The 288,358-nt window shown below is 38.5% G+C and overlaps 5 protein-coding genes and 1 long non-coding RNA gene across 16 annotated transcripts; 3 read left to right on the top strand and 3 right to left on the bottom strand.

Moving 5' to 3' along the window:
* Window positions 1-44,109: 44,109 nt before the first annotated feature.
* Window positions 44,110-74,762, bottom strand: LOC119259739 (uncharacterized). 2 transcript variants are annotated; one of them, XR_005128542.2, is made up of 4 exons: window positions 74,708-74,762; window positions 72,000-72,057; window positions 61,287-61,382; window positions 44,110-44,381 (listed from the first exon to the last, which is right to left on the bottom strand). It is a non-coding gene; the product is annotated as an uncharacterized LOC119259739 (long non-coding RNA). The 2 variants fall into 2 exon arrangements; XR_005128541.2 differs by lacking the exon at window positions 72,000-72,057.
* Window positions 74,763-93,555: 18,793 nt separating this feature from the next.
* CCNA1 (cyclin A1) lies at window positions 93,556-104,477 on the bottom strand. Of its 6 annotated transcripts, none has more exons than XM_037527186.2 (9): window positions 104,441-104,477; window positions 103,467-103,652; window positions 99,163-99,409; window positions 98,853-98,977; window positions 98,207-98,430; window positions 96,337-96,541; window positions 95,095-95,208; window positions 94,114-94,247; window positions 93,556-93,812 (listed from the first exon to the last, which is right to left on the bottom strand). In XM_037527186.2, exons 2-9 carry the CDS (start codon window positions 103,629-103,631, stop codon window positions 93,761-93,763), a joined length of 1,266 nt encoding a protein of 421 aa, XP_037383083.1. In that variant the 5' UTR covers window positions 103,632-103,652; window positions 104,441-104,477; the 3' UTR covers window positions 93,556-93,760. The 6 variants fall into 6 exon arrangements, with proteins under 6 accessions (XP_037383083.1, XP_037383081.1, XP_037383076.1 ...); XM_037527184.2 differs by lacking the exon at window positions 104,441-104,477 and adding an exon at window positions 104,085-104,199; XM_037527179.2 differs by lacking the exon at window positions 104,441-104,477 and adding an exon at window positions 104,100-104,133.
* A 60,361-nt stretch (window positions 104,478-164,838) lies between these two features.
* Window positions 164,839-190,035, top strand: SPART (spartin). Of its 3 annotated transcripts, none has more exons than XM_037527176.2 (9): window positions 164,839-164,983; window positions 172,284-173,089; window positions 176,412-176,609; window positions 178,897-179,064; window positions 179,774-179,897; window positions 181,966-182,160; window positions 183,598-183,756; window positions 183,837-183,927; window positions 187,986-190,035. In XM_037527176.2, the coding sequence occupies exons 2-9, from the start codon at window positions 172,286-172,288 to the stop codon at window positions 188,257-188,259; spliced, it is 2,013 nt and encodes a 670-aa protein (XP_037383073.1). In that variant the 5' UTR covers window positions 164,839-164,983; window positions 172,284-172,285; the 3' UTR covers window positions 188,260-190,035. The 3 variants fall into 3 exon arrangements, with proteins under 3 accessions (XP_037383073.1, XP_037383075.1, XP_037383074.1); XM_037527178.2 differs by lacking the exon at window positions 164,839-164,983 and adding an exon at window positions 165,155-165,285; XM_037527177.2 differs by lacking the exon at window positions 164,839-164,983 and adding an exon at window positions 165,155-165,299.
* Window positions 190,036-194,609: 4,574 nt separating this feature from the next.
* On the top strand, window positions 194,610-226,530 carry CCDC169 (coiled-coil domain containing 169; the record flags this gene model as incomplete). The annotated part of the gene is given in 7 exon segments (XM_054687738.1): window positions 194,610-194,637; window positions 201,461-201,571; window positions 201,653-201,693; window positions 213,056-213,157; window positions 213,382-213,435; window positions 218,439-218,515; window positions 223,529-226,530. Coding segments are annotated over 7 exon segments (513 nt in total), but the record flags the coding sequence as incomplete, so codon positions are not given.
* Window positions 226,531-233,748: 7,218 nt separating this feature from the next.
* Window positions 233,749-234,293, bottom strand: LOC119258842 (60S ribosomal protein L24-like). The gene has a single exon (XM_037527174.2). It carries the CDS (start codon window positions 234,259-234,261, stop codon window positions 233,788-233,790), a length of 474 nt encoding a protein of 157 aa, XP_037383071.1. The 5' UTR covers window positions 234,262-234,293; the 3' UTR covers window positions 233,749-233,787.
* Window positions 234,294-238,535: 4,242 nt separating this feature from the next.
* On the top strand, window positions 238,536-285,003 carry SOHLH2 (spermatogenesis and oogenesis specific basic helix-loop-helix 2). Of its 3 annotated transcripts, none has more exons than XM_037527173.2 (10): window positions 238,536-238,630; window positions 246,893-247,107; window positions 254,511-254,572; window positions 254,648-254,752; window positions 256,679-256,778; window positions 258,426-258,536; window positions 279,196-279,343; window positions 279,493-279,583; window positions 282,006-282,130; window positions 283,540-285,003. In XM_037527173.2, the coding sequence occupies exons 1-10, from the start codon at window positions 238,583-238,585 to the stop codon at window positions 283,585-283,587; spliced, it is 1,053 nt and encodes a 350-aa protein (XP_037383070.1). In that variant the 5' UTR covers window positions 238,536-238,582; the 3' UTR covers window positions 283,588-285,003. The 3 variants fall into 3 exon arrangements, with proteins under 3 accessions (XP_037383070.1, XP_037383069.1, XP_037383068.1); XM_037527172.2 differs by having other exon boundaries at window positions 281,874-282,130; window positions 283,545-285,003; XM_037527171.2 differs by having other exon boundaries at window positions 281,874-282,130.
* The last annotated feature ends 3,355 nt before the right edge of the window (window positions 285,004-288,358 follow it).

The following is a 288,358-nucleotide window of genomic DNA, read 5'->3' as shown; positions in this document are numbered from 1 at the left end:
AGCAACTCCTAACTGGGCCTTATAACAGATGGGAAAGAACTTGGTAAATAACCACAGAGCTTTCAAAGCATCTGCCTAGGGCAGGGCTGTGTCACTTCCATTAACACTTTATTGAGCAAAGCAAATTTCATATCTGATACTAATGTTAAAGTTATGGAAGGAACAGCAAATATTTGGCAACAATAATGCAATTTGCCATATAGTGCAAAGGGCTTCACCTTCATCAGATAAACAATGGAAAGTTAGCTTCAAATGCTTGCTAGGCACAAGAGTGACATCAGCCTATCTGTTATGATCAATATTCGTTTTTAGAAAAAAAACCAAAATCACTTAGAGTCAGAAAAATATGGTGGAGAATCATACTAAGTAGCATTGTTGGGGTCTAAAAACAGGATAAAAACTTTATCAAAGTAACATTACAGATTTTTTATGAGATTTACGTAAAACTATAATAGCATCATTTTAATGTTTATAACTTCCTAGAATAACTATCATAAAATGAGTGACAATTTTTTGCATATGTAGCTTCTGATGTTAACTTTTTAAAATAGTGTCTTGAGCACTGTATTCTGATGACTGCTTTTAGAGACTCAGAGCACAGTGTAAAACTGAATTTTATGCTGCAATTATACTGAATGTTATTTAATCTTTCTTTGCCATATAAACAATGAAGTGTTCAAGATGTGACTGTTTTTGTCCCAGTGTCTCAAAGGAAGGAATAGATAAGTACCAGGAGAGCTGAACCAGCCCTCAGACACAGCTAGACATGATGCTTTGAAGCCAGAATTCTACCTTGTTCTAGGTTTGAAATAACACCAGCCCTTTGGGAATGAGAGTTACTCTTTATGGGAATGGGGTCTGTGATAGCGAGGTCAGGAGAAAAAGAAATCCAAGTCTGACTTGTATTAACATTTCTCTTTGAAAATTTAAGTCTCACCTTTTGGTGACCATCTGTCCACCAGGTGCATGACAATGCTTCTTTGATGGAAACTGCACTGAATCCAGGAGGTGTCTAAGGTTCCAAGGTAGGTTCAGCATCCATAAGAGTCTTTTTATATCTCTGTGGTAGCACTTGCTAGATGATTTGAATGATCTTTGAATGTCACTTACCTCCCCATAGACCATAAATTCCTTCAGAGTAGGAAGAGTGTTTTATCCACCTTTGTATCCACCACTTAGCATAGTGCCTGGCAGAGAGTCAGCCAAACAGATGTGGGGAGAAAAGACCATTGATCTAGCCATTTATCCCTCTGAACAAGCTGGCAGTGGTTCCATTAGAAAAGAGTCTTTCAGACTCCTTTCTGGTAATGTCCGGGAAGAGGTCCAGATGGCTACACAGAGTGGAGGAGGCAGTGGGCCAGGAGGAGAGCTGGCAGGATGTTCCATCCAGAGACCCACCTGAGAGAAGCTCCAGCCAGAGAACAGGCAGCAGAACCCATGGGAGAGAGCCACAGACAGGAGCACCTAAGGCTAAACTGAGGAGAAGTTGTAAACCTTGAAAGAAAAGCTCTCAGACTCTAGCATTGCTTAGTGTTTAATAGTAGAAGTTTCTTTCATGCAGGGAGAATTGCCTGAGTATATAGGAAAATTGAAAATTTGCCTGTAAATTTGAACCAATAAATTATGAGCCCTTCTCCCCTCAAATGATCCTGAGCTCCTTGTTAGGTAGATTCATAGTCATCTCCAACATGGGTTGACCAGAGTGAAGTCTGTATGTATGCCCACATATGCATATGGAGTGTGCCCTGAAAATAGGAAAGATTCACTCCCATTTTTCTCTATCTTAGGTAAGTATGTGTCCTGATTAACTCATACCTATATACTCAATATTAGCTTTACTTGACTGTGGCATCTTTTTTTTTTTTTTTTTTTTTTTAAATATTAAATTTTATTTTTATATTCCCCCATACAATTGCAAACGCCCCATTCTGACCCCAATCCTTCCCCTCCCGCCCCCCACCCCCAAAAAGTGTCTCTGGTTCATAGTTTTTTGTTGATTTTGATTTTCACTTTCTTATATTCATTTTCCTGGTCCCTTATTTAAGTTTTCTAGATTCCTGCTATGAGTGAGACCATCCGGTATTTTTCTTTTTCTTTTTGGCTTATTTCGCTGAGCATGATCCCTTCCAGTGCCATCCATGTTGCTGCAAATTGCATGTGTTTATCTTTTTTGAATGCTGAGTAATATTCCATGGTATATATGTACCACATCTTCTTGATCCAGTCATCTATTTTTGGGCATTTGGGTTGTTTCCAAAGCTTAGCTATTGTAAACAGTGCTGCTATAAACATAGGAGTGCAGGTGCTCTTTGGAATTGATGTTTCTGTGTCCTTTGGGTAAATACCTAGGAGTGGAATTGCTGGATCATATGGAAGCTCTATGTTTAGTAGGTCCAGAAATCTCCACACAGCTCTCCATAGTGGTTGGACCAGTTTGCACTCCCACCAACAGTGCACAAGAGTTCCTTTTTCTCCACATCCTCGCCAACATTTGTTGTTGCTAGTTTTTTTAATATGTGCCATTCTCACTGGTGTGAGATGGTATCTCATGGTAGTTTTGATTTGCATTTCCCTGATTACATGTGATGTTGAACATTTTTTCATATGTCTGTTGGCCATTTGCATTTCCTCTTCAGAGAAGTTTCTTTTTAGCTCTTCTGCCCATTTTTTGACTGGATTATTTTCTTTGTTGTTGCTGAGTCTCATCAGCTCTTTGCAGATTTTTGTGATCAGTCCTTTATCATTAGTGTTGGGTGCAAAAATGTTCTCCCAGTTGGTGGGGTTTCTCTTTGTTTTTGTTATTGTCTCTTTTGCTGTGCAGAAGCTCTTTAATTTGATGTAGTCCCAGCTGTTTATCTTTCTCTTCACTATCACTGCTTTGGGTGATGTGTCTGTAAAGATGTCTTTGATGTGCAAATCCCGTAGTGTTTCGCCTATATTTCCTTCTATGTATTTTATGGTTTCAGGTCTTATGTCTAGTTCTTTAATCCATTTTGAGTTGATTTTTGTGTATGGTGTGAGGTAGTGGTCAAGCTTCATTCTTTTGCATGTAGCGACCCAGTTTTCCCAGCACCATTTATTGAACAAACTTTCTTTGCTCCAATGCATAGTCTTTGCTCCTTTGTCAAAGATTAGTTGACCATAAATCTGTGGGTTTATTTCTGGATTTTCTATTCGATTCCATTGGTCTGTATGTCTGTTCTTGTTCCAATACCATGCAGTTTTGATGATTATGGCTTTGTAGTAGAGTTTGAAGTCTGGGAGTGTGATGCCTCCATTTCCTTCTTTTTTTTTCAGTAGAGCTTTGGCTATTCGGGGTTTTTGGTGATTCCATATGAATTTCATCAATAATTGTTCTATTTCTTTGAAGAATGACATTGAAATTTTGATTGGAATAGCATTGAATCTGTATATTGCTTTTGGTAGGATGGCCATTTTAATAATGTTTATTCTTCCAATCCATGAGCAGGGGATGTCTTTCCATTTCTTTGTGTCTTCTTCTATTTCTTTTAACAGTGTTTTATAGTTTTCTTTGTATAGGTCCTTTACCTCTTTTGTTAGATTTATTCCCAAATATTTGATTTTTTTTGTTTCGATAATAAAAGGGGTGGTTTTTTTGATTTCTTCTTCTTCAGATTTATTGTTTGTGTATAGGAAGGCTACTGACTTTTGCGTGTTGATTTTGTATCCTGCCACTTTACTGAATTGATTGATGAGTTGAATTAGTTTTTCTGTGGAGATTTTGGGGTTCTCTATGTATATTATCATATCATCTGCAAATAGTGATAGTTTGACTTCTTCTTTTCCTATTTGGATTCCTTGGATGTCTTTCTCTTGTCTTATTGCTCTGGCTAGGACTTCCAGTATTATATTGAAAAGCAGTGGTGAGAGTGGACATCCTTGTCTTGTTCCAGATCTTAATGGAATTGCTTTCAGCTTTTCACCATTGAGAATGATACTGGCTGTTGGCTTGTCATAGATGGCCTTTATGATGTTGAGGTATGTTCCTTGTATCCCAAGAATTTCAAGGGCTTTTATCATGAATGGGTGTTGCACTTTGTCGAAAGCTTTCTCAGCATCTATTGATATTATCATATGGTTTTTATATTTCTTTTTGTTGATGTGTTGGATAACGTTGATTGATTTTCGGATGTTAAACCATCCTTGTGCCCCTGGAATGAATCCAACTTGGTCGTGGTGAATTATCTTATGGATACATTGTTGGATTCTGATAGCTAAAATTTTATTGAGGATTTTTGCATCAGTGTTCATTAGGGAGATTGGCCTATAGTTTTCCTTTTTTGTGTTGTCCTTATTCGGTTTTGGTATTAGTGTAATATTGGCTTCATAGAACGTGTTTGGTATTGTCCCTTCCTGCTCAATTTTTTGGAAGAGTTTGTGAAGGATAGGCACTAATTCGTCTCTGAATGTTGGTAGAATTCATTTGTAAATCCATCAGGTCCTGGGCTTTTGTTTTTGGGGAGGTTTTTAATTACCATTTCAATTTTGCTGCTTGTAATTGGTCTGTTTAGGTGTTCTATTTCTTCTTTATCTAGCTTTGGGTGATTGTAGAGTTGTAGGAATTTGTCCATCTCCTCTAGATTGTTGAACTTGTTTCCATATAACTGTTCATAGTAGTTACTGATTATTCTTTTGATTTCTGCTGTGTCCGTTGTGATTTCTCCTCTTTCATTTATGATTCTGTGTATTTGTGCTTTCTCCCTTTTTTCCTTTGTGAGCCTGGCTAGGGGTTTGTCTATTTTATTTATTTTTTCAAAGAACCAGCTCTTGGTTTCATTGATCTTTTGGATTGTTTTTTAGTTTCAATTTCATTTATTTCTGCTTTGGTTTTTATTATTTCTTTTCTTCTACTGGTTCTGGGGTTTTTTTGTTGTTCTTTTTCTAGATCTTTGAGCTTCGAGATTAGGTTGTTTCTTTGAGTTCTTTCTTGTTTTTTGATGTGAGCTTCTATTGCTATGTATTTTCCTCTTATTACTGCTTTTGCTGCATCCCATACATTTAGGATATTGGTGTCCTCTTTGTCATTCAATTCAAAGAATTTTTTAATTTCTTCTTTGATCTCCTCGTTAGTCCAGTGGTCTTCCAGTAGTGTGGCTTTTAATCTCCATGAGGTAGGATAGTTCCTTGCCTTCTTTTTATGATTTATTTCTAGTTTGATGCCTTCGTGGTCAGAAAAGATGGTTGGTATGATTTCAATCTTGGTGTATCTGTTGATGTTTGTCTTGTGCCCCAGTATGTGATCGATCCTGGAGAATGATCCGTGTGCGCTTGAGAAAAATGTGTACTCCGTTTTTTTGGGTTTAGTGTTCTATAGATGTCTGTTAAGCCCAAATGCTCTAGGTCCTTATTTAGAGCTTTAGTTTCTTTACTTATTTTTTGTCTTGTTGATCTATCCATTGTTGATAGTGGTGTGTTGAAGTCTCCCACTACATATGTGTTTTCTCTGATGTCTGTTTTCAGAGAGGACAACAGTTGTCTGATATATTTTGGTGCTCTTTCGTTTGGTGAGTATATGTTAATGAGTGTTATTTCTTCTTGAAGTATTGTCCCCTTAATCATAATGTAGTGACCATTGGGGTCTCTTTTTATTTTTTTGAGTTTGAAGTCTGTTTTATCTGATATAAGTATAGCTGTTCCTGCTTTCTTTTTGGCCCATTTGCTTGTAGGATTGTTTTTCATCCTTTGACTTTGAGCCTATTTTTATCTTTTGTAGCTAAATGTGTTTCCTGGAGACAGCAAAAGGTTGGGTTTTGTTTCTTAATCCAGGCTGCAACTCTGTGTCTTTTTATTGAAGAGTTTAGTACATTTACATTTAGAGTTAATATTGATATGTTAGCATCTGTATTTGCCATTATGTTTGTCTTTCCTTTGATTTTATTTATTTATTCTTTTAATAACTTTTTTTTTTTTTTTTTGGTCTTCTTTCGTTGTTATTCGTCCCTCTGAGGTTCTGGCTTTAGGATTCCTTGTAGTATTTTTTGGAGTGGGGGTTAGTCGCAATGAAATTCCGGAGTTTCTCTTTGTCTGGGAAGGTCCATATTCTTTCTTCATGGAGGAAAGAGAGCTTTGCGGGATAGAGTATTCTTGGTTGGCATCTGTTTTCTTGGAGTCTGTTGACTATGTCCCTCCACTCTCTCCTTGCCCGTAGTGTTTCTTCAGAGAAGTCTGATGTCAGCCTGATTGGTTTTCCTTTGAATGTTATCTGTTTCTTCCCTCTTGTCAGCTTCATTATTTTTTCCTTGTCCTGGATTCTTGGGAGCTTTACTATTATGTGTCTTGCTGTGTTTTTCCTTTCGTCGTGGAAGTTTGGTGTTCTTCTTGCTTCTTGTATATCAATTTTCAGCTCCTTCTTCTCATTTGGGAAGTTCTCTTCAATTATATCCATGAATATTTTCTCTGTTCCTACATCTCTCTCCTCTCCTTCTGGAATTCCTATAACTCTTATATTTCCTTTCCTCATGGAGTCAGATAGTTCCCGAAGTCTTTCTTCATTCTTTTTCCTTCGTACTTCTCTTTCCTTTTCTGTTTTGGTTCTTTTTATTTCTGTGTCTTCAAGATTACTTATTCGTTCTTCCATTTCATCTATTCTGCTTTCATTGCTTTTCCCAGAGTTCTTTAGTTCCTCCATTAATTCTTTGATCTCCTGCATTTCTCTTACTTCCCTCTTTAGGGACTCAATTTCCTTCTTCTGATCTATCACTTTTTTAATCATGGCAATTTTAAATTCTCTTTCTGGAAGGCTCAGAAGTTCTTCCAAGTTGCTGTCGTTGCAATCTGGGGAGTGGTTTTCTTTTTGTGGTGTGCTTCTTTCCTGAGGAGTTTTTAGGTTGCGTGTGGTTCTTCTACTCCCTACTGTCTGTTTTCTAATTTGTCGTATGCGTTGGGACACTGTGTTGCTCGGACTGACTGACATCTTGGGTGAACTTCTCCGCTCCCCTCTGGCTCTTCCAGGAGCCATCTCTGTCTTCTGGGGGAGCTTTCTGCTGGTTTTAGGCGGTTTTTACTGAAGAAATGTCCCTGTTCTCAAATGGCGAAGCGGGATGCAGTCCCTGCACCTCCGGTTTCAGGCACACTCTCCTGCGCACCCGGTCTGCCCCGGACGTGGGTGCCTGCTCCCTCTGTGGGCTCAGACTGCTGGTCGGAAGGGGCCTGGCGTGGAATAACTTCCTGGCTGGCCACTGGGTCCTCCAGAAACCTTCTGCCCTTTTCAAGCAGTCTTAAGAAATGTCCTGTTTTATAGGGTGTTAGTGACTTTTTTTTCCTGGTCGCTAGGTGGCGCCAGAGATCTCTCCTATTGTCCTTGGGGGGCTGTTTTTCGCCTCCCCCCACCCCGTGGGACAGAGAACAGAGCGGGAATGGTAGGGTACACCTCAACAGCTTTGGGGTGCTGTGTCTGCCTTGTGCCCCACTGTCGTGGAGAACCCACGCCCCGAATTTTCGTGCCCCGGGTCTCAGTTCAAAGCCCTCAGTTCCAGGACGCGGGCTGTAGCCCAGTTCAGTGGCGCGGGAATGGCGCCTTTTGCACAGCTCCCGTGCCTGGGCGCCTGGATCCTGCTTACTCAGGGAGGGACCTTCACCTCAGTGAGGACCTCCGTGCGTCTCCCCGCAAGCCTAGGTTGTCTCCCCGCAAGCCTAGGTCGCAGGCGCGGGGACCTGGGCAGCCGCGATCCAGGTCTGCACTTGCTTTTCAAGCTCCCCGAGCGCGCCGCGTTTCAGCGCCAGCTTACCGGCAGCCCGGGCTGTGTGCGGGTCTCCCGGGGTCTTTGTTCTTCTCTAATGGCGCCCGGAGCCGTTCGCTCACCGCCGCGGCGAATCCTGCAGGGTTCGCCTCAGCTCCCGTTCACGGGGTGTGGTGGCTGCAATAGTTCCTTTCCGCTCACAGTCCCGCTTGCTGCGTCATTTGTTCTTGTTGGCCGTTTTGGTTTGTTGTTTCCTCCTCTCTGCGGGGTCGGAGAGTGCCGCCTCTGTGGGCGGGGGAGGGGAGCAGGGTTCTGGGCTTCCCTCCCTTCTAGTCCTCTTTTATGGCCAGTTTCTTCTTCGGGTAGTTTGCTGGCGTCACCCGTTTATCTTCCGTGTCCCAGTTCTCACTGGGACCTGCCGCTTTTCCTCCCTATTCACTTTTTTTAATGGGAGATCTTACTCGCAGCGTCTCCTCGCCGCCATGTTGCTCCGCCCCCTCGACTGTGGCATCTTATGTCTCATTCATGAAAGTAAAAGTAAACTAACCAGTTGTTTATTTGGCCTTGGAAAGCAGAACTTTTGCTGGTTTATTGGAGACTGGTGAATGGGAACCCCAGAGAGTTTCGTTCTCCCCGGAAGTCCTTCTGGGAGCAGTAACCACCTGGGATGTCAGCTTCTAATTTGTAGATTCATTGGCTCCTAGCTTATTCTGGACTGACTCAGACTATCAGACAGGTAATTGTTTATGTTAGTAGGTTTTAGGCAGACTATGATCCTGCAGGCAAATAAACATAGGAAGCCAGGGGCAAATACTAATCACTCACCTTTCCTGTTGGCCTCCTTAGAATCTTTATCATGCTCGGAAGAGAAAGTGTAAATCATTTACAAACCACTTCCTAGTAGATAGCTTCTAGAAATAACATTTGCCATAATCTGCTTTGTGTGTTCCTGGAAAGTGGGAGCCAGGAACTTCGTCAAGTTACTCTAATCTCTGATCAGCTCTGCACTGAGAGTGACCCAGCTTCTGTGAGCTGCGGCCACCACCGACAACTTGCATATTTGTTGTAGGTGAATCACTGTTCTTCGTTGTGTTTCAGCTACTCTTTCTGAAACAAAAAGTCCAGATAGCGCTGGACAATATATAAAATCCCATCCATCAGTGGTTCTATGAAATTCCATCCAGTCCTTTGCAAGAAAGACATTACCGAAGCAATAGCATGTTTTGTATCTCAAGGACTACACATAAGAAGGCAGGATTCTTTATTGCTATCACAGTTTCTATGATTGTTTCACCGCCTGCATATCCCCCAATAATCCAACTGGAGGTTTTGCTGAATCTTGCTGGTATGATAAAGTTTAAATATGGGTCCTTTACAATTGGTTCTGTTCTAATTGATGAAAGAAAATAGAAGGAAGTCTTGTGGAGCATTCACAGTTAGAATGGTGAGGGTCTGGATTTGAATCTGAGGCTTCAAACCAAATATAAAAAATTCTGTCAGAGGTAGAGAGATCCCTATTTTTCAAAATCATTGAAAACCTGTTGAAATTAATAAAATATTGTCATTATGGATTCTTAAATTAATGGATGCTAATTTGCAATTCTCTAGACGTTGAATTTTTTTAACATTAAAAAATGATACTTACCTTGAGTTAGACAGTCTTTATGCAACACCAAAAACATAATCCATGAGAAAAAAAATTAACTAATGCATTTTCTTCATTAAAGTTAAAATCTATTTCTCAGTCTATTAAAAACATTTAATCAAAAGAAGAAAAAAATTACAGACTGAGGTGATATGTTTGCTAGTCACATATCTGACAAAAGACTTGCATCCAGAATATATATATATATATATATATATATATAAATCTTTAAAACTCAACAATAAGAAGACAAAGAATCCAATGAAAGGATAAAAAGTCTGAACAAAAATTTCATTGAAGAAGATATACAGAAGAAAAGCAGACATGGGGAAAAATGTTCAACGTCATTAAACATGAGGGAAATTCAAATTAAAATCATAAAATTAGAAACCACTATACTTCTATTAGAATGGCTCAAGGAAAAAATAAACTGACAATGGCAGGTCTGGCAAAGATGTAGAGCAACTGGCATTCTCATATATAGCCAGAGGGAATACAAAAATATACAACTGTCTTGGAAAATACTTGCTAGCTCCTTAAAATGTTAAACATACACTTTCCAAATGACACAACAATCCTTACTCTTTGGTATTTACCTAAAGGAAATGAAAATGTATGTCTACATAAAAACCTGCACATAAATGTTTATAATTAGCTAATAACTGTCAGAAACTAAAAGCAACCCAAATTTCCTTCAATGCGTGAATGGAAAATCAAAGAGTGGCATATATATGTCGCTATTTTATATCTTATTGTTGCTAACTAGTACTCCAATACTACTTAGCAATAATAATATATAAAATATTTACACACATAATGACATGGATGAATCTCAAATGTATTTTGCTAAGTGAGAGTCAGACCTCAAAGACTATATACTATATGATTCCCTTTATATAATGTCCTGGAAAAGGCAAAACTATAGAGGCAAAGAACAGATAGTTGTAGCCAGGGACTGAGGGAGTAGGGGGATGAGGTGGGTATAGTTGACTACTAAGGAGAAGCAAAGGAAATTTTGGGAAGTGATGAACTGAATTGTATCTTTATGGATACAAGGTTACATTATTGAAAACACTTAGAACTGTATGTAAAAAGAGTAAATATTATTGGATGAAACAAAAAATAGTGAAAAAAGGAGATTCTTGTTTGTGAAGCCTACAGCATTTTTGCAGGGCAAGGAATGCTGATCCTTGTCTAAACAGAGTAAGTTTTAAAAGAGACAAGATACTCAGCATTCAAAAAAGATAAACACATGCAATTTGCAGCAACATGGATGGCACTGGAAGGGATCATGCTCAGCGAAATAAGCCAAAAAGAAAAAGAAAAATACCGGATGGTCTCACTCATAGCAGGAATCTAGAAAACTTAAATAAGGGACCAGGAAAATGAATATAAGAAAGTGAAAATCAAAATCAACAAAAAACTATGAACCAGAGACACTTTTTGGGGGTGGGGGCGGGAGGGAAGGATTGGGGTCAGAATGGGGCATTTGCAATTGTATGGGGGAATATAAAAATAAAATTTAATATTAAAAAAAAAAAAGAGACAAGAAACTTATGTTGCATTCATTTTTATATAATTATTAGGGATGTATAGTATAGAATGCACAAGAATTTAGGAATTTTTTGTACATCATAACTAAATTAAAATACTACCAATTTTGATAGAATATCCAGTTTTTTAACCCTAGAAGGATACTTGTTGAGTATCATTTTCATGGTTGATCAAAAAAGCTCTATTTTCTTCCCTGCAAATCACTCTCTTAAACCATGCAAAAGTCAAGATAAAATGTTTGAATTTCTGTATATTTGATCTTTTCACTTAGCTTTCTTTTCTCCTAAAGATTTTTCAAATCAAAGAATAGGTCTAAAGTTTCTGTCAGTTGAAAGGGTTGTTTTATTGGGATTTCACTAAAGTGAAGCTGTTGCATTTTCTTTGGAATCAAAGTATTTCTTCATAGTAAATGCTTATTGATCAGAGCATTACATCTCCAATGATTTTGTGAGCATAAAAAGCACTATGTTGCTTTAAAGCAAAATTAAAATCAATTTATTCAAAGGTACACATGGTCCTGAACATTCAAGGGTAAATTAAAATTTGGATTCCTTCTGCATTAGTAAACACATGCTTTTTTTTAATGAATTAAAAGTGTGTGTGTGTGTGTGTGTGTGTGTGTGTGTTCTCCAGTGTCTTAGCATCATGTGATACTGAAGTTAAAGCAACCTTTACTTTTGAGCAAATATACTCTCCCTTTGAAGTATACCCAAGAGAAACAGTGCTGCAGAGTCTAAGCTGAGGACCAATTATTCTGTAAGAGAGGCTAAGGCACATTAGGGAAAAGGGAAATTTATTCAACCTGTTTTCCTGTTTGTGTAGATAAAATAGAGATTTTTGAAAATCACGGGTTTTTTTTCAGGTCACTTGTGTATTTTTTGACTTTGGTATATAAAGTTAAAAAATGTTTTTTTAAAAAACTAATTTTCTACTTAAGAACCTACTTCATTGAAAATATTGCCCTTGCTGAGAGGTTAGGGTAGTAAAGCTAGAAAGGACAGTAATCTTGAGATTATCACATGACTGAGAACTCCAGGAAGGACTCTGGATGATTAAGTCACACCTTAAACAGTGACAAAATCCAGTAGAAACAGCTAGCATGACACCAGGAAGCAGACTTCCTCTGTAGTTCTTGTGTGCTCCCCAAAACACAAAGACTACTTAGTGGATTTAATAAATACTCATTGACGTGAATCTGTACAATACAATTCCCTGTATTGAGCAGGGACCACTGCATGCTTATGCTGTGGTAGACACTTGTAGTGCTTTGCAGGGATTTTCTCATTTAACTCCATAACACCAGAGAAATTAATGCTACTCTGAACCCCTTTACAGATGAGAATTGAGTCCTGTGCAATTAAGAAGCACCATAAATAAGTGCCAAAAATTGAGACATTCATATGTGTTGGTAACAATCTGAAAATCCTGGAAATCAGAGCCTCTTCTCTGACCTGTCACGCTGTGCTGTGTGATGGACAGCATGGACAGACAGAGGTCTATAAACTAAACAAGGAAGATGGAGGAGGAGCAGGATAAAATATTGATCTTGATTAAGGAGAGAATGTGAGGGGAACAAAGAATAAACTGTAATATGACAAAGTCTTTTCTTTCAAGCTTAGCAATATACAGCCTGTTACAATTGGGTTTAGGAAAACCATGGCAGTAACAATTACTTAGTAGCCTTTTCTAAGCAAAAGTCATGTGTTGCTGTCAGAGTCTTTCATCTTTGCTTGCTAGGATGCACTAGACCAGCAAGGCAAAGACAATGTTCCATTGATCTGAGAAACATGTTTTCCTTGAGCTCCAGCCACTTACTTTCTCTCTTGCTCACTAGTGACCATAGGACCAAGAAAACACCTGCTAGCAAGCTCAGTGCTGTACCATAAGGAAATAAAGGTTGGGCAGGAAGGGAGGCCATTGTTTGCAGCCCCTTGCAGGCAGCAGCCACCCTCTTGAAGCTTCCAGGAAACCTTAGTCACTACCCTCAGAGTACCAGGGGCTAATGAGAGATCATGCCAACTTCAAATCCACATTTGAGTAATGATATGGAAAACCAACTCAAATACGAATTTCTATACACCTAAGGAAGGCATAAGGTCCACAAGACCATGATCCACTCCAGATTTCCATCATCAGGAGAATAGAAGCCACGTAGCAAAGAACACTTCCCCCTCTGGATCCTGGTTCCAAGTCACTTCAGGACAGGCTTACAGGCTGTTTCCACTAGGCAAGTAGTTACAGACTTTTGATTTCATGGACTGGCAAAATGACTCCAAAATTGATGGGACTAACCTAGTACCAGCTATTAATTCTGTCAACTAAGAGCACAACAACGAACAAACTCCTCTCTACTTTTTTGTCTTCATATGACAAGGATGTTTTCATGCCAAAGAGAAACTATGCTAAAGAATCTCTTAATACCAAAATGTTATTAAGTCAAGTGTTTCTTGTTTTAGTCACCCAGACAGTCATACATTTTTATAGCATCCTGAACTAACTGAGACAACATTAGATTTTTTTTTTTATCTTATGGAAGCCAAAGGAGAAGAAAGGCCTTTGAATAAGAGAGTCAAGGCTTGAGCATCCAATTTCACTGAGGCTCTAGAGGATGGTGTGAGGGGCTGTGAGTGAGCAGGAACCACACTTGAACTCCTTCTAAGGTGTTGTATCATTCTCAAAGAACATTTTGATGTATTCTTTTAATATAAGATCTTTAAATAAAATGTTGGCAGGTTTGTGATCTCTCATTGATAGAGTAGTGACAGGAAATGTTTGTGTTATATGAGTGGTTTCTGGTATCCCATCAATGCCTCACTTCAGGACTGAGTCAATAGCACTTTGTTTTCCTTCTTCAATGAGTGCCTTGAAACTTATTGCTGGGAACAACAGCCAATCTTCAGTAATTAGCCTTTATTTCCTCTGAAAAATTCCTGCAGTCACATTAGGGTAAGAATTTAGTTAGTTCTACACTTGACACCAATATTTAGAGTCTCCCCATCACACTAACTCATTTTAATAATATCATATGAGACTATCAGATCATCCATTTATATTTAAGACCAGCAGCCAATCTTACATCCCCAGCTAGTGAAGACACTCACAAACCTGTTTTTGCTTGACTCTCAGAACACTGGACCTGCTTTGCTTTGCTTCTGTGTAAAATATAGCAACTGGGAATTTTGTCCCAACCCTCAGCCAAAATTCAAATCCTCAAGATTATTAGTTAACTATGACTGAGACAATTAGCTATGGCTAAGACAGAAAGTAATTTGTCCTTCTTGAAGTGAATGCCCTGCAAAGAGTTAATAGAATGTTGCTTTTAGTGAATGACCTGCTGGACCAAAGAGGAACTCATGTAATAATTCATACCAGTTGGGTAGCAAGTATGTGTTACACACTGGCCTATATATACCCATTTAGTTCTCACAACACCCTGTGAAGGAAATATCATTGTTATTACCATTCCATTTTACAGAGAAGGCCAAGCCAGGTAAGGCATACAATTAATAACTAGCAGAACCAGGATTCACATGAAGATCATCTGACTCTAGAGGCCATACTTTTAAAAAAAAAAAAAAAGATTTTTATCTATTTATTTATACAAGCACTGGGTACAGTCAGAAACATGGGAGGTGAGAGAACTCACCAGAGCCAAAGCAGGGAGCAGAATAGGCAGAAGGACCAGAGTACACTGCTGAGGGGAGCAGCGGGTGGCAGGAGAGGTCTGCGTGCCACGTGGGACCATCGCCTGGCGGCCGAGGATCAAACCGGTGCTGCAGAGGCTGTGGGCAGCTTTGCAGCCCAGCGCTCAACCGCTGCGCCACCGGGGAGGCCCCATACTTTTTTTTTTAAGATTTATTTTTATTTATTTATGAATATAAAAATGGGGGAATAGGCCAGAGATGCAGGGGGTGAGAGGATTCAGCAGAGACAGAGTGGGGATCAGAACAGGTGGATCCACTGAAATACACAGCTGAGGGGAGCAGTAGGTGAGACAGGAGAGGTCTGCAGCGCCATGTGGGTAGCTCCCTGGCTAGGGATTGAACTCATGCCACAGTGGCTGGCTATAGCTGATAGTGCTGACACTTTAACCCCTGCACCACCAGGGAGGTCCTAGAGCTCATAATCTTTAAACACCAGGCTATTTGTTTCTATATACTTGCCTTTTCCAATACTTACCATAAAATGGGACAAATTCAGGGGACCAGGAATGACCCAATTGGTGGGTCCTTACCAGCATGTTTACTACTGCAGGACCCAAAAGCAGACACATGAAAAGAATAACAATACAGCATTTATTTACATAGAGCATGAGAAAAGGGAGAGCAGAGAGAGAGAGAAATTAATGCCTGGCATGTGACCAGATGCTGTCTGTCCTACTCCAGATAGCATATGCTGGGCAGAGACTAGGGTTCAAGCTGAAGCCACACATGGTGAGCCGGCATCTTCTTCACAGACACCCCTCCTTACCAACCATTTAACTGCCAAAGCATCAATCCCGGCCCTGTTTCCCATCAGTCTCACCCATAGCTCCTCCACTCAGGTCATGGGTGGAGGGTGGAGACTGGAAAACTTTACTTTCTACCATTGAATTGGCTATGAGTGCTGTTCACTGACTTGGAGGTTACAATCACACTTTTACTAGTTCAATTTCTATTTTCCTCTAGACAGGACCCTGTGTACTTCATTCACCACAATAATCTTATATACTTAGCACCATGACTGGCATATGTAAGTGTTCTGCAAACATTTGCTGAGCAGAACTGAAAATGAGTTCTTTTTCCAAGTCTGGGAACATGCATGAAAAAATAGTTGCTACATTCAGAGTTGGACAACTGACTGAGGCTGTGTCTAGAATTTTATCTTGCCATCTCTAAGGCTCCCTGGGGGTGAGTGCACACTTGCTCATCAGTACTTCTTCCCTCATCTTTACCCTGCCAAGTTCCTTCTCTCACCCAGCGTCAGCCTGGTCACAGGGGCCAGGTTTAATAAGGCCTCCAAGGTTACCTGAAAATCTGCTTTGCTGGAGCTACATATCCCTTAAAAGCAAAGACCTCAGGATGAGAGACTGAGGTTACTACAAATCAGCTTGAATTTCTGCAGTTCCCTGATCAGCTAAAGCAGACCAGTCTCAGGGGATGGTAACCTAGCAACTGCTCAGGCCTCTGCAGGCACCTTCAACTTTTCATTACCTGACTCCATTTCTATGGCAGCATGGAAAGGACTGAAGTGGTATTGAGGCCTACGATGGTCCTATTTATGAGTGTGGATGTACACACATGTACACGCACACACATACTGTGGGTGGATTGAAAAAAAGGAGTGAAGATCCTGCCATCAAACCTGCTTTACCATCTCCCAACTGAAACCCAGTGGTGAGTCTGAGAGCTAAGTGTGAGCTAAATAGTACTTCAAATCATGTCAGAAAAGCCAGTCTGGTGTGGTGTCATCATCTCCATAGCAGCATCTTCATAACTGCACAATAACAGAGAATCACTCTTAGATGCCATCTCTAAGAGTAACGACTGTTTAGTGAGCATGTGTTATGTGCTGGGAATGGTGCTAAGCACTTTAAAGATGTCATTTTATTAAACAGGTGGCTATCATTCCTGTCCTTTTTGCAGAGGAGAGAACTGAAGCTCAGAGCAGTTGGGTAACTTGACCTGAATCATACAATGAGTGCTTTTGTGTGAATCAACAACCCACAGCACAATGCAGAGAGGCCTCAGTATCCTCTCTGTCAAAGAGGAGAATCATGTCAGCTTTGTCATTTTCAGTGAAACCCAGAGGAAGAAATGATGGAACATGCTCTGGAAAGCACCAGTTGGTGACTGAAGGGCATTCTTTTCCCATGTTTGCCCTACATTTCAGGACAATGACTCCCATTGACTGTGCCCTCAGTAGTAGTATAGAAAAAGCTCTCAAATATTCATTGAGTAGATAATGAATAAACACATGATAAATAAACTTTTAGACCTTGCGGTTAGGTGCCCTCAATAAACACAAATTCAAACTATTTTGTTGGAGCGATTTTTTTTTAAGATTCACTTATTTATTCATATAAGAACTGGGGTACAGGCCAGAGGTGTAGAGGATGAGAGGATTCACCAGAGACAGAGTGGGGAACAGAACAGGCAGGCTGACTGAAATGCACTGCTGAGGGGAGCAGCCAGAGAGACAGGAGAGGTCTGCTGCGCTATGTGGGGTGCTTCCTGGCTGGCCAGGGATCGCACTCCTGCTGCAGAGGCTGTGGATAGCTTCATAGTGCCAGGCTTAACCCCTTGTGCCACCAGAGAGGCCCTTGCTTGAGCCATTTTGCTTCAAAATTGCTTTCCTTTGAGTCCTTGGCAAATGCTATAGTCTCTACCTCCTCTCTGAGAAAACCTTACCACCTACAGCTGTGAATCTAAGGGGCTATCTTTCTGGTTCCCTGGGAAGAGTTAAGTGTTTGCTCAAGTGGCTATGGGGAGAGGTAAGGGCAAATATTTCATTTGCTATGAATCAAAATGGGATAACAACATCAACAATTTTTAAAATGAGATGTTAATTATGGCTCATAGTCTCACTTTTGACTAGAATATTTCTGTGATTCATGCTTAACATTTATGCATATACAGTAAGTCCTCAATTATCATCATAGATTCTTGGAAACTGCAACTTAAAGTGAAACAAGTTATGATGAAACTAATTTTACTATAGGCTAATTGATATAAACAAGAGTTAAATTATCATGACATATTTCTGGTCAAAAGAACCCCACCAAACGTCTAAAAAAGGACCCAAAACAATTCTAGAATTAGACAATCATTTGTATTCATTCATTTTCCAACCCACGTGTTCCAGTTTAGGGTCAGAGCCTATCCTGGCAGCTCAGGTCACTGGGTGGGACTCATGCCCCAGACAGGATGCTCTCCCATCACAGGGCACACGTACATACACACACACTCACAGGGATTCACAGACACACACACACACACACACACACACAGATTCACAGACACAGACTCCCTCACAGACACAGACTCACAGATACACATACACAAAAGATCTAAATGTGAGCTAACTATTGCTTCAAATCATGTCAGAAAAGCCAGTCTGGTGTGGTGTCATCATCTTCATAACATCCTCTTCATAACTGCACAATAATGGAGAATCACTCTTAGGTGCCATCTCTAAGAGTAACGACTGTTTAGTGAGCATGTGTTATGTGCTGGGAATGGTGCTAAGCACCTTACAGACATCATTTTATTAAATAGGTGGCTATCACTCATGTCCTTTTTGCAGAGGAGAGAACTGAGGCTCAGAGCAGTTGGGTAACTTGACTTGAATCACACAATGAGTGGTTTTGTGTGAATCAACGAACAACCCACAGCACAACGCAGAGAAGCACAATACTATCGGGAGATGATAAAGCAGATTTGGTGGGCAGGATCCTCACATATGAGATAAAGACTCATACTCACCCACACAGAGAGTCACTCACAGACTCACACAGACTGGCACAATAGAGACACACCAGTTTAGTGTGAGTTAAGCAGAGTACCCAGAGAAAATCCAAGCATTCGTGAGCAGAAAGCACAAACTCCAGGGCCTCCCTGGTGGCACAAGGGGTTAAGTTACAGCAATATGATGATATGCGCAACCACTGCAGCACAAGTTTGATCTCTGGCTGGTCAGGGAGCTAACCCACATGGCACAGCAGACCTCTCCTGTCTCCCCTGCTGCTCCCCTCAGCAGTGTATTTCAGTACATCTGCCTGTTCTGCTTCCCGCTCTGTCTCTGGTGAATCCTACCCCCTGCCCCACTTCTGTTCTTTACCCCAGTTCCTGTATGCATAAATAAATAAATCTTTAAAAAAAAAAAGAAAGTATAAACTCCACACAGACAGTGGACTAAGCCAGAAATCATTTTATTTTTCCCCTCATCAATAAGATGACCTAGAAGGAAATGAAGTTATCTCAGGACCTCCTGTTTATTCCTATAGATGGATAGACAGACATGTAAGGATACTGTTTTTAGATGTCAATCTAGACAATTGTTCACACGGCGGAAGAACCCTTAATACTGGACTCACAGGAAATAAGGGAAAGTGGAAAAGGCAGCACTGAATTTGACCCTGTGAACGGCTCACCTGCTTGCTGAAAAGCCTTGGTCTGCCTGGCAGGAAGGGCTGCCTCAGCCAAGGCTGGAGCTGCCTCTGGGATGTGCTGCCACCACCAGCCAAGCGTGACAGGAACTTGGCCCACACAGGCGGCCTGCTCGTCCATGCCAGCGTTTGGCAAATGAAGCCCTGAGTGGAAAAATGCCAATTTAAGGCATATGGGCTTGGTATATACTGTTTCCTTTGATTCTCAGTAAAATAATCTTGGGTTCACATTTTATTGCTGTGCTGTCAATCTGATATGGGGTGGGGGCGGGGGCTATTTGCAGTCAATTCCCAAGGAATAATGCATTTTACTGGGTAACTGAAAACCACAGACGATTTGCCCTGCCGGTTTGAGGTGAAGGAGTGCTGCTGGGAGGGGAACCTCACATCCCTGACCTTCGGGTGAGCCAGCAGATGGATGTGAAAGCATGATCCTCGCCATCTGGAGGAGATGTGTGGTGATCTGTCCCTACTCGGCAAAATGGCATATGTCACAGCTATCCAGTGTCATCCATGACGGAAACCTGTGAGAATTTGTAAACAGCCTGTAAGAACAATGAGAAGCTTCTTTGTTGGCATCTGTTTGTGCCTCCTTCTAAAAGTGAGTAACGGGTTAACGAAGGGTCTCATGACTCATTTACAAATTCTGGCATGTGTCAGTGCTGTCTCTTACACAGCAGGGACAGTATCAACATTTTAAAGTAATTGAGGACATTTTGATATGCTTGTATCTCTTGCTGTTCTCAATTCCATTCTCAATGAACAGTTTACATAAAAACAAATGAACAAATAAAACTACTGGGAGATGATTAGCTTTGAGGCATGAAGTGTAAACAGTCTTGGTTTCATACACATGCTAATTGCTTTCCACTGGAACCACACAGAGAAAGGCCTATAGGTTGGAACAATTATCACTGTAGTATCTGGTGAGATGATGTTCATGAATGTATTTATAGACTGTAAACTGGCGTACAAATATGAGTGTTAGGTGAGTGGCTATAGAAGCTGTCCTACCCATGCCTTCCCTCCTGGGTTCCCCTGCACAGCCACATTTCATGCCCATCTTGCAGCACACACACGGGCAGGCTGACCCAGATCAAGTGACAGAAGCTGTTATCCTCCTGTCACTTTTCTTTCTCTGGTTCTCTTTCTCCCATAAGTACATAGGAATACTATGCTTTTTTCTAGAAGCTCATAAGTCCTCCTGAATCCAGCAAGCCCTCCCAAACCTTCTTTCTCTCATCTTTCTGCTCAATCTGTATCTTATTCATGATAATTTTTCTGGTGGGCCCTTTAGTTAGTTGTGTCCTTGTTCCCAGTACAGAGAGCAGATGATATTCTATTTTCTCTGAACTTCGGTTTGTAGTAGAGTTAATGTTGGGACCTGTTGCACACCGGATGGTAGCAGAGCACAGGACAGCAGCCTCCTGCTAGCCATGAGACAGACTGTTGTGACCTTCCTGGTTTTATTTACTACTTGGGTGTCGGACTCACTTGGCACCTGACTCTGCCCCCTGGTTTTTCTTTTCTTTTTTTAAGATTTATTTATTTATGTGTACAAGTGCTGGGGTACAGGCCAGAGATGTGGGGGGTGACAGGATTCACCAGAGACAGTGGGGAACAGAACAGGCAGATTGACCAAAGTGCACTGCTGAGAGGAGTAGTGGGCGAGTCAGAAGAGGTCTGCTGTGCCATGTGGGTTGCTCCCTGGCAGCTGGGGATCAAACTCGTGCTGCCGAGGCTGCAGATTGTTTCATAATGCAGTGCTTAACCCCTTGCGCCACCAGGAAGGCCCAACCTCCTGGTTTTTCATGTACTGTTCATTTCCTGGCTGTTAATACTGAGATTTGATGTCTCCAAATCTCTTTCCTAATTTACAAAATGGAAATGATATAGTATTTGACTCATAGGGTTGCTCTGAAGACTAAATGAGGTAATTCTTGTAACGTGCTTAGACACTGCCTGACACAATAAAAGCAAGGAATTATGACTCTTCCTCTCATCACCTTTGTCTTACAGATGGGATGAAGTCTGCTATTTCCCTGCACTTATGAAGCTGGGACCCCAAGTGTACCCCGGGACAGGATGGACTCTTCAAACAAATAAGCAAGGTGGTTACAAAAATTTATTGGTTTCAACTTTTACTGAAAACTCAAATTACCTTTCATCAGTACTCAGTTAACACATGAATATCATAATACTAGACCCTCCATTTGTGGAAGGATTAATTCTATATATGTTGTCTCACTTAAGGACCTGGGTGCCATGAGAAGCTTAAAATCAAACTTAGGCGCTTTGACTCGGAATTGGATAACTGCCTCTTTCCAAGAGGAAGGGAATCTTAAAACCTAGGCCCACAGGACTGCAAGGCCATGCTCTGAGACAACAGGAAGCATGCCACTGTCATCTGTCAAAAAACTACACAGTACTGTTTAATGGAAGCTCCATGAGTGAGCACCCATTTCACATATTTCATGTTCAATTCCAAAATCATCCCTAGAAATTGAGAGACTGTCAAATAAATGCAGGCAGCATCTTTTAAGCAAAACCAATTGACAGCCTGAATGACTGCAAGTTTATGTCTGACTTGGTACAGCATCCCAGGTTATTTATAGTGCAGCTTATACTTGGCTAAATATGAGCTTTCCTATTCCTTGAAGAGGTGCAGGATGAATCTTTAAACATAAATAAGTAAATAACATTTAAGGAAAGGAATGAAAAGTAAAGAAAGAAAAAGCAGCTCATTTTCAGAAGTACTAGTAGTTGGCAAAGGGAAAGAGATGTCAATGTGTCCAAAAATAGTGGACTCTTTTTTGCACATCAGGAGCATAATTCTGCCTGTTTGTCCAACCCATTAGCAAGACTCTAAAACAGCATTTCTCCCACGTCTTTACCCATTACTTAGCAAGAACGCTCTTAATTAAGTGTCCAATACAGCTTAAACGTCATCTGATCCATTGTGAGTATATGTGTATTTTTTCAGCATTTGGGAAAAAGATCCTTCCTCTCTTTGTTTGCCTCCCTCTTCCTCCCTCTTTCCCTGTTTCTTCCCACGATGAAATCTACTTATGTGTGAAAGAGGGTCTTAGCTTTTCTCCATCAATGGGGAGAAGAGACCTCCTGGCCTTGTGCTGTCTGTGGGTATGTGCTGACCGCTGTCCCGAACATAAAGAGCTATGTTTTATGCCTCTTGGGAACCACTGGCCCCAGGCTGACTGCTTTAGCTTCTGACTTGGTTTCTCTTGACTTGATCAAGACCCAGAGCACTCCCTGCCTGAAATGACTTTTCCTGGACTCTGGCCATCTGCAGATCCAAGGGAGTCCTGCTGCATCTTAGGTTCAGCCCAGATTCTGCTGCAGGTCCTCTGGCTGTCCATTTGGTACCCATGACACATGGGCACTGGTAGCAGCCTGGGAAGTTAACCCTGAAGGTTCTGTTTCTGTATGACCCTGTGGCAAAAGTTGTTGTTGGTAGTAAATCATCCTAAGAACTCATTTTTCCTGGGTTGTTATTATCATCTCTTATTTAGCACACCCGCCCCTCTCCAAACCCAAACTCGGAACATTCAGGCCTCCTGGCTTTGCTGTCAATGACAGAAGGTTATTTTCTCACTAGAAAAAAACCTGGTAATATGATTCTTTTGGCCATTCCTGTTGACATACCAAAGGAGAATGGGAGTAAATGTGAAAAGGCATTTGGTAAATTCTCATTTGTGCCAGTCACTTGATTTTATTGCTCTGTTGCAAAAATCCAAATTTGCATGCGAAAAATTAAATGTTATTTCCAGCTTTCCCTCTGCAGTCTTTCTGTAATATTTCTCAGGGCCTTCCCCTATCTGGCATACAGATAGATACCCTGGGCCAACCAAGACCTGGGTGAAGAAATCAAGTAAACAAAGAAAGAACATGAATAATTTTAAGATTCTATCTCTGTTACAAATGTAACCTCCAGTTCCACCTCATATCCCATGCTCCATATTTATTTTCAGAATTGTCTTTAAATATTTTGAGAGTCCCTTTCCAAAATAAATTCAACCAGAGACTGAGAGACTCCAATTCAAATTCACGAAAAATCCCATGTGTCATGTCTGGTCACCAAGCACCAAAATTTTTTACTGTTCTTTTCTGGACAGGACTGGTGTTTTGTAAATAGAGGGGAGAATTCTCACTTTGATACTAATGTCATGAAATAAAATGCAGAAAGACCAAAAAAAAAAAAAGGTTCATTTAGTATTCACTTAGCATAAGGCATTTAGGCATGAACTAGTGTTTGATTTGATCTAAATGAATTTTGAAGGTCAGATGAATAGAGGTGTCAGAAGGTACTGCAGCACAGATTTGCAAGTTCTTTCTGCAGCATAAACCAAGAGACACACACATATATACACCTACACACACACACAGCTCTGCCTTCAACCTGTGTCTACCCGGGGTATAGCAATTACCTAAGTAAAGTGAGAAACACCAGTAACATCCAGGAAATCATGACAATGCCAGCAGCTCTGTCAATCCATTAAAAACATAAGTGATTTGTAAAATACAACTAATTTTCATGAGCAAAGCAAAGGGAAAGACATTGAAGCATGGAGCCTCAGACCCAGATAGGGCGGGTGTCAGAGCAGTGACTGCTCTTTGCGGGGCCCTGTTTGCTAACAGATGGGCTACGTTGGTGACAGGAGCTTTTGCTGGCTGTCAGATCATTTTCAGAAACAGCAATTCATGTCATGCTAATAGCTCAGTCTATAATTAGGTGTATTTATCCATGTCCCTGTGATACATCTCCTGCTTCTCTGTGCTTAGCTTCTTCCAAGAATAAATAATCCAGATGAGTTATGAGTCTCTGGAGTGGCAACTGGGAGTGTGTGCTTGCTGAAACTCTGGTATCAAATGGTCTAAATGCAGTCTTCTTATTGCCCAAATATATGAGCAGATATGGGCTATTGTCGTGGGAAGCAATCTTTTGTGTTTACCAGTAAAGACTGGGTGCAGAACATGTTCTTCCCACACATTTACTATGATTGTGCTGTTTCTGTATCCTTCTGTAATAACTCAGAGGAGTACACCTTTGCTATTGACTTCCAGACTTCTTGGGAAGATGATAAATAAGAGCGGTCATTAATAAACAGTATTTGCAAAGCCATAAAAGCGACTGCAGTTTGAAGAGCCTGAGAGTAGCTTTATGTTTTCTTCTTTTGCTTTACATCTGCAGATGTTGCAATTTAAGAAGGGAGACTATCATCAGTTGGATTGATTCATTACGTGTAGTCTGATGAGGCATTTGGAAGAAGTTGGGTGACCTCATGTTTTCAGCTCTTGGAAACGTGATTATTCCTATCTGGTGAGTGGCTCCTGCTTGAAACTGACTGGAAAAGACCACTTTTGGTGTTTTCTCCTTTTCTAGAGAACCTAAGGACTGTGCCAGCTGCTGCTGCTTGTTGCTCCTTGGGAAGTGATGTTTATGCACGAAAATTGCCTGCCCTCCAATTTCCCACTCCTCTGCTAGGGCTCTCACACCACCCTTTTAAGATGTGTGGGCAACCTCCAGCCACGCCACCAGTCATGAGATAATGCAATAATTATGAACTGCTTCCAAAAGGTGTTTTTTCCAAGATAAGGACTGGAACCCACTTTTTAAAAACAATTATCTGCTGGTTGAGTAATATCATTTAATACTCAGAAGAGTCCTAAAGATAAGTATTATCAGATCCCCACTTTATAGATAAGAAAACTGAAGCACAACAGGGTTAAGCTGGGTCCAAGTAGCCATATTACAAGGCTGTGTAGTGGTGGGATTCAGTCTGATGTAAAGTCTGTGTCACCACTTTGTCACACTGTCACTGGGTATTGGGTCTTGCTTGCTACCTAAACAAGTTGCCTCTTCTAGCAGAAAGAGAAAGATAATTTACTCTGAGCTCTTGTTTATTGATATTGGAGGATAAAATGTTGCCCCTGAGAGATAATAGAAAAAAAATATATTGGTCTCTGCCCCAAGTTCCTGGCACAGAGGTCTTGAAACCCTTGTGATGTTTATAGTGATAAGAGCATGAGGAGCAGCTCATGTTCTAATATTTGTCTTTGACCCTGTCCCTGACTCAGGGCTCCCCAATCCCTTGTAAATTCCAAAGGGATAACCCGACCAGGAGCATCTTTTATTCTAATGAGTGGACTCTGTATGGGCTCCTAGATGATTCTTGATTGCAGGCTGGTCACCAGAAGGACCAAATAATGATCAAAAGTTTGGAATTTTCAGCCCTCAGAGAAAGGAGAAGGCCCAGAAACAGCTCTAATAATTGATCATGACTATGTGATGAAGCTTCATGCCAGTAGAGCACTCAGCGAACTTCTAGGTGGGTGAACACATCAACCCACCAGGAGGGTGATGCAGCCCAACTCCAGACAAGCTCTTACACTGGGGCCCTTCCAGATCCTACGTATCTCTTCCTCTGGCTCTTTTTCAGTATCCTTTATCATATTCTTTAAAAAAACAAAAACAAAAACTGAACATAAGTATTTTCCTGAGTTCTGTGAGATTCTCTAGTAAATTAATGAAACCTGAGGAGAGGGTGGTGAGAATCTCTTGTGTAGCCAAACCAGACAGAAGTTGTGGGCTCTATAGCTTGTGATTGGCACTGAAATGGAGAGGGAGCAGTCGTGGGACTCAGCCCTTAATCTGTGGGATTTGATGCTATCTCCAGGCAGATAGTGTTAGAATTGAGTTAAATTGTAGGCCACCCAGCTGATGTGGTGGAGAATTGCTTAGTGTTGGTGGGGAAGCTCCTGCATATTTGGTGAATATAAGTGTCAGAAGTGTTGTGAAAAGTGTTTTATCAAGGAGACACACAATAGGTATCCTCACTGAGTTTTTCAAATACTGCCATTAATTCATCAATATCACTAATCTACAAACCCTTTTGTTTACCCAGATTTTAGACTGTTTTGACCTCTTCCTGGTAAAGGCAGAGGACCCTGGATGAGGTTGAACGTTATTTTTATAGATTATATATCCACACATGCACACTGTCAAACTATGTAAAATAACCATCATGAAAAAAATACATTTGAAGGAAAGTCAGTTCATAAATTTAATAATCAGATACTAGCAGGTAGGAGCATTTGTTTTGTGGAATCAGGTCAGATGCCATCACTTCCATGATGCTTGTATTTTCTAAATTTCAATTGGCTATCAGACTATATCAGAAACTCCTGCTGTTGAAGTAAAGCTTGACTAAATATGTCAAATAGAGAGCCTGATAAAGCTGTGTACATTCTCTGAACTCCAGTGTGTGCAAGTGGAACATCCTACATATGCTAGAATCTCTCATTTTTCATAGAATCCTGGAGCTAAGAGGCTGGGAATGCAAAATTCAAGCAGCCCAGGAACTTAATCTTAGACCACAGTGTCAGTCACCTCCATTATATTTACCAGAGTCCTTCTCAATTCATGTTTAAGTCCTTCCCAACTCATACCATAGACTATGAGACTTATACACAACACAAACTTTTTTCTCACAGATCAGGAGATTGGAAGTCCAAGATCAAGGTGCCAGTAGATTCAGCTGATTTAGTTACAACCCTTATGTTATAACTCAATTGGCAGTAGGGACAATGACTTTCTCTAGGGCCCCTTTCACAAGGGCACTAATCCCATTTATGAGGGCTCCACCCTCAAGATATAATCACCTCCCAAGATCTCACCTCATAAAACTATCATCTTAGGGGTCAGGTTTTCAACAAATGGATTTGGGAGGGACACAAAGTTTCAATCATAGCAGCCCATTAGATCTGTTTAAGCCTTATTTCCAGTTCTTTCTCCTCTCATCCACTGTGGGCCAAAGGACTAACTGCAAAAGTAAATTCACAAGAAAACATTTTTTCATGTGCCTGTTGGTCATCTGTATGTCTTCTTTGGAGAAGTGCATGTTTAGCTTTCCTGACCATCTTCTGATTAGGCTATTTGTTCTGTTTTGTTGAGTAGTATGAGTTCTTTGTAGATCTTTGATATCAGCCCCTTGTCAGATGTATGGTATGTGAATATTTCCCCCCATTCAGTAGAGTGTCTTTTTGTTTAGTGACAGTTTCTTTCATTTTGCAGAAGCTCTTTAGTTTGAAATAGTCCCAATTATTATATTCTCTTTTGTTTTCCTTGCTGTTGGAGACCAATCCAATGCTTATCACCCCTTATCAGGGAAATGCAAATCAAAACCACAGTGAGATACCAGGTGTGAGAATGGCCCATGACCAAAAGAGTAGATACAAGTGTTGGTGAGGATGTGGAGAACAAGGCACTCCCATACACGATTGGTAGAAATGTAAACTGGTCAAGCTTCTATGGAAAACAGTATGGCGGTTTCTCAAGATTTTGAAAATAGATCTACCATATAATCCTGCAATTCCACTCTTAGGTATCTACCCACAAAATGCAAAAAAGCACTAATTCAAAAGGATAGATGCATATATATATGCATAATATATATATATATATATGTGTGTATATATATATAGCAACACTGTTTACAATAGCCAAGTTATATAAGCAGCCTTAATGCCCCAAAACAGATAACTAGATCAGGAAGTTGTGATACACATACACAACAGAATACTGGTTAGTTATGAAAAAAAGATAAACTCTTCCATTTGCAATGACATGGATGGACCTAGAGGAGACCATTCTAAGTGAAGTAAATCAGTGGGAGAAAGACAAAGGCCGGATGGTGTCTCTTACGTGGAATATAGAGAAACAAAACAAAGGATCAAATAAAATGAAACCAATAATAAACCCTAGAACTCTGAGTCTAGGCCTGAGGTTACCAGAGGGGGAGTAGGGGGAAAAGAACAAAGTAGGGAGGGAGCACAATAACTATGGTGGAGGACTATGGGAGTGGGTGTGATATGGTATCAACACCTGAAGGGAGTGATCATACACCTCTAAATCATAAATACTGTAAATTAATGTTATGTCAGTTAAAAAGAAAAAGAGCAAAAGACTGCATCTAGAAATATGGAGAAGGAAATGTTGGATACCCTTAAAAATTGCAAATATTTATGGGATTTATTCCAAGACTTGAGTATGTTAAAATAAATAATCTGTTGATATTAAAGGGCAAATATTACAAAATTAGGGCAAAATAACAAAGAATGGCAAAGGTAAGTTATTCATTTATTCAGAGTTAGCATATTGATCAAAATTAGTGGCTTGGGTTTTTTTTTTGTTGTTGTTGTTAAGAAAGTAAAGGCATCCTGATGGTTATGTGATTGGACATATATATCCAAATGGAAATTATCTAATTTTACTGGTGGCCAAGAAAGAAGCAACAATATTGAAGCAGACTTATTTAACAGTTGGTGAGTCAACCAATATTTATTTGCCTTGCTATTAAGATACTTGCAAATACAGGCTAACATCTAAGAATTTTGTCATGTTTGTAAATGAAGAGAGAAGAACTCATTTGACAGGAAATTTCTTTTTAATTAGGAAAGCATCCTTGCTGAATGGTTTTAATCAGAGGAACAGCAGCTCCAAATGGCTGGGTCCAGGGATTTAAGACACCAATTTCCTTAGTGAAATAGCCTGACAAGTTAACACCATTATTGGCTAAGATTCTGAAAAATATGGCACTTTAAAAAGACAGGTGCATTGGTTTATTTTTAAGAAATGTAAGTATGTGATGCATTTATGCAAATGTATTAAATCACCATGATTTTAGAATTTTACTTGCTTCCTTTTTGTCAGTACTAAAGCAAATGGAATGGTTAGTAGTCATGTGCTCTTTAGCCTACCAGAAATTCCAAAGGAAAAACAGAGCCTATTTGACTTTGATCCAGTAGGTATTTAAACTCCACTTTAAGTGGTCCATCTTCTTATTCTACATAATGATGGCAAAGCAAACTCCTGCTAGTTACATCCTTAATGTAGGTTTATCGCTGTTGGCAAAATTAATGACACTTCAGCCTGCATTTAATGTTTGTTTATTTTCTGAACAAGGCTATCTATACTGTGGATGACAGTTCCTGCCTATATGCATGGAATAAATTATCAGATTTCCTGAATTTCTATTATATAGAAGACTATGATTCACATGGTTAAAAAAAAGTTTGAATTTTAAGATTCAAATTCTCCTTGATCTTTTCCTTTTCTGCAAAAATGATCGAAAGATAGAATATAGTACTTTAAGAAAGTACATGTTTACACAGATTCTTTGCCTTTCATTTTATCAGTGGAAAGATTTTATGTAAACAAATAAATATAGGTTAGACAGGGTATTTTCATAAGGGTCAAGGTTGGTAAATAACTCCTTAGCATTAATATATGCTTGTGAGTCATCCTTGAAAATGAAATCAGTTTCTCCCTAGAAATGGCAGTCGAGAATAGCAGCGTGAATTTAAAGTGTTAGGATGCTAATGAACTGAAGCCAGGTATCAGAGGAAATTGAATGAATCTGTAATTTAGTATCCATGCCATGCACTCCTTAGCAGTCAAAAATAATTATTTTTACTTGCCTGAAAAACAGAAAATGATTTGTAAGCTCGAAAGTGTTAAACACATGTAAAGTATCTTTATGATGAAAACTGTCAATCTTTGTAATCTTTTTTTCTCATTTTACTCATTGCTCCGGTAATTCAATTTTTTGGACCAATAATACTGTTTGCCTGAGGGGTAGTGCTGCTAATTCCTTGGGAGAAGGAAAAAAACAGATCTCAAAGTCACTGTTACAAATGAAAGGGGATGGCTTAAGCGAAACAGGAAGAAGGACTAACTGTCTTAGTTCAGGGTTCTAAGACAAAATAGCATCCATTGGGCGACTAGAGCAACAAACATTAATTTCTCACAGTTCTGGAAGCTGGGCTGTCCAAGATGTCCACATCGGACAGATTCCAGTGTCTGCTGAGCACCCACTTCCGTTAGCAAATGGCTATCTTCTTGCTAGGTCCTCATGTGGCCTTCCCTGTGCATGTAGTCTGGAGAGAGAGCAAGCTCTCTGGTCTCTTTTTATAAGGGCATTAATCCCACCCTCAAGAACTCACTAAGCCTAGGTATGTTCCAAAGTTCCCTCCTCCAAATCCCATCACATTGGAGATATCTTCTATATATGAATTTTGAGGGGACATAAACATTCAGTTCTTAGCAATATACACACTGCAATCTCCTTGGAAGTATACAAGAAGGGGATAAATCAGCTTCACCCTGTGTACCCACCTGGGTGTCCAAACTTGTCCAAAGCGTACTTCAAAGCCTGCTCTTCCACCTGATAGACTGTCAGCTGATAATATCTCCCTAGTCCCAGGGTAATGAGAATAGCTAACACTTTGGGTCAGAAACTGTTCTGATCACTATGTCACTTTATTAGTTGATATAATAGTTTATTTAATGTATACTTAATAATGAATCATACACTATGAAGTAGACATTATTATTCTCACATTTAGTGAGTGAGTCGCAGAGTTGGGATTTATATCCAGGCAGTCTGATGGTAGTAGAGTTTGAACTGTCTTTGAATTCTTCCATCACCCCTGTTACCTGTTACCAAACGCTGTCCTTCAATTCCTTCCTCTATTTGCACGGACCTTGGTAGCACACGTGAGCTATTATGTGCACTTCCTGCACAGCAAGAGACTGAATAGACAAGGGGGCCAAGACCAGACCATGTGTAAAAATAGAACTCTGACCCACAACTTGCAGCAGCTACTCCAGAAAACCAACCATGGCTTCATCCCGGGAAGCCAGCCCGTTATCTATGTCAGATTTGTAGGAAGCCAGGCTGTTATCTCCAGCAACAGTTGACCCATAACAGCCAGAACTGACTAGTAACTGACAGAGCTTCCTTAATTTTTGTCCCTGCTTCCAACCTAGAATCACCGAATATACACCCCTAACCAATCACATAGGATGCCTCACTTCTAGTTAGCTCACGGCCACCTTTCCTATGCCAACATCCTCCAACCCGCACACCTGGAGCCTTCACTTTTTCTGTTAGAAAGTTTCCCCACCTCCGCCTGCCTTTGAGTCCCTGCCAAAAAGCAAATGAGAATGACTGGCTCCCTTGCTGAAGCAAGCTCTGAATAAATAGCTAGTGCCTCTTTTCATTTGCCTGATCTTTGTTTATTTCACATTGGCCTCCAGCCTTCCCCTCTCCAACAGAAAGACAGTCAAAGAGGCAAGCTGTGTTGCAAGAAAAAGTTGTGCACAGTGTCTGCACAGGGATGGGACATTGAGGCTATGCAAAATTCAAGGAACTGAGCTAGAAGCTGGGTGAATAGGTAAAGCATGGTATATGCAGAGCTGAAGGTCAAAGGTGCCATAGTTTCCCAAGCCCCTTCCTCAAGGGGAAGGAAACTAGACCCAGTAGGTGCACATGAATCTGCTTTACTCATTTCCAACCAGCTTACTGGTTGCAGAATTGTCTTAACAATTCAATAATATATTGTCACAGGCAAATAACATGGTAATTGAAGGGTCACAATTACATTTGCTGGCATTAATATATCACATGGATTCCTACAGTGCAGATAAATCAACCTAGTCTTACCACAACAGAGAGAGTACTATATTGCTCCTGAGGAATGATTAGAGAACTAAATATGCAGATGTGTAACAAAACACCTTCCTAGCAAGAGAAGTTTTGTATAGCTCACATTAGCCAATTTATTTTCTCTAAATCCTAACAGCCAAGAAATAACAATGTACCTGCACATACAGAAAGCAAAAACCACTTGGATTATACTGAGTGAGCAATGAAGAATTTAAATGGATTGGATTTAGCAAATGCATGTAGATCAATAGCAGGTCACTTCCTTGCAATTACTTCCACGTTTGCTTTTAAGAGCTCAAGAGCCTGTCAAATAGCTGAAAGGCTTGGAATTCCAAGCAACACCTTTGCATCGTCTGATAGCTATAAGCCACAGATAATTTTTAAAGGAGCAAGCAATATATTTCTTATGTAACTTTTTTCTGTTAACTGTCTAGAAGACATGAACTGGGATAGTAAAGCTCCCATTTTGCTATTAGGGAAATGGAGACTGTGCTAAGTAAGTGCTTTCAGTCGAGTGACTCTCCCTGAGGGGAGACCATTTAGCACCAGTCTGTGTTGGTGCACATCTCACAGCTAGACCCGCCCCTGCCTATTACAGAGCAAAGGCTCAGAATGTATTTACTGGATCAAGGGACAGATGTTCCTAGGAGCAGTCAGGCGGGTCTCGACAACTTGACCTCCAGACTCACACTGAGTGATCTTCTGGCACCTTCATGGAAGGTGGCAATATCCCTCCTCTCAAGCTCTCCTTCTTCTACTCTAGTTCACATTCTCAAGGTGTTGGGGCAGGAAGACCACTGAGCAGGTTTTCTGATCCAGCAGACCGAGTAAAGGAGGAGTCAGAGCCCTCAGTGGTTTTTGCAGGTCTTTTTTTAGATTTACCAGGCACATAGCAGGCAGGGGTGCTGGGGGGCCAGGAGGCTGGCAGTCCTCCCAGCCCCCAGCAAATCCTCACTCTATCTGGGCTCTCTGGCGTTCTCTCTGCTTCTCTTCTTCTCTCGGCTCCCATTCGTTCTTGGCTTCTGACTTCCCCGCGCCGCTGCCCTTAAAAGCCCAGTCTTAGCCCAGGTGTACCCACTCCAGGTGCCAGCCGTCAGGCATGCATTCAGGACCACAGGGTTCCCTCATCTATCCTAATGGCGGGAGGGCAGAAAAGCCGGATACTTTTTACCTTACCCTACACAAGGAATAATGACAGTACTTGAGTGTTCATTAGTTCCCTAATTTCCTTTTAGGCGTTTTCTGATTTAATCCTCACAAAAGCTGGACTAGTAAGTGCTATTATACTCATTTTAGAGATGAGGAAATCAAGGTTTAGTGAGGAAAGAAACATAAATACAATCCCACAACTTTGATGGCAGATCTGGGGTTCAGACCTGGCCTGTCCCAGAAAGCCTGAGCATCCAGGGTGACTGTCCCCTGCCCTCAACATCTCTTGTCTGGACCATTGCTGGAACTTACAAATTTATTCTATTTCCTCATCCATCTTTCCTCTACAAACCTTCTCCCACCTGGCTGCCAGAAGAGGTTTTTTTTTTTTTAAAGATTTATTTATTTATATAAGAACTGGGGTACAGGTCAGAGGCACGAGAGGATGAGAGCATTCACCAGAGACAGAGGTGGGAGCAGAACAGTGTAGGGTAAGTGGTTTTTCAGGCTTTTCTGCCCTCCCTCCATGAGGATTGCCCTGCCTGATGGGGCACCTGCAGCTGTTACATTGTTGTAAGCTGTCTTACTTACTTCTGTGGGCGATGGGAGGAGAACTGAACCACCAAGAGAAGCAGAACCACCAGAAGAGCAGAGAGCAGAGAAGCAGAGAGAACGCCAGAGAAGGCCGGAGAGTCCAGACAGAGTGAAGACTTGGTGGGGGCTGGGAGGCCTGCCAGCCTCCAGGCTCCCCCAGCACCTCTGCCTGCCTTGTACCTGGTAAATCCCAATAAAAGCCTGCAAAAGCTACTGAGGGCTCCAGGACTCCTCCTTTACCCCATCTGCTCAGATCATAGAGATCCTGCTGTGGCCCTTCCTGCAGCTACAACAGGCAGATGAGCCGAAGACACTGCTGAGGGGAGCAGTAGGTGAGGCAGGAGAGGTCCGCCATGCCATGTGGGAATCTCCCTGGCCGGCCAGGAATCAAACCCGCACTGCAGAGGCTGCAGACAGCTTCACAGTGTGGTGCTCAGCCCGCTGCGGCAGCGGGGAGGCCCTAGAATACTTATTTTTAAATCTCTATCTGACCATGAACCTTGCTTAACACCTCTCTCCAGTGAGAGCTCTCCAATGCCTCCAAAGCCTCAGAATAAATTACAAATTCCTTTTTGAAGACGTCAAGTTACAGCATTGAAACTGGCCACCCTTCCTTGGGGCTCTGGCGCTCGGGTTCAGAAGCTACCTGTGGCAGTGCAAGTGGCAGTGAGTGATGGGCATTTCACTGCCCTCCACCAGTGGTGCCACTGGAGCTCAGGTTGCAGGCAGAGGCCAGCAGTTCCCCTACTATGGTGATGGTGGCTGCCAGCGTTTCCCCTACTATGCTCCCCAGGGCACACTGCCCTCGTTTGGGCCTGTAGGAAGGAACATAGGGCCTCATGGGGCCAGCTCCAATGCCGTAGCTCCCTGCAGCTGCAGGCAGTAGAGAGGCCAGTGGATTGGGTGTTTGGATCGCAGAATGGACTACTCAGGTGCGAGCTATGAGATTGGTAAATGACCCAGTCAGCCATAGGATTGAAAATGATCTAATCAGAACTGTAGGTGGAGGACCCTGAAAGAAGAGATAAAGCAGGGCAGGAGGCAGCTTGGGACTCTCGATGCTTGAACTCTCAGACTCTGTGCTTGAACAGGTCTCTGAATAAAGGCTAAAGAAAGAAGAGGCATCCAGTAGCCAACTTCTGGAGAAAGAAGAGAAGTGGAAAAGCTTCTCAGAAAGCTAAAAGGCTTCATACAGACTGGGCCAACTGCACCTGCCTTTGACATTGCTTGAAAGGAGCACCTGGCCTAGGGCCTGGTGTCTCAAAGAGCTGTTTGTTGTCAGTGTGGGCCAACAACTCACAGCGAGCTGTTAACATGGTGTTTCTGACATCGCTGCCTCCTAGTGACCGGGTGGTGACAGGCCCTACTGGCCAGTGCTGCCCAGCACTCTTGGAGAGTGAGCCATACTCTGTCACATTGTGAGAGCTGTTAATTGTCTGGTGTGGCTACCTCCATTGTAGTCTGGTGCAGCATCAGGGGCTGTCCCGGCCCTCAGACTGTTGCTGTGCTGCTGTGCCGTCATCTCAGCGGCCCCACCCATGAGCACCTCCAGCTGTGATGTGTTAGATCTTGGCCCACTGCCTGCCGGCTGGCTGCCAAAATCTCCAGGCCCTCATTGGTGGGACAATGCTATTTTGGATAAGCAACCTTTTGTTTGGGACTTCTGGACACCATGGACACTATCTCGGGTAAGTAAGCCAGCCACTTAGATAAACCTCGATTCCCCTGTAAAATAAACTCCATTGTTGTTTTCTGAACTTGAGTGATCTTGCCATTGTGCGTGTGGATGAGAATCCACAGACAGTGCCCTGTTCTCTACTGGGTTCTGTGATTTGAGGCTCTATCCCCCCTTCATATCCCTCTTATAGCACTGTTTCAGTATGACCTAGCCCCTTCCCTGTTTTTCCAACCTCATCTCTGATACCCTCAGAGCTCCAATCTATCTTGATTTGTTTGGAGTCAACCTATTACTTCAGTCATGACTTCCTAGAGAAGCTTTCCTTGCCCTGCTACATGTCCTAGACTGGAATAGATACCTTTACTCTGGTACCCTGTAGCACCCTTGTAATGGCGGGAAGGAACAGTGCACGTTTTCTATGATCCGAGCAGATGGGGTAAGGAGAAGAGAGTCCTGGAGCCCTCGGTGGCTTTTCAGGCTTTTATTGGGGTTTACCAGGTACATGGCTGGCAAGGGGTGCCAGGGGGCTGGGAGGCCTCCCAGCCTCCAGCAAGTTTTCACTCTTTCTGGGCTCTCCAGAGTTCTCTGGTGGCCTTGTTCTCTGCTGCTTTTGCTCTGGTCCTGCTGGTGTCCCCGTGACGCCACCTTATAAGACCAGTCTCTCAGCACAGGTGTATCCACTTACATATGCCCACACCATACTCCAAGTGCCCGCCATCAGGCATGCATTCAGGACCACAAGGATCCATCATCAATCCTAATGGCAGGAGGGCAGAAAAGCCTGATACTTTTTCACTTACCCTATAACCCTCTACAAGGCTTTATCATCTGGACTTTCCATATTCTATGAAAACTGTTTATGCATCTGTACTGTCTAGCCAGCCTAAGGTAGGTTGCACTGCTGTTCCCAGTTCCTCATGGGTCTTCTGTAACAGGAAGAGGTTAGTAGTTGAGTGTTCATTAGTTCCCTAATTTCCTTTTAGGCATTTTCTGATTTAAACCTCACAAAAGCCCGACCAGTAGGTGCTATTATACTCATTTTAGAGATGAGGAAATCAAGGTTTAGTGAGGTAAGAAACTTAATTACAATCCCACAACTTTGATGGCAGAACTGGGGTTCAGACCTGGTCTGTCTCAGAAAGCCTGAGCTATCCAGAGTGACTGCCCACACCCCTGCTTCCTTTGTTCTGCAGCTTCGCAGGGCCTCCCATGGAAGCAGGGGACAGCACTGCCCCATTGACTTGAGGTCTGACTTCGTGACTTGCTCTAGGCAGTGGATTATGCCAGTAAGAGGATCTCCTGTCACCCCCGTTTTTCTTGGTAACTCCTAAATGAGAATCTTGCATCTACTCTTGAATTTTGTCTTGTTTCCTTCCACCAAGCAAAACTATTGTTAAGTTAATTAGTAAAGAGGTTCTTAGGGTGCAGGGATTCTAATGCTTTGGTGAATTACAGAAGCAACCCAAAACCTAAGCCTGGAAATTCCTTAAGGTTAAGAAATTGAAACCTTCACTCTTGCAGACTGTCCCAGCCCCTATGGGAAATAGTAAGGAGTTTTCTCAAAGTATTAAAAATAGATTTATCATGTAATTCTGTAATTCCACTCTTAAGTATCTGAAGGATGCAAAAACATGAATTTGTAAGATAATATGCACTTCTTTTGCAGCACTATTTGCAATAGCCAAGTTATGGAAACAAACTAAGTGCCAAGGACAGATGACTGGATTAGATTAATGTAGTATATACATGCACAATGAAATGCTAATCAGCTATTAAACAACGAAATTTTTTTTCATTTTTGACAACATATGGATTATGCTAAACAAAATGAATTAGAAGGAGAAATACAAACACCAGATGATTTCACTCATAAGTGAAATATAAAGAAATGAAACAGGGGCCTCCCTGGTGATGCAAGGGGTTAAACACAGCACTGTGAAGCTATCCACAGCCTGTGCAGCACAAGTTCGATCCCCTGGCCTGGCCAGCCAGGGAGCTACCCACATGACGCAGCAGGCCTCTCCTGTCTCGCCCACTGTTCCCCTCAGAAGTGTACTTTGGTCGATCTGCCTGTTCTGTTCCTCACTCTGTCTCTGGTGAATCCTCTCACCCCCACCACCTCTGGCCTGTACTCTAGTTCTTGTATGCATAAATAAATAAATCTTTAAAAAAAAAAAAAAGAAATGAAACAAAGGAACAGACAAAGCTAAACCAGAAAACTAGAAATCTGACTTTAGAATTGAGACTGCCAGAGGAGGTTGGGAAGCCAAGGGAGGAAAGGGTACAAAGGACTTTGGTGGAGTATTAGGGGTGCTTTGGTGGTGGGCATGTTAGGATAACAAATTGAAAGAGGTGTGAATCCATATTTCTAACTCATATATAGAGTTGTAAAAACAATGTTACCTCAATAAAAACTAACACAATTTTTTAAAAAAAAGCAAAAAGGAAATTGAAACTTAAGGACAAATAATCACCAAAAGTCCACTATAAACTGTAGCAAATAATAATAATCTTCCTTTGCTTCTGCACCTCCTCTGAGTCTTTTCTCTGGCTCCTGCTGGCAGATCACTTCTGATCACTTCTGGTTTCACTATGCCCAATGTAAAGTGACTTTTGGTCAGATAAACTCCTACAATTTTTGATAGACTCAGTTTTCTTTAAACATTATCTATGAATGAAGCTCAGTGTCCTGTCCTTTCAGGAAGTGATCACAAGGGAGCCCCTATGTGGCCAGAGATGTGAGTTGAGGGAAAAGCTGAGTGGGGCAGTCATAACAAGGATATCCCCTGGGGGACCCTGACGCTGGGATGGCCTTCTGGGTTTTCACACTGAGTGAGGTGCTCCCTGTACCTATCAATCTTGTGTGAGGCCGCCCCAGAGAAGGGTATGACCTTAGGTCAGGACCTTCTCTGCATTGTGAACAATCCCAGAGGGGCTGGCAACTGAAGGACAGTAGCTGTGGCCAGCAGCAGCTCATAAACAGGAGGAATAAGTCCTTTAGCTCCACAGGGGACCTGGGCAGTGAAACACAGTAGCCACTACACCAGTGGTTCTCAAAATGTCCTTAGACCAGGAGCATCAGGGAATTTGAGAGAAGTGCAAATTCTCAGGCTTCTCAATCTACCGATCAGCTACTCTACAGGGTGAGACCCAGAAGTGTCTGAGCAAGCTTTCAGGTGATTCTGATGCACACTATAGGGTTTGCAAACCAGCACTGTTTGGAATGCAGGGATCTGCTGACTATCCTTCTTACATCCCAGGGTGGCGATGGGGAGAACTCTGTGATATTTTTTTTTAAGATTTATGTTTTATTTATTTATGCATTCAAGAACTGGGGTGTAGGCCAGAGGTGCGGTGGGGGGGGGGGCAGGTGAGAGGACTCACCAGAGACAGAGTGGGGAGCAAAACAGGCAGACTGATTGATGGGAGCAGCGGGTGAGACAGGAGAGGTGTGCTGCACCTTGTGGGTCACCTCTCTGGCCAGGGATTGAACTCAGGCCGCAGTGGCTGCTGATAGCTTGATAGCAGTGAGACTTTAACCCCTGCACCACCAGGGAGGTCCCAGAACTCTGAGATATTACTGGGACAAAGAGACCCACAAACCCCAGTTATTACCCCCACCGCCATCAGTATAGTCTGTTCTCAGACATGGCACCTGAGTTGCTCAAGCTTCTCCCTAGGCTGAAGTCTGAGGTCTGTGCAAACTGATGAATCCATTTCCCCCAGTGTGGGAACGTTAGTGCTATTTGTCTGCTTGATTATCTCCACCTACGCCTGGGCAGTCCTTGGAAACCTGCTATTTTCTCCAGAGCCTCTATGTGTTTCCCTCCTCTCCCTTACCAATCTGTTTCTGTTGACTGCTAGCTTTGTTAGAAATGCAAGCTCTGAGGTCTCAGCCCAAACTCTGAGGGGCGAAGATTCTTCAACAAATTCTCAAGGCGACTCCTTCTCAAACTTTGCATATAAGATCTCCAAAATTTGCTGAGTGGCTATAGGAGGTGAGGCTGGCATTTCTAATGGGCTCCTACATTATTTCTAGAACCACACTTTGAGTGACTTTCTGCCCTTGTTTTTAGACAAAATATATTGAGTTTTAAGTAGTAATGGTCAAGTATTTTGTAGAATACTCCTGAATTTGCATTTTTTCCGCTGTTTTCTCATAATTAGACAAGGGTTATGGGTTTGGGGGAAGAAAACTGCAGTCACAGTGCCATTTTCACCACATTGTACTGAGAGCACATACTACGGACATGATTTAGCACTGTCAGCGTTCGCCTTGATCACCAGGCTGAGGTACTGTCAGGTTCCAAGGGATTCTAATGTAAATGAATTTTAAAAGCCTCTGGTGCCCCCAGGAAGATACAAACTCCTTAGTTTAGCATAAAGAGCCCTCACAGACATGTCCTTTCCTCCATTTTCATCTCCAAATCCATCACTTCCTGACTTGCTCTTTGGAATAACAAACCACTTGTGTCCCCCCAACCCCCCTTGGCCTCCCCATACACCCCAAAATGCCATTCATGTTCTACTTCAAAAAGCTATCAGGTTAGACTGCAGATTACAAATCAGATGCTGCCCCCCTTGGCCTCCCTCCTCCTCTCTCACAAATATTTGCCAGCTTATTTTTGCAAAGTCAGCAGAACATGACCAGCAGAAACTGGTCTGAGCAGAGTCTAACAAGTTCTTGAGCAGCCCTGCTCTAGGGCTCCTGTGCGAACTCCAGAAGCCGTGACCAGGAGTAACCTTACGATGTCACACCCTACAATTCTGCTTACAGGTCCCCCAATATGAACGTGCAACCATGAAAAAACCCTCAGGCCACCTCTGAGGGATCTTCATACCTTCCCTTTCCCTGACCAGTCCTGTCTTCTCCCTAACCCCCTGCCCTTATCTTAAACACCCCACACCCACTATGAACTGAGGGGAGATGGATCTGAGCTGGCCTTCCTCCTCAAATCTGCTGGACGGGCCCAGTCAAAGCTTTTTTTCCTCCCGTAAAATCCATCAGTCTGTTTGCTGCGGGCTGAGCCCAATTCCTGTGTTGGATACACTTCCTGCTTTGGTCACAGTTTTGAGTTTCATATTTTCATGAGGTTTTCATATATGCAAAAATTAGTTTTTCTCCTGTTAGTCTCTTTAATGTTAATGTAAGTATTAGGCCAGTCAAACAACCTAGAAGGAAAGAAGGGAAAAATTTCCGCCCCTATAAAGTGTTCATCCTGAGCCAATAGCACTTAGAATAATAGGTAATCAAGAAATATTTGTTAAATCAGGTGCTAAACACAAATCTCACCATTCTAAATATCAGAGAAAATCATCTGTAAGTCCGTTCCTCCTCCTCCAGTTTGTGAAATTAATTAATTTCAAATGTCAAGGAAAGGTATTTAAGAGGGTTAGCAAGCCTCAGTGCTCTCTACCACAACAGCCTATTTATTACCATGCATTTCCACTAATATTCTTAAATTCTTTGCTTGATTTTTTATTTTTATTTTATTTTTTAAAATATTATTTATTTATGCATACAAGAACTGCGGTGCAGGCCAGAGGCGTGGGGGGTGGTGCGAGGATTCACCAGAGACAGAGTTGGGACCAGAACAGGCAGATCACTGCAGAGGGGAGCAGTGGGTGAGACAGGAGAGGTCTGCTGCACCATGTGGGTCAGCTCTCTGGCTGGGGATCTAGCTTGTGCTGCTGAGGCTGGAGATAGCTTGAGAGCGCTGTGTCTTTAACCCCTGCACCACCAGGGAGGCCCAAGCTTGATTTTTCAAATTGCTCTTACAGCCAATAATTTTCTCCAAAAACATAAAACAATACTTACACGGTTCCTGTTGCTATGATTCATTCTAGCATTACTTTCTTAGATTTCAAAAGAGGACCGACTGAGGCAGGCACTGACACGTGAGTAGCTACATGGCTTTCCTGGCAGTACCTGTCAGGTAGTTGAATTGGGAGCATATATCAGCACATTGCCCTTTAGAATCCACCTCCCAAGGTTATATCCAAACCACCTTAATGGGGGCAACACAAAGGGCAGAGACAGCAGGTTTACCGGCAATGGCCTCATCCATCACTTTCCTAGCCAGCAAATAGAGACTGATGAGGGTGCTTGGCCACAGCTTGGGCAGGGGGTTCACACTCTGCTCGCTGTGCTCCATCCTTGCATCCTGCTCCAAACATTTCCGCTCAGATGTTTGCTTTGGAAGGCAAATATTGATAATTGCTGCCACTGGCTTTTTCATCAAATGCTTGCCTCTGTGATATACATTCATTGCATCGTTACTTTCCTTCAACTTCCTAGTCTGAATTAGGGAGCAAATTTAGCAATGTGAAAATTCACTTTCATTCCAAACCTCCCTCTTTCCCAGGTATTGTTCTAAAATAAATCAGTAGGCATTTGGTATTCCAGATCTTTCCTGGCTGAGCCAAGAGTTGCACTGGACCAGGAAGTCTGTGTGAATCACAAAGGCATCCAGACTAGAGATGGCTCCTCCTGTTGCTTCCTTTCCTGAATTTTCTGAACAGGCTACCTGGGCTGCTTGGAGCGTTCGCGCAGCTGTGGACGCTGGGTGTCTCTTCTAAAACTGAAACCCAGGCTTTGCTTTCTCTCCACCCACACAGCTCATTTGAGTAGAAGAATGAATCATTTTGGGAGAAATGAAAGAGAGTTTGGGTGGTGGGATCAGGCTCTGGTTTCCAAACCCATATCTCCCCAGAGCTGGGAATCCACCTACATAGCTCCCCACTCTCCACTCCTCTGCTGCCTGGAAAAGGAAAACTTTCATTAATCATGCAACAAATGTTTTTCAGGTTTGAAAAAGCTTCACATGTATACATCATGTTAGGGCTTTAAAAATGCCAATGAGGGCCTCACTGTACTATGAAGCAATCCGCAGCCTCTGCAACATGAGTTCCATCCCTGGCCAGGGAGCAACCCACATGGTGCAGCAGACCTCTCCTGACTCACCCGCTACTCCCCTCAGCAGTGTATTTCGGTCAGTCTGCCTGTTCTGTTCCCCACTCTGTCTCTGGTGAATCCTCTCACCCTCCTGCATCTCTGGCCTGTTCCCCAGCCCTTGTATGCATAAATAAATAAATCCTTAAAACAATATTAAAAAAAAAAATGACAGTGAGTTTCAAGATGAATCCTACTGTTACTCAGCATGACTGGATCCGAAAAAGCCAAACTTTTTGAATGGGGCTGTGGGTTGGCACCACTTCTCAGCACGTGCCCACCGAGATCTCTAGGATCCAGCTGTTTCTCTTCTCCAGCTGCCTACATGTAATTCACTGGTTTTTAACCCTAGCCACATATTAAAGTCATTAGGGAGATTAAAAAACATAATTCACTTCCAGGAATTTTTGTTTAACTGGTCTAGAATGGAGCCCAGCAATGGTGGTTGTTAAAGCTCCCTAAGTGGCCCTAATTGAAGCCACGGTTGACAGCCACTCAACTCTGTCCTTCCCAGATCCCTTTCTGAAGCAAAGAACTTTCTCCTAGCTAATCCTCCGGTCACCAGCTACACTGAGACTCCACCACTCCCCTCTCCGCTTCTTCATCAGAAACTACAACTTTTCAAATTAATATGACTGCTTAAGAAAGTTGTCCAGTTTCTGAACTTTGTTCCTATATTTGGCGAATCTTGTCCTCTCCTTCCCCACCCCCATATGTATGCATTGGAGAGGATTAGGGCTTCCCACTTGGAATCTGAAAATGCCAGATACTTCCTTTTGCAGCCTCCCTTGTAGTTGGGCATGGTTAGGTGACCTAGGCTTCACCAATCAGATGCACCCTCCTCGCTTCTGACTAGGAACTATTAAGACAAAGGAAGAAGGACTCTGGAATCTTCTGGTGACAGTGGTGGTGGGTATCCAGAGTACAGGACCAGTGATAGCAAGGTGCTCCATTTAATATCTGGCAAACCAGTGTTCTCACACAGTTCTCATTCAGTGTGACTTTGGGTCTCATTCATGAAGGCAGAGGCTCAAACTTGGTTCTCTCAATGATTCTCCAAGCACACAGTATCCATTGACAAATTCCTTTCCAGAGTCAGTCTCTGGGTTTCAGATTTGAAATTTTCTGCTTCCATTTTCTTAATTTCCATTCTTCCTTCTAGTTCTATGAATAGACAATCTGGCCAATTAATCTTTCATTTTTATCCTCCATCTGTAGCAGAACTAAATTGAAGCCTGCCCCAAGAGGCTTCTGTCCCTGGACTTAATACATAGTGGCTGCATCCTCAAATCAGCTGTCCTGTTTGTTAGATTTCACACCCTGACGGTACCACACCAACTTTGGGAGGAGACCACTCTTTTCTAATATCATGGGTAGAATTTACTAAAACTCTTCATGCCCTTTAGCTAAAAGCAAAATAAGAAGGAAAACCTAACTTCTTTTTGAGGGTTCTGTTAGTAGAAACCCATCCAGGGTATAGAACAGCTGGTGGAAGCTATAATTGTGAGTAACAGCCTGGGGTGGAGGAGGGTGAAGGGAGCGACGGTCATGTAATATATCTCTAAGCTTCTTCCCTCCATGCTTTGATGATGGTTGAAACATAAAGACTTTGCATAAAACTTTCATCAATGAAAAGGAGCAATTTTTATGTTTGCACTTCACCAAAACACCTTAATTCCATTGCCAGACAGAAGCAGCAATGTACAAGTTAAATATCCAACAAATATTCAAGCACACAGCACATATGATACTGACCTGGCTAAACATGCTAAAAGTGAAACATTCTGTGACCAATCCCCAAAACTCTTTCACTGATTTCTTTTTTTTTTTTTTTAAAGATTTATTTATTTATTTATTTATTTATATATACAAGCACTGGGTACAGTCAGAAGCACGGGAGGGTGAGAGAATTCACCAGAGCCAGAGCGGGGAGCAGAGCAGGCAGAAGGACCGAAGTACACTGCTGAGGGGAGCAGCGGGCGGCAGGAGAGGTCTGTGCGCCATGTGGGACCCTCCTCCGGTGGCCGGGGAGCAGCCGGGGAACGAACCGGTGCTGCAGAGGCCGCGGCAGCCTCGCAACCCAGCGCTCAACCGCTGCGCCACCTGGGAGGCCCTCACTGATTTCTTTAGGAAGCTTTGTAACAGCTCACCAGGAAATCCATCCTGGTGACAGAAGGCCTATGTCTTCCTGTGGTTCCTTCACATTGGGTGTGGGCAAACATTTGCACTCCACATCATTCTAGGAAATATTTTTCTTGAAGGTTTTGGCATCTGGGTGTTAAGGACTTAATGTTTCCTTCAACAACCTCATTTTTCTGCATGTGGCTAACAAGTGTTCCCAGAATCATTGATTGAAGTCTTCAGTTTTTACACAGATCACTTCCCACATCATGAGCGTCTTCTTGAATCGAGCTCCCCCAGGACTTAGGTCGTTACCTAGAAAAGTAGAGCTATTTAAGGATCTGTTGCTTTTGCTTTCTTCCCTTTAGAAAATTTGATCTGAACCCATTTTATAGTTCTGGGTTTCTCATTTGTGAGCTCTTTGAAACTATTCTAAAAGTAAGGGTGTTTTTGCTCTATCTGAAGCTGCCATTCATAACCTTTTTATGTCCTGAGACCCATTTCAATATGTGTCCCTGTTTTAAAAGAATTTGATGAAAAAAATGAGTTCCTGAAGAAACATTTGTAATTTCCTCTGCCTTTGGGCATAATTTTCTAAAGACATAAATGACTAGTTCTCCATCAGTCACACAGGTGGTGGGAGTGGAAACTGGTCCAACCACTATGGAGATTTCTTGAACTACTAAACATAGAGCTTCCATATGATCCAGCAACTCCACTCCTAGGTATTTACTCAAAGGACACAGAAACATCAATTCCAAAGGGCACCTGCACCCCTATGTTTATAGTAGCACTATTTACAATAGCTAAGCTTTGGAAACAACCCAAATGCCCAAAAATAGATGACTGGATCAAGAAGATGTGGTACATATACACCATGGAATATTATTCAGCAATCAAAAAAGATAAACACATGCAGTTTGCAGCAACATGGATGGAGCTAGAAGGGATCATGCTCAGCGAAATAAGTCAGAAAGAAAAAGAAAAATATCAGATGGTCTCACTCATAGCAGGAATTTAGAAAACCTAAATAAGAGACCAGGAAAAAGACTAATCAATACAAAGTAAAAATCAAAATCAACAAGCAACTATAAACCAGAGACACACTACGGGGGTGGGGGGGAAGGGAGGAGCAGGAAAAGGAAGGACTAGAGTCAAAATAAGGGGGGAAGTGCAATTGTATGGAGAATATAACCAAAATAAAAATGCATACATTGTGTAAAGATGAAAAAAAAAATGTAAGAATTATATAAAATAAGATATTTAAATAAAAAAAGATGAAAAAAAGAGAGAAATAGGTTCAGAGGACTGTGGTAGGGATAAGCAGATTTAAAAGAAAAATTGTATATTTTATTTGATTAATAAAATCATTTTTAATATTTAATACACACCAGAAAAAAAAAGAGTGAAGTTCTGAATCAGACCAGCTGGGTTTGAATGTTGATGTTACTATTCACTCCTTATGTGATTGGGAAAATTATAAATCTTCCCAAGTATATGAAATGCTGATAATCATAGTGCCTCTCTTGAGCTGTTGTGAGGATTAAATGAGATAATTTATGAAAATCTTTTAACATAGAACCTAGTTAAAAAAAAAGGAACAATTAAAAGGTAGCACTTTATGCTGCTGAAGCTTCTGATGGGAATGTGATGTGTTACTGTACTGCTTAGAATAATGGGCATTGAAACAAACAAAACTCTTACATATTTGCTGGCTACTTTGTACCAGACACCCTGCAAATAGAATTCTACTTCATTTTCGAGAAGAGTCTAGTGGCTATTATTTCCAGTGGGGAAATTTTCCCAGTGGGGAAATTCAGAATCAGAGAGGTTAATAGCTTGCATAAGATCACAAAGTGGTGAATCAGACCTTGAATCAGGGGCCCTGGTAGCTGTTCTCTCAGTTCTTGTCTTTGGTGAGGAAAGAATTCAAAATCGAGTCGAGAGCAGAGTTACAGAAAAACAAGAGATGTATTGACAGAAAAGGAGGAGGACAGGAAAGCTGTCTGTGAGGAGAGAGGTCCCAAAAGTGTAGCTGCTGAGAGGCAGGAGTTTATATGGATATGGTGGGCAAGGAGTAGGGGCTCGGCCATTGAGTGTCTCTGCATTGTGTCTCTCACTGATTGGCTAGGGCCGTGGGGTCTCCTCAGGTCCACTGAGTTTCCCACGTTACCTGGCCTGCCTCCTGGAACCAGCTTTGGCTTCTTGCTTTAGTGTCATGTTATTGTGTTAGTATTCTAAAAATTCCATTTGTAATTGCATGGGGGGAGGCACCATCCTGGTCCCATGATTGTTTCTCAATCAGACTAGTAAATGGACTTAGGGCACCTGAAGTTAGGGGTACCCTCCTGTTCCTTGATTGTTCGTTATTCAGATTGATAAATGGGCAGATTGATTAGTGGGCTTGGAGGCTTGCGGCACTCTTCCTCACTGACTGCCTATACCCACTTCCTAACATCCTCATACATTGGGGTTAGAGAGTAATATCCATGAAAGGGGAAGTTTTCATGTACCCTGCCCCACCTAAGGAAGGGCGGAGCTGAGATGGGAGGAGAAACAGAGGGAAGACTTGGAAGAACACATGGAGGAGGCGCATGGAGCAGAGACCTGTGAGGAAGAAGGGTGTGTTTGCTTCTCAGCTTTGGACTTGCACCAGGGACTTGGGGGACATGGAAAGAGAGATGCGGAGATGCTGGAGAGAGATGTGGGTGAGAGACCTGTGGGGAGGCTGACAGTGGCAACCTTTAACTTGACTTGTACTTTGATTTTGTTCCTTTCGTCCCAGACTTGCCTGGCCCCTTCTGCCCTTTTCCTGTGGTTCCCTGCCAGAAGGTAACTTAGACTTGTGGCAAGTTTTCAGGCCTCTGCAACCCCACTTTAAACCAACCTTGTTTGGCTGGGCAAATACACAGGAGTGGAGAGGTAACTTTGGATATTCTATTGGAAAATGAGTATCCTTTCTTCTCTTCTCTATGTATACTAATCCTATTAAAGTTCTTTCACACTGAGAGCTGCTTTGTTTTTATGAGGCAGATGGCAGAACCCATTTAGAATGTGCAGGTTTGAGGGTCCTAGGGTGCCCCTCCGTCTGCCCACTAAGAGTGGGAAAATGACTGAACTGCAAGTTGAACCCGACTCTTTCAGGCTTTAAAATATATCTAGCCTTTCTATACTCTCCAAATAGAATTCTAGCTCACAGCCAAGAAACACATCATTTAGTTAGACTATATAATCTTATTTTACACAAAAGAGCCACTTCCATTATGCTTATCAAAGTCTTGAACATAGTACTTGTACCACTCCCCTACACACACATACACACACACACACAGAGCTACCATTATCATAAACCTCCAGGGAACTACTGATCAAGATGGATCCAAATCTGTGTCTATACATAAATTTTGTAAGTGGCAGCAAAGCAAAGTCAGGAAATGCAAACTCAAATATTCTGCACCATTGGCTTCTGGGTTACTAGAATCTTCAGGCGGCAGAATATGTCCCAAGGAATTTTTATTCTGTGTTAGTCAAGACCAGAGTGGCTTGGGCAGTGCTAAGAACACAACTCAGGGTCTCACATCAGGAGTACTAATGCAGGTTGAAAAGAAACTTATTTTTTCTGGATTTCATATTTGACTTTGTATTTTTTTCATACAAATTGTTTTTCACCGTGACTAGTCTGTCACTAGGGGCTAGATCCATAGATTGTGAAAAATAAGAATTATCTACTTCAAAGTCTGATTTGTCTCTTAGAAACTTTGAACTTCCTTTTAAAAATTTAAATCCAATAGTCATTGTGTCTCTGAGTATCTGCTTTTAGCATTTTAAGTTCCCTAAAGAGGAGGAAATTTCATATTATAAAAATGTGTCAGAAAAATCAGTGGGGCTCCCAATCAAATTTCTCTGACATTCTCTCTTGGAGGTCTACCATGAAGGACACGATGCCAGAGCTGGTGTCATTTAGAGCTTTTGAAATAGGCAGCTAATTAATATACAGAGGAGATGAAAAAATCTAAATGATTCATTAACTCAAAGGAAGGTACACACTGAATATTAAAGTGATGGAATTCCTACTTTGGCCCAATTTAGCTTCTCTCTCAATGCTTAGGCAGGTATTTTAAGAAACCAATGTAGATGCCTGACACATCCTTGTTTCTGACAGCTACCCAGGGTTTTTAGCACTTTGGCTCAAAAAGAAAATGAGGGTAAAATAAAGTCAGAGGAACTCAGAGTGGCAAACCATACCACCGTGAAATGCTACCAATTAGAATATAAGATTGTGGTCTTTGATTATAAAATACCCATGGCAGTATTGTCATAATCATCTACCAGAAGAACTTGACTCTGGAATAGAAGTCTCTTGCAACAACTCCCCCCACACACACACCTGCTCACTCACTCCCCAAATTCCTACAGGAATTTATCAGGAAACACTGATCAAAGAGGGGGCAGGTCTTTGCTGAGGCAGGAGGCAGCTGGTCCACAGAACCATGCATTAAATACAACTTGAGACATTGTCCTTTCCTGCCTGAAGGAGGTTCAGATGTCATGGAGCATTCACAAGCAACAAAAAAGAAGATAATCTCATACTGCTGGTGTAACCTGATGAAATGGGCTGTGTTCCCTTCAACTTTCAGCTCTCAGTCTTGGGATTTGTTTGAGAGACCCTCCTTCACTGCTCGAACATTCTTGAGGTCTTCCAAGGTGGTATCACTTCCATCCCCAAAAGCATTTCTTGGTCTCTTGTACCTCTTCTAAAAGGTGTCCAATCTCTCTTCTCACTCACTTGCACTTCTCAAAAGTCATGCAGACCAGTTTCACTGATCTACTGCACGAACATTCATTGTTTGTCTTTATTGTTTTAAGACCTTGCTAGGTACTAGGGATCCAGCGAGGAATAAAGAATTCTACTGGAATGAGGGCACAGAGGAGTAAATGCCAGTCCTGCGTGATTAGGCCTAAATAGAGATATGTACTGTTTTCTCTGGAAGCACTGGGGAGAAGCTCCAATTCAGCCTTGACAGCTCAGGAAGACTTTTCTCAAGGAAGTAACCCTAAACCTAAAAGACTAGTAGGAAGAGGTCAAGACTGAGTAACTGGGGAGTCCAGGGTGGAAGGTGAGGACATTGCAGGCAGAGGCATAGATATGCTTATGGAGAGTAGAGAGTCCTACTCAACTTGGACATGATTTCATCATTAACCCAATAAATTGGTATGCACCCATCATTTATACTTCCCATTTTATAACCAAGTCATTTTTGTGAATCAAGTTATTTCTTCAAAACTATTTGTGGAACTCTCCATTTCTTCTTCAGTATGAAAGGACATTGGGTTGAGGAAAATAGCAACCAGGACTTCAGTGCTTTGTCAAAACCTCAGAAGTGAGGTCTTCTGACCAAGCATCTGTGATTTCATATCATTGGGGCATTCATTGTATCCCTGGGGCTTGCAGTTTTCTATAAGTTTGCTGTGGCTGAAGCAATAAAGAAGGCATACACAGATTTTACAAAAATTATGATTTTATGAAGGATTTTAAAAAGGATAAGGAGGCTGATATCTTTCAGAGTACAAAGTAATCTTGGAAAATAAAAAAAAATTCTTTGACTTGACTCCCATGGAAGTTTGTCACAGACTGTGTTCTTGAACTATGGAACATGAGTACTTGGACTAAGGAATAATTTCTCTCAATAAATAATTATTAAGTAAAAAAAAAAAATTTTTTTTTGGACCAGGTAGTGTGTGGTGGACACTGTGCTAGTTACTGAAAGCAAAGGGTGATGTTTCATCAAGATTAGTGAAAAAGTCATGCCCAAAAGATTTTATGTGAGCGAAGGAAAACCGCAGAGTGGAATAAGATAGGAACATTAGAGGTAGTAAAAGTTACTATTGGGAAGAGAGTGGGGGGGATTTTCTATGTATAAAATTGGTGTGAAAACAAATATTGCAACAAAAGACAAGAAGGAGACAGGGACAGAAGGGACTCAGAGTTTTGTTCTCCTCAGATGAAAGATAATGGAGTGAAAGATAGTGTTGAGAGAGTTCTTTGTGACATCAGAACGAGATGCAGAGGGATAGTATATGGTTTTAAGGACAGCAAAGAAATGAATATAAGAAAGTCCCAATTTTCCTAAATTCAGTTGAAAAGCCAAAGACTTACATCAGCATTGTGTGACCATGTTACGCTATACTTTGAATTAAAATCTAAAGCATATTGAAGGCATAAATCTTGGGAACAACCCAGCACCTCAACAGCTGTAACATTTTCTAAGCTTTTTGTAACATAAGATAAAACGGCCTGCCTAAGGCACTGAGTTAAATGTCATTTCCAGGATAAAAGCTGGATTCTCATTCTTTAGCCATTGAACCAAATCTCTTTTTTTTTTTCCAAATGGATTGTACTTTTATCCCTCTTGACTCATTGAACCAGATAACTCATCTTCTCCACAATATGGGAACTATTCTCAGAGAATCGTAGGATGAAAATCTGGCCCCAAAGCACAGCTCGTCATGTTCCTTGGGGGAGTGTAATGAACAGCATTCACATGCAGAGCTTCCAAGGGAAGAGCTGAGTGATCAGTGAGTTAGCCTTGGATCCGCCATGCTTCCTCTCCCCCACTGTTTATATTAAACACATCAAGTCCTTGGTAGGGTCAGGGTGAGGCAAAGTGACCCCACGACACCCTTCCCTTCTGAACTTCTAGTCTATGCAGAAGACACTAGCCTACTCAGGCAATAGAAAAAATGAAGGGACTGTTATATGCCAATATGAAGATGCTTGCGAGACTTAGAACAGGTGCTACATCTAAACTTTTCAGTAGTGACTTTCATTCTCTAATATCTCAGTGACTTTCATTCTCTCTTTAATATCTCTTTAATATTAATATCGCTCTTTAATATCTCTTGTTTCCTCACTTCCACAGTAGTTAATGGATACCCATTATGGTGCTGAGCACCACAAAGGCAAGGATTAGGGCATTTTTAACCTTCTGGCTAATATGCATAGCCTCAAGACCTATACAGAGCCAGCAGAGGTGAGATTTCTGAACTGTTTCAATCCCTGAACCTCTAGCTATAATATTAGCTGGTGTGCTCTCCTTTACCAGAGGTTACCTGACACTCCAGGCTTGCTTTGATCCTTTATTTCAAGACATATTTATATGTAAGATGCTAAAATACGCTCTGTTGAGAATATGATGAATTTCAAGGGAGAGAAAAAAGGTTTTTTTAAAGATTTATTTCTTTATGCATACAAGAACTGGGGTGCAGGCCAGAGGTGGGGGGGGTGAGAGGATTCACAGAGACAGAGTGGGGAACAGAACAGGCAGATTGATTGAAATACATGGCTGAGGGGAGCAACAGGTGAGACAGGAGAGGTCTGCTGCGCCATGTGGGTAGCCCCCTGGCCAGCCGGGGATTGAACTCATGCTGCACAGGCTATGGATAGCTACATAGTGCTGTGCTTAACCCCTTGCACCACCAGGGAGGCCCAGAGAGAAGAAATTTTAAGGGGAAAATCTATGTTATATGCTCACATTAACTAGAGAGTTTAAACAGGTTAACCTATTGGAATATTGCAAAATAATATGACACTCAAGAACTGAAAAGTAATCCTTCCACTCTACTTAACATTAGGCAAACTTGTCCCCTGAGAACAGTGAACACCTCAGCTTGAGACAACCAAAGAAGAAAGTAAGCCCCAGCTACTGCATGTTGCCTCGCTGTCAAACTTCAGCATCTCCTCTGCCCTGCTCAACCTGCTCAACCTTTCCATTCTTGAGAAGCTGGTAATGAGCCTAACCAATGGTTCGTAAAGCATTCTTAGATTCCTCCTTTGTGACACTTGGAACTTGGCTCCTACATTCAACTCTGGTCCAGTCCCAGGTCTCTGTTTATCCCTGCATCTCCACATCCCTGCCTCAGATACAGTCACCCAGCTAGCTGCTTCCATGTAGCTGATAAAAAAAAAAGGAAGGGAAGCAAAGAAAAATCAATTGAAGGAAAGAGGAAACAGAATATGGACAAGGAGGGGAAGAATAATACATAATGCCAACCTTTTTCAGCATACATTGCACCTTCCCTAGAGGAACAGAATGGAATCAAAGGCAGAAAAGGACTTAGTGATTTAACTTATTTTCTTTTGTTATCAACTCTCTCAATTTGGAAGAACTGTAGAATAAAGAAATAAATGATTCTGAGAAAAGGGTGGGAAGAGTTGAAAATGTATTTCTTTAAAGATAACAAAGAGAATGAATTTTCATGGTAATTTGAATATTTAATTTTCAATCCTCAAAATACCCTAAAGGTAGATGATAACAAACCAATTTTACAGAACAGGGAACTGAGTCTCAAAGAGCTAATTTACCTGACATTTTAGTAATTTCACTTCCAGTTTTCTTTCCTACTGAAAGGAATACTGGTATCTGCCCAGAAAGAGGTATGTACGACAATGTTTACAGCAACAGTGAGACAACTTAGGTAAAAGAAATTTTGAGCAGGTAGGATGTGTTGCCCCAAGTCCTGTCTGAACAGGTGGACTAAATCATGAACTGACTAGCTCTGTCCCAACATCCTCTCCAAACAATTTGGCCCACCACACTGGCCATAGGATACCACGCTAGACAAAAAACATGAGGTCCTGATTGATGATTATCTCAGAATTTACTGAGGGACAAAGCCAGGAGCCTATTTGTGCCATTGAAATGGGCATATCCCAACCCAGAACAAGCTCTGCCAGTGCTCTCCTCCACTCTGCCTGTGGACCTACCTTTTAAATCTCACTCCTCCCTCCCTTCCAGGAGTCAGGCTAAAGTCTTCTTACTTGCACTGGTTCCCCCATGCATGAATCTCTAGCAAAACCTTTCCTGGTTCAATGACATGTAGCGCTCTCTGGAGAATTCTTTCCCAAAGGACTTTCTCCTTTGGGTCAGGTCCCATAACAACGCTATTATATTAACAAATTCAAAATAAATTTCCTTTGTCAGGAAGTGATTAAATTATGGTGGGTTCTGGGAATACCATCTCTCTCTATTTTTAACGTAGAAAACCTATTTTGTGATGATTAAACTCTCCCATCCATACTAAATTTAAAAAATGCTGAATAATATGTTCCGTATGCTTACCTCCATTTATATAAAGAATTTTTCTTCTTCTTTATCTGTACATAGATGTATACAAATGCTTAAAAACTTTGGGGAGATATACCCAAAATTTAATATAATGGCTAAAGGAAGTGCCTCCTTCAACCAACACCTCCCACATCGCCTCAAGTTCTCTAAGAGCAAGTTTTCCAAGAGCAAATATTGCCTCTATATATTTCTACATTTGAATTTTTTCAGTGAGAGTATATTCATGATTCCTTGTATAGTTAATAAAACAAAGTTTGTTTTTAAAAACCATATGACACTTTGCAAATAAATATGCTGCTGTGATATTACTTTTGCACAGGAAACATCTGTTATTTTGCAAAAGCCTGGAAATAAATTGGCCTTTCTTTTTTGCCTCTTACTTATGTCAGCAATAGTAACAAATTCCTATGGGACCTTCTGCGAAACAGATTACCCTACATGTTTGATTCTGATTGACTGAGAGACTTAGTATGCAGGACAGAGACATGGACAGAGTTGCTGGGTCACCTGCAAGAAGTATTTAACATCAGTAGGCAATGTAAGGTCACATTCCATGATATCCTAGACAGCAGCTGGCCTGCCAGCACCAAAATTATATTGAATGCAAGTCTGCCTCACCAGTCTAGACAGAGGGAGGAATAGATGAGAGCAGGATCTTTAAGCATCTTCGATATCCTGAACTGAAACGAAAGGACCATTAAGAGGCAGAGCTGAAGAAATACCAAAGGGACATATTGATGCCATTAGCAAAACTAGGAAGGAGCATGTCTATCTCTGCATTACTAACCTGTTTGAATTAAATGGAATGCCAAAGTTCTGCTTTCACGTGTTTCCCATTTGACCCCCCACAACTATGGCAAAAAGTAGGCAGTGATGATGTTTCATCAGGGGAAAAAACTGAAACCCAGAAAGGGAAGGTGACTGACTCCAGACCCTGTTCAGTTAAAGGAGTGGGGCTTGTCACCCCTCATGAGATTATGGAGCACAGTTGTTAGACAGCCTAAGAGACAGCGATCCTAACATACCAATTTTAGGCAAGGATTAGAGAAGTCGAAGGATTCCTTTCTCGGCAAGCTCAGTCAGCTGCTCAGATCAATCCTAAGAATCCTACTCAGGGTTCTTTCAATAACACCCCCAATATTGACATCTATAGACAAGGACAGTAAATATGGATGTCATGCAGTCACAGACATGCATACATCTTTCTGGTGAACATGATAAATTTATTTTTTCTAATGGGTCATAGACATGCTTTTATCTATTTTTAAAAGAATTATTCCTTTATTGTAAGATTTTTATTTATTTTTTGTGTAGAAGAGCTGGGGTGCAGGCCAGATGTGTGGGGGTAAAAGGATTCACCAGAGACAGAGCAGGGAGCAGAACAGGCAGATCTACAGAAATATGCTGCTGAGGGAAATAGCGGGCAAAACAGGAGAGGTCTGCTGAGCCATGTGGGGATCAAACTCAGGCAGCTTTGCCCTGGAAGGGCCATCACAGTGGTAGTGCTGAGACTTAACCCCTAGGCGACCAGGGAGGCCCAGACATGCTTTCAGATTTCTCTTTCTTATTCTCTACATCTCTCCACCCTCCTGACCACCCCACTACCCACCACAACCACCACCACGGTAATTCTGTCTTTTAGAAAAATCTCAAGAAACTACTTATTTAGGATGATTATAATTGGGGAATTTCTTCTTTAAAAGTCAAATTTTATTTCCATTTTGCAATATAAATTTTGATAAAGTACTATATACTTTTATAAGTAAAGAACATCTAAAAACATAAGTTGACAGAATGCCAAATTAATTTAAGGTAAAGACAAGTTTAATGGCTAAAGGAATAGAAGACAGCCAGGGAAGGATTGAAAGCCAGATAGACATGTCCAAGAGCACAGAAACAGGTCTGCTTTTTTTTTTTTAAAAAAAAAAAGATTTATTTATTTATTTATACAAACACTGGGTATAGTCAGAAGCACAGGAGGGTAAGAGAATTCACCAGAGCCAGAACAGGGAACAGAACAGGCGGACCGATGAAATACACTGCTGAGGGGAGCAGCGGGCATGGCAGGAGAGGTCTGCGTGCCATGTGGGACCCTCGCTGGCAGCCGGGGATCGAACTGGCACTGCAAAGGCTGAGGGCAGCCCCGCAGCCCAGTGCTCAACCGCTGTGCCACCAGGGGAGGCCTGAAACAGTTCTGCTTTCTATACTCACACCAGTTCTGTGATCATGCCAAGACTGGAGAGTGATGCCAGTGCTGTTCACTCAGTTAAGGAAGCTGCTTTTCTTGGCAATCTTTTCTCAGATTGCCGCCATCCAGAATGACACTGACAACAAGATTTTCCAGGAACCAAGAGAGCACACCTCTGGAGGTAGGCAGAACTTCTCTTGGCCCCATCTTTTTCTTCACTCTCATTTTCTAGCTGTGTCACCTTAGTTAAGTCACTCATTTTTTGGAATCTTTTCCTTATCTATGCGATAGAGATATTTGGGTCTGCCCAAAGATCTGCTATAAAGATTCAAATGTTCTTTGTTGTAAAGCACCTCACAAATAAAATGTTCTGATCAAATTAACATTAACCTTGCATTTGGGAGAAAGATTAAATAAGTGTAATCAGAGTTAAACCCATAGAGCTAAGAGGTAACCTTTATAAAGGGAGGTTAAAACTATTTAGAGATCAAAAGCATGTCAAAATAGTGATATGGATTGGGCATTTCTCATTTTAATTGCTCACTATTGGTATAAATAAAAGAAATAATTTTTAAAACTAGATTAATGAGACTCAAGAGCTGCGCATTGTGTACATTGCTGTGCAACTGTGTTCAATGCACGTATTTTATATAGTGGAACATGGGATGATAACAATGCTTGTGTATTATTTGAGGCTATTTTTACAATAGCTTTTTTGTACTTGCACTCAACAAATTTTTACTGACAGCCTACCAACTATCAGACATCTGCTAGGGTAGTTTGGAATAAATACTGTGAAAGAAATAAAGAGGTGACAGAGCAGTACAGTAGGGGACAGGGAAGGATATCTTTAAATAAAAGTGGTCCAGAAGGCTGTCTGAAAGAGGCAGTATTTAAGTTGGTACCTAAAAAATGAAAGTGAATCTTTACAGAACTAAAAAAAAAAGAGCATTTCAGGTAGAAAGAATAGCCAATTTAGAAGGTCTGAGGATAGGATGGGCTTGACATATTTGAGGACCTGAAAGGAGATCAATGTGACTGAAACCCAGTTACAGAATATAGTTATCTTGCCAGGCATGGTTCATGGACACCTCGTCGATGCCATAAAAATTTAAACAGCTATTTTGTTCCACTACAAAAGAGGGAGATGTGTCTTGTACCATCACGAATAATGGGAACTTGGGGATTTGTTTACCAATCCACAAAGAGGGGACACCTGATGAATGAGTTCATCTTGAGCACAGCACTCAATATTATCTGCTTTAGTCCACATTTATCACTATTAAAGCAATTGATGTCCAAATACCATCAAAATATCATCAACTGAAAGGACAAAATGAATGGTATCTCTTTCATCCACTGTTATGAAAGAAGTGGATGATCCCTCTAGCCAATGAAATACCCTGGGTTGCCCAATTTTCGTTGATTGATAATACTAAAGTATTTAAAAATAATTTTAAAGGATCTTCAGAGGATTACAGTGACAACTTCTAAAAACCCTTTATAATTCAATCAATCTATCAACAAATGTTTAATTTGCTTCTATTATACTAGGCATTGTGGAAAAGGATGCAAAGTAACCAAAGGCAAAGCTTCTATCCTTAAGGAATTTACAACTTACAATAGAGAAAAGATATATCAAAAAAGTAGTATAGTAAGTACAAAATTCTGTTGTATAACTTAGATAGCTCTAGCAATTCAGGAGGAAAAGAGCATTTTAGGGTTTATGTTAATTACTTACGTTTTCCTATTGTCTATGCTTGGCATATATGAGGTAGATTTTTCATTTCAAGAAATGAAATATAAAATTAAATATAAAATGAATTGGCAATAAGAAATGGTGGAGGTGCATCTCAAGGCAAGGGACACTCAGGATCTTATGAATGAGTGCTAATAAATGTTATATAGTGAGAGAAGATGGAGGTAGGGTGTGTAAAGGAATATCATAACAGTTTGTAGAGGACATGACTGGCAAAATTAAAATATTGGATTTGATTTAAAAAGTAGTTCTAGGTTTCTGATAAAGAGAGAAACATGATACAAAATGGCATTTTAAAAAATTTCCCCAATAGTTGTGTTCAAGGGAAAAGAAACAGAAGACAAAAGGTCCAGTTACAAATCAGCATTTTTAGAATACCATGAAGCATTAAGAAAGAAGAATTCATATATATATATATAAAGTTAGACATAAGTTAAAGACTTTGTAAGGTCAGTAGATGATACTAGTAAGAGGATGTATAATGAGGTTCCCAAAGTCTGTTGTGCATTTGAGAAATCCAAGGAGCATCCCTGTCTGAAATGCTCTCGTGTGTTGCTTGAACATGTATAGACCAGACACTTTCCTGCCTGAGGCATCTACACTTGCTGTTCCTTCTACCAGAAACACTCTCTCCCAAATACATCTCCCTTACTCAGTCTTCCATTCAAAAGTCACCTTCCTCATGAGTCTTTCTAGACTACCCTATGTGAAGTTGTAGCCACCTGGAACTCCCCAGTCTGCCTCTACTTTATTCTACTTCATAGCATTATCATCTCATATTCTATGTATTTGTTTATTAACTATTTACTCCAGTTAGAATATAATCTCTATAAAGCGAGGGATTTTAATCTGTTCATGTTTTACCTGCAATATCTAGAAGATAGTAGATAATAATCAAATCAATTTTTTGGTGGAGACACAAAAAAATAGAATTATTCCTTTCAGTAAATAAAATTGTAATAAAAATCTATTACCAGACTTGCAAAGTGATCACATCAAAGCACATTCTAGTAGCAATCTGAGACTCAACACTGTAAATCTGCAAACAACTGCTCACAGACTTAATTGAATTAAGCAAGCAAGTGCTACTTATACCTCTGACTAGAGACTAATTGATTTGAAAAACAAAACAAGCAGCTGTTTAAATTAATTAATTTTCATTTTTAAGATATCTGAGACTAATAATATTTATGAATAAAAACATACTCTGTGTCTCATTTAATCGTGTCAATTCTTAATTCCATGTGTGGAAAAGATATAAGCTTTCAGTTCATAATCATAAAATCACAACAGCATTGTATTATCAGTCAACAGGCAACACTTCCTGACTGCTCCCATAGAGGGCATTCTTCCTGGGGTCATAACAGAATAGTAACTAGACACAGACATAAAGAGTTTAGAAGCAAGATTGCTGATATTAAATAGAAAGACAGATATCTGCAAACTAATGCTCTCAGTCTAGCAGAGAACTATGAAGTAGTATTGTCAGGCACCATCACAGCATGCTCTCAAGTGTCAAAGCCACTGGCCAAACAAGCAAGTTTCAGGGAGCTGTCCAATGTACCATCTCTCAGCGTGTCTTGTGAAATCAAGTCACAGGCTTGTTCCACTTCTGGCAGTTCACTTACCCTCATCCCCTAGACTGTTCTGTTAAATGAGAGCTTCTAGCCATATGTGGTTATTTAAATTGATTAAACTCTATTGAATAGCAGTTTAGTTACAGACTTATGTTTTCAACCAACATAGACTAGCAGGGAAATAGATTTATCTTCCCAGCTGAAGCAAACATAAAATGGACAAAACATAAGAAACGATGCTTTTTAAGGCACTAGGCAATTCAAGTGAGAAGACAGTGAAGCAAAGCCTTTAAAATATTGAAAGGAAAAAAATGGCCAACATAGAATTATGTACCCAGCAAAAACACCTTTCAAAAGTGAAGGCAAAATAAAGTCTTTTCAGCATATGTTAAAGCAAGTCCTTCAGGCAGAAGGAAAATATACTAGATGAAAATATAATCTATACAAAAGAATGAAAAGTAGTAGAAATGATAACTACAGGGGTAAATATGTCTTTTTCTCATCATTTAAATATCTTTAAAAATAATTGAATTTCTAAATAAATTAATAGCAAGTTAGTGTGGTGTTTTATCATATATATATAAAAAATGAAAATGTAAGACAAACAATAGCACAAAGGATAGGAGTGGAGAAAAGGAAATATTTTAAGTCCCTTACGATTATTGAATCACTTAAATGACAGATAAAAGTTGTTTACTGTTGGGCCTCCCTGGCGGTGCAAGGGATTAAGATGCAACCTATGAAGCTGTCCACAGCCACTGCAGCATGAGTTTGATCCCTGGCCAGGGAGCAACCCACATGGCACAGTAGACCTCTCCTGACTTGCCTGCTGCTCCCCTCAGCAGTGTACTTTGGTCAATCTGCCTGTTCTGTTCCCCACTCTGTCTCTGGTGAATCCTCTCACCCTCTGCACCTCTGGCCTGTACCCCAGCTCTTGTATGCATAAATAAAAATAAATCTTAAAAAAAGTTGTTTACTATAGAATATCAAGTATTAACTATAGTAAGAAAAAAATCGCTTGTAAGATAACAAAGGAGAGAATACCACAAAATATGTAATTACTCCAAAAGAAAAAAGGAAACAGCACATAGGACAAATAGAAAATAAATAGCAAGATAGTAGGTATACACCTAACCAAATCAATAATTCCATTAAATTGAAGTGATGGGAACAATCCAATTATAATAATAATCCAGCATTATCAGAAAATATTAAAAAGCAAGAATCAAATATATGTTCTCTACAAGAAAAACACTTCAAATATAACTACACAAATAGGTTAAAAATAAAGGAATAGGAAAGAATATACTATTCTAATACTAAATAAAGGAAAGGTAGGGTGGCTTTCAAAGTCTGAAACAAATGAGACTTCAAGCAAGAACTATTTCCAGAGATAAAACTGGCCATTTCATTAAAATAACTGGTTGATTCATCAAAAGGATAGAAAAATTCTGAACATTTATGCATCTAACAACAGAACTCCTAATATATGAACTGATGGAACTATAAGGAAAACTGAAGAAATTCACAATTACAGTTGGAGATTTTCATAGTCCTTTCTCAGTAATTGATCTAATAAATAAATCAATAAGGGTATAGAGTATTCAAATAATATTGCCAACCAGCTTGACATAATGAACAATTATAGAACAATCCTACCTCCAAAAACAAAACAACAGCAAAACACCATACATATACTTCTCAAGTACATATCAAACATTTACAAAGATAGGCCATATTCTGGGCTATTAGTTTTAAAAGATTCAAGTTATATAAGTGTTTTTTGAACCATAAAGGAATCACTAGAATTCAATGAAGAAAAAATTCTGGAAACTGCCCTATTTAGAAACTAGTAGAGAAAGAGTAGTCTTTTCAACAAATGGTTCTGGTAAAATGGGATATTTATATTAAAAAAGAATTTTGATATATATCTTATGCCATATATAAAAATGAATATAAGATGGGTCATTGCCCTGATGCAAAACCTAAAAGTTAAAAATTTCTAGAAAAATAAAGTGTTTTTAAATATTAAGTTAGGCAAAATTTCTTAGTTACAACAATGAAAGCATAACCCATAAAAAAATTATAAATTCCATTTCCTCTAAAAAACTTCTTCAAAAGATATACTTATGAGATGAAAAAACATGCAACCGACTGGATAAAATCATTCAAAATCACATGAAAGACTTACATCTAGAATATATAAGGAACTCTCAAAACTTAATAACAACCCAAAGTTAGTAGACAAAATATCCAGATATTTCATTAGAAAACATACAAATGGAAAATAAGCATGTGAAAAGGTGTTCAACTTCATTATTCATTAAGGAAACTTAATTTAAAACCACAATGAGAGATTTCACACCTATTAGAATTTAACCTAAGTTTAAAAATATTGTAATATTAGACATACACAAAAGTGAGAATGTGATGAGACTGGAATCTCACAAGTTGCAGATGGAAAACAGGATGGCAGCATCTTAAAAATTTAAACATGTGATCTATAGTCATTCCAGTCATAGGCTTTTACTCAAGAGAAATGAAAATAAGTCTCCATATAATAATTTGTACATGAGTGCTCATGAATTCATATGTCATATTCAAACACTGGAAAAGCACCAACTGTCAATCAACAGGTGAGGTATAGCCATACAATGGAGTACCACTCTGCAATAAAAAGAAATTAACCAATGATATTTAAAAATAATTTTTGCCAAGTAAAAAGCCAGCAAAAAGTACATACTTTATTATTCCATTTATATAAAATTCTAGAATATATTAAAGGACCTGTATTTTCATTAAGTGGCAGCATAGAGATGGGAGATAGGAAGAGAAGAATTAAAAAAGGTTAAAGGCAATGTGGATGGAGCTGAAAGGGTTGATGCTAATTGAAATAAGCTAGAAGGGAAAAGATAAATATTGGATGGTTTTACTTAATATGTGGAATATAGAGAAAGGACAAAGGATAAGGAAAAATAGAAAACTTGCAAACTAACCATAGATCTGAGGCATCCAGCGTGGGAGGGAGAGAGGAGGCTCAAAACAGGGGAGGGAAAAGCACAAGGGACTGTGGTGATGGATCTGGGTGCTATGGTGGTGGGAGAACTATGGGAACTACAACTGAGGGGAGAAATCAAATATTGTTCAAAATTAATGTTCATTATCTTAATTGGGAAATGTTTTCATGTATGTATCCATATGTCAGCACTTCTCAAATCTCACATTTAAATATGTGCAATTCATGTGTGAATTATACTTGAATAAATCTTTTTTTATGAAAGGTAGTTTCTCCATCACAGTACTACATTCCAACTGCTCAATAGTGACACAGAGCTGGTGGTCCCCACACTGGGCGTGCAGTTGTGGATTGCTTCCACTGTCACAGAAAGCTACATTGTCTGCCCTAGAGTCTTGGGAAGAGGCTTTCTGAGAACAGAATAGAGGAAGATAAAGTAGGGAACCTAAAAGGAGGAAAAAGGATCCCTGCTGAGAGAAGATTGTGCAATTTAGCAATCTTGTAATGCAGCTGAGTAACATGAGTTGTGGTGAGTCAGTCTCAGAACTTCTGGTTCTTTCTGTAATTTTTCAGTACCCACAAATCAGCATTTATAAGACACTCTTGACTTCTCACTAATGAAAAGTACAACCACTGCAGAAATAAGCTCAATTACTTTAGAGATTGTAAAATGGATACAGGAAGAATATGGGGCCTAAGATATAAGGAGAAAATTAAACTCCATATTGATATACTTTAAACAAACAGTGTTGCTATTAACACTATGAATGGATACTGGCAGGAAAATATTTACACATTCTCCCCAGGAACACAATTACAAGTTTCAAAGTCCTCATGCCAGGTGGCACTTAGCAAAAACCCGACTTGCTGTAAGATTAGGAATAGCTCAGCATTTCAATCTATGAGCAATTTTGATAAATCTAGATCGCTGGGCTGCAGATTTATTTTGATATGTAGTTTGCTTCCTTTCTTCACTTAATTGCGCACATTTACTTTCTGCTTGTCAGTATTATTTCCCATTACACCCAACATGGAAAGTTTCATTGAAATATTGCTACTTAAGGTCTCACTGGTGTCAGATATTGTTCGAGAGGCATATATTTTCTTAGTAGGGTCACACAGCTCATTTATTTATTCCCTCTCAGAGGGCACACTTCTCCCTGAACACTAGTGCTTATAAATTCCCCCCAATCACTGCTCTTTGTCATTGCCATTGGCTTCGTCTCTCAACACAATCATCAATTCAATAGCTCAGTCACCAATCCCTTGAGAAAAAAGGAAGAATAAATTATACCTCTAGTTCTAATATCTGCTTCTCATAAAAAATGCTCGGTGTCATTCATCAAGAATAAACATATTGGGATGTGAGAAGTGATATGTATATAAGGGTGAAAGGAAGTCAACAAGAACTAGATGATTATGATTTTGTCTTAATTAACATAAATCATAAACTTCAAAATTAAAGTTCTCAGGTTGTTTCAAAGCTCTGAGTCATTAGATAAGAATTCAATTAAAGGGTGAATCCTGCTCCTAAATTTAAAGACGAAATGGTGCTGGATTTTCTGCCTTTCATTTTCTGGGAATATGAATGTAAGAGAACTTGAATATATTCCTCCTTGTCTCTTCAGAGTCAATTAGAATTCTAGACTTGCCCGCATACTAATGATAGGCAGAACATTCTTTGACCTTGTCAAGTGAGGTGAAAGCTTTCTCCCCAATGGGAAGACATTAGGAAAACCTTAATCTATTTTTAACAAAATTAGTTAAAATTTAATACTAAAAGTATATTTGAATTGTATTACTGAAAAGTAGATTCAAATTTTTCCTGTGACTTTACTACTGACAGCAGGAGCAGTAAACACATAATAGTTTGTGAGGTATCTGAGGTGAAAATTTAAATATATATGTATAAATAATATTTATTGATTACTTACTAAGTCCTAGGCATTGTTATAAATACTTTATAAATATTAATTCATTAAATCCTTATACATTATTATTACACTTCAAAAAATAAGCAATATGAGGCACAGAGAGTCATCCAAAATCACAGCAGTAGTGGGAGGTAGAGGCAGGATGAGCAAAGGGCCAAAAAACATAAAGGATCAAATTTCTCTCTTTCTCTGTCTCTCTGTCTCTGTCTCTCTCTCTCTCTCTCTCACACACACACACACACACATACACTTTCCCTTCCATGACCATTATCCAGACTTTAATGGATCAAACCAGTTACTGACCTCAAATCAGATGTCTCTGATTTTTGTTGCCTGGATCTGTCTCAGAGCCCCTGACTCTATGCCTGTATCTTAGACTCTAGACCTTGCTTTGCTTCCCTAAGTCCAGAACAGCTGCCTACACCTCCCTTTGCAGGTCTCCCTGTACTTGACCTGGGCCTAAACCAGCTGACTGTTTGAAGGATGCTTAGACACACTCCTTCCTCACCACTAGACTTATTTTCTCCAGGAGCTTGGTTTGTCCCTTCATGGAAAATAATAGCATTATATCTGAACGATTTCTATTAACAGTTGTAGGATATAAATAAATACAGAAAAGAAATAAATCCAGAAGCTTCCAAAAATATCTTTGAAGAAGGAAAAAAAATGTAATGTAATCCTCAGTGACCAAGTTCTGTTCAACATTACCAAAATATCTTGGCATTATTCTTGAGACTCTACATCTGCTTTGTCACCTTTTTGGAAAAAAAAAACTAGAAATTTTGATAACTTGCCAACAGGTCTCACCCCCTCCAGGTTGACTTTCTTCTGATCCACGGCTCTAATAACTCAAATTCTTATGGATAAAAAGCAGGAAACACAAATGAGTGGCCAAGGCTCAGCATATCACATATGCAAACAGTGTAAATAATTGGTTAGCAGAAAGAAGAAAGTAGTTGACGCGACATAAGGGAACTATAAAACTGAGACTTTTATGTAAAAAAATTTGAATGTTGTCTTCTCCTTTTTCTCTTCTTGATTTAATAAATTTCCCCCTATGCCTGAACTATTTGAAGGTGAGTGTCTGTCAGGAGCAAACCAGGAGTCTGAGTCAGGTAATTCTTTAATGAGCTGTTTACATTCCTATCTTCCAAACTCAAGGGTGAGTTCTCAGGGTCAGGGACTCTGCTGATTCACCTCTGAATCCCTGGTGATGCAGTAGGACTGGCACCAAACTGGGATTTAATTATTTGCAAATGAATGGATAGATGGATAAATATAAATTCTTTGAAGATCTAAGAGCTGCGAAAGAAAATTCCAAAATAATAGGCAGTATGGATTTTGTTCTTGAAATTTTAGGAAAAGCTTACTGCAATAGATTTTTGTTTCTTTTTCATGCTCTAAATTCTTTCAAGGAAGGAAGACTTGCATCTCCTCAAAGCCTGTCATTCTTGTTGACACCTCCTGAGGAAGGGGGTGAAAGGTGTGGGGTGTCATCTAACACAGAAAGTCAATGTGTTCAAGTAGATTGAACTCAAATATGCTTTCTTAGGGTACATGATTACTCAGGGTAAACAGGAACATAATGACTAAGACTTCCCATATACAAGGACAAATCAAAGACGCTTTAGGACAAGACAAAATTAAAAAGCTTGCAGGTTGTTGTTTGAACGATGCCTTAGGTAACATTTGCAATTATTCCCCCTGCCATTGTCAGAGGCCACTGCCATGCCCACAGTTGTTCTTCCATTTTGTCCATTCATTCATTCATTCATTGCCTATAAGGAAATGCCTACTATATCCGATGACCTTGTATAGGTTGACCTTGGACAGTTACTGTTTGACACATCCAAAGGCTTCCACTGTATATGTGAGTAATAAATATCTTCTCCATTTCCTCTCTGAGTCCCACACCTTACACACCAGAAAAAATTGTTGATCACCTTTGGAAAGGTGCAGGCATGCAGCTTATTACAGTGGGAGGGCAGTTTTCAATCACCTGATTGAAATCTCTAACTTTAAAATGATGAAACCAATGTCCTAGCCACTCAAAGTTCAGTTAATGACTCTACCTGACCTACCTGACCTCGACTGGCAGTTCTGGGTATATTCACAGTACTGAACCTCTAATTGCAGTTTTGCAGTACTTGAGGTATAAAAACACCATTCCTCTAAAGGGCATTAGATGCATTAGCTTAATTAAAGCAGTTACTTCGCAAGTTATCGACTTTGGTTTTCAGACCTTGTTGTCAGGGGAGATAACCAGCTGGCCTAAAGCAGCCAAGTCATGAATCCTCTTTTTCCCCTATTCAGTACACACTTCAGAGCATTGCCCTGGGAGGTCAGCAGGCCCCTGCTCTCCGCACAACTCAGAAGTACTGGCAGCTGAGGCAATTCCTGCCTGAGCCTGCTGAATCTTAGAGGTGAGAAACAGAAGACTGCGTCCCAAACTGAGCTCATCGCTTAGCCCCTCAGTCACAAAGAAAGCCAGAAAGCAACTTGGAAGAACTTTATGAAAGCTTTTGTTTGCATGGAACCTGGAATCATAAGGCACCAAAAAAGACAGGGCTTCAAAGGCACCCTTTGTTGCTGCTTGAGGCATTTTCTTTCCATGGATGTTATGGACTCTTGTAATGCAAAATGGCAGCCAGGGAAATGTTATTGTCTAGCAAAAATGAGGGTACTCTGCAGTAAATCTAGATCTTGGTTCACCTATCCGGTGGAGGCATCTGCCATAGTCATATGCCTTTAGCGATATCTAGGCAGCCTTTGCAGTAAGGCAAGCACCCAAATCATCCCGATCTAGTGAGTGTCTGTCTTAATTGCAAAGGCCGCTATAAAGACGTGTTCCTTCCTTGAGTAAAGGGACCGTTAGCATTAGGAAGAAAGACTGCTGTTCACCATTCCACCAGAGCCAGGCTGGGCCCACACAACTCTGAAGAAACTATTTTCTCCATGTTACTTTCCAGTCAGTGGCCCTCTTTACCTTCTCTGTATCCCTTACTCTGACTCCTCTGTTGACAGGTTTTCTCTGTTGTCAGGGGCCTTGGATGCTCAACAGCATCCCCATGATCTCAAAGTCCCCCCGTTCCTTCCCCACAACTGTACAAACATGTCTTCGCTATATGTCTTCCCTTTCAATTGGTAAAAACAGGTTAATTTGATGAACAAAATTGGTGTCCCCAAACTTTTGTCATTTGTCAGCCTTGTCTATAATTTTTGCTCTAATCTATAAAGCACCTGAAGTAATATTTACCTAATACTTTTTTTTTACATTGACTTACTTTTTAAAATGCAAATAATTGCTTTAATTTTAATCAACAACATCTGTGAAATTGCAGGTTTGACATGCTATTTATTTTAATGACATCAGGTTTGATATGCTCTTTAGTTATATATTTGTAATATATATAACTATGAAAGTCTTAAAAATTCATCTATGTACCACTACAATCATCTGGTCTGTCAATGGTGGTGCGTTTCTTAAACTATGGAAAATATTAAGTTAAATCGAATTAAACATTGACTAATGTTGGCCTAATGGGTCTCCAGTTCTGAATAACAACAGCATTATAATGGAGATTTTAATTTTTTTTAAGGATTTATTTATTTTTATTCATTTATTTATGCAAGCACTGGGTACAGTCAGAGGTACACTGCTGAGGGGAGCAGCGGGCGGCAGGAGAGGTCTGCGCGCCATGTGGGACCCTCCTCCTGTGGCGGATCGAACCGGCGCTGCAGAGGCTGACGGGCATCTTCGCAACCCAGTGCTCAACGGCTGCGCCACCAGGGAGGCCCGATTTTAAATGTTTTTAACCCACTGTAGGGTAAGGAAAAAATGTCAGGCTTTTCTGCCCTCCTGCCATCAGGATAGATGATAGATCCTTGCACTCCTGAATGCATGCCTGATGGCGGGCACCTGGAATAGGGTGTGGGCATAGGTAGATGGGATTCACCTGGGCTGAGCCTGTGCTTTTTAAGGGCGGTATCACGGGGATGCTAGAAGAAGCCGAAAGAGAAGCCAAGAAGCAGCAGAACAAACAGAAGAGCAGAGAAGCAGAGACAACGCCAGAGAGCCCAGATAGAGTGAGGATTTGCTGGGGGCTGGGAGGCCTGCCAGCCTCCCGGCCCCCTAGCCCCCTTACGTGCTGTGTACTGGGTAAATCCCAATAAAAAGACCTTCAAAAAGCCACTAAGGACTCTGATTCCTCCTTTACCCGGTCTACTGGATCACAGAAAACCTGCCCTGTGTCCGGTCCTGCTTTACACCCACTAAAAGATGGGAGCATAAAATATTTAGAGCTGTAGAGAGCTAAATTGTTTCCACTGTATAAGATTATACTACAGTATTTGTTAGTTTTTGTTGCCCTTCCCTACTAAGCCCATCACTCCTGGGCCTTCGGTATATCTATTTTTGCCTTCTTTCAAGACATAGCTGTTACCCCTGAAAGTTCTGAACTCTTCAGGCTAAGGAAGAAAGGTTTGAACTGGGTTGTCTTAAGTATTTTTCCTGAGATTCCACCAGATACAGCAGTGTCATGACACATCCGCTCCAGGCCCTTTCTGGGCAACACAATGTCCCTCAATCCACATCAGGGCACTGTGCTTTAACCAATAAAATATGAAAGGAAGCATAAAAACTTTCTGTGAACCTGCCATCCAGTTCATATGCACTGTTTTAGAGGCTGGCAACTGCTATAAGAAACTAAAATAATGGATCAAAGCACTAAAATACAATTCTCAAAACGCAACTGAAAGCAATCTTCTAAAGCAAAATTAAGGTTGTAAATCTGTTCTAAGAAACAAGTATTAAATACTGCAGAATGCAACCTTTGTTTCTTATGTTTAAGCCCTCTTATTGATGTTTATTTATTCTACTAACTTCTTATTTACTGAATTAAAAGTGTATAGTTATACAAAGGGAAAGAAAAAAAAAAGATCACTTGTCGAAATAACAACATTTTTCAATTTCTTATTCTTCCTCACTGGAGCACCTTTTATTTCAAAGAGAGTGAAGTGAAGACTTTCATTTAGATGAAATGGGGTGGTCAACTTTGGTAGATAGAACATGAATGTCAAATTTCCCCTCTCAGTACAAGCTCCCTATATTTAGTAAAACTCTGGAATGGTTTCCTTGGTCCTTTAAATGGTGTTACAACAGTTGCACTATTAGTTCTGTCATCTTATAAGACAAGCATCCCTAGATAGTATTTGTATCTGGCAGCATGATGATTGGAATCAGCATTTAATTAATTGTGCATATTAAACAACTGCAATCACACATAATCTATTAACCTGGAATGCTACTGGGATGTTTCCTATTTTAGAATCCTAGAATTAAAAGAAAAAATGCACAGATGTCCTTTTGATTATCTCATTTTCAAGGACAACATTGTAAGTATTTTTAAAATTTACCAGAAGAATTTTGTGAAGTTAAATTGATTTTGCTCTAATATTGCCTGTGATGGAAAAAAAAAAAGAAATTTGGAGCTCCTGAATGCAAACCGAATACTGTAGGTAACCTGAACATAATTCCTTATCATACGTATCCCTTTATCTCAAGATCTAAAATTTCAAAATCATTCAAGGGGATGACAGAGCATTTCTTGAGAGGATATTTTAATTTTGTGAACACACCGACTGCTCTGTGGCTATGGTGATGGCTTTCTTACCTCATGCAATTTCTCTGCACAGCCACATAAGCCTTTACTAAAGCTTTCAGCAGATTTTAAATTGAATTACTCTACTTCCCCCATGTTTCTCTCTCCACAGTATAATTGTGCTGAATGATTTGATTGCTATGTGTGCTAGCAAGGGGCCTCCTTTCAGCTCCAGGGTACATCATGGGCAGACAGAAATTTAAGCATCCATTGCATTTTACTGGGGTCTACCCAGATGGAATCACAAAACCTTCCTGTAGACATTGAGGATCAGAATCCACGCTGCTAAGGATGAAGTCTGCAATCATTTTTGCAATCATTTTAATTGAGGCAATGTTGGGTCAAGAAGTAGACAGTAGGTGAGGGAGAGGGAACATCATTGCACATCTTTCCCATTTTGTATGATTATCAAGATGCTGGGGTAAGTTACGTTGTTTTTGACCCCATACCATCAGATTCATTCTCTACACTGCAACCTGGATGAAGTTTCTAAATAAATGCAATCAAGTCAGTTCCAGTTTAAAACTATTCACTGACTCTCCACTGTCCTCAGGATAAAGTCCAAATTGCTTAGCACAGATTAAACATACTTAACCATTTGACATCTGCCTGTATCATTGGCTTCAGTTCTTGCCTCTCTACTCCAGTCGACAGAATAATTTTGGGTTCTTATAATAATTTTAGGTAGACTTTGGGAATACTAATATAAAGAAACCCTATTAATTAATCTTATTTTTTTATTTATTTTAGTTGAGGTAATATTAGGATACCCCTGTTAGTTATCGATACTATAGTGCACCCATCACCAAATCACCCATAGTCCACCATCATCATCCATTGTGCTTTTATCCCTCTTTGTTCTTGTCTCTCTCCTACCTTGCCCCCCTCTGGATGCTTCATTCTATAGTCAGTTCTCAAGAGTTAGATTTTAAGCTTGTCTTTATCTGACCCTTAGTTAACTTTTTGTATATTCCATGTTAGTGACAACACCCAGTGTTTAACTTTCTCCTTTTAACTTATTTCACTGTTACAATCCCTTCCAGATCCATCCATGTTGCTCCAAATGACATGATTTTATACTTTGAGTAATATTCCATTGTGTATGTATACCACATCATCTTGATCCACTCTTCTGTTTTGGGGCATTTAGTTTAAAGAAACCTTATTTACATAAGATTAGGAGCTTGGCTCTCCTGAAAAAAAAAGAAGGGAATGGAGGCATCAGACTCCCAGACTTCAAACTATACTACAAAGCCATAATCATCAAAACTGCATGGTATTGGAACAAGAACAGACATACAGACCAATGGAATCAAATAGAAAATCCAGAAATAAACCCACAGATTTATGGTCAACTAATCTTTGACAAAGGAGCAAAGAATATGCATTGGAGCAAAGAAAGTTTGTTCAATAAATGGTGCTGGGAAAACTGGGTCGCTACATGCAAAAGAATGAAGCTTGACCACCACCTCACACCATACACAAAAATCAACTCAAAATGGATTAAAGAACTAGACATAAGACCTGAAACCATAAAATATATAGAAGGAAATATAGGCGAAACACTACGTGATTTGCACATCAAAGACATCTTTACAGACACATCACCCAAAGCAGTGATAGTGAAGGCAAAGATAAACAGCTGGGACTACATCAAATTAAAGAGCTTTTGCACAGCAAAAGAGACAATAACAAAAACAAAGAGAAACCCCACCAACTGGGAGAACATTTTTGCACCCAACACTAATGATAAAGGACTGATCACAAAAATCTGCAAAGAGCTGATGAGACTCAACAACAACAAAGAAAATAATCCAGTCAAAAAATGGGCAGAAGAGCTTAAAAGAAACTTCTCTGAAGAGGAAATGCAAATGGCCAACAGGCATATGAAAAAATGTTCAACATCACTTGTCATCAGGGAAATGCAAATCAAAACTACCATGAGATACCATCTTACACCAGTGAGAATGGCACATATTAAAAAAACTAGCAACAACAAATGTTGGCGAGGGTGTGGAGAAAAAGGAACTCTTCTGCACTGTTGGTGGGAGTGCAAACTGGTCCAACCACTGTGGAAAGCTGTATGGAGATTTCTGGACCTACTAAACATAGAGCTTCCATATGATCCAGCAATTCCACTCCTAGGTATTTACCCAAAGGACACAGAAACATCAATTCCAAAGAACACCTGCACCCCTATGTTTATAGCAGCACTGTTTACAATAGCTAAGCTTTGGAAACAACCCAAATGCCCAAAAATAGATGACTGGATCAAGAAGATGTGGTACATATATACCATGGAATATTACTCAGCATTCAAAAAAGATAAACACATGCAATTTGCAGCAACATGGATGGCGCTGGAAGGGATCATGCTCAGCGAAATAAGCCAAAAAGAAAAAGAAAAATACCGGATGGTCTCACTCATAGCAGGAATCTAGAAAACTTAAATAAGGGACCAGGAAAATGAATAACTATAAGAAAGTGAAAATCAAAATCAACAAAAAACTATGAACCAGAGACACTTTTAGGGGGCGGGGGTAGGAGGGGAGGGATTGGGGTCAGAATGGGGGGGCTGCAATTGTATGGGGAATATAACAATAAAATTTATTAAAAAAAAAAAAAAGATTAGGAGCTTGGAAGGAGAGTGCCCACACATGTGTGAACTACTTACCTGCTGTAGCAAACATACATGTGACTCTATTTCCCCCTCCAGTGGAACTGAGGCTAGCCTTCAGAGGAGAGCAGAGGCAGGTATGGTTAGTCTTTGATTCCCATATACGCATGTGGGCATTACCATGAACATGTACTTTTCCATTTGCCCTCTTTTCTGTTGTTTGTTTCTGAATAAACCCATTTTCCTGTTGAAATAACTGATTACTTTTTCCTGAGGTCAACAGTTTGTTGTCCAAATTGTTCATTCCACCTACCACCTGAAAATGCTTCCCCTAATTCCATATCCTTGCCTGGATGACTCCCCCTATTAATCCTTCATATCTCAACTTTACCTGACTCCCCAAGCCTGGGTTAGGGGCTTCTCTGCTGCGTTCATCTAAAATCCTGCATTTATCCTTTATTGGATGGTCACATTGTATTGTATTTAAAACCTGTTCACTTTTCACATCCTTTATGTATCTATGTATCTTGTCCTGCCTATGTAGCCTAGCACCGAGAACAATACTATACATAACAGGCCTTTCATCAAAGTGTATTGAACAAACAGAAAATGACTCCCCAATACAAAGGCAGACCCACCAGTAAAACTGACAGTTTTAGACACTATGTCTTGTTCTGCTTTTCCCATTCAAAACAGTCCACTCCCTTGATTAGATGCTGAATTTAATAAATGTTTTTGCAGGACAATTTTCAGTTTTATAAAACCCTTTCACCTAAAGTTTTGAATCCTCACTTGTCCCCTCCACTTATCCAAATTCTCCCTGGCTCTCAAGGATCCATAAAGTACCCTCTTCTCACCATAGGACTCTCCTGATGCCTGATGCCATATTGCTTGCTCGCTCTTTTTTATTTTTTCAAATTTTCATAGCTCTTCATTAGCATCTTATACCCTAGCTTGTAAATACTACCTTACCATTCTTTAATTGTTTTATATTTAGCCTATCCCTCATTTAAACCATAATTTCCCTAAACACCAAGATAAGTTCTCAGGCTTTTTATTAAATGTATCATAGAATCTGCAACAATACCCATTAAAGTGACCATCCCTGTAACTCTTGTCATATATTTCCCATTGAAATGTATGTCTTACTCTCTTTGTATCACATATCCTTTTCCATACTACAGTCCAGATTTGGACCCTTTGTGGCCTAATCCATGTCTTTTTGTCCCCCAAATGGAAAATGGTTGCAGCTAATGACAGTGATGATGGTGGTTTATCTTCAATTAATATTTATTAATTACTTGGTTCATTTTCCATGGCAAATGTATTTCTAATTCGATAAAACCATGTGTCCCCAATCATCTGATTAGTGGGGAACCAGGAGCCTGAAGATTTCACGTCCCTTTTGTCATTTGCATTTGTACTTGAGTATCTCCATTTGGGATACCCAAGGGCTTCGAGGGTGGCACCCACCTTGATAAGGTGCTCCTTTTGACAGAAAGAACGACTGTCTACTCCAGAATATTTACCTGTAAATAATTCTTTTGTAATGAGGAATACATATCTTTGCTTAATTCAAGTCTCTGCATAGCAGACAGCAAGTAGTATTTAATTACCCCAGCTGCTGATTCTTCCTTGTTATTATTATAATTATTTTGAGATTTACAGCTATAATGAAGACAAGAAATTAAATCCTGGCACTCTGCTGCAGTCCCAAGATATCAAGATTAAGTTTATGATTAATAATATTCATACATCAGCAGCCTAAGATAACAAACACCATCATCACTCTATTGTTGGGTATCTTGGGATCTAAAATTACTTGTCCTACATTGAGTCATAAAGATACATGAACTTTCTATTCTCACATAAAGACCTCACCTCCTCTAGACATATAAGCCCCTTTGTAGAGACAGGCACATGCAGGATGTGCTTACCCCATAGAACATGTCAGCAGTGACAATTCCATCCTTCTGATAAGAAAAGAATTTGTCCAGAAATCTTTGGTTAGTATTCATATCAGTACAATGCAATATCTGTTCTGAAAATAGTGTTGAAATTTATCTATAGAACTAATAATTCCTTTACTTATTTGATAATTGCCCTGCAATCTTTAAGGATCTCAAAACCTAGATTCCCGATCTTGAGTAAAATGGAGAACAAAGTATAACATGTTCCCTCCCTACCTCCACCTCCCTAATTAATCATCTAATTTTTATGAGTACAGTGGCAAGTTACATAATCTTTCAGCTTTGCACAGCTCTAGGAAGGACCTTTCACATCGGCCCTTGGTGTACAACATAAGACACTAAACATTGTAAACTTATCCCCTTCACATGGCAGATGTGCACACCTCTTTTCTCCAGGGAGGTGAGATTCAAGCTGCCTGCACTATGACTTGGAACTAGACCGTGCCGATCTGTGCAGGATAAAGATTTTGTACCATCCAATTTTTCAGGTTAACAATTGTATTTTCCCAACCATACCAGCTAGGTATATCAAATTTAATGGAGCAGTAGCAGATAATGGAAAGAAATGTAGAGCTTACTACATGGTCTATGTAGTGATATTAATCTACTGGTAAGGACAGGTGGGGATGATTCATACAGCGTATGCTTGTACTTACTTAGAATGTCAAAGAAAATGGTACTTACTTAGTGTCTATAGAGTACCAGACAGCTTATATTTTCCCATTATATGTTTACAACGCCAGTATATTTTCTCATTATATGTTTACAACTCCCTTGTAAAGAAGATACACTTACCCCTATTTTAAAGTTGATAAAACGAAGACTCAGAAAACTGAAGGAACAGCACAGCTCTCAGAATTCTTTCTATGACATCACGCTGTTATTCCAGAAGAGAACATTTTAAGAGAATCATGAGTATATGCTATAGTAGAGCTGATAGAAACATGAAAGCTACATAGGCAATTTTAAACATTCCAATAGTCACATTTTTAAAAGCAAAACAGGTACTAATATCAAGATTTTATTTAACCCAATATATCAAGTATATTATCATTTCAACATGTGAAACAATTTTTTTTAAGATATATTTATTCTTATACAAGAGCAGGGGTACAAGGCAGATCGCAGGAAGGTGAGAGGATTCACCAGAGACAGAGAGGGGACCAGAACAGGCAGACGACCGAAACTGCTGAGGGGAGCAGCGGGTGAGGCAGGAGAGGTCTGCCACGCCATGTGAGAATCTCCCTGGCCATTGGGAATTGAACCCGTGCTGCTGGAGCTGCGGACAGCTTCACAGCACTGCGCTCAACCCGCTGCGCCACCAGGGAAGCCCATGTGAGACAATTACTGAGACTGTTTTTCATATAAGCCTTCAAATCTTGGTGGATATTTTACATTCACAGTACATTTCAATTTGGACTAATATATATTTTTAGCTAATACCACATTTCAAGGGTTCAATAACCACATGTAGCTAGTAGTTGTCATACTGAACAATGAAGCTCTATAGTATATTATATTCCACTAAAGGAATTAAACAACAATAATAATCATTGGTGAGACTTAGTGAAAAGTTCCCTTTGCCATTCTTCCTTCCTTTATCCACTGCATACTGCTGAGCACATAGTTTACAAGAAACTCTGGGAGATAGAAAGAAAATTGATCCATAATCCATGCTTTCAGCAAATTCATGGTTAAATTGAAGTTATAAAAATAATCAAAAAATAATGAGAATGGGAAAAGTTAAACATAGCACAAGAGAAGCACAAATAGATAAAATGCTACAGAGCTTCAGCAAAAAGGAAGACTCCTTCCAGCAGGAAACCAAGGAAATTTGGAATGGAGGGTGACATACAAAGGAAAGAGCTTAAGCAAAGTTGCTGGGGTGGGGGGCGGATGAACTGTATCTGATGAACAGTAAAATGTTCTCTAATTTCAGAACTTAAAGTGAGTTAGAAGGTGGAAGAGGAAAGGTTTGAGGGCCAACATCTGCTGTGGCTTTTGATAAGGGGACTGACACCATCTTCAGAAGTTTAATCTGACAAAACTGTAGATAATTTGGAAGATATATTGAGATTGTGATGGGACTTCTGTATTCATCTGGGAAAAGATTACTGAAGCCAGAAACTAGAAGAAGGAGACTGGAAATAAAAAGGACAGGAAAGCGCAGGAGGTGCTATTAGAGATTGAATTAACAGGAAGGCTAAACTGCATGCAATGAAAGAGAGAATAATCCATGATGCCAAGTGTCTTGTGTAGGACTAATGCCATCAACAGCAGCAAATACATGACAAAGAAAGTAGAATAAAAGATTTGGGAGGGAAGGTGATGGCCCAGTTTGAAACTGAATTTTATTGATACCCTTTGTTGAATAAATAAATCAATAATTATATTTAGATACCTGAGCGCCTCAAGTACAGAGAAAATGAGCTAGTGTTTAGGGGAAGTGGAACTTTGTAAGTTTAGGCAAGCATTCTCACATTTCTGTGTTTCAATATCCTCAAGTATAAAATCTCTCTCTAGGGTTCAGATGACAGTCAAATGAGTTGGTACAGCTAAAAGTTTAGAACAGTGCCTGATATGGAGTAAGTACTCAAGAAATGCTAGCTAGTATCATTGCTAATATCACATCAGTTTTTCCTTTTGGGTGATTAGTCAAGGCCTACTTGTCACTTGTCCCTGTGGCAACGAAGATCTCCCTAACATCTTATTTCTATGTGGAAGCCAGAATCAGCAAATGCTTCTTAGATGAGGCAAAGATATTCTATAAGTGTCTTCTACTTTGTGGACAGTTCTGCCTCTAGGCAGAAGGGGTGGTGTTGGTGTGAGAATCTCAGAGTTGGGAAATGCAATACTCTCTGGAACATGCACTAAATTTAATGGCTTGACGGAGTCAGCTTGTACCAACTTACAGGACCAATTATTAATTTTAAGAATTTTTTGGTTGGTTGCTGGACATAGCCATTATTAAAAATGAAATTTTATAAGATTACAGAGAGATAAAAATATCTACACTAAACCAATAAATATAAAAATTCTGATTATTCCAATTATTAATTTCTAATTATTTTGCTATTATCTATCCTCTCAAGTTATTCTTATGTATTGTATCTGCTAGGTAGAAATACTATATAATATGGTGTGCCATTTCTCATCTCTTTCCCTACATTCAGTTGTATCACATTGTTAGATTGAAATCAGTGAGAGTATTTATATCACAAAAATTGGCAAAAGCTTCATGACCACTACCTCACACCATACACAAAAATCAACTCAAAATGGATTAAAGAACTAGGCATAAGGCCTGAAACCATAAAATACATAGAAGGAAATATAGGCGAAACACTACGGGATTTGCACATCAAAGACATCTTTACAGACACATCACCCAAAGCAGTGATAGTGAAGGCAAAGATAAACAGCTGGGACTACATCAAATTAAAGAGCTTCTGCACAGCAAAAGAGACAATAACCAAAACAAAGAGAAACCCCACCAACTGGGAGAACATTTTTGCACCCAACACTAATGATAAAGGACTGATCACAAAAATCTGCAAAGAGCTGATGAGACTCAACAACAACAAAGAAAATAATCCAGTCAAAAAATGGGCAGAAGAGCTAAAAAGAAACTTCTCTGAAGAGGAAATGCAAATGGCCAACAGACATATGAAAAAATGTTCAACATCACTTGTAATCAGGGAAATGCAAATCAAAACTACCATGAGATACCATCTCACACCAGTGAGAATGGCACATATTAAAAAAACTAGCAACAACAAATGTTGGCGAGGGTGTGGAGAAAAAGGAACTCTTGTGCACTGTTGGTGGGAGTGCAAACTGGTCCAACCACTATGGAGAGCTGTGTGGAGATTTCTGGACCTACTAAACATAGAGCTTCCATATGATCCAGCAATTCCACTCCTAGGTATTTACCCAAAGGACACAGAAACATCAATTCCAAAGAGCACCTGCACTCCTATGTTTATAGCAGCACTATTTACAATAGCTAAGCTTTGGAAACAGCCCAAATGCCCAAAAATAGATGACTGGATCAAGAAGATGTGGCACATATACACCATGAAATATTACTCAGCATTCAAAAAAGATAAACACATGCAATTTGCAGCAACATGGATGGCATTGGAAGGGATCATGCTCAGCGAAATAAGCCAAAAAGAAAAAGAAAAATACCGGATGGTCTCACTCATAGCAGGAATCTAGAAAACCTAAATAAGGGACCAGGAAAATGAATATAAGAAAGTGAAAATCAAAATCAACAAAAAACTATGAACCAGAGACACTTTTTGGGGGGTGGGGCGGGAGGGGAGGGATTGGGGTCAGAATGGGGCGTTTGCAATTGTATGGGGGAATATAAAAATAAAATTTATTATTTAAAAAAAAATTGGCAAAAGCTTGAAATCAGGATTTGATTTATTATTGTGTTGATTGTCTTGGTATGAGAATGGCAAACAATGTTCATAAACCAAATGTAGACCATTTGTATATAGTTTATGAATTAAAAATTGCTTTATATTTTTGTGAAAAAAATCAAAAGAATAATATTTCATGACATGTAAAAACTATGTTAAATTTGAATGTTAGTGTGCATAATTAAAGTTTTATTGAGGGCCTCCTTGGTGTCACAAGGGGTTAAGCACAGCACTGTGAAGCTATCCGCAGCCTCTACAGCAAGAGCCTCTACAGCATGCTTCCCAACCAGCCAGAGAGGCGCAGCAGACCTCTCCTGTCTCGCCCACTGCTCCCCTCAGCAGTGTATTTCAATCAGTCTGCCTGTTTTGTTCCCTGCTCTGTTTCTGGTGAATCCTCTCACCTGTCCCCCACATCTGGCCTGTACCCCAGTTCTAGTATGCAGAAATAAATAAATCTTTTAAAAACAAGTTTTACTGGGCCTCCCCGGTGGCGCAGCGGTTGAGCGCTGGGTTGCGAAGCTGCCCACAGCCTCTGCAGTGCTGGTTTGATCCCTGGCTGCTCCCCGGCCACCGGAGGAGGGTCCCACATAGCGCCCGCTGCTCCCCTCAGCAGTGTACTTCGGTCCTTCTGCCTGCTCTGCTCCCTGCTCTGGCTCTGGTGAATTCTCTCACCCTCCCGCGCTTCTGACTGTACCCAGTGCTTATATAAATAAATAAATAAATCTTAAAAAAAAAAAAAAAAAGTGTTACTTGCATCTATTAAAAAAAAAAAAAACAAGTTTTACTGTAATGAAGTCACCTTTATCTGTTTATTTCTTTTGTTAAAAAAGATTTATTCATTTGTACATACAAGAACTGGGGTGTAGGCCAGAGGTGCAGGGGATGAAAGGATTCACCAGGGACAGAATGGGAAGCAGAACAGGTGGCTCTACTGAGGGGAGCAGCAGGCAAGGCAGAAGAGGTCTCCTGCACCATGTAGGTTAGCTCCCTGGCCAATGCCACGGTGGCCAGCCATAGTTTGATAGCACTGTGACTTAACCACTGTCTCACTTTATTTATTTTTCATTTTATATATATTTTACATCATTCTTTCTTTTTGTGCAATGTATGCTTTCTCCTCCCAGGTGTAGTCCCCATAGAATTCCCACCACCAATTCACCCGTGTAACATCATCATAGTCCCTTGTGTTCTTCCCATCCATTTTGATTCCTTTCCTTCTTCTCCCCTGCAGAATGTCTCTGATTTATATTTTCCTGATAATTTTTAAAATTTATTATAATTATTTTTTCCCAATCCCTTATTTGTTTCCCCTACATCCCTCCTATAAGTGAAACCATCTGATATTTTTCTTTTTATTTCTGGCTTATTTCTCTTAGCATGAGCCCTTCTAGCTCCATCCATGTTGCTGTAAATGGCATGAGTAATATTCCATTGTGTATATATACCACATCTTCTTGATCCACTCATCTATTTTTTGGCATTTGGGTTGTTTCCATATCTTACCTGTTGTAAATAGTGTTACAATAAACATAGAGGTGCAGATATCCTTTTGAATTAATGTTTTTGTGTCCTTTGGGTAGATCCATCCCTAGGAGTGGAATTGCCGGGTTGTATGGTACCTCCATTTTTAGTACTTTGAGGAACCTCCATACAGTTTTCCACAGTGGTTGGACCAGTTTCCATTCCCAACAGCAGTGTAGAAGAGTTTCTTTTTCTCCACATCCTTGCCAACATTTGTTGTTGCCTGTTTTTTTGATATGTGCCATTCCCACTGGTCTAAGGTGGTATCTCATTGTGGTTTTGATTTGCATTTCCCTGATCACAAGTGATGTTGAACATCTTTTCGTATACCTATTTTTACCGTTTGCATTTCCCCTTGGAGAAGTGTCTTTTTAGCTCTTCTGCCCATTTTTTGACTGAATTGTTTACTTTGTTTTTGTAGTCCCATCAGCTCTGTATAGATCTTTGTGATCAGTCCCTTATCAATAGGATTGTATGCAAAAATTTTCTCCCAATCTGCGGGGTATCTCTTTGTTTTGGTTTATGTCTCTTTTTATGTACAGAAGTTTTTTAGTTTAATATAGTCCCAGCTTATCAGAGTTTTGACAGATTGTTTTATTTTGGAATTATTTTTTTTTCTTTCATGTTCTCCTTTCTCCACATTGGCCTGGAATCCTACTTTTGAGGACCCCTGATACATAGAACTCTTTTGAAAGTCCCCTAAGTGTCATAAAAGCTTGAATATCTCCTAAATCTGTTTAGTGGAATGCTTCGTCTTTCTTGTCCTTACCTCAATCAGAGTTACATAAACTGAGGCCTCAGGAACCATCGCACAAATGAAACAGCCTCTGGACGTTGGTAAATGACAATAGAAAAAAATCCAAGTACTCCTTGCTCTCTTTGCAAGTTTTGCTAACCACATAATGAAAGAAGGGTGTATTCAAGACCTGAGTCCAGAATTTGAATATTAAGTCTTTGGACATTTCTTTTCCTGTGGCTAATGTTGTTTGGTCCACACACAGAGAGTAACTATTTCTTTCCTTCTGTATAGCACAGTTAATTCAGCATCAAAAATTAGGTGATAATATATTAATGTAAAGATAAATGCATAAAAGCATTAGATTGGTAGCATTCATAAGAGAAGAATGTATTATCTTGCTATTTTCTGAAGTGAAGGAAATTTATGCTGCTCATTTAAAAACAGCTCATTTCACCCAAATATGCCTCCTAAGCAAATGTGTTTTAGGCACTAAATCAATGCTTTTATGTAATCACTTTTAAATTGGGGAGCCAGTTTAAATTACAACCATAATCAAAATTAATAGTGTGACAATTTTTGAAACATTAGGTGTCTGAGAAAATTATCACACAACTTCACCATAAGACTGTGTTACCAATTGATTTTAAAACTACTCTGACAATCTCACGGTTAGCTTGTGCTGTCATTGACTAACATGTCACATCCCACCTTTCATCAGCTAACTATGCTGCTGCCAAAACAATGTGAAGTCGAGTATGCTTATAGTTCTCAAATGAAGGAAATATAGGGGGTGGAATGTTTTAAATTAAGCAAGCTTGTTATTCCTATAAGGATAGAAAAACTTAAAAATAGTTGGTGCCAACCCAGAAAGCCCATGCTGATATTTCATATATTAAAGCAGTTCTAAATATTATGTGCCATCCCTTTGGAAGTTTGAAAGTAAGAAATTATTATCTTTTTCACCTCACAGCTTTCTTACAAAAGTTGTAAAAGCTATTTTGCCAATATATTGACTGAAGCAAGATGCTTTCTAATAAGGAAGAAAAAGATAGATTGCTTACATTTAGTTAAAGAATAGTGTTGCCCTTCCAATACTCCCCTAAGCTTTGAAGTTCCTCCTTAAATCTGCTTAATTTTTTTTAGAATGTAGAGCCATGTAGTAAATGACTAACAGTTACGTCACTCAAAGTGTTGCTTTCAAACCAATAGTTATTGTAGTAGCTAAGCTAATGCTTAACAATGGGTTATGATTATGACCTTTACTATATTGTAGTAAGAATTTTGAATAATTTAGTTCTCCTAAAGGCACTGATTAAATAAGAATATTGGCTTGTATCCATAGCACAAAAATTTGTAATTCCAGACAACAAAGATATATGTATATCCATATATATGTGTATATCTCTATATATTTGTGAATATTTATTTTTATATATGTAATCTACAATGAATTTGTTTTGATGAAGTGTAATTCATTAGACCAACAAGATTGTGGGGAAGAGACCACAGTGACATCATCTAATTGTTTAGAATCTAAGTTTTGCATCTTCTTTCAAGCACCTGGAATTTTTCATCTTGTTCTGGCAGCCTGGTTTTTAGTTCTTCTCTACTCTTTTGCCAGAAATGAAACCTTGTCAATGTGCTGCATCCCCCTGAAATCTGATTATAAATCACATCTGTATATTTTCTCAGCAGCACGTAAGAGCTTCATATTGGGTTGTAGAAATCTGCACAGCTGGAGTTAAACTGTGATTTTATTCAAACTCTCCATGAGAATTAGAGAATTCTGGCATGGATGACAAAATAGACTTATAGGAGATGAGATAAAAGACAAAAGGAGTCCAAACAGAAAAAAGAAGCTCAACAGAAAGATACATTGTAGTTGCTGCTGTACAGACTGAATGGAAGATGATTTCCTGTCAAAATTCGTATCAGTGAGCCATACTGGAGATCAGGTTAAGAAACATCTATTGTGCTTCCTATATGCTGGCAATGATATAGCTCTGAGGATGCCAGGACAAATGAGGCATGGTCCTGACCCTCGAGGGAGCTTAGAGTCTACTGGATTTATGCCCAGTGTGATGACCTAGTGGCGTACAGTGTCCAACTGGGAAAGAAAGCAGGGCACTTGGTAGGATGGAGTGAAGTCAGAAAATTCTTCCTCAAGGAGATGGTGTCTAAAATCACTCACTGATGCATAATGAAGAGACTGTTGGGCTTAGACTCAAAAAAGGATCGTTGGGGTTTTATGTTTGCTACTCATTTCTGGCAATCATCATGGAGACTAACAGGTATCACCTCTTACTGATACTAACAGGCTCTGTGCTAAAGACTTTATATGTATCATCTACCTTGTGGGTGAGACTCAGTTATTTTTACTCCCATTTACAGTCGAGAAAACTTTATCCCATAAAGATTAAGCCATTTGCTCATGGTCAAGGAATAAGTGAAGTGGGTGACTCTGAGCCACAGCTGTTAGCTACCACTGTAAACTTTAGATTTGTCAAGCCTTGGGCTAGTTTCTTCTGAAAATGGGGCTAATAATATCTGTTCCATTTAACCACACAAAAGCTTGTGAGAGATGTAGTTGAGATAATAAATGAGATAATGTAGATAAATGACATAATGTAGTTGAAAGTGCTTTGAAAAATGTATATCAAATAGAGGCCTCCTTGGTGGCGCAAGGGCTTAAGATGCAACTTATGAAGCTATCCTCAGCCACTGCAGCATGAGTTCAATCCCCAGCAGGGAGCTACCCATATGGTGCAGCAGACCTCTCCTGTCTCACCCACTGCTCCCCTTAGCAGTGTATTTCAGTAGATCTGCCTGTTCTGTTCCCCATTCTGCCTCTGGTGAATCCTCTCACCCCCCACACCTCTGTCCTGTACCCCAGTTCTTGTATGCATAAGGAAATAAATATTTAAAATGTATATCAAATAAAAATACAAAATACTGATAATGGTAACATGGAATTACCATGCAATGTTGCCCGAGCAGCATATTATTATTCTTCCCATGCCAGTTACAAAAGTTTTGCATGATAGTGTAGCATGTTTAACATCAAGGGAATATACTAATTGTTGAGGTCACTGATCGTGGGGCAATATCCACAGACACAAACCATTCTTGCCTACGTCCTTTACCTTCAGCACTGCAAATATTGCAGTTCCTGGAGCTCATATTAGTCACAGGAAAAACAAGGAGATTTCTGGAGGATTCCATCTGCAGCCTGTTCCTCCATCAACTCCCTTAGACACAAGCCCAGTTGCAATTCAGGAGGAGGAGTTCTGAGTTCTCCTGGACTGAATTTGATCTTTCCAGTTTCTGGAGTTACTTCTTGGTAAGCACCTTAGGATAAGGTAGAGGGGAAGCTGAGTCTATAGTGCTAAGCATGCTTGGTCTCTTGAATTTTATGTCAAAAAAGAAGGGCAGATGGAGAGAAAAGCTTTGAGGATCATCCATTTGAAAGCAGAGGCTTCACCCCTATCCCTTCTCTTACTTGGTCATAGGACAAACATTTCACAGCAGAGAAGTGGAAACTGGAGACTAAATGCTGGCTTTTCTGCACATTTCTCAGAGTTATACTGCCACATAGAGGTCATTAAGTGGTCAAAAGTAAGTGGGTGGCAGAGATAACTCCTCCAAGTTTAATGTTTTTCCAAGTGCAGGAGGGAAAATCAAATAGAATGTTGCTTATTTATAATCCCATTTTAAATTTATGTAAATCTTGCCTCACTGGTTATTTCTAGCAGATGTGAGATAGTAAGGTCTAAAATTCACAGCAATCCTTAGAACAAAGAAGTTGAATGCGGTCATCACTTCTTAAAGATTCTAGACTGAAAACAGCAGTCCAATGTTACTAAGCTCTTTTTTTTTTTCTGAGTTAGGTGCTATATGGCAGTTTGCTTCTCAGACTTTAATGTCCACATGAATCACCTGAGTATCATTAAAATGCAGATATAGCGGGCCTCCATGGTGGGGCAAGGGATTAAGCACCACACCATGAAACAATCTGAAGCCTCGGCAGCACAAGTTTGATCCCCCGCTGCCAGCGAGCAACCCACAGCAGACCTCTCCTGGCTCACCCGCTGCTCCCCTCAGCAGTGTACTTTGGCCAATCTGCCCGTACTTTTCCCCACTGTCTCTGGTGAATCCTGTCACCCCCACATCTCTGGCCTGTACCCCAGCTCTTGTATGCATAAATAAATAAATCTTTAAAAAATAATAAATAAATAAAATAAAATGCAGATATAGATTCAGGAAATCTGGGTTGTGACTCAGGGTTATATAATTCTAAGTTCCCAAATAATGCTAATGTTGCTGACCCATAGAACACACTTTGAACAACAAAGCTGTAAATCAAAAGTAAATGAAATTGCATTTTTACTCCTAAGGAGCTTGTGTTTTGTCCCAAGAAGGACTATTTTTATTGCTTGAAATTACCAGTGTGAAGCCTCTGATTACATGTTTTTAATTGCGGGAAAGTATACATAACATAAAACTTACTGTTTTGATCATTTTAAGCAATACAGTTCCGCAGTGTTAGGTTTATTTGTATTGCTGTGTAAGCAACTCCTAGATGTCTTTCATATTATAAAATAGAAACTCTGCATTAAACAACTTCCCATTTCTCCTCATCCAGCCCTGGTGCGTGTGTGCACACGCGCGTACACACACACACACACACACACACAAACACACTCCCTCATTCTACTTTTTTATTCTAAGAATATGTTCACTTTTGATACCTCATAGAAAGTGGAATCATACGGAAAAGGAACATTTGTACAGCTGGTAGGAATGTAGACTGGTACAGCGCCTATAGAAAAAAGGATGGAGCTTTCTCAAACTGTTAAAAATAGATCTTCCACATGATCCAGCAATTCCACTCCTAGGTTTCTACCCAAAAAATGCAAAGACACTAATTCAAAGGGACATATGCACTCCTACATTCACTGCAGTACTATTTACAATAGCCAAGTTATGGAAACCTAACTGCACAATGACCGATGAATGGATAAAGAAGATGTGGTATACATACACAGTGGAATACTAGTCAGCTTGTTGATTTTGATTATTATTTTGCATTGATTAGTCTTTTTCCTGGTCCCTTGTTTAGGTTTTCTAAATTCCTGCTATTAGTGGGACCATCCGGTATTTTTCTTTTTCTTTCTGGCTTATTTTTCTGAGCATGATCTCTTCTAGCTCCATCCATGCAGAGACACACTACGGGAGGGGGTGGTTAGGGAGGGACGGGGAGAGGAAGAACTAGAGTCAAAATAAGGGGGGGTGCAGTTGTATGGGGAATATAACCAAAAATGAAAATGCATACATTGTACAAAGATGAAAAATGATGTAAGAATTATATAAAATAAAATATTTTTTAAAATAGATGAAATTTTATCATTGGTAACAACATGGACAGAACTGGAGGGGGTTATGCTAAGTGAAATAAACCAGAAGAAGAAAAGTACCAAATGATTTCACTCACAAGTGGAATAGAGAGAAACAAAACAAAGGAACTGACAAAAACCAAAACAAACACTAGAAATCTGACTAGGGAGGGAAAAGGTGGGGAGCAAAGCATGGAGACGCCTAAGGGACTAAAGTGAAGGACTATGGGTATTCTGTGGTGTGTGTGATGTGGCAACACATACCTGAAAAGTTGTGAACTTGTGTCTCTGAATCACATATGGTGTTGTAAACCAGTGTTACCACACACACACACACACACACACACACACACACACAAAAGATACCTCAGACAGTGGTAAGGAAATTTGCCAAATTTGCCAAATACAGTGGTAAGGAAATTTACCAAAGGTTGTCCGGAAGTCCAGTTTTTTAAAAAAAGATATTAAACTGTAGATCAGTCTAGGTAATTATTTATTAATCCTTTCTCTTGGGTAGTGTTTCTGAACTCTTTTCCTTGAAACATTGCTATCCTTTTAAACATTGACAGTCTATGTAAAGAATGTTTTCTTGGGTCAAGTACATTTGGAAAGCACTGTTTATTACCCCCTTTTAGGGTTTATATGACTTTTATGTTAGTTTGGGGTTTCCCAAAAGCAGATACCAAGACAGGAATGGATTTGCAAGAGATTTTGGAGGGAAATTGCTTGTGAAATAACAAGGAGAGGATGCTGAGGCGGCAGGGAGTAGCTGCTAACCATGATGCAGGTTGGAACTCTGAAGCAGAGAGCAGAGAGAAGAGCATTGGATATGAAGAAACTCAGTCTATCATACAGTGCTAAGGAAGTTTGCAGAAGATTGTGCAGAAGTCCTTGAGCCAAAATCACCAGACAGAATCCCACACCTCTTTGGAATGGGCTTCCATTTGCATTCTCACTGTGCTCAATAATTTTTTTTAAAGATTTATTTATTTATGCATACAAGAGCTGGGGTACAGGCCAGAGATGCTGGGGGGTAAGAGGGTTCACCAGAGACAGAGTGGGGAACAGAACAGGCAGACTGACTGAAATACATTGCTGAGGGGAGCAGCGGGCGAGATAGGAGAGGTCTGCTGCGCCATGTGGGTTGCTCTCTGGCCGGCCTGGGATGGAACTCGTGCTGCAGCGGCCGCAAGATTGCTTCATAGTGTGGTGCTTAACCCCTTGTGCCACCAGGGAGGCCCCTGTGCTCAATAATTTGAAGCAGAGAGAGGGAAATTCAGGCTTTTCCATGCAAACATAAGAAAGTTCAGAGCGCAATAGCTGGGCCCTGGGTCAATCACCTTCCCCTCAGCAGTAGACCTGAAGGTGCATTATCATGGTCACCAGAGCTTTCAACCATTAGAGACTGTGAGGTCTCCATAAATTGAGAAATTTAAATTATTTTAACCAGGATTATTTTACTACGAATGCCTCACCACTGCTATGATAACCTTCCCTCACTCCCTCCACAACACAGCATTCATTATCAGCATCTCAGAGATCATAGGGGTGCCTGCAGAATGGTGAGTCCCATCTTTATTCTGACTCTTTTGTTACTCTTGTCTACTGCCCACGTCAGCAATTGTTCAAAGTTCAGTGCTCGAGAATAACTTTTTTGTCTTAATTACAGTTCAGAAAGCACAATTTTACTGCATTGGCTATTACTGTTTCTAATTCTTAGCTCTCAAATTCATCAGAGAATCTTTAAAGACATGTTACAGTCCATGATATGTGTTCACCTCACCCTTTCCCTTTCCCTGGGCAAAAGTTAAGCTACTTCTCCTAGCCCTGTGTAAGCAGAAATACATGCAGGTAGTTAAATTCTGAGGTAGTTAAATTCCGGTGTGCTTTCTCTGTATTCTTTTATTCATTAATGCATGTAAAAACAAAGGTTTTGGGTTAGCAGAGTTGAAAGACTGCGTCACCTGGGGTCCTGAATCACTTTTTTTTTTTTTTAAAGATTTATTTATTTATTTATACAAGCACTGGGTACAGTCAGAAGTGCGGGAGGGTGAGAGAATTTTCCAGAGACAAAGCAGGGAGCAGAACAGGCAGAAGGACCGAAGTACACTGCTGAGGGGAGCAGCGGGTGGCAGGAGAGGTCTGTGGCACCATGTGGGACCCTCGCCCAGCGGGCGGGGATCGAACCAGCCCTGCAGAGGCTGTGGGCAGCTTCGCAGCCCAGCGCTGAACCGCTGCGCCACTGGGGAGGCCCCTGAATCACTTTTTTAAATTAAAGATTTATTTATATATGCATAGAAGAACTGAGGTGCAGGCCAGAGGTGAAGGGGGTGAAAGGATTCACCAGAGACAGAGTGGGGAGCAGAATAGGCAGATTGACTGAAATACATTGCTGAGGGGAGCAGTAGGCTAGACAGGAGAGGTCTGCTGTGCCATGTGGGTCAGCTCCCTGGCTGGGGATTGAACTCGTGCTGCAGTGGCTGTGGATAACTTCATAATGCTGAGACTTAACCTCTTGTGCCACTGGGGAGACCCACTGAATCACTTTTTAAAGAAAGAGCACAGGCAAGTTGGTCAATTTGTTTGAAAACACTAGAATTTGAGGCTTATTTGTGATTTCAGCAAAGTCTTGCTAAACTAGCATAATAATCCTAAAATTATTAGGATTATTATAAGATCCTAAGGGAGATGCCAAATTTGCAAAGGTTTCTTTAAAAATCCAAAAGCTTAGCTTGATTCTGTTATCTGATAAAGTCTTTCTTTTTTTATTATTCTTTGAGTAAAGGCAAGAAAGGAGTATCTTCAATGCTGAATGAGCCCTTGAAGAGTCTTCCCTAAAACCTAAAAGGCTCTGCACCTGTTTCCTGTCCAGCCTACTTCCGTCCCCCAAATCCCTGCCCTCCCACCCTTGCTCCTCATTCTGGATGCTTTGGCTTTTGCTACTTACTGTTCCATAAGCACACATATCCCTGCATTTGTCATTCTGTTTCTGGGGACCTTGATGAAAGCATGCCTCTGGTTCTGCCACAAAGCCAAAGCTTTAGGCCTTTATATCATCTTGAAAAAATTTTTTTAGGGAGCAAAGAATAAAAGCAATCAGTTAAAAAGGATTTTATTTATGCATTTCCAAAGCAAGTGTGATTTATGATCCATCAGAGCAAATGTAAGTAGAAGCTGTTGCTGCCTACTTCGCAGCTCAGAAAGACTTTTCTTTTGCAGGCAAAAACCTTCCCTCTAAGACAGGGGGAGAAATACATTAGGGCCAAAAAGACAGTAAAGCCTTGGGTCTGTCTCTCAAAAAACCATTATGTTCTCAGTCTCATCTAAGGCACACACCTTTTGCTTCAAGACCCTAGTGAAAGTTCCCCTTTATCTTTCAGTTTCTTATATAGTGAACATAAGAATTATGAAAAGAATGAACGTTGCATAAGCTATTGTTACCATTCACTTTGATCTTCAATTGTGATTTTTCCTTTTAACCCCATTTTATCTAAATATAATTTCTAAAGATTCATACTTTCCAATTATAGCACTTTATAAGTTACTGAATTAAGGGCTAAAAATGTCTATACCAAGTATTACCATCCATTCATTCAGAAAAAACATGGACTCTCTAGCCAGATGCTGAGGGCACAGAGGTGAGATGTGTACTTAGAAGGGCCACAGATGGGGCAGGAGTGGGAGGAGACAGACAACTAGCAGTCTGCTGTCCTGTAGGATTTTAACTCAAGACTGATAGGGGAGGTGAAGCCGATTAGGTCTAGTTCTGAAGAATCCACTTAGTGGTAGCCAAGAAGGACAGGTAAGTGGGAAATGTTTTTCAGAGCAAGCACAGCTTGCGGGAGAGGGGAAAAGGAGGAACACGACACAGTTAGGGAATTACAAGTAACTTGGCAGGGAAACTAAAGCAAAAGCAGTTAGAGGTGAGCAGGGTCCTGCATGCCTGTGGTGACTTTTTTCCAGTGAAGATGATACATTGAGAGTTAGATACAGGAAAGAGATATCACCTGTTTCATTTCAGAAAATTGTAACAGGGAAAACACAGAAGAATCATTAGGAGGGTACATATGAGAAATGACAGGGGTCTAAGCTAAGGCAGTGACAGCAGGAGTATGAGGACAGGGATGGATTCAGGCATCGGGAAAATAACCCCTATTATGTTTTATTTCTATGAGAAATTCATCTCAATTCCAGGCACTTTTTTTTTTAAAGATTTATTTATACAAGCACTGGGTACAGTCAGAAGCGTGGGAGGGTGAGAGAATCCAGTAGAGCCAGAGCGGGGAATAGAACAGGCAGACTGACGAAATACACTGCTGCGGGGAGTGGCGGGCGCGGCTGGAGAGGTCTGCGCACCATGTGGGACCCTCGCCAGTGGCCAGGGATCGAACCAGCGCTGCAGAGGTTGCGGGCAGCTTAGCAGCCCAGTGCTCAACCACTGCACCACCAGGGGAGGCCCTCAACTCTAGGCACTTTTCCCAGACAGCCTCCTGCCCTAAATGTCAGAACTGCCACATCAAATTGTTCATTGCCAACAGATATGCCCGTCTTCTCACTGCCCTGGCCTTTTCTTTTAGTGCTTGAGGGAGACGGAGTGAGAGGAGAAATAAGGCTGTAATGAGATGCTATCCCATTGTTTTAAAGGTCTCAATCCACATTATCCCTTTCTATGGTCTTTAATTGCCTTAGAATAGCGCTGTTCTCAATCATGAATACAGTTCATACCAACCTTCAAGCTTCCTGCCCAAGCAACCTCAAGTTTAAGATGTATGAAAAAGTGAATTCTTACTTGCATTTACCCTTTGTGGCATTATAGATTTCCTACAGTTTTAGAATCTCAGATGAGTAATATGGCTTCCCAGGAGGTGACACACATACCAAATCAATATGGAATATTAAGTGACTCTCATTCAGTAATTATGTATTTTAATGCATATTGGAAAATATGTAACTAACATCACATCCATTATTTCATGACTATTTTTAAATGAGGTTAGGATTAAAAGTAAATTGTATTACAGAAGATATTTAGATATCAAAGAGATAGTAAAAATGAATAAGTAACTCAAAATTGACAGATACTGAACCAATCATTCATGATGACATTAAAGTTGAGGTTGCAAAATGACCAAGACTGAATATTTTTCTACGTGGAATTCCCCTCCTCATAGAGTTTACAGCTAGATGCCATTCCCAGGTCCCTGGCAGCAAGAATGGGTATAGTTTGTCCATGTCCTTTCTCTTCATCCTTGCCCAAAACAAGAGTCAAATGGGGCACTGCGAGGGAAGGATGTTCACGTGGGACCAAAACATCCTTTTCCGAACACTTTGGAAAGTGACACAAGAGATGAACGTATAATGTGATAAACCATAGAGATTTGGGGTGGTAAAAGCAGTTAGTTGATTTGAATACAGCCAGCATCCCTCAGTTAATAGCCAAGTTGAATAGATCCCTGATCTCCTAAGAAAGTTTATAAAGGAAAAAAACCTGAGTGAAAAGAGCAAGGCAGTGCTGGCCTCCTATTGTGTGTATCTGCCTCAGTTTAAAGTCGCATAGGAATAAGCTGCTGAAGCACCAGAATTGCAGGAAGTACATTTTAGATGACACAAGTTTGGGACCAGCACTCTGAAAACTGAGATACCCAACTCCACAAGTTGATAGCTGGATATCATTCTTTTTTTTTTTTTAAAAAAAAAAAAAAGATTTATTTATTTATGCAAGAACCGGGGTACAGTCCAGATGCACGGGAGGGTGAGAGGATTCACCAGAGACAGAGCAGAGAACAGAACAGGCAGACTGATGAAATACACTGCTGAGGGGAGCAGCGGGCGAGACAGGAGAGGTCTGCTTCACCGTGTGGGATTCTCACTGGCCAGCCGGGATTGAACCCGCGCTGCAGAGGTTGTGGTCAACTTCACAATGTGACGCTCAACTGCCTGTGCCACCAGGGAGGCCCTCATTCTCTTTTATTGTATACTAAAGTAAAGAGAACAAATCCTTCCAAGTAGCATTGTTTGTACTTAGTCAGATGAGCCCCAGTTGACCCCATTCCCTCTTCTCAGCTGATCTTTCCTCTCCAGTTCACCCTGAGACTGTGGCAGCAGAGCAGGCCCCTTTCTAGTACTTTCCTTTTATTCTAAAGTCTGTTGCTTTGGCACCTATCACCTGAAGTATGAGGGGAGAAGGCATCTGTACATGTGAGGGCCCACACACTGAGCAGAGGATGGGGTTGTCAGCCATGGACACAGCCCTGCTCTGACAGGTGCCTCTTAATGATGCGGGGAAAGAGTGACCAATGAATGTGATGACTAAACCAGGGCTAGGTGGGAGGACACTGGGCTGAGACCACCAGTGGGGAGGGTGGGGTGGGAAGTAAAGGGCCAAGAGGCCCAATGGACAGTGGTGGATTTTTGGTGCTTTGGTGGTAGATGTGATATAACATACATTTAAAGAGGTATGAACCTACACCCCTAAAACATACAAGGTGTTTCAAACCAGTATCACCTCAATAAACAATTTAATAAAGTTAATATGATTATGAATCAGGTGAGAATATTTATATTTTGTGTAGGGTAATTGATCTTTTCTATATAAAGGGATTTAGAAAATACATATTTTCTGTTGTTCTTGCCTCCACAAGGCCATCTGAGCTGAGTCCTGGGTGGGGTAGGGGGGAGCACAGGGTTAGTGACAGGAGTCTGAGGTACACATAGCACAGAGGGCTCTCCAGGGTTCAATTTAATAAAATTTATATTCAATCCCCTCCCCCTCAAGGTCAAGTCTATTCTTGGTTTTCCTTCCAATCTCCCAAAGAAAGTTGGGAACAACTTTTGTTGTTTGGGAACAACAAAATGTTTGGTTGTCATTCTCTAATTTTCCCTATCTAGTATCTTACATAAGTACAGTTGGAAGGGCCATGTATGAATGTATAATGAAGTGTAGGGTCATGAATAACTGGAACTAGAGCAAAACTTAGCCTGGATACCTCCCAAGGGACATACATGAGGGCTAGCTTCACTGTTCTGAAGTCCCATCAAATCATGAATTTTGTTTTTTCTACTTCTCAGAGTATGTTCTATGTCTGAAATACATGTTTGAGGGATGACTCCATCAAAATTGAACATTGCCCTAATTGTATCCCCTTACAAAATGAGCAATACATATCTGCATTAGAATTAATTATGTCACCCCTCAGCGGTAGCTGATCACATTGAGCCCTCAGTCCACCATCTTTACTGCCTGGGACTCCAAAAGGAAACTACGACACTTGTTTCTGGCCCTTCACTTCCATCTAGGCTTGGCCGTCTTCCTTTACCAATTTATGGAGAGCTATGTGAAGAGTAGGCACAGGAAGAGAAAAAGCCTCAGGTTGTCATTTTTTCAAACATGACAATTCCTCGATTCCCCAGAGCACTCACTCCTAAGAGTGTGCCAGATTTATAAAACCCACTTAGAGGAATTCTTGAAATAGAGATGACATTTAAAATACTCTGCTAAAATCTCAGGCAAGTGTATCAACCGTGCTTCATGAGTAAATAAGCTTAACACGTGGTCATAAGGCAAGTTATTTATTCTTTAAAAAAATGTTAAGACTATATATTACAAGCTACTAATATCTAAGAGAATACAAATACATTTACATTTTTTTCAAATGTCACCTATACTGTAGCAACACTACTTGACCCAACCTGCAGAAAACTGTAAAATTTAAGACCAATTTTGTTGACCTTGAGGATCGGTTCTGAAAATGCTTCAGTTCTGAACTTATTGTAGAGGAAGAACTGCTGGTGGTTCCATGAGAGACACATGCATGTACCTGAAATGAGACCCAAAGCAAGTTCAGCACAAGTTCTTCAGTTTTGTAAAATCTCAGTGAGGCCACAGAAAACGTTTGAGGAAGAAAGGAAGGGAGGGAGGGAGGGAGGAAGCTGACTGTACTACGAGCTGACAAAGTATAATCTAGACTTCCCCAAATCGATTTTCTTGATTTCACATGCAAGCTTACTTTTCCAGCCTTGCACCAGATATACAATTTCTCCTATTTTTAATTCTGACATTGCTATAACCCATTAACCCTTTAAATGGTGAGCCTAGATAAGAATATTTCAGGGACTTACTTTGAAGTTTTATACTTCTCCCTAATAGCTTGCTGAGGTCGATGGGGTATATCAAGGCATGCTTTATGTAGTTCACTCAGGCAAGGCACAATTTCACTTAATGAATAGCCTGTAAATGCAGCAAGGGTTTCTGGCTAATCAAGACAAAAGAAAAAAATTATTTCATGTAACTCTCTAAGACATTAAAATTCGGAAGATGAAACTTATTGTGCAATAAAGGGAATTAATCACTAAGTATCCACAGTCATCTCAAAAGGAACTGTAACCAACCCTCTTCAAATATGCTATAAATAAAATATTAAGAACAGTCAGAGTCGTAAATGTGTTCATATGTATATTTATGATGCTCAATTTGGAAGCAGGTTGCTTTACCTATTCCTTCATGAGCAGAAATTTAACTAATCTCTAATAAGCCCCTATTTACCTGAAACCCACTATTTAATATAAACCATGAAAGATCCTTCGCCAATGGCAGAATAAGAAATGAGTATTCCAGAAAACAAAAGCAGACAAATCCATTTCTTTTAGCACAAAAGTGAGCCTCAGAACCAAATCTAGGGGCCAGTTCCCAATCTTGCTACCTTCTCCAGCCAAGATGCAATGCTAACTGCCCTGATGTGACCTGCTGGTCATCCTACTGGGGCCCACGTTGTTTGAAGCAGTCAGCGCTTACACTATAAGGGCCCTTCTTGCATGACAGTGGATGTTAAGACTTCCAAGCCTACTTCTGCTGAAGAAGCATGCCAACACATGTCTTTGATATGTTGTAATATCTGTTCCCTGTAGAGCAAAACCATTGAGTCAAGCCATGAAGGCTGACCTGCAGGACTCTGGAGCATATTGTAGTCTGGTGGCAAGACAAACAGTTCCTCATTAAATCAACTCTCCTCAAAATAGGCCAGTTCATGCTAAGTTTCACGACTTATTGAACAGATTTTAGATAAACCTTGAATTTCATCCAGAAGATGATTAGAATCTTACCCATAAGTGTCTGTTCACAATATAGTTTGCCAGGCAATAAGCTGCTGCAGCTATCAATGAAGGAAGATATTTCAAGAATGGGTCAGCTTCAAGTAGACTCAGTTCTGCTACATACTAATAAGCACAAGAGAAAAAAAATCTCATTTGGAGTTAGAACTTTGACTAAAGTTACAAGTAATCCTAGAAATGCCAAGGGAACAAACTGAGTCTTATCTTTGTTCAGTCTATATCTAAGGCTGAGCACATCAGTAGATACTTAAAATGGTTCACTGGATTAATATCTGGTATATCTGTCCGTAAGAAGTATAACATTTATGTCATAATAAATTTCAGTATACCTGTTCAGTATATGTGATTAGTTAGTTTTCTTTCTTTTTTTATTTTAAAGATTTATTTTTATTTATACATACAAGAACTGGGTTGTAGGCCAGAGGTGCGGTGGGGTGAGAGGATTCATTAGAGACACAGTGGGGAGCAGAACAGGCAGAGCTATTGAAATACATTGCTGAGGGAAGCAGCAGGTGAAACAGGAGGGGTCTGCTGCACTATGTGGGTTAGCTCCCTGGACAGGGATTGAAATAGTGTGCAGTGGCTTCCGATAGCTTGATAGCACTGAGATTTTAACCCCTGCACCACTAGGGAGGCCCCCAGTCAGTTTTCTTAACTTACATGAATAGTATTCCTGGTCAGGTAAAATAGCATTGCTCTGGAATGGGAACAGAGTCCTCCATCAACAGGCAAAACTATGACCATCTTAAAATTATCTATTTATGAGGCAAATGTGCACAGTGAGAACTTGTCAGGTTAGAGGAAACACAATAGAAAATTTACATAGACATCCTTATTACTCTATGCATAGTATATAAATACCAGATCCTAGATTACAGGGCTTGAAAGCCAAGTTTTCTGAACCAATATTTAATGCTTGCAACTTAAGTTATATAGCTCCAGATGACCAATGAATGCTTTGTTATTTAATATGTTAGGATGAGATTAAAACTAAATCAAGCCAGGAGGTATTGCTTGCATGTGGTCTGTATGCAACCTGTGTCTGTCAAATGGGACCTATAGTAATAGCTCTTAACCAGAAGTTCATTCTTAATTTTAGTTTTCTTTGAACCAAAAGACGTTTTTCCTTCCCAGACACATAATTGAAAAGGACAAAGAACTGAAATCTGATTTGGAAAGCCTACTTTTTACTCTCCTAGGCACTGAGATGTTCCTAGAAGTCAGGGGGCATACCTTGGCCAGGTTCTCAGTTCTGACACAGACGCCTTGCCTTCTTAAGTACTGAAGGAGAAACTGGTTGGTAGTTGGCACTGTTAGATCAAATGCTAAAACTTTCAGGAGCAGGTGTTCCATTCTTAACAGTTGTCGCTTTGTATAAGTATCATCTGTTATGTACACAAACTCATCTACTTCCGGTGGGTATATCTCTTCATATTTCCTGTGAAAGGTAGAGAGTTTTTGTTCTCTGCACACAACCATTCCCTTGCACGGTCCTTACACACTTATTTACTTTGAATCCACATGTCTACTTAACTATCACTACACAGGGCAGGACCAGGAAAAGATTAAGAGCTTGTTTCCAAAACAAGACATAAGCACTAGAGGACAGGTTGGAGGACCGTTAGGGGTGGTAACAGAAACAATTTCCAAAGGAGAATTTTAGGCTTTTGGCCTCTGGTTTACTAAAAGCTTCTAAATGACACACAAACAGGTATATTTCTCTTACTCGCTAGACTTTAAACCATCCCATGGCAAAAAGTATTATGTTGAACACAATGGCAGAAAAAAATTTCATCAGGTCTTAGATTTTTTTAAAAAATCATGTTCCACTCTTCTGCACTGTTGGTGGGAGTGCAAACTGGTCCAACCACTGTGGAGAGCTGTGTGGAGATTTCTGGACCTACTAAACATAGAGCTTCCATATGATCCAGCAATTCCACTCCTAGGTATTTACCCAAAGGACACAGAAACATCAATTCCAAAGAACACCTGCACCCCTATGTTTATAGCAGCATTGTTTACAATAGCTAAGCTTTGGAAACAACCCAAATGCCCAAAAATAGATGACTGGATCAAGAAGATGTGGTACATATATACCATGGAATATTACTCAGCATTCAAAAAAGATAAACACATGCAATTTGCAGCAACATGGATGGCGCTGGAAGGGATCATGCTCAGCGAAATAAGCCAGAAAGAAAAAGAAAAATACCGGATGGTCTCACTCATAGCAGGAATCTAGAAAACTTAAATAAGGGACCAGGATAATGAATAACTATAAGAAAGTGAAAATCAAAATCAACAAAAAACTATGAACCAGAGACACTTTTAGGGGGGCGGGGGCGGGAGGGGAGGGTTTGGGGTCAGAATGGGGGGGGGCTGCAATTGTATGGGGAATATAAAAATAAAATTTATTATTTAAAAAAAAAAATCATGTTCCACTTTCTTCTTTGAATTAGCAAATGATGCTATGTAGTCCAGAGAAAAGTAATGATATAATTTCACTTATATCAAGTTTTGCTTTTGTTTCTACTTCATGTAGGGGAATTGTGGCAATTTTTTCGGCATTAACAAAAAGATTGTCTGAGGCCATAGGAATAGAAAGAAAACTACCACTCACCAGTAGGTGCCTTAATTAAAGGCAGTTCTTTTTCCACACAATTAGGTATTATGATGAATGACCGACAGGAACAACCTAAAATAGCTTATTCACTGTAGCCAAGTTAACTATGCTATTCTGGGCAATTTGCTAGATCATAAAGAAGGTTTTTATATAACCAAACTCTCTTTAAATGGGGACTTTCACTTCTATTAGAACACAGAACAAAGACCATATTCCAAAATATTTAAATTGAATCCTGAATTTGAGCTGATGGTTGCCTTAGTAATAATATTGGACTTGCTGCTATAAATCATAAATATCTGAAGTGAAGAGTGGGTAAGATTTAGTTTCTCGGCAAATACTATAAAAATAATGATCTCTTATCAAAAGAGGTATGATAACATTTTAATTATCAAGCATTGTCATTTCTTCAATAAGTGGGAAAATCAAGTGTTTTGACAGGCTGCAGTTTCATATTATTTAAACTGGAAAAACACTTACGAAGCCAGAAGAATAGCTGCTGTTCCTACCAGCTGCAATTTCCCTCTCAGAACAGACATGCATGAAAGAAATCTGTCCAGGAAATTGACGGCAAGGTAGAGAGTCTCTGCTCGCAACTTATATTCTTCTCCAACCTCAACCAGCCAGTCCACCAGAATCGTCCGCATGCCGTCCGTGATATCTGGTTGTTTTCTCATATAGTGTGCTTTGGGTCTGTGTCTTATCTGTTTGGGGAGTTTTGATATTTAAGTAGTTGCTCGATCAGAAAATCATTCCACAGAACAACTGCTATTTTAAAATATTTCAAGAGCAAAGGTTAGGAGGAAACTGATCAATAGTCAAACAAATCTTAACCATGCTAGGGAAGAAACTGAGAAAAGCTGGTCTGTAGTATTACTAGGTGACAAATGACTTAAAGGAAGGGGGGAATGGGGAAATAACTATTCCTAATAGTGAAATTCTCACATACATAAACCTTTGAGTCATAGAGAAATAATCCAATTGCTACTCCACAACTATTCTTTCTTATGGCTATCAAAGAATGTCACTCAGTAGTGGTTATAGCTAAGAGTTTATAACTTTATAAACTTAACTTTATTAAGTGCAAAGGGAGATGGAAATTAAGGTAGAAGTTAGGAAAACTCACTTCTGCTTCTCTAAGGTACTGATGAATTTCTTCAGCATATTCAGTCACATTTACCACATCTGTACCAAAATCTGGTATATCCTCAGACTGGGAGTGGAGCGATGAATCTACCAGCATAGGGGAAACTGTAGGGGTTCAACAATATCAGCTAAGACAACTGACTTAAAAATGTATTCCATTCACTATCCCTCCACAGGCAGCTATGAACATAGTCATTTCTTGGTGGTTTTCTCTTGCCAGTTACATGCAATTGAACACTACAGGTGATGAAGTACAAACGGTACTGTCAACTCTGGGAGCGTCAGATTACCTGTGCTAAAATCCAGCAGAAAGTGAAGGTCTGACTTGAGTGTGCTGGTGTCAACTTCATACACCTCCTCAAAGGTCATCCCATTTCTCTCTGGGCAGCTGTCTCTGTCCCCCTGCTCAAGCTCATCCATGTAGATATCAAATCCTTGTTTGGCCGGCACATGGATCCCACAGTCAGAGAGCACTTTCTTTCCAGCTGGAGGGAAGACATTTTCTGATCCAGAGAAACACCTTAGCGTTGCGATCCCCTGGGAAAGGATTATGATTTTTTTTTTGTGTGTGTATGAAAGGCTACTCCAAAGATCCTCTAGGTGATGTGAGCCCATGGGGCCCAAACTAGCCGGCTGGGAAGGTGAGAGAAATCTTAAATTCTCTATGCTTGCAACTTCAGAAAATGAAGTTTTCAAGACATGACTTCTTCCTTATCTTTGCTTACATTTGGGGAAGAAAGTTACCTAATATTTGTCATCTTCCTCAGATATTTATCAAAGGTAACTTAAGATTATAGAGAAAAAGGGAAACTATAGTTCCTCCAAGATGAAATAGGCACCACATGTGTGGGGCGGTACAGGGAGAATTGTAAATTCACTTTCATACTTTCGTGTTTATAGCATTAAAAGATTTCATAAAATCCCTTACCCAAAAAGTTGGGTACCATACCAGACCCAAAAAAGTTCTTGACGCATAGTTACTCAGTTCCTACTGTTCTCCTTAAATAATTAAAATTTAGTCCTTAGACCCCTATGAAATTCCCATTTTTCACCCAACTATTAGAAACATGATGATTTTAGAAACTCATACTGCTAAATACTCTCAAGTTAGATCATCTTTTTGTATGACATGGTGCAATTACCCTTGGAGAAATCTAGTTCTCAATCATTTCTCTCTTTTCTTCTTTTTTCCTGTATCACTCACAATGAGAACAGCTCTATGTGCTCCTCAATGGACAACTACATGTATATAAGTCGGGTGGATGGCCTGAAAATCATCAGCTGAATCAGAGCGGGTGGGTGAGCTTTGTGGGTGTGAATTACACTGATATAAATGCTAGGTCTCATTACCTGCATTGTTTATAATTAAATCTTGGTGTTTACTTTTGAGACTATTTCCGAGTTAGTAGTGATGCTAAAACCCTTCCTTTAATCTAGCAAGTTAAGAATTGTTTATGCCTGGAAAGGAAAAAATCCTTCGTGGCAGTACTAGAGAAAAAAAAAACAAAAAAACAGAATATATAAAGGGTTAAAATCACAAATTACTAGACCTTATAACCCTGATTCCTAGTTACTGTCAAGTTTGAGTTTTGCTACTAGATACAGTTGAGATGTATATTTATCCAACAAATATTGACTATCTTCTGATGAATAACATAAGGAAAGGAGTGTCACTGCCATTTTAAATAGTGACTAGGAGGAGGCCCAACAAAGAGGATAAGAGTTAGGTAAAGGAGGAGGTAGGGGAGTATGTCACACAGATAGAGGGGGAAGAGCATTCTGGGCAGAAAGAACAGCTTGGTTAAAGGCTCTGATATTGGAATGTAAGATTATCTTAAAGACACAACAAGGAGCAGATGGGGCAAAGTGACAAAAAAGAGAGCTGTGTAGGACATGAGGTCAGAAAGAAAAGAGAAGCCAGATCACAGAGGCCTTAACACAGGCCATTTAAAGACTGTCTTCTATTCAGAGGTCAGCAGTCTGAATAGATCAGCAATCTGAACAGCTTGAGGCAGTAGAGCAAGCACTATGATCTGACTTATGTCTTAAAAGGAGCACCATGAGATACAGAGAACAAGTAATATGAGTGAGATGACCAGTTATGAAGAGTAACAGTAAAGATTAAGAAGTGAAAAGATAACAGACATTTTAAAAAGTAGGACCAGGGCCTCCCTGGTGGCGCAAGGGGTTAAGACGCAACCTATGAAGCTCATGGCAGCCACTGCAGCATGAGTTCAATCCCTGGCTAGGGAGCTACCCACATGGCACAGCAGACCTCTCCTGACTCGCCCACTGCTCCCCTCAGCAGTGTCTTTCAGTCTATCACCTGTTCTGTTCCCTACTCTGTCTCTGGTGAATACTCTCATGCCCCACAACTCTGGCCTCTTCCCAGTTCTTGTATGTATAAATAAAAATAAATCTTTTTAAAAAAAAAAGGTAGGACCAATAGTACTTTCTCAGCGAATTAGATGTGGGTGGGAGAAAAAGAAGAGTCAAAGACAGCAATGCTCCAAGTGGAGATGTCAAGTGGTCTGCTGAACTATGTGAGCCTGAGAGACCCAGGGCTAAAAGGATGACTCATCAACAGATAGAGGGGATTTAATGCAAGGCTTAAAGAGATTACTAAGGGAATGATTCAGGTCAAGTGCCATGCCCTGAGGGACTCTAACATTTAGAGATTGGATCAGGAAGAACCAGGATATTGAGAAGGAGTGGCCAATGAGGAGTGGCCAGTGATGATGTCCAAGCTGAGTGAGAAAAAATTATTTCAAGGAATAAGTAATGACTATGTCAAATGCTATCGATCAATTAAGTAAGGAAGAGACTGAGAATTGAAAAAAAAGAGAACAAGTGAAGAACTAAAGGCAGTATTTGTTGAACAAATACTTGCATACCACTCTGGCCAGGCATTATTCTAAGCAAAGGGAATATAGCAATAAACCTGACACTCCAAATCCTCATCCAGATGGAGTTTATATTCTATTCTTATCTAAATTCTAGATAATAAATATTACTTTAAATGAGGCAGTCACTGCAAAGAGCTTGGTAGTTGAGAGCTTTTTAAGATAGCAAAGAAAAATACACTATATGTGTACATTCATGGGTTTGACCCAATAGAGAAAACTGAGGAAAGAAAAGAGTTGCTAGAATGCTATCCTTGAAGACGCAAGAGCACTATACATGTCGGGGATACACCTGGTCTAAGAACAGGGTCATATCAATCATGTAGCAGGATGGGAATAGCAGTGCATGGCATGTGGGAGCATAAGGAAACTTTCTGTTTCTATATTTTTAGAAAAATAAAATACAAAGTAACTAGAGTAAGGATGGAGGTGGAGATTTTGGAAAATGAAAAGGTGAAGGGAAAGTATAAAATATATTTCTAAACAGATTGTAGAAGACTAGAACAGGGAAATGAAAAGCACACCAAGCAATGAAAGAGGCAAAGAAAAAAATGGTTGTGAATTTAAAGTGAGACCAGTCATCATAGACATGACTGCCAATTCATGAGAACCAGGTTTTAGACTTTAAGTTGCAAGAAGTAAATATTGCTAAGCAAATTAAACTTGTTAAAACCACTTGATCTCAATTTTTTTCCAAAGCTTTGAACAGATTTCTTCGTGTAGCTCTCCCTCCTTCCTCCCTAGGTCCATCAGATATTACCAAAAGGCAAAAGACTTGAGTAAATGAGGAGTTTCTAATCTGCCAACCACCACGTTCTTTTCTTTGTTTGTTTTGCCTTTCTTAAACCTCTTGGTTTTTGTCTCACCTACAAATAGGAAGGCTATCTGGCCTATCTATTTCATTGTACTAATTGCTGGTGTCATTCTAGTACAGGTGTGCACAGCTGGTTTAAGGCATTGTGAAAATCTTGTCTAATAGCAGATTTGGAAATGCTTTTTTCTACTCAAATTCATTTTTAAGGATCCAAATACCTCACTGGCATCTCAGTGTCTGATTTGCTTTAAATCTCTTAAGGAATTTAAATGATCAATTTAAATGATCAATTAAACCCAAGCAACTAATATCTTGGTGGCTCATCTGATTATCTGTTTGCTCAAATGCCCTTTATCAGTACTGGATAGATGTCTGCTTTCAAAGCATGCTTCTTGAAGTAATTTAATCTAGCCAGATCCAATCCTGATTCTAATACTATTCCCAATGAACAGAGCAAAGGTTATTCAGGATTGCTTCAGGCACAACCTGCATCTGTCTGAACGTGGGAGAAGCCTAGTTCCATAGTTTATTTGGCAGCATTCACATTTCTTTCCAACCCCACACTTGAATAACTTTACATACACGTTATCCAAACAGTTCTTGGAAATATTTCCTTGATACTTGAAAAATAACTAAGAAATTATTCACCATTTCTAGCTTGAAAAGGGACCACATAAGGTAGTCTTTAAAAAAAAAAAAAATCAATATCCCTATAGTACAGATTCCAGGGATGGAAAATTTAAGGGAGTTTGTAGGTAAAACTGCAAGAAAAACGTGTCATTCCCGCTCCACACCGCCCCCCCCCCCACTTCCCTGCCCTCCCGGACATGAGAACCCTTCTCAACAAGCAGCTTTTGCAGAGCTTCTGAGACATTACCTGGCCACAGGTCCTCCTGTACTGCCCATTCTCGGTTAGTACCCCTAGCACTGTTCTCTGCGGGGGATCCTGGCCTAGCTGGGCTCTGGTTATCATCTGACAGGCATCAGGACCTCGGGCCACTGGAGCCTGAACGACTCCACTCTTAGAGCTGCTGAGATGCATAGCCTCAGTCTTCACGGGCTGCTATGGGCAAAGAAAAGCAGAGACAAAGCAGTTACTTAGCCTCTTCCAAGCAGGAACCCCAAGAATGCAGTGAATCTCTAGGAGGGAGAGGCACCAACACTTTAGATCTTTCTTGCAATCAGGGCTGAAAGGCGCAAGTGGATCAAAGCTATCTCAGAACCAGTAATAAGCATTTCTCGAGTCTTCCTTCCAAGACTTGGCCGAAGGCTGGCACGACTTTCTGACAATCACCAGGTCAGGAAACTAAGCCGCACGTTAACTAGGAGTCTAAAACTACCAGCCCAAGTCTTCTCCTGGCAGAGATGCTCCTCTGCCCCCTCCTGCAAACAAAAGACCTGGGATCTGCCGCTGCCAGAAAGTTCATTCCTTTCCCAAGTGACCTTCAGAGTGCTGCTCCGCGGCCCCCTCCCATCAGACAGAAAGCCCCCAAACCTGCTTGGAACCCACAGCGGGTCTAGATCTTCTCAGCGTTATATCTTTATATGTGTATCTCCAACTAATATAATTAGCGAGTGCACACGAGGGTTGGGGCTGGAGGGGCCAGGGGGGCGGGGGTGGGGCGGGGCGGGGCGGCAGGGGACAGAGGTGTTAATAGATTCCAGCCGGGCGCTCCCGACGGCGGCGGCCCGGGCGGCCCCGGCGCTCAGCACTAATGACTTTCCACCCGCCCCCCGCGTCTGTTGAATCGGCCAATCAGCGGCGCTCGGCGGCCTCGCGGGGGCGCCGCTTCCATGCCAACCGCGGCGGGCGGGCGCCCCGGGGCCGCATCGCCATGGCGACCCCCTCACCTGACGCGCTCCGGGCCGACGCGCCGCTGCCCTTGGGCGTTCAGGGCCCGGCGGGGCCAACGGGCGCTGCCCGGGCTCCTCCTGTTCGGCCCTGCCCGGGCGTGCCGGGGCGGGCGGTCGCCGTCGGCGCGCGCGCCTGCTGGGCCAGCGCCCCGGCCGGGGAGGGAGCGAGGCGGCCCGGCCCGCGATGGCGGGGCCGCGGAAGGGGCAGTTTCCTTGAACCGGTTCTCCCAACAGCCGCTAACTCCTCCCGCTAACGTCTTTCCCGCGGCCCGCTCCTGAGAACCCTGGCTCGGGAGAGCGACGCGGGGCCCTCGGGGCTGCGCAGGCAGGGGCGTCCTGACCGCGCCGGCCCGAGGGCGCGGCTCGCTCCCCTTCCTCGGCCCTCACGCCTCCGCTTCTAGAAAGAAACCGCCGAGCGGCCCCAGGTTTGAGCCGGGGCCTCCCGTTATGGGGGGGCGGCCTGCCTGGGGCCATTTTGGCGCCTTGCACACCAGAAGCCGAGCCGGGCTGGCGCGCCTGCCGGGGCAGGTGGCCCCACGGGGCGGGACGGGAGATTTGGAGTTTGGGGCTCGCACGTGGTGCCAGAAATGCCCCACGAGAGCTCTTCCCCGACGGGTTCCGGCAGCCACGGCCCTGAAGTGGGTCCAGGAACGCGGAGCTAGGAGCCCAGGAAGAGGAAGGAACGCGGGTGGCAGCGATGGGGCCTGGGATATTGAGGGAGACTGGAGGGCCTCGGACCTGATGGCCGGACAGGTCACGTGGGGAAGGAAAGTGCCTGGATCTCGAGTCTAACCGGGTGGAAAGTCGAGGGTTTCTATGGGGGCAGAGAAGAGGGTAGAGGAAGGGTCCTTGGCTGCCTGGGAAGCCGGGGGTAGGGGTGGGGGGAGTTGGAGGGGATTGAATCCAGGGAGTACAGACAGCTGTAGGAATGACTGGGGCCAGACACGTCGGATCAAAGAATATTTAAATGTGTGCGTATCTGTACAAACACATTGCTTATGTAATGTTACTGGTTTTGTGTTTTTCTTTAATCTCCCATCCCTAAATCTCTAAATCTCTAAACCCAAAGGTTTTCAATGACCCCTTCAAGCAGTGGTTATTGTAGTCTTATTTTGACTGGAAACGATTGTTAATCTCTCCCAGCCACCCACCCACCCATCTATCTCCTAAATGTTCTTAATTAATGTTATCACCCAAGGAAACTCAGTATGCATTGTTTCACTGGAAAAATCCGACTACTGTATTCCATGAAAAGTGCTGATGAAAGTGTTTGTTGAGTCAGATGGTAAAAGAAAGCATTTGGGAATCAGTGCTGGATGCAGGAGAAGCGCAGAAACTGATGTCACACTTCTTGATTCATTGGGAAATAGCTATCCCCTTGTGCACGGGAATTTCTATGCCTTGAGTATGAAAGCAACGTAGGAATTCTGGAAACGTCTTGATTGCAGCAACACAAGTCACAGGAGGGCAGGGAGCAAATGCTCTGTTTTGCAAAGTGGCTGTATCTGGTGGAAGAAAGGAACATTTCTGTTCTGTTACCTCCTGCTGCTTTTGTTAGTCTTCCATGAATCCCTCCCCCTCTTGCAACACTTGTGATTTAAGGGAACACTTGAGGACTCAGTGGAGAACCCAACATTAGGGACTCAGGAGCAAGTCATGTCAAGTACCAGGGTGGCTTTGGCGTTTACAAGATTTTCTTGCATTCAGGCGACCTGACCTCTGTACATCATCCCTTTTTGATTTGGTTCCCCCAAACAAAAATAGCCCCAAATCTCAGTTCTTTGCTTTCCTCCAAATCAAAAGAACCATTGCAAAATACCTGGAGTCTCTTATTTTGATCCTCTTCTAGGACCAAAGTTCCAGCAAGGAAAGTGGTAACACTGGGCTCCTGCAGAAGCAGCTCTTTTAAAGTTGTAATTTCACAGACTCAAGTCTGTTCAGGATCATCAGACATTGTCTACCAATGTGACTAGTGTCTCTCAGCTCCCCTCAGTTTTGAAAACTGCCTTTTAAAATCTTAAGGGCCTCCCTGGTGGTGCAGGGGTTATAATGCAGTTTATGGAGCTATCCGCAGCCACTATAGCACAGAGTTCCATCCCTGGCCAGGGAGCAACCCACATAGGGTAGCAGACCTCTCCTGACTCACCCGCTGCTCCCCTCAGCAGTGTATATCAGTCAGTCTGCCTGTTCTGTTCCCCACTCTGTCTCTGGTGGATCCTCTCACCCCCCCCCCATACCTCTGGCCTGTACCCCAGTTCTTATATGCATAAATAAATAAATCTTAAAAAAAAATAAATCTTAACTTACTGGGACCTGAGGTTATCCTATTCCCCTTTGCTCTTCCCTCCTCTCATATGGATTACTGTAGTCTGGTCCAGTCTTAATACATATGAAATATTGTCATTATATGTTACCATCTTTTCCAAACACTTTGTTAAACTTGGCAAAGGGAAATACTTTGTAGCTTATGATTTCTTTATTGTTCTACCTTAGGATTCAGTATTTTTTTAATATATGTATTTTTAAAGATTTATTTATACAAGAACCGGAGTACAGGCCAGATGTGCGGGAGAGTGAGAGGATTCACTAGAGCAGAGAACAGAACAGGCAGACTGACTGAAATACACTGCTGAGGGGAGCAGCAGGCAAGACAGGAGAGGTCTGCCCCACCATGTGGCTTGCTCCACGGCCGCCAGGGATCGAACCGACAGAGGCTGCGGACAGCTTCACAGTGCTGCACTCAACCGCTTGCATCACCAGGGAGGCCTGGGATTCAGTATTAAATCATTGTCCTCTGGTCAGGTCTTGAATAAGTCAAACCAGCAGGTATTTATGTACTTTATATGTGTGTACATATAAATTCAAATGTGTACTTAACTTTATTGTACTTAGGCTTTCTTTTTAAAAAAATCTTCCTAAATATTTGAATAAGTAATGATTTATATCAGAAAAACAAACTCAACTAATAAATAGGTGCACAATTTTTACAAAATATGTAAACTAAAAACTTGGTTTTATAATTAAGAGCAATATGGGCAGAAAAGATAGAAAGGACTCAAATTATGCAGTTTCAGTGAGATATAGAATTATAATTATGCTATTTATAACAAAACCAGGCTTAGAACTGAAAGTAGATTTTAAATGTCTGCATGTTTTACATAACCTATGTATTTGGTAGTAAATTATATTGTGAGATAAAACATGAATTTACTTTTGAATATATCCTTAATATCTAAAACAATTGATGTAAAACAGTAATATAACCGTTTCTTGGCGTACAGAGTTACTTGATCAGAATTTCCTGTTTGACATTCAGTATTCAGGTAGTTTTGACACTAGAATTAATTTCTATAATAAGGATGACAGATGGTGAATTCTTCAGGAGAGATTTTTAAAATTCAACAGTCTTATTAAAATTGACTCCCCCCGTCCAAATTACAATTCAAAGACAATCTTTTCTTCTTGCCAGTAATTAACTGTTATTACTTCTATTACATTTGCTCATTGTAGCTAGTAATTAGCCTCCTGTTCAAACTTCAATTTGTATGAAATCACAATTTCAGCATAGGACTGAGAAAGAGATGAAAAGCTAGAGGACTTGATTTTATTTAAGGACAGAGATTCATTTAGAAGACATTTTGCCTATTCATGGACATGCCTCTGCCATTCTCAGGTATACATTTAATTTCAGAACAGTTAATTGGAGAATGAGATGAGGGTGTGTAATTTGTGCCATTTTAGCCCATAGCTCCATGGAAGATGAGCAAAGGAGGTTAAGTGTTGCTTGAGATCAGGCCAAAAATTTACTGCCTTGGCAAGCACACATCATCAGGTGATAAGAAATGGAGACATTAGTATATAACAGGTGAAATAAGTTTTATTAAAATGTGTAAAAAAATTCACTTCCTCTGAGTGAAAATATTTTAAATGAATAGATGAAAGTAGACAAAGTCTACATTCATTTATTTTACAATTATTTTTTGAACATCCATCTTATATCAGGCAGTAGTTGAGGCATTTAAAAATGATCCCTGTCCTCAAGTTGCTTTTTGTTCCAGGCAACATGAGATAAATAGGTAGTTATGGTACAGCATTAAAAAGTGTTTATTTCACATTAGGGGATGCAGTTTGTAAATGGGGGTGATTGGAGCTTAGCAAAAAGGAATAATACATGTTGCTGTGGAGATTTGGAAGCAGTATCCAGATATGATGGCAAAGATGATTTGAGTAAAACAAAAAATGACAAGGCAGAGGTATAGTCTACATATATCCTGGAAAGGAGGAGCTCAAAACTCAAGAGGTTTCCGTTGTGTTTATCCAGTACCTTCCAAGGAAGAGCAATAAACTGTAATGTCCCAAAATACCAAAACTCCCTTTCCTGGCTCGTATGGGACAGACTCGACAAGCAACTATCTAATGAAGAATCAAACTCTAAGAACTTGGGTGAGAGTCTGGGATGACTTTAGTTACTGTGCATCGGTAACACCAAGCATGATAACATGTCTGATGCATATCTGTATAAATGCACCTCTCCAAGTTGAGGCTGCTGGCACTAGCCTTCCTGGATTCTGCACAAAGGGAAAAATAAAGTTTCAGTGCAAGGATGGAACCATTTTGCTTTAAGTAATTTGAAAATCTTTGAGTTGTCAGAACTTTGCTGAAAATATATTAGTAGAGGAAATTAAGAACTTGGATTTTACTCAGTCTCTCACAGGTTTAAATTCATCTGATGACACATATTAATATAAGGTAATTGCATCATTAAAGTTAGACATGCTTATATCTTTTAACTTTTTTTTTACTTTTTTTTAAGATTTATTTATCAAGAACTGGGGTACAGGCCAGATGTGCGGGAGGGTGAGAGGATTCACCAGAGACAGAGTAGGGAACAGAACAGGCAGAATGACTGAAATACACTACTGAGGGGAACAGCGGGTGAGACAGGAGAGGTCTGCCCCACCATATGGGTTGCTCCATGGCCAGCGGGGATGGAAACGGCACTGCAGAGGCTGCGGATTGCTTCACAGCGCTGTGCTCAACCGCCTGCGCCACCAAGGAGGCCTCTTTTATCTTTTTAATTAATACTCCTATTGATACTAGTTTTTCTGTGCATATCAATTATTGTGACATTAGTTTTAAAATGCAGTTGATTCATAAAGTAGATCTCCTGTGTTTTACATTTTTCTTTACCTCAATCTCTAGTTGAAAATGTAACGGAATTTCCAATCACCTGCTGGTGACTTTTTGTTTTCTAGATTAATGCCATATCCGAGGACAGACTCCTGTCCTGTTAATGCCAGCATTGGTATTAGTATTTATTATTAGTATTGTCTTCCAATTAATATTTTTGTTAGTTAAATCCTACTGCCAATAAATCATAGAATATTTGTCTTGCATTGCCTCAATCCTTGTATTGCTCATCTAAAATATCTAAGAGGTCACACATTAGTTCCTATTCTAAACTTACATTTTTTGAAAAATGTTTCTCATTCTAAAAACAAAATTTCTAAACCTTATTTCAGATTTGATATGCCATCTAAATTATCTAGCCTAAAGAATTTATATAGATTAATCCTCACTTCTGAAAATTCTATCTATGTAAGAGAAATCTCAAATACATTCGGCTTTTCCTTACAGTAACAATGAATCACAAAGTTGTCTTTGTGTGTAAGTGCCCTCTTCTAGGCACTTACCATGTTTTTCTGGCTAGATGAGGCAGTTTGGTGGTTTAGTCCATATTACCAGAATTATTAAGGAAGGAGAATGCCAAGATCTGTTACCGAAGAAGAAACAACTCCCGAGACACCGAAAAGAACGTGAAACAGAAAACAAGTTCACAGAAGTCATCAAGACCCATGGACTCCTGGTCTGAGTCCAGTAAAACTGAGTGTAATTTCCTTAAAAAATAATTGTTTATCATTATCAATGAACATTTTGCCTAGTAAGTAATCAAAAGCATTGTGCCCTCTTACCGTGCCGTGTGTTCTGTATATGAGAGACAACACATCGTAATTGTCACAGACATGCAGGTTACACAAACAAGAGTCTTACTCTAGTTTTGCAGAAGAGGAAACACACAGATGATTAGCCAGAAGGTAGAGTAAGGCTGTTGTCTAAGAAGTGCAGACAAAGTTCTGGTTAAAATCAAGGTACATTTTCAGTTAATTAAGGAAAACAGGAAAGGTTTCTTGAAGGCAGTGGTTTTGTGTTTGGGGAGATGTTTTAGGAAGAGAATACTGCATGAATGAAAACACTAAGAAATAAACCACCTTGGGGAATGCTGATTCTATGCTACCCAAGGTGGTAGTGGATTATCAGCAGGCGGACAATGTGTAGGGTCCGGAATACTGAAATAAGGAGTTTGCTGGAGGCTTTAGAACAGAAGAGTGACATGTTAGAACTGTGTTGATAGAAAGGCAATCTGAGAGCAGTGAAGTGCCCAGGATTTTGCAGCAGGAGAGGCAATAAGAAACAATTGAGGGGAAATAAAGATCAGTACCATGCCCATGATGTGGGCACAGAAAGGAAAAGAGGCTCAATGAAGTCACTATGTTCATTGCATCTACATATTTTAGCAATTGATTGTGTGTAGGCTTTGAGGAGAAGATGGAGGCATATACAATTTTGTAATTTCTAGATCAGGTTGATGAGCAAATGGTAGGATTGACAGTGCATAAATGCCAGAATAGCTGGATTCAGAGGAAAAAGGAAGTGTAGAGTTTAATTTTGGGCATCATAATGATAAAAGTCATCTCTAACAACTGTTTCAGGGATTAATTATGAGATTGGAGGTAAAGGTAGATTGTAACACATTTTAAAAATATTTGTCTAGTATCCCCATTATAAAATAATTGCAATTAGATAGTTATTCCAGGAAAATAAACAAAAAATAAAAGACCAACAACTTCCTTTCTGCTATTTCAGGTCTGTCTCCACTCTTTTCTAAGATTTGTCTAAGCTCTTTGAGGTCTGCAACTTCCTCAACTTTGGAAGTTCATTTCCTCACACAGTGCCCAGAACATACTAGGCACTGAATAAATGTTGATAAAATAATTGAAAAATAAGATGTAATTGGCACTTGCTACATAAATGAGCCAAAAGACAACCACTGTATTATTGGCCATGTTTCTTTTCTTTTTTTTTCTAAAGATTTATTTATATATTTATACAAGCACTGGGTACAGTCAGAAGAGAGGGAAAGTGAGAGAATTCACTAGAGCCAGAGCAGGGAGCAGAACAGGCAGACTGACGCAATACACTGCTGAGGGGAGCAGTGGGCGGCAGAGAGCTCTGCGCGCCAGGTGGGACCCTCTCCGGGGCCGGGGATGGAACCCGCGCTGAGGAGGCTGTGGGCAGCTTTGCAGCCCAGTGCTCAACCACTGCACCACCAGGGAGGCCCTGGCTATGTTTCTTTACAGCAGCTAGGATCATTAACTCAAATCTGCCAACACCAAACAAATTCCTGCACATCTAGTTGTTTTAAATATAGTTCTTTTAAAAATAAAAAATAAGCACATTTTTCAGACATACAAAGCCTACTTGCTTTGCATATCCCATGAAACTACACCCAACATCTGCTAGCCTTAGATAAACAAATGCTGGTATTATGAAAGCCCCCAAGTCACTGCTGCCTTTGGGATGTCTGTGACCCAAAGATTCCCATCATGCTGCTAGGTGACATGACCTAGATGTGTAAACTCCCCTCTTTTATTCCCCTCTCTCCCAGGAATTTCCTTGGTCTTTTCTTTTTTTGGTTGGTGGCCCCACATCAGTGTCTCTGGACGAGACCCACCCATAATTCTATACACTCCCTATGCAAACGTCCCAAAGCAATACCCAAATAAAACTCATTGTGTGCTACTGCCACCTTGTGGCCGGATCTCCCCCCCGCCCCCACCTCAGCCCTCAAGTCCCTGAACTGGCTACTGAAGTGTGTATAGAAGGAAGGACTCTTGAATTTTTTTTTTTTTTAATTGCTTTCTCAAGCCTGTGGATTTTTTTTCATTCCTTCCTTTTAGTCACTTCAGATTTTGGCACTTACTGAAAAAATTCTTAGCTCTGGAAAGCTAGAAGAGTACCTAGAGGTTATTTTATTAAACTCTCGCCTATATAATAGTGGAATCTTAGGTCCATACTTCTCTCTCATTCATATTCAATATGTGAAAGTAAAATTTCAGAAATAAAATAGTTTCCAGAAATTCTAATTCTACGATTTTACTAAGAACATAATTGTAAATAGCTTCAAAGAATTTCCTATAGAATTGTTTATAATATCTTTAAAGGCTATTACAAAGAAATAAACCCTAAGGGTTATATAAGTAATCTGTCATATAAAATATAGTAATAGTCATATTAGCAATCATGCAACATTAGTTTCAGTAATGTTTATGGATTCATGTAAAATGATGTAAAGAAAAAAACAAGGAAATATTGATAATATAATTTATAAGATAAAGCATAAAACTAAGTTTGGTATATTGCAATTTTGTTTAAAATTTCATATGCTTAGAAAAAGCACCAACAGTAAATGCTAAATATTTAGTAGTTGCCTGGGAAGTATAGGATTACCTGACTATAGTTAAATTAATTTGGCTTATCTATAATTTAAAATTTTTCTATAATAAACAATAGGGATTACAAAATTTTAAAAGTCATTATCAAAGAAGTGAATTATCATGTCACATTTCAGGATCAGACTAATGGTGCTGTCCAACTTTCTGCAATGATGAAAATGTTCTATACCTGCACTATCCAATACATTAGTGACTGACCAGATGTGGCTATTGAGCATTTCAAATGGAACTGGTACAACTGAAAAACTGAAAATTTAATTTAATTGAATGTATGTAGTCAAATATAGCTAGCTGCTACCAGATTGGTCAGTACAGGATGGAATTTGATGGCTGAGGACAATGAAAACACATTAAGAGATATCATGGGGAGAAAAGAGAGACATCAGAGACAGTAGTAATAGCTCTGTGTATGCAAATGTGCATCTTGATCTTACCTAGCTTTCTCCTAAGTTATTCTTATGCCATAATTTGGGATAATGTGTACCAATCAATAATGATAGTGAACTATTTATTCAATGAAGATTCTCTGAGAAACATTTACTTCACCTTATGATTCACAAAGAAGACCCATTCATAAATGAAAAAGGTGATTCTTAAATTACATTTTCCCTATTAAAATGAAATGCTCATCCTTTTCCATTTTCAGGCAACAATCCAGAGACAGAAATAGCAGAACTGAAATTTCCAGTTGGATTCTGCTAACCTGGTGAATTAATCAAACTTTCACCATTTAATTTTATAGATATGACTGATTAGATCTGCTGAATGCTGCTACATCATAGCTAGTTTACAACATAAGCTGCTTTTTTTAAAACTAAAGTTGTACATTGAATTTTGTGACCAAACTCAGACTCTCCTTCCACATCCTCATCTCTCCACTAATTCTCATCAGTGCCCAAGAGCAGTCTTTATTTAAGATATATTGCTCTATTTCTTGTTGCCTAAGGGAATACTCTATCTGTGGGAACAAAGTTTATTGCAATTCAATGAGTTGCTTATCTGCTTTCCAGAAAATGAAAAATAGTTAATTTATGCAGTCCTGTGCTCTCTATTCTGCTTCTTGATATTCTTGGGAACAATTTCTATCACTAGTTTCCTTAATCAAGTCTGATTACTTTTTGATAGATTCCAGTATTTTCCTTCATATATTAATTTATTTTGTAAAACCCAAACATTATATTGTGATTTAAAATTCTAGAGTTGTGCTAGGGATCACCTTAGGCACATTTCTAAGATGATAATTTTTATAAATAGATAGTTTCTGGGAGAAAGCTTTATAATTACATTGAATGTAGAAGATGTACAACAGGAACTATGAATTCTATTGGCTTTCAAATCCAAGAGAATTTACTTAGAACAAATTACAAATTTTTACTGAAGATAGAAAAAACTGTTGCTAAGAAGAAAAGAAATGAAGAGTTTGTAATACATCCTGGAAAGAGAGAAAGAAAGTGAACTGAGAGATCTATCTCACATCTTGTTATGCCAATCATTTGGGAAAATAGTTAAGACTTACCCAGTTAACGTACCCAGTTAATGAAAACAAGTTCAAATAACAGTGATGAAGTAATGGTAATTTATAAATGGGGTTTTAAAATATTGAAATGCTCTGAAGTGATGAAAGTAATGTTTTATTTCTGCTTGCTAGCTTTGAGTCTACAGTCATTATCTTATCCCACTAGAATTGAGTCATTTTTAAATTGTTTTGTAGGGAGATGCTTTTAGATCTTTTTACTGAAGAAAAATGGGGGGAAAGAAAAAGAAAAAGAAATGTGTTCTGCAACCCAAGAGAAATAGCCAATATAGAAACTTCTGAAATCCTAATTAAAATTTCTATTGATTTCAAGCAAGAACGAAGGAACAGTAAGAAAGAAACACTTCAAAAGATTGAATCCCACTGGGAAAAAAAAAAGGAGAAAGCCTGCTGAAGCTCGGAGGAACAGGATTGGGCATATCCCCCAAATATGTTGGGATACAATGCTCTGCGCTTCTAATGAGAATAACTTCAGTCTGTTGAGAATTAACCATCTGTCAGCTCAACAATAACAATGATTTCTATGTGATAAATAAAATGCAAATTCTAAGCCATGTGAGCGCATGAATAATCTGTAGCAATGTGTTCTAAGGGCTTTTCAGTGCAGAACTTATTTAAAACATACCCACTTAAACTTTGATTCAAATAATTATCGGAAAGACTTAGATTAATCATTTTTTCCCTACAAGCCATATATCTCCCCTCTGATCATTTTCCACTTTGCAGTTGTACTTTGGGGGAAGAGATAGGGATCTGAATTATAGAAAAACAAAATCATACATTTTTTTCCTGAACATATATCCCTTTGTAGAAAAAAATGTATATTACATATTATTTTGGGGGTAATCTTGTAATAAAAAATGAAATTTATTATGCTATATATATACAGTATATAAAAATTGTTATACTATTACTAATGCTATTTTTTTCAGACCACAAATAGATGTGAAAATCACCCCCTCCCCAAATTCTGATTTCCTCAATGGCTTTAGATACATCTCTAAAATACCCTCAAATTTCTTTGATTTATTTAACTCATTTGTAGAGTTTTTTAAAGTTTGAATATATTCTTTCATATAATACCTTGCCTTGATAATTTTAAATGGAAATTTATAAATTGATATTTTGTTATAGTTGTTAGGATATTTCCCAAAACAATACAATTATTGTTCAAAAATAACAAAAACTTTTGTTTACATTTTTATGTCTGATTTTAAAAATTTAACCTGCTATTTCTCTACGCTGGGTATCTAAGTGGTTTTTTGAACATGTTTAGAATGAAAGTGAAATAATGATTACTATTTTCTTTCTAACAAATTCTTAGACCTCTCCTGTTAAAAGTGGTAAATATGTTTGCAGGCAGAATGGGGGCACTCTGGGACTCCCAAAGTTTGCATAGAGACAAAACATACTCTTAGTGAGTAAGACCTTCAATGGAAAATAACTTTAATACAATTTAGTGTGCAATAATGAAAAAGGTTGGTCCAAAACAGGGCCACTGAGGCCCGAAAGCCTGTCACAAATCTAAGGCCCCTTCTGGTGGGGAACCATAGGGAAGGTACAGAAGGGACCAGGCAAGTCTAGAAGGAAAAGAACAAAATAAAATACAAGTTGAGATAAAGGCTACCATTGTCAGCCTTTCTTTCCCCACAGGTCTCTCACCCATCTCTCTTTTAAGTATCTCCTTCCATATTCCCCAAGTTCTTGGTACAAGTCCAGAGTCAAGAAGCAAGAATGGCTTCTGCACTTCTGTACTTTCTGCACTTGTCTCTGTTCCATGTCCCTCCTTCGGATCTTCTCCCTCCTAGTCTTCTTCCCAAGTCATTTTCAGCTTTCCCTCACTGCTCAGCTCCACCCTTCATTTGGTGGAGCAGGGAACCTGGAACCTCACCTTTCTATGGGGTTTCCCCTGGTACATGCGCAGTAGAATTTGAATTCATAGAAAGCCACTTGGTTGAGAATCAGGACTACACAAAGCCATACAATTTTATTGAGCTTTCCTGTTTGTGTATTCAACCTGTCTTTTTTCAGTGAACATTTATTGGACACCTACTATGTGTCAGGTACTTTTTAAGCTTTTGGGAATGTTCACAGTGCGTAAGAGAGAAAGTTTCCTGTTCTTAGAGAATTTACAATCTACCTCTCATTTTTCTAACAGTGACTCTGAATTAATCCTACCAATTTTTTTAAATTATTAATTAAACTCTAGATTTAAGGGAATATTTTCAAATCACTTTTGCTCTTCCACAAGTGCCCTGGCTCTTTCCCCTAGGGCAAGCCTTGTTCCCATGCCCCCGAGCATACTGATGATGCTGACATGACAGAGTATGGCAGTGACTTCACTCGACTCACCCAGAGAGCATCACCCAGAGTTGGTGGGTCTTCTCATCCCTTCCTCATCAGTTAAGAAAGAAATCATCTCTAGTCTGGATGGCAGGTCTCCCTGGCCAAAATTATCCACAGGTATTTTGAGGCAAGATACAGCAGCCAATCCCACCGCTGTAAACAAGTTAGTGCAAATATGTCCTCCGTGAGAACAGGACTCCCTGAGAGTCTTCCCATACAGTGCTCCTCATCTCTTATCATCTTCAAGGCTCCTGCTCACTGTTGCCTGAGTCTTTTTTTTTTTTTCAAGATTTATTTTTTATTTATACAAAATCTGTTATAGGACAGGGAGAAGGGCAGCCCAAACCCCGCAAACCTGCCTATTCTAAATGGGTTCTGCCATCCGCCGCATCAACACAAAACATATGAGACTTTAATGAAAAGGAACTTTAATAAAACTAGGAAACAATACAGGAAAGGCAAAGAGTCTAGTTTCTAAATGAAGCACCCAAAGTTACCCGTCCCCTCGTGGGTAAAAGTCCATCCAAATGGGATTGGTCCAGAACAAGGCCCCAAAGCCTGCCACAAGTCTAAAGCATCTTCCAGTGGGGACCCACAGCAAAGGGTCACAAACAACCGGACAAGCCCGGAAGGAAAAGAGCAAAATCAACATCAAGATAAAAGCTGCCATGGTCACCTCCCCACGGGTCTCACCCACATCTGTGTCACCCAGTCCACGACCAAAAGACAAGCACAGTTTCTTCACGTGTCTCTAGGCTCCATCCTGCTTCCTTCCTTCCTCCGTCTCTTCTGCTGCTTCCCCTCTTCCTGCTCCGCTCCACCCTTCCTTGGGTGGGGCAGGGAAGCTGGAACCTCCCCCTTTCCTGGGGACCACCCTGTTACAATCCCCCCTTTTAATTTGCGCTTATGGTAGCCAGTGCCATAGGGAAGCCCAATTTCCCCATGGGGCTGACTAACCACGGATGGCTCTGTCCTAAATTACGTTGGACGCCAAATCTGTTATAGGACAAGGAGAGGGGTAGCCCAAGCCCCGCAAACCTGCCTATTCTAAATGGGTTCTGCCATCCGCCGCATCAACACAAAACATATGAGACTTTAATGAAAAGGAACTTTAATAAAACTAGGAAACAATACAGGAAAGGCAAAGAGTCTAGTTTCTAAATGAAGCACCCAAAGTTACCCGTCCCCTCGTGGGTAAAAGTCCATCCAAATGGGATTGGTCCAGAACAAGGCCCCAAAGCCTGCCACAAGTCTAAAGCATCTTCCAGTGGGGACCCACAGCAAAGGGTCACAAACAACCGGACAAGCCCGGAAGGAAAAGAGCAAAATCAACATCAAGATAAAAGCTGCCATGGTCACCTCCCCACGGGTCTCACCCACATCTGTGTCACCCAGTCCACGACCAAAAGACAAGCACAGTTTCTTCACGTGTCTCTAGGCTCCATCCTGCTTCCTTCCTTCCTCCGTCTCTTCTGCTGCTTCCCCTCTTCCTGCTCCGCTCCACCCTTCCTTGGGTGGGGCAGGGAAGCTGGAACCTCCCCCTTTCCTGGGGACCACCCTGTTACAAAACCAGGGTACAGGTCAGATGTGTGGGAGGGTGAGAGGATTCACCAGAGACAGAGCAGGCAACAGAACAGGCAGACTGACTGCAAACACTGCTGAGGGGAGCAGCGGGCAAAACAGGAGAGTTCTGCCTCACAATGTGGGTTGCTCCGCGGTTGGCGGGGATTGAACCAGCACTGCAGAGGCTGCGGACAGCTTCACAGAGCTGCACTCAACCGCCTGTGCCACCAGGGAGGCCTGTGTTGCCTGAGTCTTAATCTTCCTAAGGGGCTTGGAATGGTTTTGTGATAAAAATTAAAAAGCTTTTGCAACATTACAAGTTACATTTTTTTCACTTTAATTTTAGGAGAATATTAACTCTGAAACCAAATCCTTTCTTCTTCATCAGTCTAAAGCTGAGCATTCTTAAAATTCATTCAACATAATTGAGCTGTAAAACGGTCAACATTATTGAGCTGCTGCTTTTGTGCCAAGCATTGTTAAAGGAACTAGGATAGTACAGTAAAATAAAATAAGCAAAGTTCTCGTTCTCAAGAAAAAAAAAAATGACAAATAAGTGCATCACAATGAGAACTACTGATAAGTGCTATGAAGAATATCTAAAGAAGGGTCAGAGGTCAAGGGGGCTGCTCTGGGGGGAAACTGCCCTTTTGAAAAGTGTTCTGAGAAAGTCTGATAAGGAGGCATAAAAGCAGAGATCTGAATAAAAAGAGAACAAACCCAGTGGCTATGTGGGAACAGAGAACTCTAAGCAGAGCAACCAGCAGAACAAAATGACCCTGAGGGGGAACAGGTTTGGCATGAATATTAGTTTGCTGGGATTGCCATAGCAAAATGCCATGGGTTACTTGGCTTAAAAGACAGAAATTTATTTTCTCTCAGTTTTGTAGGCTGGAAGTCCAAGACCAAGATGTCAACAGCTTTGACTTCTCCTTGAGGTCTCTCTCCTTGGCTTAAAGATGGCCGCCCTCTTGCTGTTCCCCACACAGTCTTTCCTCTGTGTACATATTTCCTGGTCTCTTCTTCTTAAAAGGACCCCAGTCCCTTTGCATCAGGGCTTTATCTCTATAACATCTTCTTTTTTTAAACCTCTTTATAGGTCCTATCTCCAAATAGCACAAAGAAATGATGGGATTCTTGGCAAGAAAGCTGCCTTCTCATCTGTGAGGTGACAAGAACCTTCTCATCTGCCTTCTCATCTGTTGTTCCAGGCTGTGTCAGAGCTGCCAAGGAAAAGGCCCCAATCCCAGCACACACCATCTTCTGTTGGGAAGAGCTACAGCTCACACACCTGTGCAAACTCATGTACCACCATAAGCTCTTCTGTGTATATTGGCATTTCTCCTACACTGAATTGAATAGATTATCATACTTCCTAGGTCTTTTAATATATATGCACATTGTATATATATATATATATATATATATATATATATATATATCATGTTACACCTATTATCAAAAATAACATCCTCCAAAAATTAAGGTAAAAATATAATTTGCAATGTTGCAGAAGCATATCATATAGCTATTACTCTATAGCTATAATACATCATGAAACTAAGGAAAAATATCGTCCCTTTTCTTTTTACATTATAAAGTTAGAATTTAGAGGAAAATATATATCCTTTAGCCATAGGTAGTGGTTATACCTAATGTTTCATTTGCCTAATATTAGGATTGTCAGGGTCAGGGTCATCATTATAACACCACTATTCTACTGGAGCCTTCTTTGAGGTGCCTGGAATGTTGGAAGGGCAGAAGCTCAACAACTCTCTGTGGACTGACAAAAGCATACATTTGTTTTACTGCAAACAAAGAGCTGTGTGTTTTCCACTGTGGTTAAATGTGACTGTTGACTTACTAATTTGTTTTCATTTAGAAACTGCATTCAATAATTTATTATTTAAAATTAGTAAGTATCATTGTTTCTTTTGGGGATGAAGAGTTAAATGAGTTAAATTGAGGTTGAGTACTTGTCCTGGATGTGGATACTTTAAAAATAGACCAGTTTCATTTATACAAGGTGAATATTTTTAGAGAGCTACTCTATACCATAGCACCTATAGCTAGCAATACTGAATTTCATGCCTTTTTTAAAATATTTATTTATTTATTTATACAAGCACTGGGTACAGTCAGAAGCACGGGAGGGTGAGAGAATTCACCAGAGCCAGAGCAGGGAACAGAACAGGCAGACTGACGAAATACACTGCTGAGGGCAGCAGCAGGCTTGGCAGGAGAGGTCTGCACACCATGTGGGACCTTCCCTGGTGGCCAGGGATTGAACAGGTGCTGCAGAGGTTGCGGGCAGCTTAGCAGCCCAGCGCTCAACCACTGCACCACCAGGGGAGGCCCTTGAATTCCATGCTTTTAGCAGTGACAAATGTATTTTTGGCATTGAGTGTGGTAATGGTTTCACTGGTAATGGTTTCATCTGCAATGGGGCAGATGAGATTTTTTTTAAACCTCCCTGCGGCAGATCACCTAGATGCCAAATAAATTTCACTCAAAAATGTTTTTTTAAAGATTTATTTATTTATGCATAAAAGAGCTAGAGTGCAGGCCAGAGGTGTGGGGGGCGGGGGTGAGAGGATTCACCAGAGACAGAGTGGAGAGCAGAACAGGTGGATCTACTGAAATACACTACTGAGGGGAGCAGCGGGCAAGACAAGAGAGGTCTGTTGTGCCATGTGGCTCATTTCCCTGGCTGGGGATCGAACTTGTGCTACAGTGGCTGCGGATAGCTTCATATTGCTGAGACTTAACCCCTTGCACCACCAGGGAGAACCTCACACAATAATATTTTAACAGTAGCTGAGACCATACAAAAATAAGAGAATACCTAGGATATTGCATAAAAAAGGGACTAATGACTGAGTGCTGGTCAAGCCATGAGGTTTCAGCTAAACTCAAGGTACCAATCATTAGGGAATAGATCCTTGTTTCTTTGATCATTACCACTGTAATTTATTAATAAGCATCCTGAACATCTACATATATATCATCTTTCATATTTACAGTGAACAAACTTTTCACCAGGATTCCCTACAACTGCTCAACACCACCATTGGTATACTCTACAAATACTGACATGGAGAAATAGTTCCTGGGACTCTGTTCCTAGCTCCCCTTTGGCTCAATATGAATGAGTTAGTTTCAAAAAGTAAATCTAAACTATATATCCCTGATTTATTATTATTATTATTATTATTATTATTATTATTTTTGGTAAATCTACTGCTGGATTCTATGCTAACTGGGTGGAGAATATCTAGAGAGATCTGTACATCTTTACCAAAATATTTACATGAAAAGAAGCTGGTTTTCTTTCATGTTAATAGCAATTTGAAAAAACAAAAGTGTTACCATCAAAAAACAGGCATACTCCTCTTCTACTTAGAGGTAAGAATATAATTTGTAGGAAATATCACAAATCAGATGCTAGATGCAACTTGTATTAAATGACCCTGAAGAGACCATCAGTTCTTTTTATAGCAGAATTATTATCAAGGAAAATATGTTTTGGCTACATAAGGTTTTCTGAATAGTTCTACTGTGGACTGCTTTCAATGCAGGTGTGCACATTCATGCACATTCATGTTAGATTTCCTCTAACAATATATAAAAAGATACATTTTTAGGCTGCTAACTGAATACTTTAAGTAGTTTTTTTTTTTTTTTTAGGAAGTATCAATTTGCGCTATTGGTTTTGGAGCTATTATGCTAGAATAAACTCTACGTATATGTATTATTGTAAAATGCAACTTTTCTCAGAATTTCATTGTAGATGTCAACTTTTATCATACATAACTTGTTTATATTTTTGTTTCAAAAAGTGGTAAAACCATTATATCCAGCTTTTAAATCATAATCCCCGATTTTTTAACATATTTAATATGGCATGGCCTTGGAGCTATGTCTGGTCTCAAGGAGTTTAGTTCCTTCCAGTGACATGATGTACACTGAAAAATTATCCCCACAGAAAAACATATCAACTATGAGCACAGTGCTGTGAAGCTGTCCACAGCCTCTGCAGCACAGGTTCAATTCCCGGCAGGATAGGGAGCAACCCACATGGCGCAGCAGACCTCTCCTGTCTCGCCCACTGCTCCCCTCAGCAGTGTATTTCAGTCAGTCTGCCTGTTCTGTTTCCCTTTCTGTCTCTGGTGAATCCTCTCGCCCTCCCACACATCTGGCCTGTACCCTGGTTCTTGTATAAATAAATAAATCTTAAAAAAAAAGAAAGAAAAAGGAAAAGATCTCAACTATAGTAAAAAGAATATTGTGTTTTAATGACTATTCTGGAATAAAAGTGAAAGGCCTTCAAACAAAGAAAAGCCAAATAAGAATCATGGCCCTAGCATGGCCCTAGTCATGGCCCTAGTCTTTTGTGTGCACTCAAAAGACTCTACTCCCATTTAAATGATGAGTTAGAAGGGGGGTGTTGTCCCTGGGAAAAAGGAAAAATTCAGGAAACTTTGTATTCTGATTCCTATTCTGAGTAGAAAAGTAAAGTAGATACTGAGAACTCTCCCTCATCTGAGAATTTTACGTAAGATCCTTTCACTCATATATGTCGTTTGAATTACACCACCTATGCAGGAAACCCCAGACACATTTAAAAATATATCAAGTTGGTAGTGTATTGGAGTGTCTGGCAGCAGTAAATACACGTCAGATTCAGGTATCCCATGTAGGATAAGTAAAAAATCCCATGTTTCAGATTATCTCTGAAACATTAACAATCAACTGACTTCTTAAAGCAACAGTGGAAATCAGAATAGGGTGAAAATTTTAATATCACAAGATGCTAAGAGATCATAAGATCAAAGTAGAGTAATTTACCTAACTAAATTGTAACTCAAGAATGTGGGCAAAAGAAATTTTCTTAAAGAAATGCTTAAGTAAAAAGTTCAATTATTCTGGAAGAAATGAGAGAGAAGCAAGGATAAAGAAATTTGAAATATGGAAAATTCTACACAAATATTATAAAGTAATGTTGTAATATTTAGAATTATGAATAACACGATTATCAAGGCATTTAATCTGCTTCAGAAATTTCTCTTCCATTAAGCTTCTTTCTTCAATCATGGGAATTTTCTGATATCTGAAGACAGTTCTGTCTCCATCCTTCAAAGATTTTATTATATAATCTCCTACTTTATCCCTTTTTCTCCTCCCTGATTTTAGACTTCATAAAAGTAGTATATAATTCATGTTTTCAACAAGCATTTATGGAGTGCTTACTATGTTTTAGGGATCATGCTGGCACTGGAGATACTTAAAAGCTTGCCATCTCAAAGGATAGATAATACAGGAAATACAATGCTAGATATTCTGTGACAGAAATATTCCAGGCAGGAGAACAAAAGAGGGAGTGATTGCTTCTGAAACCCAATGAGATTGAAAAAGACTTCACAGAATGATATTTCAAGCCAGCAAAGGAAATCCTTCCACCCGAAGGATGTATGAGAATAGAGAGGCAGATGGCTATACAATCATGACATGTTAGAGGAATCTCAAAAATGTTTCCCATCACCTCAGAACAAAAAAGTGAAGGCTGGGGTGTCTGCTAAAGATATGGCAGGAAAGGCAGGGATCAGATCAGGTAACACTTGGTGTGCCACCCTAAGGAGTTTAGGCTTTAGCTCATGGACAGCAGGGAATCTCTGAAGGGTCTTTAAGTTAAGAAGTTACATGGTTAGATTTGCCTTGTAGATAAATCATGTGGCAAGTCAATGTGGCATTAATATGCATCAATGGGGCAAGTTAACCATAAGAGGGGTTTCTAACTGAATACCATGACAGATATTCAGTCTCTAGACTAATAGAAAAAAAATCTCAAAATTTAGGGGTAAAGGCAGAAAATACAATTATCTTACATGAGAGACAGAATTAACTGCTGGTGACATCAACCGACCTCAAATATATTTTAAACATACATATTTCAAATATACATATATTAGAGATGCCTGACTTCAGCTACCTGAGATAACAGCAGGTGAATGAAGAGGAGCTACGATTTGGATGAGTGAGTCTCCAGATGTCATGAGCATTCATCACTGTTCAAGACCTTATTCCCATTATTCCACCTCTGTGCTTAGCTTCTGATTCTCAGCAGAACACAATGCCATGAACAAATGGCAGGTACCAAATTTTCCTGCCATTTTTGCTCCCAGTACAAATTGTAATACTTTTCAAGTTTATTTGTCTCCCTTAGCATTTGAATGAATCAAAAGCTCGGAATTTCATCAACTTTAAATGAACTGGTAATATTTATTTTTCTGATCCTAACAAAGTTGAGGACTATAGATAGTCCAAAATAATGCTGACCTGTCAGCAAATTTCTCTGTGGCAATATTTTTTTTTTTGCAATAATAGGTGGAATTACCCTAAGAAACAACTATTCTCTTCTGAGCACCACCAGGGAATAGCCAACTATGCAGCATAAAGGAAAACATGAAGCCATTATTTTCTGAACTTCTATTCCTGGAATACTAGGCTCACAGGTTGAATAGCTAGTTAGTTGCCTTTTACTCGACACACCAATGGTGACATTTTATAATTCAGAGGGAGGTTTTTAAGAACACATTTTCAGTCTGTGGGTTTTAGATATGGCCACTTTAAATAAATTAACAAGTTTCATCTTAAAAATTCCTATTCACTAGTCAAGGTCTGAAATACTATACATTGGCATTCCACAGACTTGAATGTTTATGAAACAGTTTTAAAGTTGCCACTGGCTTTCAAAAATTTTAATATTTACTCTTAAATATGCTCAAATTTTCAAACTATAACAAAAAAAAAAAACAGTTTTAAAATGATTGTAAGTGTATCAGCTTCCCAAAAGAAGATGCAACCTCTGTGTGAAATTACATTTCTATGGCTAAATCCACAATTCTCTTTTCATTTGTATTATAAGATCTCTATGGTACCAATTAATTATCAGCTTCAGACTATACCTGAATCTTATTACTTTTTAAAGTTGTTGATGGGCATGATATTCTATTAAAAAAACAATAATTAAAACAAATAATTATCATACTAGTAAGTTTTTCTTCCTGAAATAATCAGTAATTTGCTATCGTATTTTTTCTTTCTTTTATTTCACAGCTATAATATTAATTAGCAAATGCCAACTGCATAGTTGATCTGTACCACACTCTCCTTTAATTCCTTCTCCAACCCACACACATTGCCAGCACTTTCTCCCTTCTCTCCCTGTCTCTTTGTTCCACTCTGTTACATCCACCCTCACATTTCCAAACTGGATCAACTGCTGCTAATTTCAGAAATGTTGACATACTGCAGCGGTGAGAACAAAAATTTGTTCTGGCTATATAAATATGCTGAGGTTTACCTAGAAGCCAAAGGATATTTTCCCTAGGCCAACCACATCGTATAATTTCAGTGATTTCTGACTCACCCAGACATTTTAACCCCCTTGAAGGGCAGGGTTTAGTTGGAAAGATGCAAAAAAGCAGCCTGCAATTCCATTCAACTGCAAGCAATTATTGAGCCCTACTCTCTGTAGCATATCCTTGCATTATGTGCAGGATAAACACAGACCCTTCAACCCAATGAAAAAGTTCCTAACTGCACAGTCACAGTCAGGCAGGAGAGCTGTGTTTTGCCAGGGGACAAATTGCACTAATATAGCTTACTTTTTGGGAGGAGTTCATTCCTTTGTGGAATTGTTATGTTTTGTTAATTTATTACTTCTATGGTGAGATTAGGCTGATTTGTAAGGACATGGGATGCTCTACAATGGCCCTCCATCTCCATATCCCCACCTCTGGTCTGAGCTTCTGCATGCTTTCTGTAGCAGTCTGATACTTGCTGTAGTAATTGGGGCCTAAGGATTTTTCATTTTTATAGCTGATTTAACAATTATGTCAATCATTTCTATCCCCACTTCCAATTTCTGGTCTTATGACACCTCCATCCTAAATTTTCTACTCTTAGAAAGTATTTTGGCTTAATTAAAATGAAATACAAGATACCAAAATATTTGATTCAAATAAAATTGTGCCTAAAAGTAAATTTAAAGCTTTAGAGATCTGTATCACCAAAGAAGAAAGATCTCAAATTACCACCTAAGCGGTCCCCCTTAAGAACTAGAAAAGAAAAACAATTAACCCAAAACAAACAGAAGAAAGAAAATAATAGAAATCCACTTCTGGTTATATATCCAAAGGAAATGAAATCAGTATCTCAAAGACCTATCTGCACACCCATGTTTTTTGCTGCATTCCTCACAATAGCCAAGATATGGAAACAACCTAACTGCCCATTTACAGATGAATGGATAAAGAAGATGTAATACACACATGTTTATAAATATATCATATGCCTATATAAACAAATAAAAGAAGAGCATCCTACTATTTGCAGCAACATGGCTAAATATAAAGGACATTTTGTGAAGTGAAAATTAGAGAAAGACAAATTCTGTAAAATCTCTCTTATATATGGAATTAAAAAAAAAATTTCCAACTTATAGAAGCAGATAGTAAAATGGTGATTACCAGGGACTGGGGATGGGGGAGATGCAGAGATACTGGTCAAAGTTACAAGCCTAGCAATGCAAGATGAACAAGCATGGTGACTTTAGAATGAGAACTGTGTTTGCTGGAGATTCCCTAAGATGATGGATCTTGAGCATTCTTACAAAAAATAAAATAGACATATGAGGTGATAAATGTGTTAATGAGCTTGATTGTATTATTGACATCTATTATTGTGTACCCAATGCCTAGCGAAGATCAAAGTGACTAAAACATCAACACTTGTAGCAGAGAAAGATTTGTGGCAAGGCAGTTAAACAGGGAAACAGGAAAAAATACACTCAAATCTCCCATTAAGAAAAGAAATCAGGGCCTCCCCTGGTGGTGCAGGCAGTTGAGCACCGCGCTGTGAAGCTGTCCACAGCCTCTGCAGCACCAGTTCGATCCTGGCCCGCCAGCGAGGGTCCCACATGGTGCAACAGACCACTCCTGTCTCACCCACTGCTCCCCTCAGCAGTGTATTTCATCAGTTTGCCTGTTCTGTTCTCTGCTCTGTCTCTGGTGACTCCTCTCACCCTCCTGCGCATCTGGCCTGTGGTTCGTGTATAAATAAATAAATAAATAAATCTTTTTAAAAGAAAGAAAAGAAATCAGGTGATGTAGCTTTAGGGGACCAGGATTGAGAAAAGGAGTTAAATTTTATTGAAAAGCAGCGTAGGGGAAAAAGAAATGTGGACTTGGCTAAAGTCAACTAGTCACAGGGCACTTCCTACATGAAGTATGAAGAGTCTTGTCTTCAGATAACTGGCATTTTTTTTAAAAAAATTATTTATTTATGCATACAAGAACTGGGGTGTAAGCCAGAGGTGTGGGGGTGGGGGGTGGTGAGAGAATTCACCAGAGACAGAGTGGGGAGCAGAATAGGCAGATCTACTGAAATACACCGCTGAGGGGACCAGGGGGCAAGGCAGGAGAGGTCTGCCATGTGGGTAGTTCCCGGCAGGGCATTGAACTCGTGCTGCAGTGGCTGTGGATAGCATTGATAGCATTGTGTCTTTAACCCCTGAGCCACCAGGGAGGATAACTGGCATTTGAATTTCTGTTGAAGTACCATGGCTCTGGGGAGACTCCTTCTCCTCTGTGATCTAAGGCTTTGGAGCTCAGTTCAGTGTTGGTTGTTTTTCTTGCTCAGGGTGTCAGATGAACTACTTCGGTAAGTACAGACTGCAGAGAAATGTTTAGATAAGTGGTTCTTTTTTTCTTCTTTTGTGCTCTTAGGGTCTGAAAGCATGGTACCCTTTACTCAGTTTCATTTGTTTTCACTTCACAAAATATACATATATCACATTACCACATTGTACACTCTAAATATGTACAACTTAATTGTTAACTGTACCCTAATAGAGCTGAAAAATAATACATATTTTTGATTGAGACGAGATTTAAGTAGATCCACACAGCTAAAGCGCATTTACCATTAACATGTGCATCATCTTTACAAAATATCTTCATTTCACTTTTTCAATTTTGTGAAGTTTGCAAAAGAAATTAAGTTTTCTTAGTATCACAGATTGTATAATGGCACCGCAAAGGGGACCGTGCCCTCATTTCTGGAATTTGTGAATGTTACCTTACATGATTAAATTATCTCGAATTATCTGGGTGATCCCCACAGCATCACAAAGGACCTCAAAAGAGAGAGTAACAAGTGATGTAATGATGAAGTAAGAGATTGGAGTGATGGGAGGAAATGATCATAGCCAAGGAACGTGGGGAGTTTTTAAAAACTGGAAAGGAAATTGTGAGTATCAAGATGAAAGAAATGCATGCAAATTCAGACGTATTAAATTGTTTGCTTGGTATGTTAGCCTCCAAGGGGTGCTTTAACAATGCACCACAATGGGTAACCTAAAAAGTATAAATTTCTTGTTTATAATTCTGGAGTCTAGAAATACAAATTTTCCAAAAATGATTGTCAAATTCTTTCTTGTATTTATAGTTTCTATGAATTGCTATTTTCATATAAAAATAATAAACAATTCTCCTTGTTTAAAAAAGTAAAAAATAAATAAATAAAAACTGGAAAGGGTAAGGAATGGATTGTCCCGTGGAGGATCCAGAAGAAATCAGCCCTGTGGACACCTAGATTTTAACACTATAGGCCTCCTTTGGACTGTGAAGGAACATAGCTACCCTATATTAACCCTCCAGAACTGTGAGGGAACATACATACCCTATATTAACCCCACAAATTTGGTGGTAAGTTGTAAAAACAGCAACTAATACACCCAGCAAATAACTAATAAATCCAGCAATTGCTCTTGTTCAGTGTTTTCAGTGCCAGTTTAGGGTTTTTATGCCTGTTCATCAATACCCGTAGTGCTTGTGTTGTACTGAAACATTCCCCAAATTTCACATCACTGGTAAGCTTGATAACAAAACCTAGTCTTTTCCTAAAGAGGAAGCAAGAAGCATTTACAAAACTACATGGTTAGAAATGTTCTTTCTAAACTCACAGCACAAAGGCAAATTTCTACTTTTTCAGTTGGAGAAATATGCCATCCTTTTTAATCAGTCCTTGCCTTATTAGCACTCCTGGGCTAAGGATGACTTGAAGGTCATAAAACTTATTTACCCAGAAAAAACTTCAAATGGTTTAATCAATAGATCCTGAAATCATACTGCTACTCTAAAATCTTATTTCCACTAGGATTTGCCTTGTTTTGCTGTTTCCCTGAACGTATAAATAGGTAAACTATAACCTTAATTGTAGTGTCTAATGAATGGAAACATTTTGCTTTTAATAAATCCTAATGTGTTAATGCTAGATTTGCCTTTTGCTAAATCCCCTTCAGCCAATTTCTAACTCATGTGGCTGAAGTCAAAAGAAAATTGAATTTTTTTCCTACAAGGAAGATTATAAAACTAATTCCCTTAATGCCTTATGAATCACATCAGCCAAATTTAAAAGATTATACCATATTCAAATTTCAGAATTCACCTAATTGCTTAACTTTCCTTAGAGTTAAAGTTTCAGCAAGAGAAAAGAAGAGCGGTTGGTTTTGCTTGGGAGTAGACAAATTGTATTATTAACTTAAAGGGGACTTTCTTCACAAGACTTCACCTATGGACATTGTTTGGGCGAATGTGGGTAATTGTACCAGAATCAAAGAAACTGCCCGGGAAGGAGGGTAGGGGATGTAGGGACTGAGGATACAGGGAGGGGGGATTGTGTCTGGCCTCACTGGCCATTCTCAAACAACTTCCAGGAAATTGGAGTTTTAGATGCAGGGAATAGGGTCAAGAATATTTCAAGTGAAATGAGCCAGAAAGTAAAAGAAAAATACTGGATGGTCTCACTCATAGCAGGAGTTCAGAAAACCTAAATAAGGGACCAGAAGAAAGACTAATTATAATAAAGTAAAAATCAAAATCAACAAGCAACTATAAACCAGAGACACACTAGAGGGGCAAGGGGAGTAGAGGAGACATTAGGGTCAAAATAAGGGGGGTGGAATTGTATGGGGAATATAACCAAAATGAAAATGTATATACATTGTGCTAAAATGAAAAATGGTGTAAAAAATATATAAAATAAATAAAATATATTAAAAAAATTAAAAATCCAGCTCAGATGAAACTCAAAAAAAAAAAAAAAAAAAAAAGCAAATATAAACTCCAAGAATCAATAGGAAAGAAAGAGAACCTCAGACCCACACTTATATATTTGCCTCTGTAGCCATTGTTTCTACAACAGTGCCTGCAACATAATTGACAGTGGCATATGTGGAAGGTGGGTGTAGTGCCAACATGGCACAGAGCAGGATCTCTATGATCTGGGCAGATGGGTAAAAGAAAACCTGGAGCCCCTGGTGGCTTTTCAGGCTTTTATTGAGTGCTTTTTACATTATTTGTTGTGTGGCAGCCAGGTACACGGCAGGCAGGGGCCGGGAGACCAGGAGGCTGGCAGGCCTCCCACACCCTAGGGAGTTTCATTCTTTCTGGGCTCTCTGGCATTCTCTCGAGGTCTCTGTTTCTCTGCTTCTCCCTTTGCTGCTCTGCTGGTTCTGCTCTCATTCTTGTTCTCGTTCCCTGGCATCCCTGTGATGTCATCCTTATAAGTCTCTCAGCCTAGTGTGCCCACCTATGCATGCCCACACCCTACTCCAGGTATCGGCCATCAGGCATGCATGTAGGACCACAGGGGTCTATCATTAATGCTAATGGCGGGAGGGCAGAAAAGCTTGATAATTTTCACTTACCCTACAGTGGGCATGCATGAATGAGTATAAAAGTTGTTTCCCTAAAGATTTATCTAAAAATTAATGACATGATCGAATAGCACTAAGTTTATTATTCTTAATGGAATCACCATCTCTCTAAGCAAATAATTGAGATGGGCTGTAGAAGACACTTTATAAGCCAAAAATATTTTGATAATTAAAAGAGTTTCCTCTGCAGGCAATGCCTTTGAAAAGTTCGGCGCGGCGTGCTAAAGAAAAGGGGAGCCAGGCTTAACTTTCTCAAAGGAAAGGAAAATTTATTGAGCCCCCGGGTGAGCTTTGAGGACCCAGAGTGAGGGGTCAGTGAAGTCGCACCCATTGTCAGGGTGTAGGGTAAGGTAAAAGTATCAGGCTTTTCTGCCATCCCCCCATTAGGATAGAAGACAGAATGCTGTGGTCCTGAATGCATGCCTGATGGCGGGCACCTGGAGTAGGGTGTGGGCATATGTACATGGGAGTCACCTGGGCTAAGACTGGATTTTTAAGGGCGGCATCACAGGGACACCAGCAGAAGAGAAGCAGAGAGAAACACGAGAAGAGAAGAGAAGCAAAAACAGAACCACCACCACCAGAGAACGCCGAGAGCCCAGACAGAGTGAAGACTTGCTGGGGGCTGGGAGGCCTGCTAGCCCCAGCACCCCTGCCTGCTGTGTGCCTGGTCAATCCCAATAAAAGCCTGCAAAAGCCACTGAGGGCTCCAGGACTCTCTCCCTCCTTTACCTGGTCTGCTGGATCAGAAAGCCTGCTCCGTGTCTTTCCTGCCCTTTACACAGAGGAAGGGTCATTCTTACAGGGTGAGGAGAGGTTAGGTGGGAGAACTGGGTTGGCAGGGCTGAAAAAAGGTTTAGGCAGAGCAAAGTTGTTTTTCGTGGAGCCGAGTTGTTTTTCTCCTGTAAGTTGTTTTTTTCTGTTTATTGCCTCAGTTTCGGTTTGATGATATCAGTGGTACTGGTGTCAGGGCCATCTTGTATTTTTTCTATATGGGCTTCCTCATTCCTGGCCCCTGAATCTTCCAACCTTCTTCACCTGTGCATATAATAATTTCTTGTTCTTTAGTAATGGAGAATCATATCTTATTTTGATATATTTCATATCAACTAGTTATTTTTGAAGTTATGTCACCAGGATAGGAATATCATTTTCTGCAACCAATATATCTCATGTAATGTTCTTTGTCAGAAATGAGTTGAGATCTTTGATTAGAATTTGATATAGATGAATATGTAAATGCTTGACTTCCTAAATTTTAAGTATCAATTTCCATAAAAGTCTGAATCTATTGAAAAGAAGAAAAAGCTTCTTTAAGCAGGGCTTCCAACTTGACTTCACAAACGTAATACATGTGTGCTGGGCTCTGGGGATAGTGATAAGCCAGAGAAAGCGTGCTGCTCACACATCTGCATCTGTTCTTCATCTGCCAGCCCTCAGTGGTGATGGTAGTGGTAGGGTAAGTGTCAGGTTTTTCTTCCCTCCCACCATTAGGATTGATGATGGATCCCTGAGGTCCTGAATGCAAGCCTGATGGTGGGCACCTGGAGTAGGGTGTGGGCATAGGTAATGGATACACCTGGGCTGAGAGACTGGGTTTTTAAGTGTGGTGTCATGGGGACGCCAGCAGAAGGAAAGAGCGAAAGGAGCAGAGAAGCAAAGGCCACAGAGAACATCGGCGAGCCCAGGGAGGGTGAAGACTTGCTGGGGGCTGGGAAGCCCCCCCACACCCCCCTACACACCCCCCTCCAACATGTACCTGGTAAATCCCAATAAGCCTGCAAAAGCCACCCAGGGCTCCAGGGCTCCTCCTTTACCCTGTCTGCTCGGGTTCTAGAGATCCTGCTCTGTCCCCTCCTGCCACTACAGTAGTGCATAAACAAAGCAGCAGAACTGAGCCCCTGCAGGAAGGCGCACTAAGCCAGGTGAGAGAGGAGAGGCAGAGGGACAGATACTAACAGGAATGGAGGTTGTGACTATCACCAAGGTAACATTCCAGGTAACTAGAGGAAGCCAGATGAAGAGGGAGGACACCTAACTAGTGGGGCAGTCACGGGCATGAGTGTGGTTCATGTGTATGTTTGTTCGGGTGGGTATCTGTAGGGTAAGGAAAAAAGCATCAGGCTTTTCTGCCCTCCCGCCATTAGGATAGATGATGGAACCCTGTGGTCCTGAATGCATGCCCGATGGGGGGGTGCACCTGGAATAGGGTGGGTGTGGGCATATGCAGATGGGATTCACCTGGGCTAAGACTGGGCTTTTAAGGTTGGCGTCACAGGGACGCCAGCAGAAGCAGAGAAGCCAAGAGCGGAGAAGCCGAGAGCAGAGAAGCAGAGAAAACGCTGGAGAGCCCAGAAAGAGTGAAGACTTGCTGAGGGCTGGGAAGCCTGCCAGCCTCCTGGCCTCCCAGCACCCCTACCTGCCATGTACCTGGTAAATCCAATAAAAGCCTGAAAACCCGCCAAGGTCTCCAGGACTCTCCTTTATCCGGTCACTGGATCAGAAAACCTGCCCTGTGTCCTTCCTGCCCCTACATTATCTAAGAGTAAGTTGGCAACAAGGGAATTGGCAAGGGAAAACCATTGAGAAGGGCATTTTAGCTATGGAAATGTCAAGATGGTCCACATAAGGGGGTTCACAAGAGTGGTCTTGGTTTTGTGATCTTTTTTATAATGATAAAACATGCATAATATAAAATTTACCACTTGATTTCAAGTGGACAATTCAGAAGCATAAAGAACAGTCACAATGTTGTGCCACCATCACCACTATCCATTTCCAGACTTTTTCATCATCTCAAACAGTAACTTTGTACCCTTTGAACAATAGCCTCCCATCCCCTTTTCCTCCCATGTGCTGGTAAATTCTATTCTACTTTTTGTGTCTATGAATTTGCCTATTCTAGGTATTTAGTATAAATGGAATCGTGAAATATTTATCCTTTTGTGCTTGACTTATTTAGCATTATGTTTTCAAGATATTGTAGCATGTATCAGAATGTCATTCCTTTTAATGACTATTAGTCTATTATTTGTAAATAGCACATCTTTGTGATCTACTTATTTGTTGATGGATATTGGGTGGTTTCCATCTTTTAACAATAGGAAATAATGCTGCTAGGAACATTGGTGTCTAAGTATCTGAGTCCCTGCTTTTAATTATTTTGGGTATATTCCTAGAAATGGAATTGCTGATTATATGACTGTATATTTTATTTTCTGAGGCACCACCAAATGGTTTTCTACAGCAGCTGCACTATTTTATGTTCCCCTCACTGATGCACAAGGATTCCAATTTCTATACATCTTCACTGACTCGCTATTTTTCCTTTTTTAAAAAATAATAGCCATCCTAATGAATGTGAAATGGTATCACGTCATGGTTTCAATTTGTTTTTCTTGGTTTTGTGATTCTTTAGAGAGTTTTCATTGGATGTTTACTACATCAAAAGCCCTGTGACTATCATGTATAAAGGCCAGTGTGGAGCTCTGACTATTCTAACTTAAATCAAGAACAATATCTAGATGTACTGCCTTTTGGAAGCTGTTGAATTGTTTTCCTTTGTTCAATAAATGGCAGCTTGGCTATCAGTGCAATCCTGGAGTCAGAAGCCAATCCATCTTGAACCCAAAGGGGAAAGTCCTATTTTCTAAAGCTTCTTAGCAAACACAGAACTAAAAGTTGGGAGATGGGCAGAAAATATTTCTGCATCTCTTAATGCTATTTTCATATTTTTTCTTTTTACAAAGTAATTTAATCAGGCCATTTATCTTGAATTATACTCTAAGATATTTTAAATAAATTTTTGAGAAATCACTAGATAAGCAATGCCATCCCTACTTTCAATACAATGTGGTATTTTTTGATAAGATGTAATGCACTGTTGAGTTATGTCAATTTTTATGATCAGGAAAACCCACAGCATCATTTCTAGGTGCCAATAAAAATCTTATCTCTCATTCAAGGGCGAAATGGAAAGTCACTGTATATACTGACAATAACTCTGCTTAAGAAAAAAAAAGATAGCTTCGGGCCTCCCCGGTGGTGCAGCGGTTGAGTGCTGGGTTGCGAAGCTGCCCGCAGCCTCTGTGGTGCCGGTTCGATCCCCGGCTGCTCCCCGGCCACTGGAGGAGGGTCCCACATGGCGCGCAGACCTCTCCTGCCGCCCGCTGCTCCCCTCAGCAGTGTACTTCAGTCCTTTTGCCTGCTCTGCTCCCCGCTCTGGCTCTGGTGAATTCTCTCACCCTCCCGCGCTTCTGACTGTACCCAGTGCATGTATAAACAAAACAAACAAACAAATAAATAAATAAAAAATGCCTCTATTAAAAAAAAAAAAAAGATAGCTTCCCAAAGTCTTTAACTAGTCATGTATAGCAAGAAACACATGGATGAATGCATCCAAGTGGTGGATATTAAGCTATAAATCAAAGGTGACACTTGCATAATGCTCACTTTTTCTTGTGTTCTTGCATTGTGGTTATCTCAATTCTTTCTGATCATAAACAATTTCCATACCATCACTTCTTTTGTTTACAGCTCTAAAGTTACATCTATTTACACCATTCCTCTCTTCAAAAAATAACCCACTCTTGTCTGGAGCCATCCAGAGCATGCGCCGTGTTGCGTATGCGTGCCATGAGTTAAGTTTCACTTTACCGTTTCACTTTCGGAGAACCACAGGTTTTTCCTGTAAATCACATGAGACTGGGAGGTACGGGGGGAGGAGCTGCCAGGATAGAAGAGTAGAACTCGGGAGAGAGAGGGGGAGAAGAAAAGAGATTTAAGAGGAGAACCACAAGAGAGGAGAGTGCTGCGAGAGGAGCAGAGAGAAGGCCAGGGAAGTAAGAAAGACAGGGAAAAGAAAGACATGGAAAAGTAAGAGAAGGTAAAGGAAAAATAAAGAAGCATGCACTAGCGTCAAGTCGTCTCAAGCCCCTCATTTCAATCCTCAGCCCTTCTCTTTTCGTGCCTACGAATCCCGCCCATCGGGACACACTCTATATTTATTACCTGCTAGAAAGATTTATATATATGTGTATGTATACACATATATATATATATATATATATATATGTATTGGCTTATAACAATACAGGTTTTCAGCCATGCTAGAAGGTGATGAAACTTTCATACCTTTCCCTGATTATTCTGCCCTTTGACTATATATATATATATATATATATATATATATATATATATATATATTTGTAAACTGCACCCCCTTTATAAAGTTCTTTCTGATTTTTGTTTTTTAAAGATCTGTTCTTTGATACATTGAATTTTAAAAGAAGAAATGGCATAAATGGGGACTGGGGCTCTAATAAGGACATCAGTTCAGGCAGTGATTAGGGAGACAGCAAAACCCTGCATTTGTCTCTTCCCTGAATATTTGCTTTCCCATCAGGACTGCTGAATGGTTTTGTTGCATTCTTCTCATGTCTGAAAGATTTCATTAAACTTTAGGAAATATTATTTCACACAAGAATGCAATGCAATCCTGGTAAAAGGAGTGATCTGTGTTTGTGCTTGATACACAAGTGTCATCTGAATAATGATTCATATTGGAAAAGCAGAATAAATGAGTGATGATTAAATCATATTGAAGCAATTTAACAGTGATAGCATCAATACTTTCATAACTTTGTGTACATACTTTCATAACTTTGTTTTCTAAGTTGATTTAAGTTGAACGTACTGTTATTCTTCTGACTCAAGAGGCTGAGGAATCTTGGACTGAACTCAACAAATTCAGTCATTCAATGAGTAACTATGGAGCACCTCTTTCTTAGGGGTAGGGAATACAGTTATGTACAAGACAGATAATGTTCCTGTTCTCAAGGCATGCCCATTACAAGGGAAAAGTAGAAAAGAAGTTTAAATGTAAAAAATAGATGATGATCAGTTTTATATAGATAAAGGAGAGATTGATGTGATAAAAAGGCAAGGGTAGTGACTGTGGGTTGGTTGGTAAACACAGTGCTTCTGAGGATGTGGCATTTAAGCTGAGTCCTGAGTGACAAGCAGAAGCCATCCCTAAAAGGATGAAGAGAATAGTTTTCCAGGCAGAGAGAGAATGAGCACAAGAGTCCTAAGTCAGAAATGAAATGGTAAGTTCAAGAACATTACCACCAAAGCTCCTCTGTATCATAGTGAGCAAGGAAGAAATGGTTTGAGATGAAGTCAGTAAATTAGCCAGAAGCCAGATCTTCGTAAGATCTGCTGAAGGGTTTGAGTTTTACTCTAAAAATAGGGGCAACTAATATAAGATTTTTTTATAAAGATTTATTTATTCATGCATACAAGAACTCGGGTACAGGCCAGATGTGTGAGAGGGTGAGAGGATTCACCAGAGACAGAGAGGGGAACAGAACAGGCAGACTGACCGAAATACACTGCTGAGGGGAGCAGCAGGTGAGAGAGGAGAGGTCTGCTGCACCATGTGGGATTCTTGCGGGTCAGCCATATGGAACCCACGCTGCAGAAGCTGTGGACAGTTTCACAGCCCAGGGTTCACCCGCCTGCGCCACCAGGGGAGGCCCAAACTAATACAAGATTTTAAGCAAGGAAATGGCTTGATCTGATTTATATTCTGAAAGCTCAACTGAACTACTATGTAGAAAACTCAGGACAAGTGTGAAAGCAGGGATACCAATCTGAAGGCCACTGTAGTAGTCTGGGAAAGAGAGGATGATGACTCTGTATAGGATGTAGCAGTATTGAAAGAGGGAAAGACAGACAGTCAAGCACATTTAGAAAGAGAAACAGCAGAATTTGCTGCTGAGTTAAAAGTGGGAGCTGCAGGAAAGAGCAGAGTTGAATCAAAAAACTCCTTGGTATTGTCCACACCCATGCAGACATCTCAAGCTGTAGAGTAGATGAGTTTGGATATCCAGAGAGATAAAGGTCTTAGGATTCATCAACGTAGCATTTAAACCCATAGGTGTAAATGAGGTTTCTTCAAAAGAGTGTATTACTTGAGAAAACAGTGGCTCCCAGGACAGAAACTTAGAGTCCGCCAATATTTAGAGATAAAGCAGAATCCTGATGGAAACATCAACAAAAAATCTGCGAAATCAACAAGATATGAAAAAAAAGATGTGGGAGTGAGGCCATAGAGGTCAAAGAAAAAAAGAAGAGAGTAGTCAGTTGTGTTTAAAAATCAGATAAGAAAAAAAAACTGGCCATATTGCTCATGAGACTAGTAATAAGGGCTCTGATGTCTAGGAGAATCATAGATGCACTGGAATTTCATTTGGCCCTGATTTCCATTTTCATGAACAATTATTTAGAATCTACTGGTTGATAGTTACTAGACTAGATAAAAGAGATAGAAATAAATAAGTCCTGAAGCTTTGTCTGGAAGAGAAAGACAGGAAACAAATAGTTGTAATTCATTGTGAAAAATCAAGTAAGAAAATGCCATCTCAAGACAGCATGAGATGCTCAGTCTCACTCATAGCAGGAATCTAGAAAACTTAAATAAGGGACCAGGAAAACGAATAAGTATAAGAAAGTGAAAATCAAAATCAACAAAAAACTACGAACCAGAGACACTTTTAGGGGGCGGGGTGGGAGGGGAGGGATTGGGGTCAGAATGGGGGGGCTGCAATTGTATGGGGAATATAAAAATAAAATTTATTATTAAAAAAAAAAAAAGACAGCATGAGAATGCCTGAGTGATTAAGAGAGAGATGCATTCAGGCCCAGCACTATTATTTATTACCAATGTGACAATTGCTCATTACATTGTTTTCTTAAGGTGGGCCCAGGGTTACCAATCTGGGCACTGAGCCATACTATGCATTTGTTTTGTGGGGACTACACCTGAGAAGAGAAAGCAAACATTGTGCAAAAATGAACAATGATTTAAAATATCTATGTAAATATTAAAAATAAAATCAAATACAAAATGGAGACCAAGCTTGAAAATTCCCTGAGCATACAAAACCGTAAGCCAGATAACAGATCTAATTTAACTTATTCTACAAAACAAATAAAACCTAACTTGGGCTGCTTTTGTAAAAACCTCTGAAAATCATAAACAAAATCTAAACTGTTCCCCCAAATTGGCATTAGGTAACCACTTTTAACCAATTCCCTATCTCTAGTGAGATTCTAATTTTCTAACCAAACATAGCTAAAAATAAACATTTTTGCTACATAGGCTGTCTTTGCACACTACCCCTCTGAGCTTCATCCCACTGTTGGGTTGAGAACTCCCAGTTTGAAAATTATTCTTATATGATCAATAACTTTCTACAACATACTATTTTACTATTTTAACTTAGCTCTTCTGGATTTTTTAGACAATAATAAATGTCAGTTGTGGAATGTGAACTAAGAAAATGGAAGAAGTTGCTTTGTGAGCATTGAGAAAGATGCAAAAGGTGACATTTCTGAACTTGTTCTTGAAAAAAAGGCTTATTCTATCAGGCTCATAGAGGCATAGGGATTTCCACACTAAAAAAAGAAAAAGAAAAAGAAAAAGCAAGGAGTTGCAAGGGCACAGGCTACATTGGGAAACACATTCATTTCATTGTGACTGGTCATAAGATGAGGAGAATGTAGAGGATTGAATCAAGTTTGGTCAGGACTAGATATGAAGAGCATGTGGGCCACATTAAGGAATTCGGACTGTGATCTTCCAATAATGGAAGTTCAAAGAAGATTCTTAGACTGAGGCACATTATAATTAAAAATATATTTTACAAAGATGAACATTGGCAATCTAAAACTTGGGCTAATAGAAATGGAGCATGTTCAATCCTACAGAAGCCCAGTGAAAAGTTCTTTCTAGACCACAGCAGCTTGTTAAGAATCAAGAGTTTGCACAACCACCCTGGTGGTGCAGCAGGTTGAGCGCAGCGCTGTGAAGCAGTCCGCAGCCTCTGTAGTGCCAGTTTAGGGAGCAACCCACATAGCAGGGCAGACCTCTCCTGTCTTGCCTGCTGCTCTTCTCTGCAGTGCTTTGGGTTCCTCTGCCTGTTCTGCTCCCCACTCTGTCTCTGATGAATCCTCTCACCATCCCATGCCACTGGCCTATACCCCAGTTCTTGAATAAATAAAAATAAATCTTAAAAAAAAAAATCAAAAAAATAAAACCCTTTAAAAAAAAAAAGAATCAAGAGTTTGTATCAGAAATACAGTAAGTCCCGGTGGCGCAACGGATGAGCGCTGGGTTGCGAAGCTGCCTGCAGCCTCTGCAGCGTGGGTTCGATCCCCAGCTGCTCCCCGGCTGCTCCCTGGCCACCTGAGGAGGGTCCCGCATGGCGCGCAGACCTCTCCTGCCACCCGCTGCTCCCCTCAGCAGTGTGCTTCGGTCCTTCTGCCTGCTCTGCTCCCCACTCTGGCTCTGGTGAATTCTCTCACCCTCCCGTGCTTCTGACTGTACCCAGTGCTTGTATAAACAAAACAAACAAACAAATAAATAAATAAAACATGCCTCTATGAAAAATAAATAAATAAATACATCTTTAAAAAAAAAAAAGAAATACAGTAAGTCAACTAGTTGCTGCCAATTAAGATTCTTCTTGTAGAAAAACAGCTCATTTTAGTTTGTTCCTCAACAATGTCATGCTATGAATAAGAAGAATAAAACATGATTTGTTTTATCTTCTAGATATATAGGATTTCAATTTCATCCAGTTTAGATCCAATAGGCATCATACAGTATTTGGATCCAGTAGGCATCATCCAGTGTTATGTCTATGGACCACTGTTCCTCATTAAGAAAAAGCTCTTTAAGTGGTTCATCAGTCCATAGTGTCAGCCCTGGACCATGCCAGAGGGCTCCATGCCTAAATCAGACACATTAGATGAAGTAGAAGAAACAGGAGATGGGATGGGGGATGAAATGTTGGATGTTTGTTATTATGCACCTTCTTGAATACAATGAATATAAGAATGCAACTGAAATACACAGAGAGCAGCATAAGATAAAATGATGTTGCTTATGAAATGTCTTCTTGAATCATATACCATCAACTATGAGTTCTCTCCCCAAGCATGTAGTATGAGTCTGAAACAAAGCCTGACATTTGGAATTAAGTGAGAAATCCTATGATGAATTATAAAAACCTGAATTTAAAACAAATCTTCCAAAGAGAGTGGTAGAGTGGAATCCTGGACTTTCACACCATTTGTTTAGTAAGAGAGAATCCACATGCAATTTCAGAAAGATAAACTGCAGAGGAAATGCATGAATTGATATATAAACATGGAGAGCTATTTTATATACTCTGGAAATCTCCTTTTCAAGATTCATGTTTTTGTGAAAGTTATAAACACCAAAGCTATTGTAAAAAAAAAAAAAAAGAGCATTTTACCTCTAAGGATACAACCCCTCAAGAAGGCAGTCTCACCACCAGCAAAAAAGATGAGTTTTGAGTCTTCTTCAAATAGGTGAGTCTGGATTTAAGTGTATCTTCTTAACAACGCTTCAAAGTCCCTTTAGCTTAGGGTCTCCATTTCCTTTAGAGAACGATGCTTTGAGATTTGCTGTAAATCTTTATAAGAGGAATCACACTTCAGATGAGACCAATCTTTAATGACTGTCAGAGCAGTCAGGTGGAACAGAAAGGAAGAGTATGAAATATTTTTAGAGTAATAGGCTTCAAGTCTGAGCTTCAAAGTTAAACAGTGCCAATTTAGCACTTGGAGTTGGGCTGGTACTGCCAGTCTTGGATTTAAGTAAGCCACAGTGTCCCCTGCAGGGCAGGAAAAACAGGGTTTGTGTTGATGTGTTTAGGTTTATTCCAAGGTCAAGTATTATTTAGGTAGAAATGGAATAAAGAGATGAAGAACCTGAATCATCTCAACCTGCCAAATTAAGAGTTTAGCTGCTTGAGTTCATAAAACTTGCATTCAGCAGAATCAGCATACCCAAAAATTGACAATCTTTTTTCTCTCAAAAGACAAATACAAGTCATTTAACCTTGGAGAAAAATGCAATTCCCTTCCCTTCACCCTGATTGACATACTTTGCATCTTTATGATTTTTAACTGTTTGCTTGCTTAGTTTTAAATGGCCATAATTATATGCATACTACACTTCATTGAACTTTTTACCAGTCATTACTTTGGCTGCATGTGTTTATTAAGTTATTAGATAATGATTTACTTGATCATCTTTATATGTTGAGGCCTTGGGTTTTTGACCAATATTTGATCTAAGTAGCATGCATAAATGACTTGTTTCCCTTTGAATTAATTCTTTAAGATAACTGAACATTGGCAGATGTACAGACTTTAGAGGGAGAAACATTTGAGTTCACAGCCTGACTTTTCCACTTTCAGGCTATGTGCCCATGGAGAAATTAAGCATCATTTCTGGAGCTCAAATATCTCTTATTTATAATGGTGGTATTAAGACAGAAATGAGAAAATACAAATACCTCATCTAATATGGGCTTGCATTATGGTAATAGCATCAAAAAGGGCAGCTATTGTGCTGCAGCAGAAAGTATTAACTACAAAAATTATTATGTAAGTTCAACAGTCTGCCCTGGTCCTTCACTTCCAAAACCCATTCCAGTAAATCAGTAAATACAACATCTACCTAACAGCTCCCTTTTCTCTGCCACTAAGACATTTTTTGATTGCTGGGATAAAAGTCAAGATCACAACAACAGAAAAGAGGAGCAAAAATTTTATGTACGCAGAGCCAGGAGGGACAGTTTTAGAGCACAGATATAGGAGAGATTCTGGAGCACATGGGACAATGGGGGAGGGGATTTTATGGTTGTTGCCCAGGGTGCAAACAATGTCTAATATTCCTCGGTGAATAAAAGAACGTATCATTTCATAAAATTTCCTGTATCTGCTAAATCCTGATTCTGGAATGTGACTTTGTTCTGAAACTAAGCAATGTGGACCCCTAGACTTATAAGGGTTGTCACCAGTATTTATTCAGAAGCTTGAAATTACAGGATAAAGAGGTAAAATCACTTTCATGACAAATATCATTTTTCTGTTTGAAAATATGGTTCCGTTCTGACTCCCTTTCAAAAGTATTGTAGTGAGCTCTTCCTCTGGTCTTCTTAGGTGCCTCCAGCTGGTTGAAGTTTGTCAGCCATCACGCTTCCCCTCTAGAGACACCAGAGTATGTGTCAAACACAGTGGCATTCAGGCTCAATCTTTTGGGAGAAAGGATGTTTTTGGAAAATGCTCTTTTTTTTACAAGCAGCAAAGAAAAAGTAAGGACTTCGCAGCTGTTTTCTCCCTCTGGCACTACCCCCGCCCTCTGGCAGTCATATCATAGAGCGTAATCCTCGATATTTATTGTCCCAGCGACTCCAGAGTGTGTATAACTACATCCCGAAACCTAATCTAGATTTACAACTGATTGGAACAGCAGTTTCAGCCTTGAAGGTATTTAATTCTTAGACGTTCCTCAGAGGAGTTTCTATGTTCAAATAGAGTCCAAGCAGGAGATCTGTTATCTTCTTGACCTGAATACCTAATGAAAAGCTAAAAAAACATCTATACTAGCTCAAGGTTATAATTAAGTGGAAAACAAAATTTAGAGCAGTAACAGAACCATAGATTACCTGATGGTTTACAGACCATAGAACATTAGCAGTCTAGGTATAGATAATACACCTGGCCATAGTTAGTAATGAGGGAGTATCTATCTTTGCATTATAAATGGCAATAAAAATAAAGATATTCATACTTAAAGAAGGAATAGCCACTCAAGTGCCTCAGTCAAATTAGAAATAAAAGTTAAAAAAACTAAAACAAGTCACTATTTAGGTTTTTGCCCATCTATACTGATAAAAGTCATGGAGTAATACTATAGCTCCTGCCCACAGTAATAATTCACAACACAGCCACTAGAGTCAAGGCAATGTGGTGAGTGAGTTTTCTGTGACATTGGAATCTTTTTGGTAAGGTATTTATAGATATTTCTGGAAAAATAAAGAGTTAAGAATATCATTTAGTAGTTTCTGGAAAAGAACTTATTTGCCACATTTAATTAATTTCAAAGGCAGAGTAGAAGTTCTATTCTGTAGATTCATTTTAACAGGAAGTTACTAATTCAGAAGCATTAGACAACATGCATTTTGAAATCCTGAGATGGAAGGCAATATTTAAAATAGTGAAGCCTAAAGTCTAGTAATCCTTACCCCAGACAATACACACACACACACTTCAAACACACATGCAAATTTAAAAAATGGCATAGACAACCATGAATGAGAAATGCCTTAGTAGCTGAGAGGGCCACTGGGTGAACTGAACTTGGAAGGGTGGGATGAATGGTTGACTTGAGCAAATTTTTTTGCAAATTAAGCTTGGGTGTTTTTAGTATGGGGTGAAATTATCCAAATCCATGCAGTTACCACCAGCAGCAGTCCTCTGCTTCCAGAGTGCTGACTGACCTCCTCCTGCAACACTCCTCTTCCTATCAAATGCCAGGACTCGATTCTGGGCAGGGAGGGAAGTGGCAATGAGGGACAGCTAACAGAGGAGTAGACTTTGTTCATCATCTTGAAAGAGGAATGCTAAACAGATTAGGTTTTGTTTTGTTTAAAATGCTGAAAATCTAACAAGACATCAGGATTAATCTATTTTATTGGTAAGATGAGATGAGAAAACAGTTTTATCTAGAATGAGGTTTTGATATTTTAAGAAATTAAATCAGAAATGCCTTTTTAAATTTTGGTTTTATTCCATGCAAAAAATTACTCTTTTTCATTTGTTATATTACAAACTTCCCAGAATAATTTATTCTCTCGATGCCTATTAGAGGACAGTTTCCTGAGAACATAATGATTACAAGGAAGCACTATTTGAAGACCATTTCCTGCAACTAAGGATATAAAGCTGTAACTATGTTGTTGAAGACTGTCTACACAAACACTACAATATAAAATTTTTAAACTGAATCCTTCCTTGAACGATCTAGGCACATATTCTGCTTAAAACAAAGATGAAAGTGTGTTATAACAGACACTTGACTGTCCCTCTGTGAGCATTAGCTAAATGTACTGCAAACAGGCTGCCTAGCCACCCTGGCTTGATGGCCTCTTGTACTTCCATTTATTTTGTGTTCCAAGCAGAGCAGAACTTCCAACAATGACTTTCGGCTACAGTAGCCAAGGCAGCAGTGCTATTGGTACAGTTAACAGGCATATAAGGGGCAGCCTGGGATCCACAAACCTGCCTGCTCTGAATGGGTTCTGTCATCTGGTGCATCAAGGCAATCACACTCTTAGTGCATTAAGACCTTCAATCAAAAACAACTTTACTACAATTAGTGTGCAATAGAGAAACAATTAGTGTGCAATAGAAAGAGACTAAAAAGAATATAGTTAAAATAGTTTTCCCATGAAACACCCAAATTTACCCATCCCCTCATGGGTAAATGGCCAGCTTAACAGGGTTGGCCCAAAGTGGTGCCACTGAGGCCCTTAAGCTTGCCACAAGTCTAAGGCACCTTCTGGTAGGGAACCAGAGAAAGGAATAGAAGGGGCAGGCAAGTCTGGAAGGAAAAGAGCAAACTAAAAATATCAGTCAAGATACAGGCTGCCATTGTCAGCTTCTCCACGGGTCTTTCACCATTGGCTCTGTCTCTTTCAAGTGTCTCCTTCCGTGTTCCTCAAGTCCCTGGTGCAAGTCCAAGGCCAAGAAACAAATGCAACATCTTCTTCACATGTCTCTCTGCTCCATGTGCCTCCTCCTGGTTGTCTCTTAGCCTTCTTCCTTTTCTTCTCCCTTCCAGCCTTTTCCCAGTCTTTTTTGGCTTCTCCTCGCTGCTCTGCTCCACCCTTCCTTAGTGGAGCAGGGAACCTGGAACCTCCCCTTTCTATGGATATCACACTATTACAGTACTAGTGGTAGTTCTTAGTCTGCTACCAAAAAAAAAGTAAGAACATTAAGTTAAATATTAAAATGCAGGTTTTAGAGTGGGTTGTAATCCTTTTAAGGAAATAGTGAAGAAAACTGAGAAAGCAGCAGGCAATTGATTAAGAATAGGTAGAAAGTGCTTTGTATGATGAAAAACTTCTTTATCATTAGGACTTGCTTAACAATGACAAATAGTAGAGGGGAGAAACTATTGCCTAAAGCAAATCATGGCTAAGGGATTTGAGGAGCACAAATTCTGAGGATATAGCAAGGTCTTCATGCTTATGCTGAAAAGCAGCAGTTCTCACATGGATCCTGACTAACAATATGGGACTCACCTGGAACTTGTTAGCTACATTTAATCTTGGACTGGGTGTTACCTACAGTATTGAAAAATGCAGTGATGTCCAGCAATATGTGCTTAATGAATCTTCCAGATGGCTCTAATACCTGCTAAAGCTTGGGAACCACTGGAGTTATGTTTCAATTAGGCTTTTGAAATTTTCCATGCTGTAAAATCCACTCTTGTGGTGTATGTGTGTGTGTGCGTGAATTGTGTGTCTTCAAAATTTTGGAGGAGGATAATAACCTTAAATTTGTGCTTGTTTTATTCAGTGGTGTGAGTTGAAAAAATAATAAACACAACAATAATGTGGATGAATAGGTTAGGAAAAAAGGCCAACAGGAAAATATACAAATAGCTTTTTAATTTTCTTTTTCTTAACAGTCAATTGAGAGTCCCCTGAAATTCTATTGAGTTAAAAATCCAATTTGTTTTCAAGTGGAATGAACTTAGGAACATCTGTTACATCTTCATATTTAATATATGAGGAAACTGACGAAGCCAGGATTTAGTGACATGGCCAGGTTAAACAGAAATTCACATTCCAGGATCTGAGGAAGAGGTTCCATAGCAGGTAAAAGTTTTACACTGAGTAGATGATCTTGATTTGGGGCCTGGGAATGGGTGGAATAAGATATTTACCCACATTTTATGAAGTTAAATGGCTCATTTAACTGTCCTCCCCACCTCCCGGCTCCTGCCAGAGGCTGGTGGCTAAGACTCATATCATCGGAGGAACACATGCTCTCTCAGGAGGCCCCGGATCAGCAGAGCAGACTGGCTCCAGCTGCAAGGCTGCCCTTGCCAAGGAAATGAAAGAGGCTTTTCATTCCCTGCTTCTTCCTTCCCCCATGCCAACCACAGCACCCGTAATAGCCCTCACCTTCCATCTGTGAATGCATTCTTTAATTCCAGAAGAAAATCATAGTGACTGCCCAGGGAGGATTTCTCTTGAGTGAGTAAAAGGATAAGCTTTATTATAATTATTAATTACTATCCTTTATATTTATGCACTGTAGTGCTCCTTCTTTCAGAACCTATTTAAGGGAGGACTTCATTTCTAAGGGCTGGTTGTCTATCCTGTCTTCTACCAGACTTCAATAGGGAAATTTTTCCATTTGTCAAATGAAAGGGATAGTTTCTGAGAATTGAATCCTTTGCTTTTTATTGTACTTTTAAGAGTAAATTGGTAAGAAGACATGGAATCATGCTAAGATCACCTTGAAGTAAAGCATGTGTAAGGGCAGAACAGGACACAGTGCAGGTTTTCTGATCCCATGCAGACCGGGTAAAGGAGGAGTCAGAGTCCTCAGTGGTTTCTTGCAGGTCTTTTATTGGGGTTCAGCGGGTATGTGGCAGGCAGGGGTGCTGGGGGCCTGGGAGGCTGGCAGTCCTCCCAGCCCCCAGCAAATCTTCACTGTATCTGGGCTCTCTGGCGTTCTCTGCTTCTCTCTGGGCTTCTGCTACTTCTTTCTCGGCTTCTCTTTCAGCTTCTACTGGCGTCCCGGTGACGCCGCCCTTAAAGGCACAGTCTTAGTGCAGGTGTACCCACTTCAGGTGCCCACCATCAGGCATGCATTCAGGATCACAGGGTTCCCTCATCTATCCTGATGGCGAGAGGGCAGAAAAGCCTGATTTTTTACCTTACCCTACAGCATGGAAAAACAAATCTTTTATGTTTGCAAGTCTTTGCAAAGAGATGTTCATATTTTCTTGGAGGAAAGTATCTTGGGTTTGGAAACACTCCAAACCAGAGTGTAGACAGTTTCCATAGTGGGTAAGACAGTTATAGGCTCAGAGCAGGCAAAAGGCAATGGTTACATAGCACATGGTTTGGAGATAAATTATGCTATATGTGAGCCTATAATTATAATACTATAATAGATCAACTCCTATCATGCTGGGGAGTATAAACTAAAGTGTTAATAAACCCTTCATTGCAAAATTCCCAATATTTCTATTATTTTCTCCTTCTAAAATTTCTGCTGTACCTTCTAAGTGGCTAAATGAATTAATATGTTTTTTCATTTGGCCTGTGCCTCTTGCTGTTTAAAGTCTTCATAAACAGTGAAGTGAACAAGACATTGACATCTGGGAGAAAAAAGATGGGAGGCAAAAGGTTGACTTGGGAGCTGATCTAAATTAGAGAAAATTAGAAGCTTGTTTTAATTCTACAATTTATTTTTTTAAATCATGTTTGGGCTCAAAAAGGTACAGTGTAATAAATATTAATATATTAGGGTTTTAAATTGTAGCTTTAATAGTGACTGGGGAATGCAAAACAAAAATCTAATGTAGATAAGTTGACTTCTTTAATATTGAATTTGACACAGCAACTGACTGATTAAATCAACAAGATGTCTTAAATTCTAACTCTTTGGCAGTTTTCTTAGGAAAGACACACAAATGACATGCTGGAAATGACTTCCTATAGACAATATTTTTTTTTCAGGTAACAAGGAACAAGGAGTAAAAATACCTCAACTAGAGAATCTTGCAGATTGTAGGAAAGTGATATTCTGTTTTAATGATTGATAAATATGATCTGATGCTGAAACTCTGTCCCTCTTTTAATACCTCTTTTTCCTTCCAAGATTTCCTGATTGGTTTCTGTTTATTTGGAAGCTCATATAACACTGTTAAATTAAAGGATATGCCAGTGTTGTTAATTCCTGTATCCTCCATAGCTAATGAAATGCCTTGCACATGTTGGCAAAATGGATGAGAGAAAGGAAGGAATGAATAAAGAATACTTTGTTGTCACGCTTAAGATATCCTGGACTGATCATTTACTTTAAAGAACACTCCAAACTAGAGTGCAGACAATTTCCATAAGTGGGCAAGACAGTTATAGGTTCAAATGAAAATGAAAACTCAGAGCAGACAAAAGGCAATGGTTAAATTGCAGAATGTTTAGAGATAAATTATGCTATATGTGTTCCTGTAACTATACCCTTAAAGTTTTATAGCCATGATCAACCATGTGCCATTGCTCGGGATTTATGAATATTCAGATATGTATATTGAATTTTTTCATGTTTATAATATTCCAACCTAAAGCATGTTGCAACAAGAATGGGGAATTCACAAAAAAATTACACACAGTAAATATGTAAATGTGGATAATTATTGATCCTTCAAAGAATATTTTACGATTTTTAAAGCTTAATAAAAGCAATTTTATTATTTTTTGTCTATTGCCATGTTTGAACTAAAAATTATTTAGGATCTATTTACTTCAACTAGAATCTAACTGGTGAGTAAGGTGTCACTGGCAAAGTAGTAATTCTGCTTCTCTTTTGTCTGCTTAGCTAACAAGACTGAGAAAAAACTGCCATCTACCTCCCTACTTGCTCTCACGTCTTCTGTTCTAAGAGGTGTTCATAGAGCTTTTTTCCTATTTTAACTATTTTGAAACAAACAAAAAAAGATTGTATGCCTTTTTTATAACTAATATACTTTCCGAACTCAGCTGTGCAATGCAAAATTTCTGTGTAGTCAGAAAGCTGGCGAGGGAAATATAAGATTCTTTGAAATAATGAGGAAGAGCATAGGCTTAGAGGGAGTGATGCAAAGTAAGGGTGGTAGTGGGGGTGCTTATGGTTGTGATAGTGTGAAAATTTGCTTGGAGAGATGGAAAAGGTTCTATGGAATTTGTGGGATTTAGGGAGATCTAGAAAACAAAAAGTCGTGAAAAGCAAGGTCTGTTCCCAGAACAGCTGAAAGTGTAGTATTGTTGGAGCATAGAAGATGTAAACAGAGGAAAGGAACAGAAGCAGCTGAGATGGACAGAGAGACCAGATTTACTAGCAATCTCGTATGTCTTTCTAAAGAGTTTAGATTTATTCTCCAGACAATATGGAATCTCTAAGATGCTTTAAGCAGGAGAGTGAAGTGAACAGAATGTGTTTTAAAAAGTTCTGGTCACAGATGGAGAAAGAATTAGATTAGGGAGCCCAGGTATAGGAGACTATTGTAGAAATGCAGCTAAGAAGTGACAATAGTCTGATTTAGGGTTGTGCTGGTGGGATGTTTAAGGATGCTTTGAAGGTAGAATTCACAGGATTTGACAATTATTTCTGTGTGAGAAAGGGCAAGGAAATCAGAGGATAAGACCTTACCCCCAAGCCCACTGGGCACTGTAAAGTAAGGTGATGGACCTTCATTCGCTCCACGGTATCCATACTACCTAATCTGTGGCAGGCATTATGTTACATTCTGGAGCTACAGGGATAAAAAAGATATGGTCATTATTATAAAGTTGCCAATGATATATAAAATTTCTCATAACTACACAGTCAGAAGACTAAGAATAATGTTAAAAAGGTACTGCAACACATATGACCTCAAAGGTAGATGCATCAGGAAGCTAAGCAAGATTATTTCAAGACCTCTCACCCGCAAGTCCAAGTATTTCCTTTTGAAAGTACTAACTCTCATATTTGTAATTTTCTTTTCTTGTGGTAAAAACACTTAGCCTGAGGTCTACCCTCTTAATGAAATTTAAGTATACAATTCAGGGTTGTAAACCATAGGCACCATGTTCTATAACTAATCTCTGGAACTCATTCATTTGCATGACAGAGACTTTAAGCCCATTGAATAGCAACTTCCCATTTCCCTTCCTGCCAGGCCTAGTAGCCCCCACCCTACTCCCTGATAGGAGTTTGACTTTTGCAGTGGAATCACACTCTTGCAGGGTGTGTCTTGTGACTGGTTTATTTCACTCTTTCTTTAAGATCCATCCTTGCTCTAGCATATTGCAAGGGTTCCTGGTATTTGTACTTTTCTGTTTACTTTCTTTTAAAAGGCTCCTAAAACTGTACAAGATTCAAACCTCAGGAAAGTTGGAAGCATTGCTGACAACATGTAGGCTTGCTCTCAGGGTGAAATGAGCTCATCTCTGTAGGATGTGTGCCATATGTTGCCTACAACAGGGGTGAGTTTTTATTATGTGAAGGTGGAATATAGCTGGCAGATACATCTAGGATGATCCCTGGCTTGTACTGCAGGGTGCTATCACCCCAGATAGAGACTATTTCATTAAAAAATTAAGGAATACTGGTTCGATTTTAGATACATTGAAGTTCAAAGTAGAGAGGAAATGTTCACAGTGGATGCCCAGAAGTAAGCCATGAAATAATTAGCTATAGAGATCAAGATTGAGTTTAAAGTTATCAATTTGGGAATTGTTCAAATGTAAAAGATAGTTAAAGTCATCATTATGGATGGAAAAGCCCAGAAAGAGTATGAAGATTGAAAATTGAATAGGGCTTAGGTCAGAATCCTGGGGGACACCCAGCTATTAACAATCAGGCAGATTGTGATGGTGATTACATGAATCTATGTAACATTTTGATACCGGAATTGTCAGGCCTAGTCTCCCAGCCAGGAACGGATTCCAGGCTGCAGGGCAGCGCTGAGCCCCAGCCACTAGACCCCCACGGGTTGGTGTCTCACAAAGCCGCAGCAGGAACTTCGCAGACGCTCAGGCAAGCAAGCGAGAAGAGGCAGTTTGTTTAGTAGAAAGAAAAAGTTTATTGAGGAGAAAAAGAGCAGAAATAAAGTGGGACTCCCAGGCCAGGAAACCAGGCCTGGGAGGGGCAAGGAAGCCAAAGTGGAGTCGTGTCTCAGGGAATATATACCTTTTTCCCTCATTATTCTAAAGTTCCACCAGTCTCTTTGTGATTGGTTAGTTCTCGGCTGTCTCAATTTGCTACTGAGTGGAGGATCTTCACATTCCTTATCTAACGGCTTTGTCTTTCCCCATTTGTTGCATCTTTAAATTTATGGCCCAGTCCTCTGGATGGACATCCCTGCATTGAAGTTAAACAGCTGCCCTTCTAATGTGTCCATAAATTAAACCACTCTCCATTTCTCCAATCTCCGCCTCCCTTTACCACCTGAAGGAAACCAGGACTAGCATTAACAATGTTGTCCTTGGTCCTGGGATGTTTGTTTTTCCTAGTTGAATGGGTTACTTTCCCTTGGTTGTCCTTATCTCTGAAGCCTCCTTAAATTCTTCAGAGGTCCCCTCCTGCACTGTCCCTAAAACTGCATAATTCCTAGCTTGCCCTGTGTCTCAATTTCATAGTACTGAATGCTTCCCTCTTCCCAAAAAAGAGTGCATGTAAAAACTGCTAAAATCAAAACGAGGTCTGTAGTTGAGTTAATAGTACTGAACCAATGTAAATATCCTGGTTTTGATAATATACTGTGATTATGTAAGATATTATCCTTGAGGGGCAGCTGGGTAATGAATACACAACACCACTAGTTTTGCATCTTCTAGAGTCTTTATTTTAAAGTAAAAAGTAATATTAATAATGAGGTTGTAGGGCCTCTCTGGTGGCACTAGGGGTTAAGCACAGCATTGTGAAGCTATCTCTCTGCAGCAAGTTGCATCCCCAGCTGGCCTGGGAGCTACCCACATAGCACAGCAAACCTCTCCTGTCTTGCCCACTGCTCCCTTCAGCAATGCATTTCAGTCATTCTGCTTGTTCTGTTCCCCACTCTGTCTCTGGTGAATCTTCCTACCCCCCTGCACCTCTGGCCTGTACCCCAGTTCTTGTATGCATAAATAATATCTTTAAAAAAAAATGAGGTTGTAAAAAAATAAAATAAAATAAAATAGTGAGGTTGTATCAGTATCACTGTGGACATGCCCAACCTAAAGTTGCTGGAAATTTGGAATCAGATATTGTGTGCTGATATTATTTTAAGGTTCTCTTGAGCAGTGATCTCATTTCAGGCTAATTTCCGAAGAATGCAACCAACTGCACAAGGAAAAGCAACTGTGGCATTCCTGCTGCAATCTGTCTCCAGTCAATAAAAACCCTAAATCTTTATAGGAAAAAAAAAAAAAAAAGAATCTAGAAGAGGCAGCAAAAACTAGATGGGAAGATTCAAATAGGGAGGGGCTGTGCCAGAAGGCAGCCATTCAGCATTTCTCTGTGGCACTGGGGATCTAAGAGAGACATAAAGTCTATGCAACCCAATACCTAGTATCTGATGTTAGTCCCAGACACTAAGAAAGAGAATTCTATGTCATTCAGATACTCTGTAAGAAAAATTAACAAAGAAAAAATAAAATTAGTTAGATTTCTTTTTGATTATTGTTGCCTTCAGGAAAAATAAAAATCATAATCTTTAGGTTTGCCATATTCTAATAGGTGCTCCTTTAATAAAGCAATTTGATTCCTTGCTACTCAGATATGATCTGTGGACCAGCAACACTGGACCAGAAATCCCCTTAGGGGCTTGCCAGAAATGCAGACTCTTAGGCCCCACCCCATTTCCACTGAATCTGAATCTGTTTTTCACTTACAGAATATTCAAGCCTCAATTATGCATATTAAAGAATACAAATCCTTGATTTAGCCAATTCTGCCTTTCTACTACATTCATAATCACCAACAGAAATTAGTTAATAAAAAAGACAATTATTGTCACACATGGGAAATAATCTCACATATCTGAAAAGAACAGTGAAATAATATTTTGTGACTATCTTGGAACAAAATCTCTTTTTCTCTTTTTAAAGATTTATTTTATTTATTTATGCATACAAGAGTTGGGAGTAGGCCAGAGGGAGTGAGAGGATTCCCCAGAGACAGAGTGGGGAGCAGAACAGGAAGAATGACGGAAATACACTGCAAGGGGTGCCGCGGGCGAGACAGGAGAGGTCTGCTGCGTCATGTGGTTTAGCTCCCAAGTGGGGCATCAAACTCATGCTTCAGTGGCTCATGATAGCTTCATAGTGCTGAGACTTACCCCCTTGTGCCACCAGGGACACCCAAAATCTCTTTTTTATAAAAGGTCCTCTTCTTCCTTGTGATGGTCTGATATCTTGTTAACAACTGAGAGGCAGCAGGCAGTGGGGCTTTCTCAGGCACAAGCAACTCCTGAGGGTGATCTCAGTGTAGGGGAGGGGCCCATAATTGGGGTCCGACACCCATCCAAGGCCTTGAGTTTCCTTTTCACTGCCTTGTGGATGCTGCCTCACCAGGGCTGAAGCACATGCAAGGAGAAGCCAAAGGGGAGAGAGGAAGTAGAGGGCCTGTCCCAGGAGATTGCCCTCTCTGACAGCAGTACCTCCTTTACTAAGTGGTATTAAAATTTATTTTCCCCCAATAACTGAGTTACTACTGAACAGGTTGTTTAAAGAGAGACATAAAAAATATATTACACCCAGTTATGACTCATGAGGTCTGGGTTTAGCCAAGGTCTTTTAATGCAGGTCACCTTACTCCATTTCTCCTTCCTTAAATGTGGATAATATTTCCAATTGGGCAGTGTGCATGTTGGAGTGATAATAATAATGTCCACCTAAAATAAAGGTTCCATTGGCACACATATGCTAACAATCGTGAAACCTAAGATATATTACCAATGTTCACAATATCAAGAATTGATAATGATTTTTATCACTGATATTCACTATATCAAGAATTGGTCTTAAAAGAGCAAAAAAAAATTAAATTGTAATCAGTATAACTTATTATAAGAATGTTGTAATGTAATTTAAAAAGAAAATAGTATCAATAAATGCTTAGCAAAGTGTAGGGAGTATTTAGGTTAGTTTTCCATCAGAATAAAAAGAAGGTTTCTGAAGGATGCAAAAGGATTGAAAAATAATTGTGGTAATTAATTTCCCTGAGGTTTATGCTCTGTTCAGTGGAACCGTATGAAAAGTGCTTGCATCAGTACAAATTAAAAAAAAAACAAATTTTCTCTTGTGGTGCTTTTGTTTGACAGCCTTTTAGGTTTTATGATTCAAAACTTGTTTTTGTTGTTGTTGTTGTTGTTGTTATTAGAGAGTTCAGAATGATCCCCCTTAAAAAGATAAATTCTTTTGACTACTTGCAGTTCTGTTTAGTTTTTTGCTTTCTGATCACAAAGGTTTGAGATAAGACAGATGCCATCCAGTATTCAGAAGACTGGAATAGAAACATAGATGATTTTCTTCTAGTGGAATCAATTACATTATATTAATGTTGACACTGATATAGAAAACATTCCCAATTTAATGTGTAATATTGCTAAGCCATGAATTTTAACTCCATAATAATATGTCGGTGCCCACAGTGAGCAGTAGAGAAATCCCATGACTTGCATGCCACTTCTGAGCCAGGATGTAGTCACTACAGATTTCCAAGTTATTGCTGAACTTTTAGAGCCTTCATGGCATTGCAATAGGTTATTTGTCTTTGGAGGCATTGAAGGACTACTGAAAATCCAGGACTTAAAGGCAAGGGAAGAAAATGAGAAAAAAGAAATTCTCACTACATTATACAAAAATACCCCATCTTTATTTGACAAGTTGATTCACTTGCATATATGGCACTATATCAAACACCTCTAAGATTTTCATAGATGTGTAAAATGGAGAGCTTAATGCCCCCAGGGTGGTTCTGAGCACAAAATGAGGGAATGTGTACACAAAATCGCTAGCACTCCATCAGATATCTGGGAGACAGTAAACAAATGTTAGTCTCTTTCTCCTTTTCCCCTGTGTGTAATACTTTTCCCCATTTCAGGAAATTGCACCTTCAGGAACATCCAGTTGCTTAACCCCAATTCTGAAAGCACTCTCAAAACCTTCCTCTCTACCTCTTTTTTCCCAACTCCAGCTAACTTAGTAGGGTAGTGATATGACTAAATATTCTGTGGCTGATGATTTAGTTTTATTTTATAGCAATGAATGAATTTTCTTCAAAGATCAAAATTTTAAATATATATACATTTTAAATACAGCTTATGTATAAATATAAAAAACTTATAAATTTTAAATCACCCAAGTGTTGCAGAATAAAATAGCTGCCATTTATATCAGTATCTACTGTGCTTAAAGTGTAACCACCTTTTAATAGTGTTTACAACGTGCCAGGTACATTTAATTTAAACTATTTTTATCCTGAGCACTTTACCCATACTGACTATGAATTAGTTACTGCTGTGTTCTTGGTTTTACCAATGAGGAACCGGTAGCACAGAGAGTAAATTTGCCCAAGATCACGGAGCCCAATAGTGGGAGGCCCAAATTTGAACTATGCAGCTGGTTTTAGGGTCTGGACACTTAACCACTCCATTTGGTAGCCTATTATGGGATACACAGCAGTGCATACATTATCTTAATCATAAGCTTAATCATAAGCATGTGGAGTAGTTATGGTTATCTCAATTATACTAAGGTAAGAGCTAAAGTGTAAGGACAAATCGTCCAAGTTTATGTGGGTAGTAGGTAAGCCTGCTAACAGTCAACAGGACTTCATTTGATATAGTCCATGTTTCAGTGTTTATTTTTAGAGCTAAACTGAAGAAACTACCAAATTTCAAGACTTGGCAAATTTTTCTCTTTACAAAGATGTTTCAGATTCTTTGAAAGTACGTTACCTTTTAGGAACTGGATGACCAATAATAAGGCACAGAGTTATAGCAGAAAATGCTAGCGTTTTAAAGTCAAGACCCTGGTTTAAATTATAGCTGTACCACTATGTAGCCATGAGATTTTGATCATGTCACCATATTCCATATGGTTTTAGGAAGAATTAAATGGTAATATATGGAAAATACTGTTACTGAATATACATTAATAAGTTCAACAAAATGTTAATTTCTACAAAAATTCTGAAAGCAATCACTGGCAATCTTAGATTTATAAGGTACTTGCTTTGTGGTTTGGACTGTATCACATAAACTTTCTGAATTTCCATTCCTTCATATCTTTATTGGTTCATTGGGGAAGAAGATTAAATGCAATGAGGGAGGAAAAATGATTTGTAGAGGACCTTCCACATAGTGGATTTCGAAAAATGATATTTAATATTATTGTCCCAAGTTAAATTTTCAGAAAATTTAATGGAAACTTTTTATCTAAAGAAGCTAATCAAATTCCAAAAGTCCTTACTTAACTTATTCTGATGGGGTAATTTATAGTCTCAGAGAGTAGGCTTAATATATACAGTTTCTGTGGGCTGTTCAAACCAGATTTTGTTAGCATTTTAATTTCTACCACTTCAGAACTTCACAACAGGCACCTCACTCTCATAATCAAGCTTTGTAACTAAATACAGTTCAGTGATCCTTAGTTATGCTGTGATCTGAAGCCATAGCGCCTTGTCTATATGTAAATTACTAAGGAAAATTCTTTGGATGCCAGATTTGGCTTTTAAAAAAGAAACAGGTATTCTGAGGATCTACTTCTATCTTAAATGCAATTTTTTAAATAGCAAATAACTTCTTTTTGTTGGTAACAACAATACCAATTGTTCAAAACAAACTGGGACTGTAGGAAAATATAGATAAATTCAAATATATTTGATATCTCATCTTTATATATCAGTCATGGCATCATGCCATTGTAGATATGTGAGGGAGGTGAATGGTTTTAAAGTTTATATTACTTTAGAAAAAAGTACTTTATTTTTAAAGAAATATCATGAGAATCCAAATGTAAAAAAAAAAAATGACTGAAAAATAAAGAAAAACTTTCTGGAAAGAATTATTTGAAAGTTTTAACTATACAAATGTAACCCATGATGTATGTTTGCAAAGTTTCATAAAATAGTAGGCTTTTCTCTCCCCCCCCCCACCATGAGCATCATTTTTGTTTATGAACGATCTATGGACTGATGTGTTCAGATCTGCATTATGTTGAATGTTGTCTTCCTGGTCATTCATTGTAACATTAGTTTCTTTGGCCATTCAGGCTGGGATGCACAACCTCAAGAACTGAGAGTGCTAGAGATGGAATTTCTGGACCTAGATTTTCCCACTGGAGAACAATGACGTTTTCTTTGCACCTCTACCTTTATCTCTTGCAGAAAATCTGATGCTATCTTCAAGAGGGTTGCAGTCTCAAGGGTACCTCTGGCTCTGAGCCTTCACTTACCCTAATTTAGCTCAGTTCATGGGTACTCTCAGCATCATTCACATATTTGTCTTGTTTTGTACCATTTAAACAAAATGGATATTGAACCTCTTTCCTAAATTTCGAGCCAAAACAAAACAAAAATAATACACACAGCAATTTTTGCAAGCCACACTGAAGGATGCAGGAGATTTATCCTTCTTAAATCACAATAGTAAAAACAAAAGATTTTTTCTTTATCCTTGGGTACTCACCTTGACTATGAGAGGCTTACCTGTATTTCTTAGAGTAATGCAGTGACTATAAGAAGAATTTTGGGCAGCAGCTATCCTGTCTGCCTTTGACTTTGGAGGTGCTTTTAGGTTTTGTTTTGTTTTTTTCCCACAAAACTTTCCCCTTTGCAAAGCAGGAGCAACAGTTCTTTCTGCCCTCTTGTGTCTGTACAAGATCTTCTCTCTTTTCCTTTTTCTAATAAACCTATCCTTTCAACTGTAAAAGAAAGTGATTTTGGTTTCACATTATAAAACTCCAACCCACCACAGGGCCTCCCTGGTGGAACAAGGGATTAAGACACAACCTATGAAGCTGTCTGCAGCCACTGAAGCACAAGTTCGATCCCCACCCAGGGAGCTGCCCACATGGTGCAGCAGACCTCTCCTGACTTGCCCGCTGCTCCTCTTGGCAGTATTTCAGTCAGTCTGCCTGTTCTGTTCCCCACTCTGTCTCTAGTGAATCCTCTAACCCCCCACACCTCTGGCCTGTACCCCAGTTCTTATATGCAAAAATAAACAAATCTTTAAAAAAAAAAACTCCATCCCACCCCCATCTATGAAAATAAAGTACTTTGCTGAACAAGTTATTAGCTCTTCATAGTATAATATAAAATTATTATTTTTTTTTAAGATTTTTTTATTTGTTTATTTACACAAGAACTGGGGCACAGGCCAGATTAGTGGGAGGGTGAGAGGATTCACCAGAGACAGAGCAGGGAACAGAACAGGCAGACTGACTGAAATACACTGCTGAGGGGAGCAGCGGGCAAGACTGGAGAGGTCTGCCACGCCATGTGGGCCCCTTGCCGGCCGGCCTGGATCAAACCTGCGCTGCAGAGGCTGCAGACAGCTTCACAGCACTGAGCTCAACCGCCTACGCCACCAGGGGAGGCCCTAATATTATTGATTTTTGAGAACAAAATCAAATCAGGTTAATAAGAAATGTTATTGTTTTTATTTTTTTAATCAGTAGATTGCTTTTTTTAAGCACACATATTTATTAAAGACTGGATACTTTTTTGTAGAATAATGGAATTCAGAAATCCTATGTATACATACTCAATTTTATGAGTAAAAAATTGCTTTATCTATTTATTACAGCTTTTTAAATGTCACACTTATCTGTTATCCACTATTTGGTCTGCAAGAGGAAAATTATGTTGTACTAAAACACAACAAACTAATCTTTTGTCAAATGCTTTCTTTCCATATATAAACAGTATAAGGAAGAGAAATGAAGGGGAACGCTTAGGATATTATTATCACATTAGCCATCAACATAATGTACTTACAGCGAGTTTTGCACTGAGTCATCCTCTTGATATCAAATGAGCTTGGAGGAATTAGGTTATATCACCAGTGATAAATAACCTAGATCAGGTAGTGAAATGGATCCACTAACATCTAACTCAATTCATGTCTAAAGTAATTTGAATATTTTTCATTTTAGAGATATTCATAATTATGTGATACATTCTATGGGTTTTCCAACGTCCTTTGGTAATATTATATTATAGATGAGAGAAATATGTATTTTCAATAGATAGACAAAACAAAACTGGACAACCTAAATGAAACTGAATCTAGTGTAATTTATGATAAAACTTTCAGCACATTCATGACTAAAATGCAGACTTCTACCCAAAAATGCTTAACTTATGGGTAATTTAATTTCATGAAGAAATTGTAATGGTAATAGCATATTTAAATACCTTTATAGGGTATAATATTCCTCAAGTCCAGTAACAAGTAGATTTTTTTCTTCTGAGAATATTTTTGTTATCAAAACATATATATAACATATATAATATTACTGATTTTATTACTGGCACTGGGAAATGATTAAAATAGTATTTATATTCACATTTGGTTTTATTTTGTACTATGAAGTAAATTTTTGATTAAAGAAAATCATCCTGAATGGAGACAAAGTTTTTAAAAAATATTCAGATTTGCTTAGAACAAAAGCACTGTTTGGTCGTCATTAAAAATACAGTGAGAGAAGAGTATCAAATATTCCAATATTTTTTGACAGCCAAATTTAAAGGGGTTATTTCAGTTAATTTAGGTAGCTACCCTAAGAGGTAGTTCCTATTATTTCACCACCTTTTTATAGCATGATTAAGTAATAACAATTGTGAGATGAGGGTGGATTCTTACTCAGGCACTCACATTCCAGAGCCCATGTTATAGGCACTCAATCAGGTACGTGATGCAAAATTTTTAATGTTGGTCATGTATACCCCTGGGGTGTGCACAAAAACTTAAGGATGAAAGAATTTCAAGATGATCAGTGACTAGGTTTTAATTTCCTATGTATTTCTTAGCATCTTTTCTGACTTGGCCTTGCATTTTAAAACTTCTCCCACTTATGGGGCCACCCTGGAAGAGCAGGCAGTTGAGCGCAGGGCTGTGAAGCTGTCAGCAGCCTCTACAGTGCCGGTTCTATCCCTGCTGGCCTCCGAGCAACCCACATGACAAGCAGACCTCTCCTGTCTCACCTACTGCTCCCCTCAGCAGTGTATTTCAGTCAGTCTGCCTGTTCTGTTCCCCGCTCAATGTCTGGTGAATCCTCTCATCCTCCTGCGCATCTGACCTAGTCCCTAGTTCTTGCATAAATAAAAAATAAATCTTAAAAACAAACAAACAAAAACACTTCTCTCACTTTACCCAAGAAATGCACAACTCTCACCTCTCCAAATCATACTCTGCTGCATTTGTAAGGGAAAAAAAACCTTGAATGCTAAATAAAAGGACAATTCAACATATTTGAGGAGAAGCCTCCTTTAGACCACCATAAACCATTCTTGAGGTTTCCTGTCTTTCTCTGTCTTGGACAGATAAACTTATTTTAGGTTTAGGTCTTTGAAAAGGAAGATTATTGAGGGGAGTAGATGTATTAAATCAGATATATTGTGGGCCTCCCCGGTGGCGCAGAGGTTGTGCGCTGGGTTGTGAGGCTGCCTGCAGCCTCTGCAGCGCAGGTTCGATCCCTGGCCACCGAGCGAGGGTCCCACATGGCGCGCAGACCTCTCCTGCCGCCCGCTGCTCCCCTCAGCAGTGTATTTTGTCGGTCTGCCTGTTCTGTTCCCCGCTCTGGCTCTGGTGAAATCTCTCACCCTCCTGTGCTTCTGACTGTACCCAGTGCTTATATAAATAAATAAATAAATCTTTAAAACAAATATTTTTAAAAAAAAATCAGGTATATTGTGGGGGGTGTGAATAATGATAATTTTCATTTAAAGTCTTCAGTAATTTCATTTAAAGTCTTCAGTATCTTCAGTACGTACTTCTGAATTCTTCAGTATTGTTACAGAACGCATTACCTTTTAAGAAGAATCTAGTAACAACAAAAGACAGGGATAATAACTTGGAAGTTAAAGGATTAGCTGCTGGTCTGTAGCCAACAGTTAATATCCTGAGATACCATCATGGAAAAGACCAAGTCAATCTCCTTGCGAACATGCTAACTGGACTAAGGTATATACTAGTGGAAAGATAACAGAGAGTCCTTGTCTATGAAATGCTTTACCTGATCTGTGCAGATAGTTTAAGGTAGATGAACCTGAAATACAATAGCCAATTGGACAAAATCAGTGTCCCTCATATAATTATTTCAGTGTAAAGTGGAGATAGTTCATGACTGAAGTAATTCCTCTTGTGTAAGTGACACCTAGCATACTTTAATTAGTAACCTCAAATGCTAGATCTGGGCCAGCATGTGTTATAAGGTGGCATGGGAGACCCTGGGGAGCTGGGATATTTCAGACATCTCCAGTATTTTCTTGTGTCTTATAGTCACCTGTAATTTTTTTTAATTATTAGTAAAGTTTAATACTGGATAAACATTCTAATTCTTGTTAATCTGCTTTGAATGTATGATTCTTTCTTTTATCTCAGTAACATATACCAAATGTTGAAAATGGATTTTTATGTTTTTAGATGTAATTATTTTGTGCTATTCTGAAGTACCACTTCAGCAGATCCTGACTGTATAAGTGCTTAATGTTTTTACCATTTGTACAGCATTCTTCAAGGAAATAAAAAATTGGGACCTCCCTCGTGGAGCAAGGGGTTAAGCATTAGCACTGTGAAGAAATTGTCAGGCACCGCAGCAGGAGTTCCTTCCCTGGGGCCAGGGAGGTAACTCACAGGGCTCAGCCGACCTCTTCTGTCTTGCCTGCTGCTCCCCTCTGCAGGCAGCTGCTCCCCTACCTGCGCCCCCTCTGGCCTATACTACACCCCAGTTCTTGTATGCATAAATAAATAAATCTTTAAAAAAGATTAGCAACAAATGAATTAAAAACATTAGCAACAAATGAATATTTTGAATCTAAAATAAATAAAATTGCTAATTTTAAAAAGCTGAAGAATACTAAAGACATAACAAAGACCAGAAAAAACATAAATTTTTAATTAACTAGGTGATTGCTATATCCCTTTTCTTCTTAATTTTCTTGGCTCTGTACTCTGATTTCATGTGAAATGATTTTTACAATATACCCCATAGAGACAACAGAGAGAATTCAATTTTCCCTCTGCTTGATTTATCAAGATTCATTTTGAAAATTATCATATAAAAAGTTTATTTCTTCTTCATAATTTAATATCAATGTTATATAAATTTTTATGATTATTGTCAAGATTATATGAACCACTAATATTGGTTCTGACTAGGCATTGATGAGAACCATTATTTGCTTATACTTTTACAAATCTGATGACTGGAATAATGTTCTGAAGATTAGTTTCTGGTTCCCTATATTTCAAACTTCTACCCACGTTTCACTTTTACTCATACTTCCAGGGCTATGCACTGTAGGATACATTTATAAGGCAATATGACCCTTGACTGGCATCTTTATGTTAGGTAAGTGCTAGATTAGCCAGTAGAGAAATATTCCTGGAAGTAATGCTACACCTCTATAGCTATCAATAACCTAACCATACACACAAGCAATTATAAACATATCTCATAAAAAAAAATGTACATCCAACTCAACTTCTCTTTATGCTGAGCCTTAAAATGCCACAACTATTACAACATCAAGGACAGGAGGGGAAGTCAAGGAGAGTCAGTCTTCTTAACAGATTATGGCTAAAATCTTTCTCTGAAGTTTAGTAAAAGAAATATGTGAGCTCATCTGAAGGGCTGTCTTGGAAAGAGCCTGAGCAAATAAGGGGCCCTAATCGCTAACCAAGTAAAACATTGAAGATTTTAAATATAATGGTACTATTTAATGACCAAATAAACCAAATTATATTGGATAAAACAAATGAAAATTAAAACATGACTTTAGATTTGTTTACACTTTTAATAAAGCAATTAAAATCTAGTTTATAAAGAGCTCCACTTTTGCTGTGAGGAGCTCTGCAGACTATTCTCCAGAAAAACTGATGTACATTATTTTTTTAAAAAAACCACTTAAAAGTTTGGAGCAAATAGAACATGAAATAAAATTATTCAAGAACATCTAAACCACTCTATTGTGTACTACCTTATTAGGTTTTTCCTCTGTGGCTATTTGGTCCCTTTCTGAGATTAGAGAACATTACCAAAGAGCTTCTAACTTCAAATTTAAAAGCCTCCCACTGTAGTTATTCAACAGTTGTCATCATTAATTAAATTCTGATTGGGGGAGTAAAAATTCATCTGGAATTAAATTGCTACCATCTTTGACAAGCTGTTAAAGGAAAATCACACAGCTAATTGTACATGCTCAGGGGACTACATATATATGTATATATGTATACATGTGTATGCATATAATTTTTGCAAGGTAAGCCTATTTTTAAGAGTATAAAATCTGCCATCTATAGTATTCTACTGATTTTAAAGAACTTTTGAACAATGGTAAAATATATTCACTTTATTTTCTCTTTTTAGTTTTCCATAACCATGAATGGTCTTGGCACAGCTGCTAATTGTCTTCTGGAATCAGGGATTTAGTTTCTCTCTCTCTCTTTTTTTTTTTTTTGGTTAACTGCATTGCTAAAGACTTTCAGCGCACACACACTACTGAGCCTTCTCCCACGTAGCCTACGTGGGTTTTTCGAAGTACCTATTCTTCTTCTGGATTATTAGTCACAAAGGTCAGCTTCCCGAGTTGAATCGGCCTTTGTTCTCCCACGCGCCCGGCGCCAGGGTTCCCTCTAGCTGTCACAGCTCTCACTGTCCAGCACTATTTCCCAAGTCCCTCCAGCTGCCTCCTTCCAGCTGCCTCCGTCCAGATTGCGCAAGCGCCGCGGCAGCCGACGTGGCCGCCGGAGACCTTGGCCAGGGGTGGGCGCCGAGGCGCCAGTCCGCGCCGCTCTCGAGGCCCAGTGCGCGCGTTCCTGATCTCCCCGGAGAGTCTGACTCCGGGCTTCGAAGCGAACTGCCGCCTCCCCGGACACCACTTCGCAGGTCAGAGTGTCCAGAGTGTAGGCCGCGCCGGCAGCTGACGAGCCCGTGGGGAAGGGGCCGCGCGGCGTCACGTGAGCGCAGCTGTTCGGCGGCCGCGCGCCGTGGGTGTGACGGGCGGGGCTGGCGCGGCCGCGTGACGTGGCGCGCGGTCGGGGCCGCTTTGTGAGTCCCGGCGTGCGGGGCGCCGAGAAGCTCGGGGCCGGTCGGGGTTGAGCTTCTCCCTGGCGCTGGGTCGGAAGGAGCGGGCCCCTGGCTGCAGGGACCGGTCGGGGAGCTCCCCGGGCGGCGCCACAGCGCCTGAGGTCTGGAAGGACAGGTGGGGCTCGGCCGCGGGTGGGGAGGGAGGCGCCCTGCGGGGGTCCCCAAGCGGGGCCGGCGGTGGCTGGAGCGTCCCGGACCCCGCGTACTTGGGGCGGGGGTGGGTGGGGAGGAGCCCTTCAGGCCTGGGTCTTTCATCCAGGTCTGGGCGGTGAGACTTTGATTGAAGGGAGCAAGTTCGAGAGGGACTAGTTTGGGAAGTTGTTATTAGCTAACTCCCACGCCATATTTCTGTAACTTCGAGGCCCCGGCGCCCCCTCGCCTCTAGTTACTGTGGGGCTGGAGGACGCGGCGCACCCCGCGACCCCAGGAACGGCGCCCTGCGGGAGCGTCTCCCGCGCCGCCTCTCGCGGCCCCCCCCCCCCCCGCTGTTTGCGCTGGGCTGGAAAATCGCGCAGCTTTTTCTCCCTCACCTGCGCGGTTTTTTGAAAGTGCGGTAAATTTTCTTTTCAAAAAGGTCAGCAAGTCACAGCAATTATGTTGGGAGTGGCTCGCGCGCGATTTGACTCTTTCAAGTTCGTTTGTTGCTGTTTACTCGGTTTCTTTGGGTTTGAGCACCACGGAGGATTCCTCCGACCTCATTTCTGCGACTGGAAAGAGTTTGTTTTGGAAGGTGCAGTTTCGCGACAAGGCATTATTGCGTTACAGGGGTTGGCCCAGTTGTTTGTTCTAAGTGTACTAAGTTGTTTTACTGCATCTCCTGAGGTTCCTCGAAATTTGCTTTATATTGTATTGAAATTTAATGAACTCGCCCTCTAGATCTTTGTTGCCGCTGAAATATGGCATTAAGTAATTAAAGAATTAAAGTTTTACCTTTAAATTTCCGAAAGCAAAACGAACAAGGTGACTTAGTAGAATGGGAAGCTTTTCTCTCACCTGGTCTTCTCTCAGCTGTGGGGCTTTCTGAAATGTATATATATAGGTCTAGTAAGGCAGAACAGTGTGGGATTCTACCACGGGGAGTTGCATAGTCACTTGGAAAGTTGTGTGTGTGTGTGTGTGTGTGTGTGTGTGTTTTTGTAAAGTGCCATATAGGCTAACAGTGGAGCAACTTCTGCTCGTTCTAGGGAGAGAAATGCTGTAGTAAGCACGGTTGTTTATGCTGTTTATGGGATTGAGCCAAGCGTTTGGCTCAGAAATTTGCCTTTTGTTTCTGAGTATTTTTTAAAGAGTGAGCATGCCCTGCCTCCCTTCTCTCCACACCTTGCCCTAGGCCCCCCCCCCGCCCCCCCCCCCCCCCCCCCCCCCGCTTAAAACAAAAAATATATTTTACTTCTTTTACTAGAACGTTTAGGAAACAACTTCAATGCACCTTTGGTATCTGCACTAGTTTTGGTTTGTAATTTAGAACGATTATACTTGTGTAGATTCTGGTTTTTAAATCAGATCGACACTTAAAAGACTTAATCAACTTTAAAAATTAAAGTATGTGATTTCATGTAATAATTTTTTTTTATCTTTTCAAAAGACGCCTGGTAAATATGTAATTGTGCCTAGGGGTTTGATAGTGTTTGTTTTTTTTTTAATTCACCGTTCTGTAGTCCCTATTCCTGTGAAGCACTCCATAATTTATGGAGAAATATAGCAAATCCAGAATAAATCATAAAATAAAAATATAATATTTTAATAGGAACTTATTTCTTTCTGTGCTGAGATGACTGACTACATACCACTGGCTTAACATCTAGTCTCTTCTGCTAAACATTTTTTTAAAAAATGTTCATGCCCAGCAAGGAAGGCAGTTCAGCTGCAGTGCACACCCTCTCCCCTTCCCTTTCCATTTCTGTTTTTTCCAGTGACACATTGTTTAGGAAATACGGCTACACACCAAGTAAAAAAGAGCTTTGAAATTAAAGTAAACAAAGGTAATATTGCTTCTATCTAGAGTTCTTTCATCATGCTGTCCTTCAAATGGTATTTATTCTTTAAGAATAGATTCTTATCTATTCTTTAAGAATCTATTCTTTTTTTAAAACAAAAATCTTCCAACTGTAAAACTACAAGCACCTTATCCCTTCCTCGAACTCTTAACTTGTAAGCATGGTAAGAATTTTAGCTTTGGAATCAGACATTTAATTTCATTTTCTTCACAAATATCTGTTGAGCCTTATTCTTTTTTTGAATCCTTATATTTATTTACAATCTCTGTCTTGGCCAAGATGCTTAATATTTCTAAAACAGTCTCTGCATCAGATATTAAACTGCAAGTATGTGAGAATTAAATGGACGCCAGAACAATGCCAAATATATTCAAAGAATCTGATGATAAACAGTAATTGATGGGGCCTCCCCTGGTGGCGCTATGCTGTGAAGCTGCCCGCAGTCTCTGCAGCACGGGGTCAATCCCGGCTGGCTGACTGGCGAGAGTCCCACATGGAGTGGCAGACCTCTCCTGTCTAGCCTGCTGCTCCCCTCAGCAGTGTATTTCAGTCAGTCTGCCTGTTCTGCTCCCCACTCTGTCTCTGGTGAATTCTCTCACCCTCCCGCACATCTGGCCTGAACCCCAGCTCTTGTATAAATAAATAAATAAACAAACAAACAAATAAATCTTTAAAAAAAAAACCCAGTAAGTTATGGTGGTGATTCTAAGGGCCAGAAATCATATGTATTTTATGTTGGCACTATAACTCATAGTGAGTAGTTTAAGAGTAGTGCTTTTGTTTGTACCCCTAAAGGTAATCTTTGTAAAACTGCCCTCCCCACACACATTTCAACTGATTCTTAACCTTTAAAGATGCAATTTCACATGGTATAGTTGCTGACGTTCTAATATAAAATTTGTTCGTCACTCTTAACTGTACTAAAAAAGTATAATATTGCACTTTTGTATCCATCATCATCAATTTTAAAAATACATGGTATTTCACACAATTCCTTTTTATTGAAATTGTATATCGATTTATACCCCCCACCGAAGGTTATCTTAATGTAATTTGTTTACACTTGAAAGCTTTCTGTTCTGTCATATATAACTTTAATAAAAATATTTGTATAAATTGAAACTAATTTAAAAATTTCTACGACTCTAGGAGATTGTTTTCTTCTGGATTGAGTTACTACAGGTGGGAGCAGTTGGTCAGATTTTATTAAATAGTAAACATGAAAAGTCAAAATTCAGTGGAAATTTGTCTTAATGGAGGGAGGTTAGAGTTAGGCCTAAATTACATTTTACACCATTGACTTTGAGCTGTTCTTTTAGAGGGGCTTTTCCATCCTGGGTGAAGCACCATAGTAAGAATGGGAGTGGGTGAGAGGTATGACTTTGTTTTTGTCAAGTGGGAAGATTGTGAAATGAACCTGGGAGAATAGAAGAACAACATGATAGCTGGACTGCAAGCATATTCCCAGAGAGATGAGTTTTAGGCATGCAAAAATGGAAGCAGAAGGATCTGGAAGCTATTTTCTAAAAATTATAATGTTCCTTTGAAGTCTTCATATGCCCCAGCGGGACACATTCATTGGTTTGAAGACCATTTACAGTGGTGATTATAGACAGGGATGATTTTACTGCTCAGATGTATTTTGCAGTGTCTTCGAGACATTTTGTGTCATGGTGGTACAAAAAGGTGCTGCTATTGGCACCCAGTAAATAGAGATCAGAGATGCTGCTGAACATCCTACGAGGTGAATAGGACTCCACTGACAAAGAATTATTCACCTCAAAATGTTGATGATGCTGAGGTTGGGAAACCTTGATTGCGGCAGTTTTGAGTCTAAGTGTCAGATAGTAAATATTCTGGGCTTTCAAGGCCATATATCATGGCTTTTATACCCTTTACACCCTTTGTTTTATAGTAGTTTAAAATGTAAATTCTCACTTCTGGGTTCTTTGAGAAACAGGTGATCTAGGGCAATTGACAGGTTCAAACATCAACTTTTCTCTGCAAAGTAGTAATAGTATAATGCCTCAAGAATTGTCTGTAAGATTCAATGAGATAAACACATGGAATAGTATAGTGTTTAGCACACATTAAACACTGTGAACAATGCTTGCTTGTTGTGGTACTTTAGCATGTACCCGAAGAACTGACTGCCAAGTCACAGTGTTGTTCAAGACCTTATTAAAGTCAATTGGACAAAACTTCACATGCTGGTTAAGTTCCTCAATCAGCTCACAAAAACTTGCTTAACCTCTGCTGTCTTGTTTCCTGAACTCTGAGTTTTCCTTTACCCTATGGAAGGTAGAGAACAGAATTCCTGTCCTCTTGTTCTGAGGGAAGAAAGAGGTGGGGTCTGTGGAAAGGCTAAGGTGTTTTAATGACAAGTCAAAAGCAAAGGCCAGAATTGCAGGGAAAGGGATTGTTAATTTTGATAAGGGGTTTTGAGGTAGGGAGGGTGAGGTTGGTCTATTTGTGGTCAGTTATATGTGATGTTTTGTAAATTGAGGACTAAATATACTCCTAACAATAATGAAGTTCTTGGACCAACAGTTTCTCTATTTTTCAGGTTGGAAGGTACTTAATCAAAAAGTAGACCACAGTTTCTGTGATGTTTTGATAGTGTAGATTGTTGCTAAAACAGCCTTAGACCATTTAGATTATCCTGCCACAGTTTAATGAGATGACAGGGAAAAAAATCTCAAACTGTGGTATCCAATAACAATGGGCATGTGGGTATTGAGCGTTTGAAATGGGACTAGGTGGAATTGAGATATGTTTTGTAGACAAAATACACACTGAGTTTGGAAGACTGAATTCAAAAAAGAAGATAAAATATCTCAAATTTTTTATTTGAGTACATGTTAAATAGTATTTTGGATGTATTTGGATAAATAAAATGTCACTGAAATTAATTTCACCTCTTTTTTCTTTTTGATGTTGCTGCAAGCAAATTTAAGTATATAGCTTGCATTGTAACTGTTTTCTAAATTAGTAATTTTTTATCATTCATATAGAATTAAATATTTTTATAAGTCTTAATAGTGAAAATCTGAGATCCCTTCCTCCCAAGGGTCTTATTTAGTAAATAGCTTTTTTTTTTTTTTTTTTTTTGTGGGATCCTCACCGGCAGCTGGGGAATGAACCGGGGCTGCAGAGGCTGGCGGGCAGCCTTGCAGCCCAGTGCTCAACCGCTGCACCACCAGGGGAGGCCCAGTAAATAGCTTTTTAATAAGCTCTGTTGCTACATAGACTCCCTCTTCCAAAGAAGATTGAATTCCATCAGTTGTTTTGCCTTTTGGAGATACTGTGATGTGATATAAATGAAGCTGTTTCTCTAACCCCCCACCTTAGCTTAGGCTTCACCTTTCTTAAACGGTGTTTTGTGAGTTACCGCTTCTCTGTCTTTTTCAGAACCAAAGCACTGTTAATTCTTCTTCTGCCTTCTTTGTCCTTGTGAGTTCATTTATCTGTTCAATTAAGGAATAACAGAAAGTGTGTATAGTGCACACTTTCTGTGTGTGTATAGTGCACACACAGAAAGTGTGTATAGTGTAATTGAATTTACAACATAATGACATACTGTATACACACATGTAATAGTCAGATCAAGGTTACAGAACATTTCCATTTACCATAAGGTCATCCCCCACCTGTCAGCATTGTTTTTATTTCTGTCATCACAGACAGGTTTTGCTTGTTCTTCAACTTCACTTACAAAGTCTCTTACTATATAGTCTCATGAAGTCATTTGTATCTGACTTCTTTTGCTCAAAGATTGGTGAAATTCTTGGGTATTGCAGGATTCTTTCTAGTTTTGTGTGATTTCTGTATATTGACTGCATTGTATAAATGTCCACCATTTATTCCTTTTCTTATAAGTGGACATTTGGATTATTTTGCATTTCTGGTTTTGTGAATAAGGCTACTGTGAATATTGTTGTATGTGTTCTTGAAGTAGATATTCATTTCTCTTGGTTATATACCTTCTAGAGGAATTGGTGTGTCGTAGAGTGGGTGAATGTTTGGTTTTACTGGAAATTGCCAGTTTGCCAAAGTGGCTAAACCATTTTTTTTTTTTTTTTTTAACTTCTGCCAGCAAACTATGAGGCCTAAAATGGCTTCCTTAATACTTGCCAGTCTTTTCAGTGTTTGGTCATATTGTGGATTTTAATTTCATTAGCCTGAGGAATATAGTAATAAATACTATTTCACATGCCATTTAAATATTCTTTTTTTTTAAAGATTTATTTATTTATGCATACAAGAGCTGGGGCACAGGCCAGAGATGGGTGGCGGGGGTGACAGGATTTACCAGAGACAGTGGGGAACAGAACAGGTGGATCAACTGAAGTACACTGCTGAGGGGAGCAGCCGGTGAGACGGGAGAGGACTGCCTCGCCATGTGGGTTGCTCCCTGGCTGGCCAGGGATTGAACACATGCTGCGGAGGCTGCGGATTCCTTCATAGGGGGGTGCTTAACCCCTTGTGCCACCAGGGAGGCCCCCCATTTAAATATTCTTTTTAATGAAGTGCCTGTTTGCCTTTTTCATTAAAAGAATGGTTGCTTTTAAATAATCTTGTTAGTTATTTTAATGGTGTTTTGGAAGGAAACTGGGCTACCTGTTTCCAAGTCACTGGTCACCTTTAAATAGAATGCAGAGAAATTTAAAGCTTCATCCCAATATTTTCCTGACTTTTGTCCTCTCCAGTGCATCCTTCAGCCTCATTTTTAATTAGTTGGATATTCTCTGGATTTATATTTTAACAAATTTACATGTGCCTCTTTGATTCCAACCTTAAATATTTATGATAGGAAACTTTTATTTCTTAAACTGGAACAAGGAAATCCTTCAATAGATATATTCTAACTTATTCTTTGCTATTTTAAATTAAAAAGACATTTAGGGCCAACAGCATTATTCATTTAACAAATCCATGTTGAGTGGTTTACTCCATTTCAGATCTAATAGTAGGTTGAAGTAATACATAGTGAACAAGACAGACAAGCAAGACTCCTGTTCTCTTGAAATATACTCAGCCAGAGATGATATTAGTAAAGAAATAGCTAAATAAGATAATTAAAGATAATATCTGTTTTGCAGAAATGGATCAAGAACCACAAAATGGAGAACCTGCTGAAATTAAGATCATTAAGGAAGCATACGAGAAAGCCTTTCTGTTTGTTAATAAAGGACTGAGTACAGATGAATTAGGGCAGAAGGAAGAAGCAAAGAACTATTACAAGCAAGGAATAGGACATCTGCTCAGAGGAATCAGCATTTCATCAACAGAGCCTGAACACACAGGCCCTGAGTGGGAATCTGCTAGACAGATGCAACAGAAAATGAAAGAAACACTACAGAACGTACGTACCAGGTTGGAAATTCTAGAGAAAGGTCTTGCCACTTCTCTACGTAATGATCTTCAGGAGGTACCCAAGTTATATCCAGAATTTCCTCCTAAAGACATGTCTGAAAAGTCTCCAGAGCCTCCATCCATTAGTTCACCTACTCTGCACCCTGAAGTAAATGGAAATACTTCAAATACAGGGCCACTTCCTGCACCTAATTCTGTAGCCTTACCATCTCCGAGTCATCCAGCAGAAGCACCTCCTGCTTATACCCCGCAAGCTGCTGAGGGTCACTACACTGTATCCTATGGAACAGAATCTGGGGAATTTTCATCAGTTGGAGAAGAGTTTTATAGAAATCATTCCCAGCCACCTCCTCTTGAGACCTTAGGGCTAGACGCAGATGAGTTGATTTTGATACCAAATGGAGTCCAGATTTTTTTTGTAAATCCTGCAGGAGAGGTTAGTGCACCTTCATATCCTGGGTACCTTCGAATCGTGCGGTTCCTGGACAATTCTCTTGACACAGTACTAAACCGTCCTCCTGGGTTTCTTCAGGTAAGCCAGAGAATACCATCATTTGACTTAGATGTAGAATTCATCATTTTTGTTTGTTAATATTTATAATGTGTCCAGTACACTGAACCAAAAGATCGTCAGTTCTCTTTTAAAATAGATTTCATAAAATGTATGGGGCTTCAACATCCATGTGTTTGGTAGCCTTTTTCTTTTTTAAGATATGAAATCTTTTATTAGTATTAAGATAGACCTGAAGGGTAGCAGAATATTCATCCTTGAATTTTTAATCCTTTATCTGAAGAAAAAAACCTAATAACTAATTTCAAACTATAATTCATGTGAATATATACCTATAAAAATATTCACAACTGTTGTCATGCACCAGCTGAGGAGCTAAACTGGGCTAGGTTCAGTCTAGTGACCAGCTGTCACAACTGGACCAGGGAGAGTTGCTGTTGCTACTGACATATAATAGTTAAGAGGCCAGGGGTGCTCTTCAACATTTAAACAATTGAGCGCCCATCAATAAAAAAATTGTCCAACCAAGTATGTCAGTAGTGCCAAGTTTGAGAAACCCTGGTGTGGAAATAGACTGATGATTTAAGGTGCAGTACTGAGACTCCAAGCATGAAAATTTATCAAATGCTCTCAGTCCAAGATCAAAGACTAGCACTACAGATATCTCCTATTTATGGTCCTAAATAAAAAATAAAATTGCATTCAAAGTTTGAGTCTCTTTTAAGTGGCTCTCATTTGTATGTATTAAGATATTTGTAGCATCTTTTAGTGTCTTAAAAGAGAATTTTCACATGCTTATTGAATTTTTTATTCTAAAAAACAATAAGCCAGTTATGAGACGTTAAATACAATTTATGCTTTAATTGCAATAGTCTGTTTTAGAAATCAGAGTAAGATAATTTGATTTTAAGTAGGCAGGCTTAGAATTTAGGCCATCTACCCTGTGGTGATTATTTAAATAAATATATCCGCCTTATAGGAGAATAATCATCCTAAAATATGTTCCTTAAATTACCATTCCTATGTATTTTTCCTTTGCAAATGGATGCGTGTGTATTCATGTAGTATTAAAGCTCATCTCTTCTGATAAATGTTTTTTAAAAAAGAAGTCTAGGGTCTCTAAAAGCTATTTTTTCTCATGCTTTGAGTTTTGACAGACTTTTAAAACCTGTTTAACCTGCACGTCATTCATACAAAACATTTATGTCAGTTTACCCTTTCAAAGTGAAACTGGAAAAAATCAGCCAGTAATGGATGAGTTCATCAGTTTGTAATAATCCACTCTAAGAAAAGTCAGTAGATTTTGTTTGGGGATTTTTGGGGATTCTCCAGTTAATCTTACAGAACTCATGGCATAGTACAAGAAACTTTAGCTAAAGGGTAGTTATTTAAGTATAACCATTACAAACTTTTTGTCAAATTTTATTTTTTTTAAATATTGTTATTTTAATGTTGCATTTATGAATTTCATCCTAACCAGTAACAACTGAAATTGAGGGAAAGCTATTTTATTTATCCCTAATGTAAAAATGTTTAGCTATTCAAATTTAAATAGTTTGCATAGTACTTGAAATTATTTCACATACCATAGATGCTTATGTATAATACTTTGAAAAAACAGTAGTGTTTTATTCTAACTTTATATGCGATAGTAGCTTTTGAGACAATGAAAAAAATACATAAAGAAAATTAATTTGAAATTTTTTATTAAGCACTATCAAGGAAAGAGTCATACGTGGGTAGCCTTATCCCTCCACATTTTTTTTTTAATTTATTTATTTATTTGTTTGTTTTGTTTATACATGCACTGGGTACAGTCAGAAGCGCGGGAGGGCGAGAGAATTCACCAGAGCCAGAGCGGGGAGCAGAGCAGGCAGAAGGACCGAAGTACACTGCTGAGGGGAGCAGCGGGCGGCAGGAGAGGTCTGCGCGCCATGTGGGACCCTCCTCCGGTGGCCGGGGAGCAGCCGGGGATCGAACCGCTGCGCGCAGAGGTCGCCGGCAGCTTCGCAACCCAGCGCTCAACCGCTGCGCCACCGGGGAGGCCCCCTCCCTCCACATTTATATTCTGTGAGAGATGATGTAGAATTCTACCAATTCTACCAATTCTACCAATGTAGAATTTTCCATTGGTACATAAAATTTTTCATGGTCTTTGACTCATATACACCATACAATGTTTCCATGGTAAATTGTCCTTGCAGCTTTTCTAAGATTAGGAAGATAGTGTCCTGAGAGAGGGGCACAGTTATATTCTGCTCACTTAAAGCATGTATGTTAATGGCAATTAATATGTTTGGATATTTGAATTTTAACTTAGACTCTTCTCAAGTTAGAGCTTCAAAATGTAAGCTTAAGTCTTGGTGCATCAACAGTCTAACCTCTCAGGTGACATTTCAGGGCAGCTTTGTGTCATTCTGATTTAGCGATAAACATAATATATTCCATTCTAGCTCTGTCATTTCACTTCTGTTGGGCTTAAAAAAATTATTCAGTGTGTTGATTACTGGTTTCTTTTTTTTTAAAAAGATTTATTTTATTTATACAAGCTCTGGGGTACAGGCCAGATGCACGGGACAGTGAGAGGATTCACCAGAGACAGAGCGGGGAACAGAACAGGCAGACTGACAAAATACACTGCTGTATTTTGAGGGGAGCAGCGGGTGAGACAGGAGAGGTCTGGTCACAATATGGGTTGCTCCGAGGCTGGTGGGGATCGAACTCATGCTGCAGAGGCTGCAGATTGCTTCACAGCGCTGTGCTCAACAGCCTGTGCCACCAGGGAGGCCCCCTAGATTACTGGCTTCTAATTAAAATAATTTTTTGCTTCTCTTGTGCCAGATTGCATGTGTTCCACTTTTTAGTTATTGACTGAGCAACTTCTCTGTGCTTCATGTTTTTTGTACATAAAAGGACAACCTTAACCAACTTTATGGGATTATTGATGAGAATTAAACCAGCAAATCAATGTAGAGTCCTTGAAAAATGTTTGCTTTTTTAAATTTCCACAAAAACGATGTCTAATTTGAATAAATGTTAATTTATTTTGACCAGTATTTATTCAAAGTGATTCTCATTATTGGTTAACAGTGGACTATATAAAGCCCAGGTTTTAAGTTATGATTAGTGATTTGTAGCACAGTTCTTCCTGAGTAGTTTACAGGAGCATCAAACTAGCAAGTGGTAGATTTTTCATGGAGGATTTGTTGACGCTGATATTTTTTTAAAGATCTGGTAAAAGGTACTTCAAACTTGAAAATAGTTATTTTTTGTTATGTGAATTTTAAAACCCTTGGTGAAAATCTTGTTCTAATTATATATATTTTTTAACTAATCTCTTCAGGTTTGTGACTGGTTGTATCCTTTAGTTCCTGATAGATCTCCAGTTCTTAAATGTACTGTGGGAGCCTACATGTTTCCTGATACAATGTTACAAGCATCAGGATGCTTTGTGGGAGTCGTCTTGTCTTCTGAATTACCGGAAGATGATAGAGAACTCTTTGAGGATCTGTTAAGACAAATGTCTGACCTTCGGCTCCAGGTGACTTTGTATGATAATGTTCAGGATGAAAATCTACCCTAACATGAGAAATTGTTGTAGGCTCTAATATGATCAAAGTTAGGAATCTGTGTATGCAATGTGCATGTGTATTCACATATACAAATTGGGGATTGGCTGCAAATAACGATTAAAATTGTGGACTTTGGAATCAAATTGCCTGGTTTTTTAATTCAAATTTCCCTCACTTACTACAGCTATTTAACTCAGTTTACGGATCTTCTCTAAACTTAGTTCTCTTACCATAAAATGGGGATAATAATAACATCCACTTCCTTGGGCCATGGTAAAGACTAAAATTTAATACCTTAAGGCATTTATATCAGTGCTAGCAAGTGGTAATGTTCTGTGAATATTACTGCTTTGCTGCTCAATTGGAAAAGTGGGTTAATGGAACTAAATAGTGAAGTGCAAGCAATTTCAGGGTATACGTATGACTGGCATTTTGAAATAGAAACAGTTTTTGTTTGTGAGAATTATCTTTGTTCTAATGGTAAATAAAGGCCAAATAAAGGCAAAAAATTAAAATGTGAATTTTATCCTGTCTCCATGTGCATGTCCTTATCTGTTAAAGGGAGCTGAAATATCATGGAAAACCTTTCTTTTTTTAACTTTTTTTCCCCTTTTTTTTGTGTTGAAGAACTGAGGTGTAGGCCAAAGGTACAGGTGGTGAGAGAATTCATCAGGGACAGAGTGAGGAGCAGAGTAGTTGGATTTACTGAAATATGTTGCTAAGGGGAGCAGCAAGTGAGACAGGAGAGTCTGCTGACTGTATGTGGGTTAGCTCCCTGGTAACAGTGATAGAGCTGAGACTTAACCCCTAGGCCACCAGGGAGGCTCCAGAAAAGCTTTGTTTAGGGGTTACTGCCTACCGTAATATAGAACAAGATGGGGAAATATTTTTTATTGTGAATATTTGAATTGTTATCTGGGGTTGAAGTAGATTGACAGCATGATAGTACAATCTTTCATTCTCAGCATATTATTTAGAATCTATTATTTAACTAGGTGTATGGTGTTAAATATTGGGACAAGAAGAGAGAACGGGAGACTATAAATATTATATATGTGTAACAACTCCTATATCAGGCATCTTATAGTCTTGATAAGCATAGCGCAGTGTGATAGGAAATGAAGTAAAAGTATATGCAAAGTTCAGGAAGGAGGTTGGGGGAATTTCATAAAATTTTTCCCATTGAATTTTAGTCTTAAAAGAGTTGTTCATATTTTCTCAGTAAGCAGGACACATTTTCAGTCCTTTAAAATATCAAAAGTGATAGAGCATATCATCAGCTAAGCAGAAGGTCAGAGAGTTCCCTAAGTATTAGGCTGTATAAACTATATATGAAAATGACCTGATTACTAACATATATGTTAGCATAGCCAATGCTGTACATTTGAACTATATTAACAAAATACTTGATCCCTGTACGGTGTGCTAATGGAGAGTTCACAAAGGCAGGAACGTGGTCAAATGGATATAGATTCAAATCTTAGCTTGGAAATTTACTACTTCAATGAAGTGGACATTCTAAAATCCTTCTGACGTATTAGAGAGTTGTTTGTCCCTTGACCCTTAACATTTATTCAACCTATATTACTGGAAAGACATTAAACTGTCTTATAGGTTATTTTTTTTCTCTGTTCAGTTTTGTTTTTTGGTTGCATGTTATTTTTAGCATGCTCTATTGTCCCAGAACTTTAGTTGTAAACAAATGGTAATTCGTTGATTTAATTGTCTTTGCTCTTAAGCATTCATCCAGCAAAGTGTATGCTTGCAGAATAAATTTAGTATTAAGTGCAAAGGCAACCAAAAAAACAAAATCAACCTTGCAGAGTTTTTGACCTGCACGTGTTTTCTTAATTGCCTTTAAATTCATTTAGTCTTATGTGTGTTTTTCTAAGCCTTACTATTTAATTCAATTCAGTAGTAATTACTTAAATTCAAATGTGGCTGCATCTGATTTATCATTTATACCAACAAGCTTTAAGTTTATCTTTTATAATACCTTTTGAAAATTGCTTTAGGCCATAAGCTCTGAACCAAAGAAAAAGGTTTGAGGTTTGATATAAGATAAAACAAAAGTATAGGGAAAAAATAGGCAAAAGTAGTTGTGTCTATAGATTGTCAAACACTGACATTTGAAAAAAATCTAAAGGAAAATACTAACATTTGAGCACATGTATTATTAGAGCATTGGACAGAGCTTAGAGGGAAGTCATTTGAGAAAATCTGGATTTGACCTAAGCTTAGTCCTTTACTCTTTAGACCAACTGGAACCGGGCAGAAGGAGAAAATGAATTCCAAATCCCTGGAAGATCAAGAGGCCCTCCTGACCAATTGAAAGAAGCCAGTGGCACTGATGTGAGACAGTTAGATCCTTCATTGGACCAAGGCAGTAAGGATGTGCGTCATAAAGGAAAACGAGGGAAAAAGGTAAGTAAAAGAGCAGTAAGGTGTGCGTGTCTATTCTGATGATACCTTTCACCAGTTCCAATTATTTATGAGATCCCCTCCTGCAACTTGTGGTGTCAGTCAGTAAATACTGGTAAAAGTAATTAGAATGTCCCTTTCCGTTGCTTGAATTGTTTTAAAAGATATTTCGTATTGGGAGGAGGGATAGATATTTTTTCAACTAATTGAAATATTTTTATAATTACATTAGTGATGCATATACTTTTTTTTAGTTTTGTGTTGTGGTCTTCTCTACCTTCCTGTATATAAATATGCCAGGATCTTAGGACTAGGTATGCTCCTGTCTCGTGTTTCTTACACTGCTGTTTTTATTCGGGTTTCTTATTTCTTCATGGGTGGTCAATAAGACAGAGATTGGATTTTTAAAAATACACTTACTAATTTCTTTTTTCATTTCTTAGTCTGAGTAGATACTATTCTATAAATGTTAAAGTGTTAGAATGCAGTGGCAAAAGTTCAGATTTTTAACTTGAGAAATTTACTTGATAAGCAGATCAGCAAAAAGAAAATTTCATTCTATCATGGTATTGCATTTTGTTTTAAAGTATTCTGGTAACTAGGTTGGTTGGAGATATTTTCATTAACTACATCTAGTATTTTTTTATATAATGTTTACAATTTGCCCCTTACTACCTTACTATTTCACATTTTGAAACATTTTTACTTTTAGACAAAAGATACTTCAAATGAAGAAGTTAATCTGAGTAACATTGTACCCTATGAGCCAGTTTCAGAAGAAAAAGCAAAGGAATTACCTGAATGGAGTGAAAAAGTGGCTCAGAACATTTTGTCAGGTATTACAGTAACAGACTTTTATTCACTGTAATGTGAAACTTTTGGTCTCCATAAGGGAATACTGAGCTATATTTTGTATTTTAGTTCTAGATAACCAGTTTATAAATATTTAAACAAAAATAGAAGGAACATCGCTTAGAACATCAATTGTCATATAGGTGTAAGTTTTTCGTGGCCAGTTATTCTCTGTTTGTACTCTGTAAAATTGACATGGCAGTCTTAAGTTAGTCTGGCTCCAAGGGTGAATGGTCTAGCAAACAGGCATAAGCTGCATATAATCTGGCATATTCTTGGAAATTTCCAGCATCATTCATTATAAACACATCTTTCCAGATTCAGGGGAAACCATTTCTTAAGAGGGGAATGTCAAGATTATGTTGAAAGAATATATGAAACAGGAGATATGGCTGCTGGCCATTTTTGGAAAAGTCAGCTACTACAGGGAAAAAAAAAAGTCTGCTAGCACATAGATTCCACACACTGATTCTACTCAAAGGAATAGAGCTTCTTAGACCCAGTTAATTCTGGAAAAGATCTCTTCAGATATTTCAAAAGAACTCTAAGCAGTGCATCATTTAAAAATGAACAAAAATTACATTCTGCTGATCTCATTGTCTTCATGTTTGTAATTCTTTTCCTTTTCATCTTATAACCTCAGGGCTAGAGTTTAGTAATAGGCATAATGGTAATATTCAAACTTCCTAGCTGGCTATAAGTATATGTCTTCTTTTGTTCTTTTTAATAGGTACAATAAAAAACAATTAGCTCACCAATACTTAAGGTACAAATGACAAAGAAAGGCACAGAGAATATATATATGAAAAATTACCTGTCTAGAGACTTTTAATGTGATTGTACTTGCACTCACATCATGTATCTTAACTTCACAAGATGAGTAACTAGAACCAGAGATCTATATTGTGCTCATTCACCATAGCCCATCACTGGTTCCTGTCCACTGTTGAAGGATGAATAAAGATCAGTAAAAGCTATAGTCTTATCCTTTAAATTTACCTTTATAGAATTTTGGCTTAGCATTTTTAAATAAACAGGTCTGATTTTTCCATGATCACTGGATGTCTTCTCACTCAATGGCTAAAGTAATTATGTACAAACCATTCCACAGACCTTAGGGGAGAAGCACCTCAAGTATTTCATATGTCTAACTTTAAAAGTTCCATTTTTTTTTTTCAGGGTATAGTCACAAAGGAAATATTTAAAATTGTAAGTTCTTTCCAGAGGAGAGTAATACTTTGCTTTTTAGGGGACAACCCTTCCTCCTTATGTGTCTTTCTTTGCTTCTCTCATCTAGTTCCCATTTCCCCTTTTCTCACATGTTCCCTCCCTCGGGGCCTTTCTCTTTAGAGAAGTGTCTGTATTCTCCCTATCCCTTTGTTCATGCAGCAAGAAACAACTGGGGCCTGCTCCCATGAAAAATAAACTAAATCATCTAGGCCTCTCAGTTTTAATCTCTTGGGTTTTTTTCTTCTTGCACTTTCTTTGGGTGTTTTTATGTCTCTCAGTCAGTCAGTTTTATGTTAGAAGCTTAAAGGTGCTTAAGGTCAAGGTGTTAAGATGTGGGATTTAGGGAGGAATGGGATCACCTGCTCTGCGCTTTTAGCCTAAATCAAACAAGCAGGAGTAGATAGTGGTAAAGATTTGTTCATTTCTATAATGGTTTGTGTTGTTTGTGTCATTCTCCTTCAGCTCTTCAAGGGGAGGTGGAGGGGGATGAAGAGGGGTTGTGAGGTGGTACCTGGACTAAGGCAACTAGAACAAGGATAGCTGGGTCCACTAGTCAAATGCCATCTTTAGTAGTATACTGTTGTAACATAGAGATGCCTACACATGGCAACATAGATTAATACAGAATTCTGCTACTGAGTGATATATAAATGTTGAAAGATAAATTTATTTAGAAAACTGTAAGTGGGAAGTTTGCTTGAAAGTTTATGGCATGTTTGTGATCTAAAATTGAATATTTTTCCTATTAATCGGTTATTAAATTAGGATTTAAAAGTATAATTAGCCTTAATATTATTCAACTTAACATTTTTCTTTGAAAAGGTGCTTCCTGGGTGAGTTGGGGTTTAGTCAAAGGTGCAGAATTTACTGGCAAAGCAATCCAGAAAGGCGCTTCTAAACTTCGAGAACGGATTCAGCCAGAAGAAAAACCTGTGGAAGTTAGCCCAGCTGTGACCAGAGGACTTCATATAGCAAAGCAGGCCACAGGAGGAGCAGCAAAAGTCAGCCAGTTCTTGGGTAAAGTAACTTTAGATTACTTTTCAGTTAAATTAAAAATAATTTGTTAATCCAGGTTAACCTAAGTGCTCATTTAGATGGTTTAAGAATAAAGAATTTTTTCTAAGAACAAAGTTTTACCTTGCTACTACAGTGGGATCTACAGAAAAACATGTATTTATCTGAGTCTTAGAAATAAGAATTTTAAGCACTTGCCACATCTGATTAAGAACCTGCATTTTTTCCTTAAAATTCCTAGATGTCTCTTATTTACATACTAAAGTTCAAGAAACACTGGTTAAAGGGTTGTTTTAATGTGTTGGAGAGGGGATTTGTCTTTGCCTTTGGAATGGTTTTGACTATATGTGCTATCCTGGAATATGATACATTTATTTTTTTATCTTCCCTCATGAAAAACATAATTCTAACTTTTAAAAAATAAATTATTTATATATATTTTATATCATTGTTCATTTTTGTACAATGTTTGCTTACTTTTCTCAGGTGTAGTCCCCATAGAATTTCCACCGCCAATTCGCCAGTGTACCATCACCATAGTGCCTTGTGCTCTTCCCGCCCTCCTTTTGATACCTCTTCCTCCTCCTCCCCCACACAATGTCTCTGATTTATAGTTGCCTGATTATTTTTGTTTTGTTGTGTTTATTTTTATTATTTTTTCCCTGATCCCTTATTTGGTTTCCCTATATTCCTATTAGTGAAACCATCCCATGTTTTTCTTTTTCCTTCTGACTTATTTCTCTGAATATGAATATGATACATTCTTTCAAGGACAACTGACTCCTTAGTAGCTGAGAGCCTGGGAGGCAGGAGGTATTGTTTGAGAAAGGATGTTTAATAGATTCTTGTGCCAGCCTTCCCAAACATTTCCTTTTTAATCCCTTCTCTTGAGAATCAGAGCTCTAAATTCGGTATTTTAAAGTGGTCAAATAGCTGCTTACAGTATTATCATTTAATTATTTAAAAAAAAAGGTTGGGTATTTAGTGTTCTTTTAAATCAGATTTTTTTTTTTTTACTTCTATATAAACTTAATTTTCATTTCTATTTCAGTGAGTTTGCTGATATAGAAAAAAAAATCAAGTACACTTAACTGGAAAACACAAAAAGTGAACCTACCCATTTTGCATTGCAACAATCAGATAGAAAAGGTTTTCTTTTAAGTAAAAATACCAAAAAGAACATTGTATTTGAGAGGCATGTAGTTATAAGAGGCAGGTAATTTGCTACTAATGTAGGCTCAGCAAATATTCCTTAAACTAAATAATAGCTTTTGTTTAAAAAACAGCCAATTTTAGTTCTATCCTTAAATAGAAATGCTAACATTATGCAGTAAAACAAGTTTAGATGCCCCTGTAAGAATTTTGTTAAATAAAACTGATAACATCAAGGAAAGAACACATTTTTTTCCTAAGATTTTTTTTTTTTATCGGTTGTATTAGTAGATGGAGTTTGCACTGTAGCAAATTGTGTTGGAAAGGAACTAGCTCCACATGTCAAGAAGCATGGAAGCAAACTTGTTCCCGAATCTCTTAAAAAAGACAGAAATGGGAAGTCTCCTCTGGATGGTGCCATGGTTGTAGCAGCAAGTAGTGTTCAAGGTAACATAAAGGCCCAGAAATTTAACTAGGAAGGTCTATTGGCTTAGGCCAGTTTTACTTACTTTTAAATGTATTTGCAGGATTTTCAACTGTCTGGCAAGGATTGGAATGTGCAGCTAAATGTATTGTTAACAATGTTTCAGCAGAAACCGTACAAACTGTCAGATACAAGTAAGTTGAATTTTATCAGTTTGTATGCCTCTTATGCATTTATAGAAATCCAGGACATCAAAGAAGTTATTTTTATTAAGTGTCTGACAAAACAATTTTTTCACTATTTTTCTTAAGTAGGAAGAAACATGTTTTTAACAAATTAATAGGATTGCTGTGATTTTGTTTATAATTTACTATTTATTATCAATATTTGTTTACCATTAGTGCCTAGAGTTACTATATGCCTTAATTATGTTCATGATGTATGATATTTGTCTATAGGTTTTATGGGAAAAACTTGAATTATAATTAAGCTGTTTTAGATGGATGTCAGATGGATGTCATCTATTCCATGTAATACAAAATGGACAAAAGTAGAATGATTTGCCCATAAGTGTTTTAAAGATGAGACTAAAAAAATAGGATCTTCTGATTTTAGTTCTTAATACTGTCCTTACAAATACTAGAGGAATCAAACTTAAAAATAAACAAAAACCTAAATCTAGTATGAAGAACCTGAGTTGCTTTTCTTAGCTTTGAGTTCATTTAGATCTTAGATCTTAGTATTTAATGTTTATTTAGAAAGCATATTCTCTTAATGGTATTCTCTCCTCTTGGTGATCTGTGTTAATTATCCACTCACAGGATTCAAACATTTGAATTTATACATTTGAATTTATACTTAAATATCAGACATTTTATTTAGTGCTTTTCATATGTATTATTTTATCTTCATCACTATTCCCTCCATTTTCTAGATGAGGAAACCAAAGCACAGAATGTTAAGTACTTTGTTAGAGATTATGCCCTATTAAGTAGTATAGCTGGGATATAAACCAAATCTCTCTCTGTCATGCACTGTCAGAGAATGGTGCTGCATCACCATTCTCCTCGGTGGGTTATTTGTTTAATATATGGAGTTATTTTCCACCACTGTCTGGCATGTCTTTAGATTACCCCCCACCACAGAGTGAATTGTCTTTGACTTAGGAAATACTAACTTTTTCCAGCCTAAGTTAGTTTGATCTGTTCAGTCTTGGGCATGCATATATTTGAATAGAAGCAACATGGCAAAACATCTTGATGTGTCAAGAAAAAAGATTTGGAAAAGAAAATACAAGGTGTTCTTACTGCCTATGGTAATCCCTCCTATGCTAATAGGCAATAGTTGTTTCAAATTGCCTTAATTATATGTATTATGCTCAGGAGGAAAACAAATGTGTTATTGAACTTCTGTATGAGAGTTCTGGTGGTATCGGTCAATACAGAGGAATATCTTGTTATTTAAGCATGTTCAAAAGTAGATTGTATTAAAGGAATATTTATCCATGCCTTTTATGGTTTTGATTGTGATTCAGGGTTATGAATGGTTCACAAAAGGATTCATATAATTATGCTCTTAAAATGTTTAGGAAAATGTATAGAATTGTTAATAGTTTACCTTTATCAGCTACCTTAGTACTTTCATTTTAGGATCATGAAGACAGGAATAATGAAAAGCAATAAGTCAACCTGCTATAGTTTAAATGCAATATGGTATCTATTAGATAATTTATCACTAGTAGCTAAATATCACCTTGAAGCTCCTTTGTTTCCACTCTAAATTGTTCAGGGGAAAATAATACCACTTCAGTAAATTAGGTTTTTGTTTTCCCCTTAGAATATTTTCTTAGAACACTTATTTGTGAAGAATAAACTTAGCAAAAAATATTTTTCTGTAAAGAATTTACTTTTTAAATATATTTTATTAGTTTGTTTAGTGAATTTTAACTAAACTGTCCTTAAATTTGCCCTGGGTGAAGGGGTAATTTAAATCTGATAAGGTTAACTCCTTTGGCAGATGTCATACTACCCCAAATCTGCTATATAACATGTACTAGTCAGGAGTTACAGAATCAACCATCTCTTTTGAATATGGTAACTATATAAATATTTAAACACCATCACAATGTCCTTCATTTATTTTTTCTTGTATTGTAAATATCCTTCCTAGTTTCTGTAACAGTATGGTTTCTATATACAGTATGGTTTCCAAGTCCTTTACTGGTGGTCTCAAAACATGGCACCGAGAAGTGAATCTAATATACCAGATACGTTATGATCAGATTGAATACAGTGTTGGTAAGATTTTTGCACTTGATAAATATGGCATACAAGAGAAGTCTTCATGGAAAACAAGTAAAATCATCAGGGTACCAAAACAGATCCCTTTTTAATACATTGTTAAAAATAATACAGCTTTTAGAATTGTAATACATATAGAAGAAATATCATGAGGGCAGTTAGATCTATCAAACTGGAACAGTAGAATAAGGGACATCCAGTATTCAGAAGTGGAAATTTTTATGTGGAGGAATTCCAGTGTTCAAAAACACTGATGGGGGAAATTCTTGTTTTGATATCACTTCACTGGAGTTCACAAAATCCTGAAGAGAGAAGCTTTAATGGAAATGTGCTCAACTGAAATTAAGGTTATTCTTCCAGTGCTAAAACTGCCAACACTGCTTTTTCTCATTTGGTTTTAGCCAGTGCCAACTGATGATATTTGTGACAATGGGAAGGCCCCAAGTCTTTGCAACACAGCAAATTATGTGTAATTGAGGGTTGCAAGGTAACTGGTAGAAGGCGGTTATAGGAAGCATTTCAGTCTGTTTTCTGGTGAGACTATTCCTGTCAGGAGTGCTTGACAGATTGTGGCTTCTGCTATTCTCTGACTAATTATTAAGGCAAAGGACACAACAGAATCATCATTCAGGAGCATAACAGTGAAATTACCTCACATTTCTAATACTGAGGTTCAGAAAACCAAACTTAAGCCAGTAGGATTGCAAATCATGGATCTAGGCCAGGTTAATGTCATAGAGGATTTCTTTCATTCAAAGCACAAATCCTGTGTTAGTCTAAAATGTCCAGTTACAGTTTACAAAACACCTAGGAATCTTCAGTGTATTAAGACAAAATTGTCAAAGTTTTACCTGTCTGTTGTTTAAACAGTCCTGTAACTGAGGAAATCTATGGCAAGAAAGTTATAAAAGACTGGTACTTAAAACAGGGTAAGTTTTAGTAACCTTGTATGGGTCCTCAAATTGTATTTTCTCATATAAATGTAGGATATTTTTATCATAAATAATAAGTACATTTCTGTAGTTCTTTGTAATTTTTCAAGTACTTTGTATACATTGAATGATTTAGAAACTGTGAAATTGACTAAGGAAGAAACAAATATTGAATGCCAGTAACTGTTTTGAGTGCTTAGGTACATTAATGAACAAAGGAAAGAGTTCCTTCTCATGTGGGACCTTATAGTCTAGTAAGACAATAAACGAAAAAGAAACAATAGCTGTAAATAAGTTCTATAGTAAATGGCAGGTGATAAGTTATAGAAGAAAAAAAAAAGCAGTTTAAAGGGGAATCGATTGACAGTGGAGTGGGGCATGTGGGATAAGGCAGCTTAATTAGTAGGCAAACTTAAAGAAGGTAAGGCAGTTAGCTGTGTGAATACTTGGAATGAGAGTAGTCTGAGCAAATACCAGCCAGTCCAAAGGTCCTAAGGTGGCATATTGTGCTTGGTGGGTTCAAAGTCCAGCTGGTCTACCAGTGAGTCTGTAGTAAAGTGTGGAGTGAGGGAAATAGTATTAGAGAATCGCAGCTTAAAGACAAACTCAGATTCTAGTAGTTTAAAAGACTTAACCTTTGGTAGACCTCAAACCATTTTTGGTGACTAAATTACTGGTGTCCTGCAGTTGCTTCAATGAAAATTCTCTTATACTTCGAGAAGTTGTTAATAATGACTGATTAACAACTTTTATTAAAACTTACGTTTTATTCTTCAACATAGTCTTTATCACATTAATTTCAATTAACCTGAGTTTATTTTCACAGTTTTTGCTAAAAGAAAAAATACAGCCTTGTTATATAGTGTGATTTTATCCATTACTATGTCTTAAGCTATTAAGTTGAAAACTAACCTTTGATTTTGCTTTCAGGGATAACATACTAATTGTGTGACTTATTTAATATTAACTCAGAAGATCTTAATTTATAACATTGTAGTTTCTTTATTATTTCTTTTAAAGGTATGGGCATACTGCGGGAGAAGCTACACATGATGCAGTAGATTCTGCCATCAATGTTGGTGTAACTGCCTATAATATTGACAACATTGGTATCAAAGCAATGGTGAAGAGAACTGCAAAACAAACTGGACATACACTCCTTGAGGACTATAAACTAGTTGATAATTCTAAGGGGGGAAATCAAGAAGTGGGAGAAAATGTAAATGTGAAAGGGGAGAATGATGATCAGACCAAGGAACTAAAGAAGAAGGAGTCAAAGAAGAACGATAAATGATGGAAATGCTGTGAATTACCTATACCAAAGCCTTATAAAATGAATGCAGTTTTGTTAAATAGGCAGATGTGGATTTCCCACAGATTAACCTGTATTTAAACAATGTATTCATTCTTACTAAGTGACTTGTTTCATAAGCTTTATGGCATGTATTCTACTTAAAAGGAAAAGAATCAGTATTCTTGCATCTGGCCCTTGGAAATATACAGTTATATTCTCAGTAAGTTTATTTTTTTCTAAATGTGGCTAAAATATTTTTGCAGTTAAGACTAATCATATGTATATTATAAACCTCATTAAACCTATTGTTAAACTATTTTTGTATTTACTATCTTTCAGAAAGTAGGAAAGTATGAGGAAGTAACAAGGTAGGAGATTATATATTTACATAAAACTTAGTTCAATTTGTACTGGCAAAGGATCACTTAAAATATTGTTTCCTCTTTATGTACTAATGGTGAATTTTTTTTTATAGGTGCTTGTCAGAATTTTAAGTGTATAAGCTAAAAAACTGTAATCTTAAACTAAAAGAACTTTCATTTAACATTTAAAAGCCTTCAAAACATGAAGAGACTACTCGTGAATAGTAAAATGAGGTTCTATAAAATTATTTGATAGCTTATCTCTGTTAGAAAACATGATTATCTTTTTTATTTAAAATAAGTACAGATTTTTAAATATTCTGGATTTAGACTGGTATTGATCTGTTAGGAGTCTTAGAAATATTGGGGGATGAGTGGCAGCCTACTAAAATTTGAAATGATTATTACCAGCTTAATTAGACAAAAGAGGACTTTAACAAAACATGTTACCATATTTACTTCTGTAAGTTTTTCCAGAAGACTAAAATTTTGTAAAAACTCCAACACAAAACAGTTGTGTTTACAGATGGTAAATATATTTTTATTTGGGATTCAGTCAGTGGAATTTTATATATTAAGAAACCAACAAAGGATATTATTAGAAAAGTTTCTATTCATAATCAGGATAAAATTGTGAAGAACGTAGCTTTAACTAACCCATTTTGGGTGGGCATAATAGTTTACACTCTGGCAGACCAGGCTGTTTCACAGACTTATAAGCTATAAATATGTAAGTAAATACCTAATGGCATTTAATTTTGTTTACTGATTTTAAAAGATTGGTGTTGGTTTTTATGGCTGTAGTCCATTCTGATATTTCCGAACCTCTAATGGCTACAGTTTATTGAATTCATGTAAAATTGTCCAAAGAATATATTTGTGAATAAAGTGCCCCTGAGTTAATTGGCTTCAAATGTATACATGAGCTTGGATTTCAGGAACACATTGAATTAGTAGTGCCTTTCCCTAAAACCAAGGATATTGTACTAGTGTTAAAATGGAAATAAAATTCACTTGGTAAATGGCTGCCGATCCATCTCTGCTTTGTTTAAGAAATGGAATGACAAATAGTATAGCCTAAAGATTAAAAAGTAACCTTAGACCAGAAGTTAGCAAATCTGGATTTGCCAACTAGGTATGTAGTTACCCATTTCAATTCGTTCTGTTTACCTGGTTGTGGGTTAATTCTTTGGATTAATAGCTAGATAAATTTTGATCAAAATAGCTGCAATGTTTGCATTCTCCAGAGAAACAGAGTCAACGGAAGTTGACTTTTGTACAACAGAGCCCATGGCTCTGTCAAGCTGACAGAGTTATATGCTGTGCAATCAGCATATAACTGTTGGCCCCACAAAATTTAGTAGTCTACTATTGACTAGAAGCCTTACTGAAAACATAAACAGTTGATTCACACATACTTTTTTACATGTTATATATGTTATATATGTTATATACATGTTTAGAGTAAGCTATTGAAAATACTAAAAAAATCATAGCAAATAAATTTACATGATTGTATTTATTCATACCATAAGTTTACATCTCCCATTTATAAGAAAATCCATATGTAAGTGGAACAGCAGAGTTTAACCTATGTTGTTCAGTGGCCAGCTACTTTTTTATTTGTATGTACATACATAAAGAGAGAGAGAGAGCAAGATTATCAGGAATTTAATCATGAAATTACAGAGGCTGATCGTTCCCAAGACCTGTTGTTAGTGAGTTGGAGTTCCAAGTCCAAGTATGATAGCCTGAGGACCAGGAGTGCCAACTGTGTTCTGGTCTGAAAGCTGGCAGGCTTGAGACCCGATAACAGCCTGTTTCACACTAAGTCTGAAGGCCAAGAAAGACACTATACCAATTAAAGCAGTTAGGAGATTCTATTCAGATCTTCATTTGAGTGGAAGAGGACAACTTATCTTAGGGAGAGCAATCTGCCATACTCAGCTTACTGATTGAAATGTTAATCTCATCCAGAAATACCCTCATAAACATCCAAAATAATACCTGGCCAAATGTCTGGAAAGCCCATGGCTCTGTCAAGCTGACAAAATTGACTATTATAGCATCTTAGTTTTCATTGTCGAGACTTTTCCCCTAGCTCTAAGTTCTTTTGAGATTCAGCAGATTCATAAAAAACAGTTCTCAATATTTATTGCTACTGGGGTTTTTCTTCACTTTGCTTCTACAGACTGTTTCTTCCCTATGCTGTACTACATAGTTTTCTGGGACCACCTCAAGCCCTAACCAGCTATAGAAATAATGACAGTAATATTTATATAATGCTTGCTATGTACCAGTAATGTTGCAAGTGCTTTTACATAAATATTAAGTCATTTCAACCTCACAGCATTCTTGTGAGGTGCGTAATTTCACAATCCTCACTATACAGAATAGGGAACAGGTATAGAGACCTTAAGTAACCTTCACAAAATTGAATAGAACAGTATGAAAGAAGATCTCACTAGCCTCCAAAAGGAGGGATTTACACAGCAGAGTAATATTTAGGCTAGATGTCTTTTTTTTTTTTTTTTAACAGAGGTAGATGGGAAGGAAAACTGGTTTTTAGATATTCTGATTCCAGTTGTTTAACACTATTAGTATGTTTAGTGTTAATTTACAATTCATTGGTTTGATATTTTGTATTAAGTTTTCCAAGATATTAACAAATACATAAGCAGTCTTAAGATTTTGGTGCTAGTGTGCGCTTTTGCCTTTTTCTATGTCTTCATAGGTATTACAGAGTACATTAAGAAAAGCCAGGCTTAGAGCTTGTTAGCTATAAATTTCATATTCTACTTTTTAAGTAAGTCTGATAAATAATGCTGTCCTCAAAAGAAACTATTTCTCTTGTCAAACTCAGGACTTGGTGTTTTTAAACAGACTACCTAATGAGTTTTGCTCTTTTGCATTTAGAGTAGCAATAGAAATTCTTAAAAGGGGGACATTTCATTGATTTTTTTTTTCTGAATAGCTTGTCTTCAGAAATTTTCTTTATTCACCACATATTTTAAAGACCCAGTTAATCTTTTTTTAAAGATTAACTTTAAAAAAATCTTTAAGGGCCTCCCCAGTGGTGCAGTGGTTGAGCGCTGGGTTGCGAAGCTGCCCGCGGTCTCTGCTGCACTGGTTTGATCCCCGGCTGCTCCCCGGCCACGGAGGAGGGTCCCACATGGCGCGCAGACCTCTCCTGCCATCCGCTTCTCCCCTCAGCAGTGTACTTCGGTCCTTCTGCCTGCTCTGCTCCTCGCTCTGGCTCTGGTGAATTCTCTCACCCTCCCGCACTTCTGACTGTACCTAGTGCATGTATGAACAAACAAACAAATAAATAAATAAAACATGCCTCTATTAAAAAAAAAATCTTTAAGAACACAGGTCAGAAGACAAGAACCGCAAATGATGTCTTTAATTGTATTCAATGCAGAAGTTGTCAATGTGGTTTGATCACTCTTGGAGGAGATATTCATTCAGTGACTTCATAGAAGAGGAAAGTATTCATTCCACCACCATCCTTCTCCCCACATCTCCATCCCTATTCTGTTCAAAATTGGAAGGCAAATTTGGAAGCCAGTTGAAGAGTAAATTGCTAGAATGCTATAAAAGAAAGAAGATAGAAGATAGAGTTCTGCAATAAGGGTTTGGCCCCAGCATTTACATGTTTAAGAAGCTCCAAAGACAATATCCCTAATTAATAAAAACACTACTATTTAGGGAGTTAACTGAGTTGGGTGCTAATTAATGAGGCTTTGGTAGGCAGTTTTAGAAAGTAAGGTTTTTGAGGTACTGTGTGACAGTGTAGCTGTGGAAGTAGCGTCAAGTGATCAGAGTTGCAAGTTAAAGTGCAAAATTGACCTGTAAGCCTTGGTCAGTGGAAAGGTCACTCACTAAAGCAGACACAGTGAAAGTCTGTGTGAAGCAAGGAGGAGGTAGATCATATTTACACTAAGAATGTGAGCTACACAGGAGTGGGTTTTTACACAAGAATAGTAGAGGTGGTAATCTGGTAGTAGCATTAGAAAAGGAAAGAATTCTTGACCCATCTAACCCAAAGGACCTAGAAGTTCCACAGAGAAACCAGAAAACAACAAAAAAATCAACTCTTGCCTTTTGATATTTTTAAAAATATGGTTTAGGTGTGAATCAGAAAGATTTGGAAGAATATATAATAGATGACTACTGCTCTACCTGTCCCAGGCAATCTCACCCTTTACCCCTCGTTCTATCAGAGCTCTGGGGGAGAAGGGGGCACTGTGCCACCAAGGTAGAGAATAGACATGGTGAGTGTCTTAAGAGGAGATGGGCACTTTGCTTCCCACAACCTGCCTCCGGCTGAACACAAAAGAGTAAAGGCTTTCCTCCATGTCACATCACTTCTTGATACAAGAATTCTTTTGTTAAATTTGTTTTCTCATACTGGGTTCTGTGGAAACAGTGAACATACTGAACATCTACAAACTTCTTTGAACATAATTACCCGTCAATTGCTATTAATTGAGCTGAATCCTCAAAATGCTTCAAATTATCTTTTGCTTACAAATTTGGTGGTGCTTTTGGATATTAAGCACACTCTCAATCTATGTTCTATTTTAACAATTCAATACTAAACTGTTCCCATGTATAAAACCTCCCCCAGTACAGAATCTTCAAATTTATAAACTCTATCTTCCCTCTTAGCAAAATCTAATTGAAGACTTTCCTTAACTCCAGCATCTATCTTGCAAACCATTCTATAGTCTATTTTACATTGTCTCATGTTTTTCTGCTACCAGTTTTCAAAAATTATGTTGTTAAGTTCCAACCAAGTGAAAGAAACAAGCATTGGCCAAATGTTCCTCTTACTTTTTTTTGAGCTTCCTTTTATCATTGCTGTATATAACCAGTTTATAACCACTACTTAGGGTTATTCCTCTCAGCACTGAAGATGTGGCAGTAAACAGAAGAATGGAATTCTTTGCCAGACTGCTTGTGCTGATTAGTCAGAAAATAGGGTCCCATGCTCACACTTCTCAGATTCAGATTCAAGACAAGAAAAATGTACCAGAGGGCCTCCCCTGGTGGTGCAGCGGTTGAGTGCTGGGCTGCGAAGCTGCCCACAGCCTCTGCAGCAGCTGGTTAGATCCCCAGCCCCAGGGCGAGAGTCCCACATGGCGTGACAGACCTCTCCTGCTGCGCCCCGCTGCTCCCCTCGGCAGTGTGTTTCATCAGTCTGCCTGCTCTGCTCCCCACTCTGGCTCTGGTGAATTCTCTCACCCTCTTGTGCTTCTGACTGTACCTAGTGCTTGTATAAATAAATAAATAAATCTTAAAAGAAAAAAAAATGTAGCAGAGTCAGAGATACAGCCCACAGAGGACATGTATTTTTACTCAAAAATGGATGGGAGTCAAGGATGATTCTAAGGCATACATACATCGGGAGTAGAATACAAAATTTGCAAATTACAAATGAAATTCAAAGTGGTAGTGTGCAGCTTTGAGTTATGTCCGTGGATAGTCCCCAGATTTGCCTATACTCACACTGTCTGCCCTGGACCCTCAAACTCTCAGTTTAGGCAGTGCTTCAAGTCTCGTTCGTCTTTGAACTCTCCTACCCCGAGTCTCTGGTGCGCAGTAAATTGACTCAAAGAAAAAGGTATGACCTTTCTGGGATTCAGCATTTTCTGAGCAGGGCTAAGAGTAAAAGTACATGGGTCAGTGTTGAAGCAGCCAAGGCCGTCAGTTCGTGAATCCCTAACACTCAGCCTGCGGCCGGCGCGACCCCTCACCTACCCCTGCCAACCCTGGGCAGGACTCGCTCCTTCAGTTTGGGGAAAGAAGCGCGATCTTCCCACCTCCAAAGGCACTTTTCTGGAGGACGTGTTCGAGGATGGACAGCGGGGGCGGCTTTAGCTGCACAGACCCCAGCTTGTGTGCGCCCGCCCGCGCCCCCCGCGCCCCGCCCGCGCCCCTCCCGCCGGCCCTTTCCCCGCCCGCGGCGCGGCCCCGTGACGCCATCGCCGGGCGCGGGGAGGCCGCGACGGTGAGTCCTCGGGCTGTGACGTGCTTTCTCCTCTGCTCGTGGGGGCTCTGCAGGGCTTGTGTTCTAAGCTGTGTAGGAGATCTTTGATCTGACACTATGGAGAAAGGAAGAGGCGACAGCTTCGATGGTGTGAGCACCGGACGCCTTTAAAAAGTTACTAAAAGAAATCCATAGAAAACCTAAATAAGTGGGGCCTCCCCGGTGGCACAGCGGGTTGAGCGCCGCGCTGTGAAGCTGTCCGCAGCCTCTCGCCCGCTGCTCCCCTCAGCAGTGTACTTCAGTCAGTCTCCCTGTTCTGTGCCCCACTCTGTCTCTGAATTCTCTCACCCCACCCCCATTTCCTGGCCTGTACCCCAGCTCTTGTATGCATAAATAAATCTTTAAAAAAAAGAAAACCTAAATAAAGGACTAAGAAAAAGACTAATTATAATAAAGTCAAAATCAAAATCAACAAGCAACTATAAATCAGACACACGGGGTGGGGGGGAGATAGGGATTAGGGTCAAAATAAGGGGGGGTGGGAATTGTATGGGGACTATAACCTAGATGAAAATGCATACATTTGCAAAAAATGAAAAATGTTGTAAAAAATATATAAAACTAAAAAATAAAATGCAAAAAAAAAAAAAAAAAAGAAAGCAAGAAATCCATAGGAAGTGAGTTGGAGAGCCTTGCACAGGCCCCAGCCCCTCTAGGGTCTCCACCAGCACTGCCTGTGCTGAGGTCAATGTGACCCCAGCAGTGTGATTAATATCCCAGTGGATCTGGCAAAATCTAAAGACTTTCATAGGAAAGAATCATTTATTTCTAGTCAAGCATTTGTTATTACAAATAGGCAGATTTTGAGATAGAATGTTTTACCTTTCAGTATCAAATCAAATGGGAGTGTATGTATTGTGTACATATGTGTTTAGTTTTGATACCCACTAAATTCAGGGTGTCTGTTCCAGATCTAAAGTTTTATTTAGTTACACTTCTCTTTTATCCCTTTAGAAGAACTTAAGACATGGTGATGTTTTGTGAAAGATAATGCCCCTCCTATGTACTTTTAAAAATATTCAATCTGGGTGCGTCCTATTAAATCTTTGGAACCTTGTAAGTTGTTTTTTTTTTTTTTTTTACCCTAACCCCACCTGCAGGTTCAGTTCATTCTGGTCTTCTATGTATCCCTATAGCATCTTTTGCTGTCCTCTGTTGTAGCTTCACACTATTTTAATGGATTGGTTATTTCTTGATCTTGTGGTAGATTATAAGTGCTCTGAAGACAGGTTCTGTATTCCCCGAGACAGTGAAGGATAAGAGCAAATTCCTTAGAGGAATCCTGGACAAATTCAAATCTAAGCTCTTAGCAGTCAATATCACCTTGAACTTGAGCAAGTTCATGAACCTCTTTAAACCAGTTTTCTCAGCTCTCATATCATTTTACAAATCTTTATCATACTTCAGGCATTTGTTACCAGGACTGAGTGAAAGGCATATAAAGGGCTTAATATTGACTTAAAGTCATATAAAGGGCGATTTAGCTGCTGCTATTATTGTTTTATTCACTTATTCACTGTAGCATCTAGCATTTTAGCGCAATGCATTGAACACAATAGACATTCAAAAATATGTATTGAATAAATTATTCTATCATTATAGTTTAATAATTAATGTGCTCTTTACTAATTTCCTAAATAGATAAGCTCTGGAATGCTGTTTTTGTTAATGTGTTTGTATTTTTTTTTTTTTTTTTTGGTGGGACCCTTGCAGACTGCTGGGGAATGAACCAGCGATTCAGAGGCTGCTGGCAGCCTCGCAGCCCAGCACTCAACCGCTGCGCCACCAGGGGAGGCCCAGGTTTTCCTTTTTTGTTTCAGAATGTTAGTTGTTACCTGTTGCCCTAACTATTTCTTTTCATAGTAATTTGTAGCTAATTTGCTGGGCTTTGAGAAACCAGATATACAACTTCTTGAAGTCATATTTAATAGTCATGTTTAATAGTCACATTTAATAGGAAGTCTATATGCACTAAAACCAAAAGCCCCCTAGGCTGCCAATTTGTGTCCTTCTGAAACTGGGTAATCAGAATCCTTTATTTGCCTGACTCCTGGTTCTCAAACATGCTTTCTATAAGTGATATTTCATAATAAATAGTTCTTGAAGTAGTGGTGGAATACTATGTATTACTTTTATCATGTTAATTTTGTTTTTTTAATTAATTTATTTATACAAGAATCAGGGTACAGGCCAGATGCGCGGGAGGGTGAGAGGATTCACCAGAGACAGAGCGGGGAACAGAGCAGGCAGACTGACGAAATACACTGCTGAGGGGAACAGCGAGACAGGAGAGGTCTGCTGCGCCATGTAGGTATCTCCCTGGCCAGCCGGGATCGAACCCGCGCTGCAGAGGCTATGGACAGCTTCACAGCACTGTGCTCAACCTGCTGTGCCACCGCTACAGTCTTTTAAAATTAACATAACTTCAATATAGTGAACTACACAAACATGACTGAATTATTAAATTCCATCAAATCTCAACAAATTCAGCTGTGTTCTTATCATTTAAAAATGTATTATTTAGCATGATGGTGTAGTATGGTTTGCTTTAATTTTGTTAACATTATTGTCTTTCTTTGGCAAAAATTAATCAATCAATCAATATTTCAAAGAGAAGTCTCCCCCAATGAATGCCCCTTTCCAGGGTCAATTAATAAATGTGACCATGAATCAAACATCTAGAATTTTTCGGTATTTGGTTTGATTGTATTTTTCTAGAACTGATCCTAAACAAAATCCTTCTTTGAGATTGCAAAGTAATTTTATTTTTCTGTTAAAAAGTACAATTCTTATTTTGTTTGTTTTCATGTTTATTGCAGGAGCAATGGTTTCATAGAGTTACGGTTATGGTATTTTTGTTTTGTTTTGTTGTTTTAATTTTTTATTATTTAATATAATTCTTACATCATTTTTCATTTTGCACAATGTATGCATTTTCATTTTGGTTATATTCCCCATACAATTCCCACCCCCCTTATTTTGACCGTAATCCCTTGTCTCCTCCCACCTCCCCCAGTAGTGTGTCTCTGGTCTACAGTTGCTTGTTGATTTTGATTTTTTCTTTATTATAATTAGTCTTTTTCCTGGTCCCTTACTTAGGTTTTCTAAATTCCTGCTATGAGTGAGGCCATCTGGTATTTTTCTTTTTCTTTCTGGCTTATTTCACTGAGCATGACACCCCTTCCAGCTCCATCCATGTTGCTGCAAATTGCATGGGACTACATCGAATTAAAGAGCTTCTGTACAACAAAGAGACAATAAAACCAAAACAAAGAGAAACCCCACCGACTGGAAGAAAATTTTTGCACACAACACTAATGATGAAGGACTGATCACAAGAATTTACAAAGAGCTCATGAGACTCAACAAAAACAAAATAAATAATCCAGTCAAAAAATGGGCAGAAGAGCTAAAAAGAAACTTCTCCAAAGAGAAAATGTATTTTAAATAATGATTTATTAATAATAAATGCATCAAAGGTATCCTTAAATAGACTGTTTTTGTGTTCAGAGGCATCAGGTATCATGTATTTTGCTATCAAGTTTATTGTGGCAGTCCAAAGACACCACTACATTTCTTACTTGGGGCATGTTCTAAATGATTCTGAACTTCTCATTGTATCAAGACTATTCCAAATGCTTGCTATTAATCTAGTATCAAATCTCTCCCCCCAAATTTGCTATTTTTTTAAGGATTTATTTATTTATGCATACAAGAACTGGGGTATAAGTCAGAGGTGCAGAGGGTGAGAGGATTCACCAGAGACAGAGTGGAGAGCAGAAAAGGCAGATGTACTGAAATACACTGCTGAAGGGCGCAGCAGGCGAGTCAGGAGAGGTCTGTTTCACCATGTGGGTCACCTCCCTGGCCAGGGATCGAACTCGTGCTGCAGTGGCTGCAGATACCTCATAGGTTGTGTCTTAACTCCTTGCGCCACCAGGGAGGCCCCAAACTTGCTATTTTTTTTAAATAGATTTATTTATTTATACATGAACCAGGTCCAGGCCAGATGTGTGGGAGGGTGAGAGGATTCACCAGAGACAGCAGGGAACAGAACAGGCAGACTGACAAAAAATTACAATGCTGAGGGGAGCAGCAGGAGAGACAGAAGGGGTCTGCTGTGCCATGTGGGTTTCTCTCTGGCCGGCTGGGGTTGAACCCACGCTGCAGAGGCTACAGCTTCACAGTGCGGTGCTCAACCGCTTGTGCCACCAGGGAGGCCCAAACTTGCTATTTTTAACTGTGAATTTTATCCCTAGTTGAAACATAATTTCAACAAAGACATAAAAATAATGCAAACATTACAAATACAGCATTTTTAGTAATACAATATTTTCAGGTTATCACAGAACAAAGTGTGGTAGGAAAAATAAAACTCAGTGTGGTCCTGTTTTAGAAAAGAACAGTTGACCTGACTTGTGAGATCCAATATCATTTTCTGAAAAGAAAATAAAAGGTATTTTAAATTTTATTAATCTCCATTTTTGTGGCTTCTCTTCCATTCACTTGCTAAGAAATCAGAAATGCCAACACAGCTACTTTGGTATAAATATAAATGTAAATCGGTGATGGTTCTGGGTTACATTAACTTATAGCCTTTATAAAGGGCTGATATCAAAGGCCTACAAAGAGCTCACACAACTCAACAAAAAGAAAACAAGTAACCCCATCAAAAAATGGGCTAAAGAGCTAAATAAATACTGCTCCAAAGAAGGCATACAGATGACACATAAAAAAATCCTCATCAACACTTATCAGAGAAATGTAAATCAAAACCACAATAAGATATCACTTCTTACCTACGAGAGTGACCCACCTTAAAAAAAATCAACAAGTGCTGGCAAGGATGTAGAGAAAAAGAGCCCTCTTACACTGTTGGTGGGAATGTAGATTGGTCCAGCACCTATAGGAAACAGTATGAAGGTTTCTGAAAATAGTAAAAGCAGTTCTACTCTATGACCCAGAAGTTCTTCTCCTAGACATCTACCTGAAGAATACAAAAACACTACTGGGCCTCCCCTGGTGGTACAGGCGGTTGAGCACAGCACTGTGAAGCTGCCTGCAGTCTCTGCAGCATGAGTTCGATCCCTGGCCAGGGAGGTGAACCACATGGTGAAACAGACCTGTCCTGCCTCGCCCGCTGCTCCCCTCAGCAGTGTATTTCATCAGTCTGCCTGTTCTTTTCCCTCCTCTGTCTCTAGTGAATCTTCTCACTCTCCCGTGGATCTGGCCAGATCTGGTACCCCCGTTTCTTGTATAAATAAATAAATAAATCTTTTTTTTTTTTTTTTTTTAAAGAAAATACAAAAACACTACTTTGAAGGGAAATGTGCACGCCCAAATAGTGTTGCAGCACTATTTACAATAGCCAAGCTATGGAAAAAATCTGAATCTCCAAAATAGTACATATATACAATGGATATTACTCAGCTATTAAAAAAGATTAATTATGCCATTTGTGACAACATGGATAGAACTAGAAAGGATTTTGCTAAGCAAAATAAGTCCGAAGGAGAAAGACAAATATTTGATGGTGTCACTTATATGTGGAATAGAGAAACAAAGGATCAGACAAACCCAACCTAACAAGAAACCCTAGAAATCTATCTGTAGAACCAAGGCTACCAGAAAGGGAGGGGAAGGATGAGGGGAGACAAACCAGAGAGGAAGGATCACAATGGAGGATTAGAGGTGGACTATGGGTGCTTGAATGGTGGGTGTGGTGTGGTACCAACACTGGAGGTCCTATGAAACCTTTAAAACATAAACAACATTCTAAACCAATGTTACCTAGTTGAAAGAAAACTGCTTTAAAATAAGATACCTGAATAAGTAGCTAGACACAAACAGTATTGCTTGTATAGTGGTTAAGAGGACACAATTTCAAGGTAGAGAAAACTGGGTTGAATCCCCACTTCCTCCTTCCTTTATTCGCTCTGTCATTTTTTTTTTTTTAAAGATTTATTTATTTATTTATACAAGCACTGGGTATAGTCAGAAGCACGGGAAGTGAGAGAATTCACCAGAGCCAGAGCGGGGAGCAGAGCAGGCAGAAGGACCGAGGTACACTGCTGAGGGGAGCAGCGGGCGGCAGGAGAGGTCTGTGTGCCATGTGGGACCCTCCTCCGGGGGCCGGGGAGCAGCCGGGGATCGAACTGGCACCACAGAGGCTGCGGGCAGCTTCCCAACCCAGCACTCTACTGCTGCGCTACCGGGGAGGCCCCATTAGCTCTGTCATTTTAAGAATGTTATTTGACATTTTTGAGCCTTGGGTTTCTCATTGTAAATTAGGCAACTGAGTTTATTAACTGATCAAATTAGCTAATATGTGTAAAGCATTGTGTGCTTACAGCACACCTTAAATGGAAGTTATTAAGTGGATTTCAGAGTATCTATACAAAGGAAAAAAATGGACATGACATTGGAAGGGAGGCTAGTACTGCTTAGGTTGTGAATATTTCACTTTCTATGGAGAGAAACATGTTCCTCATATTCCCTCTCACAGGACTACTTATAAGGATACACAGGGAACTAAGAATGAAAGGGTAGGGGGTAAGGAAGGCCAGGAATCCCAGTAGTGCCAGTGAGGCCTCTCTGTGTATGAATTTGTGACTCTAGTGTCTGCAATCCTCTAACATGAAAATGCTACTAGTTCACAGATTCATCTGTGTTACTATTAAAGTCAGGAACAGCAAAAGAGTAAATTGAGCTGACTAATGTGATTTTAATAAAAAATGGAGAAGTATGAGGTGACCTTATTTTTCCCCTCTCTCTTTTCACTCAGGTAGTGAATGGAAAACCCGTTTCGAGATACAATTTGAACTGAATAGTCAACTGGAAAAGCAAATTTTTTCACTCAAAAAGAAAATGGAAAAACTTCATGGGAATCCTTCAGGTATAGAAGCAGTGACAGATGTCTTATCAGTTGTGTTAAAAACTGATACAATATCAATTGCTCCTATTTGCTTTATTGTAGATATACTCTCTTCTATCCCTGCCTATGAACAAATGCAGGTGGTGAGTAAAAGATGGTTACAGGTTACACAAAAAGAATAATTGAAGGAAATTATGTCATCTTTCCCAATAGATTGTAAACAAAAGTTGAAAGACAGTGGCAAGGCCCAAATTAAGTATTTTGTTCAGTGCAGAGGCTCCTAGGATGTGAGGGATCCTGCAGCAGGTCTTGGGTTTAATTTCCCCCTTAGAAAAGGGCTTCTGTTACTGGTAAAAAATGTAAGAAAGTATCTCAGCAGGGAGACTGGGTAGCAACCTGAATGTATCTATTCCTAGTTAACACAGAAATACATATCTTACACCTATCTAAAAACATTCCCTTCCCAGTTTCTCTGGAATATACATATAGACACATTCACATTCTTATGTACACATACACATTATATATTATACATCCTATATTATATATCACATATTTGTATAGCATATATTCATATATATAAATCCAACAGCTAATAACCCACATTACCCTTTAACATGAAACTTCATTGAACTGATCTACCTCCTTCTTCCTTTGCAGCCCAGCGTTATCTTTCCCCCTTTGAGAGTTAAAGTTGATCCCTGATAAATTACTTAAGCTATGTTTAATATTTTACAAAGCACATTCATTTGTTTTCATCCCCATTCAAATACTCTCAAAAATGAGAAGGCCGAAAACATGACATAGTCTGGGTCCAGAATATGCTTAAAAACAGCCTGTTACTCAGAACTCTTGCTGAGCTTTTTTTCAGCAAGAAACATATTGAAGAATTCACAGAAAAACATGGAAATCTTGTTAAAAAAAAGAAAGAAATCAAGGGGACTTGATATGAAAATTAAGGCATAATATTCAACTGAACTGGCATTCTATATATAGTATTATAAATATAATTATATTATTATATATAGTATTATATTATTATATAATACAAATTTTTTCTTAATTAAATGTATTAACATTTGATTAATACAAATTAACACAAATTAATTTCATGACTATTATCTGAGTCTTGCAACAATCCTGTGAGGTAAAATTTAATAGTATTCTCTTTAAGATATGTGGTGGTAACCTTAAAGAAATTAAGGGATTTGCTCAGAATGAAGTCTGGGAATATGGTAGTAGATTTACTCCCTCTAAAAAGACCTATGACCATTTAATTACACCATCCTGTGCCAATACCTCTTTTATGCCGTTTATTAGATAACATGTTTTTAAATACCTATAATTAGACCACTAATTTGATTGCTGCAGTCCAAACATCCTGAGGACTAAAGCATCTATGGAGATTGCTCTTTGAAATAACTGCAAACTTCTAGTGAAAGAAATAGAAAACGATTTATTATTTTGTCAATAAAAATTGTCAGAGAAATCAGCAATTTTGCACTTCTTTTTGTTATTTTAACCAGATATATCCTTATTTCTATGTCTTAGAAATTCAAGAAATAATATTTTTACCTCCATTAGAAAAACGGCAATTTTTTTTGGTCTGCCATGGGGTTATATTGCCACCTTGTGGTCTTAAAGAGGGTCTACAAGGGCTATTTTGAGCTTAGCGTTTAATGATAGGTAGAGTTGTAATACTACTTATAAAATAGAAAATACCACCTACAGAATATATGATGTTCTTGCTGCCTACTTCTTGATAGTCCTCCCCCAGTCCTCGTTCAATAAACTGGATGTTATTAGCTTCATAGAGAGCAGTGAGTGCAGGTGTGGCATGGTAAAATACTTCATAGCATAACCAAGAATATTTAATTGTTTTTCGAACTGCTGCCGTTGACTATTTAACATATTCATGTTGACAAAAACTACTTATTTTCCTTGATGAGTTCTTGTAACACTGAAAGAAATGGTGGTTCTCTAAGAGGTTGAGGTCAGGAGACAGAGAATTACATTTCTCTTCAATGAAGTACAAAAGTAATATTAGAAGAACTAAGAGCCGGGGCACATTCCAAGATGAAAGAGAAGGTAATCAAAATCAGATTCTTAAGGAACTGATTTCCATTTGCTGGGCAGGAACCAAGCATGAATAATTGGGTATTCTTACACAGTGGAATCCAGGAGGGGTTGTCTGAAAGCAGGGATTAGGAATGTAACCAAGGAGTTTGTACTGGAAGAAGCCAAAGACTGAGTAAAAAAGCTTTGGGATCCTAGAGTCCTCTATCCTGTTAAGAATTATCTCTTGTCTACGGACAAAGATATGCCATCTCATTCTTCATATAATAACAATTATTTGTAAAATTCAGACATGCACTATGTAATGCAAACATTTTTAGTTTTCTATTAGATTGATTAGAGAAAAGGGATTAAATTTATTGTTTTGTGGGCAAGTCTGAATTCGAACATTATTTGTAAATTTACTGATCCTTTAGCCTTACTGGAGATCATTTAGGCATATTTATGACACTGATGTCAGTTGTTTGAATGCTAAGTTTTAATAACTTCAAATTGAAGATTTGCTTGTGGACAATAAAAGGCATGGACACTAGTTTTTGGCCAGTATATGTGTAAGTTTTTAAAATGTTATTCAAAAGAAAAATAAGAAATGTTAAAAATGTTATTTTTTAAAGTGGATCATTAAAACAGGTTTGCTTTTTATTTTAGGAAAAGTATTCACTTAAGGGAGAGAGAAGTTCTGATCCTTGTTCTCATACAGACTAGCTACAAACCCTAAACCTTCTTGAGTATTACTTTTCACATTTGAAAGTAGCATTGTATGCATAAATAAATAAATCTTAAAAAAATAAAATTTATAATAAAAAAATCGCAAAACTTTTACTTCCCTTGAATTAACTGGGCATACATTTTCTAGTCCCTTTTATTTGCATCTACAAGACAATATTCCTAATATTCCTCCCAGGAATTCCTATCCATGTCCTACAAAGATCTCTATGCATTCACTGAAATCTAGAATCTGTTTTCAGTATTCCAAATAAGTAAAAGTGAAGGCCAATTAGGTGGTGTCATCTCTAATGAGCCATGACTATTTTCCAGGTTCTCATTTCTTTTTCACTGGACTTCAGTCTTCTTCATCAGACACCAATTAGGAAATGAAACTAAGGATTCAGTCTTTATGGTGCCTTATGTGCAGCCCACGAATGATTCCTCAGTAGCATTTTGAGTAATCTTTCAGTGTTTTGCTCTCTCTAGTAGCACATGGCAGTGCATGCCTTTTTCTCTTGGATTAGCTTATTTAGGCCAACTCATAGTGCCTGTGATGCTGTGCCACAAACAGGGAAGAAAATTTGATTGGCCGATCTATTTTTCTACTTGTCTATCCTATCCAGCACTGCCATGGCCTTAGTTGATGATTAGTATATAGAGTGCGGTTCTTTTATTTTGACTCTTTAAGAATCACTTGAATAACTTATTAAAAATATATATTCTGGGGCCTCCAGTGGTGGCGCAGCGGTTGAGCGCTGGGTTGCGAGGCTGCCCGCAGCCTCTGCAGTACCAGTCCGATCCCCGGCCACCGGCGAGGGTGCCACCAAAAAAAAAAAAATATATATATATAATATATATATATTTATATATATATATTATATATATATATATATTCTGGGCCTCCCTGGTGGCACAGGCCATTGAGCACAGTGCTGTGAAGCTGTCTGCAGCCTCTGCAGTGAGGGTTTGATCCCAGCTGACTGGTGAGAAGCCCATATGGTGCAGCAGACCTCTCCTGTCCCGCCCACTGCTCCCCTCAGCAGTGTATTTTGCCAGTCTGCCTGTTCTGTTCCCTGCTCTGTCTCTAATGAATCCTCTCACCCTCCCATGCATCTGGCCTGTACCCTAGTTCTTATGTAAATAAAATCTTAAAAATAAATAAATAAATAAAAATATATATTCTGAGACTTAGACTCAGAGACTCTCATATGGAAGGTCTGAGGTAAGGACGCAGAAGACATTTGTATTTTTTAGCAGACATTTCAATAGGTGTTATTGCAGAGCACAATTAGAAAGAAAGAGATTGGGGACCTATATCCCTCAGCGAAGGGTGTGCAGGACAGCCTAGCATCACTTACAACAAGAGTTACTATAAAGTCTTTGTCAACAAGTTCTGTTGTGTCCCTCAGTCCCTCACTATTGCAAAGTGGAAATCCTGGAAATCTTTGATTGTTTCAAGATCATCAAATTGGTGTCCCTTATTTCAGTCTTTCTGGACTACTATAACAAAATACCTCAGACTGGGTGACTTATAAACAACAGAAATTTATTTCTAGGAGGTTGGGAAGTCCAGGGACATAGTGCCAGCAGATTCAGTATTTGGTAAAAGCAACCTTTCTGGTTCAGAAATGGCATCACCTTCTGTGTCCTCACCTGGTGAAAGGGGTTAGGGAACTCTGGTCTTTCTCATAAAAGCATCAGTCCCATTCATAAAGGCACCTTCCTCATGACCTAAGCATCTCCCAAAGGCCCCACTTCCTAATATCACAATATGAATTTGTGGGAAACACAGACATACAGACTTTGTCACCCTTGTCTCTCTCTGCTTCCTATTTTCCCATCAGTGCATCCCTCCTTATCTGTACCCTGACAGTTTGGAACCTTCAAGGCAGCCTCTGTCAGCTCAGAAGATCCTGTTCTTGAAGCCAACAGGACTAATTGACATGGGTGGTGGTGCAGAGACAGAGATACATTTTTCAGGGAGATATTTAGTCTCACCTCAAACATCCTTTAGAGGACTGTCAATCAATTTGTAGAAAATCAATTCAAAGAAACCCAATTTGCTGAAATCCAAATCCTTGTATATATTCTTCTGACAGTAATCTTAGTAGCATTTTGAGAAATTTTCAATTTGCTAACAACTAGGATTTATGGAAATAGCTTAGCATTTAGTATAATCATTGAAAAATATATTCAGAAAAAGAATATGTTCAGGTTATAAGTTCACATATATAAAGAGTTCTCCTAAAAGCAAGTTTTGGGTTAATTGGATAATTTGGAATCCTAGGTAAATATGGCCTCACTGCAAATTAATTCTTTGATAAATTGACTTTTTGAAGTATTCATTTTGAGATCATTGTCTAGTTTCCCTTCTGAAGTACATTTTAGCTTTCCAAAGGACATAAGTTCCCTTTCTTTTCCTTGCTTAGCAGGAGATGCTTGAAGGAAGAGATGATTTTTTTATCTCTATCATGCACTTGGCCCTTTTAGTCTTCAGTGAAAGAAGCCTCTCCTCATTCTCAACTTTTCCTCATTTATGCTCCACTATGAGATAAGAGAAAATATATATTGGCCTCTGCCCCTAGTTCCTGACACAGGGCTCCTGAAACTTTTGTGATTTCCTAGGTGATAGAAGTGTCTTTTTGTTCTAATGAGCAACACTAGGTGGGTTCCTGGATATAGGCTGGTCCCCATGCAAACTAAACTGTGATTAGAAGCTTTGAATTATCAGCTTTACTTCCCATTTCTCTTGAGAAGGAAGAAAGGCTGAAAGTGGAATTATTCATTGGCCATGCCTATGTGATAAGGTCTCAAAAAATTCCAAAAGTATGGGTTTTGGAGACCTCACAGGCTGCTGAGCATGTGGAGAACTGGGGAAAATGGCACACCTTAAAGGGCTCTTTCTCTCTACATTGCTCTATGATCTTTTCCAGATAAACACAATCTGGATATTCATCTATATCCTTTATCATAACCTTTTATAATAAACCAGTAGTCCAGTAAGTAAAATGTTTCTCTGAGTTCCATGAGTGCTCTAACAAATTAATCTAGCCCAAGCAGGGGCTCATGGGAAACTGATTTATATAGCTAGTTGACCAGGCATACAGGTAACAATGTAGACTTGCAGCTGGTATCTGAAGTTCAAGGAGGAAGTTATGGGAACTTCCAATCTGTAGTTGGTTTAGTTAGAAGTACAGGTAACCACCTAGGACTGAACCACCTAGGACTGAACTCTTAAATTTTGGAATCTGATCCTATTTCTCCTTTTTTTAAGATTTATTTATTTTATGCATACAAGAACTGGGGTGTAGGCCAGAGGTGCAGGGGGTTGAGAGGATTCACCAGAGACACAGTGGGGAGTAGAACAGGTGGATCTACTGAAATACACTGCTGAGGGGAGCAGCGGGCAAGACAGGAGAGGTCTGCTGTGCCATGTGGGTTGACTCCCTGGCCGGGGATCGAACTTGTACTGCAGTGGCTGCAGATAGTTTCATAATGCTGTGTCTTAACCCCTTGCACCACCAGGAAAGCCCTGACCCTGTCTCTTGGTAGATAGTGTCAGAATCAAGATGAATTGTTGGATAACCAGTTGAAGTCAAGAATGGCTTGTTGTAGGTGTGGGGAACCTCTCTCTTCCACATGGAAAACTGGTGATCAGGACAGCCAAAAGAGCCACACAGTGGCTTCCAACTCTTTACTCATTGTCCAGCTTTCATCTTTTGTTCATCCTGATATCTCATGCTATTTCTCTGAGTGTGATAATTTCCCTCCTTTGTTGTGATTCAGATTCTTCTTGTAATTATGCTGCTTCCTGGGGTCCTGCACAAGCACCCAGCCCACTTGGACCTTCCTGAGAGTGGTGACCTTAATGCAGCATCCAATCTGTCATGGTTCCACTGGGCTCACTCTGGTCATTGTCACCGTCAGAACATTCTTAGAAATTTTGTTTCATAAGTCATGAGTATATATATTAGAACTAGATAATCAGGCATTAATACTAATAACCCCCGAACACTATTGAGATCCATAAATATATTTGTGACTAAAATGACATAATGAAAACATTAATGAAGGCATGTTGGATTCTCGAGTGCAATAGAAACAAAGGAAGAAATGGAATTCCCTCAGCTATCTGATTGGCGGTAGATCTTTAGAGTCTATGAACTGCTTCCTGAGGTATTCAGACACAGACATGACCAAGTTTGTATTCCCCTCTAAGATCAGAATGGTCAATTTGGCGAGAGTTGCAGCCTCAATCAAACAGATCTTATATAACGCTACTAACAGTGTTGTCCACAAGGGGGCACTTGGTACTTTATCATGCAGGATGCTGTGTTCCTTCAATGGCTACCGTTGAAAAGTATTGCATATCAAGTCGCTATATTTAACTAACTGTATTCTCATGTTTTTCTTTTGTAAACATTCAGGAGAGTGACTTTTTTTACTTGTAGTTTTTAATGTGTTCTTCGGTATAGCAATTACCATTATTTCAAAAAATAGGTGGCCAAGAGAGCTTCCTTTGCTATTTGTGATAGAGAAAAAGGACTGTTTTTTTAAACCTAAGTATATCTGATTTCAGGTATGTAAATCGTGTACTGAAATTTCTTATTTTTACTTTATTGGTTCAACTTACTGTTGTGAAGTCACCCTTTACAAGCAAATTAAAGCAAGAACATAGGTGAAATATGACACTACCAGGAATGTTAAGAACTAATCAGTGTCAAAAGATACAATAGCTCTTATATGAGAGAAGAATTAATTTTGTGTGTGTGATTATCTTTGGTTAATTTCATTTTCCATTTAATTATACTTTAGTATATGTTTCCAGCCTATGGGTTTCTAGTCTGTGACTTCTAATTGTATAATCAGATAAAAACAGCTGCTGGGGAGATCAAGAACATTATTGAATCAAGAACATATTATGAATCTTCCCATGAACTGGAAGTGATGGGATGAGAGAGTTATATGCCCTCTCGTAAAATCATTTAAAAATGTTTAGTCATTTTGGAGTCAGTAAAATAGTCAAATCTAGAATGAACTTTAAAATTATTGTAGAGATATATTTAATATTAACAGTTTTAAAGAATTCTGATGAGAATAATGATTTTATAAATAATCACAAATATCTTGCTTTAAATGGATCACAGTATGTCATACTAATGAAGTTTTCACAAAATGCAAAATGTGTTCTTGTTTTCTCCCTGGGACAATTTTTTTTTAATAATAAATTTTATTTTTATATTCCCCATACAATTGCAACCCCCCCCATTCTGACCCCAATCCCTCCCCTCCCGCCCCCCCACCCCCAAAAAGTGTCTCTGGTTCATAGTTGTTTGTTGATTTTGATTTTCACTTTCTTATAGTTATTCATTTTCCTGGTTCCTTATTTAAGTTTTCTAGATTCCTGCTATGAGTGAGACCATCCGGTATTTTTCTTTTTCTTTTTGGCTTATTTCACTGAGCATGATCCCTTCCAGCGCCATCCATGTTGCTGCAAATTGCATGTGTTTATCTTTTTTGAATGCCGAGTAATATTCCATGGTATATATGTACCACATCTTCTTGATCCAGTCATCTATTTTTGGGCATTTGGGCTGTTTCCAAAGCTTAGCTATTGTAAATAGTGCTGCTATAAACATAGGGGTGCAGGTGTTCTTTGGAATTGATGTTTCTGTGTCCTTTGGGTAAATACCTAGGAGTGGAATTGCTGGATCATATGGAAGCTCTATGTTTAGTAGGTCCAGAAATCTCCACACAGCTCTCCATAGTGGTTGGACCAGTCTGCACTCCCACCAACAGTGCAGAAGAGTTCCTTTTTCTCCACAACCTCGCCAATACTTGTTGTTGCTAGTTTTTTTAATATGTGCCATTCTCACTGGTGTGAGATGGTATCTCATGGTAGTTTTGATTTGCATTTCCCTGATGACAAGTGATGTTGAACATTTTTTCATATGCCTGTTGGCCATTCGCATTTCCTCTTCAGAGAAGTTTCTTTTTAGCTCTTCTGCAGAAGCTCTTTAATTTGATGTAGTCTCCCTGGGACAATTTTTAACATTAATTAATAAATAAAGTCTTTATGTGTTTAGAGCACTTTTAGGTTCGCAAAAAAATTGAGAGGAAGATACAGAGATTTCCCATATACCTCCTATCCTACTGGTGTATAGCTTCCTTCATTAGCAACATCATTTACCAGAATTAACTTACATTGACCCATCATTAATCACCCACAGTTTACTTTAAGGTTTAATCTTGGTGTTGTATATTCCATGGATTTGGATAAATACATAATGACATAAATTCATCATTATAATGTATTTTCACTGCCATAAAATCCTTTGTGTTCTGTCTATTCATTCTTTCCTACTCTCCCATCCCTGGCAACAGCTGATCTTTTTGCTATCTCTATAGCTTTTCCAGACTGCTAAATAGATGGAATCAAACACTATATAGTTTTTACAGATTGAATTCTTTCACTTAACAAAATACACATTTCATTTTTGCATCAAACAAATTTCATTGTCTGGATTACCAGTTTATCCATTTATCTAGTGAGGGACATCTAGGTTGGTTTCAAGTTTTGGCATTTAATCAATAACACTGCTGTCAACATCAGTATGCAGATCTTATGAGGCCATACATACTCCTTTGGGTAAATAACAAGATGTACAATTGCTGAATTATATGGCAAGAGTATATTTAGTTTCGTAAGAAAGCACCAGACTCTTCCAAAGGGCTCTACCGTTTTGCATCCCATCAGCAATGAGTGAGAGTTCCTGTGCAAGGATGGATTGCTCCACATCCTTACCAGCATTTAGTGTCACCTGTGTTCCAGATTTGGGCCATTCTAGGGATACCTCATTGTTTTAACTTGCATTTTTCTGATGTAATAATGTGCGAAGCATCTTTTCCCATGCTTATTTTCCATCTGAACATCTCCTTTGGTGAGGTATTTTTAAGGTCTTTGGACCATTTTTTAATCCGGTACTTGTAATTATTGAATTTTAAGAGTTCTTTGTATATTTTGGATAATAGTCTTTAATTTGTGTATTTTACAAATATTTTCTCTCATTTGGTGAGTCATTCTGATTCTCTTCGCCTAGTCCTTCACAGACCAGAAGTTTTTCACTGTATTGAAGAATGGCTTATCAATTCTTTCTTTTATGGATAGTGTCTTCTGTGTTAAAAGGCATCACTATACACAAGAACATTATGTTTTCTCTTATGTTATCTTCTAAAGATTTATAGATTTGTGTTTTATACTTTGGTCTGTAAACCATTTTGAATAATTTTGTGAAGGATGTAAAGTATGTGTCTTCCCTCCTTCCTTCCCTTCCTTCCTTCCTTCCTTCCTTCCTTCCTTCCTTCCTTCCTTCCTTCCTTCCTTCCTTCTTCCTTCCTTCCTTCCTTCCTTCCTTCCTTCCTTCCTTCCTTCCTTTCCTTATTTATGTATTTTTGTATGTGGATGTCTGATCCTCTGGCACCATTTGTTAAAGAGTATTTTTACCACATATATTGCCTTAGTATCTGTACACAGTATTGCCATAGTATTTGCCTTGTCAAATCAGTTGACAAAAGACCATTTGTTCTGGGACCTAATTTTGGGCTCTCTATTCAGTTCCAATAAGCTTTTTGCCTTTTTTTTTTTTTTTAAACACTTGACTGCTGTAGCTTTGTAGTATACCTTGAAGCTATATAGTGTCAGTTCTCCACTTTCGTTTTTTTCTTCAATCTTATGGTGTCTGTTTTGAATCTTTGAGAATCAGTTGTCAATACTTATAAAATAACTTGCTGGAGTTTTGATTGGGATTGAATTAAATCTATAGATCAAATTTGGAAGAACTGACATCTTAATAATATAATCTTCCTCTCCATGAACATGGAACTATCTCTCTATTTATCTTGCTCTATGATTTTGTTCATCAGAGTTTTGTAGTTTTCTCACATAATCTTGTACATATTTTGTTAGATTTACACCTAAGTGTTTCATTTTGGTGGGCTTGTAATTCTCACTGTATGGCTTCCTTGGCCCAGTGTCTGGCACATATGAGGTGTTTGATGAATATTTTTTGAATAAATGAATTAGCTGTGAAATGACGCCGTGACATATAATCTAGTCAATATGGAAATAGCAGCAAGATATAACTTTGTCACAATAAAAGTGTATTAAAAATATTTTAGCCTTAAACACACGACTGTATAGCTATTCCACTTTGATCAATATTCTTAAACACCTGCTTTCATCATATCACTTTTTAAATAATTTCCAATAGTGCCCAGTGCTTATATTCCTGTTACATTGATGATAATGGCATGGATACATAGAGGATAATTTTTTAGCATGAGTGATATTTGAAGTTGGATTACCTGGGTTCTAATTCTAGTTCTACCACTCATTAGCTATGTGTTTTCGGGCAGTTAATTATCCTCCATCAAATGCAATATTTTCAACAGTAAAATGGAAATATATTAGCCACTTCAAGGACTGTAATAAGGATTGGATAAAATAATCTTTGGAGAGCACTTAGCATAGTACATGGCATGTTATCAGGGTTCAATAAATATTATAATTATTCTTACTATTACTTAAATATACATATTATAGAATTACAAGGTCACAATTTTATGTTGTAGAAGGCATTCACCAATGAAGAAATTGATGATCATTTTTTACTATTGTTTAAAACATTAGTACATGAAGAAAATTGCTATTTATACTTTCAGGAATCCTTAACTACATTACTTAAACAGCTGGAAAGAAAAAAAAAGGAGTCTTGAAAATCAAGTGAAAATCTGTATGCTGAGACACTGGAACAAGAGATAAAGGTATGCACTTATTCTATCCTAGGAAATTCATTTGAAGCTACCATGAATTTTAGTGTATTATCTACAGACCTCCTAAATAATTATCTCAAAATACTTATCAAGTTATTTCCTACACTTTTTTTTTTTTAAAGAAAACAGAGTAGACACAAACTTAACAACAGTCTTTCTAGTCCTGCCAATCTTTCTGTGATGGTGGACTCATTACTTCTGTGTCTCTCCTGTAGGCTTACCAGAAAACCAACAATGAGCTCTGTGCATGCCTAGCTGAGATATCTCAGGTAACTTTTTTTTTTTTTAATTTTATTTATTTATGCGCACAAGAACTGGGGTATAGGCCAGAGGTGTAGGGGGTGAGAGGATTCACCAAAGACAGAGTGGGGATCAGAACAGGCAGACTGACCAAAATACACCTCTGAGGGGAGCAGTGGGCGAGTCAGGAGAAGCCTGCTGCGGCATGTGGGTATCTTCCTGGCTGGCCGGGGATGGAACTCATGCTGCAGTGGCTGCGGACAGCTTCCTAGATTGCATCTTAACCCCTTCTGCCACTAGGAGGCCCAACTTTTTATATTTTTACTTCTAAATTCGAAGTTTCCCCTTCCTATAAATTATGTTTTTCACTTTTCTGAGTTTTTATTTGGTTTGATTTGGTAGAATAACAGATATTGGAAAGTTGGAAACTTTCTAAATTTGGGTGGTGACCAAGAAAATGCAGAAATTTTATTAAAAGGTTAAAAAAAGATAAAAATTTCCCAAGTAAGAGAATATCTGCTTCTTTAGTTATTCTTTTAGTTTGATCTGTAATCACTAGAATTCAAGCAAATAAGCTGTTATTATTTTGTTACTGTATCATTCAAGGCACTTCACTTCATGATTAAGCATGTGAGGTCTAGGAGAGATTAAGTTGCTATTACTAAAGTGTGTACTTAAAAATGACAAGACAGGAAAGTGATCAGCAAGCCATGAAAGATGTTACATGTATTTCTGCAGTTTTTCATTTGCCCTTCAATTTTATTTATGATGCTGTTTGTATTACAGAGTTTTTGTTTTGGTGTTGTCAGAGGTATCTTTTATTTATGGCTTTCAAAATCAATGTTGAAAAAGACCAGTTTCATCTCAATGTTTTTTAACATTGGTTATCATTTTTGGTGCTTTTTATGACTTAATATTTGACATTTAAATATTTAATACTTGTTTACCTAATATTGGTATCAGTTTTAAGATTAGGGTATAATCTCACTTTTCAGTGTGCATTAGTCAAATGGAAAGGTACAAAGAGCAGTTGGATATATGAATCTGAGATGAAAAAATGATGACTTTTATAGATACATATATATAGAAGTTATACACATATAGATTGTAAATGAAGCTGTGTGAGTGAATGAAATGCATCAGGGAGAATACACAAAATGTAAAGAAAAAGAGAGCCTGGGATACAAGTCTCAGTAGTAATTAAAAAGGACCAAAAAGAGGATTTGAGTCCTCAGAGCATAGCTGGGTGAGGCAAGTAAGGAGAGGACCTTCAGGGCTGGGTTTGGCTATAGGTAACCAGCTCATCTCTGGTCTACAATGTCCAGAAAATCAAGAGTGTTAGATTCAGGGATTGAAGTGGGTAAGGGGACATATAAAATACTTTAGCAATGAAAGTCAAGGCAATAGTGGGTAAAAGGAAGCTTGGACTTCTCATGTTGACTAGGAAATTGAGACAAATGGTACCAGATCTTAGAATCTCTTACCCCTAAAAATAGACAATCGATTAAAACTCATGATCCTGGATTCCTGGCTGGAATCATTGCAGGTGCGGTCATACCTTCCTCTGACTATGCACTCTACCTGGAATACACTACCACATGCCAACTCTGTTTCCTTTCAGGCTGAGCACAAATGCTCTTTTATGAGGACATGAGATGATAAAGACCAGACTTTGGTTTTTCCAAATTTGCCAATTTGAATTTGAATCCCAGCTCCACACTTATTGTTATGTGACCTTTCTGAGTCTTGATTTCTCTCCTATTCTGTAAAAGAGAGATAATAGTATCTTGCAAGAGGTTGTAAGTATTTAAAGATAATGTATGGAAAGTGCTGAGTGAAATTCCTGGCACATATTAGTTTCTAATTCCGGTAAATGGTGAATATAATTTTCCCATTTTGCTTTACTGACCTCCCTTGCACTTCTCTCTCTGACAGGAACATCAGAATTTCTACTTGCTTTACCTTTGTTTATCTGAAAAATTCATTAAGTGGAATCGTTCCTATTCTGATTATATCAGATCACTGAACATACTATTAAAGGCTATTTTAACAGTGTCCCAGAATGATGTTAATCCTATTCCTCAGTATGTATTAATAACTTTCAGTCTAGAGTAAATTGTTTATGTAAGTCAAAAATGGCTCAGACCAGGTAGACACTATAGTGACTGGAAAGTCAATGAACGATTTGCAATTCTTTCCATACTGAATATATACATAACTGATTCTTTGATAGATAACTAGAGCTATTGACTGAGTCTGCTATTTGTACTTCTGCTCCTCACTGGTTTGACCACACTTATTTTCCTTCTCTGCTATCCTTGGGATAATTCTGAAATTCAGACATTATGGTGGTGTTCTCCTGTATACCTCCAATGACCACATTGTCCAAAGGAGCTCAGCAAAATTTCCTGATATTTAAGGATCCTCTTCTACTTGCAGTTCCTGCTGCTTCAGCTTGTCCTTATTCATACCCTGCCATGCAGGCACACCAAGGATGTTTGATTTCTGCTGCTGTCAAGCTACTTTATGCCTTTAGGTCCTTGCTGGTTGTTCTGCCTAGAATGTCCTTCCCCTAGGATTTTTTTTTTTTTTAAGATTTATTTATTTATTTATACAAGCACTGGGTACAGTCAGACGTGAGGGTGGGTGAGAGAATTCACCAGAGCCAGAGCGGGGAACAGAACAGGCAGACTGACAAAGTACACTGCTGAGGGGAGCAGCGGGCGGCTGGAGAGGTCTGCACGCCATGTGGGACCCTCGCCCAGGGGCCGGGGATGTGGGCAGCTATGCAACCCAGCACTCAACCACTGCACCACCAGGGAGGCCCCCTTCCCCTAGTTCTTAATTGGCTCCTCTTCCATGTAGATCCCCCTGTAGCCTGAAATAGCCACATTGATACCGGAATTGTCAGGCCTAGTCTCCCAGCCAGGAACGGATCCCAGGCTGCAGGACAGCGCTGAGCCCCAGCCACTAGACCCCCACGGGTTGGTGTCTCACGAAGCCGCAGCAGGAACTTCGCAGACGCTCAGGCAAGCAAGCAAGAAGAGGCAGATTTGTTTATAGAAAGAAAAAGTTTATTGAGGAGAAAAAGAGCAGAAATAAAGTGGGACTCCCAGGGCAGGGAACCAGGCCTGGGAGGGGCAAGGAAGCCAAAGTGGAGTCGTGTCTCAGGGAATATATACCTTTTTTCCCTCATTATTCTAAAGCTCCACCAGTCTCTTTGTGATTGGTTAGTTCTCGGCTGTCTCAATTTGCTACTGAGTGGAGGATCTTCACATTCCTTATCTAACAGCTTTCTCTTTCCCCATTTGTTGCATTTTTAAATTTATGGCCCAGTCTTCTGGATGGGCATTCCTGCATTGAAGTTAAACAGCTGCCCTTCTAATGTGTCCATAAATTAAACCACTCTCCATTTCGCCAATCTCCGCCTCCCTTTACCACCTGAAGGAAACCAGTACTAGCATTAACAATGTTGTCCTTGGTCCTGGGATGTTTGTTTTTCCTAGTGGAATGGGTTACTTTCCCTTGGTTGTCCTTATTTCTGAAGCCTCCCTAAATTCTTCAGAGGTCCCCTCCTGCACTGTCCCTAAAACTGCCTAATTTCTAGCTTGCCCTGTGTCTCAACATCTGATGTGTGCTTACAAAGCAGCCTCTCTAAAAGGCACTGAACTGTACAATCTCTTTCTTTCACTATTTCCCCAAAAGATTGTGATAACTGTGACTTGGCTTTCTATCCTGGTGCTTAATTCAGTAGTGGCACATAGTAGATGATCAAAAACATTTGCTGAGTGAATAAATGAGTAAATTCTGTTTTCTGGACTGAGGTGTCCAAAGTTGTCCCTCTTAGCAAATGTTCTTACATCACAAAGAGGAGTTTATCTGGTGTGAAATTTCTTCCTTTTCATCTTCAAATACATTAACATCTTTACCTACCATTGCTGTTTCTCATCCTGTCCTAAAGAAAAATTTTCCCAAACTTCTTCCCAAGTCTATCTAATTAGTGTTACTTATTAACTTATTATTACTTAATAATTCTTTTCTTTTATATTTTTAATCTCTTTTCCATTGTCTGTGACTTACCCTTTGTTTGCAACATGGCCATCTCTTTTATCAAAATAAAACAAACTTACTTTGCTCTGGTTGTACTAAAAGAACTATTATTTTAACATTCCTTTGCTCAGCCAAACTTTATGAAAGAGAAGATACATTTACTATCTTTGCTGTTTACTCTTCAACCTCTTTTAATTCCCTTTGGATCCCACCAGTGGCTATGACACAATTTATCTCACTCTAGCCAAATACAATGACTCTTCTTCATGTAGTAGTACACAGCTTGGGGACAATTCACATTGCTAACTCTGCTTTCTTTTTAAGTATCACCCCTGCTGGATTTCTATGACATATTTTTAACTAGGTTCTTCTTTTGTTTAAATGATAGTCCTATTTTTAGTGATTCTCCTGTCCCTTTAAAGTTGTTTTCCTTTATTTATTATATCAACTTTCTTATTTCTCTGTTTGCTCTTAACAAATGATCTCATTTACTCATGGTTTCAGTTGCCATCTCTAAGGTCATCAGCTTCACTTACTCCACAATTGCAGACTATATTTATAGTACCCACAAAAAAATCACTTTCAAAATAGACAAAAATGAAGATATGATCTTGTATTTTAATTTTTGTCCAATAAACCTACAGCTCCTGTTTTTTTATCCACCTTAATGGCAGCATGTGTGTATTTATGTTTGGTAGCTATTAAAAAAAATTTAGTGATCCCTACTACATGAATAATAGCATTTTCATATTTTTCTCTATATTTTAAAAATTGCAAGGATTGTGGCATTGAGATAGAGGAGTTTCCAGAATGGTTAGAAACCTGATAATATTGGAGAGACCCAGAATTTCTCATCTTTCTTTGGCTTCTCTTATACATCTAAAAGATCTGGGTATGAGTTAATTGTATATGGATTGTTCCTCTTATATCTGAAATCAATCATGAAATAAGATAATAAAATACCCAAATGTTTGTATTTTAGATCTTTGGCTCACACCAAGTTTCTAAAAGGCAACAGATGGATCAACTGCCTAGAATGAAAGAAAATCTAGTGAAAACGTATGTCTAACTCTCTTTCCTTTCTAATTAATTATATTTGCATGTGAATGGCACTGACAAAACAGGTGTCTATTATATTTGGGAAGATGAACTTCTAGATATTATAGTAGCAACATAAAATAACAGATGGCAAGAGAACTTAAAGAAGTTTGTGTTCTCTGTTCATTATTTATATACATTTTTGTAGATCTGAGAGATATTTTTCATCCTCAGACATGATTATGATCTTATTTTTAAAGCTAAAATAATACTGTACCCATGGGAGTTTAAAACTACACCATTAACAACAGTATATACAGCATAAATACAATTGTCAGTCTTTTTGGTGAGGAAGTATGTTAACAGAAATAAATGTTGATGACAGTGCACTATGGATTATGTTTTCCTATGTAAACATAAACAATTCAGGATGACTAAAGAAAATAGACATATTTTATGGGATTAGGAGGTCATATATATTAATATATATATTTTTTCCTATATGAAGACTTATCACATCTTGTCTTATAAAACCTTGTCCATGTAGGGGAATGTATTCATATATAATTTAACAATATAAAAAAAAGTAAATCCGGGTCTAACCACTGCTATCAAACAGAATGTTTTTCAAATGTAGGCACTCAAGGTTTCTGCAACATAGCAAATTTCCTTGGTGGAGATTCAAGGATAGCAATAATTGTCCAATATCTAGATTTGGCTAGAGAGATAAAGTATATTATTCCTTGGATAATCACAAATACTTTATAATTCATTATCTGTGTATATTTTCGTCAATGTAAATATTAAATAGTTAAAACATTTAATTTGAGAAAAGGACTTCCCTTTCATAGCTATTATTCCTCTGTGTTTGGGGACCCAAACTACTATTATGTTCAGTGGTTTGCTAGACTGACTCATGGAATTCAGTATCTATTTGTCCACATGACTAAGGACTATTGCAATGAAAGGATACAAAGCAAAATCAGAAAAAAAGTGTATGACAAAGTCTAGGGGACAGTAGGTATAAACTTCTAAAAGTCCTCTCCCTGTGGAACCACATAGAACACACTTAATTCTTCCAGCAACGAGGCTTGGGGCTGGTCATTTAGGTACCCTTTGTATGGCGCATACCAAAAGTCCAGACTCCCTTTAAGGAAAACAGATGTTTAGCATAAACTATATTGTTAGTACAGTTTAGGCACAGAGAGCTATTTTTTTCATCTAAGGAAAGTTTTGTATCATTGTAGGGAACTATTTACCCCAAAGTCCCTAGATATCAGCAAAGGGTCAAACTTGCAACCAGGCCTAAGGATAGCAGACTCGTCTTTCTGTTAACTCTGCAAAATCATCCTAGATATTATTTCTTTTATATTTCCACAATATCCTAAATATTACTTATTTTTCTGTCCAAATTTCTTTTAAAAAGATATCGCCTCTCTTTTAAATTTGTTCAAATAGTGAAGGGAGAGGTATTTTGAAACTAAAAATAAAATGTCTTCATTCTAATATTGTATTAACACACATGTACAATTCAATTTATCTACTTCTGCACTATAGGTCTATGAGGGTAATTTGTTTTCCATTGAATACTGTTGTAGTTTGGATTTCTCAGGGGGTAGACTCTGAAATGGAAATCAGCATACAAGAAGTTTACAAAGGAACATTCTTAGACTGGAGGCCTATGGGAGAGGGAAGAAACAGGTTTCAGAAGAAGAAATGGAGCTATAGTGCAATTGCAGTCCCATGTGCCCAAGTATTGATAATTACCCATGAACCAAATGTATACCTTCACTTCCTTTGGTGGGATGACCTAGACCCTAATACCTAAGGGTATGAGCTCTGTGCCATGTCCTTTCTAAGCTATGGTTAAGGTACTTGTCTACTTACTGTCAAAATTAGGCAAAATGACATTGAAAGGCACTCAGGCAGATTTAGCACTTAAGTGTCAACCCATCCATCCTTGTCTCTTTATGTAGCTCTATGTCATGCTGATGATCAGTTTGTCTGTGGGGACGTCCAGGCTCTAGGTTGAACTGAGCTTGAGGTACTGGTGCATCTGAGATGGATGACGTGTTCCAGGATACTAGCTTATCAGCTTATTATGCCCTCAGCATACTTGACTGAGCTCAGATGGAATCTCTTATGGAATCTAATTTTTAATATAGTAGTTGCCATAAATAGGTGTTTAATGGCTTTTTAATGAATGTATGAGTGAATAAATGGTCACACAAATGGATAAAAGCCCCTTTACTTTCTGTAAATATTAATAACCCAAATAACACATATAATAGAAACACATTTATATATGCCTACAACCTTACCACTGAGTGGCAGAAAATATTTGCACATCATATACTGACAAGGGACTAATATCCAAGATCTACAAAGAACTCACACAATTCAACAAAAAAGGAAACAAATAACCCAATCAGAAAATTGGCAAAAGAGTTAACTAGACACTTCTTTAAAGAAGATATACAATTGGCCAACATGGACATGAAAAAAGACTCCCCATCACTTATCATCAGAGAAATGCAAATTAAAACCACCATGAGATACCATCTCACACCATATCAAAAAGATCAGAAACAACAAATGTTGGTGAAGGTGTGGAGAAAAAGGAACACTTGTATACTCTGTGGGAATGTAGACTAACCCAGGCCCAATGGAAAAGATCAAGGAGATTTCTCAAAATATTAAAAATAGATGTTTCATATGATCCAGCAATGCTACTTCTATGTACCTATCCAAGGAAAACAAAAACACCAACTCAAGGGATAGATATAGTCCCATGCTCATTGCAGCTGTGTTTTCAATAGTTAACGTATGGAATTACCTAAGTTCCCAGCAACAGGAGGATTGGATAAATATATACACAATGGCATACTACTATGTTATAAAGAACTGATGAAAGCTTGCCATTTGCAACAATGTGGATGGTCTTTCTCACAGGTGTAAGATGCTATTTCTTTGTGGTTTTGATTTGCAGTTCCCTGATGATAAGCCATGGTGAGCATTTTTTCATGATTCTGTGGCCATCTGTATGTCTTTGGAGAAGTGTCTACTTAGCTCTTCTGCCATTATTTTTAAAGATTTATTTTTATTTATTTATGCATTCAAGAACTGGGGTGTAGGCCAATGGTGTGGGGGTGAGAAGATTCACCAGAGACACAGAGGGGAGCGGAATAGCCAGATCTACTACAATACACTGCTAAGAGGAACAGCAGGTGAGACAGGAGAGGTCTGTTGCTCCATATGTGGGTTAGCTCTCTGGCTGGGGATCAAAATGATGACACAGTGGCTGGTGATAGCTTCATAGCACTGAGACTTTACCCCCTGTGCCACCAGGAAGGCCCCCTTCTGCCCATTTTTTGACTGTTTTTTTTTTTCTTTTTGTTGAATTGTATGAGTTCTTTTTGTACCTTGGATATCAGTCATTTGTTACATGCATGATGTCTAAATATTTTCCTCCAATCAGTTGGTTGTCTTTTTGTTTTACTGACAGTTTCTTTGGCTCCTTTTTTGTAGATGAACTGTCCATAGATGTCCAGGTTTATTTTCGGGCTCTCAGTTCTATTCTATTGCTCTGTGCAGTACCATACTATTTTGCTTACTATAGCTTTGTAGTATAGTCCAAAGCCTGGAAGTATGATACCACCCTTATTCTTCTTTTTTGTCTGGATTGGTTTGACTATTCAGGGTCTTTTGCAGTTCCATATGAATTTCAGTAATGTTTGTTCTATTTCTTTGAAGAATGCCATTGCAGTCTTGATAGGAATTGGAATTTTACGTTGATTCTATATATTTTTTTGAGTAAAATAACTATTTTCTTTTTTTTTTAATTTTTTAAAAAAAATTTTTTTAAAGATTTATTTATTTATTTTATACAAGCACTGGATACAGTCAGAAGCGTGGGAGGGTGAGAGAATTTACCAGAGCCAGAGTAGGGAGCAGAACAGGCAGAAGGACCTAAGGAGCAGTGGGTGGCAGGAGAGGTCTGTGCACCATGTGGAACCCTCCTCCAGTGGCCGGGGAGCAGCGGGGGATCGAACCGGTGCTGCAGAGCCTGATGGGCACCTTCGCAACCCAGCACTCAACTGCTGCACCACTGGGGACGCCCAAAATAACTATTTTCAATGATATTGATTTTTCCAATCCACAAGCAAGAAATATTTTTCCTTTTTTTGTGTGTGTCTTCTGTTTCTTTTAGTTTTAATTCTTTAGGTGCTCCACATCTTTTGTTAAATTTGCTCCTAGATATTTAATTTATTTTTTTTGCAATTGTAAATGGAATTGTTTGCTTGATTTCTTTCTCTTCTAGTTCATTGTTTGCATACAGTAACATAACTGACTTTTGTAAATTGAATTTTTATGGTGTCATTTAACTGTATTTATCATTTCAATTAGTCTTTAGCTTTTCTTATGCATATTATTACATCATCTACAAATAGCAATACTTGTACTTCTTTCCCAATTTGGATCCTTTTTATTTCATTCTATTACTTAATTCCTCTAGCCTAGGCCCTTCAATACCTTGCTGTGTCATTGTGTCATCTTCATTTTCTATATGTCATTTTATTACAGACGATGATATATAATAGCTTTAATTTTATTGTAATTTTAGTTAATTTATAAATTTGGCTTACTCATGTATCCTTATTTCTTTATTGGCTCTGTTCTGGTTCATCGCCTCACTTTCTCTTTTCTGGGTTTCAATATAAATTTATGGGGGCATCAGGATGCTCCATCTCATTCATTGTGGGTAGAACTTCCCATGTTAGGTCACTGCATGGGCTGATTCCTAGCCTTTGGATCATCTGCCCTTGAAATGGTTGCCCTTCTAGGTGTGGTGAGATGATATAACACATGGCTACCAATGCTTGTACTATAAGCTAGCATACTCACGGGGAAAATCCACAGGAAGGACTGTGGGCAGGGGGAACTAGGTGCAATATACCATTCTCTCTGTGTGGCATGTTTTTGTTGTGCAAAATGGTGGCTTAAAAATCATGCTTAGTACTTGTTTTTTTCCAGGAGAAAACATAATCCAGTTAATCAGAAGATGATGAATACCATGAATGGACAAATAAAAAAGGTTACAAGATCAAGCCAACTTCTAAAACTCAACCCATGATTCCAGAACTGGGTAGATTTCTAATTCTTCCATTTTTTCACCTGTATTAAACTTGTGAAGTTGCTGTTTAATGTATTTTCAGGGAATGAAATAGATGAGAACTATCAAACTTCTTTTTAGCTCCTCTTTCAGCAGTTTGTTTCTTTGCATGAAAGTAACTTTTCAAGTGACCCTAAAATATCTAATAATGTTAGTCATGATTTAAAAAATATCTTTAGAAGCCTAAAAGTTAACATCATTACAGTTGCTGCTAATTAATAATATATCTGTGATCTTCTCTGATGCGACGTGCTAATAATTTTGGTTTTAGTTAACTATTAACTAAAAATGTGACTTCATCAAAACTTTTTTGCTATTTTAGGCTATATTATTTAGTTTTTTTAAACTCAAGGTTTAAACAGATACAAGTCAAATACATTTATACTTTGATTAGACCTAATAGGTATTGTGGAAACAGCCTTCAACCAGGAATCATTTGGTTGTTATCCCCACTTTGTCATGAATGTATGAGATCTTGGTTAAGTTCTTTCACCTCATCTTTATTTTTCACATTTGCAAAATAATTGAGGCAAACTATATACCTTCTAAGATTTGTTATTATTCTAGAAAACAATACCTGAATATCCAGCTATTAGGACTTGCCACTTAGCACACGGTACCAACTCATTTTATGATGCTTATTAATTAATAGTGGTTACCTTGTTTTTTGACCAAAAATTTCAAGTGTCCACAATACTCAGAGTCCAGAAGTGGGGGTAGAATGAGGGTAGGAGAAGTCTTCTTTTAAGACATAAAATACTGAGCTTTTCTATTCATGTTTCGAATGTAACTGTTCCCTAGATTTGGAACATACATAGGATTTGCTTGCTCAACTTAGTGAAATTATTGGATTTTAAATTTCCAGAAATCACTTAGTAGTAAGTATAGTTTTCATTTAATGGTATTTTTGTTTTGGGACATCCTTTTCGTCTGTATGTCCTTGTGTCTAACCGTCTTGACCTCCAGTGATCGACAAATTGGTATACATGGTGCCCATAGATGTTGGAAAAAAAAAAAAGAGTCTCCAGTTATGAGAAAAACAAAAAGTTATGGTTTGATTGTCAACATTGTGCTACTGAACTAAGCCGGTGCCTTCATAGAGATTGAATATTGTTGTTTCTGTTAATTTTCTGATATTTATGGCAAAACTTCCCAAAAATCTAAATTCAAGTACAAATTTGGTAGCCTGTCATTTGACTGATGCAAGGAAATTTTGTGGAACCTCAGTAGAGCTCCTGAGACACTCCACGAAGTTTCTCCTTTTCCTCCTGAAAAGGCATTACATAAATTTGTTCTATTTGGCTTTTACCTAATGAAGTAAAACTGGAAGGGAAGCATTGTCACTTGGAAAAATGGTAAAACTTTGGTATGTACAAAATGTTAACAGTAGTATCTGGTATGTATGTAAATTGTCAATGGTGATTGTCACCTTGTAATATTGTATAATTCAATTGTTTCACACCTACAGAAATTGTTTCCGGAAATATAGGGAAAAAAGGTCTCAACAGATTCCTATTGATGGAACTGTTGAGAGTAAAAAACTTTCCTACAAAGGACTGAATAAACCTGAAAATACACCTGACATTTACTAAGGTTTCTTTGACATAATACTGGAAATTTTTTTTATGCATTCTGTCCTGAATCCACGAAGTTTTTGTTTTGTTTTGTTTTGTTTTGAGTAACCAGGATCTGCAAAAAGGTTGCAATTTTTTTTCCAGCAAAGCTAACTTGTCACATTTTCTCTCCCCTTGATACCAACACAGCATACAAATAGTGGTAGTAATTTTTGCTACTTATTTCAGAGTCTGTTTTTGCATAACTTCCATAGGGATTTTGTCTGTTTTAACAAAAAAATTGGACGTGAGTTTGATTGTGTGGCTTTGTGTGGAGTTCTTCCAAAAAGTTAAAAAAGAGCTGAACCAAGAAGAGGAGAACCTGTTTGCCTTGTTTGTAGGGTTCCAGAGACCTCCAAAGAAGGTGAGGAAGCTTGCCTCCATTGGCAGAACTGGACAACCCGGCCAACGAAAATGCCCTGGTACCCTCGAAAAGAGGAAAGCCCAGGTGGAGTCTGATGAGACCAACTTTATACCTGAAGCATACATCGACTGGATGCCACCGGTTCGCTCTAATCCTGTATGGAATATTTCAACAAAGCCAGCTAAAAATTGCTGTTAGTTATTTCTGCCCTGTAATTTTATGCAAAAATAGAAAAAATGGTTTAAAAGTAAATTTAGTTTGCAAACTTTTGCTTTGCTGTTAAAAGTTTGGGATCAAGGTTGAGAAAATTTGTGTTTTTTTACATCAGTTGAACCATTTTAAAATTTTTTTTTCCTGTAATTTTTACATATCTGCTGTCTTGTTTTGGCTAATGCCTCCAAATTTTTTTTTTTTTTTTTTTTTTGGCTTAAACTAATGAACTTTTTTCCTGGAGTAAAGGACTTTTGCTTTCCACAATGGACAAATACCTGGAGAAACTGGTTTTCTTTCACACTAAAACCTAAAAAAAATGTTCATCTAAAACTGCATCCCAACCTCCATATATTCGATCTTCATCACCATGGAAATGGTGGCAAAAAGTGAAAGGGGGGAATTGTTAGGGGGAAAAGGATGTCCCAAAACAAATTCCATACAGGCTTTGTGGACTCCACCCCCACCCCAGGTCAAAGCCAAAGACACTGGGAACTCCAAATCCCATCACCACCAAAGGGAAGGTGGCTGGGACACGAGGGTGGGGTTAAGCAGCCAGGTGGATACAAAAGGCAGACACGTGGGCTTTGGGGATCCCCCATTTTGGCTCTCCGCCAGCTAGCAGTGTCCGGCCAGCTCTGAGAGTGACTTTGGGTTTCCAGGTCGTCGGATCGGGTAGGACGCATTAAAGACTTTATTTCCCTATTTTCTCCCTGAGTTGTACATTTTCCTTATTTCTTTTTCTCTTGTAAATAAACCTTTTATTAACCCTTTTGTGTGTGTCTGTAGTAGAGTATTCATAAGTCCCTTTAAAGCGCGCGGGTGAGGACCCACAGCCAGGAACCCGTTTAATATCGGGATTGCTCTATAACATTTTCACCTTATATCTGGCACTAAAACCTAAATTATATTCAATATCACCAGCAATGAATACCAAATGCATTTCTTTTTTAAAATAGTTTATTTTATGTAATTCTTACATCATTTTTCATTTTTGCACAATGTATGCATTTTCATTTTGGTTATATTCCCCATACAATTGCAACCCCCCTTATTTTGACCCTAATCCTTCCTCTCCCTGCCCCCCACTCCCCCTGTAGTGTGTCTCTGGTTTATAGTTGCTTATTGATTTTGATTTTTACTTTGTATTAATTAGTCTTTTTCCTGGTCCCTTATTTAGGTTTTCTAAATTCCTGCTATGAGTGAGACCATGTGGTATTTTTTTTTTTTTTTCTTTCTGGCTTATTTCACTGAGCATGATCCCTTCCAGCTCCATCCATGTTGCTGCAAATTGCATGAATTTATTTTTTGATTGCTGAGTAATATTCCATTATGTATATGTACCACATCTTCTTGATCCAGTCATCTATTTTAGAAAATGCTTTTAAATCCAATATAAAGACCCATTTGGCTTTGAATCTATACCATTTATTTTACATTATCATGTAAATACTTTTTTCTCCCCTTAATCACTGAAATTTGCACTAAAATGACTGGACCAGGCTTTATCTTTTCTTCCTTGATATGCAGTTGTGTTTAGGAATAAAGGAGATAAAGGTTATTTGGTAATTAAACTGGTGGACTGTGACAAAGATGATTTTGTGTTTACCGAACTGTTTCGCTTATATGGAACACAGAACTAGGTTATATTTCGCATGTGTGAAATACTTTTTTTACCAGTGTGGGGAATACACACTACTTTATTTAGTGATAACTGTGTGAGGCACTCTGTTTAGTTGTGTGTGGTGTGTATATGCTACTGTGTTCAGAGATACAAACGTGGAGCCCAGTGTATAGCTAGGTGTGGTCCTATGACTGGCTTCAGGCTAATATAATCTAGCATAAGTGATATGTTTCCTTTCTGTGACTGGCCCACAAAACCCTCTTCTTGGTTGTGCTCTTTTAAAATTTTGTTTGAGGGTTGGATATTGAAAACTTAGAAGTAGGGCCTCCCCGGTGGCGCAGCGGTTGAGCGCTGGGTTGCGAAGCTGCGCGCGGCCTCTGCGGCGCCGGTTCGATCCCCGGCTGCTCCCCGGCCACCGGAGGAGGGTCCCACATGGCGCGCAGACCTCTCCTGCCGCCCGCTGCTCCCCTCAGCAGTGTGCTTCGGTCCTTCTGCCTGCTCTGCTCCCCGCTCTGGCTCTGGTGAATTCTCTCGCCCTCCCGCGCTTCTGACTGTACCCAGTGCATGTATAAACAAAACAAACAAAGAAACCAGCAAACAAATAAATAAAGCATGCCTCTATAAAAAAAAAAAAAAAAAAAAAAAAAACTTAGAAGTAAACTCCAGGGCACCAGAGAATGGTAAGGCTGTGAGATAGAAGAAAATTTGGTTCCAGAACCATTGCACACAGTACATCCATTTCTTTCACCTTGCCAACCCTCATTTGACTGTGGTGTGTGTGTGAGAAATAAATCCTTTTGTGAGTATTAAGCTACTGAGTTTGGGTTTTACTTGTTGAAGCAGTTAGGATATGCTCACTGATATAATATCAAACATATTTAATAAATTTTACAGGCGTTTGGATATTTTTTCAGTAATCTTTCTTTGAATATATATGGAATCAAATATAGCTATTCATTGATAGTGATGCCCTCTGGCCTGCCTACATCCAATCAGATTCTAGAATATCAATTGATACATTTAAATTGATTCTATCTAGTACATTCTTCAATCTGCTGAACACTTCTTGAGTAATTTTTTCTTTAACAGAATCTCTTGCTTTTCTGTCAATGTATTTTTAGGATACTGCTCTTTTAAACCACCACTAATGGTACAAATGCTATACAATCTTATAGTAAAAAAAACAAGCTGGGCCCAAACAGCTATGGCATGTACCAATCATTGTCTGAGCAGGGGAAGGATACCTATAATCATTTTTACTAAGAAAATGCAGTCTTACTGACCCATAGCATTTGTGGAATATCACTGAGCAGACTTGGAGAAATCTATGGTCCCTGGGGTGGAGTAAGTTCCTTCATTAGGCTTTGATTCTTCTTCCTTGGAGAAATATTCTTGTCCAGTTTATTCAGTAGTCTCTGGTTCTACTCCATAGGAGTTTCTTCTATTTCAATCTTCTTATCCATATTTGAAGTGAGCATTGGCCATTAGGCCTCCCAGTGAGGATGCACAACTTCTAGAGCTTATTTTCTATTTGAACAAACTTGAATGGCCAAAGGTGGCTTCACAGTTCAAACCATTTTAGCCTAAATTTATGGCTTCTGGGATAGCAATTTCATCAAAATAGTAGTTAATTACATGTATACTAAATTTATTTCAAAGATGTTTGTTTCTTTATATCTCTCTCTACCTAATGCTATTTGAAATAACAGGGTAGGTTGTGATGTTAATTCTTTTTTTTTACTTAATTAATTTATTTATACAAGCACTGGGTACAGTCAGAAGTGCGAGAGGGTGAGAGAATTTACCAGAGCCAGAGCGGAGAGTAGAACAGGCAGAGTGACGAAGTACACTGCTGAGGGGAGCAGCGGGCGGCAGGAGAGGTCTGCCGCCATGTGGGACCCTTGCCCAGCGACCGGGGATCGAACTGGCGCTGCAGAGGCTGTGGGCAGCATCGCAACCCAGCGCTCAACCGCTGTGCCACTGGGGAGGCCCTGTGATGTTAATTAATATAATTTGGTCTTTGCCACTAGGCTGAATCTGTTCAAAACCTTCTCAATTTTATCTCTTACCCCAAATTTCTAGATTCTCTCTTAGTCTCTCTTTATTCTCTCTTATTTCTCCATGACTAATTATATCCCATGCTCATCTAAGACAACCAGTAACATCCAACACACATTATTATTATTATTATTATTATTTTAAAATTACTTTTTTTTAAAGATTTATTTATCTATTTATACAAGAACCAGGGTACAAGGCCAGATGTGCAGGAAGGTGAGAGGATTCACCAGAGACAGAGTGGGGAACAGAACAGGTAGACTGACAAAATACTCTGCTGAGGAGAGCAGTGGGCGCGACAGGAGAGGTCTTCCCCGCCATGTGGGACCCTCACCGGCTGACCAGGATTGAACGAGCGCTGCAGAGGCTGAGGACAGCTTCACAGCGCTGCACTCAACTGCCTACGCCACCAGGGGAGGCCCAAAATTACTTTTTATTGAGGTTTACAACACTATGTATGATTTAGGAATAGAGAGTGACCCCTTTTTAGATGAGTGTTACCTCTCTAGCCACCACCAAAGCACCACTAATACTCCACCAAAGTCCATTGGGCCTCCTCTCCCCAGTATATATTATTTTTATTATTTTTTTTTGTTTTTGTTTTTTTTCATGGTTTATTTATTTATTTATTTATTTATTTATTTATTTATTTATTTGTTCGTTTGTTCATGCACTGGGTACAGTCAGAAGCGCGGGAGGGTGAGAGAATTCACCAGAGCCAGAGCGGGGAGCAGAGCAGGCAGAAGGACCGAAGTACACTGCTGAGGGGAGCAGCGGGCGGCAGGAGAGGTCTGCAAGCCATGTGGGACCCTCCTCCGGTGGCCGGGGAGCAGCCGGGAATCGAACCGGCGCCGCAGAGGCAGCGGGCAGCCTCGCAACCCAGCGCTCAACCGCTGCGCCACCGGGGAGGCCCTATATTATTTTTATTGAGTTTTTCACAACATCTTTTCCTTGATGTTGATAAGCACTTGGTCTGCGTTGGCATACCAGGGATCTCTACCTTCATATTTACTTCCCTGCCTCCCATTATGGATCTGTTAAGTTAATGCATCATCACTCGTTTTGGTGTTTTGCTAACCTAAGCTCAAGTTACCAATCTCCATAGTAAGTCTATAAAAACAACTCCAGACATCAGAGACTTAACACAAAGGCTTATTCCTTGCTCATAGCACAGTCCATTCAGGTTTTGGCAGTAAAAACAGTATAAATAAATAAATTAATTAGTTAATAATCTTTATATCTTAGAAAAGGAAAAGGGGAATGGAAATGGGAGCGGGACGTAAGAGATTTAATAATTATTGGTAGTGCCTGTTTGGCTGTGAGGTAAGTGCAAATACACTTTTATACTTTAGATTATATATTTATAATAAATGTACTTTTGATATGTATGAATTTTTCCAATAAAATAATTATGCAGCTGATGTTTAAATCATGTTAATACACATCTACATGATCACAAGGAAAATGTGAACAGTTTTCCTTTTTCAACTCATCCCCTACCTTCACATACAAGAATCTTCTAAGTCTGATTTATTTGGGATGCATAAATTCCTTTTAATTTCAAGTGCGTAGTCATAGCGGTTGAAGGAAATTAGTTCATTGTAACTAAGCGATCTCTACAGGTAGTAGAGTCTTAATCAATGACTCCACTCAGCTGCTTCTGATGATTCTGCTGTGTTGTCAGCCTGGGAGGCTGCTCTGCAAATTAATCTAGCGGCAGTGCCTGGCTTCACTCTGGATCTGGAATGACACCATCCCCTCATCCCACTTACATGTCACTTTGGTTTAACTCCTTATTTCTTAGCAAAGACTTACAGTTAAAATGAGACAGGTTTGCCTCATTTTGATTACATAGAACTAACCCCTGTTGTTGAAAGGGAATTGGAATATTGAATGATGAGGAAACTGCCACTTAGTGCAATTGATTGCAGGCTATCATTAGAAGTTGGTCCTATTCTTCTACCTTTCTTTTTACTTAAGAACAACAGTTCCTAACTCACTGGGAAAAACATTTATTTATCTGTCTTTCTATATTAGATATTAGATGCTCCTTATCATTGTACTGCAAGAGTTCTCATGGTTGAGCAGAGGTGAGAGATGGAATTAAGGATATCTTGAGAATAATTCTGTTTTCCCAGATTAACCACAAAAAGAAAGTTGAGTCGGAAGGGAGTGTGGGAATCACCCCAAGCCAGAACAAACGAGAAGGTCAGGGGTAAGTGTGCAAAATCTCTGACAGTGCAGTTGTGAGAAGTGAAGTGTCAGGGTAGGACAGCTGAAAGGAGACAAGAATAGAAAGTTGTCCTTGCTTCATTAATGTAAAGATAGTGGGACAGGAAAAGTTTTCAGGCTAAGATCAGGACCGAAGACAACCAAGAAATAAATGAATTAGCAGCTAGAAGGATCAGAAGAAATATCCAGGGCATTCCCAAAATAATGAACCGTGTTCACAGAGGTCCACTGACAGATGCTATTTTTAAAGGGTAGTTCAGGCCTTCTCCAGGCTTTCTATGTTTCATCCCTTTAGCTCTACAGTTCAAAGAAAGAGGTTACACTATCTGCCTGTGGGCTTCCTACACTGGGGACTATTGGAGGTGTGGGTATGGAGGGAATCCCAGGGCACTATCAGGGAATAGAAAAGAGTTGACTGTTAAAAGCTGAATCTAGAAAGCCAGATTTGGGGCAAGATAATGTTGGGCCCCCTTGTGCCACACTGAGGAAGAAATGAAGGAGAACTTAATTTAATAAGCAGATGAGCCCTTGCACTTGCTATTTTAAATAAAGGATGGGATTAAAACTGGCCTTACCATCTTTTCTTTGCTACCGTGAACATATTTATAGCACTGGTTCCAACTTCACGATACGGAGCTTGTCATTTTGGTGCACGCAATATATTTTGTTTTTCAAGGTTCTCCAAACCCTGGCTTTTTCTTCCCACTACAAAATGAATGTCATTATGAAAGAAAACCCAGATCATGGTCCTGCAGCCAGAAAAACCCAAATCCAAGTACAAATATACCAGTCACTGAAATAACTTTAATTCATTCAAATATTTTAGTGGCTGCTATGAACCAGGTACTTTCCAGTTCAAGGTGATGGTACTGACTCATACGAATTCTCTTCATAGAGAGAGGGAGAAAATACAAATAAAAACAAATTCACAAATATATGCTTTATGATATTAGAAATATAAATGTTAGAAAATGGCATAAAGAAAAATGGAGTAAGGGGTTACATTATGATAGGGAGTGCTCAAGGAGGTACCATCATAAGGGAAATCTAAAATGGAGAAATCTTGGGAAATACTTTTCAAGAAGAAGGAAGAACAAAGCCAACATGTGCTAGTTTTACCTGCTATTCTAGGAGAAGGCTAAGTGACTAGAGGTTGTGAAAACTGTAAGAATGGTAAGAGTTATAGGTGGGAACTAGTGTCAGATGATATAAAGCCATGCTAGACATGGAAAACGATTTGGATTTTATTATGAGTGAAGGGTTTTGAGAAATAGAGTTAATACTCAATTTACATTTTAAAAGACCATCCTGCTATTCTGTGATGAATTGCCTGAAGGGAGAGCAGGGAAGATGGCCAAAGTGGAAGCAAAAATCACCTTCCTCTGTTAACATTATGAAAATCTTCTTATTTATATTCCTATAATGGAACTTAATAGGTTAGTCAAGTTATGGTAAACCGGATTTAATATTACAAAGATAGTGCAAGAGGTGTTTTCAAGATGGGGTTTAAAAGCTTCCCTGGGGGCCTCCCTGGTGGTGCAAGGGGTTAAGCACAACACTGTGAAGCTATCCACAGCCTCTGCAGCAGGAGCTCAATCCCCTGTGGGCCAGGGAGCTGCCCACATGGTGCAGCAGACCTCACCTGTCTTGCCCGGCCCTGCTGCTTCCCTAGTAACAGGGTGGTCCCCAGGAAAGGGGGAGGTTCCAGGTTTCCTGCCCCACCCAAGGAAGTGTGGAACTGAACAGGGAAATGAAGAAGCTGGAGAAGGGAGGGAGGAAAGAAGGAAGAAGGATGGAGAGCCAAAAGGAGACCTGGAGGAGATACATGGAGCAGAGACACGTGAAGAAACTGCACTTCCCTTTTGGTCGTGGACTGTGTGACACAGATGCTGTTGAGAAGAATTATAACCCATGGATAACAGTGACAGCTTTTATCTTGATTTTCCTCCCAGACTTGTCTGGTTGTTTTTTTTTTTTTAGACAGATATCTGTTTATTTTAAAATTCCAATCTTGTCAACTTAGCGTTTTCCACCAACTCCGGGTGCAGAAACTTTCACAGGCTTCACAATCTTTTGCTTAGGTGCTGCCTTTGTGGGAGCCTTAGCAGCAGCCCTTGCTGTCTTTTTAGATGCTTGCTTAGCCTTCTTTGCTTCCTTGGCAGCCCTGATAGCTTGTTCTTGTTGAGCCTTTCTAACTTCAGGTTTCTGATTCCTCTTAGCCATGATACCGGCAAGTGATGCACCAGTGATGGCCTTCTGGAATTTGACTGCACGGTGGGTTATTTTCTTTTGAATTTCTTTCAACTGTCCCTTTTTGTGTATTCTTCTGTAGAGAACAGTCCAGTTTATTTGCCGAGGATTCCTCTTGGAAAGGAATGCTGATTCGCATTTTGCATTAAGAAACTGGACAACCTTCCCGTCCCTCCTGACGTAGCTCCTCCCGTGTCCCGGGTAGATCTTGTACCCACTGAAACTGCACAGCTCAACCTTCATGGCTACGGCTGCCAGGGAGGACGAAAGATGGCGAAGAGTTGTCTGGTTGTTTCTAATTCTTTTCTGTGGGTCCCCGCCAGAAGGTGCCTTAGACTTGTGGCAGGCTTTCAGGCCTTGCTCTGAGCCAATCCCGTTTGGGTGGACTTTTACCCACGAGGTGATGGATAACTTTGGGTGCTTGATTTAGAAACTATATTCTTTGCCTTTCCTGTGTTGTTCCTTTTCATTAAAATCTCATATATTTTATGTTGATGTGGCAGATGGCAGAACCTATTTAGAGCAGACAAGTTTGTGGGGTCTGGGGTGCCCTTCTCCCTACCCTGTAACACCCTCAGCAGTGTATTTCAGTGGATCTGCCTGTTCTGTTCCCTACTCTGTCTCTGGTGAATCCTCTCACACCCTGCACCTCTGGCCTATAACCCAGTTCTTGTGTGCAAAAATAAATAAATCTCAAAAAAATAATAAAATAAAAGCCTCCCTGGTGGCACAGATGTTAAAGTCTCAACACTATCAAGCTATCACCAGCCACTGTGGCAAGAGTTCGATCCCTGGCCAGCACAGGTTGCTGACCCACATGGTGCAACAGACCTCTCCTTTTTCACCCACTGCTCCCCTCAGCAGTATACCTCAGTAGATCCCCCTGTTCTTCTCCCCACTCTGTCTCTGGTGAATCCTCTTACACCCTGCCCCCTGCCCCATACCTCAGTTCTTGTATGCATAAATTAACACAAATCTTTTAAAAAATAATTAAAATAAAAGTATATGTATTTTAAAAGTGGAGTTGATGCATTATATCATGTAAAAAATATTTTTTAAAAGATTTTTGATTTTTGATTTATTTATGCATATAAGAACTGGGGTCTAGGCCAGAGGTGTGGTGGGTGAGAGGACTCATCAGAGACAGAGTGGGGAGCAGCAGGAGAGACAGGAGAGATCTGCCGAGCCATGTGGGTCAGTGACCTGAGCTGGGATTGAACTCAGGCTGCAGTGGCTGGCTATAACTTGATAGCCCTGGGACTTTAACCCCTCCGCCACCAGGGAGGCCCTCCGGTGAAAAATCATTAGGGAAAATGCTTGAGATTAGTTTATTCTCTGGCTTGCAACTTCTGTGTGTGTGTTACGACTTTGAGAACATTCTTTTAGGCCTCAGCATCTTTGAAAGGAAAGGACAATTAGATGTTCTCTAGAGTCCCATTGAGTTCTAAATTTCTGTGATTCTGAGAACCAGCCAAGTAAGCAACAATCTAGGGCATAGCTTATATGTAAGAGTTCCTATTAAATAGCTGGATGGAAAATTTCCAAACATCTTAAGTATAGGTTGTTTATGTAAGTTTATTCGAAGAGACCATGTATACAGTAATACTTGCAAACCTATCCAAGGTATATGCATATTGTAAAATATAAACAATTTTAATTTAATTTTTTTTAGACAAGTTAAACTGATTTTTTAATTTAATTTAATTTAAATTTTTGTTTTTTTATGAATACAAGACCTGGGGTGGAGGCCAGAGGTGTGGGGTGGGGGTGAGGTGGGGTGGAGTGAGAGGATTCATCATAGAGTGGGGAGCATTATATCATGTAAAAATTATTTTTTAAAAGATTTTTTTAATTTTTTATTTATTTAAGCATAGAAGAACTGCAGTCTAGGCCAAATCTACTGAAATACACTGGTGGACCTACTGAAATACACTGCTGAGGGGAGCAGCGAGACAGGAGAGGTCTGCTGCGCCATGTGTGTTAGCTCCCTGGCCAGGGATGGAACTCATGCCGAAGTGCTGAAGTGGCTGGCAATAGCTTCATAGTGCTGAGACTTTAACCCCGCACCACCAGGGAGGCTCTAATTTAATTTTTTATTAAACTTATTAATTTTTTAGGGGGAATAGAATCTAAAGCATATTACTATGAATCTAAAACATCTTACTATTAATTTTAAATGGCTGGAAAACCATTTTTAAGAGATAATTTGAATTTTGCTGTAAGTTTTAAGATATATTTCTGTATGTGGAATTATTCTTTATATGTTATTATTTCTCATATTTTATAACTTAGTATTTGGTTTTCCATCAAGTGTATAACTGGCATACTTTAGGGAGCCACAGAGAGTAGCCCTCTGCCTGCTTTTCTGCAATGATAGAAATGATTCAAGAATGCTAAAGATAACAAAGGAAGTCAGTGGTTCACACTCTACGTTATAATTTAGAATGTCAGAGTATATTTACCTCAGCACTAATGATATTTATTTGGGCTAGATAATTCTCTGTTGTAGTAGACTATCCTGTGCAATATAGGATACTTAGCAGCAATCCCTGGCCTCTGTTGATTAAATGCCACTGTGACAACCCAAGAAAATGTCTCCAGACATTGGTAAATGTCTCTTGGGGGGCAACATTGCCCCCAGTAAGAGTCATTGTAGTAGATACCTGTTTAATTATAAACATTCTTGTCTTTTCTTTTAGTAGACTAGGAACTCAAAATATCTAAGTCGATTCTTATGAAGATTATAGTCATGTTCTACACACAGAAGAGATTTTATCTTTTTGCTTCCTCCAACACAGGAATAATTACTTCCTCTCACATAAATTCAGGGGCATTATTCACTCAAAACTTTAAGGCAATGAGTCTGTGTCATTTTCATTAACAGCATCAGTCTTTGTCACTATTAGCATCTGACTTGCTAATCAAGACCTTTGGAGCCACACACACCTGATTTCCAAGCAGGGGGGAAATGCTCAAAGTTGCCTCAGTTCACACTCCTCCTGGATGCCTCAGCATGACTCACCTTTGCCCTATACTGATGAGCAAACTAACTGCTCTTAGACAATTATCCAGGTACTCGCAGCTCTGGTTAATTGGAAAAGAATAGTCAAGTGCATACCTATTAAAACATGTACATTTACTTTCAAACATAATCTGTAATGATCCTATCAGAAATTTATCATCACATTTTCTTCCCATCAAAGGCGCAGTCACAATAAAATTTTTGCATGTTCTCATGATCTAAGTCAGGAGGCAGAACACAGAGCCGAGGATCATGAAAGAGAGCTTGCCCAGAGCCCATGGGCCCAGTGGTTCAAGTAAGGGAAAAGCGATAAACTATCAGATACTCCCTTTCCTCTCTACAATCCCTCCTCCCCTTCTAGCAATGGAAAAGTCAGGTACTGTGCACAGTCGTGAGCAAGGATGCCCTACAGATTCTGACACTCAATAGATCTCAATAAAATATCTAGAGAAGGCTGAATATAGTGGATTTCATAGCAGCACTCACCAGAAGACTTTCTTATGCTGCATGTTCTCAGTAAATGGGGACAATATTTGCTGAATCATAGGACAACGTAAAATGCTTCTAAAATTTTTAATTTTTCAGAGGTTTGAAAAGCTCACCGTGACAGCACTTGCCTTCATTTTCCTTCACATTTGTTTGCCTAGGATAAAGAAAAAAGCCTGTTTACTAATTTCTAATATTCAAACTTGAAATATTTCTCATAAGAAGATACTCTATAGATTTTTAAATTTTTTTTAATTTTATATAATTCTTACATCATTTTTCATTTTTGCACAATGTATGCATTTTCATCTTGATTATATTCCCCATACAATTCCCACCCCCCCCTTATTTTAACCCTAATCCCTGCCCCCCCCAAGTGTGTCTCTGGATTATAATTGCTTGTTGATTTTGATTTTTTCTTTATTATAATTAGTCTTTTTCCTGGTCCCTTATTTAGGTTTTCTAAATTCCTGCTATGAGTGCCACCATCGGTATTTTTCTTTTTCTTTCTGGCTTATTTCGCTGAGCATGATCCCTTCCTGCTCCATCCATGTTGCTGCAAATGGCGTGAGTTTATCTTTTTTGATTGCTGAGTAATATTCCATTATGTATATATACCACATTTTCTTGGTCCAGTCACCTATTTGGGGGCATTTGGGTTGTTAAGATTTTTTAGACAAACCCTAGCCCAGGCAATGCGTCCCCTTTCTTGAAATTGGCAGTTCTACCGGAGGCCTGGTGTTGGGTGATCTTGCCCGGAATGGGGAACAGAACTGTGGTGGACAAGTGAGGCAAAGACAGGGTCTCCCAAAGAGCCCCAGGGCCCCTTGGACACCCCCGTCCCCCGACCCCGTCCCTGGGCTTCTCGCCACTCCTGCCCCACCCAGGTGCTGCCTGGACCTCTGGGCCTGCGGCGCCACTTTAAGGGCGGGCGGGACGCGCGCCCCAGCTGCGGGCCGGGAGCCATTAGCGGCGGGAGGCGGGGACGCGGCGGGTGCGCGAGCTCCTACTGCGGGGAGGCCGCCCCAGGACCCGACCGGCACATGGGCACCAGCCATGGCGGCCCCAATTATCGGCCCCGAGCTCGGCCAAATTTCTGGCCAGGTAAGAAGCCGCGGGGAGGAGGAGGAAGGAGAGGCAGCTGCGTTCACACCCGCGGGGGCCGGCGCCGGAGCGGCCCACGGGCGGGGCGCAGGTATCTCTCATTCCTGGCCAGGTGAGGCGGGCCAGGGAGGCCACAGGGAGGGTCGCTTCCAGGGCCTCGAGGCAGGCCAGAGGCCGTGAGGTGCAGACCTGGCCTCCTAAGCTGGGCCCCTATCGGGGGACTCCGCTGAATCACCCAAGGAAAGGAAACCAAAGGCGGAAAATGGACTGAAATGCTGTCTAAAGAACCCCTCTCCATCCCAAGCTCTTGACTCTTTGAGCAGCGGACCATTTGTAGGGTTACTTAGAGCAAAACTTAGGTTATTTGGGGCTGGTGGCCCAACAAAATGTGAATGGCAATTTTGGCGTTAATTTCGAATATTAAAAAGTTTATTTAACATAGTAGTGTTCTTGCATGTCAGGGTACAGGAAACAGGGTGCCTCTGTACAGGGTGACGTTTCTTTTTTGTTTGCTTACTGGTCTGGCATCCCCAAGTGGCCTTGCATGTCCTCCAGCAGTTTACCTCCAAACAGGCAGTTGTGGGTGGAAATGCAAAGCCTTTGGTGGGAAAAGACATTCCAGTCTTCATGGAACTGAAAAAGCCTACTGGCTGCATTTGAGGGCACTGACTTATCACCCCTTAACAGAAGTAGGAAATCATTTTTGTGACCATTTGAAGACAAAAATGGAACCTCAGCCACCCCAGCAACTAGGCAAGATAGCGTTGACTCTCTTCTTGGGTGTTTCAGTCGTATCCTGATAGAGAAAAACGAGAGGAAAAACTTTTGGGCTTCAAAGAATTGTTACCCACTTAGAATGCTGTATAGCCTTAATTCTCCTTAAGAACAAACTTTCTGATGGAATTATTACTTTAAAGTGGAACCGTTTAATAGGTTTTGAAAAAAATATTTCAAAATGGGGGCATTTATTTAAACACAACGGAAAAACAGTATTTTATATAAATGGCAGGAATGGAACTGAATAAAATATCTTGATGGTCTAGCAGTATACGTAAATAATCATGATTTCCTATCTTTGAAAAGTCTGAAATCCCAATTGGACCTTTTGTATGCACTTGAAGAGCAGCTTGCTCAGTTTCTACCGAAAGAGCTGTTCAAACCCCTGACTCCTGGGCAATGTAGAGACTTACAACAATTCCCTGTGAGGGCTTCTACCCCTGCAGCTGCTGCTGATTGTCAGCACCGCCCCTGGCCCCTGATAAGAGTGACATAAATAACAACTCACTAAAATGGAGGAGTGATTTGCTTTAAGCACTTCAGCACCTGCTGTTACTAATTAAGGGTTTAGCCTGCCGCAGATTGCAAATGGAAATCCAGTGTTTTAAAAATTGTAGACACTGGAGTGCCCTGTGTGTTGCTGTGATCTCAGAAATCAAACGTGGTGGATAAAGAGCATTTGGTGCTGATGATGTTGCATTATAAACAGTGCCCACACTTAAAAGATCTACAGGATGTTGGCAGTGTTTATCCCTGAGTGGTGGAGTTACAGATCCTTTTCTTAGTTTTTGTATTTTTTAACTTTTCCAATCTTTTTCAATGAATATGTATTACTTTAATGTGGTTTTTTTTAAGGTGCAATAAGCAGTTCAAATAGAAAAAGAAATTTCTGCCAAATGAAATCTAGCGTTGGTTCCAATTGTACTCACAGGTGAAAGTCTTTGTACTAAAAGACAATCTTCCTAAGCAGAATGTACTGGAACATTCATTGTCTCTATCATTCTTATCTGTGGTTCTTATAAACTGTGTTTATTCATATTATACCTTCAATAAGGTATTTTTAACTGAATAAATAATCAAGATTTAAGTTAATTAGAAGCTATTCAGTTCATTCTAGTTACGTTGGGATAGTGGGACTAGGGCAGTATTCTTAGTTTGTCTGATTATTATCCCTCACACTGACTTTGTAGGCCAGGGAAGGAAGCTTTTGGCAGGAGAGCAAATCAGTTCTTTCTGGAGCTGCGTTATTTCATACCCCTGTCATAGTGCAGAGTACTCTGTAAATCCTCAGGCTCTCGCCTGAGGATTTACAGAATTGGGCCTTGGTGGTGCTAGTCTTCCTCACTGTCTTCCCCATTTCCTTTCAGGTTTCTACCCATTCCCCAACACCAGTGTTAAGCACTTTGGAGCTCACTCTAGAATTTTCTCCACAAACCTAGCTGAGAGGTCCTGGGGAATTTGGGGACCGAGCCTCTGAGACAAAAATATCACAGTCAGAAGCACCAGGTGTTAGCTAGTAAAAGGCTCAGGTTAGAAGCTGGTGTGTTATCAAAACTCACCTTTCTTCCATAGTCTCTGTTTCCCAAGTATATGGCTCAAGAAATGCTGAGAGTAGTTTGATTTAGGAATGTTTTCACTTTCTTTTCCTTTCTTTTCTTTTCTTTTCTTTTCTTTTCTTTTCTTTTCTTTTCTTTTCTTTTCCTTTCTTTTCTTTTCTTTTCAAGAAAAAATGTATACAAGAACTGGGGTACAGGCCAGAGGATCCACTAGAGACAGAGTGGGGAGCAGAACAGCCAGATTGACTTAAGTATACTGCTGAGGGGAGCAGCGGGAGAGTCAGGAGAGGTCTGCTGCACCATGTGGGTAGCTCCCTGGCTGGGGATCGAACTGGTGCTGCAGAGGCTGCGGACAGCCTCATCCCAATGCCTTGCACCACCAGGAGGCCCCCTCTTTTCTCTTCTAATGTACCTTTTCCTACATCTTATCTCCATCAGGTCGATTTGGCTTTTTCTGTGTTCTTTCTGCTTGAATTTGGTATTATTTGAGGAAACATTTTAGCAATCACCACTTACAGGGCATTGCACAAACATTTTTCCATGTTTTGCCTTTTAGGTATTCTGTCCCAGATGAGGACAACATACATATTAACTCAAAACCACAGGCCAAGGTCCATTTATCTTGAAAGTTTTTGCCCTCTTCCCACTGCATCAAGTTCATCCACTGTTCTTCCTGTGTTCCTGGAATTAAAAACTACTTTTTTTAATCAGCAGAGAAAAAGGCTACTAGATTGCAAGCCAGATGAGGACAACATACATATTAACTCAAAACCACAGGCCAAGGTCCATTTATCTTGAAAGTTTTTGCCCTCTTCCCACTGCATCAAGTTCATCCACTGTTCTTCCTGTGTTCCTGGAATTAAAAACTATTTTTTTTAATCAGCAGAGAAAAAGGCTACTAGATTGCAAGCCCCATAAGGGCAGGCACTTTGTCTGTTTGTTCACCTTTATCACTGACACAGTGTCTGTCCTTTAGTGAGGCTAAATAAATATCTACGGAGAGAATAAATAGAGATCAACCATATTTCACCAGATGCAGTGGCAGGATGTTTTAAAGGTAACAGAAAATAAAGCTAATAGAAAGTTTTACAACTCATTCATAGCCTAGAACACTCTGGTTTATACATGCTATTTTATGCTTAGACATGCTATCTTGGTGTAATTAGTATTAGCATCCCCATTAGTCTCAAAAGTGTCCAGTTTAGATGGTAAATGGTCATGATCCGTAGCAGATAGTTTATTTTTGGACATTCATAGGTTGCTTCAATTAGGTTAATTAAAAACAAAACTATAATCACTCCTCTTTTGATCACTTGATAATGACTTTCAGCGCCTGGTGTTTAGTTCACAGGGGAAAATATTAGTATGAAAGAAATCCTGTGCTGCAGTGGAGATTTGCAAACAATCTGCCCTCAAAGGCATCAGGGTGTTTATTCCCATATTGCTCCTAAAGTGCTATTGGAAATGAGCAATGTTTTTGAAATGAGAAGGAGGCTCTAGAAGGATCTGATGCCATACTGTAGAAATTCCAAATTTCAAAGCACATTTGAAAGTATTATGCTATCATCTTAGAACTTAAGGAATTTGAGACAAGTAGAAAGAAATTAAGGCTACTCATGTGGGTTGAATACTGTCAGAACCCAGAGCATAAGAGAAAAACAAAAAGGAAACCAAAGCAGCTTATTCAGCTGCTGGATGCTAAAAGAAAATGGTCCAGTTTCTTAACAGTTCAGACAAAATGATTTTGACCTTACAAGTATTTACAGGGTAAAAGTAACACTGAATTGTAGGTCCTAATGCTACTTACAGAAAGAAGGGGTTTAATTTCCCGAAGTATTGTAGGAACAGCAGGAGGGAAGAAGGGACATTTAAATGATCAGCCTATCAGAGGGCATAGAAAAAACAATTTTTTGTAATGTCATTTTATTTTTTTCTCTACCCTCCACTGAACCAGTCATATGTGGAAGACACTGTAGTAAATGGGAAACCTGAAATAAATGAATAAAACCATTTTATATTAAATTGTGTATGTTTCATAGTAAATATTAATTTCATTATATTAATGACATTAGTTAGTGCCATTAGTGTAATTAAAATCCTATCTATATTAAAAATAAAATATCAGACTGTAAAAAGTCTAAAAATTAAAATATATGCTATTTATAGGAAATATTTAATTATACTTTAATTTCTGTTTAGAAAGATAAACTCAATGCAAGTAATAAAAATGTACATTTAAAATTATTTCACTTGAAAAGGTAGATGAAATGTTAATTTTTAGAAAGATGTATGAACAAAATTTATATAAGAGGAAATAAAGTTTACTAATCATTAAGGAACTGTAGAAAATAGTCTAAAACCCACCTCTGTCTATGACTTTTGGCCCAGATTTCAAAAACATGTTTTCCCTAAAATTTAAGAAGCAGGTCATTTCTATATTTTATAAAATATTCAAGATTATACAATATTATTGAAACCTTCTATTGCATTCTTCAAGACTAGCATAACAGTGATACCCAAATCAGATAAGACGATATAATAAAACAAAATGTATCCAGTTTCAGTATTAATGGTGAACATCAGACATAAATGAATTACTTGATCCCATTATACATTATCTATAGGTTTATTCCAGCAATGCAATGATGGCTTGACATTAGGAAATTTATTATTGTAATTCACTACTTAGCAGATTAAAGAAGAAAAAATATATAATCAACTTGATACTGAAAAAAGTATTTGATAAATTTCAATATCCATTTCTGATTTTAAATTCTTAGCTTCCAATTAGAAACTCTTTTAGCTTGATAACAGGCATTGACCAGACTTTCTGCATCATATTTAGTGGTAAAAATATTTGAAATATTCCCACTAAAGTCAAGGCTAAGGCAAGAATGTTCACTGTCATTTCTGCTATTTACCAGAGCAATGCTTTAGGATCAGTAAATGAAAGGCATATATGCTGGAAACAGACAAAAAATGTCATTTTTGATGACAGTGTGATTAGGAAATTCTAAAGAATCAAGCATACAGAAACTTTTTTTTATTATAAATTTTATATTCCCCATGCAATTGTGACCCCCTTATTTTGACCCCAATCCCTCACCTCCCCGCCCCCCACCTCTCATAGAGTGTCTCTGGTTCATAGTTGTTTGTTGATTTTGATTTTTACTTTCTTATAGTTTTTCTTTTTCCTGGTCCCTTATGTAAGTTTTCTAGATTCCTGCTATGAGTGAGACCATCCGGTATTTTTCTTTTTCTTTCTGGCTTATTTCGCTGAGCATGATCCCTTCCAGCGCCATCCATGTTGCTGCAAATTGCATGTGTTTATCTTTTTTGAACAAGCATACAGAAACTATTACCATAAAGTACCTAATCAAATTCCTTGTACAGAATAGTTTTTCTTTATATCAATTATAATCAATCAGAAAATGTAGCGAGAAAAGAAAACCCCTTCATAATGACTCCAGAATCTTGAAGTATCTAGGAATAAATATATGAGGACACATCTAAAATCTATGTGGAGGTAACTATGAGACTGAAGGACATTAAAAAAAAGGCCTGAATTCTCTGAGTCATACAGGAGTTTTAATATCATAATGGTATTTCTTAATCTTTATAACACTTGCAAACAGAATACAAATTTTAAGAGTTTTTTATGGAAGTTGATAAATTTCTGAAATTCTGTTGTAAGAGAAGGTATGGAAAATAATCAAAAAACAGCAAAGAGAGAACTAACTATATGTTCTTTTAACTATAAAATATAATGTAAAGAGCTAGTAATTAAGCAGTGTGGTATTAACCAGAAATAGGTGAACAGATCAATAGATCAGAATGAAGCCTGGATGGTGGGGGAACTTTATATACATAGGTATTGAAAATACTGAAAGAAATTGAGCCTATCATAAGGCTAATCATAAGGTAATTAGCTCTGCATTTGAAAAGATGAAATTGGATATCAACTTCAGGTAATCACCACTTAAATTATAGATGGGATAAAAAGATAAATGCAGGAAAAAACACTTTTAAAGTATTAGAATACACTAATGATGCATATTTTAATAATTGGGATAGCTTTGAAAGCAAGACAATCCATAAAGGAAACTGTTGGAGGTTTTGTTACTGAATATTTAATATGTGTTTGTGACAAAAGACTACCATTGAAGTTAAAAGCCATGACAGATTAGAAAAGAATTGCTGACTTATATCCAGAATATATAATTGCCTATTGAACAATAAGAGATGAACAACAAGGAGGAAGGTGGGCAATGGTAACAAATAGACAAGCATGATTAAATAGAAAGTAAAACTAAAATAAAAAGATACTCAACTTCACTATTAATTAGAAAATGCAAAATAAAAGTTGACATATGCTTATATATGCAATATTGGCAAAATGAATAGAACATTAAGAATGATCTTATTAAGGATTTGGGGAAAGAGTTCTCATGTACACTGGTAGGGACAAATGTTTTTGTATCTTTGGGAGACCAATTTAGAAATGTCTAAGTTGAAAAACAAAAACAAAAAATCACCTTCCATCTTCCAGTTTTGCTTATTTACACAAAGATATATTTACAGTGGTATACATCACAGTGTTGTTAAGACATCGAACCAGACCTGAGAAGAATGGTCTAATAAATTACTATCATAACAAATGAGGAAGACTGGATCAAGATGGCAAATAAGCACTTTCTCCTTCCACCCAGATCCCAACAAATGATAGGAAAAAAGTATTTAAGATAATAAATCTGTAACAACCTGGAAAGTGACAAAGAATGTTTTTAGTGGGCAAATTTCTGAAGAATTGTTGAAGTGTATCAAGTGAGAAAAACAGTGAATTTAAAAAATATTTCTCATTTGTGGAAAAAAGCATTTATGTGTATATTAGTTTTACATGGATTTTACATGTGTTTGGATATAGACCAAGCCATTGATGCTATTACTTCTAGGAAGAGGATTGAATTAGGATGTGAGAAATAGGTAAAGGAAGACTCACCTTGTTTAAACAAAAGAAAATTAGAAGGAAGGTAAAGTGAGAAGTGCAGAAACTTTCCTTACTTTTAATTTGCTTCATTTGTTTGCATCTCATTGTTCTTTCTAGCCCTTGAAAAACCAGATTGAAGAGGGAGAAGAGGGAAGCCCCACTGTGGGCCACCTACGCCATCATCTTCCCTGCAGTGTTGTGTCTTTGCAAGCTGCCTTTCTCTTCCTATAAACATTTGCAACTCTTTCACCCTCTTCTTTTGGCGTCAACTCCCAAAACTGTCTTCTGATTTTGACCTGTTTTATGACCTGGTATTTCCAACTGTCTGCTGACACTTTCTGCTAATTCAAGCATCCCAACTCTGACATTTTCAAGAGTTGTAGAGAATAAAACAATGAAATAAAAAGTGAAAATGGATATTATATTTTTCTGATTGAATGTGCTAAATGAAAATAAAGAGATTTTTTGACTCATATTGGGATTTAAATAGCATGTATATTTCATTTTAAGAAAGAACTTTGTTTCTTAAGATTTAGGGATTTAACTCATCTCTGTTCTGTAGAGCATGTTTCATCAAAATAAATTGTGTGGGAGGGTCATCAGTTTGAGTCTCTTCTTCATAAACAGATTTTCTAGCAGGCTGGGTGATTAGGAAACTGGTTATTAACAAGAAAGAAACTTGCAGGAAAACCATAGCAGAATAATATTTGTAGGCAAGACTTTTAAAAGTAGTGTGATCTTCATGTCCATTCACCACCCTAGGTACTGAGGACATGAAATTAATAGTTCCTGCCTTTGAGGGGCTTAGAGTTTACCATTCAGTCCAGCTGTATCATCAGCCATAGTGTTATCTGTAACCTTCATGTTATTCTCTCATATATGATATTTTCTTTTGTGCACAGATATTATATGATGCTCCTGTTTTTTTCTTTTTTCTTTCAGGCAAAAATAGATCTCTTATTAGTTGGAGATGTCACTGTTCAGTACCTGGCTGATGTTATACAAAAAGTCTTTTCAACTACAGCAAAAATTACCATCACCATTTGTGATATGAAGAAAGCAGCAGCACTTTGGGATATAGCTACATTCAACATGGTTTTCCTGAAAATGACTTCCTTACCAACTGCTGAGGAGCTAGAAGCCATAAGATTAATTAGGTAATCTTCAAAAACCTATTCCTTAGAATAGTTATTATTGAAACCTAATTCTATAAAAATCCTTAAAACGTACCATTTCTATTCTGTTTTTTAAGGTGAGGTGTATTTTTCATGGACAGAATCTACATATGTGTTGAATTTCCAAATTGATACACTATTATAAGAATGATCTTTTTGACTTAAAAAGTAATAGTAGTAGTAGTGGATGTAAGAATGGTAAGAATTAATTGGTCATAGGAATTTATTTGGTATATAATGCTTACCTTAGTTCTGTAGGTATACCTTCTTAACAGTTATATCATTAAAATGGCACATCTTTTCAGAGTTCATTAATTGTTATGGCAGATGCTAAGGCAGGTGAGCACTGTTAGCTCTATGTAAGGACATCAAAAGAGGTCTTTTTTTTTAAAGAATTTTTTTCCTTTTTTTTATTTTTAAAATTTATACAAGAACTGGGGAACAGGTCAGAGACACGGGAGGGTGAGAGAATTCACTAGAAACAAAGCAGGGAGCAGAACAGGCAGACAGACTAAAGGGGAGCAGCAGGCGAGGCAGGAGAGGTCTGTGGCGCCATGTGTGTATCTCCTTGGCCGGCTGGGAATCAAACCCGTGCTGCGCCACTGGGGAGGCCCAAAAGATGTCTTGATGTGAAATGGCTAAGAGACTGGATCCACTGCGTTCAGATCAATGTCACCTCCAATATTCTTGTTTCATCTTGTAGCTCCATTGAAATTCACTAGAAGTTTGATGTAATTGACTCTAGAAATTAAACTCTAATCCTGGAAGAGTTAGATTCTTCCTTATCTGACGACATAGGATTTTGAGCCATTTGGGATGTTTTTAAACAGAGTTCTGGATCAGAATAAATTTGTTCCTCTTCTATGAGAAGATGTGAGAAAGTGTAATTGTAGATAATACCATAATATATAAGGTCTTGTCATAATTATAGAACAGGTCTTTCTAGACTGAAGGAGAATGTTCAGAGACAATGTTGTGAACTCTCAATAAAAAGGAGATGCGTATTAGGGTAAAAGAAAGATTTGAATGGGAAGAAGCCAAAGCTTCTGAGTTACTTGTGTGTGGGGGGGGCGGAGGGAGGGAAGAGAAGAGACGCTGCTCATGGAGTTTTTTTATAATAGTTGTTGTTCTACAGTTGTTGCTGGCTTTTTTTTCTGGAAATTTATACTCTAGAAAAACCAGGCAAAATCCTCAAAGTGGTTTTCAACTCCAAAAAGATTTCGAACGGTCTTCCTTTTGAAGCTATTCCTATTTTATTGTGTACTCAAAAAAAGAACCTCTGGTTCTAGACTCATAATAACATCTAATTTACATAGTATTGAAACAGCTTTAAACTGTTTTGTGAGAGAGGTAGAGCAGGGTTTCATCATCCCCACTAGATAGGTTAGCAAACGAGGCTGAGGTCACATGACTTGTCACAAAACTACCTAGTACTCTTTCGTCTTCCCTTCTTCTTCTTTCTGAAAGTCTGTAATTATTTGTCGTCTGTCTGGAAGTTAAGTCTTACCTCTGAGATTCAGTATATGCCAAACTTACTATAAATTGAACATGGTTTAGAGTTTAATACAGTTTTCAAAGAGTACTGCACAAATACATGTGGCTGATAAACTGTTCATTCCAGGAGTAGAATGCTAGCTGTGCTACTCCAGATGTAGTAGAGGTTTTGTATTTGTTCATCTTTGAAGCTATATTTTAAACATGGGAAGAATAAAGTGCTGTTTAATAACAAGGTTTATGTCTTATCACAGTTATTGAAAACTAGGCTGTTGAAAGACAGAACTTCCTGTCTGATACCTTTGTGGATTCTCCCCACTGCTACTTTCTTTATTCGGAATAGCACAAGTTAGATTTCTTGGGGAAAAGAAGGTAGATGAAGGTATTAAATGTATAGTTATGTATATGGTCATTCTATTTTGCCATGAAAGCATTTGTTTGAAAAGAAGAAAAGGATAGCTTATGGAATGCACCTGGATTTGTTTTTCTTATCTCCTGTCACACTATTTCCAATACCCAGTTTAGGTCTTGACAAGTACCAGGTATGCAATATCAGCAATGCTGTTCTGGAGCAGCAAATTCTGAAAGACAACAGTTTTCTTTATGGAAAATGCTGGCATCAGTGGCTGGAAATGTCTCTGAAGTTCCCTTTCATGCCTCCAAAACTTTCATGAGTTTATGAATTATTTAAATCTCTGTGGAACTTGTTCATATTTAGAACCTGTAGTTTTTCTTAGATTAATGAGTCCTATAAGTGTACTGTCTTATTTATAAGACATTTAAATCTTTATCTTTCCTGAAGTGCTATATCTTTAGAGTTTGGGCTAACATTTAATCACTAAAGCAAAGTAAAGTGTCTTGGTTTAACTTTTCTTCTGCTGTATTTTAGATTTTCCCCTCTTAGATCTTTGTTGTTTCATAATATATCAAAATTTTAACAGGTCTAGGAAAATAATATAACTATTTACCTTGCTTGTCTCTGAGTACTTTATTATCCCCCACCAGTGAATGAAGAATTTGCTATACAGTAGAAGTGTCCACACTTATTTTCAGTATTAGAGCACATGATCATAAATCTATCATCTAAAAGATGTATGGGTTCATTTTGAAAATAATAATGAAATATAACCTGTTAGGCTTACTATAGAATAAAATGTAAGCAATGACTTTAAAAAGATTCTTAAATTTATTTTTAAAGAAGAGCTATGTTTTCAGCATGGAGATAAGCAGTGATCAATTTTAATCATTCATAAAATTATTAGTACTTATACTGACATTCTCAAGAATAATGGAAAATCTGAATTATAGATTAACATTCCTACTACTTCTCCTCAATTTGATTTCATTTCATGAATACATTTTTATTTAGCCAGATGAACTCAGATACTGCCTAGTATTAAAATATTTTATGAAAATTTTATGATTCATGTACTTGACTCCAGGGATATTTGATTCTCAGATTAGTCAGTCTTCAAATCTGAATCATATTCAAAGGACAGATAATTGATAATTCAGAGATACCCTGATATGTTATATTCCAAAGGCAGGTACAGAAAATTAAAATATGTTTCAAGCTCACCAACAATGTATAGAGCCTGCCTGAAATTATGATTTTCTTTTCCATGAAATGTTTCTGCAGTTTTTGAAATTTTGATTCTTCTGAGCTCAGAGTATTTCAGCATTAGGAAAGGCATGCAGAATGTGGTTCCATCAGTTCAAGCTACAGATCAAGCTTAGATCTGATATTATTCTTCCCCATGCATTGATAGTTTCAATTGCCTGAGCAGTTACCTTATTGCTTTCCTGAGAAAACCCCATCCTGGAGCCATAGGCATCTACCAAGTTGTTCTTTAAGTCCCTGGTTACAAAACATCTTTGACCTGACAATACAACTCAGTAAATCTTACCCAGTTTGCATGACCTAGTGCCTGAATACTGGATAGTAAACACAATAAGAACGCAGTAGTTTGTCTAAAAAGATTATCCTATAAGTTGATGATATAAATGGAAACTGAGGGAAATTAGATCTTTACCATGACTCAGGAACTTTTCTGATAAGCAGTATAGTGGTAGCAGGACATATCAAACCATCACTATTTACTACAATGTACTCTTAGAACTTTACATTTTATCACAGTTCCCTATTAATAGCAAGTGAACTCAGCATTTTCATATATCTAGAAAAACTCAATTTTCTTACTGAAAATAGTTGTTTTAATTAAGTAGTTAAAAAAGAATATTATTTTTTTCAAGTTCCAAACAGGCCATATGGGAATAATTTGAGTGCATTTGGTTCACAGACCACATAATGGATAATTGTGCTCAAGAAGGCTGCAGCTCAAAAATGACACTGATTTTTGTTCCTTGAAGTCCTTGTTGGGTCTAAAGGAAATTAGTTTAGACATTTCCCCTGCCTTCATAGGGACTTTTAAGAACACTTTAGTCCTCTTAGATGGTAAATTTTAAAGACAAGTTTCTTTGTTCAGTAAAGTGTAAAGCTCAGCTGAAAACACTTTCATATGATTTTTTTTTTTTTTTTTAAATCTACTACTTACCAGACCTAGGGATGGGGCAGTACTGGGAACTAACACTGCAACACTGCTGTGGGATGCCTCTTAGAGTGTCAGTGTCCTGTCTTATATGCGAAGTGTAGTCTCAGGAATGATCATGACATCTGAACAGAGCATTCTGTGAAGCATTAGCAGAAATTAATTGTTCCCCAATGACTTGCAAATTATTAAAACCCAAGAAACATCAATTAAGAAGGTGGGCCTCCCCTAGTGACGCAGGCGGTTGAGCGCAGCGATGTGAAGTTGTCCGCACCTTCTGTAGCGCTTGTTTGATCCTGACCAGCTGGCGAGGGTCCCACATGGTGCGGCAGACCTCTCCTGTCTCGCCTGCTGCTCCCTTCAGCAGTGTATTTCATCAATCTACCTGTTCTGTTCCCCGCTCTGTCTCTGGTGATTCCTCTCACCCTCCCATGAATCTGGCCTGTACCCTGGTTCTTGTATAAATAAATAAATCTTTAAAAAAAAACAAAGAAGGTACTCATAAGTTTTTAGAACCTATAATTTGATTTTAATATATAAAACAAGTGGTATTAGTTGGGATGGATAAAGGAGATCATTTTTTGTGTGTTGTTTAATTTTGTTGTAAGGAATTCATTAGAAAGAGGACTTTTTTTTGGGTTATCCTGGGAACTAGAACCTTCCTTTGTCGTTAGCTTATTGATTTGTAAAGAATGTGAATGAGCAGCTGAGCTTAAGACCAGAGTTGGATTCGGGGAACTATTGATTGCTGGCGTTTCTGTACAATTAGGGTTTCACTGGCAGGGGAAGTGTTTGGGTTGGTAATTGAGTCTGTGCTAGAGACAAAAATTCAGGAATTCCAGTTTTGTCTGATGTAAAGTTTGAAATTTGAAAGTCATCAGGGCATATAAATTCATAATCCAAGTCTAACTTACTTTCAAGTCAATGAAGTCAATTTATAAAAATTTAAAAACATAAACACAAGATTATTACTAAAAGTAAAGAATCTTTTTTTAAAAAGTTATATTATGCTAGAGAATTTTAACTTACAATAATTTACTTTTTGTGACTCTGCAAAACATTTTTTATTTTAAAAGTTCAAGTAAGCTATCCAATAACTTTCTTTTGCTGGTCCTACCCATTAAGTCCATTTTCCCATTCATTTATCTTTCTTCATCCTATTATTCATATTTCCTTTAGTCCTTATACTTTTATCATAAAAAAAATATGTGCATTTGGTTATAACATTATATGTATATAATGTTTATGCTGTGACAGGCAAAATTCTTATTACTGCATTTCCACCATTCAATACCACTATACTAAGGTGTTTTTTTTCATATTAATTGATTTTCTGTTATTTTTGTTGAAGTAAAATTGCTAAATAACATTACATGTTTTAGGTGTGCATCACTGTGAACCAACATCTGTATATAATACTATATTAAGTTCTTTCATATACCACATTCAGTCTGCTAGTCAGATCCTATCTTGCCTTCCACATATGCCTATTTTGATGGTAGTACTTCTGCGTGAGCTTCTCATTTCTCATAGAAACTATACATTCTTTCCTTTTTTCTTTCAACCTAAACTGAATTCATAGAAAAGAGTCAAACCTGAATAGATCTTAACTGGTAAATGTCGTATTTAATCAATATCTTGTTGTTTGAGGTAGTTAAGTCAACATTCTAAATTATCTATTTTTTAAGAAAGTTCTTGGGTATGTCACCTTTTCTCTACCATCAGCTCTTGCCTGGGAAACTGCAATCCCATCTCTTAAATCTACACTTTGCGTCTCTGTCAAATCAAACCATGATGGGCAAGAATCATCTTTCTACAATGCAAACATCATCATGTTGCTTGCAAGGTTCATAGTTTCTTCTTGCCCATTTTAATTAAGTACCAAATCTTTAATTTGGCATGAAAGGTCTATCATAATCAGATTCCTGTCCTACCTACCTCTCTGATCTTATGTGTATCTTCCTCTTGGACTTCTTTCACTGTCTGTTTTCTGCACATGCTACTCTCATTGCCCAGAATGTACTTCATTGCTTGTCTGCTTTCTGCCTTCTTCCCAGCCCCTACCTTTCATGTAGCTAACTGCTATCTGTGTGAGGAATTTCTTCCTGTGAACTTCCCTGAGGCTGCAGGACATGTTGGTGCCAAGGTATTTGCTCCCATTAGCAGAGTCTCTCTCACCCATAGTAAGTTCTTAGTTACATATCTGGCTCAGATATGTAAATTATATATAATGCAACTTAAAACAGAAGACAATGTATATTTGCTTTTATATGCATATGTAAGAGAATTGAACAACATTACTCAGTTGAAGATTATTCCAGGTCTTGTTTTATATATAGCCATATACTAAAAAGTGATGCTTTATGTATTTAAGAGTAGTTTGCTTATCTTTAAGGTCTCATTCACAGTAATATTCTTCTTGGAAAATAATTTTCTTTTAGCTGATGTCAACACTCAATATCTATCAAATTATCACAAATTCCAACTTAACTGAAAATTTAATTGTATGAACAATAATGCCATACTTCTTTTAAGGTTTGATTTTGAAAATTTTCGAACATATGAAAGTAAAGAGAATAGTATAATGAACTTCATGTACCCACAATGCAGCTTTAATAGCTCTCAATATATGACCTGTCTTGTTTCATCTCTCCCTCTGCAATACCCACCTCCCCACCCTCTATTCCTGCTCACTGGTGGATTATTTTAAATCTAAGATGTCATGTACTTTCATCATTAACTACTATAATAGGTATCTCTCTAAGATAAGTCTTAAAACAATAGCCACAATACCAATATCATACCCCCAAATTAGTTACAATTCCTTAAGATTGTCAAATATCCAATAAGGGCACTAATTTCTCTGTTTATTTTATGGTTTCTTTTTTAAATTGTTTTATACAAATCAACATTCCATTTACCTTCCCTCTCTTCTTTCTCTTTTTGTCTTGTTCTTTATTTATTTATAAATATATATATATGTATATATATTTAGAAGTGGTCATATGTCTTATGGAATTCCCCACTTTCTGGATTTTGTTGGTTTTATCTCCATACCATTCTTTAAAATAGTTCTTTCTTCCTTAACTTTCTTGTAGACTGGTGGCTAGATCAAGAATTTGGATAAGATTTAAGCTTTTTTTTTAAAAGCATGAATAAAAGTGGTCCATCTTTTCCCTCACTGATTTGAAATGATGCTTTTACTAAATATCCATATTAATGCTACCATTTTATGTTGTAAAGTGAAAAAAGAAAATCACTCTAGTTCCTAATAAGCAAAACTATTGAATCTAATTTTTTGAACGATGATTTTGCTTCGTTTTAACATATTTTTCTTCTCAGATTCGGCAGGGCAAAAGATGTACATTTGTTGATTGTATTTATAGTCCCTGAAAATTTTAAAGGTATGTGTCTGCTAGATATATTGTTTTCTCTCTGGATAAAAATCAAAGATCAATACTGAATACAATGCTTTTTAGGTTGTATTTCAGGGCATGGAGCTGATATTACTTTAACAGAACCACTGACAATGGAAAAAATGAGTATTGTGGTAAAATACTGGAAAACATATTTCTCAAATACTGGTGAGTGAAAAACAGATTTCCAAATTTTGAAAATTCTAGTTTAAATTCTGTACATTTTAAGTTGTTTCTTTTTTTTTTTTTACTTTATGCCTTTTATTTTCTAAGGATTAACTGTAAATTGTATATACTGTAAAAAAGTTACAATACTGATGATAGTTTGAATAAAACAAATGTAAATAAAATAAAAGAAAACATATTCTTTACCTATGAAGAAACACTTTAAAGCATGAATGTTAAAAAAGAACATTTAAAAAAAGGAGTGGTGTGTGAAATCCTGTATCATCTGAAGTGACAGATAGATCATCTGATCTACAGGACAATCCTGAAAGTGACTTTAGGCCCATCAAAAAATATATTATCTTAATTTGAGAAGATTAAGATAAAAGTGTTGCACAAGGCAAATAATAGTTTTTGGTACACTCAGGGCTTTTTGATAGAGAGGCTGAGTTACTTAGTCATAAATGGAATTAATCATTCTGTGGTATATAATTGTCTAAAAGCCAAAGACACTAACCTTGAATTATAATCTATTTATTGCTTTGCAAAACACTTACATATAAATTACTTTATTTTTAGATAACTTCTGGATGATGTCACTAATATGTGGAATAAAAAATAACTAAATTTATAGCCAGAAAAGACATGCTTAAAAATTAACACTTGCTAGCTGACTATAGAACTGAAACACAAAAGTTGGGGAGTGCTAAGGACAAAGAGGAAAGGAAGAACGGTGGTCCAATGTGGTGAAATATGGGTGAGCAGGTGCACTGTGGTAGTAATACATGATAGAGGTGTCCTAATATACCGCAATTAAAATTTAATTAATTAAAAAAGAATATGTTAGATTACCAATGAAAAAAATAAATTACTTTAAGTTAACAGGGTGGTTATCCTTTGTTTTATATTTTTTATATTTGTAGACACAGATAATTAGTGTCAATGCTTCGATTATACCTGACATTTTTAAACTCTTCACCTGTATTGTATTATGCATATTGCTGTCATCTAAATACTTAAGCTAATTAAATTAGCTTTAATTTGACTTGTAAAAGAACATACTCCAATTTCCAAAATTAAATTCTGTTGACATAATTATTGGTCAATGACTAGTTAGGCTTTTCTGGACTTGGAATACAAGCTAGGAAATCTTCTCAAATTAAGATAATATATTTTTTGATGGGCCTAAAGTCACTTTCAGGATTGTCCTGTAGATCAGATGATCTATCTGTCACTTCAGATGATACAGGATTTCACACACCACTCCTTTTTTTAAATGTTCTTTTTTAACATTCAGGAGAGATTAGTGAGTCTATGACTCCCAGACTACAGTTTCAGAGTTCATCCTGGAAATGACTAATTGTGGTGACTGAAGTCCTTTTTTGCAACCTCTTTCTTATTCGGTTCACAGTGGAAGTAGAGCAGCTGCACCTCACCACCTGTCTAGCACCATTCTATTGGTCATGGCCATGTCTGCTTTAGCCGTCTCATCTTTACAGTGAGGATGAACAGCTGCAAAACAAAAAACAAACACAACCCAGCAAAACCATCAGATGCCATGTTTTAACAATGAAGCTGCCTGTTGAAGACGCATACATATTTTCTGTCTCCAACATTTACCTATAAATAAGAACTTAATAAGTAAACTCGGTTGAAGATGTCTTAAGCAAGCCTATTGCAAACATCCTAGAATCTTGTTGAATGGGGTAAAAATAGCATGTAGTATTTTAATTGTGCTTTCTGACCTGGGTGCATACTTCACAGATTCACACACACACCCCCCTATAATTTCTATTTTAAAAATACATATTTGGTAAAAATCTATTGAGTAAAAAGTGACCAATGCTTTTGATTAAGGTTGTATTGTAATTAATATCATCCCCACCAGTGATTTTAGAATGAAAATGATCCTCTTTTTAAAACTTTCAGTTAAGAATGAAAATTATATGAAACCTGAAGAACATGGATTGCCCCTGCAGAAATCCTGCAGTGAACACCTGGAATGTTTTTCTACTGATCTATTTGCTTGGTTAGTTTTTTTTTTTCCTGCTTTTTCATAATAGTGATTTTTATTATGAACATTTCACTAAAAATTTTATTTTTGAGAAATTGTTGATTGTGAAACACTAACTCAAGTGCTGGTCTTATGCAAAAGAAAGACAAGGCTATTTTGTGGAAGAGGGATACAACTTTCTCTATACTTCAAAATCCGGAGTTGGGACTTGGGTACACATTACAGAAGTATTCAGCTCAATATAAGGAAGCACTTCATAACAATCATACTTGACCACAGTGGAACAGGTTGAATAGTAAGCCAGGAAGTTCCCCATCTCTGGGCGTGTTAAAGTGGAACCTGGGTTATCACTAATCAAAGCTAAATAATAGGAATGACATTTGAACTTTTTGAAAACAGTGAAATCTTTACTACAAACAAAAATTGTATATATAATCCCAATATTTAAGCACTTAAGAGCAGCCTCAACTGTTTTCCAGCTACCGCTAAGCATCTCCTGATTTTTTTTTTAATTCGTGAAGCTATTCCTCCAAATTATTGAAAACAACCCTTAAAATTCTCTCTGCTCTCCACCTCTGTCTCACTTTATCTCTGCCTCTCATAGATTTTTTTAAAACTTGTTTTCAACCCTGCTTTGGATATGCAGTTGAACCAGGGTCGGTTTGATACTCTTCCAATGCTAGCGTTATATTCTTACAAAAATTCAATTTCGTGAATTTTGTCACTTCAGGCTGATTTCTAAGGAGGTTTTAAATAGACACAGGGCTAAAAGAATGCACACAGCTGTTAAGGAGATGGGTGATGATGGTGAGAATTTGAGTTGGTCATTTTTGGAATTTGCAGAATGTGACCATCAACTGTCTGTAGAAATGTGACCATCAACTATTTTGAACAAGGAAGAGCCTTGACAACTAATAACTGTGCTTAAACCAAGATGTACACACTTAACTAGTGAAGATATATCAATGGCTTTCTTGAACATTTTAACCTCAAAGAAATTTATTGCATTTAACCTTATATGGGATATGAGGTCAGAAAGGGTTTTTTCTACTCATCTTGAATCTTTGTTTTCACTCAGAATCCTATGACTATAAATAAAAGTAAAATTTCAAATCAAATTATGTCCTGTGTAATAAAGGAGATAGTATTAGTGTATAAGTTTGTTAGGGAATTTGTTTTAATCAGTCAAAATGCCTAGAGAAGTTCTAAAAGTATGGTGGAGCCAGAAATGTCCATTAAATGGCAACTTTTTAAATTGAGGGAACCTGACCTTTTTCACTCAAGTTGGGGTAGTGTCTCTTGACCCTCTAATCCTTTGTGCTTTTCTTCCTGCTATAACCATTAGATACAGTCACATGGTTTGAGATAGTCATAATCAATGAGGTCAAAATATTTTAATCTGCTTGTGTCTGTTATTGTTTATTAGTATATTTAGAAATTTGAAAGTCATTGAACTAATGATGACCTTGATATTAATTATTTTAAAATTCAAAATGAAAAATTCTGCACCAAATTCATAAGGGAAAGTGCTTAATATTTATTGTACATTTCTATGAAATAAGAGACTTAGAGAAGCATCCTTTGATTAATGTGTTGGTGCTCATTGTTTAATATTGCCTGATAATTTTCCTCTTATATGTATTTTATTTTTCTTGTTTCTAGCTCAGAATCTCTAAGAAATGAAATTGGGTTTGAATTAAAGTCTCCGTTGTCAGATTTTGAGAAAAACAAAAAGATTTCTCTTCTTCATTCAAGCAAGGAAAAGCTAAGAAGGTGAATTTTGATACAACTCTTTATAAGCATTATTCTTTTGTAAGAAGAAAATAGTTTCATGAATTTCATAATTTTTTGTGCTGTTGTTAAAAGCACTAGAAATCTGGCCATTTGCCATTCATTCATGAAATAGCATTCTTTGTCATTCAGCAAATAGTAGTATTAGACTATGTGAGAACATAATTGGAGAATTGAGTAACAAAGAAATTTTTGCTTTCAAAGAGATCTTGCCTACTTCTAAGACCTCCAAGTAGGCTATTGATTAGAAAACTGTGTTTTAACAAATGACATGTTAGAGAAGACTATAAAGTAAACACACTAGAAAGGTTACCTAAGGTAGAATAAAAGGTCTGGGAAGGCTTTTTTTTTTTTTTTTTGAGAAGATGATAGCTAACTTGAGCTTTAAACAAAAAGTGACCTTTAATTTGTTTAAGAAGTCAGAGAAGAACATTTCATTTGGCAAGACAACCAGGTAAGAGGCTGGCAGTATCAGAAAGTAAAGTGAATTTATGGAACTGAAAGTATTGTTCTGTAGTTGGATCTGCAGGCACAAGTAGAAGTGGCAAGAGATGAGAGGTAATAGCTAAGAGGTAAGGATATCATGTTAAGAAATTTCAATTTCAACCTAAATTGCTGAGGAGGAACTAAAGGATTTGTCAAAGGAGTGATGAGGTAACATTTGTACATTAGAATGAAGACTCTAGCAAGATGTTAGAGAACAAGTTGAATCTGCAGTAGAGTCTGTAATAAGAAATGATGAATCCTGAATTCTGGTGTCAGAAATGGGACAGTGAGGAAAAGGCCACCATTAGATAATATTAAGTAGGTAAACTGAAGCAGGAGTCAAATGTAACTTCCAAGTAAATAGTGAAATACACTGGAATGGCATTCTGGCAGTGGGAGCTATTTTTGTTTTTGTTGGACTTGAACACCTGCTCCAGGTTTAAATGGAGATGTCCAGTAAGGAGTTGGCTTTTATATTCTAGAGAAAGATCCAGGGTAGATTTAGAGATATCAGTACATAGCACATATTTGAAGCAATGGATGTAGGGATGGATATGAGGACTTTGAAAAGTATGTAGGGCAGCGACAAGAGGAGAAGAGAACCTTGGGGAGATCTCAGTATTTAAGGTACAGGCAGCAGAGAAGAGAACAGAGGAAAAAGAGTCACTAGAAAGATGAGAGGAAAACCAAGAGGGAACAGTATTGAGATCAGGGGAGAAGAGAACTTCCTAAAAAGCATGTGTTCAGGAGTATCAACATGACATAGAGATCAAGAAAGGTTAAGAACTGATAATTGACTGTTTGCATATAGCAAAATCTAAACTTCATTGATCTTGGTGAAAATAATTTCATTGACTTGATTAGGAAAGGTCATTTTAGAAAGATGGAAAATAAAAGGTGGAAGCATAGATAAAGGCAAAAGTGAAGATATGTACAATGTAAAAGGATGTTTAGGGTAAAATAAGAACTTTGCATAAGGCTGGACCAGATCTGAATATGTTTATATTTCAAAAGAAAACAGTTGGAAGACCAACCAAAGTCTTAAAGATACAAACCAGGTTTTATGAGTTAGCAGTTTGAATAGGGCTCAGCATGCAATTCTTCCGCCTCATGACATTAACTGAGGTCATTTGCCAGTGTTCAGCTGGTGCAGGGTCCAGAACTAGGGCTGAAACCTTTGCAGGGATGTCTGGGTAGCTGCATTCAGATGGGGTCATCAACTGAATGTTCTCTAGTACCCCAGTTGTTGGACTTCTTGTGTGGGAGCCACAGTTCCTAGAGAGTCTCCAGGACACAGGAGGAGGAAGCTGATGGTATCTTAATGTCTGGGGCCAGAACCAGGCCTAGTGCCCCTTCTACGATAGCTGTTGGTAGGACAATCACACAGCCCAATCATATCTGAGAATAGAGTGCAGAAACCTCACCTCTCAGTGGTAGAAACATCAAAGAATGTTAATCCCCTACAACTGGTGAGTGGTTTGGTGATGGATTTAGCATCTCAGAAGAGACAGAATGCTATGGAATCCAGAACCAGGTGGAAGAACACCTCTTCCACTGCAATTGGAGGAAAGGAGCTAAAATTAAGTGTGGATAAAGATGAATTTTTCCATTGGGACCAGAAAAGGGAAGGAAATTGAGTAAATCCTGCCAAATGATCTCTGTTATCTACTGGGAAGATGAGAGGGGTTGCTAGTCTGGTCCAAAGACCTTCACTCACAAGTGTGGCTTTGGTTAAGTAAAGACTTAGGGCCTGCTGGCCAGTACTATCCCATATATTTTGCTGATCTGTTATGAAAGAGAAAAATGGGTGTATTTAAAGTGACATATTTTGCAATTTGTATCTTAAGATTGTATTCTCAGTGTTTGATATTAAAATTGTGATGATATTAGTAAATGCTTACAATGAAATGGTATTGGGAAATGGTACATTTCTTTTATTATTTGTGTTCAGGGATTTCTTTTTTAAACAATTCTACCATCTCTTTTTATATGTACAGATTAATAAAAGTTAGCTATCTGATTCTAAATTCCTGATGAAATCCCTTTTACTACACACATTTTAAATACATAAATGTGATGTTTTTGTCTTGGGATAGTGTATTTTTCAAAATGATACCATCATTTTGATTGTATGTCTGTGAATCTGAAATGATGGTGGTTTAGTACTTTTCAGCATGTCTGCTTATTGTAAAGAAGTAAAGTGAGCCTTGCCATCATTCATCACCAATTAAGTCTTTTTCAGGATTGGCTTAGCAATTCAAGAAAGAAAGAACAGCTCTCAGAGAGTCCCAAGTCATAACTGACTGAGAGACCTCTCTTTGTGAGGTCTTATTTGTTTGAGAGACGGTTGTACAGAGAAGGAACTTAGTGTAGACCTAGACCTTTGCCTTCAGTTCCCCTTAAGCCTCTCAGAATCACTCTTAACTGAGAAGGAATGAAATCATTTGGTTCTTTCCCCAACTTGCTTGGATTGGTCAAAACCAAGCTGGTTTCTGTGGTAGAAAACAAAGCAAAACATGCTCTTTAACTTATTAACAACTGCTGCTTCCGTACACAAAGTTAAAAAGAAAATGACAAGATCACAAGGAGCTCATAAATCCTGTTATCTCCTTTGAACAAACATTAATATCCTTCAAAAGGTTTATTTACTCCTCATTCTTTTCTTTTTTTAAAAAAATTGTGGTATAGTTAACATGCAATAAAATGCAGTAGAAGCTTAGGGGGTTGCTCTGCTGGCAAACCTTTCCTTAAAGTACAACCAAAAAAGCAACCATTACCTACACATATATCTCAACAGCTCACCATCATTTTTTCTCCTTCCAGCTACTCATTTTTCTCCCTGAAATGGATGCTTTATTACTCGATAAGGTTTTGGAGCAGGGAAAGGGAAGGGGAACTTTGGGCCCTGTGGCAGCCATTCCTGGCAGAAGAATGTACTACTAGATGGCATGAGCTCTCGTGTGCCCAGAGGCACAAGGTTACCTCTGCAGTGATTGTGAAATACTGTTATGCTTCCTCCTGAACCCTGGGGTGGATCAGTCAGTGCCAGAGCATTGGTCTGGTTTTAGTGTAAGTAGTGGCAGAACACCATCCCCCATCCTGTAGGAAGTGAGTTATTCTGAGGGTGAAGAAAAATCTGCTGTCAATATTAGACTCACACAATACTAGGAAGCAGGTCCTGGGCATGGAGTGGAGCTTGATCTGACTGCAGAGCTAGAAACAATGGCATAGGCTCCCCAGCTTGGTATGATTCACCCCATCCAAGTCTGAAAACACTTACTCAAGGCAACTAAGCTTCTACTCCCCAGAGTCCCTCCTTCTACTACCTCAATAAACAAGGAAGATCCCAAAAATAAAAACACAGCACTACTGGGGGGGAAAAAAGATCAGCCTAGAGAACATAATATGGAAAAAGATTACAGAGCTGAATTCAAACTTCATGACTTAGAATTAGGGGAGCTAGCAGATAAAGAGTTCAGAAGAGTAATCATTAAGAGGCTTAAAGTTTGAGACTCTTAATTAAACACAGAAAGTAACATCAGAAAAGATATTCAGGAACAAAAGGAATTAATTACCAAAGAAATTTAAGCTATAAGGAATAAAAAAGCAGAAATTATGGATGTGAGGAATAAAATGAAAGAACTGAAAACAGCCATGGAAAGCATAGTAAGTAGGCTTAACCTTGCAGAGGAAAGAATTTCAAAATCTAGATAAAATTTTAAAAATAACTTGGGTGAAAGAGAAGAGAGAAATGAAACAGGGAAAATGAAGAAACTACATGAAATATCAGACTATATGAGAAGAAGAACCATAAGGATAATGGGTTCCCTGAAAATGAAGAAACAAAGACCAGAGATAGTATTCAATAATAGCTGAGAGCTTTTGAAATCTAAGGAAAAGAACTAACCTTACAAATCCAGGGAGCAGACAGAAAACCAGAACTCTGCATGTGAAATGATCTCCCACAATACACATCATTTTAAAATTATCAAAAGTCAAAGAAAAAATATTGGAGACTTCTGGATTGGGTGGGTAGGGGAGCATGTAGCATAAAAAGACGTCTTAATTAGGCAGTCATCAGATTTCTCAGTAGAAATTCTACAGACTAGAAGAGAGTGGAATGACATTCACAATTCCAAAAAATAACTGCCAGCTAAGAATATTCTATCCTGAAAAAAATTTTCAAGTATGATGGAAAAGGGCCTCCCCGGTGGCGCAGAGGTTGAGCGCTGGGTTGCGAAGCTGCCTGCAGCTCTGCAGTCCCGATTCGATCCCTGGCCGCCAGGTGAGGGTCCCACATGGCGTGACAACCTCTCCTGCCGCCCGCTGCTCCCCTCAGCAGTGTACTTTGTCTGTCTGCCTGTTCTGCTCTCCGCTCTGGCTCTGGTGAATTCTTTCAACCTCCCACGCTTCTGACTGTACCCAGTGCTTATATAAATAAATAAAAATAAATCTTTAAAAAAATATATAATAGAAAACTACTTTCACAAACTCAAGCTATTAGGGTTTGTTATATCCGTCCTGCTCTGTAAGAAATGTTGAAAGAAGTTATATATGCAGAGAAAGATGAAAACATCTGAACAAGGTTATAAATAGAAACACAGAATCTGAAACAAATGAGCAATGTGAGACAAAATATTAAAGCTGAGGAATCTGTAGTCATGCTAGCTAGTTGATACCAGCATTTAAAAAAAAGGACTATATTTAGTTATACAATGTTTTTTTTTTTTTTAAAGATTTATTTATACAAGCACTGGGTACAGTCAGAAGGACGGGAGGGTGAGAGAATTCACCAGAGCCAGAGCAGGGAACAGAACAGGCAGACTGATGAAATACACTGCTGAGGGGAGCAGTGGGCGCAGCAGGAGAGGTCTGCGCACCATGTGGGACCCTCACTGGTGGCTGGGGATCGAACCGGTGCTGCAGAGGCTGCGGGCAGCTTCGCAGCCCAGCGCTCAACCTCTGTGCCACCAGGGGAGGCTCTAGTTATAGAATGTTTAATATAATCCACTTGGAAACCACAAAACAAAAACTGGAGCAGAGAAACTTAGAAAAAATGAAGAAACTGAGAGAACCACCAGGGAAAGATATCCAAATGAAAGGCAGAAACACCTGGAGAAGGAAGCATCAAAAAAGATAAAGTAACAACAACAACAACAACAAAAAAAAACCCCACAAAACCCAGAAAGTAGAATGGTAGTAAATAAGCCCCATATTTCAATAATGACCCTAAATATGAATGGTCTGAACTCTACAATCAAAATACACAAAAGATACAGAATGGGATAAAAAAAGCATGATCCATCTCTAATGTGCATACAGGGATCTTACATCAGATCTGAAGATAAGCATAGTGAAAGACTGGAACAACATATTCCAAGCCAACAAAACAGAAATCAGCAGAACTGTTATTCTCATATCTGATAAATTAAGACTTTCAGTCAAAAAGGGTAATTAGTGCAGAGGTGGGAGCGATATTTTGACAAGGTGACAATTCATGAAGAAAATATAATTGTCATCAATATTTACACACCCACAGATGTACCCAAATATTTAAACAAGTATTAACAGACCTGGCAGCAACACAATAATTGTAACGGATCTTAACACACCACTTAAATCAGTGGATAGATCACCCAGACAGAAAGTAAACAAGGAAATGTGGCTTTAAGTAATGGATAACATGGACATAATATAGAGAGCTTTCCATCCACCTTGAGGTGAATATACATTCTTCTCAATGTTCACTTGGAACATTCTTAAGGATAGATTATACACTATGGCACAAAATAATCCTCAAAAATATATGAAATTGAACTTATACCCAGTATCTTTTCTGCTCACTCTGTATAAAGCTAAAAATCAGCTACGAAAAAGTAACCTGGAAAAATGCAAACATATTAAGACTGAACAAAATACTTTTGAATACCACACAGGTCATTGAAGAAGCCATAGGAGAAATAAATTATATGGAGTCCAATGAAAACAGACAAACTAAACAACCTCTGGCAAGAAACAAAAGCAGTATTAAGAGTAAAGTAAATAGCAATGCAGGTCAACATCAATAAACAAGTCTCAAATCTAACTTTAAAAATCTGAAGGAAATAGAAAAAGTAAAATACAACCAAAAATCAGTAGAAAGGAGGAAATAATAAAAATTAGAAAAAAGTAAAGAAAATGGAAACCAGTAGGATGTTACAAAAGAGCAATGAAACATCAGTGAAACCTAGAGCTTGTTCTCTGACAGGTTAAGCAATATTGATAAGTCCTTAGCTAGGCACACTAAGAAAAAAAGAAAACCCAAAAAAGGTATCAGAAATGAAATTACAATAGAAACTGCAGGAATACAAAGCATCAAAAGAGACTATAATGAACACTGTGGATATCTATATACAAACAAATTGGACAACTAGGAGGAAATAGGCAAGTTTTCAGAATCATTATTTTCTAAGAATGAGCTTGGATGACAGCTTGAACAGCACCGGAGCATTTGTCTGCTTATAGTGTGAGCAGTGGCAGAGAGCAGTGCCCTGTCCTTCAGGAAGTGAATTTTAGTGGAGAGTGAGTGAAGAATGTGCACATGCTGAGGTGTGAAGTTGTACTTCCAAAAGTAAATAGTTGTTTATGTAAAGGAATGGAAGATTAATAAGTATTTGGGGGGGATAAGAGCTTGAAGCCAACCAAATTACAGAAAAATGCAGAGATCCTGGTAATTAAGTGCAGTATATCTGATTTCTAATTTGAGATGGAAAATAGCCTTTCTTGGTGCTATATAAAGCAATATTATAGTACTCAATGTTTTGCCGTCAAAAATAAAAGTAGTCATATAAGTTGTAGTTTGTTAATTAAATCCTTAAGAAAAACCTGGTAAATTATAACTTCACTCAGACTCAGTAGATGTAAACATTTAACATTCCAGCCTTTTCCAAACTGTATAGCAAAATAAAATTGAGTTGTTAGTAGGAAGTCCATCATACCCCCAAATGCAAGGAAATGAACACACAGTGAAATCTAAGTATTTTTTGAAAGTCTTTTCATTAAGTGTTCATTTTTGTCTGCCTTTTTACTGGATTTTTTCTGGCTTTTCTTTATTGTTTTTTAGAAGTTCATTATATATGTTATAAATATCTTTTCAGATCATGTGTTGACATAGACATATTTTTAACTAAAATGAAATTCTGCTCGTAAGTCATTTTGGGTTATGCCTTGCAAAATGAAAATTCTGTATTTGCTTGATCAACACTTAAGGCTATTGGCTATATAATCTCCATGCCTGTCTTAGCCTCAAGTTCCTAACTTTGATGTTGGAACTAGAATCAAAAAAGATTGGGAAGCAATGAATAGGCTATGTCTTGTTCCAGCAAACTAATGTTTGCTAGTACAGTTCATTATCTCAGGATATTAGAGAATTTAGAATAGTTCCAGGTAATTGTTACCAGAAGATAAAATTAATGTGTTTAAGAGATGAGTTGCAGTATGTTTAAGCATAATTTTTGATGAGTTTTGAAAACATATTACAGTTCCCAAGAAGAGGGAGTAGACCACACTACTCAAGGCCATGTGGGGCAGCACCAGGGTCAGGAAGGTGGCAAAGTAATGCATGCATCCAATCTAAACTATAACACATACATTAAATGGGATGTTCTGTTATCTGCATGTCTTTTTAATTCTGATGTTTTGAAAACAGATCTTGCTGACCATGGAGAGAATGCCCCTCCCAGAGCTAGCCAATTTTTGCAGATAGTAAATGATTGGCCTGTGAGCACACCTTTCATGGGCAAACTGACCATCACTCCCAGAATCATCCTGCCCCACCTCCCTTATCAAGGCTCTTATGCTACAGGACAGTATTCCCTTATCCTAACCACTCCAGGATCAGATCCCAGACAACTTGGGATTAATTTGAATAATTTTAGGCCTGCTAACCTACTTGGCCCATTCCTTCCATTAGAAACCACAATAAAGGCTCTTCATGTTTTTTCCATCCCCTTTGCCTCCTTCCTGAAACTGGTGCTTCCCCATGTGACCCTGCATGATATGACGCTCCACCCTCTCTTGGGAATTCTGATGCACAAATTATCTCTTAAATGGCAGTCAGCTCCTGATCTGTTGGCCTCATCATGCCTGAGTAATAATAAAACATACACTTTAAATCACCATGTGCTTTTTCCTAGTCAATAGTTTACAAACCCTAGAGACAACGACTCTTTATTTTTATCAATATAGATTTATTTTCTTTATTTTAGAACTTACTCTGGCTTCTTTACCCAATTAATGTTTTGAGATTGATTAATGCTGTTATGTCTATCAGTAGTTTGTTCCTTTTTATAGTTGAGGAATATTCCATTTTATAAACAATACCATATTTTGGTTATTCTCTGGGTTTTGTCTTTCCAGAACATAACTGCTATGAACACTCACTATTTTGTGAACCTAGATTTCCATGGGTCTTGAGTATATACCTGGAAATAGATTGCATATCATAGGATGAATGTATATTTCTCTTTTTAGGAGATGACCAAGCAGACTTACAAAATATCAGCTCACCTTTTTCACACTCACCAGCATGTATGAGAGCACTCATTGCCCCATATCTTCTCAACATTGTTGCTGTTCTTTTCATTTGAACTCTTCTAGTGGTTGTGGAGTATAATTTAGTTCTGATTTTCAATTTGCATTTCCTGGTAATTAATGAGGCTGAGCAACTTTTCATGTGCTTTTGGCCATTTATTTGTCATTTATGAACAGTCTGTTCAAGTTTTGTCAATTTTAAAAATTGAGTAATGTGCTTTTATGTATTGAGTCCTAAGAACTCTTTGATGCTCTAGATTTATGGTTTATGTCTTGAGATATTTTCTTCCAGCCTCTGACTCACTATTCACTTTTATAACAGTGTCTTCTGATGAGAAGTTTTAAAAAGTGTTTTATAAAGTCCAGTTTATTAATTTAAAAATATTTATCATGCTTTCTCTATCTTGTATTAGAAATCATTGCCTACTACCAAGTTGTAATATGTCCTTATACTGACTATAAGAAGATTTATAGTTTTAACCTTTATGATTGTTTTATTCATCTTAAATTTTTTATTAAAGGAATGAGGTAAGAGTTGAAACTTTTTTTTTTTTTTAATTTTGATCCCTTCTTGGGTGTTTTCAAGATTTTGTTGAAAAGACACCATCGCCAGTAAATTGCTTTTGTACTTTCCTAAAACTCAAGTTACTGTATAGTTATCACGCATTTCTAGGTTCCCTGTTCTATTCCATTGATCTAATAATTTATCTTCTTCATGTCATTGTTATACTGTTGGGATTATTGATGCTTTACAATAAATCTTGCAGTCACATATAAACTTCTAACTTTGTTCTTCATTGTCCAATTGATTCATATGTTAAAGGTCCTTTATCTGTTATAATTTCATGTATTTCATTTCTGATTCTTTCATTTGGGTTTTCTCACTTTTTTTCTTTGTGAGCCTAGCTAAGGGTTTATCAATTTTGTTTATCCTTTCAGAGAACAATCTTTTGATTTCACTGATGTTTCATTGGTCTTCTGTTACAGCCTTTGGTTTCTATTTTGTATACTTCTGCTCTGATTTTTATTTTTTCCTCCTTTCTACTAATTTTTGGTTTTGTATGTTTTTCTGGTTCCTTCAGCTATAAAGTTAGATTATTTGGGACTTGTTTATTGATTTGGGCCTGTATTTACTTTTCTCTTAATACTGCTTTTGTTGCATTTTCCTGGCAATTTCAAAATAAGCTCAATTCCTTTTTTAAAAAACCTTGCTAGGATATTGATTAGAATTGTGTTGTGTCAACAGATCAGTTTTTCTTCTAATCTAGTTCTTCATTTTTAAAAGATAGTCTTTAATTCATTTCAGCAATGTTTTTGTAGTTTACAAGTTTATTCCTGAATGTCTTGTGGGTTTTAAATTTTTTTGTTATAAACAGCATTTTTTTCACTTGTATTTAAAAATATTTCATTGCTAGCGTATACAGTTAAATTTATTTTATATATTGGCCTAATATCCTGTGATCTTATTATATCAACCCATCATTTCTAGTCATTTTTTTTAAAGATTTGTTTATTTATTTATACAAGAACCAGGGTACAGACCAGATGTGCGGGAGGGTGAGAGGATTCACCAGAGACAGAGCAGGAAACAGAATATGCAGACTGACGAAATACACTGCTGAGGGGAGCAGTGGGTGCGACAGAAGTGGTCTGCCACACCATGTGGGACCCTCGCCGGCCGACCATCCGGGATCGAACTGGCACTGCAGAGGCTGCGGACAGCTTCACAGCGCTGCGCTCAACTGCTTGTGCCACCAGGGGAGGCCCCATTTCTACTCATTTTTAATAGATTCTTTAAGGTTTTTTACATAAGAAGATCATGTTATCTGTGAATAAAAACAGTTAACATCCTCCTTTCTGATCTTTATGGGTTTTATTTCTATTACTTGCCTCAATATCCTGGCTATGTCTACTAGTAAAATTTTTGAATTAGAAGTGAGGAAAGCCAGTATCCTTGTCTTATTTCCAATCTTAGAGGGAAAACATTAAATCTTTTACCCATGACATAATGTAAGCTTTAAGTTTTAGTACGTACCTTTTATCAAAGTTTCCAGATTCTATTCCTATTTCAACTTTTTATCATGAATGAATGTTACATTTTGTTACTTTTTCCAATATTTAATATATATGATTTCCCCCCTTTTTTTTCTGTTAATGTAGTGATTACAGTGGTCTCCAAAAACACTGTACCTTACTTTATGTATTCATTTTGTTTATTGTGTGATTAGATTTGCTAATTTTTTTTGGCATCTGTGTTCATGAAGGGTAGTGGTCTGTAGTTTTTTTTTTTATAATGTCTTCATCAGATTTCAGTATCAGGGAAATGCTGACTTCATAAAATGAAATAGAAAGTCTTTTTTCTTTCCTAGTCTGCAGGATTGATGTGTTTGGTAGAATTCACCAGTGAAGTCATCTAGGCTTAGAACTTTCTCTGTAGGAAGTTTTCATTACAAATTCAATTTCTTTAATGACTATAGGACTAGAATTTCTGTTACAGTTTTTTTAAATTTATGTCCTTGAAGAAATTTGACCATTTAATCCAAGTTGTCAAGTTTATTGAACGTTATATTTGCAATACTCATATTATTTTAATGTCTGTAGTTTTTAAGTAATGTTAGCACTTTCAATCCTGGCATTGAGAATTTGTTTCCCCTTTTTGCTTATCATTTTATTAACTTTTTCAGTGAGGTAGATTTTTATTTATTGTTTTTCTCTATTATTTGTCCATTTAATAGTTCTTTGATTTCCACTTTGCCTTTTTTTCTTTTTCTATGCTTTGCTCTTTTTTTCTTTCTTTTTAGCTGAAAATTTATATAATTGGTTTTTACCATTTTCTTCTTTGCTAATGTATTTACAATTATAAATTTCCTTTTAAAAAAGTTTTCCCATAACAAGTTTTAGTTAATAACTCATATATTTTGATACATTTCTACTATCATTCGGTTCAGAATATTTTTCTCATATCTCCTGTTTTTTTTTTTTTCTTTTGCCCATGATTATTTAGAACTGTGTAGCTTGATTTCTAAATGTTTGCAGATTTTCCAACTATGGATTCACAATCAATTACATTGTCATATGAGAAAATACTCAGCTTTCTATCCTTTGATATTTTTCTGAGATTTCGTTTATGACAAAAGTTATGCTCTCTCAATGAAATTCTATTTGAAAAGAATGTATATTTTGCTGTTTTGGTGTTCTATAAATATTACATAGAATTGGCTAGTAGTGTTTTTCATATATTATGTATCCTTACTGATTTTTTTTGAGGGTGTTAATTTTCAGTAATGACTATAGATAGTTCTATTTCAATTTATCCTATTAGTTTTTGCTTCATGTGTTTTAAAACCTGTTTTTAGGTACCTGCCTACTTAATGAATTGACCATTTATCATTAGAAAATGATAAATACTAGTGTATCTATTCTAATACTTTTAAGATCTACTTTCATGTTAATAATTTTCATATTCATAGTTTTCTGGTGCTTAGTGTTTATATAATGATCTTGTGGCTTCTATACATCTTTATATTTAAAGAGTATGTGGGTAAACAGCATGTAGTTGAATCTTTTGTTTCTTTTTCACTTGCCCAATCTGATATCTCTGCGGTTCCATTGGGATGTTCAGCCTGTTTACATATAATGTGATTACTGTTAAGTTTGATTTTAGGTTCATGATCTTTCTATTTGTTTTTATTAATACAATATGTTATCTTTTTTTCCCTCACATTGCTTGCCTTTTGGATTAATCAAGTATGTTTTAACATTCCTTTTCATTTCCTTTATTGGCTTTTTAGCTAAACCATTTTTAGTGCATTCTTAGCTTATCATAGTATAGCTTGAATTGATAGTATGTGACTTAAGAACAACAGCATATTTTTGTTTACCCTCTACGATTTTTGCCATATATTTTATTCCTCTATTATCTAACACACATTTTTGTTGATTTTGCTTTAAACAGTAAGTAATTGCTCCAGTTACCTATTGCTAAGTAACAAAATTCCTAAACCCGGTGGCTTATAGCAACCTGTTTATCATATTTCACATTTTATGAGTCGTCAATTTGAACAAAACTTGGTTCCGTGATACTTCTCCACATAATTTTTTACTGTGCTTATTACTTCATGGTGTTCAGCTAGCAAATGGTCTGTCTGGAGAGCCCAGCATAATTTCATCCATACCAATAAACTGTTGCTGTGGTTGACTGGAAGGTTTTATTTAAATGGACTACTCTCCTCCCCTGTTATCTCAGAACATATCCACATGGTCTCTCCAGTAAGCTAGATCTCTTGAATAATTAGGGCTTCATGACATCAATGCAAAGGTAAATCTTCTTAAATGCTGGTCTTAGAACTATTGTAGAATCACTTCTTCAGATATCTTTTGGTTAATGCAGGCACAGGCCATCAGAGACTCTAGAGCAGAGAAATAGATCCTATCATTTCATTGAACAATTTCAGCCTAAAAACTATTATTTCAGTCAAGTTCTATACTTTTTTTTTTTAGTAAAACAGACTTTCACTGTTTACAAGACTATTTCTGAATGTCAAAAATCTCTCTCCATGTTTTCTCTGTATTCCCATGTTTTTCTCCTGTATCTCCTATTCAGTCTTGGCTGCCACAATCAGAATGAAAGTGTGAGAACACTTTGTTCATGCATCTGCAGTGGAAACCTTAGCAGCAGACATAATCCCACCAGATTTGTCAGATAGATGCATACTATTGACTTTTAAGATGTTAGTAAATTAGAAAACTAGCTTTTTATGTATCCCACCATATTTAGCATGTCTAACACTCCACTTTTTCGTGTAAGTCATATTTCCATCAGTATTATTTCCCAAAGCAAACAGTGAAGTGAACATATTTTCAGATAAAAGATAATTTAGAGACTTTTATAGCAGCAGATCTGCAGAATAAGAAAGCTAGAGGAAATTCTTTAAGTTAAAGGGAAACAATAATAAATGGATATTTGGCTCTCTAGGAAAATCTGACTAGTATTGGAAATAATAAATGTATGGGTCAATATTAAAAAAATATTTTCCTCTTTTTTAAATAAAATTTCTGATATAAATGAAAATTATAGGATTGCAATGGCATTTTTATATTAGCTTACCTTACTATGTTTATGTTTAAACTTGTCTATTACAGTCAGCAGAGAGATGGTATTTTGTTTGCTTTTGTCCATTCTGACAATCTATGCCTATAAATTGGATATAATTAGATAAAGTCCTAGGATTTTATAATTTTTTTTCTGTAGTTTCTGGCATTTTTGTTTTTTGTTCTTCTTTTCCTGACTACTTTTTGAATAATTTTTAAAGCCAATTTTTTTTTATATTTATTTATTTATTTATACAAGCACTGGGTACAGTCAGAAGTGTGGGAGGGTGAGAGAATTCACCAGAGCTAGAGCAGGGAGCAGAACAGGCAGACTGACGAAATACACTGCTGAGGGGAGCAGCGGGCAGCAGGAGAGGTCTGTGCGCCATGTGGGACCCTCGCCTGCAGCCGGGGATCGAACTGGCACTGCAGAGGCTGCGGGCAGCTTCGCAACCCAGCGCTCAACCACTGTGCCACCAGGGCAGGCCCTTTAAAGCCCATTTTAATTTTTAAAGCTAATTCTATTGCCTTCAGAGTTACACTTTTTGCCTCTCTCTTTAGGGTTGCCCTAGGAGTTAAAAAATATATCTGCAACTTTTCATTGTCCATTTAGAGTTAACATTTTGACATCACATGAAATATAGAAATGCTATAGTAATGTAAATACATTTGTCCTACTCATCCTTCATGCTATAGTTGTCAAATGTTCTGTAGCTATATTGTAAAAAAGAATATTATAAAATATTCTTGCACCAGGTGTAAGAAGACCAGATTGACTATGTTAATACCAAAAAACATAGTTATTTATAAATAACATAGTTGAATTCACAAGGAATATGTTCCTTGACCAAAATGAAATTTAATTAGAAAACAATAAGAATTAGTTGTAAAGAAAGTCCTCAATATTTGGAAATTTAAAAAAGACAGATTTCTAAATAATCCAATGTAAAAGGAAAATTAGGGCCTCCCCTGGTGGTGCAGGCAGTTGAGCACAGCGCTGTAAAGCTGTCCATAGCCTCTGCAGCGCCGGTTCAATCCCGGCCGGCCAGCGAGGGTCCCACATGGCGCAACAGACCACTCCTGTCTCACTCGCTGCTCCCTCAGCAGTGTATTTTGTCAGTCTGCCTGTTCTGTTCCCCGCTCTGTCTCTGGTGAATCCTCTCACCCTTCCGCACATCTGGCCTATACCGTGGTTCTTGTATAAATAAATAAATCTTTAAAAAAAAAGAAAATTCACAAGGAAAAATTACAATAGATTGAAAATGCTTTAGATTACTTAGGAATAAATATGTGTTGATCACCCAGAATATTAATGTGAGAAATCAAAGAACACCAAAGTCATGCATTATATATCATAATTATGAATTGAAAGACCCACTGTTTTTAAGATGTCATTTCTTGAGAAATTGAAATATCACTATTTTCATCTAAATAAGAATCCCTGTAGGATATTCTTTTGGTAAAAATTAACAGTCTGATTATAAGATATATGAAAAAGGATTTAGAGCAATAAAGGACTTAAGACAATCTTGAAAAAAATGCAACTAAGTTAGAGAACTTGACTTCAAGCTGTATACTTTAGTATACAGCTATGATTACCAATATGTTACTAGCCTAAAGGTTGAGAATTGTATCAGTGGGACATAGTATCCCAGTACTGGACTCATGCATTTGTGATTGTTTCATTTTACCACAGCAAAAACATTGGGAAGCAAAAGTTTTTTTATATAAATGATGTCGAAACAACTGGATAGCCATATGGAAAAACAATGAAACTTGACACACTTTCTGATACCATATAGCCAGTTAATTCAGGATAGAGCATAGACAAAGTTATACCATAAAGCTAAAAGATAAATTTCTAAAATAGCATTGTTCAATAAAATTTTCTGTAGTAGCAGAAATGGCCTGTGTCTGTGTGCCCAATAAAGTAGCTACTAGCCACTTGTAGTTATTAAGTACTTGAAATTTGGCTATTGTAATTTTGGAAATGAATTTTAAATTTTACTTCATTTTAATTAATTTATATTTCAATAGTCATGTGGCTAATGACTACTGTATTGAGGACTACAATTCTAGAAGAGAGCATAGGAGATGTCTTAACAAGCTGAGGTTCCTGAGAACACAGAAAGCTATAATCAAAAAGAAGAGTTGGTGGATTAGACTTGTCAAAATTTTAAATTTTGCTGTCAAAATACATCACTAAGAAAATAAGTGGAGGGCCTCCCCTGGTGGCACAGCGGTTGAGCTCTGGGCTGCAAAGCTGCCCTCAGCCTCTGCAGCACCAGTTTGATCCCTGGCCTCCAGGTGAGGGGCCCACATGGCATGACAGACCTCTCCTGCCACCCGCTGCTCCCCTCAGCAGTGTGTTTCGTCAGTCTGCCTATTCTGTTCCCCGCTCTGGCTCTGGTGAATTCTCTAATCCTCCTGCACTTCTGACTATACCCAGTGCTTGTATAAGTAAATCTTTAAAAAAAAAAAAGAAAATAAGTGGAGAAGCTACAGATAGGGAGAAAGTATTTTCAAAACAAGTATTTAACAAAACAGGATTTGGAATATATTTTAAAAGCTCATAATAAAGACTTGCACTCTAATTTATAAAGTAGGTAAAATATTTAAATAGACATTTCACAAAGGAAGATATGCAAATGCTCAGTAAAGTGCTCAACATAATGAGTTGCCATGGAAATGCAAATTAAATCATGAGATATTACCATGCATATTTCAGAGGGGCCAAAGTGCTAAAGTGAAAATGACAGAGAGTATTACATGTTATCAAAGACTTTGAACAAGAACTCTCATACAGGGTGCTTTGGTGGTGAATCTTCTATAGTAATAGCATGGGAAGGGATAGTCTTTACTCCCAAAACACAGTAATGTAAATCAACACTACCTCAATGATAAAAAAAGGATTCTCATACATTGATGGTGGAGTTGTAAAATGGTACTATTTGGGGATAAATTCTGCCATTTTCTTACATATGTACAATATAACTCAATTCCTAGATATTTACCCAAGAGAAATGAAAACATGCATTCACAAAATGATATGCAGAATAATCTAACAAATGTTCACTAATGAAAGCATGGATAAATAAGCTATGTCTATTTATTCAGTACCATGCAATACTATTAATAAAAAGGAGCAAACTACTCATACAGCCAACCACATGGTAACTCTCAAAAGCTCAAAAGCATTATGCTGAGTGAAAGAGCGTCTGCTATAAGATTTGATTTATATGAAGTTCAATCATAGGTAAAACTCAGGTAGAATGGAAAATACCAGAAATGTGGTTGCCTTTTATGGGGGTTGAGATTGACTGGCATGGCACACAAGAGTACTTTCTGTGGTCATGATGTTGATTAGGGTTTGCATTATATAGTTGTGTGCATTTTTCAGAACAGATTGGCATCATTAAGATTTGTATATTTTAATGCATTGGAGCAAAGAAAGTTTGTTCAATAAATGGTGCTGGGAAAACTGAGTCGCTGCATGCAAAAGAATGAAGCTTGACTACTACCTTGCACCATACACAAAAACCAACTCAAAATGGATTAAAGAACTAGACATAAGACCTGAAACCATAAAATACATAGAAGGAAATATAGGCAAAACACTCCGGGATATGCACATCAAAGACATCTTTATAGACACATCACCCAAAGCAGTGATAGTGAAGGCAAAGATCAACAGCTGGGACTACATCAAATTAAAGAGCTTCTGCACAGCAAAAGAGACAATAACAAAACTAAGAGAAACCCCACCAACTGGGAGAACATTTTTGCACACAACACTAATGATAAAGGACTGATCACAAAAATCTGCAAAGAGCTAATGAGACTCAACAACAAAGAAAATAATCCTGTCAAAAAATGGGCAGAAGAGCTAAAAAGAAACTTCTCTGAAGAGGAAATACAAATGGCCAACAGGCATATGAAAAAATGTTCAACATCACTTGTAATCAGGGAAATGCAAATCAAAACTACCATGAGATACCATCTCACACCAGTGAGAATGGCACATATTAAAAAAACTAGCAACAACAAATGTTGGCGAGGTGGTGTAGAAAAAGGAACTCTCCTGCACTGCTGGTGGGAGTGCAAACTGTTCCAACCACTATGGAGAGCTGTGTGGAGATTTCTTGACCTACTAAACATAGAGCTTCCATATGATCCAGCAATTCCACTCCTAGATATTTACCCAAAGGACACAGAAACATCAATTCCAAAGAGCACCTGCACCCCTATGTTTATAGCAGCACTGTTTACAATAGCTAAGCTTTGGAAACAACCCAAATGCCCAAAAATTGATGACTGGATCAAGAAGATGTGGTACATATACACCATGGAATATTACTCAGCATTCAAAAAAGATAAACACATGCAATTTGCAGCAACATGGATGGAGCTGGAAGGGATCATGCTCAGCGAAATAAGCCAGAAAGAAAAAGAAAAATACCGGATGGTCTCACTCATAGCAGGAATCTAGAAAACTTAAATAAGGGACCAGGAAAATGAATAACTGTAAGAAAGTAAAAATCACAATCAACAAACAACTATGAACCAGAGACACTCTATGAGGGGTGGGGAGCGGGGAGGGGAGGGATTGGGGTCAAAATAAGGGGGTATGGGGAATATAAAAATAAAACAAATTTGTATATTTTATCTGAAAATAAAATAGTCTGAATCCTAGCTAATGATGTGTTTGCTTGAACATTTTCCTAATAGAATATTAGAAGAAAACTTTATTGTGACTTTTCATTAGAAAAGTGACAAGTTCCCACCAATAATATTTGGAAAATATAGAAAATAAAAGGAAAAGAGATTGTTATCCATAGCCCCAACTGCCCAGAAATAACTATTACTTGATGTTGTTGCTTTCCATCTTTTTTTTCCAATGCTTTATTTTTGCTTTGTTTAATGACTGTGATCATGATTTACCATCTGTATGTACTATCTTATATCTTATATTGGTATCCTACAAACTATCCTATTTTCTCCCAGTAAAGTTTATATCATATCATCTCCACAGCTAGATAATATTCTAAGCTAATAGAACTGTGCTTCTTTAAGTACTTATTTTGCATGTTTAGATTGTTTTGCATATCTTACTGATGACTGAAAACATTTTTACAAAAAGTTTGTTCTTTTTTTTAGATCCTTATAAGTGGAAGTACCATGTCAAAGTGTATGAAAACTTTGAAAGCTCTTCATACTTATTGTTGACTTTTGCACCTCTTTCTTTCCAGAAAGACAGCTCCACAGAACTCCTCAAAGTCAAAGTAAAACACTACTGATCTAAAATATTTAAGTTGTTCACTGGCTATATTAGATTTTTTTATCAAAAAATTTTTGGGCCTTTCTGAGGTTCAGAGAGGTTTAATAAGTTACCAACAATGTTTCCAGCTAGTAAACGGTGGAGCCAATTTATGTTATATTGTTTCTGTTGTATTGAGCACAAGACAAGTGCTTAATGATGTTTGTTAAATGAACATGTGGACAATGTGAAGGTAATGAAGGCTTAGGTCAATTTAGATTTACATTGCCTATGTATTTATCTTTAGAACTATAAAAAATTAAGTTTGCTTCTTTTTAAAGTAGCTTGCAAGCTGTTTTCTTTGCATGATTGGTTTATTTGTTCTGTTCATAACTACTTCAGTGTAAAGCAACTTACTGATTTTCCTTTGGCTTGGAACACAGTTACATATGGTAAAGCCCATATATTGAGAGATGCTAATTGATCTATTGCTGGAAATGTGATTCAGGTCACAGTGACTTGAATATCCTGATTGTTCTTTACCTTCTTAGGCTTCTAGTGTGAATCACAAAAGGAATTATGCATCTAGTGTGTGACCCCCATCTATGTGTTTCCATCTTTATGTTTCTGTAGGCAGCAGGGTATGTGGACTCTGCACTGTCTGTTATCCTTCATATTGCAATAAGCCTGGGGTATGTGAGCTAGGACTGCCATCTGCATAAACATTATACGTGGCTGCAGTATGAGTGGGTGCCCCAGGAATTTAATCCTATGGGCTATGGAGTTTGCCGACTCGTGGGGACACCACCTTGCTCTGAAATGGAGACTGGATGAGGAGGGGGATAGTTCTTTTATAAAAAAAAAACAAAACAAAACAGGAGGTGGGGCCTCCCTGGTGGCGCAAGGGGTTAAGATGAAACCTATGAAGCAATCCGCAGCCTCTGCAGCAGGAGTTCCATCCCAGGCCAGGGAGCTACCCACATGGTGCAGCAGACCTCTCCTGACTCGCCCGCTGCTCCCCTCAGGAGTGTGTTTTCAGTCAATCTGCCTGCTCTGTTCCCCATTCTGTCTCTGATGAATCCTCTCACTCCCCATGCCTCTGGCGTATACCCCAGTTCTTATATGCATAAATAAATAAATCTTTAAAAAAAGAACAAACCAAGAGAAAGGATGTTTGTCCTTGTGTATAAAAAAGGAGATGAGACTATTCTTTATTTATTATAATTCTCTGCTCAGAGAACGAATCAAATACTGCTGTGAGCAGCTGCGTATTCTATTACCATACGTAAAGGGGAGAAAGAATGATGTGGCTTCGATTCTTGAGGCAACAGTGGATTATGTGAAGTATGTCAGAGAGAAAATCCCTCCAGCCATTATGAGCCAGGTATTCAACTCCCAAACCCTTGAATTTTGTCCTCATAGACAATGCCTTAATGCCACAAATATTTTTTTTTAGATTTTTTATAAGGAAATGTATATGTGTGTATGTATTTTAAAAAATCTATATCTAAATAGATTTCTACTATTTCTTAGATTACAGAAGCACTTCAGAGTAATAGGAGGTTTTGTAAGAAACAGCAAACACCTATCCAGCTGTCTGACCCAGCACAATCATGGCACAGAGGTATGAACCTTAAGTCAACTTGTTCTTTGTTTCCAATACTAATGCTAGAAGTGTAAACGGGCTCTGGATCCACCCATAATAAAAATTCAGGTGTTTACTAAGAATCAGTAATCTTTTCCCAAAGATGGGGACCAAAGATCAAAGAAGATGAAACTCTTATTTTTATGGAGCTGGCAAATTAGTGGCAGAGAACATCACAAAGCAAAACATGATTCCTGTAATGTGTTAAGTGCTGAAATAAAGGTACTGTGCTTATTACGGGGAAATAATAGAAGCCTCAGAACAAGTATGGTTGTTGGTGTCTAAAGTGAAAAGAGAAATGCCAAAATAAAATGTAATCCCTCCTTGTTCATATAATCAAAAAAGTTAGTCAGGACCTCCCTGGTGGTACAAGGGGTTAAGACACAACCTATGAAGCTATCTGCAGCCACTGCAGCACGAGTTCGATCCCCGGCCAGGGAGCTACCCACATGGTGCAGCAGACCTCTCCTGACTCGCCCACTGCTCCCCTCAGCAGTGTATTTCAGTCAGTCTGCCAGTTCTGTTCCCCACTCTGTCTCTGGTAAATCCTCTCACCTCCCGCACCCCTGGCCTGTACCCCAGCTCTTGTATGCATAAATAAATCTTTTTAAAAAAAGTCAATTTAGACTTTTCTCCTGGCTTGGGGGAGGGGAGGACAGAAAAAAGAAAATAGCCATGAGCCATGGTTCATCTACACAAAGTAGCTGTGGCTGAATGTCACAGGGATTAGTAACTCAGCCTAGATGAACTCAGACAGACATCGGGCTAGAGGCATGTGCCTGCCTGTGTTACCTCTTATACATGCACTATTCGTGTATAAATACAAAAAAAAAGTGTAAAACTCTTTTTGTGATAATGAGTTAAGGCCTTTATGTACTCTGTTCTCTCTTAATATTACATCACCTGAGGCAACTATTATTGGGAAGACCCAAATACACCCAGACCATAGAGTTAAGGTGTGTTCAGACTGGAGAGACTTTGAAGCACATTGAGTCAAAATCCCTAGGTTCATTTTATTTGTATACATTTTTCCATTTGAAAAGCAACATTATCCTTTACTAACCCAGCTAAGATAATGACTATGTTCATTTTTAATGTATTTCCTTCAAGTTTTTTCTATGTGTAATTTTCTACAGTAGTAATGATATTAGACATCCAGTTTTGCTGCCTGAATTTTACTTAACATTGTTTCTATATACTTTAATTTTTTATTATCTAATCTTCATCACTGTTCCAGTGGTTTTATAGAATTATTTATAGAATAATTTTCATCATTATCCTCCATTTACTACATTTAGTGTTTCTAGTTTTTTAAGTAGAGAGAGTTTATATAAAATGTTATAGGAAATATTTTCCAATATGTAGATTTTTCTATATTTTGGACTTTGGCCTGGATACATGAACATATGTGACGTATGAGGTAGAGAACATGAGCACATGTATATAGTATGGTGCCAAACTGTTTTTGAAAGAAGATTGGAACAGTTGAAATCAGTTAAGCTTTTTAAATTTTACTTTCATAATCTACATCAGTAAACTGAAGGCTGAAGAAGTGATCACCAGAAGTCACCAGGTTTCTGTGCTAAAGTCTGACCTATATATCTGTATTCAATGTTTACATGTCATTAGGTTGCATTTACTTATCCATCCCATAAATCTTTGTAGACATTTGCTGAAATAATTTTTCACAAATATTTCAGATACATTTGTTTTTAAGTAGACATAGAAATTACGTTATCTTACTTTATTATTAATGTCCAGAAGGAAATAGGTATTCATGGTCTTGCTTAAGGTTGGTTTATTAACATTCATGATGCAGATTTAAATTTTTTTCTGCCTTTTAGCTTCTATACGGAATATAGATGTTACTATACAGAATATTATTATAATATATATAAGCCGCTCCATTGATAGAAAATCAACCAAACTTTATTCATGACCAAATGAAGTTCTTTCTAATGTTCTTCCTTACTTCATAGTGATCGTCAAGCTTTGATTATGATGAAAGAAATAAACACCCACCCAAAGCAAATCTCTGTCTGACCCCTCTAAAAATTTGGTCTTTTGAACACTAATTTATGGTGTGTTTGTTGCATTAAATGTCACTATTAAAAGTTTTACTTTACTTTTTTATCAGCATTTTAGTGTACCAATAGTATATATTTGTAACATTGGGAAATGAAATAGAGGAAAATTTATTAAAATACATCTAGTAATTCAGAGATATAGAGTTGTATATTCTGACAATTATTTTTTTTTTAAATTAAAGGTCAGTCCAACTACGCTTCAGAGAGTGCTATTGGTGATATGTATAAAACTGGCATTTCCAGCAAATCTCTCTCTGTTAATTCTTTTCCTGCTGTCAGATACTATTCTAAAGTCATCTCTTCCTATGATGCAGCTGCTGTAACAAATCAGAACACCTCTATTCATTTTCCATCAGCCATGCCCAAAGTCTCAAAATTTCTTCCTCAGCCCTGTTCTTCTATGTTGGGCCAGACATGCACAACACATCCCAAGTGTCTGGTAAGTCTTCTGGGGTCTTAGACCAGATTGTACTACTCTTTCATTCCGGACAGCAGGTGCCTAGACTTGCATTTTGTTGTTATTACTCTTGACAGAAATCTCTTAAACTGGGATCAGATGTAGTTAACCCAGGCTCTCCTTCCCTAAGCTGTAGGGCTGGTAGCTAGATATCCATAGTCAGTAAATCTAGGTGTGGTTCTGCTGGGGTGATCTTCAGTGACCAGGTGGAACCTGATTACCTGTAGATCTCCTCCCCTCATCCCCTGGCTTCTAAGATCCCATATCCACTTTTAACAACTTTGCTCTCAACTGGCCCCATAACTAGCTGCTGCTGTATCTCCTGGGCTCACGAAGTCGATCATACTGCATGAAAATCTGTCCTTATAACACCAACCAGACTGATTTCATGCGATAGATATTCTCAGATCACACTTATTTATTGTGCACCCACTGTGTTCTAGTGTAATGCTAACCACTAAGATTGCAGTGTACAAAAAAACACATTCTCCCTGTCCTCATGAAGATTTACTGTCATAGGAAAACAGACTAAAAGTCTGGGAACAGTGCATTGCATAGGAACACATCTGAGGAGTACCCTAGTGTATATATATATATTATGATTTAGGCTTGGGAGAGGTTAGGGACTACTTACTCCTGGGAGAAGTACTGTCTAAGCTGTAATCTGAAGAGTAAGAATTAGTTCAGTAGAACCATTAGGAATTGAAAGTAAGGAATGGAGAAGCATTCCAGAGAGGTGGATCAGCAACTATAGTGTAAGAATTGTCCGTTTTGTGGAAAATCTGTCCTTTCATGTCCAGTTCTAGAGTAAGATCCAAACTAGACTAGCCTGCTTGAAAAAAAATTCTGACCTTAACATAGTTACTGATACTTTAGCATATTAATAATAGCTAATATCTTTTGAGTACTCAATAGACAGTATGTCAAATACTCTATGTACTTTATTTGGATGATCTAATGAATCTGAAATAATTCTTTGAGGTAGGTACTATTATCTCTATATGACATCTGGAAAACAGGAATATGAGAAGAGTATTTTAAAGAGAATTAAAAGACATTTTAAAATGTGACATATCTACTGATATATTACTATCGTTAATGACCCTCACTATACAGAAAAACCAGGATAAATGAACAAAATCAGTGTGACTATTTGTTGTTTGTTGAGCAATATATATTTGTTTTATGTAGCTTTTGTCAGAATTGTTGCAAGAAAATGATGACTTTTAACAACAATCAGTAATACATATTTTAAAAGCTGTAGGTGCATTCACCTGAAGACTTTAAATTGTTTTAGAAATCATTTCATATTACTTTGGGACATGAAATTATATTTCTGACATCATGAGACAGTATAGACCATGATTTAATTAATGTTTTTTTCTTTGCAGAACAGTTTTGGGCATATTGATAGCACATGTTTGAAATTCACACTCTAGATCACCTATTGGCGCAGTTTGACAATACAAGAAGAATGGACTAGAGAATGACCTTGAAAGCTAATATCAAAAAAGTTTACAATGTATGGCTTCTGATAATGGTGCTAAAAGCGTCTGCAGATGAAAAGACAAGCAGCAGAGTGCCAGCCACACACTTTCACTTACCTTACACAATTGGGTCTCCCTCAACCAGAGAGCTACAAGAACACACCACCTAAGTGACCTACATTTTCTCAAAAAACATGCCACAATTTATGAAAAAAAGTGCTCTATAAAAAAAGTCCACACAGACTTGATAAAATGATGGTTGGGGAGGTACCTTGGTACTCTGGTGTCTGTGAACAGATATTGCAACTTGATTCTAATTTTTAGTAGCACTGTGGATTACTGTCACTTATTTCTAGGTAGGATTGTTTCTAGAGTTGACAAAATTTTAGAGTGTTTCCTTTGTTATTCACCATCCAAACTATTTTAGTTTCAGAGAGGTTTTACTTCTACACTGATTACTAATGAATAAATTGACATTTGTCTTTGTATTTCGTAATCTTGTGAGTGAAATGATAGCTAGCAGGTAAATTTTTGCTTCTGGATCTTTAGTTACAGAGTAGCAACTCTTTATTTTTTTCATCTCATCCTCCCCATGGGTATTAGAAAAGACTTGAAAATAAGGGGAGAAAAATATTTGTTTTATATTTCATGGAAATATTCTTATGCATAATATTTTATTGTTAAAGAAAATATTCAGTTTTGACCCTGAAAATGGTAACCCATTTTTGTTTTGTCTAATAAAATGTGTTCCCTGTTTTAGTAGAACTATGTAAGGAATTTAATAGATTTTTGAGAAATTTAAAAATACTTTAGGCATAGCCTAATTTTCATGTTAAATTGTATAACTTTTCTTCAAGGATGCTGTGATGGTGGAATCTGTAGCTGTTTCACAAACTTTATAAAGGAACTAGGAGTTTCCAACTAAGATTCTGTGCTTATTATTTCAAAAGCTCATTTCACTCTTCATAATTGTGCCTTCAGAAGTAATTGCTTTGGCTTTGTAAGGGAATATGTTTGAGATATATTGGGTACTAATACATAGTCTTAGGTTCTCAACTGGTCTTAATTGCTACTTGGACTTTTGTTATGCGTCAGGTTGTCCTACATCTCCAGGGGAACCATGAGAGAGCCTGTGTCTAGGAGTTCAACAAATCAATTAGAGACTCAATGCATACATCCTGTCAGTTTGCTATTTGCAGTTACCATTTTCTCTTTAACATTGAAAGAAGGCTACCAGATTCATTGTTAAAACTCTTTTTTTTCCCAAGGCTGGTTGCCATTATCCTGAACTTCATGAAAGTATCCAACTTTGTTTCTAATACTAGAATTTCATTTTAAATAAAGTATTTTCTTCCAAGTAAATTCTACTGTGAGCTAAGGAGGAAAGGTTAATTTGGCCTCAGCCTGCAGCAAAAAAACAGCATTTTCTTTTGTAAAATTAAGTTGACTGGTCATAACACAGTTTCATTTTCACAATGAAAAAGGTTCAAAAAATTTCCTAGAAAAGGTTAAGGCTTGCAGTTTTCCCACTTGTAGCTAGCAGTCCCTGTCTCGGGGAGTAGAAGCAAAAACAACCATAACCAAGAAAGTGAGATAGGGTTCACTTAGTTTATCTGCATGACAATAAAAATTGCTGGTGTGAGGAAGGTGCTTTCTTAATTTTATTGAATATTTATGCTTTATAAAATTACTCTTGGGCTTCCCTGGTGGTACAAGGGTTAAAGTCTCAGCACTATCAATCTATCACCAGCCACTGCACATGAGTTCTATCCCTGGACAGGGAGCTACCCACATGGCACAGCAGACCTCTCCTCTCTGGCCTGCTGCTCCCCTCAGCAGTGTATTTCAGTAGATACGCCTGTTCTCCTCACTCTGTGTCTGGTGAATTCTCTCACCACTTGTACCTTTGGCCCACACCCCAGCTGGTATATGCATAGATAAATGAAATCTTTTAAAAAAAATGAAATTACTCTAAATAAACTGTTAAAAGCAGACCGCCACTTTTGCAATATAGAGAAAGCTGGAAAACATCTCATTTTTCTGAATACTTGGCATTGGGGTATCTTGAGACCGGAACCTGAAACTCCTGACATTTTTTTAATCCAACTAGCAGGCATGCCATTGGTTTCCCCTTTCCTTCTGCCTGTCTCCCTATTACATGGAATGAGGAAGCAGGAAATCCATGGATCACCTTGGTTAATCGGGTATCAATAGATGGTTTCATCATCATGGAAACGTGACACTCCTGTGGAAGCAGAGAAGCCTCTTATCTCTATTTTTCAAGGTTGTTTTAACATCCTAGCATAATTTTTTTTTAAACACAAAACACCCAAGAATATGCACACATACATGTGCACACACACAATTACATAACATGGTATGTTGTGTGCTGCTGAATTTTGCTCATCAGACTCCAGTAGAAATATTTTCGTTTTGCCCAAAGGAAAGATTTCTAGATATCAGTTATAAACCACATGGGTTTGAGCATTGGTGGGAGAAATTCCAGGAAATAGAGCTCTAAAATATATAAATTTGTTCTAAAAGTGATTTTCCTAACTGAATATTCCAAGAAGTCTTTGCAAGCAGATATCCTTTTCCATTTGTTTCTTTCCCAAATAGTTGTAAGTCTATGTGAAGATGTTGGGATAGTTTTTTTTCTGAAGCACTTAATTATTCCTTTCTTTCATTATGTCCTAGGCTATTTTCTTATGTCCATCAAAATAATTACCTAATTAAAAAAATGGCTTAGAAATTAAGAGATTCTACACCATTTATTTATTTGGTAGCTGGACAAAGAGTATTTGATCAAAGTGAGTATTTGAACAAAGGAAGCAATGCACCCAATTTTATTGTGAGAACTATTCCAACAATCACAAGTTTGAGTTTAGTTTATTTAGACAAGGGGCACAATGAGTCATTGACATTAAATGTGCAATTATTCCTGATCAAGGGGCTTCTGAGCCTGTTATTTTAATCTAAGAATATGTTAAGGTTTTGGGTTTTTTTGTTTACTTATTTAATCACTTCCCTGACACCTGAAAAAATGCATTGTAGAAATGCAAATGCTTATGGTGCACCAAAGGATGATGGTGCTTTTTTGTCTGCCAGACTTGGGGGGTGTCCCAGAACATTCTGCAGTATGTTAATAGATTCTGTCCAACCTTCTATTCATTGCATTTGTGACTGATGTACATTCTGTTCAATGTTTGGGTACCTTTTGCATCCTTCATTTATACTTCAGCTAAAAAGGTGTGTCATATAACATTGACCTCCCTAGCTATTAAGATCTGAACCCTTAACTTCTTGTTGCCCTCCTTGGTGCCCAGCACAGCATCTGGAAAACAAGGTTAATTAATTTTTTTTATCTGGCATTGTGTTATATTAATTCCACTGTCTGGGCTATTATAAATCATGTGTTTGACTGTTATTTTTACACTGACATTGCTTGTAACATCTGTAAATGAGGATAATAGAGCATAATAATAACACAATAATAATAAATGCAAGAATCACCTTTTCTAGTAGGAGAGGAAAGTAGAGAATTAAAAAGATGATCAATCTAACCAAAGAAATCCAGCTTATCATATCCTTATCATATCCTTAACTGGTTGGGGTATTTCCTTTTTTTGTCAGCTGAGATTTGAACTTTCACGGTAAGTTTCTGCTGTACGGTGAAGAAAATCTGAGTATATTCTCCAAAACAGCATACTTTCTCCTTAAGCCATTGGGTCTCCATGGAAACAACTTTACTTGAAGGGTTTAATACAGTGTGCCAGTTAGTAATCTTGAATGCAGCCTTTCCAGAATTTTACGTGTCATCAGGTATTTAGAACACACATTCAGTCCCGTCTATGACCATGCACAGCCACGTTGTGAATCTCCCCAAGACTGACATCAGCCTCTGTACTTCCAGCTTGCCCAGCTATTTTTAAATCACCAATAACAGGTCTCAACATTGCAAGCACTGTGAAAATGTTACAGGATGTGTCACCGGAAAGGGGGAGAAGCATTGCTACAGCATCAGGGAAAATGGCACCCACCACCACAGGGACACAGCCTGTAAAAAAGCTCCCTGCAGGTTATTTCCTCCATAGACATACAATTGATTTCAATTTTAAACTAGAAACTATTAACAGAAAATCTCATAGCCATGAGTATATTTAGGTAGTACACATCAACAAGGATAAACTTACTGATTTTTACCCCTACTGCTTTGTGTTAATTCTGGTTCTCGCAACAAAACAAAGGGACAGGAAAACTAAACCAAAATAAACCCTAGAGAGATGACTGCAGAACTGAAGTTACCAGAGAGGGCAGGTGGAGGATTATAGGTGCCTTGGTGGAAGGTGCAGTGTGGTAACATTTGTCTGAAAAGGTATGATTCTATACCAAATTATATATTGAAACCATGCTGTAAACCATTGTTACCGTGATAAAAAAATAATTAAAAAATACTGATTCTCATGATATTCTAATACTCCTGAATTTATTGTTTATAATCATTAAGATCAAAAGCTCATAGTATTCACTTCTCTGTATATTTTTATATTTTATTATTATAATAAAAAATAAGGCCAATGTGGTTGAAGCATTAATTTTTATCTCCTATCTGAGCACTGTAATTCACCTATCTTTTTATGGCATTTAACTGGTAAAATAATAATTTTAAATATCTCGCTAAAGGTGATAGTCCAAATTTATTTTGGTCATGGTGACAATAAGT

This window comes from Talpa occidentalis, unplaced genomic scaffold, assembly GCF_014898055.3.
Source record: "Talpa occidentalis isolate TD23 unplaced genomic scaffold, MPIMG_talOcc4v2.1 talOcc4.5, whole genome shotgun sequence".
In the NCBI taxonomy this organism is placed as follows: Eukaryota; Metazoa; Chordata; class Mammalia; order Eulipotyphla; family Talpidae; genus Talpa; species Talpa occidentalis.
This window is presented reverse-complemented; position numbering and strand designations above follow the sequence as displayed.

Bases quoted from the DNA above. Each gene is read 5' to 3' on its own strand.
- SOHLH2 (XM_037527171.2), top strand. From the start codon at position 238,583: ATGGCGGCCCCAATTATCGGCCCCGAGCTCGGCCAAATTTCTGGCCAG. The intron at 238,631-246,892 runs GTAAGAAGCCGC...TTTTTCTTTCAG, and splicing joins TCGGCCAAATTTCTGGCCAG to GCAAAAATAGATCTCTTATT. The intron at 247,108-254,510 runs GTAATCTTCAAA...TTTTCTTCTCAG, and splicing joins GAAGCCATAAGATTAATTAG to ATTCGGCAGGGCAAAAGATG.
- LOC119258842 (XM_037527174.2), bottom strand. From the start codon at position 234,261: ATGAAGGTTGAGCTGTGCAGTTTCAGTGGGTACAAGATCTACCCGGGA.
- CCNA1 (XM_037527186.2), bottom strand. From the start codon at position 103,631: ATGCATCTCAGCAGCTCTAAGAGTGGAGTCGTTCAGGCTCCAGTGGCC. The intron at 96,542-98,206 runs GTAAGTGTTTTT...TACCTTTCACAG, and splicing joins GCAGCTATTCTTCTGGCTTC to GAAATATGAAGAGATATACC. The intron at 95,209-96,336 runs GTATGCCCCCTG...TGTGCTTATTAG, and splicing joins GAACTGAGAACCTGGCCAAG to TATGTAGCAGAACTGAGTCT.
- SPART (XM_037527176.2), top strand. From the start codon at position 172,286: ATGGATCAAGAACCACAAAATGGAGAACCTGCTGAAATTAAGATCATT. The intron at 173,090-176,411 runs GTAAGCCAGAGA...TAATCTCTTCAG, and splicing joins GTCCTCCTGGGTTTCTTCAG to GTTTGTGACTGGTTGTATCC. The intron at 182,161-183,597 runs GTAAAGTAACTT...CGGTTGTATTAG, and splicing joins AAAAGTCAGCCAGTTCTTGG to TAGATGGAGTTTGCACTGTA.